The 288,358-nt window shown below is 45.1% G+C and overlaps 3 protein-coding genes, 2 long non-coding RNA genes and 1 pseudogene across 19 annotated transcripts; 2 read left to right on the top strand and 4 right to left on the bottom strand.

The window, feature by feature from the left end:
- Positions 1-14,625: 14,625 nt before the first annotated feature.
- Positions 14,626-18,931, bottom strand: LOC117082532. Its single transcript, XR_004436650.1, has 2 exons — positions 18,820-18,931; positions 14,626-15,001 (listed from the first exon to the last, which is right to left on the bottom strand). It is a non-coding gene; the product is annotated as an uncharacterized LOC117082532 (long non-coding RNA).
- Positions 18,932-57,064: 38,133 nt separating this feature from the next.
- LOC117082701 lies at positions 57,065-58,203 on the bottom strand. The gene is made up of 2 exons (XR_004436738.1): positions 58,097-58,203; positions 57,065-57,664 (listed from the first exon to the last, which is right to left on the bottom strand). It is a non-coding gene; the product is annotated as an uncharacterized LOC117082701 (long non-coding RNA).
- A 44,409-nt stretch (positions 58,204-102,612) lies between these two features.
- On the bottom strand, positions 102,613-129,712 carry ASB13 (ankyrin repeat and SOCS box containing 13). The gene is made up of 6 exons (XM_033208869.1): positions 129,560-129,712; positions 115,602-115,789; positions 114,027-114,177; positions 111,804-111,938; positions 105,495-105,686; positions 102,613-104,578 (listed from the first exon to the last, which is right to left on the bottom strand). The coding sequence occupies exons 1-6, from the start codon at positions 129,600-129,602 to the stop codon at positions 104,451-104,453; spliced, it is 837 nt and encodes a 278-aa protein (XP_033064760.1). The 5' UTR covers positions 129,603-129,712; the 3' UTR covers positions 102,613-104,450.
- Positions 129,713-149,327: 19,615 nt separating this feature from the next.
- Positions 149,328-232,164, top strand: TASOR2 (transcription activation suppressor family member 2). Of its 15 annotated transcripts, none has more exons than XM_033208713.1 (25): positions 149,506-149,758; positions 173,611-173,744; positions 177,539-177,684; positions 177,962-178,057; positions 180,454-180,526; positions 184,245-184,336; positions 187,247-187,384; positions 187,556-187,680; positions 187,768-187,787; positions 187,886-187,985; positions 189,824-189,924; positions 190,560-190,663; positions 193,243-193,315; positions 193,419-193,487; positions 197,161-197,877; positions 201,728-201,970; positions 206,336-207,215; positions 208,824-209,253; positions 213,404-217,252; positions 225,085-225,210; positions 226,017-226,170; positions 227,378-227,483; positions 229,730-229,911; positions 230,992-231,106; positions 231,445-232,164. In XM_033208713.1, exons 8-25 carry the CDS (start codon positions 187,655-187,657, stop codon positions 231,446-231,448), a joined length of 7,299 nt encoding a protein of 2,432 aa, XP_033064604.1. In that variant the 5' UTR covers positions 149,506-149,758; positions 173,611-173,744; positions 177,539-177,684; positions 177,962-178,057; positions 180,454-180,526; positions 184,245-184,336; positions 187,247-187,384; positions 187,556-187,654; the 3' UTR covers positions 231,449-232,164. The 15 variants fall into 15 exon arrangements, with proteins under 15 accessions (XP_033064598.1, XP_033064602.1, XP_033064597.1 ...); XM_033208709.1 differs by lacking the exons at positions 149,506-149,758; positions 173,611-173,744 and adding exons at positions 156,658-157,402; positions 177,791-177,824; XM_033208706.1 differs by lacking the exon at positions 173,611-173,744 and having other exon boundaries at positions 149,329-149,758.
- Positions 232,165-233,966: 1,802 nt separating this feature from the next.
- Positions 233,967-285,651, bottom strand: GDI2 (GDP dissociation inhibitor 2). The gene is made up of 11 exons (XM_033208722.1): positions 284,714-285,651; positions 269,579-269,686; positions 265,202-265,301; positions 263,330-263,464; positions 254,042-254,240; positions 253,338-253,469; positions 241,707-241,806; positions 236,931-237,102; positions 235,250-235,394; positions 234,995-235,049; positions 233,967-234,906 (listed from the first exon to the last, which is right to left on the bottom strand). Exons 1-11 carry the CDS (start codon positions 284,756-284,758, stop codon positions 234,760-234,762), a joined length of 1,338 nt encoding a protein of 445 aa, XP_033064613.1. The 5' UTR covers positions 284,759-285,651; the 3' UTR covers positions 233,967-234,759.
- Positions 243,985-245,259, top strand: LOC117082488 (annotated as a pseudogene).
- Positions 285,652-288,358: the final 2,707 nt, after the last annotated feature.

Raw genomic sequence — 288,358 nt, 5'->3', positions numbered from 1 at the left:
CCTCCAGAGGAACGTTTCAGGTACATTCTGTATCTCAGACATAATGCAGAAGCCAAGGAGACAGGCACGAGTCAGTTATTTGGGGATCCCTCTAACTGTGTTTAAATTCCATCTGTTTTTGTCTGACTTTCTACAGAAACCTATGCCCTGTATGCTTTATCACTCAGGGAATAAGTTCTGCTGGAAGGTCCTCGATGAGCTATGCAGAGCAAAGTTAAGTCTTGATCCTCAAATAGCTCATTCTCCAGGGTCTGCAGACACAAAACAATCACTGTAAACAAGCAGGGGCGTGTAAGCAACCAGAAGCACAATGCTGACCACAGAGGTGCCTGGTCTGAGAAGGGAGAGCCCAGGGCAAGCCCAGGAATCGCAGAGGAATCGCAGACTCCTTGCAGGAGAGGAGGACTGGACTGCGCCTGAAGGGAGGAGGGCGCCGTTCACTTCATATCCACAGACCTTCTCTCTTGGCCTAAAACAGGGATGATGTATTTCATATGGAGGAGTTCTGTGTCTCCCCATTGCTCTAGCAAAACTGACTTTTTCTAACCTGCCCTTGAGAGGATTCAAGTAGCAAAAGTTTCTATGGTCTTATCACCACCATTAAAGTCATGATTTCAAAGACAAGAGCTGCATAGATGCATGGAAGGAAATTCCTACTGCCCGACCGTAGGGTACGGACACCCCAAGGGGAAGGCCCTGTTGCTTTAGCTGCTGGTTCAGTCACGTAGCACAGCCCACTGTCTCATTAGGCACCCTGAAAATATTAGATAAATGAAATCAATTTGAACAGAATTAATACCACAGGTGGCAGAATTTGGAAGGCCATGAAAGAGAGACCTTCTCCCCAGGTTGAAAGTCAAGGTCTTTCTTGAAGATAGTTTACCCCAAGAGCCAAGGATTTAAAAGTATGCCCATAATATCCTGCTTTCCAGTTGGTTCAATTTTAAGAACGTTTAAGTTCCTGCCATGTGTTAAGAAGTGGGATGGGAGCTTGACTACTGCCTTGCACAACTCAAGGGCACCTTCACAATATGTCCCATGTCTGTGGACAATATGTCACAATATGTCTGCCTGCATGTGTGCTAGGCAAAGATCCTCACATAGAAGACAGAAGATGCAAAAATAAATGGGTTTGTTGGGGTATTTTGTTTTGTTTTGTGTTTTTCGGAAAGTATCTCACTCTGTCACCCAGGCTGGAGTGCAGTGGTGCAATCTCGGCTCACTGTAGACTCCGCCTCCCCAGACTCAAGCGATTCTCCTACCTCAGCTCCCAGGCCTCCCCCGTCACCAGTAGCTAGGACTACAGATGTGTAGCACCACTCCTGGCTAATGTTTGTATTTTTTGTAGAGCCAGGGTTTCGCCATGTTGCTCAGGCTGGTCTGGAGCTCCTGGACTCAAGTGATCTGCCCACCTCAGCCTCCTGAAATGCTAGGACCTCAGGCGTGAGCCACTGTGCCCAGCTGCAGTTGTTGTCTGATAGGTGGAGAGTTACTCCTTGGGATGATGAAATTCTGGAAATGGATGATGGTGACAGTTCTAGTTTGATTCCATGTGACTTAGTATTGAGACTAAGGCATTGAGACTATGGTACACTTAATGCCACCAAATTGTATACCTAAAATGGTAAATTTTATGCTATATATTTACCATGATCAAAATAAACAAAAACAAATGAGAAAAGTCCTTGAACCCAAAAAACTCACAGACCCAGGTGGTAAAGGGTGTAAAATAAAATAAGTGCAATGTATAAATAGGCATCTGCCACCCTAAGATCGCAGAGTGGGGCATGACTGGTTGGCACAGGATGCTGAAGTATCAGTAGATACTACACATTGGATGAACAGGGAGCTTTGAGAGGGATGGTAGTACACTGAGTCTGGGAGCAGGGCTAAGAGTTCATTGGCTGAATAGACCCTAGTATCCTCTGGATTACCCTTAGAGGAGCTTGGATCCTGTCTCTCTTGGTCAAGAAGCCTCCATCCACATGGAGAGGGTGGATTTGGAAGGGAATACCAAACAAGTAGGAAGAAAGGGCATTTCTAAAACCAGAAGACTGTCTGCTGGCCAAAGAAGGGTAGAAGAGCCAGAAAGGAGACCGGAGGTGACCCTGGCAGGGTGAGAGGTCCTACAGCGGTTCTTCTGGAGGCCAGTCCAGCAGTGGGTTGGGAGTCATGCATGGGCAGGGAAAAGGACTTTAAAATTAAGTAATATCAAGGAAACCCTGTCCCTCCCTGACTCATCTTACAGGCCCCACTCTTTTCCTGCCATTGAGAAATAAGGGCTGTAAAACTTAGTGATAACCTGGTTCTTGGGAGTTTGATTACAATCACCTGCTTTGGAGAACAATCATAGGCCTGAGGGGAAAGGTTTCTAGTAAAGTGTATGGCAGATAACCAAGAATTTTTCTTCCCCTTTCAGGTGAATATTTTAACCCAATATCCACATTTTTCTAACCAGAAATGAAATTGCATGGTGCAAAAATTACTCTTATATTAGGGGAGCAAGAGGACAGAAGATTTGAAATTGGAACATTGCTAAAAAGTCCAAATTTGTTACATCCCAGTTATACTCCCAGGCTTCCAGAAATATCTGGAGAACAGCAATTTATGGAGAGTTCTGTCCACAGACGCAGTATGTTTCAGACTTCTGTCTGCTCCTCAGTGAAAGAATCACAGAGGCTTAAAAGCAAATAGTCGCAAGGGACCCAAGAGTTAAAAGAGTCTAGCTTCCTCATTATAATAGAAACACCACCATACCATGTGCACACTGCTTGGGCATTTAATAAATGTTGGCTTTGGATTGTTTAATACAATAACTCTATAAAGTGGGCATTTTATTATTTCCATTTTGTAGATTTTAGAAATGAGGCTCAATGAGATAAAATGAGATGCAGTGCCTGGGTCACATTGTCAGAAAATGGGAGCCCAGTTTTTAAACCCATATCTTATAACACACTACCCATTGCTCTTTTTATTTAAAAAAAAAAAAAAACTTTCTGCTCATAAAAGGTAGAATTCTTAACTTTAGATAATTCAGAAGAGGATAAGGAGGAAAATAAAGGGCATTTAACATAAAATTGGAATCACACTATATACATACATTTTATAATTTATATTTTTATATAATATATCATGAACATTTTCCCATGCTTCAAGATATATACACTAAGATAGACTATATTCAGGGCCACAAAACAAACCTCAACATATTCCAAAGAATTGACATCTTATAGAGTGTGTTCTCCAATCACATGGAATCAAACTAGAAATCAATAACAGAAAGGTGATAGGAAAATCTCATAACACTGGAAAACTAAATAGCACATTTCTAAATAACCAAGAGGTCAAAGAGGAAGTCTCCAGATAATTTTTTAATACATTGAACTGAATGAAAATGAAAAATCAACATATCAAAATTTGTGGCACTCAGCTAAAGCAGTGCTGAGGGGCAAATTCATAGCACTAAATGAATATATTAGAAAAAGGAAAAATTCAAATCAAGCTTCCACCTCAAGAACCTAAAAAAATAGTAAATCCAAAGAAAGCAGAAATAAGAAAATAAAAACCAAACTCAATGAAATTGAAAACAGAAAAACAATAGAGAATATCAATCAAGAACTAGTTTTTTGATAAGATCAACAAAATTGGTAAACTTCTAGCAAGACTGACAAAGGAAAAAAGAGGAAATTACAAATATCAGAAATAAAACAAGGATATTACCATACACCCTACAGACATCAAAAGGATATTCATGGAATGCCACAAAAAACTCTATCCACATAAATTTTGACAACTTAGATGAAACAGACCAATTCCTTGAAAAACATAAACTATAACAACTCACCAAATATAAAGTAGATAATTTGAATAGCCCTTTAACTATTAAAGAAATTTAATTTGTAATTTTTAACCTCCGAAAAAAGGAAATCTCCAGGCCCAGATGGTTTCCCTGGAGAATTCTGGATTGCTTCCAGGTTTGGGCTATTGCAAATAAAGCTACTACACATGTTGTGTACAAGTTTTTAAACAAATACAAACTAAGGATAAGTGCAACAACCTGGATGGGTCTTAGTGAATTATGTACAGTGAAAAAAGCCAGTCCCAGGAGGTTTCACACATATTATTCCATTTATAACAATCTACAACAATCTTGAAATAACAAAATCATAGAGGTGGAGAACAGATTAGTTGTTTCCTGGGGTTAAGGTGAGAATGGCACAGGAAGAAAGTGGGCATGGCTACAAAAGGGCAACACAAGTGATCCTTGCAGTGGTGAAAATGTTCCGTTGCTTGACCATATTAAGGTCAATGTCCTGGTTGCTATCTTGTACTGAAGTTTTGCAAACTGCTCCCCTCTGGGGAAATTGGTGAAACATACACAGGATCTCTGCATTCTTTCTTAAAATTCTTTCTTAAAAGATAAAATATTTAATTTTAAAAAATTAAAATAAAATGGGACTCACACTAAACATACATTTGTATTTTATAATTTTTAATATGAGCATTTTCTCATTGTGTAAAATATTTTTATGTATTATATTTTTTGACATCTTTATACATTACTGTGGGTGTACTATAATTATTTGATTATTTCTTTTCCTTATGGGTTTGGATTGTTTCCAATTTTTTTATTATTATGAAAACTGATGAGAAGAACATCCTGGAGCCCTTTTCTTTTAGAAATAAAAAATTGTTGAGATATAAATCACATACCATATAATTCACGCATTTAAAGTATACAGTTCAACATTTTAAAAATAATTCAGTGTTGTACAACCCTCACCACAATCTAATTTTAGAATATTTTTGTTCTGCTAAAATAAACATCATACCCATTAGCAGTGAATCTGCATCTTCCCAACTTTCCTACTCCAAACCTAAGCAACCCTACTCTATTTTTAGCTCCATAAATATGCCTATTCTTGATTTATATAAACAAAGTCATAGGATGTGGTCATTTGTGCCTGGCTTCTTTCACTTAGCATAGTACTTTTAAGGATCATCCATGTTGCAGCAAATATCACTACTGCATACCTTTTTACAGCAGAATAATATTCTACTGTATGGATAGATCGCATTTTATTGATTTTTTCAATAGTTGGTGAATATTTGACTCTTTTCACTTTTCAGTTAGTGTAAATAGTACTGCTATAAACACATACAATTTTTCTGTGTTGTCACATGTTTTCATTTTCTTGGGCATACACTAAGAGCGGAATTGCTGGGTCATACAGTGACCCTATGTGTAACTTTTTAACCTGGTGCCCATTTCTAATTATTTCTTGAAGACACTCTCCTAGAAATGAAAATAATTGGTCAAAGCACATAGTCACCTTTATGGTTTCTGATTCATATTGCCAAATTACACATCTAAAAATTGTGCCAACTTCTGCTCTCACTGTCATGCAGGACGATGCTTTCATGGTACAATTATGAACTCCAGAAGGTCTCTGTGATCTGATCCTCAGTCATCTGGTCTCAGTTTAGGCCCATGGGACTCACGAGGCAGACCCCTCCTTTTCTAGATCAGGTTTTGTGAAGGAGCCAGAAGACCTGGTTCTCACAAGCCTGCTGCTTGCTGGCCATGTAACCTTGAGCAAATTGTTTCCTCCTCTGCAAAAGGAAGGCAATACCCTCCTGCCTACTTCACTCAGACGTTCTAAGGATCGATGTAGCAATGTAGTGTAGACATGCTTTTGTAAAGTGGACACACCCAGACAGGAATAAGTCTTGTCCAGGGAATATTTTTTGACAAACACTGCTTAACTGGTTTGTCTTCTGAGTGTCACAACTTTTGACAGAACTTGGTAGTTGGAGGTCAGTGGTTGGTTGGTTCAGGTATATCTACTTTCACAGAACTTGAGAACAAATATTTCTTTTTGTCATATGAATTTGATTGCACTGCATGATTTTGATGTGCTATTTATTAAGCTGAACAAGACACACACACACACACACACACACACTACCACCACAGTGGCCAAGTCAAGGAGGGACAAAGAAGGTGAAGGTGCCCTTGAATCTATTCTTCAATAGTGAACTTTTTGTTATTACTGATAAAAGTTCTTCCTTCCATTGAAATGAAACGTGCCCCCCACAGAAATTCTCATCGGTAGTCTTTGCTTGACCTTCAGTCCTGTGGCCATGCCCCATTGCAAAGTTTTTCTCTAAGACTGTTCCCACAAGCCCAGTGCCTTCCTCTGCAACCAGGAGGACAGTGAGGTCCCCCTGGCCAGCTGATGGCCCCCACACCGAGCCCAAGGCCACCTATGCCTGCTCCCTGGTCAGCATGCTGGCATCTGGACCACTGGACATTTTTCCGTTGCTTCATGGGAGGTCCTGGCTAACTTTGGAATGAGAAGACAGAAGAGGCCACTATGACCAGAAATGAGCCAGTGACCTGGAATCAGGGGTTGTGGCCTCACTGGGTGCTGATGAGCATCTGGCCTAGGGCCTGGGGATGAAATGCCACCAGGTGCTCCCCAAGAAGCTGTGTGTGTTCAATGGAGAAGGTCTGAATCTTACTCAACTTTCTTTACTAGACCCAGAGGTTTATTTGAGAGGAGAAGAGATTTAATTAAGTAAGATTAGCTGCTAGGTAGTAAGTGCCTCCTGTGTTTCAGCACTGTACGTAGGTCATCTTTAATCCTCACAGCAATCTCCCAGGTAGGCATCACCATCCATTTTGCAGATAAAGAAACTGAGACTCTGCAAGTTTAAGTCACTTGCCTGAACCCATAAAGCTGGGGGCAGCAAAGCAGCCTTCGCAGTCAGATCTCACAGACTCCAAAGCCCACACTTTCCTCATTTCATGATCACGTTGTCTGTGGGCTGGAGCCCCACATCCAAGCGCTGCCCGAGCCCGCTGTGCAAAGGGTCAGCCCAGCATGAACGGAGGTTCCTGGAGCCAGCAAGGACCCTGCCCAGGGCTGGGTTCAAAGCACCAGCTTTAACAGCTGTAGGAGGGAAAGCAGTGAGTAAATGTGCTCAGAGTCTCAGTCCCAAAAAGGTGGACATGGCCCCACCCATCTGAGCCGGAGTCCGCCTCCCAGTCCCTGGGTGGCTTGGGTCTTCTTGTGTTTATTCTGGCTTCTCGCCTTCTCCCCTCTTCCCCTGCAAAGCCCTTTGTGTAATGGGTTTTTCCTTCCAACTCAATCTCAAGGATTGTTTAGCCAAGGACGACCCTTGAGCCTCTCTGGGGGTGTTTGTTTTTGTTGAGAGGAAGCGCTAGTTATGAGTCACTCCACCAACAGCGTATCCGAGAGCAGGCCCAATGCGGTAGGGCCCGTGCTCTGCTGATTCGCAGCCGTCCGGGGTCAGCCCAGCCTGACCAGCAGCTGTGGGTCACCAGCCAGAGTCGTCACGGGGCGGGTTGTTAGGAGCAGTGTGTGGCAGGCATGACCCTCCTGGTGGGGGACAGAGGGGACCGTCCCCAGGGAAGGGAGCCACAAGGCAGACCACGAGCTGGACAGAAGTCGGGAACACAGGCTGAGGAAAACCATTGCAGTTCTGTTCTGGGAGCCCAGCATGCCAGAGCCAAGGACCCTCTCCTGAAAGACAGTGCAGCCAACAGAGGCATGGCCCCACCCGGGCAGGAGGGCACTGGCTGGCTGAAGGTACTGGTGGGCTGATCTACCCGAGGGACTTGGCAAGGCTAGAGGAGTCGAGGCCAACCTGCAGCTCTGGGCGTCCTGGACCACATGCCAAAGCCTGTCCAACCATTAGGAAAACTAAGCATCACAGCGTTGTCACCATACCGAAGTCACAGAAGCCTCCCTCTCCAGGTGTGTGATGACCATGAGGACTGGCCCTGGTTCTTCCTGCAGGCCTCACCTGTATAAAGAATGTCTGTCTTCTATCTACCACCCTCCCAAGGATGGGGTCGAAGGCAGAAAGAAGCATAAGATGGATTTTCTGCCCTCTAGAGATGTGGACTGAAAATGGGAATGAAAACATGGATACACAAAACAGACAACAAGGCAACGCTTTCCATTGTTAACGGTGTGAGTGACAGAGCAGCAGTGTGGGTCAGTGCCTGGTCAGCCACAGCTGAGTCTTCTCCTGCACTTCAGCACCAGCCCTGCCCACACCAAGTCCTGAGCATCACACTGCACCAGGAGTTCTGACATGAACAATGCCCAGTAATATTTCACAATCACCCCACCCTTTTATGTTCTATCTGTCCTTCTCGGCAGGTATGGGCCGGGCACTGCCCTGCCTGCTTTTAACAGATAAAGAGATGAGCCCAGAGGAAGAAAAGCCCATAAATGTTCACAACGTCACTTGCTGAGTCAAAGCACAAACATCTGACATTCTCCCCTCTCTGGCTGCCAAAGGAGAGAACTGGGCCTGACTGGTTAGTTCCACCCCATGAGAGCTCCCAGAAATGCCCTCCTAAGGACTGGTTCCCCTGCCCATGAGCCTGCAGGCACCTAGCCCAGCCACCTAAGAACACACAGGCCTCCTCCAGCAGCCAGTGTGTCTGGGAGGAGGTGACCCTTTCTTTGTGGCCCACGTGCTGGTTTCTCGCAGCACAGCTGGGCTCAGTTACACTGGATTATGGGCATTACAAGCACCAGCCTTAGAAGCAAAGGCACAATTGCCCCCCACCCCCGCCCCACAGGCATTGTTCCATCTGCTGGAAGAATGAATCAATAACACTGTACTAATCCCAGAAGCAGGGCTGCCATGTTCAGTCTGACAGGTTGCACACTGCACAACTGCAGGGGGCACCAGCCACATGGTGACCTGCCTGGAAGAATTTATAATTTAACGAGGACAAACAAATCTTAGCATAGATCTCTCTGTACTAGGGACAAAAGGGTTAGAATCAAGCAGACTTGTCAGGGATGACAGTAAATGACAACAGTCTGGGTACAAGGGGCTTGGTCCCAAGCCCAGCTCAGAGAGCAGCTAACTGACCTTTGGCAAGAGCCTCAGTCACATCACTCCCAACAAGAAAAAGCACAGGAAAGCCCTGCGGGAGCATCTAACTGAAGTACTACGTAGCATCATTTTAAAAGTGAAATTCTGGCTGGACTAAAAGCCCTTAGCAGTTCCTTCTGGCTGGGCCGTTGTGCGATTTTTTGATATAAAAGGTGGGATCACCAGGGGCAGAGGAATCAGAGATGGGGGAGAGCAGGAAGAGTGCGCTGGGTGAGCCCTGCCCAAACACTCCAAGAACACGGAAGCAAACACACGCCCTTTGACCACTTCTGTTATTTTTTTCACCCCCTCTCAGGCCGGAACAAAGAGGCTTTTTGTGAGTTTGATGGTGTCTGACTTACTCAGCAAACTTTTCTGTCTCCTTTGCTATGAGGGAAAAAACAAAGCTCTCTGTCCGGTTTGTTAGGTTCTTTTGAAGGGCTTGCTGCTTGGGTTTAGGCAAACAGGAACCCAACTGGCACCGCCCTGGCCAGGGCACTTTCTGGGAGACTTTCCCCAGGCCTCGTCTGGACCCAGGCTGAAGAGGGGGCGGAGAGAGGGGGACACAGAGCAAAGGGAGAGGGCACCCAGCACCTTCCAGGACAGGTGTTATGGCTGATGCTCCTGAGGGAGCTCTACTTAAAGGACCTCACTGAATCTTCACCACCCCTCCGAGGGAAAGGACCGTGCCCTCACTGCCTGGATCAGGAAATGCAGACTGACTGAGATCAAGGACTTTGCCAGCAGTTACACAAACAGGGAGTCCATGCCCAACGCCTTTACTCTTTCCAACCACTAAGCCCACTGCCCCAGAGAGCCCCCACCCTTTGCTCATCCCTTCCTCATCCTCCCAGAACCTGGGATCCGCAGAGCAGGAAGTTCAATAACCAGGCCTGATGTTGTGAGTCAGTCCTGGGGACAGGCATCCTTTCCCCAGCATGGAGGAAAAGGAGTGAGTTCAAATTCCAACTCAAGCAACATAAAAACGCCAAACTCAGCTCACACCTCTGGCTCTGAGCTGCAGGATCCACTTGTGGGGAAGGGGAGACAGCCCAGCTCCCCTCCCTCTCCCTTATCCACACACATACACACACTTACACACACACGAAGACACACACGCACATGCATGCACATACATATGCACATGCACACACACACTCGTGCACACACATGCCTCCTGGCATGCCACAGGGAGATAACACACACAGCCACCTCCCAGTGATCACGGAGCTCTATCTCAGGGTGACGTCACCTCATACACAACTCCCAGTTCACTCTTTAAGTGGCTCATCAAGGGCGTAAACTCTGAGGGTGATGGGGGCATCAGGGTATAGGGATGAAGTCAGTTTAGTGCCATTTCCTATCCGTGCTTCCCCAGAAATAAGAGAGAAAGGAAGGAAGGCCTTTTAAAAGTCCACATTGGAGCCAGTGACTTGTGGCTTTCCCTTGCAGAAAAGCAGCTTTGGCAGCAGGGACCCTCTCCTGGGCCCAGCAATCTCACAGCCCCCTCTGTACACATACACACACACACACACACACACACACACACACAGCTGCAGCTGCAGCACCGCCTAGCTGGCCCCTAAACACTGTAGTGCTGAAGAGACCAAAGATGGAGACACAAACTGTGACCATCATAACCAGTGTGCACTGAATACTCAGCACGTGCCAGGCGACGCGAGGCCCTTTCCACATGAAAAAGAAATTTCCACTTCATTCCCACGACAACTCAACAAGGTAGGAACTGTTAAAAGAAAACTTTAGATGAGTTAAGTTTAAATTAATTGAGCAATCAATTGAGTTTCATTTGAAATGACTTGAGTTTAATTAAGCAAAGGATTCATGAAGTGGGCAGCCCTCAGACCAGAGGAGGTTCCAAGGGCCAAGCTCTGCTCCACAGTGTGGGCAGGGAGTATTTATAGGCAGAAAATGGAAGTGAGCTGCAGAGACAGCTTGTTGGTCACAGCTTGGTTTGCCTCGTTTGAACATGGACTGATCAGCAGCCGCCTGCGATGTATGGAGGCTCAGCTGCTGTGATTGGCTAAGACTCAGCTGTTTCTTACAAAAGTACACTCCTGAGCCAGGCCTGCAGTTCATTTGCTACTAAGGTTACAGTTGGACTCAAAGTGCGGAGGCATCCTCAGACCAAATTTAGTTTAATTTAACCCTACCATTATTCCCATTTTTCAGATGAGGAAAGTAAGGCTCAGAGCTTGGGTAACGCCTCCAAGCTCCCACAGCTAGCAAGTGGCAGAAGAGCCACGGCAAAAATCTGTGCTTTCTGGCCCGAAAGCCCAAGCTCTTCCCCGCTCCGGTGTGGAGCTTCTCTGCCATTTGAACCACCTGTGCTCAGGTGACTCTCGGCCCTATCCTGCTTGACCAGGCCCAGAGCCCACCCCATTCCATCTCCTCCATCCCCGCTTCCTTCCACGCTGTCCCCTGCAGCTTCTTGTTTGTACCACACTGTGGAGTCCAGCCAGGTGATTCACGGAGGGGACAGGAGATGCAGGTACCTCCTGGCTCCTGGATGCTACTGACATTCCAGGGGGCCCCTGAAGATCTGCAGAATAGGGTGGGTATGGGACCCCAGGTGGAGAGAGGGTGTGGGCAACTGCATGATATCACCCCCAAAGATGTCCTCCTCCTGATCCCTGGAGCCTGGGAACACGTGACCTCCCTTTGTGGGGGTGATTGGGTTATGAACCTGGATTTGGAGAGATGACCCTGGGTTATTGGGTGAACCTGGAGTCATCCCAGAAGCGCCTTCTAAGAGGCAGGCAGGACTCAGCGCTGATGGTAGGAGTCGGTGGAGAAAGAAGCAATGCCAGGAGGGGCCTCAAGAGGCCAAAGAGGCAGAAAGATTCTCCCCTGAAGGGTCCGGAAGGAACCAGCCCTACTGGCACCTTGGTTTGGACTTCCAACCTGCAGGCTGTGGGAGCGACATTTATGTGGTTTAAACCACTGTGTTTGTGGCGATTTGTTGCAGCCATCCCAGGTAACTAGTCCACAGAGCACACCAGAACCTTGGGACATATTGGCGATTGTACTAGGTGGCTGGGGCGGCCTTAGCAAAATGCCCCAGGCTGCCGGCTTGACCAACAGAGATGGATGCACTCACAGTTACCAGGGCAGGCAGGGCTGCTTCCTCCAAGGCCTCTGCCCTCAGCTTGCAGAGGGCCGCCCTCCTGCTGCCTCCTTGCACGGCCAGTCCTCCAAGCCACCTGCCCCTGGAGTCACTCTCTGGGAATCCTAATGTCTTCCTGTAAGGACACCCATCAGACTGGCTCAGGGCCCACTCACATGACCTCATTTTAACTTAATTACCTCGGCAAAGACCCACTCTCCAAATACAGTCACATTCTGAGATCCTGGGGGTCAGGGCTTCAACACAGGCATTAGGGAGACACACGGGGAGCCCATCACAGGGAGCCTCCACACTTGGCTTGTTCTCCAGAGGCCCTTGCTTTTCTGGAAGCTTCTAGATATCCCGAGGGGCCCACCTGAGCCCACGCAGTTGCAGCCAGGTGGAACTGGTTGGGGCTTGCCTGGAGAACCGGTTGGGGCAGGCCAGGTGAGAGTTTACCTGCAGGAGGGCAGGAGGGTCCTTGAGAGAGGGCTCAGCCTAGGGGCAGAAGGACCAGGGCTGAGTGAATCTGTCATGCCTGGGGTGACTCACCACACTTCTCTTCCAGGCCAGATCCCCGCCCCCCGGCCTCATCTCTTAGGCCTAGTGGGGCCCCCAGAAGACAGGGGCTGACAGGTGGTCCTGCCTCACGGCAGAAGGGACCGGAAGGCCGCTGTGCAAGGCGCTCAGTGATTTAGACCTGAACCCCTGTGCGTCATTGCTGGGAATCTGTAAATGCCCGCCAGGTGGGTCTGTGCAGGGACATTACCAACAGAGACAGGGGCCAAGGAGATGTGGGTACATGCACCTGTCAGGGTTACCCAGGACTCCAGAGCCTGAAGGTCCCCAGCACCACCCAGGCTGTCTAAGGTACACCTGGCCCAGCTCACATTCCTAAGCCAGCCAAGTGACCCAGAACGCCACCCCCCACCACAGCCTCTTCTCGTTGACCACAGTCTCCTGTCTCCACATGACATCGAAACTATCTCTTCTCTCCTGGACAGGAGAGGAGGAATCTGCACCGGCAAGGGCCAGGGTTCAGACAGAAGACAACGCCCACACCCGCCACTTAGATCCAGAAGATTCCTGTACACACTTGTATGGGTGTAAAATTACTAACTTGGTGGCTAAAGAGGTAAACAAGAGCTCTGAGGGTGTCACCCCTGAGGCTGAGGAAGCAAAGGGAAGAGGTTGGGATTCTTCAAACGTGGAGACTTGGAGGCAGGGGCTGTGGGCCTGGGCCCCTAACCTTGAAGGAAGGGGTGCCAGCTGTGAAGTGTCTGAAGTGGGTGCAAAGAATTTGCATTTGCAGGCACTGGAGAAGCTCAAAAAGAGTCAGCCTCTGCCACTGAAAGGAGCCGCTGCTGCGGGGCGGGGGTGCCCACAGGGAAGGCACAAACGCCAGGCTATGGGTTTCTGCTCAGGATGGGCAAGTATTTTCATGAAAGGCACCTGCATAAAGCATCCGTAAAAGCTGCCCCTTTGCATACTCTAAGCCAGCGGGTTCTCCATGCCTCACCCCTCTTTCCTGAACTCCTCTGTACCCCAATCCACATTCCTAGGACCCCCTAAGGACAGGCTTTGCCCTGGCAACGGTCCTTCTCTACCCAGCTGGCACCTGTGTCCAGGACAGTGGTTGCAGGACCGTGCAGATACAGAAGTTTGCTGAGATCCCACTCCAACCGCCTGCTCTCAGATTCTGAGTATTTCTCTAGTCCCCTCATAAAAACACAACTCACTTTCACACTGAAAGAAAAAGATTGCTTCCTAAGTCCTTCATCCTGCATCTCCACCACCCACCAGGCCCTGCCCAGGCAAAAAGTCTCAGAGCCTTTTAAGATGACCTGAGGACCCCCAACTCTGTCTGTCTCTCTCTCTCTCTCTCTCTCTCTCTTTCCTTCAGCGTGTTTCCTGGCCACCAGCAAGGTCCCTCTTTGGTCTGGGTCGTGGGTGTCTGTAGGACACCGGGAGGATTTAAATGTAATGACCAGCCTGGGGCCCCTGAGAGGGCCTGAGACAGGATTTCCACTGATTGCCAACATGCAATAGGGAACCTAGGAGACAAGCAGGAACTCCTATTCTGTTCTTTTTTTTTTTTTTTTGAGACAGTCTCACTCTGTCGCCTGGGCTGGAGTGCAGTGGCCGGATCTCAGCTCACTGCAAGCTCCACCTCCTGGGTTCACGCCATTCTCCTGCCTCAGCCTCCCGAGTAGCTGGGATTACAGGCGCCCGCCACCAAGCCCGGCTAGTTTTTTGTATTTTTTTAGTAGAGACGGGGTTTCACTGTGTTAGCCAGGATGGTCTCGATCTCCTGACCTCGTGATCCGCCCGTCTCGGCCTCCCAAAGTGCTGGGATTACAGGCTTGAGCCACCGCGCCCGGCCTGGAACTCCTGTTCTTACCCACGCCTCTGCAGAATGGCAGAAACCAGTCAGCCATGAGAGTGGCCTCTGCCATTTCAGAGAGCGGCCGAGGAGTGAGCCAGCCTCAGCCACTGCTATGTGGTGGGTGGCCCTCATCTCCACACGTCGCAGAGCCTGCTAAGCATGGGCCTCAATGGCACAGGCCCAGGAAGCGTTGAGTCCCAGGATTTATTTTTTGTTTTCTGGGACTTTTAAAAGAAAACATTGTCATCAATGACTGCTCTCTAGCGCGTCTCTGAAGAGCGGTCGCCGAAAGGAGCCACTGCCGCAGGGGCGTCCACGGGCCAGGGAAGGAACGAGCTCCGGGGGCTGAGTTTGCTCTCGGAGAATGAGGTTGTCAAAACCTCACTTCACGGGGAAGTCTGGAAAAGACAGTTTCCTGCTTTGTCAATCGTGGGCAGCAGGAAACGGTGCAGCCCCTAGTGAGGATGATTCCAGGAGGGTGTAACGGGGCGACGTATGAAGGGGTAGGCAGTGCGGTGAACCACCCACCTGAGCCATGTAGCTGGCACAGTGGTAATTTCAGAGACCTGGAGAGACAGGGGAGGGATGGTCAGGGGACTTGGAAAAGGAGGAAGGATGTGGGGAGGAGCCCAGTGGGAAGGAGACGCCTCATCACACCCTCCTCCCTCCCAGCCCCACAGGCTCCCGCTGGCTGAGTCAGCCAGAGCCAGACAGCACGAGGTCCCCCATGATGGCTCCCGCTGGTCAGTGTCCTGGTGGGGGGGGTGCACCTGGAGGGGCAATTGGGAAGGCACCCAGGACCCCCCAAAAACCCCTGGGCAGCCCCAGCTTGCACTGCAGGGAATCTGCCGTTCAAGATGGCTGTTAGAAAATGGAGATTCTACCTCCCAGGTGACCCCAAGGGCTCTTACCCAGAGTCCTGAATAGACACAGCCCAGCCTAGGAGTCCTAAAAGGAATTCTAGAGAGACCGGGATGGTTGTAAGGGCCTGGGAATGATCTGTGCCATTCGGTGGAGACCCAAGTGCCCTCAGAGTGACCCAAACCTCAAGGCTGAGAACAGCTCGAGGTTCGCCTGGACTTATCCCTGCTCCCCCACAGATCCTCGGTGCACCCTGGGATTTCCAGAGCCACGTGGATTTTAAGCCCCATCCAGGGTGATCCTGTGACACACAGGGCTCAGCTTCCCATGGGTCATTTCCCTCCAAGACCACCTTCCTCCCCAGCTCACGGTCCACATCCACAGAGCCACACACCTCCATGGCAGAGCTGAGAGCACGTGGCACAGAGTCAGGGCTGACATTGACCAGGGCACCCTTGGTCTCCCCCAAGACCCATCATATTGTTCCTGGTACTGCCTTTCAATAAAAAGCCCAGGGTCTGAGCAGGGTGGGGCATCTCCCCTCCCGGTCAGGATGAAGGTCAGAGCTGAATTTGCTCAGTTCAAAACCAAAAACAGCCCTGAAGGAAAATGTGTTGAGCTTGGCTGTAAGCCAGGTCGTTAAACATGGATTCTGATCACAGATCGTTTCTATTAATTAAACAAATATTTTTCCAGAGCTGTCTCGGTTTCCGCTGTTGCCCTTGGCCTGAGTTGCTGGCGCACCATGCCCCGAAAGTCAGCTCAGATCAGAGGAGAACACACAGAACTTTTGAAGGAACAGCTAAGACAGGTCTTCAAAGCAGAGCAGCTCTGTTCAGAGAGAAGGAACAGGCAAGAAAACACCGGCACCTCCAGCCCTTACAGTCACCAAGCTGTACTTTCAGATTCCTGCTGACACAATCTCTCTCTCTCTCTCTCTCTCTCTCTCTCTCTCTCAATCTCTCCCTCTCGGAATGCATAGTCCTTCTCCCTGCATCCATCTCTAAATCCACACCTGCACACACAAATAAGCACTCTGGCAGTGCAGTTACTATTCCAAGTTTGGAGACTCACGTGTGTGTGTGTGTGTTTCCTGCTGAAGTAGAGAGAAAAGGGCCAGGCAGAATGGGCCCTAGGTCCCCACGTGACATACCCCAGCAGGAGTCCTTTGCTCCTTCGAAAATGCAATTACCACAAACTTCCCTCACCCTGGACCCCGGTTCCAAAGAAACGCCCATGCACACGTTTTGCTACAAGTTCAGGATGTTCGTGAACTTTCTGAAGCCCGCCAAGAGCGCACTGCAAGTTCCAAGTTTAGAAGTCCTGGGGAGTCAGGAAGAGTTTGAAGCCTCTAAACTATCAGCAGAACTGTCAAGCGCCCAAGGCTTATCCTCTCTCAGCAGCCCCGAAGCCCGCTCAACTGCAAGCACTCAGCATCTAGAACTCCCGTCATGCCCCAGTCCCGAGGTGTCCTTTTACACTCCAGACCCCCTGGCCTTTCTCAGAAAATGCTCTGCGCTGCCCTGTCCTCATTTGTTGCACAAGAGTAGAAGCCACAGCGATGCTAACCAGGCCTGCTGCACACAGCCCCCTGCTCCAGGTCCAGGTCTGCACCAACATCCTATGCCCGTGCACACATCTGCAATCTTGAACCCCAGATACCTTGTCTATGACCTGAGACAAGGGAATTGCATCAGCAGCTTCACACTCTTTTCTTTACGTTTTTAGATTTGGAGTCTCTGTCACAGGCACAGGCTGTGGTGAGCCACAATTGTGCCATTGCACGCTGCACAGGCTGGAGTGCAGTGGCACAACCACAGCTCACCACAGCCTCGAACTCCCGAGCTTAAGTCATGCTCCTGCCTCTCAGCCTCCTGAGTAGCTGGGACTACAGGCCTGCATCACCACGCCAGGCTAATTTTTAGATTTTTTTTGTAGCAACAGGGTCTCACTATGATGCCTATGCTGGTCTCAAACTCCTGGGCTCAAGCAATCCTCCCACCTTGGCCTCCCGAAGTGCTGGGATTACAGGTGTGAGTCATTGCACCTGGCAACACTTTTTTTTTTTAGCCAAGAGCCCTTCTGATGGAATTTCATGAGTTAGGCCAGTCTATAAAGCACAGCCAAGCAGCCAAGCAGCAGTTGAAGAGGGGATGGGAGAAGACCCCGCACTAGCCCCCAGGTCTCTGAGAAGCACAACTGGAAGACTCTAGCCCTCAGCCTCCTAAATGCCCTGAGGCTGAGTCATGTTGTGACACTGGGATTTCTCAGGGACCCTAGACCTAAACATCTCCCTCCCAGCCAACCCACAAACCCTGTGCCATGCACAAAACCAACACTCTCCAATCCTTCTTTCCAGATCATTCTGTGGTATGTAATCTAACAAACTAGCCATGCTTAAGGGTTCAGAAGGAGTGACTGGGTTAATGAGCTGGTCCAACCCCTCCAGGAGGATTTTGCATTTGTAATGGAGATCACCTTACTCCAAGGGAGAACTGTTCAAATATATTTTTTGCGTGTTTTTAAATTTCAAAAGTAAGGTATGATTTTGATAAGCCATGACTGTACTATAGAAAGATCTTGTTTAGGAGATGAAAGTGGCCCCTGCCTCCCCCTCCAAATCCAAGCCTTTGAGGTAAAGCAATATTTGAATGACAGGCACGGTGGCATTTGTGTGCAAGGAGAAGACTGGGTACCACCAAGTCCTGGGAGTAGATGCTGCCTCCTCCCGTGGCTCTGCCTGCGCAGATGCCACCAGGAACCCTCCCCAGGGGCACAGGAGTGAAGCTACGTGGACTCTATGCCCGGCTCCCTGAGCAGGTACAATTCCGAGCACCTCAGGCTGCTCCTCTCTGGCTCCTGCCACCTTCCTGAGATAAAGGGTCAACCCTCAGCTGACCTCACAAGGGTGGGAGCAAAACCATAAAAGGATAAGACATCTCCGGATTAGAAAGTGATGACTGGGCTGGTGAATGCCAGACCATCTGGGGCTGGATGATAAGCAAGGTCCTTATCACCAGGGGTCAGGGGTCTCTTGGCCGTGGGCGGCAGATACTCATTCCTTCAACACTGTTCTAGGGGAGAAGAAAACAAAAACCAATGCTCCAAGGAGCTTTTGACTTATTAATAGTCGGGCTGGCAAGATAAGGACTTAGAGGTTCAAAACTCCAATGGCTTCAAGTCCAGGCCACGCGGCTGAGTGGTCTCTGCTGGAACATCCTTGGTGGTGGGAAGCTCTGCGCCTGGTGCTGGAGGAGGCCTGAGGGTCAGCAGATCTTCCTCCAGGGAGCCACTCCTCCTCCCCTGCAGCATGCAGCACTCACCCCGCAGGCTTCTGCCTGGCTGCCCCCATACGGGATCTTCCAGAGCAAACCCAGGGGTTCCCTGCTCCCAGCCCTCGGTCCTGCCACTGCACCCAATAAAACATCCCCGTCTCACATGAAAACAGCCCTCTGAGGAACCCAGTGTCTTTCCGGTGGGAGGTTCCTCTCTAACACCAGGACTTCCCTTGGGGTCTGCTCACCCAGGCTTCTGTCTCCTCGGCATGTCCTGTTTTCTGAGCCCAGGGAATCTGGGGGCACGTCAGATCTCAGTGTTGGGGAGCTGCCGCCAAACAATGCAGCAAAGCCGGTTTCTTTTCAAAGTAGAGGCTGTCTCGTTATAATTTAGGGATGAATTCTAACTAAGGTTCCAGAAGGAGGCCCCAGTGTGGAGGGGCCTGTCTCTCCCTGAGCACCTGTGTCTCCTGGCTCCACCAGGCCCCTCACCAAATGGTGTTTTGCATCCTCTTTTCCCTTGGGAGGGTCTGGGAGTGGACAGGGCATGCCTTCCCCTTTCCCCAAAGGAAGGGTAGGAAAGGAGTTCTCTTTGCCCCTGTATTCCAACCACAAGCCAAGGGAGGGCGTCCCGAGACCCCCCGCACTGGGCTGCCTGGATGGGGATGACTGTCCCTGAGGCTGTCAGGAGGCTGTGCGACACATGGCTGGCAAGCTCAGTGTTCCAGGGAAGAGGGCTGAGAGTAGCATTCCTGGGGGTCTCTGGGCAGAACCAGGAGAACCGGCCAGCGCCACTCAACAGCGTGCCATGTGGCATGTCAGGGGGAGTTCAAGGGTCCCCGGAGCTGAGTGGGTGCTGTAGAGGAGCTGGGCTCATCGGGAAGGAGGTGGCCGGGGTGACCACAGCGGGGAGATGCAGGAGGCACAGACAGGCCGGAGGGGCCATCTGCCAATCAGGGAATGCTATAGTGCTGAGGATCCCATATGCCGCTGGGGGTGTTCCTTCAGAGAACTCACCAATGTGCAAATGCAGCCCCCCACCCAAGAAAGCTGGCGCCAGCTTCCCGGGGTGAAGGCGGCACCCAGAACCAGCAGCACCATGTCCCCTCACCATGTCCTCTTTGTCCTGACCCCCAGAGGAGCCTGGGGGGAGGCAGCAGGGGTTAGCCCAGAAGCTAGGAGGGCAGCCGGTAGGGGCAAGGGTGCTGTACAGGGCTGGATGCCACCCCACGCTGCCTCCTTAACCATTTGCCCCCAATGCCTGACTGGGGCCCCAATCCTCCTCCACTGGGGAAGGAGTCAGTGCCCTCAGCCACCTTCCTGGAGGCAAGCTGCTGCCCAGAAGGGAAAGGTGAAGCCACTGTCCCCAGGAAGGAGACTCGGCTGCCTTCATACCCTCAGGCCGTGCCAGGGCACAGGAAGAGTGCCCACCTATCTGGCAGAGGCACCTCTAAGGCTGCCTTCCTCTGGAGAGCCCCTGACATCCCCTCAGAGGAAACATGTTCTCTGGAACCCGTGCAGCACTGGGCCGTTCCTGAGCAACTGAGCAGGCTCAGGCGCCGCGGTTCCCGCCCTCCATTCAGCTCCCAGTTGCCCTGGACAAAGAGCGAGCGTATCTGACACATCAAAAATCCTCCAAAATATTTACTGAATTGGATTTAAAACAAGGAGGGCACTGCCTGAGGATAGCTCTGGTGTTCTCAGCATCACAGAATCGACTAGCTCTCTGTCTATTTTGCAATTTATACATGATAAGGCATCCTGTCTGAAATCCCTGTCTTGGAAGTGGGAGGGACCTCGGAGGCTGTGGCTGTTGTCACGATTATTACTTGTTTCTGAGTGTTTGGGCCCAGATAAATCACAGATGATTAAATCTACAATTCTCTCCCAAGTCTTCCTTAGAGGGGAGATGTGTCCTTGCAAACACAACTCAGCTTTATGAAAGTATGTGGTTTTTTGTTTGTTTGTTTGTTTGTTTTTGAGGCAGAGTGTCTCGATCTGTCGCCCTGGCTGGAGTGCAATGGTGCAGTCTCAGCTCACTGCAGCCTTGACGCCCCCAACTCAAGTGATCCTCCTGCCTCAGCTTCCTGAGTAGCTGGGAACACAGGCATGCACCACCACACCTATCGAATTTGTGTGTTTTTTGTAGAGATGGGGTTTCACCACGTTGCCCAGGCTGGCCTCGAACTTCTGGGTTCAAGAGATCCTCCTGCCTCGGCCTCCCAAAGTGCTAGGATTACAGGTGTGAGCCACCGGCCGGTACACATTTTATTAAGTGCACAAGCTTTTTGATGGGTCTCCCCCTCAACGGAGAATGTCTTGGTGTATTGCTTCATAAATTGAGAATAATATGCTAGCAAATATTTTAGCGTGTAGACCCTCCACGCAGATATGCACCAATCATTGCCATCTCTGAATGTTTTATCTCTGATTAAGTGGCGTGGGTTTTTTTTACTATTCCCCAAAATACACCCTGCCTCGGGGAGCACTCACTATTAGGGTAGCTGAGGGTAACCTGGATCATACAAATATTTAATCAAACTGCAGCTTCTGGGAATTCCAAGTGTGGGTGACGCAACCTCCCTCATAATGAAAATCTATTACCCCGATCCTGTGCCTCCTCCCGCAGACCTCCACGTGCAGGCTTTTTCCTTACCACACACATGCTGTCTGGAGAGGAAGCCAAGAGCCCTCCCAGAGGGGAGACTGTGAAGGAACCGAATGTCTAAATAAAGTCAAATCTTCTCTGTGCACCTTGTAATCATCATTCAAAGAACATTGCACACATACCCTCCTGCTCTATATTAAGTACACCTTCCCTGCTGGCTCAAAACAACCTCGAGGCTTGGGGGGAGGCACGGCCATAAATAACGCGTGCTTTAAGCCGGCTCTAATTTAACTGCAGTCTTTGGCGAGGGGAAATGCAAAGAATATTTAAACAATGACACACAACCAAAACTAACAGGCAGGGCTCAAAGGAGTTCGTCATTTTTTTTTCCATCTAAAATTAAATTTCATGGATTTTTTTTTTTTTTGGCAGAACTTTGATTCAATTGCTTCAGGTTCTTGTCTGAAACAGATTTGAGTCCCTCTCTCGTCTCTCTCTCTCTCTCTCTCTGACGCTCTGATCTCTCAGAATCTCTGTCTCTGATCTCGCTAACTCTGTCTCTGTCTCTCTGTCTCTCTGATCTCTCTTTCTGACTCTCTCTGTGTGTGTGTATGTGTCTCTCTCTCCCTCCCCGCACCTCCGGCTCCCCCAGCTTTATCTCCAGTGTGTGTGAGACAGGAAAGGGTCAGCGTGGGGGTGAGGGGATGGGGAGTAACTGCAAGATGGAGGAGTGATGGGTTGACATTGTTCAGAGATTAGAGATTAGAGATCATTGGAAACAATTTGGAAATGCTCTTCTGAGGGCTTTGGACTCCTTGAAAGAAATATATTCTATTTTGTTTAAAACAGCCTTGCGATCAAGCAATCAAACCACAGCTGCTTGTTGAGAATAGCGGGAAAAAGGAAACATGATATTGACGCTCAGAGAGCTTGGCTGGAGCTCCAGAGACCAGGGAAAATCTTCAGTGGCCAAGAGCATGATACCTTACGGTGAGGCACAGACCGGACCAGACCACATCCATCTTCCTTTCCTCAAAGCTGAGACAGTCCCAGAAGGGTGGGACCCAGAGAGGGGCAGATACAGGCCACATTCTACATCCGGAAGTTGACACACCCATCCCCGTAGAGGACTATCCTGGGTCCAGACCTGGCAGAGAATGCAGGGAGACCCTCTGGGAGGGGCTTGCCCAGGGCGGTGGACTCCGTCGTGTGGAGGGGGTCAGATGAAGCCTGCACGGGGTCACCTCTCTCTGTCATTCAGCTGTGCGTCTGGGGGCACCTGCTGGTATATGCAGGGTGCGCCATGGAGGGTGTGAAAATGAACTCGAGAGTTTGAGCCTCAGGTTCCCAGAGGACTTCGCTCATGTCCCGTACAGTCGCTCACCCTGCAACCTATGTGTTTACAGAATTCTCCAATCTGACGTTCAGATCTGACTATATCTCCTGAGCCCCCAGCCCAGGCCCTGACCCGTGCCCGGCATGCAGGGGCTGGATGAATAAGACAGAGTCCAAGCCTACAGGACTAACGACCCTGCCTGGGGGTAACACGGGCCCTCAAAGCCTTGATGTCCAGCGATAGGACGGTGTCATCCACTAATTGGGGAGCCACAGGCCCTCCGGAGGGGTGAGGGTGTCCGGAGGGTGCATGAGATGCTTCGGAGGGAAAGTGACTTCCCAGGAAACCCTTGGAGAAGGCTGGGAGCCTCCACCACAGAGAGGGGAGGAAGAGGGTCCCAGGTGAGGAGAAAGGAATGTGGGGTGCAGGAGCAATGGGGACAGGCGGCCACATAGTGCTGGAGCAGGACGTTCGCGAAGAAGCCAGGAGGTGACGAGAAGGGCCCTGGAGCAGGTGCTGAGGAGGCTGGACCCCCCGTGGGCTGTGTCCCTCCTGCCTGTGCTGTGGTCATCACACTGCCAGTGACTGCAGCAGGAGTAACGACGCCCGGCTTCATTGTGGGCCCAGCACCAGACAGGCATTGCTTTAAACCGTTTTCTGGAATTAATCATTTAATCCTCACAAACACTCTGTGGGGAGATCCCTCTATTTTACAGATGAGGAAACCAAGTCTCAGAAATGCTGAGCTGGTGTCCCAAAGTTGAGGAGCCCAAGATGGCAGAATGACTCCAAGCCCCACCCCTCTCCTGGCGTCCCCCCATCCCCGTCCTCCTCTCCTGGTGTTACCCACCAGGTCCTCTTCACCTGGCGTTCCCGCCCCAGGTCTCTACCTCCTGGTGTCCCACCCAGGCGCACTCTCCTGGTATCCCCCCCAGGTACCCCTCTCCTGGTATCCCCCCAGGTCCCCCTCTTCTGATGTCCCCCCAGGTCCCCCTCTGCTGGTATCCCCCCCAGATCCCCCTCTCCTGATGTCCCCCCAGGTCCCCCTCTCCTGGTGTCCCCCCAGGTCCCCCTCTCCTGGTGTCCCCCCAGGTCCCCCTCTGCTGGTATCCCCCCAGGTCCCCGTCTCCTGGTGTCCCCCCAGGTCTCCCTCTGCTGGTATCCCCCCAGGTCCCCCATTCCTGGTATCCCCCCAGGTCCCCCTCTCCTGGTGTCCCCCCCATGTCCCCCTCTGCTGGTGTCCCTTCTAGGTCCTCCTCTCCTGTGTCCCCCCAGGTCCCCCTCTGCTGGTATCCCCCCAGGTCCCCCTCTCCTGGTGTCCCCCCCAGGATCCCTCTGCTGGTATCCCCCCAGGTCTCCCTCTCCTGGTGTCCCCCCCAGGATCCCTCTGCTGGTGTCCCCCCCAGTCCCCCTCTGCTGGTATCCCCCCAGGTCCCCCATTCCTGGTATCCCCCCAGGTCCCCCTCTCCTGGTGTCCCCCCAGGTCCCCCTCTGCTGGTGTCCCCCCCATGTCCCCCTCTGCTGGTGTCCCCCCCAGGATCCCTCTGCTGGTGTCCCCCCAGGTCCCCCTCTCCTGATGTCCCCCCCAGATCCCCCTCTCCTGATGTCCCCCCAGGTCCCCCTCTCCTGGTGTCCCCTCTAGGTCCTCCTCTCCTGGTGTCCCCCCAGGTCCCCCTCTCCTGGTGTCCCCCCAGGTCCCCCTCTCCTGGTATCCCCCCAGGTCCCCCTCTCCTGGTGTCCCCTCTAGGTCCCCCTCTCCTTGTGTCCCCCCAGGTCCCCCTCTCCTGATATCCCCCCAGGTCCCCCTCTCCTGGTGTCCCCCCAGGTCTCCCTCTCCTGGTGCCCCTCCCCCAAGGTCCACAGGCACTGCAGGCAACCCCTCCACTCCCGACCATGGCCCCAGCCCTCCCCTTGACTGTGCCTCCACACTGAGTCCATTTCCCAGCTAGCTCCCGGGTTGGACAGACACCTGAGGGCCACATCGCTGTGGAGAGAAGTGTCTCTAAAGGACACACGGTACCTGAGGGATGTCTTGTAGTGTTCTGTCATCAGACTGCCAGCTACCCCCAGCAGTCACGGCTGCATCTCTTTGTCCTCAGGATCCTGACCACTTTTGTTGTCGTCTGACCATGGCCGCTGCTCCTGGAGCTCCCGTGAGGGGAACCAGAGACCATGGCCGCTGTCTCCCAGGGTTCCCCAAACCCAAACTCTGGGGGCCACCTTGTTGTGCATGAGGCCTCCCTCCTCCTCCCTCAGAGTCTCACAAATCCCCTACAAAACAGCTGCTGCCGCCTCACAAAACCATTTATGGGGCCAGTTAGTGGACTGCTACCTATTACCTTCTATCTCCACCCCAGGAACCGAAGCACAAAACTCCCACCTCATTGCTCCCCGACCCAGACGACAGTTCCTCCCTCTCAGCCAGAGAGGAGTGAGTGAGGGTATCTGAGGTTCTGTCTCAGTTTAGCCTCAAATAAAGGAACTGTCTCTGTGCAATTATTCCATACGAATTGTCAATGTCTATTTCCTCCGTCGTTTTGCTTTCAAACTTTACTAGGCATAGTCATAGAAACTGAAATTTCCTCCATACCTAGCAATTCTAATAAAAAGCGTTGGTCAGTTATATACTGACATTTTTAAGGCTGGAATAAAGGGTCATCTAGATTTGCCAAGAAACAGCATGGGGGAATATGGGGAATATTGATAAAATAAGGTTAATTATGAACTGAAAACTGTTGATAATGGTGTGTATAGAAGTTTATTGCCATATTCTGTTTGCTATTATGAATGTGCAAAATTTTCCAACAAAATGTGGACGAGAAATAAAAAAAAAAATAAAGTAAGACTGCTGCTGGGGCAAGAGGCCCCCGTGCATGTTCACACCGCTGTTTGGGGTTTCTCTCTTTATTTCATTTCTCTGCTTGATCTCCGGCACCCTCTAGTAACCAAGATTTGGCTGGTTGTGTGTTTCTAGTCCAACAAAACCAGACAGAGTTGGAATTGAAGTCTTCGAAGTTGAGCGAATTCCAGTAAGCCAGCCAGGGCCCCTCACAGACCCGGCTTCTGCCCCCCATCAGGGCCCCTCACAGACCCGGCTTCTGCAGCCCCCCTGTCCAAGTCGCTGCCCCAGGTCTGGACACAGGCTGGAGGGTCATTGTGGCAGTTGCCTCTGAGTCAGCAAAACGCTGCTGTCACCCGCGAGGTCTGCAGTGCATCTCAGAGGAGTGAGGTCCTGGAGGGGTCCTGCCAAGCCAAGGTGCCGGAAATGGGGAGGTGAGATGGGAGGTGGGAAAACGGTGTCATGGGAGTTCTCTCTTGGGCCTTTAAAGTGCCGGTCTTCAGACAGAGAGGTCCAGAGGGACGTTGGGAAGCTTAGTTTTGAAGGAATTCCAGACTCCCCTGGGCAGCCAAGGCATTCTCTAGCTTCCTGTGATCCTGGTTCGGGCCCTGGCTCATAAATCTGGCAGGAAGGGCTCTCAGGAAGGACCCTACTGGCCTGGGGCAGCCTCGGAGTTGAATGAAGATGGTTTGACTCTGAGAATGGCTGGCCCCAGCCAGGTTCCCCGTGGGGCAGCCCCTCTGTTTGGAAGTCTCCTTCCCCACCGGGCCTGCACATCCACCCCTCCAGCCACATCAGCCCCAATATCTCTGTATTGAGCCCGGGGGCACCTTTCCTTTGGTTGCTCAGAGAGCTTCAGAGACAGGCTCTCACTACTGAATCGGTGTCCATCCAAGGAGCAGGGCGCAGGCTGTCCCTTCCAGCTCACAAAACAGATGCAGAGCCAGGCACATCAGCCCAAGTGCGACTCACACCCCGCCAGGCCCCGTGGGCACTTTCTCAGCAGGGGTGTGGGGGCAGCAACTCCCTCCACCTTCCCCTGTCCCCTCACCCACCCACCACCGCCCACGGCCAGGGTCACTGGAGCAGCCTCCATTCCGTCCCTGCACGGCAGCCACCGTGATCTCTCCAAACCACAAGTCAGGGTGTCACCTCTGCTTACAAGCTTTTGGTGACTGCATGCTGTCTCAGACATGCTCAGCAGCGGACACACTCACCGCCCCGTCATGCCTGTCTCTCGCTGTCCTCCTGGCTCGCTCTCCTCTCACCAGGCTTAACGGCTGCACTTCCTGCGGCACTTCTGTGACCCCAGGGCCCGACTGGTGCCCTTCCGTGGTGGTGCTTCACCACCTTGCCATGGCTGGTTTACGTCCCTGATCACCCAGACTAAACGTGAAGGGCCAGGACTGTGCTGAGAGTCCTGAAACCCAGAGACTAGAGCTCAGCTCAGACTGCGAATGATGCCTCGTTGTGGACACGTGCCCGGCTGAACATGCCAGTCCCTAAAGGCTGCTCGACAATGCTTGTGTTTTCTCCCTGGAAACTCTGGAGCAACTGCAGCCAAGCATCCTCTGCTCACTCTGTTTGTACCTCTGTCCTCTAAATCAGCCCTCCAACTTCCTCCCCACCTGCAATGAGACTGTGAAGGAATAAGGATGTCCGGAGGAGACTGTGCCCCAACTTGGCTGTCGAACGGGCCTCGTCAGCCACCTTCACATCGCAGAGGGTCAAAGGCTGACCCGACAGAGTAAGGCTGACCCTAGGAAGAGAGTAGGTGCTGGGCAATGTCCACCGTGTGCCAGAAGATCCCCCATTTAATGCAAACAACATCTCAATGAAAGGTAACGTCGAAGATGGCAGTCTGAAGCATGGGAAGGGCATGGACTTTGAAGCTGGGCAGGTTTGAGTTTCAGTGTTGCTTTGCCACTTCTTCTTTCTGTACCATCTTGGCAATCTGTAAAATGCATATAACACCTCGTGTGTTAGGGTGGCTCCTCGCTGCAATAACAGACGACCCCAGATCTCAGTAACCCCGTGCAATGAAACACCTGCTTCTTCACACAAAGCTGAATGTGATGGTTTCTAGTTATATGGTTCTCTTGGGTGGGCTTCTCCCAAGCCGCAGCTCCACTGAGCTCCGTAGTCCCCCTCTGGATCTCCTGCCCTAAAGTGGTCAACAGGTGAAGAGAGAGAGTGAGAGTATTGGGCAGGAGGTTTTTGGGACAGCCTGGAGGTGGTGTCCTCCAGCATCACTCCCAGGGTCCCCGGCTGGAAACCAGGGGAGGCGAGGCAGGACATGCCGAAGCTGCAGTGTTCTGGAAAATGCATAGCCCTGCTTCTGCCACACCTGCCTGGCAGAACTGCCGTGTTTTAGGGGACGGCCCATAAAATGGCTTAATGGGGTCTTGGCCCAGGGGCTGCTAGAACAGTGAGTTTCCTTCTTCTCTTTGCCTTTGGTGATGTTGGGGCTGGCAAGTTTCTAGAATGAGCTGTGTCTGTAAAGGAGCCTCAAGTCTTTTTTTTTAAAGCGCCCATGGATGAGGCTTTTTGAGGCACTAGCCAGGCATCAGAGGCCCAGGGAAGTTCAAGAGTTCACCCTGATTGGCCTGAACATCTGGGAAGTTCTGGGCGGAGCACGATGACAAATATGCCTTCCACTCCCACCATCCACACTCATCTACCCACACACACGGGTTCTGTCTTGCCCTGGAAGAAGACGGTTTCAGGATGACAGGATTTCTGAATTTCCTCCATGCAGATTAAAGAGGCTTAAGGAGCCTGTCTGCTGGGGTGAAGCCTCGGACCAGAGCTGCTCTGACTGGGCAGGGGTGGCTCAGGGTGGGGCCTGCTCTTCAGCCAGGCTCCCCGAGGCGGGTGGGATGAGACACCTGGGTGGGGCGGGCAGAAGCTCAGAGTCTGATGATGATGAGGACGAGGACGGAGGAGCCCACAGGGATGTATACTCCACCTCCCGAAAACACAAGGAACTCAGAGGCTGCACACACAGGCAGCACAGAAAGGAACAGTGGGGCAACTCGAGGGGGTTCTGAGGGTACCTCTTGCCTATATTGCCTGGTTTTAGTCATCTCCCGGATGCTTGCCTTCAGGCTGATGGACTTCTGTGAGATCCCTTGGTTGCTGGCTTTGAAAGCCACTGGGTACCGACCACCCTCATCTTGGCAGGGGAGCTCCCATTGCTAACGTTGCTTCTTTTTTTTTTTTTTTTTTTTTTTTTTTGAGACGGAGTCTTGCTCTGCTGCCCAGGCTGGAGTGCAGTGGCCGGCTCTCAGCTCACTGCAAGCTCCGCCTCCCGGGTTCACGCCATTCTCCTGTCTCAGCCTCCCGAGTAGCTGGGACTACAGGCGCCCGCCTCGTCGCCGGCTAGTTTTTCGTATTTTTTAGTAGAGACGGGGTTTCACCGTATTAGCCAGGATGGTCTCGATCTCCTGACCTCGTGATCCGCCCGTCTCGGCCTCCCAAAGTGCTGGGATTACAGGCTTGAGCCACCGCGCCCGGCCTAACGTTGCTTCTTAAGGTGCCACTGGAGAACAGCTATTGAAGGTGACCAGCCCCCAAGGAGTCAGCCGCCTTCCCCACCCCCAACTCACCAGAGTCCCATGAGGACACCCCACCCTCAAACGCAATCTGGACAGAACTGTCAAGGACCCTAAACCAGGCACGCCCACCTTCTCATCCAGCTCCCTTTCACTCACTTGGGTGGTTGCAGCCACCAGCTCTGGTTTCTGGCCCATACCTAGTTATTTTAAAGGCCAAATTTTCACAGTTATGCAACAGGCCCTCATCTCCAGGCCTTCAGATGCTCCCACATGGCTTGATTCTCCTTCTCCATATCAGCCCTCTCTCAAGACTCAAATTTCATTTCAAACCAAATTTGTCTTTTCTCCATTCTGTTGACTGGGCATCACCACAGCAACCCCCACCCCCACTGCAAACCTCCTCTGAGGAACGGGCCCACAGGTGGGGCCTTGGACCTGTCATCGCTGTGAGTCAAGATGAGATGAGCTCACTTCCCTTGATCGGCGATGAGTACTGAGTGCAGCTTCAATCTGTGTCTTTGTCACTAGGACAACTCTGTGACTAGTGAGCTTTGGGTAAGGCAAAAAGTCCTTCCCCAGGAGAAAGAAGTAAGTGACCTGCCTTTACAGACAGTTGGTCCAACAGATAAAACAGGGGCTGCCCAAGATCCCTACAGAACAAAACACCTATCATGTAAGATCATTACATATCTATCTTTTTTTCTAAAAAAAAAAAAAAAAAAAAAGGCCAGGTGCAGTGGCTCACACCCATAATCCCAGCACTTTGAGAGGCTGAGATGGGCAGATCACCTGAGGTCAGGAGTTCGAGAGCAGCCTGGCCAACATGGTGACACCCTGTCTCTACTAAAAATACAAAAATTAGCTGGGCGTGGTGGTGGGTGCCTGTAATCCCAGCTACTCAGGAGGCTGAGGCAGGAGAATTGCTTGAACCTGGGAGGCAGAGGGTGCAGTGAGCCTAGAATACACCACTGTACTGCAGCCTGGGTGACACAGCCAGACCCATCTCAAACAAACAAGCAAACAAATACCTACTAAATACCACCTATAACAAAAATGACTTTGAAGATTTCTCACAAACGCATGATCACAAGCTTCTTTAGTAGTTGATTTTGTTGAAACAAAAGCTGGCCATAAATCCACAGAAGACAATTACGAATGAAAGCCACCCCACAAGCTTTGCTACATCCAGTGAGAAACACGTGCTGCACACATGAGTCTCCAGGATATGAACAAAATGTTTACGAGCCAAAAAGTATGACGAAGGTATTGATTTCAATACATTTTATTAGCATTCAAATAGCCACCCATAAATATTTGCCCAGTGATGAGGAATGCTACCTTGTTCAACATCTGTATTCTTGAAGTTAATCGTTTTCAAAGTATCAGCTCATTAACTAGTAAATAACAGTGTTGTCTTTCACCTCAGTTTAAGGGAATATCTCTTCTTTTCCTATCCATCTGCATGGTTTGTTTTGTTTTACGATGTGAATGTTTTCACATATATTTTATCAATATATGGACTTGTTAATGAGCCTGAAGAGAAAAACCACATCCCTGCTGTGGATATAGGAGGTGATATCTCTCCTAAGTCCAGGTGAGATCATTTCTGATGAATACACCAGGTATAAGGAGGTGTGTCTCTCAGACCTACAACCATCTAAGGAGGGGTGTTCTAAACCTTGGTTCAAGGGATGCTTTCATGGTTGTATACATGCACAAAAGTCCATCAAACTGTATGTATTTGTGCACTTTATTATGTCTTGGCCTTATTTTTAAACACAGAATAAAATTATCAGTGAATCTCAGAGCGAGTCTCAGTTTCTCTTGCTTTTGACCACAAAAGTGTCAAATTCTTCCCAAATTGTGGAGAAAGGCTAGAAGGGAGAATAACTAGGGGCTCAAGCAACACGGCTGTGAACTGTAGTTAACGTTTAAGGGCCAGGAGATCTGTATCTAGGCAAATCATCAATAAATGTCTGCTTATCTCAAACTTCGTAAACTAATTTGTTTTATGCTTCCTGAATTCTCATTTATTCTCCTTCGTTCTCAGTATTAGACAAAGTACAGTCAATGCTTGTCATTCTCAGTACTTCTGTTCTCTAAAGTCACCAAGAACAGTGAATTAGCAAATACAGTCAATCACCAAATCCATGGATTCCAAAACCTCAGATTCAACCAAACCTGGACTGATAATGTAGTTAGGCCTACGATGGTTACATGTGTACTAAACATGTCTATTTTATTTCTTATCATTATTCCCTAAACAGTACAGTATAACAACTATTTACATGGCATTTACATTGATTTAGGTGTTGTAAGTAATCTGGAAATGATTTAAAGTATACAGGAGGGTGTGCATAGATTATATGCAAACGCTATGCCATTTTATATCAGGGCCTTGCATATCTTTGGATTCTCGTATCCGCAGAAGGTCCTGGAACAAATCCCCCAAAGATACCAAGAGATAACTATGCTGAACCATTACTCCCAGGAGAAATATGAGGTATGTTCCTACCAGCCTTGATCATAGTATTTTTGTCAACCAATCCATATATAACTTTGTTTTATGTGTGTTTCTGTTTAAAGGCATCTTATTTAATATAAAGTGTTGATTCGTTGGTGGGTAAGTGGTTGATTGGTTAGCGGGTGGTGTGTTGGCTGGTTAGTGGGTGAGTGGTTTTTGGTTGGTTGGTTGGTGGGTGGTTGGTGCTTGATTGGTTGGTCGGTGATTGGCTAATTGGTGGGTTGGTGGTTGATTAGTTGGTTGGATGGTAGGTGGGTGAGTGGTTGGTTGGTTTGTTGGTAGGTGGGTGAGTGGTTGGTTGGTTTGTTGGTAGGTGGGTGAGTGGTTGGTTGGTTTGTTGGTAGGTGGGTGAGTGGTTGGTTGGTTTGTTGGTAGGTGGGTGAGTGGTTGGTTGGTTTGTTGGTAGGTAAGTGAGTGGTTGGTTGGCTGGTTGGTGGTTGATTGCTTGGATGGTTAGTGGTTTATAGACAGTTGGTAATTGGTTGGTTGGCTGGTGGGTGGGTGAGTGAATGAGTGGGTGGTTGGTTGATTGGTTGTTGGCTGGTTGAATGAATTAATAAATTTTGCTCTCAAAAGCTCACAGTCCCCCCAGATCCCTTCTCCATCTGTCATAAGGTCTAATATTTCTAATGTTAAGATCCTTGATTAAAAAGCATAATGGAAATGTAAATATTTAAACTGGATCACAGAACTATTTTTCCTGGGAGGTGAAAACTCACTAATGAGTTAATTAATGGAACAGGATTCATTTCTCCAGTCATTTTTCTCTTATGATTCCATGACACTTGTGGAAAGAATGGGCACAAGGTAGGTATGTGTCTATGGAAAAGAGGGAATAAGTAAGAAAACATCTGGAGTAAGACTTTCCTCTCTAGTCCTAGACAAAAACGTTGTGATGCTAGGGAAAAAAAACTATCTTCTCTCAAAAGAGCATTTTTACCTTTAGACAACAGTAACCTATTGCAAAGGTTCATCAGTTCCTCGCTGTGTCCCTGTGATCACAAATCTCCAGAAAAGGAGGATTTTGCCGGTAAAGTTTCTGGGAAACATTCACAAGAGAATGGCAGCCCAGCAAAATGTGTATTTGGGGAGTCTGGCTTGGGACATGCATCTTACAGCCTGTTTTGTTGCCAGGATCCTCCAGGACACTCTCAAAAAAACAGATCTCTAGGCTCCCCCAAAAGCTTTGGAAACATTCTTGAGGGACCAAACAAGAAGCAGATGCTTCTGAGAAGCCCACCAGGTGAATCTGACAATGAGCCCAGGTGTGGAATCTCAGGCACGGGCCTGGTGGAAAAGCCGTGGTCTGCAGGGAGAGCTGCCTGGGAACCCGGCACGAGGGGGAGACACTTGAAGGAAGGGCACGCACGCCAGAGGTGAAGCTTTGCTCTCTCCAGCACAGAGTGGACCGTGTGCTCTCCATCACAAAGGCGGGAAGAGGAAGGCCGCATTGTTTTGATGTCCAGGCACAGACTTGGCATCCACCAGCCCAGGCAGCGCCACAGCCAGGCTGACCTGGAGGAAAGGGTGGGCCATGGCTTTGAAGCCAGGCAGGCACACTTCCTCCAGAGCCCGGGTCTGCATGCAGGGGCACGAGACTCAGAGGCCAGCTCGCCCATCTGTTTCCGTTACATGCAGATGGGGCAGAGGGTGGAGGGCGCAGGGCTGGATGGGGACCAGACTGTGAAGCCTTCGGGGCCTGCGTCCAACTGCATCACGGGTCTCATCTGGCCCAAGGAGGCCGGTGGGGTGGTGTCAGGGAAGCCCCTTGTCCAGGGCTTTGAGTGCTAATTCTTCTTCCTGGACTTCGGTCCCCTCCTCACTAGCTGCAGGCAGGGTCTCTGCCTTGCTTTTGCAGGCACCCAGTGCCTGGTGTCAAGCCTGGCCTACAATAAGTATGTGGTAAACATTCATTAAATTGAACTTAATGCTCCTTTCAATGAGAAGATGAGCTCTTCCATCTCTCTCATTAGACAGAGGTCCCCATCAAGGGGTTCACATCAACCGGCTGTTCACAAAAAGAGGGACCCTGGCCCAGCCGGCACCTGCACACAGGAAGCATTCAGTGATGGTGGCTTTGATGATTTGCAATGAGCATCTGCAAAACTCTCTTCCCTTTATCCGGGTGTGGGTTTGGTTCCTGCGTGTCCAGATGAACATAATTGCCATCATTGATACCAGATACCCACCCATGACCCCTTCTCTTCCCCTTTTTTCAGCTTCTACTCTAAGTGTAAATAAGTTAAATGATTTGGGGTTGTTTTGCCCCCATCTGATTCAAAAAGAGGTGATGAGGCATCTCGGTTCTACCAGCTGTGTGATCATGGAGAAATTGCTCAACCTCTCTGAGTGCCAGTTTTCTCACCTGCTAAACGGACTTACAAAACCCACCTTGCAGAGTAATTAGAAGGATTCATGTACCTAACGCACTGGAACAGAGGCGGTGGTTGATATCTAGAAGCTAGTATTATAATATTCTCCATCCTGGGACAGTCTAGCCTTAGGGACTGGATCCCAAGATCATGGTGCCCCAGAGAACTTTGACCTTCACAGCTGTGGACAGAGCAGGGTCTGTTCATGGAACCCATTGCTTTGTAAACAAGTCCTATTGATTCATAGTGACAGAGTTTGAACCTCCTTGCGTTTTTGTTCATGCATTTACACAAATGTCTGTTTTATGCCTTGTTTACAAGTGTGAGTGGTGTGTTTACTGGATGGAGATCCGCACACTCTGGGCTTGGACACTCAAACGAAGAGCTTCCCAGGCCCAGTGCCAGGCCCCTACAGAAGCCCAAGTCCTTGTCCTTGGGAACCTGCGTTCCTGATCACAGCCTTTGTTCTCTGGACCTGAGAACAAAGGTCCAGAGGAGGTAGTTTGCTGGCAGCCAAACTCGTTGGATGGTGGAGCCAGACGGAAGGGTTCTTGGATCTGAAAAGTGGTTTCATTGATGAGTTTTATTCCCTCTGTAGGCTGTAGGTTTGGTCCGGGCTGGCCAGGAACAGAGCCGTTTAGTAAACACCACATTTTATGCACCATGAGGGTCTGGATATGTTTGCTCCTGATCCAGGTCAGAGATGCCTAACTGCCTCCTCTAAGGAGCTGCTCTTATCTATCCTGAAATTTGGTCTTAGCCATGGAAGAGGCTCCTCAGAGCACAACCAGTAGGCTCCGTGTCAGCTTCTTCCCCCAAGAATATCTGTCAGCAGTCAGGAGGAAGGCATGACAGCCGGACCTTCTTAGAGGGCAACAGCCAAGTGTCGCAGCGGCCAGCACCACTCAGAACAGCTGGCGCCCCTGTCCTTCAGGAGCTGGAGCTGTTGCAGAGCTATCTGGGTCACTCCTGCCCCTCCAGGAGGCAGAGCCCCAAGAGTCCATCCCTAGGCTTGGAGGAGCCGTATCAGCCGCCTGACCTCTCTCTTCTTGTCATTGCCACATCTCACATACAAGAACGAACATGTCTGCAGCCTCTGAGCACACGGCCATCAACTGTAGGGCCTGCCCACTTCTCAAACCCATTCGGATTGCAAAGCCCCAAGCCCTACCCACCCAGCACTAGAAAGAATGGCTCTTTGCTTCTTCACTGGGATGGGCTCCCACAGATTCGAAAACTTTCTCCCCAATTCCATCCAGCCTTCTCCAGACAAGCACCAAAATGCTTCCTTCTGCCACTCCTTGGCACGTGCTTGTGATGCACTTGCTCACACAGCTTTTTATGGCTACAAAGTCTGGAGCTGATCCGTCGGGCTGTGCAGGCCTGCATGACAGCATAAAGAACTTAAAGTTGGCTGGGCGTAGTGGCTCATGCCTATAGTCCCAGCACTTTGGCAGGCCAAGGTGGGAGGATCACTTGAGCCCAAGAATTCAAGACCAGCCTGGCCAACATAGTGAGACCCTATCTCTACAACAAATACAAAAATTAGCCAGGCATGGTGGTGTGCACATGTGGTCCCAGCTACTCCGGAGGCTGAGGTGGGAGGATCACTTGAGCCCAGGAGGTCAAGGCTGTAGTGAGCTGAGATCATGCCACTGCACTCCAGCCTGGGTGACAGAATGAGACCCTGTCAAGGAAAGAAGGAAGGATGGAAGGTAGGAAGGAAGGTAGGAAGGGAGGGAGGGGAGGGAGGGGAGGGGAGGGGAGGGGAGGGAAGGGGAGGGAGGGGAGGAAGAGAGGGAAACCTAAAATTCAGAGGATTAAGTACACTGCTGAGGACAAAGACAATGACTTTCCCCAGTGATCCTTCAGTCTCCCTCACCAGAGTTATTTCACCCAGCTGAGAGCCAGGCCCCTGAGAGAAATTAGGCATTAAGCAAAGAGAAATCATGCTGCGGGCAAGTGATGGGAGCAGCCAGAGAATAAACTCCCAACTCCCACGCAGTCCACTTCTAGCAGGAATATCCACTTCCCTGGAGACGTTTCCACTGTGTGACTGATATTTTCTAGGGCAGATGTGACAACAGCAAGCAGAGTCGGAAGGACTCGCAGGCTGGCGGGATATGTAGAAATGTAAGTCAGCAGCATCAAGTGTGCCAGGTTGGAAACATGGGCAAATCAAGGAGTGTTCCATATTCATTCCATAAACGAAGTTGGTGCATAGTCTCACAACTTCCTGAGAACTCGCCATGAGTCAAGGTCTCTGCTAAGAGTTTTTGATGCATTATCTCATACAGTTTTCATGATGGCCCCAGGAGGTGGTTATTGTTATTTGAGGACCCAGAAACCTCTAGCAGCAAAGCTGGTTCCTAGGTCAGGGTCCATTAAGTTGCAAATCTGGCCTTCATCACACCTCAGCGGCTCCATCACTGGCGTGAGATGCTGGCTCTGTGTGTGTGACATCTGAGAACAGCATGCATGCACCTCCAGGCACACAGCAACTTCCTACAGTGCCTGGGCCTGCTAGGAGGTCATCTTGCAGGAGGCTCAGGACAACATGCTTCACCAGAGTGAGTGGTACAGGGTGTTCTCGGCCTGATAAATATATGAGGAATTTAATTATCTGATGGGCAGAAGCTCCCGGGCTGCCCGCGCCTGCTGCACAGCCAGCCGAGGAGGAAGCAGCAGCTCATGAGACTTCAGGAGGTCAGCAGGTGGGGCGGCGGGGTTGCCCCGACACGGGAGCCCCCTCAAAGGGCCAGTACACGCAGATTTCTCTGGACCAGTAAAGTCTGAGTGAAAGGCACCAAGAAGGGGAAGAGTGAGGTGCAGAGAGGCTGCGGGGTGAGAGGAGCTGAATAAGAGGAGCAAGGCTGGAACCCAGGGGTCCCGACCCTTATCTCAGCAACTCAATGACACCATCTCCCAGCTCTTACAGAGAACGCCCACAGGACAAATGCTGCTCGTCTGTTAACCCATTCTATCCTCTCAGCCACGCCTGAGGCCCCGGTGTCATGGATGAGGAAACCGAGGCACACAGAAATGGACCCGCCTGGGGTCCCGCCGCAAGGGAGACCTCCTCCGCATCACATGCCGCGCTGTTTTCTACTGCAGGGCTGCACCCTCCCCTGCACCTGGTTAATGATCCAGCACATTCTTCAGGATCCAAAGGCCACAGGGCAGGGTCCCAGCTGCACTCACAGGCACCTGCTGCTTTCTGGCAGTCATCATAAACGCGCCGTGACCTTAAATAATACAGGCTACGGGACACTCAAAGGCATGTCCACAGATGCACAGCCAGCCGGTGCGGATGCTCGGACGCGGCCTGCCCAGGTCCAAGCTGCTCTCCCACACACCTGCAGGGCACAGCCTCCCGCCCCACCGGCACTGCAGGGACCAGGTCCCTCTTCTCCATGCCTTCCTTCTCTGGAAAGGCTCCAGCTTGGGCCCGCACATGGAGGTCACTTGCTCGTGACTTGCCCTTTCTGATCCCTCACTCCCACGAGGCCATCCTGGCAGGGGTAGGAGCATGGTTTTGTCCTCATCTCGTTTACTAGCCATGGCATTTTCGTTCTCTGTGCCTCCGGTTCCCCATTTATAAAGTCCCATGGCCCTGGGATTGGAGGAGTGTGTGTGAGGCAGGCGGCAGCCCCGTGCAGGTGGGACTCTCGCTGCTCCTGGGCTGGATGGCACCTGGTCTCACCCAGCACAGCAGCGGTCTCTGTTCTACTACGTGGCCCCGGGAGGCGGGCACCCAGCACAGACTGGGTGGTCTGTAGGTGAAGGAGAAAGATCGTTCTTTTTTTTTTTTTTTTTTTTTTTTTTTTTGAGACGGAGTCTCGCTCTGTCGCCCAGGCTGGAGTGCAGTGGCCGGATCTCAGCTCACTGCAAGCTCCGCCTCCCGGGTTCACGCCATTCTCCTGCCTCAGCCTCCCGAGCAGCTGGGACTACAGGCGCCCACCACCACGCCCGGCTAGTTTTTTTTTGTATTTTTTAGTAGAGACGGGGTTTCACTGTGTTAGCCAGGGTGGTCTTGAATATGTGTGCCGAGTGAGAAGGGAAAGCATCAATAACCCCAAGAGAAAAGGTTCCTTCCTAATTACAGGCCCTCGAAAGGTGGCGGCGCTCAGAAAGCAGGAACGGCCGCGACACATTCCCGAGTTAAAGGAAAGATGTTTCCATTTTCTCCTGGCACAGCTCTATCCCTGTGAAGTTGCTTTTACTCAACTCCTTTGTAAACTTGTGGGGGCCGATGAGTCCCATGCTGATTTTGTGCCTAATTCCTTAAAGGGGGAACTACTTTATTTCTGTCGTTAATCTAATGGCTTCATGGATGTCACAGAAACCAGCCCTCCACAAGGCGAGGGCTTTTGGTGACCCCGAAGCAGGATCTGGTGGAGAGAAGCTGTGGCTCTGAGGGAGGCTCTTGACAGGCACTGACGGGCTCACGGGAGCCACACAGAACGCGAGCGGTAAGAGGCGTGACTGGAGAGGGCCTGGCTGTGCCGAGGTCTCACCTGCACCTGCTCGGACCAGGTGGCTGAGCGTGGGCCTCAGGAAGGGACAAGGGACCTTCCCGGCCAGCTGTGTGGGGGCTGGGTGAGGGGGCAGCTTTCCCCTCTGCCACCTGCCCCAGACCGAGGCCTGCTTCGCCCAGTGTGTCCTCAGCCCGGCCACTCAGAAATAAGCTCAGGGGTGGAACCAGCACCCGCAGTGGGGGCCAGGAGGTCCCTCCCTCAGCAGGGGCACAGGAACAACACAGGCCAAGGCCAGGCCCACCATTTCCTGGGCTCTCCTGCCTGCTGCGCCACCCTCCCCCAAACCCAGCCTCAGACCCGTGGTGCCCACTCCCTCCCTCCCTCTCTACCTGTCTCTCCCTCTGTCTCTGTCTCTATCTCTGTGTCTCACTCTCCCTGTCTCTGTCTCCCTCTCTGTCTCTGTGTCTCCCTCTCTGTGTCTCTCTCTGTCATTCTCACTCTTGCTATCTCTCTGTCTCTGTCTCTCTCAGTCTATGTCTCCATCTTTCTGTCTCTGTGTGTGTCTCTTTCTGTGTCTCTCTGTCACTCTCTGTTTCTGTCTCCATCTTTCTGTCTCCGTCTCTGTGTCTCTTTCTGTGACTGTCTGTCGCTCTCTCTGTCTCTGTGTCTCTCCCTGTCTCTCTCTCTGCCTTTCTCTTTGTCCCTCTCTGTCTCTCTGTGCCTGTTTCTCTCTCTGTCTCTGTCTCTCCCTCTCACTCCTAAGAGGAGGCCACAGCTCCCACTCCCTGCACACACACAGCTTCTCTGTCCTTGGTCCCCCCAGAACTGTGCTGCCACTCCCTCTCAGTGGGGACAAAGAGGGGTGCTCAGGGGCTAAAGAGAGGGAAAGAAACGGACGCCAGACACTGAAGAAAAACCTCCAGTTTTTCCTTGAAACGCACATGTTTCTAGCAGGGATTCCTGGGACTTTCCAAGACCTGGGCTCCTGTTTCCTCGGGGCCTAGTCCCTGAGCTCAGCACCTTGTACTCAGGGAAACAGAAAGCAGCCCTGGGCCCTGGAGCTCCCTTGCAAGTGTGTGCACATGCTCAGTTGCTGACACCCGAGTGTGCACACACTTGCACATGTACACGCTCACAGGCACATGCTGACACACGCAGACACACGCATGTACACGCACACGCACACCCCCCGCACACCCCCCGTGCACACACCTCGCACACGCCTTGTTCCTCAGCACATCATCCCCACGGAGGTAAATGGTGTGTATATGAACCAAGCAAGCAACCTAAATGAATGCAAAACATGTACAATGAAATACACAGCATGATCTCCACGAAGGAGATCGTGGAGATCTCCTAAAAATGATGCATGCCTAAACCTCCACGGCCCAGGTGTTAGGGTTAGGAGGCCTGGGTTACCCTTTGTCCCTCCTCTGGCACCTCCGTCCCCTACTTACAGCTCAGCGTGCTCCCAATATTAAAGATGCTGAAGTTCTTTCTTTTTTTTTTTTTTTGATATGGAGTCTTACTCTGTCGCCCAGGCTGGAGTGCAATGGCATGATCTCCACTCACTGCAACCTCCGCCTCCCGGGTTCGAGCACCTCTCCTGCCTCAGCCTCCTGAGTAGCTGGTATTACAGGCACGCACCACCATACCCAGGTAATTTTTGTAATTTTTACTAGAGATGGGGTTTCACCATGTTTTTCAAACTGGTCTTTTTTTTCGTTTTTTGAGACAGAGTGTTGCTCTGTCGCCCAGGCTGGAGTGCAGTGGCGCAATCTTGGCTCACTGCAAGCTCCACCTCCCGGGTTCACACCATTCTCCTGCTTCAGCCTCCCGAGTAGCTGGGACTACAGGTGCCCGCCACCACGCCCGGCTAATTTTTTTTGTATTTTTAGTAGAAACGGGGTTTCACGTGTTAGCCAGGATGGTCTCGATCTCCTGACCTCGTGATCCACCCACCTTGGCCTCCCAAAGTGCTGGGATTACAGGTGTGAGACACCACGCCAGCCCAAGGTGCTGAAGTTCTGGGCAGACTTCACGAACACACATGAGAACTGTCCCCACCACCGCCCCACCACTGGGGAGGGCTGAGGGGCAGCCCCAGCAGAGGTGCTTGGAAGGCAGACCCCAAGGCCATGATCGGGAACCAGGGGAAGGTCACAGATGCACTGCCCCTTCCCAGCCAGAAGCCTGACTCCCGTTTTATTACGTTTTCTCACTTGCTTAAACCTCTGGTAAACAGAAAATTGTTTCAGAATTGTTAACCCCTACCACTGAGAAAAGCAAACCTACTCACCAGGGTCAATACCTGTTCATAGTGTTTCAGAAGTAAAAGTTACATACAATGAAACCTGAAATGTACAGTCCAGTGCATTTTAATGTAAATCCATGCATGTGACTCACATCCCTACCAAGGCATATGGCCAGTGTTTATCACACTAGAAAGCTCCGTTTGGCCCCCTCCTGACCAAGTTCTTACCCAGCGGCAGCCACAAATCTGATTCCTCTCAATACAGACTGGGTTTGCTGAGCTGGGGCTTCATCTAAACGGAAGCAAGGCCGGGCACAGTGACTCACGCCTGTAATCCCAGGAATTTGGGAGTCTGAGGCGGGCAGATCACTTGAGGTCAGGAGTTCAAGACCAGCCTGGTCAATATGGCTAAACCCTGTCTCTACTAAAAATACAAAAATTAGCCAGGTGTGGTGGTGGACACCTGTACTCCCAGCTACTTGGGAAGCTGAGGAGCAAAAATCACTTGAACTTGGGAGGCAGTGAATCAAGATCACACTACTGCACTCCAGCCTAGGTGACAGAGCAAGACTCCGTCTCAAAAAAAAAAAAAAAAAAGAGTCAGGCCTGTCGCTCACGCCTGTAATCCCAGCACTTGGGAGGCCAAGGCAGGCAGATTGCCTGAGGTCGGGAGTTCAAGACCAGCCTGGCCAACATGGTGAAACCCCACCTCTAGTAAAAATACAAAAATTAGCCAGGTGTAGTGGCACACACCTGTAACCCCAGCTACTCAGGAGGCTGAGGCAGCAGAATTGCTTGAATCAGGGAGGCAGAGGCTGCAGTGAGCCAAGGTCATGCCACTGCACTCCAGCCTGGGAGACAAAGTGAGACTCCATCTCAAAAAAAAAAAAAAAAGCATCCACACATTCGTGCACTCTTCTGTATCCGGCTTCTTTAGCTTGGTGTGACATCTGCAGGATTCATCCATGTCTTTTTCGTTCTTTTCATTGTGGTGCAGGAGTCCATTATGTGAATATAACAAAATGTGTTCATTCATTCTCTTTCTGATGGACGTTGCTTCCCAGTTTTTGCTATCATAAATAAAGCTGCTATGAACATTCTTGTACAGGTTTTTTGTAGACATATGCTTTCATTTCCTTTTGATAGATATCTAGCAGTGAGATGTCTGGGTCATAGGGTAGGTATCTGTTTGATTTTATAAGTACCAAACCCTTTTCCAAGGTGGTTATACCATCCTGTACTCCCACCAGCCACCTATGAGAGAGTTCAGGTTGCCCCCTGTGCTTGTCAGCACTTGACATCGTAGAGTTTCTTAAGTTTAGCCACTCTAGTGGGGGACATAGTCTTGCATTATGGTTTTCATTTCATTGCTCTAAGAAATAATACTGTTGAGCATCTTTTCATTTATTTATTGACCAGTGGAATATATTTCTTTTTTTTTGTTTTTTTTTTAAATGGAGTCTCACTCTGTGCCCACGCTGCAGTACAGTGCCTTGGCTCACTGCAACCTCTGCCTCCTGAGTTCAAGTGATCCTTCCGCCTCAGCCTGCCAAGTAGCTGGGATTACAAGCATGTGCCACCACGTCCGACTCATTTTTGTATTTTTAGTAGAGACAGGATTTCACTATGTTGGACAAGCTGGTCTTGAACTCCTGACCTCAAGTGATCCGCCCACCACAGTCTTCCAAAGTGCTGAGATTACATGTGTGAGCCACTGCCTCTGACTCTCAATACATTTCTATAAAGAAATAAGGAGGTGCCATCAAGTCTTTTGCCCATTTTTTAATTGGGCTGTTTGTCTTTTTATTATTAGGTTGTAGGAGTTCTTTATAAATTCTCATAAATCCTTTGTCAGACAAAAGTTTTGCAAATATTTTTCCGAGTCTGTGGCTTGTCCAGAATGAAGCTTGCTTTGATGAGCAGAGGTTTTTAATTTTCTAACATCTAATTCATTAACTGTTTATTTCATGGTTATCGTTTTCTGTATTCTAACAAAGAAATCTTTGTCTGTTCCTTGACCACAAAGATATTATCCTTCATTTCCCATTTTCTTCAAAAAACTTTTATGGGTTTTGCTTTCATATTTGAGTTTATGACCAATCTTGACTTAATTTTGTGTATGGCGAGGGAATAATCAAAATTAATGTTTTTCCCATGGATATTCAGTTGTTCCAGCACTATTTTTTTCTGGTGGGGGGGGGATTGTTTGTTTGTTTGTTGTTTTTTGAGACGGAGTTTCTCCCTCGTCCCCCAGGCTGGAGTGCAATGACGCGGTCTCAGCTCACTGCAACCTCTGCCTCCCGGGTTCAAGTGATTCTACTGCCTCAGCCTCCCAAGTAGCTGGGATTGTAGGCACCCCCACTCCCCGGCCTGGCTAATTTTTGTATTTTTAATAAGGACGGGGTTTTACCATATTGGCTAGGCTGGTCTCAAACTCTTGACTTCAGGTGATCCGCCCTCCTTGGCCTCCCAAAGTGCTGGGATTACAGGCATGAGCCACCACGACGGACCGCCACCACCATTTGTTGAAAAGGCTATCCTTTCCCTTTTGAGTTGCTTTGATAACTTTGTCAGTAATCAATTGTTCATGTCAGTGTGGGTCTACTTCTGAACTCCACTGATCTATTTGTCTATTCTTAGGTCAATACCACACTATTTAAATAACTAGCTTTACAGTAAAACGAGGTCAGGTAGTGTAAGCTCTCTGACTTTTTCTTCTTCTCTTAAATTGTTTTGGCTATTCTAAGTCTCTAAATTTCCAGAGTTTAAAATTCATTTGTCAATTTATATTTTTTTAAATGAAAGCCTATTGGGATTGTGTTGAAGCCATACCTCAGCTTAGGGGGGGAACTGACATATTAATACTGAGTTGTCAAATCCATAAACATAGTATATCTTTCCATGTATTTACATCTTCTTTAATTTCTCTCAGCATCATCTTGTGTTTTCAGTATTGAATATTTCCCATCTTTTATTAATCTGTTGCTAATTATCTTATGTTTTTTGACACTATTGTAAATGGAATTGGTTTTTTAAATATCAGTTCCCAAATGTTTGGCGCTACTATACAGAAATACAATTAATTTTTGTATCTTGACCTTTCTTCAGAAGTGTTTTAATGGGATCTGAAAAGAAGAAGTGAGAGAGGTTTAATGAATCAGCCTGTACCTGAACAGGAAGAGAGAAAATGAACAGAAAGGGAACCAACATACATCGAGTTCTCTATCTGCAAAGCACTCTGCTAGAAATTTTTCATACTTAATTTTCACAGCAACCCTGTGAAGTTGGTTGTTATCCATGTTTCACAGATAAAGAAATGAAGTGCTCCAGGGCCCCACAGGTAGCAAGTGGCAGCCAGGATTCAAGCAGAGCTTCTGAGCCCCAAACCCTGCATTCCTCTCGGTATACGGCGCTGCCACAATGCCCCAGAGCAATGACATGTCAAGTACTCGCAGGATGGATGCATGAAGAGGTGGCAGCTTATGTCAAAGCCAGGTGACCTCCCGTTCAGCTGCTGCAGCCAGGAGGTGTGAGATCCTTGGTGGGCACACAGAGCTAAAGTTCTCCCACCTGTTCCTTCCAGGGCTTAAGCTGCCATGAGCCAATAGGCATGGATGGATGCAATATCCACAGCATGGTGAGCCACGGGCGACAGGGGCATGACCCAGTCCTGACCACACTGGGTCAGCACCAGGCCGGCCATGCCTCCCTAGAGCCTCCCTGGCCTGGGAAGTTTGTGGGCAGGATAACAGAGCTGTGAGGATCAGTTCCACCTTGCAGATGAAGGAGTACCCTGAGGCCCAGACAGAACCCCAGTGCTGAGCCCGAGAAGTGAAAGCAGCAGTTGGCGTTGGTTCCCCAAACCTCCCCTAACATGAGCATCAGCAGGGGCAATTTTTCTAAAGCAGATTCCCAGACAACCTCCCCAGAGTTTCTGATTCAGTCGGTCTGAGATGGGGCTCAGGAATCTGTGCTCTAAGCTGCCGAGTGATTCTTCCAATCAGGATATTTGGAGAAACATAAAGTTACTGCATCCTTAAGGCATTAGGGCAAACCCTGCAGATTGGGTGGGAATGACACAGACCTCCTACCAGAAGTGACGTAGGGTCGAAGCCGGTGCTCAGGCAAGTGAGCTGCGTGAGTACCTAAAATATGTAGGTGATTCCCTCTTCGATAAGTAAAACGGCCAGAGCTCGGCTCTATATGAAGGTTGACTCCTGAGATGTTGGGTGGGGTCAGGGAGGGACGCCATGGAAGAAAGGGCTTGGCCGTGACGCTCAAAGCCTTCAAAGGAAAACGCCCCCCTCTGGCTCCCCAGGGTATGGCAGCACAGGATGTCCAGTGGGTAACTGGAAGGAAACCGTCATAGGGCTCATGACAAATCACTGCCCAATCAATGCATCACGTTATCCAGACAGGCTGGATTCACCACCTTTGCCCATTGGCCACTTAGGTGCTGAGGCCACCGGATGTGCCAGCGCGGCACCATCAGTTCCCTCCCGTGCCTTATTTACATTTCATTTTATTTTTTCAATCTTTTTTTAAATTTTATTTTAGAGATATGGGGACTTGTGTCGCGCAGGCTAGAGTGCGGTAGCGCAATTACAGCTCACTGCAGCCTCCACCTCCTGGGCTCAAGAGATCTTCCGACCTCAGCCTCCTGAGTAGCTAGGTTACAGGCACGTGTCACCACCCCTGGCTAATTTTCTTTTAATCTTTTGAGGCTGATGTTCTTGTACATGGGAAAGGAGAGGGAAAGCAGCTCCAGACGAGAATGAGAGAAAAGGAGGAAGGAATTGAAGACATTCAAGTGTGAGTGGAGAAATGCACAAAAAAGAGAAAGCTAGGCAGGGCCAAAACACAGACACACAGCAGGCACATGCTGGTGGTGCATGGCAGGGCGCTGTACTGGGGGCTGTCCCGGCCTGGAGAGGGACGGAGGGATTGCAGCTGACATTCCAACAATCGCTCCTGAATGGCAAGCCCTAGCCGTTCCCTCCACTCCTTCACTCCTGAAGTCCAGTCAAGAGGCTCCAGGCTCTTTTTTGTTACCTTTTTCTGCACCACTGGTTGCCCTAGCAACAGCTGCAGCTGGCCGGTCTCCCAAATCACAAGCTGTCATGAGAATCTCAGGCAGGTTTGTTCTGCTCTGCCGGCCTGCAGACAATAGGTGGAATGCTGGCCCACCGCTCTGGTTTCAGAACCTGTTCCCAAGATTGCCCCACAAGTAAGGGGAGGGAACAGGGTCTGGGAGGAAAGGTGAGGAAGGGCTCAGCTAAGATAGAAGGCAGGGGAGGAACCAGGAATGTCCTGGAACTTCCCTACCACCTCCTCTGGGCAAAACCGGCTGGATGGGAATGCACAGTGGATGGATCTGTAGCTGAAGAGACAGCAGCACCTAAAGGAAGTGTCTGCCCAGCCTGCTCCTGCTCCTCCACTGTCCTTACCCAGTGGCTTCAGTGAAAACACGCTGTCCAGATTCACAAATGACCCAAAGCTTCCAGGTGGAGCAAATGTGCTGCAGGCGACAGAGCTGGTATTCACAAAAGAGACCATATTCGATTGGAACAGTGGGCGGAAACCATTAATTTTAAGAAAGATATGGGAAAAGTTGGCTGAACAGAAATCGTCCCAAGAGTCTGGGCGTGGTGGCTCCCGCCTGTAATCCCAGCACTTTGGGAGGCTGAGGCAGGCGGATCACCTGAGGTTAGGAGCTTGAAACCAGCCTGACCAACATGGTGAAACCCCGTCTGTACTAAAATACAAAAAAAAAAAAAAAAAAAAGCCCAGCGTGGTGGCGGACACCTATAATCCCAGCTACTCGGGAGGCTGAGGCAAGAGAATTGCTTGAACCCAGGAGGTGGAGGTTGCAGTGAGCCGAAATCATGCCACTTCACTCCAGCCAGAGTGAGACTCCATCTCAAAAAAAAAAAAAAGAAAAAAGAAATTGTCTCGAGAGTTCAAACCACTCGCAAGCTCAGTGCACATCAACAGGGATGCAGCAGCTTAGAACGCAGATGCAAGCGGGAGGCACGTGTGCCAGTGTGTCACTGCAGCCATTCTTTGCCTCGTGGCTAAGCACCCCTCAGGTAAAGTGTATGGGGTCTTAGAAGTCAAGCTGGCAGGTGCAGTTTGAATTCAGCTTCCAGTACAGTATTTAAAATGTTTGTAATTGTATAAATCAGAGGCTGTGTAATGTTGGGGTCAAGAGCAAGAATTCTGGAGCCAAACAAACTGGGTGTGAATCCCGGTGTTTATAAGCTGTGTATCCTTGAGGAAGTTACTTCGCCTGTCTGAGTGTCAGTTGCCTCATCTATACAATGGAGGCAATAGCACTGCCTCGCTCGTAGGGTTTCAGTGAGAACTGAGTCAGTGACTCTAGGTAAAACACCCAGAAGAATGCCGGCACAATTCTACAAATTGTGGTTGCTACTGGTGTTAGCGACTCAGCTGTTGCTTTCAAAAGCTTGATGAGTTGTTTTTGCCTGGAGGGCCCTAGACTAGGGTTGCCTGGCCGCCCTCAACACACTCAACCTAAACTCCTAGTCACCCTTGTATGGTCAGGCTGTGACTGGCCACTCCCAACAGGAGGTGAGTGAGACGGACCGGTGACCCTCTCCCCAGACCAGCCTGAGGCCACATGCACCAGCCCATGGTGCTTCTATGGCCCTTGGAGAGCCCCACTAAGGAAGGGCTGTCCCTCTGCTGGCTGGTCCATGGGGACCCAGTGTTCTGAGGACTCACAGCTGCTGAGGAAACATACTTCCATCACCAGCTTCACACCCAGCACGTGCGGGAGCTGTGGAAAGCCATCACCCTTGTCTCCCTTCCTTCGCTGGTCACCCTCTCTTCTTCACGGGGTCTGGGGAAGACTGGAGAGGGCACTACCCCCTGAGAATGGAACACTGTATAATCATCTACCTGTTCAGAGGAGAGAAATCCTACTCCAGTTCAATCTCTGGAAGAGATTTTTGTAGGCAGCCCAGCATTTCAGCTCAGACGCCATCGCCCCCTGGGACCTCAGCCAAATCCTCTTGTTCTTCATTTCTCCCCATCAACATGACAGTGTTGATTTCAGGAGAGCCTGGAAACTTCTCCATCCACCCAGACTTGGAGAGGCGACTTGCACAGTGCTTTGCAGAAACACAGGTCTCTGTTTTCAGGAGTTGCTCTCGGGAAGGAGAAGCTGTGGTCTTTGAAAGCTTTGTGAAGTTCCCTGCATTTCAGAATCACATTCTTTCCCATGTGTCTTTCTCACAAACCCAAACCAGATTAGGAGCAATCGAAACCATGCTTAGAAAAAAAAAAAACAAACCTCATGTTGGAAAACTGCCAAACCTCATCTTAAAAACTAAATGTGGTCTCATCCCAGTTGTCATGGCCCACATTTTTTATTTTACTCATGTGTTATTTATTTTGCAAACACTGTAGGTGTGTGATGCCAGACGCTGTTCTAAGGGCTTTGCAAACAGTGACTCATTTCATCCTTATAACAACTCCGTAAGGAGACACCGTTGTTATCTTCATCCTCATTTTTTGGAGGGGGAAACCGAGGCATAGTACATGACCCGTAAGTAACTAGGTCAGAATTCAGACCAGGAAGCAAACTCCAGAGTCCATGGTCTTAACCCACAGTTCTGCCTTTCATTCTGCCATGCTTGCTTGCATTTTCCATGTAGGCTAGAATCTTCTAGAAGGTAGAGATGATGTCTTCATAAAACATCTGTGAAAGGAAAATACATTTTAGGACCCTAAAATCACTAATCCAAAGGGAAAATTCAAGCTGGGAACTGCATCGGGCAAACCTGCCTCCTATTTTATTCCTAAATAAGATCACTACACAGACAAAAATTTACACACCTTGCTCACAATTTACCCACAAGGAACTCAAAGTCATCCCTCTGTTTATATGAGACCAATGTATATGTGGCGGCTTCGTCTGCCCTGTTGTTTATATAAAAACACAGATTCACTGAGCCAGACTGAGGCATCAGTGATTGTTCCTCCACCACTCTCTCACATGTACATTGTGTATTCAGTGAAAGGCTAATCAGAAACTCAAAACAATGCAACTGTTCGTCTCTTATCTACCTGTGACCTGGGAGCCCCCACTTTGAGTTGCCCCACCTTTCTGGACCAAACCAATGTACATCTCACACATACTGATTGACGTCTCATGTCTCCCTAAAATGTACAAAACCAAGCTGAGTCCCACACACTTCGGGCACCTGTCGTCAGGACCTCCCGAGGCTGTGTCACGGGCATGTCCTTAACCTTGGCAAAATGAACTTTCTAAATGGATTGAGACCTGTCTCGGATACTTTTGGGTTCACACATCTTACAGCGAGTCCTGCAGGCTCCTGACAATTGCTTTGTAATGACGTGGGCAGCTGTTCGCAGCAGCAGCAATGAGCGAGAGGTGTCCTTCACCTCCATCTCACTAATCAGACACCACAGTTCTGGGAAGCAGGAGGAACCATCTCTGCTGGGGCAGCCATTTCCTACAACCCGCCCAAGTGCCCTGCGAATGAGGATGATGGCGGCTCCTGCCCTGAGCGGGGTCTGGGCACAGGAGGGGAACAGTCTCAGGATGCCTGTTCTACTGGGGGAGGGGGTGCAGCTTCCCCGAGGCTCATGGCCTGACCTCTGACCTTCCTGAAACCTGCACCACCGTCCCCTTCCAGCTTCCCTGACTGCAAAACAGCGTCTTCTCTTGCATTGTTCTTTGAGGACATTTGGCAGCAGGCACGGAAACTGTTTCTTCCAGGCCCCCAGCTCAGCACATGAAAGGCAGGCTGCGGTCTGCAGGGCCCCCAGACGCCGCTGGATTCCCGGCCAGAACTTGCAGCTCAGGGAGTGGCCCTGTCTCTTTTGTTATGACCGTCCTCGAGATGCCAAGCTGGCGGGGGAACAACGGCTGGCACTGGCCGGGCTGGTTCTAAGTTCCCCTCTCACAGCTCACTGGCCTGAGCCCCTGGGACCAGGTGGGGCTGCTCCAGGACCAGGAGCACCTCCGGGGGCTGCAGCCATGTCCTCGGGAATGTCAGAGGGCTGATGTTGGCAGGGGCTTCACTCACACGCCACGCATGGCAGGAGGGGCGAGCGCTCCCCAGGCCTGGCTGTCATTTATTCCCCTCTTTGCCCTGTTCGGGGATGGACTTTGGGCACTGACATCACAGTTTTGTTTCAAGAGGGCCTCAGTGTTCACTAGAGCAAGGTCTGCTCTGCAAAATATGACAGCCAGGCGCCCCTCCTACCGTAGGCTTGGGGTTCTCACCCGGGGGCCCTCAGAGAGCAGCGGGTGAAGACTGACATGTGACTCTGCTGGAGAAATGATGAGGTGACAGGCACCACCCTGATGGCTTTGCACTCAGCTAGTGGGTGGCTTCTCTCCAGTGCTGGACGGTTCCTGCATCCCCGTCCAGAAACCAGAGGGCATTTTGAAGGTGACGCAAACACACCATGCCCCACTGGCATTGCTCCCTCAGGTACGAGGTCGTGTTTTCCCAGCAACCCCGCACAGTAGATGGGGTTGGAATTTCATTATGCCCATTGGACAGATGTGAAAACTGAGACCCAGAGAAGTGATCCATCCAAGGGCAGCCACTCTGCCACTCATTCCAAGGGCTTTTCCCTTTCACGCCCTGCCACCGAGTAAGGCCATCCATGCACCAGTGAGGGAAGCAAGGAGGAGAGTCGTGAGGAATTCGACACAACTGCACAGCCCTGAGGGAAAGAACCTCTTTGAATTTGGGTCCCCCCTTCCCAGCCTTCTGGGACCCCCTGTAGTCAGAATAAAGGCAGGTGTCACCAGCCTCAGTTGTCCCCCAACTCCACTCCAAATAGAACCCACCCAAAACTTAGCAAGTACTTCCTCTCTGTCCAGAAGACCCTTCTCCTGTTACTCCCTGTCTGTTTCCTCTGCTAGGCACGGGACGCTCCTAGTCAAGGCCGCCCCTCCTAAAGGAGACCCAGGGACATGCAGCCACTGTCAGCCCAGGAGGGTGGACCTGAGGGCTCTTGGGGAGGTGGCTGGGGAGGACCAGGGGCTGCCTAATAATAGGCTTGTGCCCCAGGCTGTTGAGTGACAACGTCTCCCAGGGCACAGCTGGGACTGTGTGACGGAGAAATGGGGGAGCAGGAGCCAGGGAGACTGAGTGTCCCCGTGGGGCTTAAGCAAAGCTATTTTGAAGCCCATTTATTGGGTGGCCAGGATGGGTACCACATGCTTTCCTGGTGCCCCTTGGAGGCACTTGGGAATGGGGAAATGATGGAGATGACAGCTCGGGACAAAGCTGGGTTAGCCAGAAGTAGGAACAAAAGCAACAGCAGAGAAAGTGGGGCCGGGAAGGGGGTTGCAATACTGAGAAGCAGGAGGCAGAGCAAGTGGATTTCACAGGCAGAGCAGGTAGATTTCACGGGAGGCCCTCAGCCCACCTGCAGGGTCTCTGGCTGGCTCTGCGGAACCACAAGACACCTCCTGCCACTCAAAGGTTTGTCTGGGAGGAGGTGGGTGGGAAGTGACTTGCTGGTGGCAGGTGAGCCTGGTCTCCAGAAGGGCAGGTTCTGCCCGGGCAGAGATGCACCCGGGTGAGGCACAGGCAGCCCAGGCACCAGTGGTCCTGGAGGCACCGTCACTCACATCTGCAGCACTGGTGGGCGGGTCCCCTCCCATTGCCCAATTCCCAGCCCTGCTTCTGGTTTCCAAAGGTTCCTTGACATAGTATTCCATGGAAAACAACCAAGGTGAAAGGTTGTGTCTGCTGCAACCTAACACCTGTAGCACTTCCGGATGGCCCAGGCCCAGCCTGGGGCTCTGATCTGCGGCAGCTGAGGGGTCAGTGCTTTGGGACTCCTGTCGGCCGCCGCTTCACTGGGCATCGTCCCAGCGCCTGAGAGTGAGGCCACCTCCTCTGAGCCCTCTCAGCCCAGGTTCCTAGTGGCCATGCTGTCCCTAAGCCCCACTTAGAGTTGCGAAACTGTTAAGTGCATGCACCAGAGCCTCCTATGTGTGAGATACGGTCTTTAACCAAAACAGAATTCTTATCTAGTTGGAGAGAATATGTGAATCAAAAAAAAACTATGGCTTTCCAGAGCAACAAATGGTAAGAAGCAAACAAGTATTGCTGCAGTAACAGCAGGGATGGAAGTTCCGGGAAGGGTTATCACAGCCGAGGTTGTTCGGGGCAGGCTTCGTTGAAGATTTGGGACATGAATGGAACCTGAGCTTCCCTTCAGCATGGAGAAAGCGTGGAAGCAGAGGTCTGAGGGTGGAAGCAAGCAGGGCTGGTGGGGACCTGATGAAGACGTCTCCCTGGCTGGGTGAACTGTAAGGGCACTGGAGGGATCACAAGGTGGGAGAGGAATTGGGGAGAGCCTTGAAGCCCAGGGGAAGAGCTTAGTCTCAATCCTATGGGTAGTGGGCTGCCGTCAGATAGGTTTTAAAGAGAGGAGGCTGGCAGTAGGAACAGTGGTAGGGGTTTTCCAAAGATTAATCTGGATGTACGGCAGGGTGGACCACAGCTGGAAAGAATAAAGACAGGAAGTCATCTCCAGAGCCCTGATGTGGCCACAAAACTGGGCCTCACCCCACAGTCTCCAGACTAGAGAATCTGATCAAGCAAACCCGGGAAGGCCCCTTGCGGCTGACTTAAGCAGTCTCATGAAATGGTGTCTTTGCAAAACGTTCAGTGAGCCATCGGCTGACACCAGGAATTCCAAATGCTGGGGAAACAGAAGTCTGGGGGTAAATTGTCGCATCTCACCACTCACTTCCCGAATCTGCTCCAAAGAGACCCAGCATGAAGGGAAAAGCGCCTCGGGGCAGGGAAAAAGAAAATCTCCACCCCGGCAGTAGGCAGGCCCCAGCCCCCACCGTGCCCCACCTCCTTGGAACCCTCCCATTCCTGCCGGTGGGGCTCTCTGGCTGGTTTCAGGGGGCCCCCCACACATGGGAGGGGGCTGCTCTCCCTTAATTGCAACCAACTCCAGGCCTTTTTGATAGGACTCATTAATTTTACCTACAGTGTAATTGGATGCCATGCTGGATTAGACGGTTCCTGGCTTTCTATACTATCCTATTCTCCTTCTCCTGATCTGGGGGCTCCAGGATCTCCCTAACTGCCTCCCTTCTCCAAAATGCACCCCTAGTCTCAGACCTCACTGTACTGTTCATCTAATATCTTATGACTCTGTCCTTATACTCACCCCAAAAAGTAAGGCAATGACAAGGAGACGGAGTGGAGGGCACTCGAGCAGAGGAAGCACAGCCAGAAGCCCTCCCGCCCCAGAGGCCGGGAAGAGACCGGGGTCAGGAGGATGAGAAAGCCCAGGAACCCTTCAGACTGGCGGGGTGAGCGCAACCCCAGGATCCAGACTCAACTCCTCACCCAGGGCCTCCAGGCTGCCCCCACTTTAACACCTGCTCCTCACTTCTCCCACATATGTATCCGTTCCTGGGGGCTACGCCCTGGTGTTCACGTCTTTCTCTTTCCCTGTCCTATCTGTCAAGCTTTGCCCAGGATGCTTGGAAGTCTTCATCTTATTATTCCCAGGATCCAGGGAAGAATAAGATCCTTATTCCCAGGATCCAGGCATGATACTATGTGTGCAGTTCAAACATAGCTGCACTTTGCATTTATTGGTTGAGGCTTCATATACATGAAGCACTACACTAGGCCATTAGCGCTAACTTAAAGGGAAGAGATAATGTGATTGCCAGTCTCACATGGCGCGCTGGAAGTTCAGGGAGGTGCAGCTGACAAACCGACCTGAGACACTAACTGCTCCAGGCTGCCCTGCTGGGTGACAGGGCGGCCTGTGGAGGTGGCATGCGCCCTCTGACCCCACAGCTGGCAGGCCCCCGGCTGAGCTCCCAGAGGGCGGCCCGCATGTGTCCCTGTATCTCACGGAGCCCCTCAGGAAGCCCAAGGCGACATCCCTGGCATAGATGTGGGGAGCCCTCAAGGGTGGGTGGGGAACCTCCGCCTTCCAACCCCAGGTGCCCCAAGGGCTGGCCTCCTGCAGGGACCATGCTGAGCTGGAGGTCTGCACGGCAGGCAAGGGGTGGCTGGTGTAGCTAAGCCTTCCTAGGAACAAGGAGCCAGGCTTGCTTTCACCTGCCACTCTCTTTCCTGACAGCTGTGGGAGACGAGTGAACCCGAGCAGGGCTAGCAGCTAAGGGGAGGCTACGTCAGCCCCCAGCCCAGCCTCTGTGTGGACTTTGAAGGTGCGTGCATACACACACACACACACACACACACACACACACACAGACACACACCTTGGCAGACGTATCCCTAGAATGTGACAGAGACTCAGGCTGGGGCCACTTGGTGCAGAGACTCACAGTCTCCAAACTCCAGATGCCACCACTGCTAGGAGCTTATGTCGACTGAGCTTGAACCAGTGCTGGTCACAGGATCTTGGACCACGTTCTTGCCTGTTGTACCTCAGAGATCCTTCCCGTTCCCTTTCTTCTGTACCCAAGGAAAACCCTAGCCTGCACTTCCCGTCGGGGTTCATGCTGGGAGCCCCTCCAGCCCCCATTACCCAGCAACAACTCATCCACAACCACGCAGGGACACGTGCGAACAGGTGACGGAGGCCAGCATGGATTCCCACCCAGCCCCCACGCACGCCTACTCCTAGGGGTTAGACCCCTGCTTTCCAGAAACTTTCTCTTCCTCTGATATTTGGCAAACTTTGCCGCCCGTGCTTTGAAGTCCTCATCTTATAGATTGTCGGAATGCAGGCGTGATGCTATCTGTGCAGTTCAAATACAGCTGCATTTTGCCTTTATTTCTCAGCGCTTAATATACACAAAGCACCAAGCGAGGCCATTAGTACTAGCTTTACCATTAATGGAAGACACAGCATGAGTCCCACTCTCTCTCAGGTGGTGTACGGGAAGGTTCAGGGAAGCGTGGCTGACAAATGGACCTGAAATATTAAGAGGACAGCACGAGAAAGAGTATGGCCTGGTGTCCACCATGCTCTTTGGAAGCTCAGTGCCATGGAAGGAGGGGAGGGCCCTTCAGGGCCACAGTGCAAGGAAGTCTGAAAGATTTGAAGGAGGGAGCAACATGATCCTGTCAGGAGCTGGTAGTAATGCCAGAAATCAAGAGTGTTCTTGATTTAGGAATAGGAGTACATGGAATTGCCCGGATCACAGCGGAGAGGGAGAAGGGAGCTGGCTGTGTCCCCGTCATCACCAGCCATCATTGGAGGGCAGCTTCTGAGCCCCACTGGTGTCTCAGCTGGGGATGGCAGAAAGCCCCTGCAAGAACGTGCCAAGCTCTGTCGTTCCTTATGTACCAATTAAACGTGATTAATATTGTGTTCTCATTACCTAAATAATTCATTAACGTTTTCGGTAGGAAATTTAGAAAATAACAAGTGAGTAAGAAGAAAACAGAAATCACATGTTTTCTCACCCATGGAGATACTGCATCCTTCCAGTCTTTTTTCTATGCATAAACATATTTTTGTTAAATTGTAATTTGTCAAATGAAGGTATTGATTCAGGGAAAGTTAATATTAGATAGTGCTGTTGCTGTCCATGTTGCCTAGTGACAATGATGACTCTTTGGGCTGAAAAGAGTCACCGGGCGTGATGGCTCATGCCTGTAGTCCCAGCACTTTGGGAGGCTGAGGCAAGTGGATCACAAGGTCAGGAGTTTGAGACCAGCCTGGCCAACATGGTGAAACCCCATCTCTACTAAAAAAAACACAAAAATTATCTGGGTGTGGTGGTGGGCACCTGTAATCCCAGCTACTCAGGAGGCTGAGGAAGGAGAATCCTTTGAACCAAGGAGGCGGAGGTCACAGTGAGCCAAGATCGCGCCATTGTACTCCAGCCTGGGTGACAGAGTGAGACTCTGCCAAAAAAAGAAAGAAAAGAAAGAAAAGAAAGGAAAGAAAGGGAAGAAAGAAAAAGAAAGAAAGAAAGAAAGAAAGAGTCACCCTGTGGGAACAATAGCCATTGTCTGTCACATGGCTTTTGGACTTACCATTTGCCTGGATGTCTTTGTGTGAAGAAAGCCAAGTCCCCTACCCACCATCTTCTCATCCCCCACACAATCATCTCCGTGCAGTTTCACCCTTGTCTGTGATACTGCACATCTGTGACACGATGCAAACAGAGCTGCACAGGAGCATATTTTAAAAGCTTCCTATAACCTCCCTGCCTCTTGTTTAACTTCTTTGGTTCAGGAACAGTTGACCCATGGGGCAGGAGAGTATATAAAAATATCCCTATGTGCTGGGTGTGGTGGCTCACGCCTATAATCCCAGCATTTTGGGAGGCCAAGGTAGGCGGATCACCTGAGGTCAGGAGTTCAAGACCAGCTTGGCCAACATGGTGAATCCCCATCGCTCCTAAAATTACAAAAATTAACCGAGTGTGGTGGTGCATGCCTGTAATCTCAAGTACTTGGGAGGCTGAGGCAGGAGAATCACTGGAACCCGGGAGGCAGAGGTTGCAGTGAGCCGAGATCATGCCATTGCACTCCAGCCTGGGTGAAAAGAGCAAAACTCCGACTCAAAAAACAAAAATATCCCTGTGCACCCAGACGGGGCCCCTGATCTCAGGGAAAGATTGATCTTGGGAGAGGCAGGGCATAGATTAAAAACAATTGTCTAATGCACGATTAAATACATTCATGAGCTTGCACAGTGTAAGAGCTCAAGAGGGACTTAGAAATAATCGAGTCCCTCCCTCCCTCTGCCTTGCAGGCGAGGAAAGTGGTTCCAGAAACAGGCTTATCGAAGCCCCAACAAGTTTGTTTCTGAGCCCTCACATGGCTTCTTAGCTGTCTTTGTCCTTTCTAGCTCAGGTGCATACGCATCACATGCATTTTCAGTGAGCTCATGGGAAATCACTGCGGCTCACGTAGCTTCCTCGAACAGGCAAAAATCACTGGGAGAAAGTCACAAGGTTTAAGAACTTGCTCAGCCCCAAAGGGTTAACGGAGGCTGGCAATGCAGCACGATCCCACCCGGGCTTGCACAGGAAAAGAACTCAAGAGCTGTTTTTCTTCTCCGAACGCCAATCCCAGTGGAGGCGCTGGGGTTTTTAAAACCAAATGTCTCTACAGCTTGAAATGAATGACTGCGTGACCTCAGCCGTCACACACATGCGGCCCCTGCTGTTAAACCCTGAGCAGGACTGGGCTCAGGGTATCCCGTAAATACTTGACGTCTGTGAGGCACATGTGGGAGGAAGAGCTGTCATCAGAAGTGGTTTCAGCTGGAAGGCCAGAGTCTCTCTCTCTCTCTCTCTCTCTCTCTCTCTCTCTCTCTCTCCTCTCTCTCTCTCTCTCTCTCTCTCTCTCTCTCTCTTCTCTCTCTCTCTCTCTCTCCCTCTCTCTCTCTCCCTCTCTCCCTCTCTCCCTCTCTCCCTCTCTCCCTCTCTCTCTCTCTCTCTGTCGCTCTCTCTCTCTCTCTCTCTCTCTCTCTGTCGCTGAAAGTTACCATCATCTGTTAGCAATTTCCCCGCTCCTATTAAAGCCAGACACTAGATTCATTTGCGTTGCTGCAGACCACCATAAGGGATTCCTTTTTATTGCTTGGATGTGAGTCTCTGAACCACATCAATTACAGCCCTTTGTGTTACCAACGGGGTAGTGTGAATGAGACGATGACAATCTTACTGCAGAATGGTTCACAGATTGTACCGAGATGGAATTCTGCATTCATTGAGAGCAGAGGAGGGAAAAAAAATCTAGATTCTAGGCAAAGAGAGAATTCAAGTCCCACAGAATGTGAGTGCCTTATCAGTCTCAGCAAAAACTCACTCCTGCAGGTGTGGGCCATTGGGACCTGAAACTCAGCTGGAAGGAGTGATTTCCAAAGCTACAGAAACAAACACAACATGATTGTTATTACTAGTAATCACGCATGAAAAATTGAGTCATTAACCCTGTGGAAACATTTCGAAAACACACATTGGACCTAGACTGGAGAAATGAGTTTCCTCCTGCTTCTTCCATGAATTTGTGCCGTGACCCTGGGAACATCATGCAGATTGAGCCTCAGTTTCCTCTTCTGTTTGATGAAGGGCTGAAGGGTTTAGATAGATGATCTGAATTTCCCTCCATCTCTAGTTCTCTAGGACTCTAGACACCTTTATAAAGCAGGGAAATAGAATCATCAGGATAGAAATTCTCGCAGAAATCATCATACTGGGGCAGTGAGGGAGGTGTACCATGCTGAGCACTGCACGAAACATTTCAGACAGGAAGTCCTGAGCCTCCCCCAGCTTTCCTCCTAAGATAAGCATGCATGCAGTAGCAAGAATCCCTGGGCACAGGACTGAACCAGGACTCCAGGCCACAAAGGCTACCATGGGAAGCTGTAGCTTCTCTAGCTCCTCAGTGGCACTGTTCAGCCCTCAAGGCAGACTCTCACCAGGAGAAGAGCCAGGGTGGCCACGCTGTGGGAGCAGGGGTCCCTGAAAGTGCATGGAGAGCAGCCTGCACCCCTGCAGGGAATGCCTGAGCCTCCCAGATGGGCCTGACCTGGCCTGAAGATACCACCCCTCTGAGAAGGGCCTCACTGGCTGACAGATCCATCAAATCCTGGCAGAAAGGGGGGTCTGGAACCAAGACTTCACCCACTGTCTTCTCTCTTGCTCTCTTTTGTTTTCTGCAAGTGATGGATGGATGTACTTTGAAGGAAGTTCAGCCTAAGTCATTTCCTCCCCCAAAGGCATCTGACTCACCTCTAATTCACCTCCCATGAGGCTGCTCAGGACAGACCATTGGATTTCTTCCTGAGTTGTAATATACTGGGGCTTCTTCACTCAAGCCCCCACAAGTAGCTTTGCCTGTGCAGGAGACCCAGGCTGGGGCCCTCAAGGCTTGCCCTCATCCTGCTTTTCTGCAACAAATCCACCCATCTCCCTTTTCCACTCCAGGAGAACAGAAGGGTGACACCGCCCCAACTCACAAGAGCTCAGGGTCCAGCTGTGGGGTGCAGCCAGGACCCATTGCCACGTCTGATCCCCACACAGGAGACCACCAGCCTGGTTCACAAAGGAGTCCAAAGGCAGCACCAGCCAGGCAAGACGCTCATCCAGCTGTGAGCATCATGGCCTAAAGGCAACATGCAAGGGCTGTTTCCCATTTCTAACAGAATCTTAACTGTCCACCAACCACGGCTTCTAAATTTACCCACAAGGCTTGACAGCGTCAGAGGAAAGAGAAGAGATGCTCCCATCCCGGGCTCTTCTTTCTCTCTGCTGGGCGGCGGTGTGTACAGAAAGCAAGACACCACACAGACACACACACTTGCATACATGCACATACATGCGCATACACACATGCACACACGCACGCGCACACATACACGCGCACACACATACACACGCACATACACACACCTTGCACACACGCACATGCACACACATAAATGCACACATACACACACGCACATACACACATACATACACACATACACACACATGCACATACACACACACATACACACATGCAGAGTGCAGTTCGCAGTGGCCATGCATGAGCAGACCCATCCGGGTGGGCAAAGGGAGCGATGACGAGCAGCCTGGGCCCAAGCTGTTGTCAAGACAGCCCTGCTCCATCGGTTCCAGCCACCCGGAGTGGCCGCCTGACCCACCTCCTGCAAAGAGGTGAGCTGCCCCTGCCCACTGCTGCTCTAGCTCACGCCCATCACCTGTGAGCCATTACTGACTACCTACAGGGTGCGCCTGCCACAGTCTGCGTGTCCCACAGAAATTACCCAGGGCTGGCCCAGCAGCTCCCAGCAGACAGCCAGGCACGTGCTCCCAGGGGCACTGGTCCTAGACAGATGAGGACACGTAGAGACTGAAACCCCTGAAAATGCCTGGGGCAGCAGGCGAGTCACCAAGAGGAGGACTCAGGAGCTGGAAAGGAAGGAGATGGAAAGGAAGGGCCCATCCCTGGAGGCTTCTGAGCAGAGGCTGGGCAGCCCCAGCAGGGCAGTGTCAGAGGGGACTGGAGGCTCCAAAGCTCTGCTGATGCTGAGACCCCATGAGGCTGCGTCCCACCAAATGAGCCTGCTGAGCTCACAGGCCTGCATCCCACCAAGCGGGAGTGCTTCGTTCCACCAACAGGGCCTGCTGAGACCCCACGAGGCTGTGTCCCACCAACAGGGCCTGCTGACGAGTGAGCTAGAAGTGGATTTCCTGGAAATGAAATCCTTGCCATGACCTGAGAAAGGAAAGTGGCTAAGGAGGAGAGGGTAGCAGGGGACGCCCCCCTGGTGGGGGATGCTCCCCACCCCTCTCTTTAGCACTGAGGGACCCAAGCAGCTGCAGGAGACCAGGGACCAGGGGCCGCTGTCATGGCCCGTGTTGAAATGTGAGTGCCGCAGGGTTTCCTTTCCCTGAATTTTCCCCCTTCCTCTTCCCTTTGAGAGAGCAAATGTCTCTCTCAATATCTCTGAATACAAATTGCAAGGACACCAACAGCAGCTTCAGTGGGTCCTTGTGTGTGCCAGACACATGTATTATTATCTCATTTAATCCTGAGGGAAGCATGAGGCAGGCTGGGGCAGAAACAGCCTGCACATTTTTCTAGCTTTTGGTTCTAAAACCCTGAGTCCCTGGGAGAAGGTGGAAGGTGGAGTGGGCAGAGAGGGCTTGAAGAAGCTTGGGGGGAGAAGGATCTCCCCAACAAGAGATTCATCTGGTCTGATAGGAAACAGCCAAGGGAGAGGTAGAAAGAACAACAGAGGGAAAGAGATAATGAGAGAGAGAGGAGAATGAGAGAGAGAAAGAAAATGAGAGAGAGAGCAAGAGAGAGAGGATGAGAGAGAAGAACAGGAGGGAGGAGAGAGAGAGAAGAACGAGAGAGAGATGAACGAGGGAGACAGAACGAGGGAGAGAATGAGAGAGAAAGAACAACAGAGAGAACAAGAGAGAGGAGAGAGAATAAGAGTGAGATGAGAGAGCAAGAACACAAGAGAGAATGAGAGAGAGAAGAACAAGAGAGAAAGAGAACAAGAGAATGAGAGAGACAGAACAAGAGAGACAACGAGAGAGAAGAGAGAATGAGGGAGAGAGAGAACAAGAGAGAGGAGAGAGAGAACAAGAGAGAGGAGAGAATGAGAGTGAGATGAGAGAGTGAGAATGCAAGAGAGAGCAGAGAGAGAAGAACGAGCGAGAGAGAGAACAAAAGAGAGAAGGAGAACAAGAGAGAGAGAAAGAACAAGACAGAATGAGGGGAAAGAGAATGAGAAAGAACAAGACAGAATGAGGGGAAAGAGAATGAAAGAGAATGAGTGGGGAGAGAGAGAGAGAACATGCATCCTGGGGAACTGTGCCCATGTTCTCAGCTCCTCTGAGGGACACAGCTGAACTCTGAAGGGGGCAGATGGACCCCCACCTCCCTCACCTCCTGCCCGGGAAGCTAGAGTGCCGTGAGACCAGGCCTCAGAGTCTCAGTCGCCCCCATGCACATGGAACATAAAGGCCCCACAAGGCAATGAGGGCCCCGAGACCCCAAGGTTACTCCACAGTCTTCGGGTGGAGAACACCAGGGAAGGACTGGCTGGAATTTCCCAGCACCCTGCCACCCAGACCTGCAATCAGATGTCAACTTACTACAGGAAAACAAGGAGTGCTCTACTTCTTTTGCAACTGAGTTTTTGGACCAGCATTTACATATGCGACATTTGTTTTTACATTCCCAGCTTAACACCTGGTAGTTCTTCAATGCATGTTTGCTGAACGACTGTGTGGGCCAGAGTCAAAAAGAGTGCTGCCAGAGAGGCAACAGAAACATAGATTGGCCAGTGGTTCTCAACGTGTCACAGAGGAACACCTGAAGGGTTCCAGATCCTTTCATAATAATTATAAGAAACTAATTGCCTTCTTCATTCTCATTCTCTCACAGTGAAGCTTCCAGAAGCTACATGGCATGCAGTTCAATTCTGATTGAATAAGGAAGGAGACAGGGCAACTTTAACATCCTCTATTAAGCCATACATTAAAAAGACTTGCAAGATGTAAAATGACGCCCTTCTTTTCACTGAATTCTTTTGTTTTGAAAAAAATCATCATTTTCTATAAGAATATTTTATGTTGGTGTGCAATGGGTTTATTAATAGACTGATAGAGGAATAAATGCATATTTTTTAAGTTTCTCAGCCGTAATTGTTAATGCAGCATACATTGATAGATGTGGCCATATAAACAAGAGCTCTTCGGGAGCCTCAGTGGTTTTTCAGAGTCCAAAGCGAGTCCTGAGACCACCTTGTTTGAGGATCACTGTAATAAACAAAGAGCAGTGCAGGGGCGAGCTGAAGGGGACAGTGGCTTTGTCGCTGACTATTTGACCTTGAGCAGGCTGTTTGACCTCTGGCTTCATCTACCAATGGAAGATGCTGAGCAGATGGGTCCCAAGTCCCCTCCACTTTTAACCACGTCTACCTCTTGGTTCTTTCACAGCAGAGGCAGAGACTGGGAGCTCAAAAGGCCGGAGGAGCCCTCCCTGAAAGCCTGGCTCCCTGGAGCACACCGTGAGAATGCCACGGCATGGGTCTGCTGGCGAAAAATAACTGTCCTGAGACCTGGGCTCAGAGCGCTTCTCCCAGGGCCCAGAGGACAGGGGTGATGTCAGCGCCCTGGAGCCGGCTGCATTCCTGGGTGCGCAGGTCTGTGGGTGACTGCTCAGGAATCTGCCATCCTTTCATGCCTCCAGAAACGTCACCTCTAATCCATGCCTGAGCACAGAGTGTTTGCCTGTCTATCTGCGTGTGTGTGTGTGTGGTGTGTGTGTGTGTGTGTGTGTGTAGCACACTCCATCAAATGCAAGAAGTAATCCAATTTAGGCTCTTACGTCCTTTCAGGGAAGACTCGCAGAGAAACAAAGCTCTGAGCCCTGTGTTTTGGGAAGTCACCCCCGTGTTGTGGCCTCAGCAAGCAGAAATTTGAAGGAGCAGGTGGGGGTGTGAGACCCAGCAGTGAAGGTGCCCTTCTTGCCTCCTGCCCGCCCCTCCCGGAGCCCACACTCTCCTCTGTAGGGCTATTGGAAACCTACTCTGAAACTGTTATAAATATTCAATAATAAGCAAACATGAGTTATTTCTGAAATGTTCCCAGGAATAGCCAACTGCCCAAATAGCCAAGGTCGTTCTTCAAGTCCTGGGAAAAACAGAAATGTGGGTATCATTTATTTTTCCTTTGCCCAAAGCAGAATCCTTGGTCATACACATCTAATTTTAGTTTTCTGTTTCTATTTTGTATGTTATCATTGTGTAGCCTAGGGAAAGAGAGAAGAGAGGGGTGGGAGAGAGACTGGGGAAGAATGAGGGGGAGAGAGAGAGAGAATGAGCATGAAGGGAAGACGGGAGGAAGGTTCTATTCTTCAACTCCTGTGATAACATTTGGAAAAACAACTGTCTAGTCTTCCATATTTCCTTGGCCCTGCTAGAAGTGAATTTTAAAGACCCAAGATGGTGGGTGAGTCATAGAGAAATGTTATAAACTTCCAAGTCCCCTCAAAATCAGATAATAAGTGAAAATGTAGGCAGCTGGTAAAAAAAAAAAAAAAAAAAGGGAGGCCACGATGAAGACCACAGTTCACCCAAGGCATCAGAAAAGGAGTTTCCAGTGAGCAAGGAGGGTCTGGAATTAACACGCTTTGGGGCCAGGCATGGTGACTCATGCATTTAATCCCAGAGCTTTGGGAGGCCAAGGCAGGAAGGTCACTTGAGGCCAGGATTTCAAGACTAGCCTGGGCACCATAGTGAGGCTGCATCCCTACAAAAACTACAAAACTTAGCCAGGCATGGTGGTGTGAGCCTGCAGTCCCAGCTACTCTGGAGGCTGAGGTGGGAGGATCACTGGAGCCCAGAAATTGGAGGCTGCAGTGAGCTATGATCACAACACTGCACTCCAGCCTGAGTGGACCCTATCTCTTAAAAAATACAAAAAAGACCCTTTCACAAGATCACCTGGACACCGGAAATGCCTCTGTTTCCCACATGCTGCTCTGGAGGAGAATAAGCAATAGACACCCCGGATAAATCCCTACCAGTGAGCTGCACTCAGGGCCAGCCCACTCTGACCGCTTCCTCCCTTGGCTATTAGGACTCAACCAATTCGGCATGCTCAGCAAGTAGTTGCTGAGATGCCAGACAGCGCTTAGTGCTGGGTGCATGCCCTGAGGCTGGCAAAGCCATCCTCCCACTTGGGAAAGACTAGCGAAGCAGAGTTCTGCTCTGGGACTCTGGAGGGGAGCCCCTCGCAGCTGGCATTACCCTGACCAGGCCCTCACTTGCCAGAAAGGGACCACGCCCTCACTTGCCAGGACCTTGTGTCCTAACACAACGAAGGCCTTGCACCCCCTGCCCATGACACTGGTCTGGAATCCTCAAAGCAGCCACAGAAGCTCCTGAGCCCCATTCATTTGTTCCTAATCTGCCCTCTCCAGACCCCATCTTTACCCAATTTGGAGCATGTGGCTCTCCCTGACTGCGGTCGGCAGCTGGCACTGTGTGGATTTGATGTGGGCTTCTGGCCTACCTGGTGTCAGCTTTTCCCAGAAGATCGCACTGGGCTTGAGTTCCATTTCTCAATGCATTCCGCTAATTCAACCCTGGCCAAATGAGCTCTCAACACCACGCCCGCCCTGGAAGAATGCAGTGCACACATCAGCACTCTGCTTTAAGCTCCAATGTGCTATTCCTGCTGCAGCCTCCACACAGACACGGAGCGGGCAAGTAGCCCACCTGATGAGGGGACCACAGGAAGTCCATCACCCTCCCAGGTGCTCTTAGCCTGTCGGTGTAGTCTTGATGCCTTACCCAAGGCCTTTCTCCAGAGCTGCTCTCATGAACAACACAACCCTAATTGCAGCTAACATGAAAGGCTAAGTCACCAAGGCTATGTGGCTGCTGTACACTCACGCCGACAGTGTGACAAGATTCATCTCACGCCTGTAATCACAGCACTTTGGGAGGCCGAGGCAGGAGGATTGCTTGAGGCCAGGAGTTCGTGACCAGCCTAGGCAACTTAATGAGTCCTCATCTCTATTTTAAAATAAATAATGGCTGGGCGCGGTGGCTCAAGCCTGTAATCCCAGCACTTTGGGAGGCCAAGACGGGCGGATCACGAGGTCAGGAGATCGAGACCATCCTGGCTAACACGGTGAAACCCCGTCTCTACTAAAAAATACAAAAAACTAGCCGGACGAGGTGGCGGGCGCCTGCAGTCCCAGCTACTCGGGAGGTTGAGGCAGGAGAATGGCGGAACCTGGGAGGCGGAGCTTGCAGTGAGCTGAGATCCGGCCACTGCACTCCAGCCTGGGTGACAGAGCGAGACTCCGTCTCAATAAATAAATAAATAAATAATTGGTTTTAAAAAGCTCCATCTTATCTATTGGTGTGGCCAGCCCTTACACTCCTAAAAGGACTCCGAGGTCCCTGCCTGACTTGACTTCAATTCCTAATTTTTTCCTGGTGCACAAAATCAGATGAAAGGTAAAGATCTCCCTCCTGAATTAATGGTGTGAGAAACAATTTAAAAACAATGATTTCATGGCTTTCATGATCTATAAGTTGCCTTAGAAGTGTTTTAAGAAGCACAAGAGCTTTCCCCAACGTAGCAAACAGCAGACTCTGAGACCACTGGAGGCCTTCCCTGTTGAAGACTGGCGCCTCAGAAGACATGGCTTCTCTTTTCTAGATAACTGGGTCAAGAATTTGGTTAGGTTAAAACAAAACAAGAACCAAAACCAAAACAGAACAAACCTTCCCAAGTATCTTAGTCAGTTCAGGCTGCTATAAAAAGAACCGCTGACTGGGTGATCTATAAAAAACAGACATATCTCTCCTCTGAGTTCTGCAGGCTGGCAGTTCTGAGATCCAGGTGCCCGCACCATCAGGTTCTGCTGCAAGCTGGCTTCCTGGTTGCAGATGGGCAGGCTTCCCGCTGTGTTCTCGGGTGGAGGAGAGAGATCATCTCTCCCATGTCTCTTTCATGAGGGCACTAATCCCATTCGTTGGGGCTCCACTCTCATGACCTCATCACCTTCCAAAGGTCCCACCTCCTAACACCATCTTCACGTGGGTGAGGATTTCAACACAGGAATCTGGGGGAGACATCAACACTGAGTTCCTAGCACCAGGAAAGTGTGCACAAATGTGACAGAGTGCTGGGGGCCCTCAGAAGTCACGCCTCTTCCATTGGCTTCTGGGGCCACCAGGACAGGAGGACTTCCCCCCAGCTTTGCGCAGCCTGCATGCTGGGGACAAGTGGTCAGAGCTCTGCACCACATTGTGGGGACCAGCTCTGGAGACAACATTGGTCTCTCTGGTGGAAGTTGTCTCTGAGTTCATCCCCTTTCTTTTCCTGACATCCTACTAGGAAGTTGCCTGTGGGACCCACACACTGGTAACACTGCTTGGGTTTTAGATCCCTCCAAAGAGTTAGAACAAACACCACTGAGCAAAAGAGCCGGACGCAAAAGGGCACACACTGTCCACAGCCAGTGTATGAAGTCCAAGGACAGGCAGAGCCAGCCTTGCTGCTGGGAGCCACACAGCCGCCACCCGGGGTAGGGGCAGGGAGAGGGTCTGGGGTGCCACCAGGACACGGCTTCACAGTAGGCTCCACTTATAAAACTTCAACTGGCTGAACACTCACAGTGTGCGCACTTTTCTGTAAGCGTAGTCGAGGAAAAATTAGAGAGAGGGGAGACACCAGCGTAGCCAACCACTCTCCAGATGCCGACCTTCCTGGAGACGCCAAGGCTGGTTTGTCTTCTGCGGGGGATGGTTCCCTTCCCATCCTCTCATAAGCAATAGTGATGTTTCCGTTCTCCAGTCAGAAGGAGCTTGTCCTTGGACTTCACAAAGAGGAAGGAGTCCTCCCTTCTCGCTCCTCCGACTTCAGTCCCAGAAGGAGGCTGTGCAGCACAGTCCTCAGACCCCGGGAGGCGGTGCAGATGCATGATGCAGGTTCAATGTCATTAGCCAGGGCAGGATCCCGGGCAGGCATCCTTGGTGATGCGTGGAAAACAGCAAGAGCAGCCTGCACGCACTCCCTGCCCGGCCTCACCACCCGTCCTGGGGTTAGACCAGGCTCCACTGGTCTCATCTTCAAGGATCTCCACAAGCTTCATTGCAGGACTTTTTTCTAGAAAGGCCTGAAAGGTGAGGTGGAAACTGAGGCACAAGGGATCAGCCAGGTGTGGTGGTGCAGACCTGTAGTCCCAGTTACTTGGGAGGCTGAGGTGGGAGGATCGCTGCCTGGAAGGTCAAGGCTACAGAGAGCTGAGCTGGCAGCACTGCACTCCAGCTTGGGCAACAGAGGTGGAGGGCAGTGGTGTGATCATGGCTCCCTACATTGACTCCAAAATAAATAAATAAATAAATAAATAAATAAAGCTCTGGCCCAGCAAAAGGAGTAGGTTTGAGAAATAGTTGGGGTGGGGAAGGGACTCTCCCGAAAAGAGTCACCTTTTTTCGGAAGAGGAGAAACAGTAGCTCTGGAAGGACCTCCTCTGCAGTCAGACTTGGGTTCAAACGCACTCTTGAGTACACAGCGAGTGCAGGAAAATGAAGGAGGGGGTGCAGGCTCGGGGCCAGCTCTGCACAGTGTCCGGGGTGGGTGGCACCCCACCACTGTGGGATCCAAGACATACTCCTGCAGCAGTTGATTTCCAGAACTCGGATGAAAACACCAGGTTAATTCCCAGAGCAAGCACCAGCCAAACTGAGTTTCACTCCTCATGAGGCCTAGTAAGTCTAAATATGTATAACTTCACCTAAAATTAAATCCAGCTTCAAAACAAGCCCACGCAGTTACATAAGGCAGACCTAGCAGTGGAATGGGAAGACCGGGTTCCTGCTTTCAAAACAAAACCAAAATCATGATCAAGGAGCGAGCATGGACCTCGGGGGGCTGACGCTCGAAAGACCCTCTTTGTTCTCTTAATGTCCGTTCTCTGCACTGTAATTTCCCCAGTGTAAGCCCTGAAGACCAAAACACCTCTGAAAGACGTCGCCGGCATGTTGACATCTTCATGTGGCTCCTTCTTCTTTCTCACATGTGGTCACATTTTCTTGCTTTTTCTGTTTGGTTGGTGTGTGTGTGTGTGTGTGTGTGTGCTTGTTTTGACAGGGTCTCGCTCTGTTGCCCAGGCTGCAGTGCAGTGGTGCTATCATAGCTCACCACAGCCTCAACCTCCCGGATTCAAGCTATCCTCCCACCTCAACCTTGAGTGTAGCTGGGACCACAGGTATACCCCACCATGCCCCACTAATTTTTTTCACATTTTGTGAAAGCATTAAGTGACTTGAAGGAGACCCCCATCCATACGAATGCACTCCAAACCAGAGACCTGTGAGTTAGGCCTCAGAATCCTAAAATCTGGGGAGACCCTGGGGCCTTTCTGACTCCAGACCACCCCGACTGGTAAGAACCCTGTTGAGATGTGAAAACCAAGAACCAAGAAGTGACTAGGTTGCCTGACCTGTTTTTCTTTTGTTTTTTAGGCCTTAAAATAGTTAACAGTGTATGTTATTTGAGCCATAAATTCTTGAAAACATTAAGTTTCTCCATTTACGTGATGTATGTGCAATCACAAGCCCAGGACTGGAGATGAGAAGATAATAGGTTCGAGAGTTCAAATCAAATTCCAACCCTTTCTAGTGCTTTGTTTTGTGGGTAAATCCTGTCCCCTCCCTGGGCCTCCCTGTCTCTCTCTCTATAAACTCAGAGGCGTCACTAAGGTCCTACTGGTTCTGCGAGAGTCTCATTTATTCTTCCTGGGTTGGTCCAATTCCAGCTTCAGGTGACCCTCAGCAACGTGTCTTCTTGCATTGAAAAGCCAGGCTCCTGAAACCTCACTACCACCACTGACTCAGTGGGTCTCACTGCTGTGAACTTGGGGTCCACCAAACTACATGCCCCCGAGGGGCCACTGTGTGCCCCACCCCATGGTCACACAACGTGCATGGGAGCCTCCCAAAATACAGCCACCCCCGCCGTCCACCCCAGCAGCTTACCCAGTGCCACAGGGCCCGGGTAGCAGTGGACAGAGGATGTCGTTGTAATTGGAACCACAGCACCTTTTCTTCCCCGGATTGATTCTACAAGTTTTCCAACATAGGAAGGGGTATTTCCAACATAGGCTGGACATGGAATAAAGCGAGGTGCCGCCTGCCATTTCCTGCCCCGAGGAAGCAGAGAAGGAGAGGCCACGTGTCCTCACCACTGGGCAGGAAGGGTCTTTCCTGACTCCCAGCCATAAAGAAACCAAAATCCCCAGGACTTTTCGGTCCTGAGGAAAGTCAATTTTGTCCTCAAGGGTGAGGCTTGTATCTAGAAGCTTCTTAACGTGGTTTCCTGTGAACGCATCACTGCTTCTTCCTCAGTGAGGAAACTGAGGCACGCAGGTGTCCATGTACTCTCTGGCCACATCAATCCGGGGCTGACGCATACACAAAAGAGGACTTTCAGAAAGGCAGCAGGCACCCAGGGAGACAGAGCTGTGCGCCAGAAGGAAACCCACTCCATCCTGAAGGGCAGGGACAAGATGCCATCGACCGGGGGACCCCAGGACGTGGTGGGGGCCCCACACCAGCACCCCTTCCTTTGTTTTGCCTACACTTGATGTGTCCTCGAAAGCATGTTTGGACTCAAGTCTGACTCCAGAGGGGGTCCTTCCAGAGCCACTGTTTCTCCTTTTTCAAAGAAAAGGTGTCTCTTTCAGGAAAGCTCCTTCCCGCCCCCCCCCCCCAACTATTTCTCAAACCCACTCCTTTTTCTGGGCCAGAACTTTATTTTTTTATTATTTTATTTTATTTTGGTGACAGAGTCAATGCAGAGAGCCATGATGGCATAAATTGAGAGCTCTGTTGCCCAAGCTGGAGTGCAGTGGTGTGATCCCAGTTCTCTGCAGCCTCGACCTCCTTGACTCAAGCAATCCCGCCACCTCAGCCTCCCAAGTAGCTGGGACTATAAGCACACACTATCACACCTAGCTAATTTTTTATTTTTTGTAGAATCATGGTCTCACTGTGTTGCTCAGGCTGGTCTCGAACTCCTAGGCTCAAGCAATCCATCCACCTTGGCCCCCCAAAGTGCTAGAATTACAGACATGAGCCTGCGCTCAGCCCTGGGCCAGTACTTTCATGCCTGGCTAAGCCTGTGGGGCTGGGCAGGAGCTAGGGTGTGTGCACCCAACGCGTACAAAGTCTCCACCTACCCCTCCGTCTGGCCATCCCTTAATGCTGCTCCTTGTGATGTGGTTTCTCCATCTTACGTTGTGATGATGCGGGCCCCCCCACCCCCCGCCGACCCACAGTCACTCAGCAATGGCCTGTGGGGTAGGTGCTGACACCCCTGAGGCTCCAGGAGGGCACCCCGGGACCTGCAATGACTTCTGTTATTGTAGATGTGGTTTCAAGAATGGACAGAAAACCTAAATGAATCCTTTCAGAGGGAACTTGGGGCTTTGTTCTATGTTTAGGGGAAGGTTCACTCTCAAATCCCGGCCGGCTGTAAGGGCAGATGTCTCCCTCCTTTTGCCTGTGAACAAGGACGCACGTGGTCCAGGAAGTGCTAGCAGCTACTTTATCACCATGAGGGAAGCAGGCTGAGAAGTAACCTGACCCGCAGAGAGCATCACAGATAACTCGACCTGCAGCCTCATAGAATCGAGAGCTTTGGAGAAAATCAACCCGGATGCCTGCCCCTCCTTGGTATGTTTTAGCTGTGGGAGCTGACGAAGCCCCTGTTGACAGTAGTTGGATGTGGATGTTCTGTAGCTGGACTGTGAAGCACTCTAATAAAATCACCTTTGGAAACTTTTACTCTTTTCGTGGCTTTATGATGATGCAGGAAGTAAAGATGGGGTGCTTTCTATAAAAGTAACCCCTCCCTTCCAACCAGATTGCCACACTAAGTCCTCCCACACAGACATTCCAGGGCCACTGGACAGGAGCCCCTCAAAGGCCCATCAGAACAACCCAGCGTGTCCCAACATCCTGAGACCTTCCGTGCTCGTTATAGATTCTCAGGCAGAAGGAGAAATGTGGTGAAGGAGATATTCCAGGAAGATTGCCTGGCAGCACTCACTACGCAGAAGCCATTGAGAATCAGAGCCATCGGCCGGGAGGCAGGAACAGTGAGTGATCGGCTGAGGAAGGCCCCACGGAGGCCAAGGAAGGGGAAGGCATCCCAGAGACACTTCAAGGAGGAAGGGCTGGCAGCATTAGGACAAAGGAGACACGTCAGTCATGGGGACAGAAGAGGGTGAAACTGAAAGGCCAGGCATGCTGGGAAGATGAAGCTGGGTTCAATGAACCACCATGCCCACAAGGTCAAAATTCAGAAAGGTCTATTTTGGTCTTAGATCATTTGCAGTTTTGTTAGGTTTGTTTTGCTTGATAGGGTGGGCAGGGAGGGGGAGGTTGCATTCAAGTCGTAAGTGGGAAGATTTATGGGAACGAGAGCCTGAGAAATTCCTTATCTGCTCAAGGCAGCAGGGGGAGAGGAGACAGAATTCCCATGCTTCACTCTCAAACCCCGGCCAGCTGTGAGGACAGATGTCACCAGTGCCTGCTGCTGGCAATACCACTTGGCTCCTTAAATGGTAAATTCTGCTAAGAAGGTCCCCCTTTTCCAGGAGATATTTTAAAATAAATGCAGTGGACATTTCCCCTCAAAATGAGATGCATTCTGTCAAGCAGCTGACATTTATTAGAGACAAAAAGTATCACAATCAAATGACACCATTTGACAGAGGAGGAAACTGAGCCCCAGAAAGTTCAGTGGCAGAGCTGGACCTTGACTCGGCTCTCCCGGGTCCCCCACAAGGGCCAAGGTGACCAGCTGCCCCTGCCATCCCAGTGCCATTCTCACGTACACCACCCATCCCATCACTCTGGAAAAGGCCTGATCTGGACAGCGAATTACTTGTCTATTCTGACTTTAACCCTCTACCTCCAGGACTTAAGAAACCAGGAAAGCAAAGAATGGAAAACCATCAAGTCCTCTCCTTTTGGGGCTTTGTTCTATGTCTGGGTGATGTGGAGCCATCTCCCTCCTAGATATGAACGAGGATGCATGTGGCCTGGAAGGTGCTGACAGTCACTTTATCACCATGAGGGAAGCAGTTTGAGGACTCACCTGACCCACAGGGAGAATCATAGATAACTCCACCTGCATTCTCCTAAGAGTGAGAACTTTGGAGGCAGTCAGTTTAAACACTTGCCTTCCCTCAGGAGTCAGTTCTGAGAGCTGCCAAGGAGAGGGCAGGATCAGGGTGAAAAATGACTCTGGTGTCAAACCCAGAACGTTCCACTGGCTGCCTCCAGGGCTCAGTGGGGGGCTAGGAAGGCTTCCCCATCTTCCAAGGGTGTGGAGTGTGCTGTGGGTCACTCAGAACCTCCCTCTCCTCTTCTGTGGTCAGCGGATCTCGTCCAGCGCCTCTCCACTGGTGGCTCACTCAGCACCCTCCCCCACCCAGAAACTGCTGGGCTCACCTACTGAGCTATGTGATCCCTAAGGAGCTGTCAGGGCTGTGCAAGTCTCATAATTCCTTACTCATGAAGCACTGGCAAGTGCAAGCTCCAGGGCGTGGCTGTCAGCACTCTGCACCATCCTGGAGCTATCGGGGAAGCACGAGGTCCTCGGCCAGGAGCTCCACGCACAGCATTATTTTACAGCTCAGGAATCCAAAGCCAAGAAGAAGACAGTGAAGACAGCCCAAGAAGGCTTTTCAGTGCAGTTAATATCCAACATTTACAAGGCACTCACTCACCGGGGACACTGAGTCACATCTGAGCCTCATGTTTTCTTCTGGGAAGACATGCACACTGCCCGACTCTTATCATTCACCTTTGGACAGGCAGAGGAGGGAAGGCGGCAAGGCAGGTGCTTCTTTCTAAAAAAAAAAAAAAAAGAAGAAGAAGAAGAAGAAAGAAAAAGAAAGAAGAGAGAGAAAGAAAGAAAGAGAGAGAAAGAAGAAGGGAAGGAAGGGAAGAGAAGAAAGGAGAAGAAGGAAAGAAGGAAGGAAGGAAGGAAGAAAAGGAGGGAGGGAGGAAGGAAGGAAGGAAAAGAAAGAAGGAAAGAGAAAGAAAGAAAGACAGAAAGAGAGAGAGAGAAAGAAAGAAAGAAAGAAAAAGAAAGAAAGAGAGAGAAAGAAAGAAAGAGAGAGAAAGAAAGAAAGGCAGGCCCAGGAAGAGAAAACCAATGAGTCCTCTCTAAATGATGAATCAGAATCAGTGGCATAGCCAGGGACAAAGTCCAACTTGCCTCTGCCCGGATCTCCATCATCTGCTGCCATCTCCGGAGGCCACACGACCTGGCCTTCCCCTGCCCACTCCTCCTTCTCTGATGACAGGCGGTTAGAATGGCTACTCACCACTCTGATAGCCTCTCGGCAGCAGACCGTACCCTGGGTTTGCAGGTAGAGCCTGTGTTACGCCTCTTGAATTCGTACACATTGCGGCACTGTCACCACACTCTCTTTTGACCTAAAGAAACCCTGCACTGGATAACCTCCAAGAAGCAATCTGCCTCTGATGCTTCTAGGTTAGGCAGCAGGGCTGGGAGAACGGTAATAGAAACCCCTTCTCTCTACTGGGGACTTCTGCTTTCAGTCCTTGGAAACATTATTTGTAAAAGAACTCAAAATGCACTCGCTTTGGGGAAATGCTCAGGTTCAGGAGACCCCCCCAAAGGGGCATGGAGAGAAGCCGAGGTCCTGGGGCGGGCACCACCTGCCTTTCTTCTTTCTGCACCCCAGCACCCAGCCCAGGCCTGGCGCACAGCAGGGAGGGCCGGCTGGATGCTTCCTAAGTGAGTGGTTATTCTGTAAATGGATACAAGCAATGTGCTGGCCAAATAGATTCGCTGGGGCCTCTCGGTGCTTAGGCTTGGTTCATGGTCTCGAAGGCATCCATTGACTGTAATATTTGTAGACTTACTTTTTTTCTTTTCTTTTCTTTTCTTTTTTTTTTTTTTGAGAAGGAGCTTCTCTCTGTCACCAGGCTGGAGTGCAGTGGCACGATCTTGGCTAACTGTAACCTCTGCCTCCCAGGTTCAAGCAATTCTCCTGCCTCAGCCTCCCAAGTAGCTGGGATTACAGGTGTGCACCAACACGTCCAGCTAATTTTTGAACTTTTAGTAGAGACGGGGTTTCACCATGTTGACTAGGCTGGTCTCGATCTCTTAACCTCATGATCTGCCCACCTCAGCCTCCCAAAGTACTGGGATTACAGGGGTGAGCCACCACACTCGGCCTACATATTCTTTATATCTGATCTCCAGTGCAGGGGCTGCCAGGTGACCAGAGTTTTTTTTTTTTTTTTTTGAGATGGAGTCTCGCTGTGTCGCCCAGGCTGGAGTGCAGTGGCGCGATCTCGGCTCACTGCAAGCTCCGCCTCCCGGGTTCCCGCCATTCTCCCGCCTCAGCCTCCAAATAGCTGGGACTACAGGCGCCCGCCACCGCGCCCGGCTAGTTTTTTGTATTTTTAGTAGAGACGGGGTTTCACCGTGTTAGCCAGGAGGGTCTCAATCTCCTGACCTCGTGATCCACCCGCCTCGGCCTCCCAAAGTGCTGGGATTACAGGCTTGAGCCACTGCGCCCGGCCAGTGACCAGAGTTTTTACTCTTGGTCACTTCAGCACAAAAATAGAGAAAAGTGGCCTCAGTGAACCTTATCTGTACCTCATTTCACCCTTGCAGACGTCCCCGGGCTCTGCAGGACCAGTGAGCGCGAGGAACTATGCACATACGTGGCAACAGCAGTCTGGGGTTGGTGTGCCCGTCTGTAATGGCTGCACGTGGTACATGTGATTCTATGAGTGCGTGTCTAATGCGAGTTTCAGGAAGGCGACAGCTGTGCCATGAAGAATGGATGACTCACCTCTCCGCGCCAGTCTCGCCAGCATGCAGGCCTGTGTGATGCTGTCCAGAGCCCAGGGCTCAGCATGAATGAGGAATGCACGTACCTGAAGGTGGCTCCCCATGCCAGCCCTTCCCCACCCCAGCCTCTACTGACTTCCAACCACTGAGAAAAGAAACATGTTGTCTCTGGCTAATTCCCTCTCCCCTCTCTCCTGACCTTCTTAAGCAAACCTTCAGGAAAGACTGTGGAAGGGGACCTGTGAGGTTTGCAGATGGCATCGGAAGGCTGAGAGACAAGTGTCCTCCAACCTCACCAGCCGGATAACCTGTGCCCTTCCCATCTCCGCTTCCCCCCTACTCCGCAGGCTCCCTGCAGGCAACCTCTCTGTCTCCCTCCCTCATCCCGCACTGTGATTTCCTGCCCCTTATTCATCATTCACTGGACATTTTGAGCACCCATCTTGCCTAGATTTTAAGGCACTGAGGATGCAAAAGGAGAGTCAGGCATTGTCCCTGCCCTCGAGGTGAAAGCTGGGGCTCAGCTGGGAGAAAAGAACCTGCCTTCAAGTGACATCAAAAGTTGCAGGGGTGGCCGGGCATAGCGGTTCACACCTGTAAGTCCCAGCACCTTGGGAGGCCAAGGTGGGAGGATTGCTTGAGCCCAAGAATTCCAGCCTGGACAACATAGCAAAACCTTGTCTTTATAAAAAATACAAAACAAAAACAAGAAGCCAGGCATGGTGGCACACACCTGTAGTCTCAGCTACTTGGGAGGCTCAGGTGGGAGGATCACCTGAGCCCAGGAGATCAAGGCTGCAGTGAGCCGAGATCACACCATTGCACTCCAGCCTAGGCTACAGAGTGAGACTCTATCTCAAGAAAAAAAAAGAAGAAGAAAGAAAGCTGCAGGGGAGGGGACGGGGACACTGTGTAAAAGCTGAGTCCCTGTCTACTTCTTTTGCCCGTGAGGAGTCTGAAGAGTTGGCCGATTGAAGGAAATCTTTACTGCTTTGGGTCTTACTTGGAAACCCAAAGGCTTAACTGGGTATGAGGCTGCAGCAGTCCCGGTTCTGCTATCTTAAAAGTATATCTGTGGGGCAGGCATGGTGGCTCACACCTGTAATCCTCACACTTTGAGAGGCCGACATGGGTGGATCACCTGAGGTCAGAAGCTCGAGACCAGCCTGGACAACATGGTGAAACCCCGTCTCTACTAAAAACACAAAAGTTAGCCTGGCAGGGTGGTATGTGCCTGTAGTCCCAGCTACTTGGGAGGTTGAGGCAGGAGAATTGCTTGAACCCAGGAGGCAGAGGTTGCAGTGAGCTGATACTGTGCCACTACACTCCAGCCTGGGCGACAGAGCAAGACTCTGTCTCAGGAAAACAACAACAACAACAACAACAACAACAACAAAACGTATGTTTGTGACTCCATTTCATGACCCAGGCCTACCCTACCCTCCACCTGGAAAAGTTCTTCAGCACTAGGCCCTGTGGGAGACAGACTCCGAAGTCCCCTCCAGTTCTCTGCTATACTCACCTTCTCCTCCCTGCAAGCAAACGGAAGAAAAGACGCACGTTCCGGAGGGCGGGGCAGAGGTCTCTAGTCCCCACCGCGACCACAGGGTTTCCTCCTCCGCAGCCCTACTCCAGTGAACCCCAGGCTCTGTGTCGCATCAAAGGCTGGGGGTGACAGAAGGGCTGCCCCTGCCTCCCCAGTCTAAGCACCTGGATGGGGGACCGGGGGCCAGAGGAGGACGCAGGTCCCAGGTCCTGTCTGTGCCAGGGGCACAAGGCACTCCTTCCCCTAGGCAGAAAGCAATTGCTCCCCTAGGCAGCTCTTTCTTCCAGAAGCCTTACTTATCACAGGCAAATTCATCCACCCTGAAGCTGCTCGTCATAGTGGGGGCAGGGAGGAGATTTATATGGCCCTCTAGCTAAAGCTCGGGACCACTCTGTGGAAGGTTTTTCAGGAAATCGAGGACTGCCAGGAACCTGGTTGTGTTTAGCTGTGCACACTGGCCTTGACAGTCATGGAACATTCCAGAAATGCACCGCCCTGATCCACCCTGGGGCCAGTATTTTGGTTAGGTGTGTTTTGCACCATCTCATCAGTAACCCCGTGGTTTCCAAATGCCTCCTCCCTGCCACTGTTCCACTAGGGCCCTTTGCCTGGGGCCAAAACAAACACTGGGAATTGGAACAGAGGAGGACTTTTCCATGGGAGCGGCCACTGCCTCTTTTTCTCCACAAAGCCACCACCTGCATTTTACCCCAGCTGAGCTAAGGGCAACCTCCAGCTCCTGGCTGCTAAGATTCCTCCAGTTTCCTTAGATTGTCAGCCTGGGACATGCCAATGTGTTTCATCTATCTCAAACCACAGAGCACCATAATGAACAGAGGCATGGAGAAGCCGGTGTCTTTCCCCCACCATCCCAAATGTGGGTCTCTCCTCCCACCAGCCTGGAAAACAAGGGAAAATGATTAACAGACACGCTAATTCGGGCGTGGCTGAGCCTACGGGGATCAAGGATGGGCTTTGGTTTCCTTGAGTAAGAACTCCTTGGGTAAGAACGCTGCTTTCACTGTGTCCATGAAGGATAAAGGGCTGGGATCTCACAGATTGCAGATTTCATAACCAAAGCTGGGGTTCATTCCATGCTTTCCTGTAGTAACCAAACTCAAGCTATAGAATCTGAACTACGTTAACACATACATTCATCCCATCTTTACCAAGATGGGGAAGGGATCCAAATTAGCAATCCATTGCCATTCTTCTTGGTCGTGGTGTTTTAGCTTGCTTGCTTGCTTGTTTTTTCTTTTTCTTTCTTTCGTTCGTTCGTTCGCTCGTTCCATTTTGGTTTTTTGTTTGTTTTTTTGACGGAGTCTTGCTCTGTCGCCCAGGCTGGAGTGCAGTGGTGCAATCTTGACTCACTGCAACGTCTGCCTCCCACTTCAAGCAATTCTCCTGCCTCAGTCTCCCGAGTAGCTGGGATTACAGGTGCCTGCCACCAAGCCCTGCTAATTTTTGTATTTTTAGTAGAGACGGGGTTTCATCATGTTGGTCAGGCTGGTCTCGAACTCCTGACCTCAGGCAATCCATCCGCCTTGGCCTCCCAAAGTGCTGGGATTACAGGCATGAGCCACCGTGCCTGGCCCGCTCGCCCTCCCTCCCTCCCTCCCTTCCTCTTTCTCTCTCTCTGTTTCTTTCTTTGTTAGCCCAAATGTCTATTTTGTTTTCCAAAGTGTTCAGATGGAGTAAGTTACTAAACCATTTGGTCACTTTTCCTGGTGTCATTCAATGACCACAGTGAGCAGGTTAAAGCGAGGCTCTAACTGAAATACAGAGGCCACTTCAATAGGCCTGTTTTCCTCAGAAACATGAGCGTCTTCACTAAAACGCCGTAGTTAGGTTCCTGTACATGTCGCGTTGTATTGAGGACATCTAAGCCTAGCTCCAAACTTTAGGAAGAGGCAGCTCCCAGGGAGGGTGCTGCAAAGCATCCAGGGAAAGCACAGCATGAGCGCAGCAGGCACCCACAGACCCAGCATCGGCGCGCAGCTCAGTGAATGGCAATTTATTCCACAGTCACTGCAGGCCAGTCCCGTGCTGAGCAAGTTTATATTTTATCTCCTTATCCCAACAGCCTCTGACATGTTTTTATCTCCATATCCAAACCCATGCATTCAGAGGCTGTGACTTTTACAAGGGCCACACTGAGAGGCCCAGCCCCGTCCAGCCTGGCCTCTGTGGTGCCCAGGCTTGGACTCTTAACAACTGGGGTGCTGGGTTTGGCATCTGACTCCTGGGCTCAGAGACTGGCGATAAGCTTCTTTTCTTCCAGGGCTTCAGCCTCCTTGTTCTGCAGTGGGTATCATTGTCAGCCATTTACCCAGGGAATGCCCATGGCCCGTGCCTGGCACCGCACTTGGGTAGCCAATGGGCCATGCTATGAGCAGACTTCGGGTTGTTACGGAGATTAAGTGAGCTGGCATCTAGGGGTCACTCAGCACAGTGCCTGCCCATAGCTGGTACCCTGGATGGGAGCTAGCACGGCAGCTCCACAAAGCCTTCCAGGACCCGTAGACTCTCTTCTTCTGCACCAACTCCAGGACCTCATTTAGCCCCTATGATAAGCATAACTCTGTCCCCTGCTCGCTAAGGTCCAGCTCTGATGCACCTTGTATCAATGGTCAGCGTCTGGCAAAGGATTTGTGGCATAGAAGAGGCTCCAACACTTGGGTGCTTAGCTCCCTGAGTGCCATCCCCACTGAGTGCCGCCCACTGCCCCCCCGTGCCGTCCACCCCCGCCCCGGGTGCCATCCACCCACTTAATGGTGCCCCCCATCTTCCAAGGCGAATTGAGACACTCCTTGGTACAGAATGAAACCATTCTCTTCCAAGAACTGCGTGTTTCCCCCAGTCATTTTTGTCCTGGCGAGTCAAGTGTTTTTATGAACCCCTGAAGCTTAAGGATACTCTGGCATCACCCATTGTTGGGGGGATTTTCTGGTGATTATCAGTGAGCAAACTTGAGGGCCAGCCCCGATTCAGAAAATCAGCCTTGGAGCTAGGACTGGGCAGAGAGACCCCTGGCCCTTGGTCCCTAGGGAAGCCAGGGGATTGGGGGGTGGTGAGTGATGAGATCATGTCTGCAGAGGCCCCCAGCCTCTTGGAAGAAGATTCCGCTGTAATTTCTTGGAAAAAGCCAACTCCTTCCAGCACTTTCTGCTCACACCATCTCAGTTTTCCTGTCTGGCTGCAGCCACCAACAGCAGCCGCAGGCGCTCGCCAAATTTCCATTGACTTGCTCTCTGGTCTCCTCATGCTGGCGTAGTCCTCCCCTCCCAACCATGAGAGCCAAGGGCAAATTGTGTGGCCCCACCGATCACTCAGTCCTGCAGATAGCTGTGTTAAGGGTGTCTGGGGACCTGGGGAAGGAGTGTGTTTTGTGTTTTGTTTTTATGCATTTCCTTACTCTGGATATGGGGATCTGGGGAGGGAGAGAGAAGGTAGGCTTTCTTCGCAGGGGATGTTTACCTACTGGGGAGCACAGCGATTTGCGCTTTGGGGGCCTCCATCGGCCCTCAGTGATGTATGGTTTCCCTCATTGGCCTTCACTGGGGTTCCCCTCAGTGCACTAAGGTGGACATGGGTGAAAAAGACCTGTGGCCCCCTAAACAAATCGACCCCGGATGCCATGGGACAGGGTTCCAATCCTGTCTCTTGTGTTGATTTTTTTGGTGATGGATGACAAATCCCTTTTCATCACTAGTTCTGATCCCCTCATCTTGGAGGTGCTCCTCCCTGTCTGGCATCCCACAATTTTCTATGGGAATGCGAAGATGCTTCAGTAGGACCACTGCCCTAAGGTGGACCAGGGTGAATGCATCAGTCGTGAGGACAGTGAAGGGCCATGGATGCAGCAGTGGAGAGGAGGGCTGGCTGGAGAAGATGGGAGAGCGGCAGTTCCCATGCAGAACAGCAGCAGGAGGGCCGGGGAAGATGAGCTGGACAGGTAAGTATGGCAGGCAAGTGGGTAAGCAGGTGAGCAAGTAAGCAGGTGGGCAGGTGGGCAGGTGAGCAGGAATACAGGTGGGCAGGTGGGCAGGGATGAAAGTGGGCAGGTGGGCAGGTGGGCATGTGGGAAGGTAGTTAGGTGGACAGGTGGGCAGGTAGACAGGTGGACAGGTGGGCAGTTAGGCAGGTGGGCAGGTGAGCAGGGATACAGATGGGCAGGTGTGCAGTTGGGCAGGGATGAAAGTGGGCAGGTGGGCAGGGATACAGGTGGGTAGGTGGACAGGTGGGCATGTGGGCAGGTAGGCAGGTAGACAGGTGGACAGGGATACAGGTGGGCAGGTGAGCAGGGATGCAGGTGGGCAGGTGGGCAGGGATGCAGGTGGGCAGGTGAGCAGGGATGCAGGTGGGCAGGTGGGCAGGGATGCAGGTGGGCAGGTGGGCAGGGAAGCAGGCCCTTGAACACTGTGCTAAGGAGTTTGGGTTTTACCTTGAGGACGAAGAGTTCTTAGCAGCTTGTTGGTGGAGCCTGGCAAAACCAGAGGCACAGAGATGCTGCCAACTCATCTTGCAGAGAGCACCTCAGAGATTCCTAGCAAAGAGAAGGCCCCGGGAAACCCAATGACTCTGAAACCTTCATGCAGGGATGTGCCTGGAGACCTCTAGAAAGGGCTGGAGCCAGAGGGATAATTTCTGAAAGTTTCACAAATGCTGTGCTTCTGAGCTAAGTCCACACCCTGCATCTGGGCAGCGCACACGCAACCACGCACCAACCATACCATTCTGTGCAAGGACCTCAGCTCCTCGCCCAAATGTCGCAGGGTGAGGCCAGGCAGGGCTCAGCATTCCACTCTGAAGGTGAAGCCAATGTGCTTTAAAAGAAGGCAGAGGCTCCCTGTGGCTGTTTCTGTTTCCCTCGCTGGGAGGTGGGACAGGATAGTGGTTAAGCGTGGGTTCTGTCGTCGAACATCTAGGTGGCAATCCCAGCTCTACCGTTTAACAGTGTGTGCCCTTATGTGCATTTCTTAATTTCTCCTGGCCTCTGTTTCCTCATTATCAAACTTAGGATTGAGCGGATTTCTCTACTCTCTGCACCTGGAGAGAGAGTAGTGGGGGTACCTCACTACATGGCTCGTTAGAAGACTACAATAAAATGTGTTGTTATGATGATCTGTTTCTCCAGCACTTTTCTTTTAAACTGTCTGGAAAATTGAATAATAACAACAGGCCTGTTAAGAATTTTGGAGGTAGGAACTACAATGATCCCCAAGCTCCTGATGAGGAACTGAGCCTCAGAGGGTTCATAACATGCCAGGATCTCATGTCCCCAAAAAGGGCAAGGCTCGGGAGGTGGAAAGAATTCTCATTACCAAGTACCACAGGGAGAAGGTCAGCTCTGGACTGAGCCTCAAAAACGTGTCTTGTTCAGGAAAGAGGTTGAGAAAGTGGGTGGCCACGCGCCTGGGGCCCTGGAAGGCTCCCTGGACCCGGGCCTCATGGACAGACTGAGAAAGCCACTCCTGGCTGGGGTCATGCCCGCAGGGCCCTTGCTAGCCTATGAAACCCCACGGGCCTGTATGTTTCCTCCACAAGCTGTGAGACGCATCAGTATGTCCTGTTCGGAGTGACGAATGACACTCGACCCCAAGGCCCACGCAGGCTCAGTAATCAGTGACAGCTGCAGCAGCTGTTCTGCTGGCCAGGGGTCAAGGTCCCAGGCAGCTTCTCCTTATGGGGTATAACCTGATTGCACTGCAGCTCTGAGCTGCCCCAGGAGCCCCGTGCACAGAGCCTGAGACTACATCGAGCCCATCTGTCAATCTGGAGCAGCCCACCTCTCAGTCTACAGAAAGAGACCGGAACAGTGCAGGTGCCCACTCAGTGCTGAAATGATCAATAAGTAAGTGAATGAGTGAGTGAAGGAATGCATGAATCCTTCCACCTCTTCCCTTGTAAGAGACATTCTCTGAGCAGCAATTGCCCCAGCCTCATGGGTTTTTCCAGAACTGTGTGAGAAGAAAGGAGCTGCTCAGTGTCAGGGACACCCCTCCAAGTCCCACAGATCACAACAGCAGGCATCTGACCCATGCCAGACCTGTCCCCCTGCAGGGAGCACACACACCCACCTGCCCCCTGTGTGGTCGGCAGCCATGCCCCTGAGCCCTAGACGCAACAGGGAGCAAGATCTCCAGGCTCCAGCTCCACGCTGATGGCTGCTCCTGGACAAGGATGCAGGGACCTGGAAAGAAAGGATAATCCCCCACCGAAGGAAGCGGAGGGGCCGGGATTTGAGGTCACAGCATAGAAGGAAAGAGCTGAGCTTCAAAGGCCGCAGAAGAAGAACAGGCAGAGTTAACAGGAAAAACCAGTCAGGCCCTCTGGGAGAGGCTGGGGTTGCCTGCAGGGCTGAGGAGGGGGAAGAGGGGCCAGGACTGGCAAAGGCTGCCTGACAGTCTGCCCCCCAGACAGCCACTTCCTCCCCTGTGCCTGCTCCATCTGGGAAGCCCTATGGGGGCTCAACTTTCAGCCGTGCTTCAGAGTGGGGGGACTGTCCCCTCCCTCGTCGCTCCCCATTCTCACATCCCACCCCCCAATAGAGACCCCTTTCTGTAAGGCCAGGAGTACGCACACCACATCAGACCCTTGCATCACAGCCCTGGCACGTCCTTGTTTTCAGTGGTTTGGAAGTGAATCGTCTCTGGGTTTGTGTTGAGGCCAAGATACATGTTTTTCCTTTTCTCCGCTTTCCTTTCTGGTGCCTTGTTATGACTGGCTTTGGAGCCTGGCTTCGGGGTGGTAGGGAGAGATGGAGAATGGGCAGGCTGTGGGGGAGATGGCTGGGGTGCCAGGGAGGGAGGGCTCGGGACACCTGCCCTGCCAAACTCAAGGCTATTGGGCAGGTCACCTTGGCCACCAGGTCAGGGAAGCTGGCGGTTATCTCACAGGCCACAAAGTCCCAGGATCCAGAGAGGAAGGAGGAGGGAGCCACTGGGAAAGTGGTTTAGGTTTAGGTGGTTAATGAGTGCGTGGGACAGGGGGAGGAGGAAGAAATGGGGAGGTTGCCAGATGGCGGAGGAGGAACCCACACTCAGGAGAAACTCGCTTTGTGTTCCAGCCTCCACTGGGAGCCGAGTGTCATCCCGTCCACCCCAGGCTGGCTGTTTCTCCTTCGCTTAAGAAAACCAAAAGGCAGAATTGAGGTACCGGCCTTCAGAGCCCATCAGGACAAAAGACATGCCCTGAGCACCCTGCACCAGCCCTGAGCTGAGTGGTGGCCCCACCAGCTGGCCCTTAGGGCCGAAAGCAAGAGCAGGCAGGTGGGAGCTACCGAGGGTCTCGGGGTGTTGTGGAACGTGCACCCCCACCAGCCTTCCACAGCCACCACATCCCAGGAGAGGCCAGGACATCACCCCAGACCAAACAGAAGACGGGAAAATGCTGGTTCTGAAAAATGTTCACATTCGCCTTCCCAGAACCCAAGATACTAAGATGTTGTAAAACAAAAAGAAATGAAAAGATAAGAGGGAAAACACCCATTGATGAAAATGATTCATTCCCTCAATACATTTCCACTAAACCAACCCGGAGCAGGACCCAGAACTCTGCGTTCTCCGTCAGCGCCCAGCTAACTCCTCCGCACCCCTGTTCAGGGCCAGGTGGCAAGACATCAAGATGGTTAAATTGAAGAGAAGTCACAGGGTAGTGGAAACATTTTAAATAACAAGCACCTGGTGAAGCAGTTCATTGCTGGGTCTGGATGAAGCCACGTGGGAGCCAGGGTTGCAGAGCTATGGTTGTTAGGCAACTGGGTGGACTTGCTACTTCAGGCTCAGTTCTCCTGTTTTTTCTACCCAGACTCAGCTGTCCCTCTAGGCCTCAGCAGCAGGACAGTGGAAGGTTCTAGTCTCCAGGTGCTGGAATTACCTGGCCCCCTGTATTCAGCTCCCTTCCTCTGAGACAGCCCCCAGCCAGACCTTCCTCAGCCAGTGTGTGGGATGGAGGTAGAAAGCAAGGTTTACATAGACTCCCCTCTCACCCCACAAAGAATGCTCCCACACAGGCTGGGGCCCATAGAAAGGACAGGGCTGGCTGGGCGCAGCAGCTCGCGCCTGTAACCCCAGCACTTTGGGAGGCTGAAGCAGGAGGATTACTTGAGCTCAGGAGTTCAAGACCAGCCTGGACAACATAGCGAAACCCTGCCTCTCCAAAGTATACAAAAATTAGCCAGATATGGTGGTGTGTTCCTGTAGTGCCAGCTACTCGGGAGGCTGAGGCATGAGAATTACTTGAACCCAAGAGGCGAAGGTTGCAGTGAGCTGAGATCATGCCACTGCACTCCAGCCTAGGTGACAAAATGAGACTGTCTCAAAAACAAAAATAAAAAACGAAACAACAGGGCCAACAACACACAATGAAAGAGCGAATCCGAGAGGAAAGGTGACTTGCTTCAGGTCATCCAACCAACGTAATGGCCAAGCAGGTATCAGAAACTGGCCGTGCTGTGAAACACGAGCTTCTGCTGCCCTAAAAATACCAGGGTTCATTCCCCTGTCAAGCAACAATGACTCTCCGTGAGAATGCAAGTTTTGATCAGTAAGAGTTTATTACTTGGCTCCAACAAGGAGGGCACTGGGCATATTCCCAAAGCAGCGTCTCTCCAAGGGAAAGTGACAGGAGGATATCATGGGGCAATGGAGAGGGCAGAGGGCACATCGTCGCACGTAGAGCAGGGGTCTCTGTGGCACAGGCACCGTGTCGTCATGCCAGCACATGGGTTGCACGTTATGGACCTGAAGCTGCAGCTTTTCCAGGGTAGAGACTTTAAAGTTCATTGGGATTCATGTCTAAGTTGCCGGGGTCTTTCAGGAGCTGGTTCTGACCAACAGGGTGGCCTGATTCCACCCAGGGTTTAGGGAAGAGTAGGCTGCAGAACAGGAGGCTGTAACCCAGGCTGGTGGCTCAAGTGGATTAAATTCCTACAGTCCCTGGATGTGGCAGCATATACCTGTGGTCCCAGCTGTACTCGGGGAGGCTGAGATGGGAGGATCACTTGAACCCAGTGGGTCCGGAATTGGTGGGTTTTTGGTCTCACTGACTTCAAAAATGAAACAGCTAACCCTCGCGCTGTTACAGTTCTTAAAGATGATGTGTCTGGAGTTTGTTCCTTCAGACATTCACATATGTCTGGAGCTTCCTCCTTCTGGTGGGTTCGTGGTCTCACTGTCAGGAGTGAAGCTGCAAACCTTTGTGGAGAGTGTTACAGCTCTTAAAGGCAGCGCGACTGGAGTTGTTCGTTCTTCCCGGTGGGTTCGTGGTCCCGCTGGCTTCAAGAGTGAAGCTGCAGACCTTCATTGTGTTACAGCTCATAAAGCAAGTGTGGACCCAAACAGCTAAAGAGTAAAAATTCCAGCGGGTGGAAATACACCGGACTCAGTTGCCGCTGACTGGCTCAGGCAGCCAGCTTTTATTCCCTTATCTGGCCCCACCCACATCCTGCTATTGGTCTATTTTACAGAGAGCTGATTGGTCCGTTTTGACAGAGTGCTGATTGGTGCCTTTACAATCCTTGAGCTAGACACAGAGTGACAGAGTGCTAGTTAGCTAGATACAGAGTACTAATTGGTGTATTTACAAATCTTGAGCTAGACACAGAGTGCTGATTGGTGTATTTACAAACCCTGCGCTAGACACAGAGTACTGATCAGTGCATTTACAATTCTTGAGCTAGACACGGAGTCACAGAGTGCTAGTCCTCCAAGTCTCCACTAGGGTAGCTAGATCCAGAGTACCAATTGGTGTATTCACAAACCCTGAGCTAGACACAGTGCTGATTGGTTATTTACAAACCCTGAGCTAGACACAGAGTGCTGATTGGTGCACATACAATCCTTCGGCTAGATATAAAAGTTCTCCAAGTCCGCCTAGGGTTCAGGAGCCCAGCTGGCTTCACCCAGTGGATCCTGCATCGGGGCTGTAGGCGGAGCTGCGTGCTGGTCCCGGTCCCAAGCGGGGCCTGCACTCCTCAGCCCCTGGGCTGTTGATGGGAACTGGCGCCAGGGAGCAGGGGGCAGCGCCCAATCCCGGAGGCTCAGGCCGCGCTGGAGCCCACCACAGGGGGAAGAGCTCAGACATGGCGGGCTGCAGGTCCCGAGTCATGCCCCGCCGGGAGACAACTAAGGCCCAGCCAGAATTTGAGTGTGGCGCCGGCAGGCCGGCACTGCTGGGGGACGCGGTGCAACCTCCGCAGCTGCTGGCCCGGGTGCTAAGCCCCTCACTGCCATGGACTGGTGGTGCCGGCCGGCCACTCCGTGTGTGGGGCCCACCGAGCCCGTGCCCACGCCCGTGGGAACTCACACCAGCCCACGAGTGCAGCCCCGGTTCCCGCCCACGCCTCTCCCTCTACACCTCCCCACAAGCAGAGGGAGGCGGCTCCAGCCTCAACCAGCCCAGAGAGGGGCTCCCACAGTGCCGTGGTGGGCTGAAGGACTCCTTAAGCACTGCCAGGGTGGACACTGAGGCCAAGGAGGCGCTGAGAGTGAGGGCTACTAACACACTGTCACCTCTCACCAGGACGTCAAGGCTGCAGTGAGCCGAGATCACACTACTGCACTCCAGCCTGGGCAACAGAGTGAGACTCTGTCTCAAAAAAAAACAAAAAACAAAAAAATTTTATGGTGGTCCCTGCAGACACTCCTTGTCTGCTTACACTTTGGCCCTGGTGCATTTATTGCAGAATTAAGATCTGAATCAGTCAAAGGGTATAACATTTTAGCTATGCAGGATAAGTAAGTTATTTGAGATCTAATGTATGGCATCGTGAGTACAGTTAATAATACTGTATCCTGGCAACTTGCTAAAAGATAAGATCTTCTCACCACACACACAGAAATACTGTCACTATGTGAGCTGATGAGTTTTTTCATTAGCTTGACTGTGAGAATCATTTCGGTCTATACATATATCAAAGCATCACGTACACCTTAAATATATACACTTTTTATTTGTCAATTATACCTCGATAAAGCTAAAAAAGTCTTTTTACATTAATTTTAATTTTAGAAGAATTGAGAGCATAGAGTGACCTTCGAGACCTTTAGCGTGCACCCTGCGTGTTTCAGATAAAGAAGTCCGAGGCCCAGAGTGTGACACCCCCAGGCTCTGAAAGATCTGTAATCAGGACAACCCAGCTCCACCCAGCCTGTGGCTCCCTGACACTGAGTTGCCTTTAATGTCTCCAGGGCTGGGAGTTACTGATGGTGGCAGGGAGCAGGGGCCTTCTAGACGACGCCCTCCTGGGCCCACGCCACAGCTAGCTTGGGGAGGCCCAAGGCTTCTCTCGCGGCTCCTCCTGCGGCGGCTCCCGCAGCCCAGATGGGACGAAGGCCAGTCTAGACTGTCCCGCTGGTGCCCCCGTGTGGCCAAACGCTAAGCACCAGGCGGGTGCAAATGGACTTGGGCAGCTTTTGAGCCTGCTGCGCGCTTGGACCCGCAGGTCAGGGCCAATGGGGTTCAGGACGTCTGTGCACAGACGACTTGGACCACAAATCTGTGCCTGAGCAGTGGCTGGCAAATATTTAGGGGTGAACCTGCGGCTCATTCATGAAAACTAAGAACATGCAGAGGACCCCGAGCTTCAAGCAGCTTAACAGTGACACTAAAAAGCTCACCTCAGCCTGGGCAACACAGGAAGACCCTGTCTCTGCAAAAAATTAAAAAATCAGCCGTGCATGGTGGTGTGTACCTGTAGTCCCAGCCCAGCTACTTTGGAGACTGAGGCATGAAAACTGTTTGAGCATGAGAGATCAAGGCTGCAGTGAGCCAAGATCATGCCACTGCACTCCAGCCTGGGTGACAGAGTGAGACCCAGTCGCAAAAATGTTAAAAAGCTAACCTCAAGAATCTCCCCTTTTGTTCTGATCTTCAGCAGTTACAGGATCCCAGAAGGATCACTTTCCCAAAGCAGCCCCTTTCGGGGCATCCCAGTGGCTAAATTCCCACTCATTATAAAGGGTAGGATGCTCGGGGTGACTTATCCTCCAGTGTCTGGGGCCCATAATCTTTTAGGGACCCAAGAAAATGTTCTTACTTCCACTTCTATTTATTTATTTATTTAGAGACAGAGTCTCACTCTGTCGCCCAGGCTGGAGTGCAGTAGCGTGATCTCGGCTCACTGCAACCTCTGACTCCTGGGTTCAAGCGATTCTCCTGCCTCAGCCTCCCGAGTAGCAGGGACTACAAGCGCCCACCACCATGCCTGGCTAATTTTTTTGTATTTTTTAGTAGAGACGGGGTTTCACCACGTTAGCCAGGATGGTCTCAATTTCTTGACCTCGTGATCCGCCCACCTCGGCCTCCCAAAGTGCTGGGATTACAGGCATGAGCCACCACACCCAGCCCTCACTTCTTTTAAAATCAAATTTTAATATAATAATAATATACAGCTATGAATCCAGCCTAGATCACATTCATCTTTGTACCAACAATCATAAAATTGCATTTTTGTTTTTTTATAGAGAAGAAGGCCCCTGAAAGGAAAAGAGCCCCGACCAGGCCCCCTGTTCCTACACAGCCCCAGGACTGTGCCTCTGAAAGCTCTCACAAAGGTAAAAATCCATTTCCAAAGAGGAGGAGCACCGTGGGCCCATTCTCGTTTGCTTTCTCTGAGACAGCACAGATCTGAGGGGGTGTCCAGGACAGTGAAGCCATCAGAGAGCATGTGACAGGAAGGGGGATGCCTGACCTGGAGTGGGCAGAGGAGGACAACAGGGCCACGCGGGCGTCTCCACCTCTGCAGAAGCAGTAAGAAGAAAGGAGAGGTCGGGCACAGCTGGGTTCCTCTTCGATGTGGTCTGGAGGAAATAGTTTAATCTCCCAGACCACTCCACATCTGTAAAACAGGCAAGACACCAGCATTTCCCCCGGGCTGCCATCTCGAAGATCTGCCACCCGTGGGAGGTACCGGAAACGGAGCTGCCAGGACCTTTTTCTCAAGATGGCGCCCAAGGTAATGAAGGAGGCTCCTGCCTCTCCCAAAGCCCAAGCCGAAGTAGGGGCTTTGAGGGCCAAGGAGGCAGTGCTGAAAGATGTCCACAGCCACAAAAAGTAGATCCGCCGTCAGTCACCCTCCTGCGGCCCAAGACGCTGCAGCTCCGGAGACAGCCCAGATATCCTTGGAAGAGCACCCCAAGGAGTGTCCCCAACCCGAGTCAGCCATAAATAAGTTATTAGGTTGGTGCAAAAGTAATCACGGTTTTTGCCATTACTTTGGATGGCAAAAACTGCAAGTACTTTTGCACCAACCTAACAGAGGACAACCACACACTTGTGCTTCTTATGGATGTCAAAGCTGACAGGTGCTGGTCAAACAGGCTGGAAAGAAGCCCTCCGACATCGGTGTGCCAAAGGCCCATACCCTGCTCAGGCCCGATGTTCAACTGGCACCTGAGATGGTTTGGATGTTGCCCAAAAACTGGGTCATCTAAACTGTGTCCAGAGCTGGGCATGGTGGCTCACACCTGTAATCCCAGCACTTTGGGAGACCAAGGTGGGAGGGTCACTTGGGCCCAGGAGTTCAAGACCAGCCTGGGCAACATAGTGAGACCCGATTTCTACAAAATTTTTAAAAATTAGCTCAGCATGGTAGCTCACGCCTGTGGTCTCAGCTACTCTGGAGGCTGAGGCAGGAGAATCACTTGAGCCCGGGAGGTTGAGGCTACAGTGAGCCATGATCATACCACTGCACTCCAGCCTGGGTGACAGCATGAGACCCTGTCTCAAAAATTAAAAGCAATTAATTAAAAAATAAAATAAACTGCATCCATATAAATATAAACTATAAAAAGTATAAATATAAAATATAAATATATATACATATAAATATAAAAAGTATATATAATTCTAAATATATACTTTTTCCCATGAAAAGAGTGGAGCCATCATCATAATGTGTTTTGGCTCTCATTTCCCAGGTGGACCCTGAGCCAGGCCACATCCAGAGGGGACCCCTGCATGGGCAGCAGGTGAAACCCCGTGGAGATGCCCAGGGATCCAAAGGCGACGTCACTGATGGCAAGGCTGCCCCTCTTGGTCTCTGGGTTTGCCAGTGCTCAGGCTTGGAGACAGGTGCTGCAGCCTTTCCAATGCTGGGCTCATTCTTGACTCGTCATGAAGTGCTTTCTGCCAGGGCACCCTGGTTGGAAGTTTAGGAGTCCTAAAGGACAGCTACAGTTGTGGCAGCTGTGAGAGAGCAGCTGTTGTTGATCCACACGTGGGCCAGAAGGTTTATTCCGAGAGGTTCTGGAAATCTGCTGGGAGGGATGACTCCTTTGTGTGGGGAACACGCTCAGGTAGTTCCACATTCACTCATCTCTACACCACACCATGAATAAAACTTAGATTCCAGATTTTAAACACTGCCAAAGGGCAACTTCCTTCCTTTACCCACTGACCCCACAACTGCCCTCGGCACACAGTCATCCCGGACTTGCTCCCACAACAGGGCTCCCTTCAGTGCTGCGGCCTGGCTCAGGGTCGCCCTGGGAAGTGATGGTTAAAAAATCAAAATGGCCGAGGTGCCCAGTTCAGCCCTCTGTGCCGAACGAGCACAGCAGCCAGGTGCAACCGGAATGACCGATAAGGACGTCCCTCCCACATGGCACCAGCAGCCAGGGCCCCTGAAGGTCACTGTTCACCTTGGCCCTCATCCTGCAAACACATTTGGAGCTCATTCTCTGAGCCTGGCTGTGTGCTGGGCATGGAGCTCCTGGGGTGAGGGCAGACAGGACTTGGCCTCTAGCCTCAATGTCCTTACAGTCTGGGAAACTTTACAAGCACATGAATAAAGTATTCGAATCAAGAAAGAGAAGAACTATTATAGAATTAAAAGCAAAGTGCTTTGGGTAGAGTTATAAGCAAGGTACCTGGAAACCCAGAGAGAGAAGGATTTTTCAGCCTGGGAGGAAATTCAGGAGCATTTGCAGGGGTCAGAAATGAGCTGAGCCCTAAAAGATGGAAAGGAATTTCCTGCTTAACTAGAAAGCTTTCTCCACAATCTGAAATATGTTTCACAGTGAGAAGGAGGATAGGCAGGGAGCACGCTGGCATTGTGGTGTTGTGTTGTTACTGTTACTGTTGTTTAAGCCAGCAGTACACCTCACCACATTAGTGTGGATGTCTGGAGAAAGTGTTGAGACTACATTGGCATCTAAAAATTCCAGTTGTGCTGAATGTAGCGGCTCACGCCTATAATCGCGGCAATCTTGGGAGGCCAAGGTGAAAGGACTTATTGAGCCCAGGAGATCAAGACCAGCCTGGGAACCATGGCGAGACCCTATCTCTACAAAACATTTTTAAAAATAGCCAGGCATGGTGGTGCACACCTGTGGTCCCAGCTATTCATGAGGCTGAGGCAGGAGGATCACTTGGACTCAGGAGTTGAAGGCTGCTATGAACTGTGATTGCACCACTCAACTCCAGCTTGGGTGACAGAGTCAGACCCTATTTCAAATAAATAAATAAATAAAAATTCCAGCTGCTAAAGCCACAAATATCCAGAACCCACACACTGACCTGTGCCTTCCAGGACTGCAGGGGGAATGGGTACTGTCTTACTGGCTGCCACAACGGAGCCCCACAGTCTGGGCAGCTTAAACAGCAGACATTTATTTTCTCAAGGTCCTGGAGGCTGTAAGTCCAAGGTCAAAGTGCTGGTGTGATTGGGTTCTGGTGAGGGCTGTTGTCCTGGCGTGCAGACAGCCACCTTCTCACTGTGTCCTCCCGTAGCTTTTTCTGTCTGAGACAGAGAGAGATCTCTGGTGCCTTTTTCCTTTTTATATAAGATCACCAGGTTTTTTTAAAAGAACGGTCCCACCTTTATGATTTCCTTTAACTGTATTCACCCCCTTAAAGGCCCTCCCTCCAAATATAATCACATTGGAAGTTAGGGCTGCAAAATATTAATTTGGAGGAGGCATAATTAAGTCTGTAGCAGGCATTCCCAGCAATGCATCCAAAAAAAAAAAAGACACGGAAGGTTGGAAAGAGAATGCAGAGAGGAAAGGGTTGGAAAGGGAGGGGCTGTGGCCAGGACGGGTGTCAGAACTGCTGAAGAGATTTGAAAACCAGGGACCCAGGCCATCCTCCGGGCCACTCCCAAATCAAGGTAAGAGCCTGGACGGGTCCAGGGTCGTCTCCTTCTTTTCTGTGTCAGATCTCCTTGATTCTATGGTAACTCCAGGCATCTCTCTTCCTGTCCTATCCAGTCCTCACCGTAGACTCATTCTGGAAAGCAGGGAGGGATGGCAGGGGAGGGAGCAAAAAGAGAAACTATTACACTGTAGGTCCCGGAGAACACGGCTCTCCCTGGGTCTGGGAGCTTAGGGACTTTCTGCCGCACCCCACGCCTCACAAGATTGAAAGAGTTTCATCAGGATCTGAGCTCTGGGATTTGGAAAGACTCATGGAAAACAGAGCAGAGCCTGAGCTTTGCAGAGAATCCCTGCCTTCTCATAAAATACTCCTGGAGGAGGCAGCATCAGAATGGATACTTGAGACACACCACAGAATCTGCTTCCCCAAATCCTCCAACACACAGGACAGATGCCTCCTGGTTCTCATCATACCCCATCAATCATGCCCCAAAGCTGCCTGAGCCCTCACCTCCCGGACTCTCTGAAAGCTGCCAGTGATTACTGCTGAGCCAGCAATGCATAATAGTCTCCTTCCTGCCTTCCTGTCTCTTTCTGTCTTTTGTTCCCTGCCTGGAAATCTATACAGCATGAAGGGAGCTATTGAGGTGTGTGTGGTGTTTTTTTAGACAAGAATCGGAAAATTTGAGTCATCTTTTTACAAAGTTAGACTGTAAAGGTTGTAGTCCCCTCTAAGGATTTAATAATGAAGTGAAGAGACCAGAGGTGACCGGAAACAAGTATGAGAGGAAACGAGAAGCTGTTATTCATGGTTGGCAAACTATGGCCCATGAGTCAAATTTGGCCCACTACTTGTTTTTGTAAATAAATTTTTATTGGAACACAGTCATGCTCATTTATTTGTCTGAAGCTAATTTTGCCCTGTCCATGACAAAGGGGAGTGGTTGTAACTGAGACTACTTGGCCCACAATGCTAAAAATATTGGCTATCAGAAAAAAAATTATAAACCTCTGCTCTAAACCACAGGCAGCAATTGCCTATCTCCAGACTTACTATGTAAAAAAAAAAAAATCCTCTTGTATTTGACATGAGGTTTCTTGTATTTAACATGAGGTTTCTGTTACAGACTAATTGATATAACACTATTTACACTTGAGGCACTCAGAGTTTACACAGCCGTGGAAGCAGAAGATGGCAACTTTTAGAAAATTAAAAAGACACATCCCAAATTTCCTCCACCGGAGTAAGAATCATGGCCACCCAGCGGGACATAGCCCTACATAACCCCAAGCAGCAATATTCACGGCGTCCTCTAGGTGGAGCTCTGCAGTGCAAAGCCTGGGCAGCTGGAGGCAGCAGCCCTGTAACTCTGGCTTCATTCTGCAGCCCATTAATTCAACCAGTATATGGGGATTGTCTCTGTGTCACACACTGTGGAAGGTGAATAAAACATGGTCCCTGGTCTTTAGACGCTTATATAAAAGAAATATACCAAGTAGCCATATGGTATGGACTAAATTGTGTCCCTCACCCAAATTCATATGTTGAAGCCCTACCCCTCGAAGTGACTGTATTTGGAGATGGGGCCTTTGAGGGTATAATTAAGGTCACATGAGGTCATAAGAGTGAGGCCCTAAACCAAATAGGTCTGGTTCCTTATAAGAAGAGGAAGAGACACCAAGGATGCGTACACACGGAGGAGAGACCACGTGAAGACACCATGCGAAGGAAGGTGGTTTGCACATTGAGGAGAGAGGCCTCAGGGGAATCCAAACTGCTGACAGTTTGATCTTGGATTTCCAGCCTCTAGAACTTGGGGACAATTTATTTCTATTATTTAAGGCCCCCAATCTGTGATCTTTTGTTATGGCAGCCATAGCCAAGTAACACACAATTTAAATAGACCACATGGTGGCTCGAAGTCAGTGCTCCAGAGATGCAAATGTCACATAGTGAATAGCATCATTCCAAGTCCTGGAGGATAAAGACGTGACAGCCCCTGTGTCCGCTGAGACAACCAACTATTGCTGCTCCACACGCCTTCAGCAAGCACTGCTCAGGCTGGGCCATCTGATGCTGAGATCTCCCTTGATAGGTGTTCTGTTTGAAGAGCAAACATTGTGTCCCAGCAATTGAATGCCCAGCCAGGCTTCATCCACCTGGGCACCCAGTCCAGCCCTGGCAGGCATGGCCTGGCCTTCACATTCCTCTCTCACTGTCTCTCCCAACTCCAGATCTGGCCTCCAGCTCTGCCAGCTGCCTGTCTACACCACACACCACAACCTGACCAATTTTCCAGAACATGCATGTTTCAGTTCATGTCATTCCTTGACTGGAGATGCAGAGTTCAAATTCCCTTTCTCCATGATGCATTTTTTTAAAAACAACGTATTCTCAAGCACTGTTTTCCTCTTGTGTGGCATTCACTCCGTTCTGGCTTCTGTTGAGACGATGTTAATAAAGCTGATGCATCTTTTATCCTCTTTTAAATGGGAGGGTCTTAAAGGGAAGCCAAGATCTTTGCACTTCCCTTCCCGAGACTCAGTTCAGAGCCATGTATTAGACATTAAGTGCATGCCCATTAAATAATAGATCAATGATAGATTAATAGATGAATGATAGTTCAAGAGACAGATATACTGATTGATTGATGATAGATATACAGATGATTGATGATAGATCAATAGATAGGTAATAAACTGATAAATATATGATTGACAGACAGATAGATAGCCAGTGGCACACACCTGTAACACCAGCTACTCAGGAGGCTGAGGCAAGAGGATCGCTTGAGTCCAGAAGTTCTAGGCTGTGGTACACCATGCAGATTAGGGTTCCACACTAAGTTCGACATCCATATGGTGACCTCGCGGGATCAAGGGACTGCCAGGTTGCCTAGGGAGGGGTAAACCAGCCCATATTGGAAATGGAGCAAGTGTAAACACCCATGATAATCCGTAGTGGGATCACTCCTGCAAATAGCCACTGCACTCCAGCCTGAGCAAGATAGTGAGGCCTTGTCTCTAAAGAAAAATCGACAGATGATAGATAATAGATAATCAATGGATGGATAGATAAATGAATAGATAGATGACTGATGGATGGGTAGGAAGATAGAGGGATGATAGATAATAGAAGGAATAGATGATGATAGATGAGAGAGAAAGAGAGAGAGGTAATATTAAAGCCATCATCTCTGGCCTTGCAGGGAACACTCTCATAGCTGTGTTTCCTGACTGCACTGGGCAGGATTTGGGTCCAAGCTCCTCCTGTAACTTCCTGAGGTCCTGTGAAGTGATCCTGTCCCAAGCAGCTGCCCTCCCAGAGGAGTGTCCACTTGGGAGCATGCCACAAGCCCAGGGGAACATTCTGATTTCCTAAGGGAATCAGATGTCCCAGTTTGGGTAAAAGGGCCTCCCGGGAAAACAGAGTACTGCCAAGGACTCAGTCTGGCATGTCCACAGAGGGAGAGAAACTGTCCCCACCCTCCACTTACTTGGATGGAATTGCTCCCCAGCATGAAGAGGTATCACTGTGTGAAGTCGGCGATGATGCATGGAGGCTTGTCTCAAGGTGACCTTCTGGTGGGGAGGACATTCTCTCTGGTTGTGTTTTCATTCCACTCTCAGTGTTTCCGTGCAGAGTGGAGTGAGCACCCATCCCTGACCTCATGAAGCTGCTCAAGGGCAAAACTCTACCCGGACCTCGATTTGCTTAGAAACAAAATATGCAAAGGAAACACCAGTTCAAGGTCGCTTGTTATTCATGGCTAAGAGAGAGACTTCTCTGACACTTTGGATCTCTCCCTCCATCAATCATTTACTTCAGTGCTTGGAACGTCAGGAGGAAAATAATGAGTCACACCTGGTCTGAGGCAACCAGGTCACCTGTCAGCACAGAGTGCCTGCAATCATAGCACTTGGTGACCAAGGTCCTGACACTCGGCTGCAGCTGGAGGCATAACAAGAGGTGCCAGAGAGAAAGACCAATGAGATACTTTACAGCCATGGTCTGCAAAGCACACACCCAGGGACTCCAGCTTAGGAAGCCTGGCGGTGAATGTTTGTTGAATGCAAAGGAACACATTGTCGCAGGCTGGCCTGGGAGCCCAACACAAAATAAGAACCAGCGCCCAACCAGGCTCTCAGTTTACTTGTTACTAGAAATATTATTGGGCTTTATCAAGTCTTGGCAATTCTGTTGCCCTGTTTGAAAGAGACACAGAATTAATCCATGGGCTGTCAGATCATCTGAGGAAAGGCATTATAGACCAGGCCAGTTTTAGATTCAGCCTGCTGGATGTGGGAGCTGGTTGGTGGGGCAAGCACAGGTTGGGGGCTGGATGTGGGAACTCAGTAGCACCCGGCCTCTTGAGTAATACTGCTCTCATCAATGCCGTATTTAACCAAAACTGCACCTAAATCGTATCTTATCTGTATTTCTTGAATACAAGTTTATACTCCATGACATTTTAGAAGCAGCAAGGGACCCCTCTGACAACAAAGAAGCAGGAAAAACCTGACAATTGGACTCTTTGAAGTTAGCTTGTGGTGGATTTCTTTTCCTATGGCTCAGTTAAATTTAAGTTCTATAAATGACCTATTTCTGTTCCGCTGCCCACAGATTCCCAGAGGCTCGTAGGCAAAATCCTATACTCTCTAGATTGTCAAATCTTGCCTTTTATGATCAAAGTCTCTCCCAGGTCTTTGAAAATTATAAGCATAAGAAGGATTACAGTAAGCCCTGTTATACATGTAAAATTCCAAGGAATTAAGTCTCACTCTCGTTTTCATGCCTGCTAGAAAAAGTATGAAAGGGAAAAAAAGCCACACCAACGAATCTTCTGTTTCTTCATCCTCACCCCAGAAGAGTAAGGATGCCATTAATCGAAGTCATTATAAAGCTTTGTAAACCGCAGAGCACCATGGGAATCAAAATGAAGTTGTTCTTTATGCTACGTGATTGACTATTGATCCAAGACTTTAGAAGGTCAGCAGTTATCCCTCTTCCGTCTTCTCCAGTGTCCTTGGCGGAGTTAAGAGTCAGTTGTTCCTTTCTTGTTTGCTCATGCCTTGTCCTAGTCTGCTGGGGTTGCTAAAACAAATTCTATATGGCTGGGCACAGTGGCTCATGCCTGTAATCTCAACACTTCGGGAGGCTGAGGAGGGAGGAACCCTTGAGCCTAAGACCAGCCTGGGCAACATAATGAAATCTGGTCTCTACAAAATTAAAAAATTAGACAGATGTGGTGGCACACGTCTGTAGTCCCAGCTACTCAGGAGGCTGACGTGGGAGGATCGCCTCAGCCTAGGAGATTGAGATCACGCCACTGCACTCCAGCCTGCGCAACAGAGCAAGACCCTGGCTCAAATAAAAGAAAACAAAACCTAAAACTGGTGGTTTTCAAACAAACAGAAATCTACTAGAGGCTGGGAAGCCCAGGATCAGTGCCTGGTGACAGCTGCTCTCTTCTTCATAGACAGCACCTTCTTTCTGTGTCCTCATCTGCCTGAAGGGGCAAGCCAGCTCTCTGGCACCCTTTTTTTTTTGTTTGAGATGGAGTTTCACTCTTGTTGTGCAGGCTGGAGTGCAGTGGCACGATATCAGCTTACTGCAACCTCTGCCTCCCAGCTTCAAGCGATTCTCCTGCCTCAGTCTCCCAAGTAGCTGGGATTACAGGTGCCCGCCACCATGCTTGGCTAATTTAGTATTTTTAGTAGAGATGGGGTTTCACCATGTTGGTCAGACTAGTCTCGAACTCCTGACATCAAGTGATCTACCCACCTTGGCCTCCCAAAGTGCTGGGATTACAGGTGTGAGCCAGCGCACCAGGCCTGGCACCTCTTTAAGGGCACTGGTCCCTTTCAAGAGAGCTCTGTCCTCATAAGCTAATCAGCACCCAGAGGCTCCACATCCTAATACCATCACTGTGGGGGTGGGGATTTGAACACAGGAATCTGGGGAGACACAGACAGTCAGACCACAGCATCCTCCAGCTCACCACATGACAAAGTGCAGCATCTGTTCCTGTACCTGCTCCCTGAGAAACAGACTCAGATTCTCGGGGCCAAGATTTGCTTTTATGTGTTTTCATATCCTTAGTGCCCAGCAGAGAACTTAAAATAGAACAACCGGTAAAAAAAAAAAAAAAAGGAAAGAAGAAGATGGGTGGGCTTGGATGGATGGGGAAGAGGACCAAGGAACAAGAGGACATCCCTGCTTCTCCTCTGGTCGCAGCCCTCTGTCCCCAGCACAGCGGAATGAGCTTCAGGATTTGGATTCACACCAAGAACAGAGGGACTTTTCTTTGTTGATCACTCGGTGTGCAGATGGTGAAGCTAAGTGCCCGTCCTAGCTCAGCATTCAGTGGCAGATTCTCCCCAGCCAAGGAGTCCCTGTGCACAAGAACCGCACACCTGGAGGCCAGATGCTAGAGTGAAATTGTATTTGAACAAATAAATGTGTACACACGTGCGTGAGAGAGAGAGAGACAGAGACAGGCAGACAGGCCTATCATTCATCTTGTCTGTCTTTATTTGTGGTTTGGAGAAAAAGGAGGCACTCTTTAGATTGGACCAATTTAAGACATCTTTTCATTCAACTTGTCAGAGATCACAAGACCTTCACGCCAAAATCACTAAGGCCTCACTGTCAATACCATGTGGTGCCAATGTGGAGAAAAGAGAAAAGGCAAAGACTCCAGGGTCTGGAAATATTTTCTTAGCCACTACAGGGGGCACAGCCTCTGCCAGGGCCCTGTGTGCCCCACCTTCATCTCTCCATAGCACAGCTGCTCGAAAGAGGAGCAAGCTGCCCAGCTTTGCTCTTAGAACCAGTCTTAGGCTTGTTTTTCTGAATAAAGGAACTCAACTGCCTAGAAGAAACAGGTGTTGCCTGCCAGAAAGAAAGCACGAGCAGTTTAACAAAGTGGCCCAGGGGATGAAATGGACAGGCAAAGGCATTCTTTTCATCCCAAATGACTTCAGAACTCTCTGCAGAGTCACCTGGTAGCACAGATGGGATACCATGGGGAGCACTGCTGTGGTCCAGGAGTGGACGAGATTCGACTCCCTCCCTGGAAGACCATGGGGAGCCCAGAGCTGAGCAAGAGATCCCACTGGGGGTCCCGCTGGGGCCTCTTGCTGTCTCCCTCACTTCCCGATGCCTCACACCTGCAGAAGGTGGGCAGCACCCCTGCTCCAAGGGCTGAGGACAGAGGGTGCAGCTGCATTTTCTTACTGTGAAATGGTCCCTCAATTATGATCTCTCCAAAGGGGAGGGTTTGATGCCAGAGACTTTGTCCAGAGCCAGACCTAGAAGACCCACCATCGTCTAGGGAGCGAGCCATGCCAGCGCAGGCAAGGCTAATCAGTGAAACGCGTTTTATCCAGCACTTTCCTGCAGAGGAGATGAGGGTCGGCTCTGTGAGACAAATATCAGGACCCAGGGCTTTGCATATCTAGTTTATCTGACAGTGTCGTTCCAAAAAAGGTGTCAACACCCACTGTGGAATACAAGCTCCTATAACCACAACCATGCCCTTGTGGCCAACGGGAAACTGAAAGGTGTTTTTAAGCAGAACCCAGTTTATAATGGTTACACATTTTTGCCCTTTGTTGCTCCTCTATACATTCACTTTTTATTAAGAAAAAATTAAACATCAAAACACATGGAGAGTAACACCCATATTTCTATTTGCCCCACGCCCCCCAACATGAGCAAATAATAGTATTCTATCATGTGCTTCATATCATTTCCTTTTTTATTTGTTTTAGAGAGATGGGGGTCTCACTTTGTTGCTGAGGCTGGTCTCGAACTTCTGAGCTCAAGTAATCCTCCCACCTTAGCCTCCCAAAGTGCCAGGATTGCAGGCGTGAGCCACCCTGCCTGGCCAATATCATTTTTTAAGAAATGGAATACAACAGAGCTGAAGTTCACTGTGTTCCTATCCCCAAGCCACAGGTATCCCCATGACACCAGTGTGTGGTTTCCACGATTTTATGTATTTACTGCATACATATGAATTCTTAGATGAGCTTTTTTAAAAAATCATACAAATTGATTCATACCATACACAGAAAAGGTTTGGCAATTATTTGATCGACCATCATATTTTTTAGATCTATTTGTGTTAAAACATGTAATTCTAATCCATCTTAACGTTTATCGAGTGTAGGTATGATAACTAAGATGTATATGATATTCTACATCTTATACCTTACTGGTGGGGTCTTTCACTATTACAGGTATTGCTGCAGTAAACAACCTCATATATGTCTCCTTGTGATATTGCATGAGAGTTTTTTGTTTGTTTTGTTTTGTTTTGTTTTTGAGATGGAGTCTCGCTCTGTTGCCCAGGCTGGAGTGCAGTGGCCGGATCTCAGCTCACTGCAAGCTCCGCCTCCCAGGTTTATGCCATTCTCCTGCCTCAGCCTCCCGAGTAGCTGGGACTACAGGTGCCCGCCTCGTCGCCCGGCTAGTTTTTTGTATTTTTTAGTAGAGATGGGGTTTCACTGTGTTAGCCAGGATGGTCTTGATCTCCTAACCTCGTGATCTGCCCGTCTCGGCCTCCCAAAGTGCTGGGATTACAGGCTTGAGCCACCGCGCCTGGCCCCGAGAGTTTCTTTAGGGTGTATTTATATAAAGTAGAATTACTGGGGACAAGGGGTACGCATGTTTTTAATTGCATTAGTATCAGCCAATAGCTCTCTAAATCAGACCCATCATCAGCGTAGTCCCCACTGGCAGCCTGTACGTTTCCATTTGCCCATATGGCCCACCCATCAACACTGTGAAACTCAGACCTTTCAATGACTGTCTCCATGGCGGCATTCAATGCTAATCACTTGGTTAAATTAAACATTAATTTGAATTTCCCTGATCACTTCTGAGCATCCTTTCCTGTGAGTGGACATTTCAAGATCCCTCTTTTATAAAGCCCTGTTCTTATTCTTTGCCCAGTTTTCTTCTATTAGGTTATCTTTGTGTGTGTGTGTAGAAATGGGGTCTCACTCGGGTTTTTTTCTATTAGGTTATCTTTTTCTTTTTTTGTAGAAATGGGGTCTCATTAGGCTGCCCAAGCTTGTCTCAAACTCCTAAGCTCAATCCTCCTGCCTTAGCCTCCCAAAGTGCTAGGATGACAGGCACAAGCCACAGCACCTGGCCCATTTTCTTAATAATCTATAATAAGATCTTTATATATTTTGCTTGCCAATTACTTGTTATATATGTTGCAAATGTCTGCTCCAAATCTGTCCACTGCACACGCATTTCAAAATGTAAACTGAGAAGTCTTATGACTGCCTGACTCCTGAAATAGATGGTACGGTCTTAAAGTGGGAATAGTTCACACAGCTGCAAGACCTACAGATATCAACAAAACCACACAACAGTCGATGTCACTTTCATATTTAGGGACCACTTTATGTTTTTCAAGGCATCTTTTTTTTTCTTCTTCGTGGGGACAGAGTCCTCACTCTGTCTCCCAGGCTGGAGTGCAGTGGTGCGATCTCGGTTCACTGCAACCTCCATCTCCGAGTTCAAGTGATTCTCCTGCCTCGGCCTGCTGAGTAGCTGGGATTACAAGCATGCACCCCCAGCCTGGCTTATTTTTGTATTTTTAGTAGAGACAGGGTTTCACCATCTTGGCCAGGCTGGTCTCAAACTCCTGGCCTCAAGTGATCCACCTACCTTGGCTCCCCAAAATGCTGAGATAATAGATGTTAAGCCACCCCACCCAGCCAAGGCATCTTTCAATCATTTAATTTCAGACTTATAAAAACCTGAGGCGGCTGGACGTGGTGACTCACACCTGTAATCCCAGTACTTTAGGAAGCCAAGATGGGTGGATCACGAGGTCAGGAGATTGAGACCATCCTGGCTAACACAGTGAAACCCCGTCTCTACTAAAAATACAGAATAAATAAATAAATTAGCCAGGCGTGGTGGCGGGCACCTGTAGTCCCAGCTACTCAGGAGGCTGAGGCAGGAGAATAGTGTGAACCCGGGAGATGGAGCTTGCAGTGAGCTGAGATTGCGCCACTGCACTCCAGCCTGGGCGACAGAGCCAGACTCCATCTCAAAAAAAAAACAAAAAAAAACCTGAGGCTAATGGGGACCCATCTCATCCCCCTGAGGTGAGGGGTTTGGCTCAGTGGTTGGTCATCAAGACCCCTTCAGTGCTCCAAGTCTGACCCGAGATCCCGGTTTTGCAGCTTTCCAGAACAACGCAGACTAGAGAAGCAGACAAACCTGTCTACAGTCACAGTCCTGTGTAAGGGCGGAGGAGGATCCAAAATCCCAGTCACCTGGTCCCGTGAGCAGTGTCTGTCTCCCCCAAGAAAAGTCCACATAGGGGGGGTGCTGAAGTCGGCCCCAGGAGACCTGGGGAAGAGATGGCAAGGTGTGGCTCCCTGGCAAGCACAGCGCTGCCAACCGACCCGCGACATGGCAAGACAAGAGCCACCCCTCTCCATCCACACGGGATGTGCCCATCTTGGTGTTTTTGCCCCATCAGAAAAGGGCCATGTGAACACAGGGATGCACTTTATTCCACCACTTTTATTAAACAACAGCCATGGGGACCTGATTCTGCGCTAAGTGCTCTACTGTGAGACATCACCCGGTGTCATTGCTAGAGGCAAGAATCGCTTACAAAGATGAAAGGGCAGAACCCAATACTTTTTTTTTAATGGTTGTTATTCCATGCAGAAACACTGACTGATCCAGAACTGGTATCTAAGGCGGTGATCAAACAGGAATGCTCTTCTTCTCAGTTTAAGACGAAGACCCGCCATGACAACGGCTGGAACGCTGGAGAAGAGAAACCCCACGGCGGCCAGTATGAAGCTTTTCGCCAGATTTGTGGCCCCACCCCCAAGTACCCACGCGGAGAGGCCTCCAGTCATACAGCACAAAGGGCATTGCCTTGGGCAGCTCAGGCTCACTCTGTCCCGCACTGTCCATGGCGGGAGGTTCGGGCCGGCCTGGGTGCATCCAGTGAGTACCACGTTCCCTTTTCTGGGCACACTGTCTCCAGGACAGGCCCGACCCATCCTCCATTGCCCCAGAAACCACACATCCCTGAACTAATCATGCAAAGGTCCTCCCAGTTTAACTCCCTGTTGTGGGCGGGGTTCTTAAAATGTATGAAGACAAAGACTCCTAGGCCGGCCCATGCAGTCTGAATAGGCTACTGAATGCTCCACCAATGGCTTATAATGCAGACCGACCCGTTTCTATCAGTGCAGGACGGGATTGCGAGATTTTCTTATCCCGCCTTGGCTGCAGAGTCCCATTCCCATCCAACTCAAAGCACTGGGACAATGCTGGATGTGACAGATGTTCCAGGAGTATCCGCAGAACCAAATAATAAGTGGGTGATGGTGCCTCCTGGGTGTGGGCAGCCTCTCTTACTAATTTGATAGCTTCAAGGAGTTCACAAACTGCAGGGTGGGTGAAGAATTCATTTGACAACCATAGAAACAGATGAAAAGCAATTCCCACAGAGTCTCCAAACAGCCCTTTGCACTGAGAATGCGGAGCCACGAGAATATACACCTTGACACACCTTCACACTGCTGTGGGTCTGAATGGCTCATTAGCAAAACCTTAGTGGTACCGCCTACGTGTCCTCTAAAAGGTTTTTATCCTACACATAAACTTTTTATAAGAGTTCAAGACCTAATACTGAAGACGAATTTCCTAAGAAACTCAGTGCTACTTGTGGGGTATACAAAGCCAGGGCCTTCCCCTAGAAACACCCGTAGAAAGCCCCTGAGCGATGGATGCGCCCAGGCTTGGGGCTGGGGGATGCTTTGGAAAGTGCTCCAGGAAGAGCATCCACACAGCAGCCGGCAGAGCAGCGGTCCCAGGCCACATCCCAGGCCGACCTTCTGTGGGCCCAGCCGTTCCCTGTGAGCACCGAGGGCAGTCCTGGTGCCGACCCGGAGGTGGTGGCCTGCACCGGGGACCTGTGCATCTATGGCCGGCTGCCCAGGCGAGTGGGAATTAGCAACAATGCCCCGAGTCCCCAGCTCTGCCAGCCTCCTCTGTGCTCCCCTCGCCATCTGTCCTGAGAGTGCCTTTGAGGACGGTCCGTAAAAGAGGAAAACTGGCCCACGCCCAGTGAGGAGGTAGGTTCCGTAGAACAGTGCAGGGTCACACCCACAACTGTGACCTGAGACGCAGGCCTTCCCAACACCTTGGAAACATTATCCAGGATCCAGAAGAGAAGCCTACACAGCATCACAGGAAGGGACTCGAAGGAGCGTTGCTCTATCTACAGCAATCACGCTGCTTCAGAGGAACAGGCAGAGCCCTCACCCAGGCAATGCTGGGCACAACGGGAGCAGTCACGGCCTGGACCCCGCGTGCAGCTCAGTTGTAGGAGAGGTAATCGATGAGCCGGGGTGGGATGTTTAACTTGGCGATCTTCTCCAGCCCTCGGACACCAGTGGCCTTCCTCAAGCTCACCCTGCAGAGTTGTGACAAAGTCAGAGGTGTCTCTGAAAAAGGGAGCAAGGAAGGATATGAGGTTAATTTCAGGAAGGAGCACAACACCTGCAACCGAATACAAACTCAGACAGAATCAAAAACGCCTCCGTTTCCCCTGGAACCGGGATGTGTCCTGCAGGCCTTCTCTGGAAGGACAGCCAGGAACCTGAGGAAGGGAGCCCAGGAAATGAAATTCGGGGCGTGATGTCCACTGGGATTGACTTTTGTGGGATGTGGGGGTTTTTTTGGTTTTAAGGTTTTTTCGTTTTTTGTTTTGAGACAGAGTCTCGCTCTGTCGCCCAGGCTGGAGTGCAGTGGCGCAATCTCGGCTCACTGCAACCTCCACCTCCTGCATTCAAGCAATTCACCTGCCTCAACCTCCCAAGTAGCTGGGATTACAGGCACCCACCACCATGCCCGCCTAATTTTTATATTTTTAGTAGAGACAGGGTTTCACCAAGTTGGCCAGGCTGGTCTGAAACTGCTGAACTCAGGTGATCTGCCCGCCTCAGCCTCCCAAAGTGCTGGGATTACAGGTGTGAGCCACCGCACCTTTTCAAAACCATGGTTTTGGTTTTTTGAGCCACGGCATTATATTTCAGCACCCAAATTTGTCATCAAACAACTATATCTGCAGCTAGGAGGCTCATCTGTCAAATGTCCAGCACAGGAGGCACAGGTCTGGTGCCTGAGCAGGTGTCAGCCACAGCTTCTGCTGCTCCAGGCCACGGGCCACAGGGAACCCAGGGAGAGCTGGGGCAGCAGCACAAACAGCCCCCGCAAAGTGCCTAAGGGTCTGTCCTAGTGCAGAGGACAGGAGCCAGGACTAACAGCCTAGCTCTCAATGGAAGCCCGCAGGGAGCCGGCATATCAGGGGTCCAGGCTGAAGGCTGGAGGGGATAGGGCGGGCTCGGTGGGGCGCCTCACTTTCATAGTACTCGAGGCACTTGGCGGGAGCGCTGCTGCTCCATGTGTAGTCAGACGGCTTCTTCCCACGGTTGTCCCGGGCGTAGATGTTGCCACCAAACTCGATAAGCATCTCGATGAGGTCAACATTCTTGACCTTGGCCGCGTGGTGAAGGGCCGTCTCATGAAGCTTTGCCGCATTCACGTTGGCCCCTGGAGGTCAAGAGTGCAGAAGAGATTTCACCAAGAAGAGAAGTTGAAGTCAGGGGGACAATCACATCCGTTTCTTCACACAGCACGGTGGCAGAAGCAATCCCCACCCAGAAGACAAAATCAGGACAGACTCTACCGTAGCTTTCAAAACTGTTTTTCACATCCAAAAGCAGGAATTACTCATTGTCCCCCCTCATGAAAAGAGAGATAAAGGTAGGCAGCAATAATAAAGAAATAACTGGAAATAGAACCGAAAAGAAGAAAAACAAAACGAAAAACGTCCTGAGTTAAACAACCGTTCTAATGCCCTATCAATCTGCCTTCAGAGGTCCTGAGATTTCTGGAAGCTCAAACCAGAGCTATTCAAGCACTCCCACCTGGCCTCGAGCACAGACACACACTACTTCTTCCTCTTGTGGGCGCAGGAGGGAGGCTCCAGAAATACTGGTTGAATGAAAGAGTGAATGTTCCTTAACAATGCATAGTCTTTTACAAAAGGAAAACAGATAATGTACCCAGAACAGTAGGCAATTCAGAGAAGAGATTTAGCTCTGCACTCCTCAACTTTCTCATGATAACAGCAGACATTCATCAAGCTGATCAAAAGTGAAAAAAAAAATTTTTTTTTAAAGAGTAGACATTCAGAAAGATGCAAAGAATTAGTAGCTAAATATGGCTGGTTTTGTTTTTTTGAGACAGAGTCTCACTCTGTCGCCCAGGCTGGAGTGCAGTGGCACAATCTCGCCTCACTGCAACCTCCAGGGTTCAAGCGATTCTCCTGCCTCAACCTCCCAAGTTGCTGGGATTACAGGTACACCACCATGCCCAGCTAATTTTTCTATTTTTTGTAGAGACGGGGTTTCGCCCTGTTGGCCAGGTTGGTCTGGAACTCCTGGCTACAGGCATGAGCCACCACCACCTGGTCTAATATGGCATTTTCCAATGCATTAAAACAAGATTTTGATAAAAATCTGATTTTTGTAACACATCATTCTTAGGGCACAGCCATCACTAATCCGATACAATGGAATCCCCCAGGGTTTCAGAATTCTTTTGAAAGAAAATGCCATTTTCTTCGAAGTCTGTTCCTCAAGTAAAAAAGGAGGTTATAAGAGAAAACGAATGAAAGAGAAGTATTTTAAAGAAGTCAAGCAAATCGCACAGCATCAGTCAAATAATCCGCCAAATGATAGATTCAAACCACAACTGTAAAATATTATCAAAAGTGGGATTTTAAAGCAATCAGACCACTAGCTCGCCATCACTTACCAACAATTTCAGAGGGTCAAAAGAGGAGTTGAGAGGTGGAATGCTATTCCATTTTCTAGTTCCTCTGCTCAAAAACTATCTGAAAAATCCTGCTTTCTGCTTTAAAATATTTGAATCCCCTAAAAGCACATAAGAACCATGCTCATAACAGCATTTATGGAGTGATCCAGCCCTCCAAAGTGATGACATAAGTAAAGAAAGTTCTTTCCGCTTCCCGCAGCCAAAACTCAGAAGTTAGGACAGGAAAAGGATCTCTCAACCAGGAAAAATGCTAAATTACCTAGGTCCTGAATTTGGCAGAAATGTACTGCAAAAAAAGTTAATAATAATATTGCAAAGCAATAGATTAAAGAAATATTTTCCCCACAATTCAAGCTCTCTTTCACACAAGGGGTTTTCCTCCAGTATAATGTTGCAATCATAATATAAAGTACATTTTAACACTAAACGTACACTTGTAATGAAAAACAAATTGTACCATCCACAGAATCTACAGTTCCAGTAGCTTTCTCTCATGTCATTAATTCTGGCAATATTCTTGCCAATTGAGAGAGAAAGAGATGGTCTCTATTTTAACAAAAGAAAAAAAAAAAACAGAGAAAGAGGCCCAAGGGAGGCACAGCTACTCTCTCACGATCAGGGAGAAGACCATGGCTGGAAAGAGCTCTAAAAATCATGCTCCCTGCTGTGCTCCACACACGAGGCCTTGGCCAGGGGCTCTTGCAGAGAGGCGGCCTTCCCAATGTACACCTTTTCAAAATGCGTGTTTGGCATCATTTGATTGGGTGGAAGGGAAGGAAGGTGAATAAGAAAGGAAATGAAATCGTGAATAAGGGATTGAAAGGAAACACCAGGCCAGGAAGGCAGGCGGCAACTTGGATGGATCCTGAAAGGATAGCACTGAGTGAGCAAAAAGAGAGAGACAGATGAAACCCGAACAACTATGTCCATTAAAAATATGTGCCTCGGCCAGGCGCAGGGCTCACGCCTGTAATCTTAGCACTTTGGGAAGCTGAGGCAGGCAGATCTCTTGGGCCCAGGAAATTGAGACCAGCCTGGGCAACCTAGTGAGACCCTAGTTCTACAAAAAACTTAAAGAATTATCCAGGCGTGATGGCACACACCTGTAGTCCCACCTACTCTGGAGGCTGAGGTAGGAGGATCACTGGAGCCCAGGAGGTTGAGGCTGCAGCAAGCCGTGATTGTACCATTGCACTCCAGCCTGGATGACAGAGTGAGGCCCATAGTGAGAGAGAGAACACATACAGGTACTCGTTAGAAAGAGGAAAACAGGACCAGGCACGGTGGCTCACGCCTGTAATCCCCACACTTTGGGAGCCTGAGGCGGGCAGATCACCTGAAGTCAGGAGTTCAAGACCAGCCCAGCCAATATGGTGAAACCTCGTCTCTACTAAAAATCCAAAAATTAGCTGGGCGTGATGGTGCACATCTATAATCCCAGCTACTCAGGAGACTGAGGCATGAGAATCGCTTGAACCTGGCAGTCGGAGGCTGCAGTGAGTAGAGACCATACCACTGCACTCCGGCCTGGGTGACAGAACGAGACTCCGTCTCAAAAAAAAAAAAAGAAAGAAGGGAACAGATACAGAGGAAAGAAGGAAGAGAGAGGGTGGGAAAGGGAAAGAAAGTAACTGTGTGAAGCAAGGATGGTAACATTCCTTAAACTGGGAGACATGAGAAAGACTGAGACAGAGGCAGAGACAGAGACAGAGGCAGAGACAGAGACAGAGGCAGAGACAGAGAGAGACAAAGACAAAAACAGGGAGCCAGGAAACAACTAGGGAACTAAAAGCTCTGAACTTCATGCTTCAGAGAAAAGGGGTCAACACAGGCTCGTTACCAAAATCCTGCTTTCAATGCCAAATAGGATTAAAGTGGATTCAGAGAACCCATGGCCAGCGATGTGAAGGGACCTTCTAAGACCTTAGCACACTAGGACTGGCACAATCCTGGAACATAAACACAAATAGCTCAATAGGTGCTTGCTGCAACAAGAGAAATAAAAAGAAATAATAATGGCAATTAAATTTTAAAAATTTATAATTGAAAATTTTAAAAAAAATTAAAGAACAATTAAAAAAATTTTTTTTAATTGTGCCAGGACCAGTGCCAAGAACAAAGGTGTAGGCAGGACCGTCCTCAGGGAGCGGCTTCTGAACACTCCTGGCAGAGTTCAATATTCACTGTCAGCCATTAGATTAAAAATTACTTCACCATCATAACTGGACTTTCACCCTCCCCAGCCCTCCTCCTTTGCAAATACAGTCTGGTTCCTGGACTCGCCTCACCGCCTACAAAGAACAAGAACAATGGTCTCTATGTCCCCCTTGAGGTGCAACGTGGCTGCCTCACAGTTCAGCTCTCAAACGGCACACGAAAGCACCTGCAATCATGTGGGCCCCGACTGGTTCCATCCCTCTCCCCTCTCCACAGTAACTGGTTCAAATGACCCAGGTTTGAGCCAATCAGAATTGGGCAAAGTTTGGGCAAAGGGACTGGGGAGGGGTGCGGGAAAAGGGACTTTCCACTCTTCTGTTTTTCTAGAGACACAGTCCCTGGCTTTCCTTTGGTTTCCCGAAGGATCTGTGACCCGACCCCAAAAGTTCAGAATCATTACTTTAAAAAAATCTGTTTGCGAGGACGTAGGGGGTGCTGTTGTTTCTCTCTTTTCTGTATGTTTGAAAATTTCCACAATGACAAAATGGTTTCTAAGAAGATGATGATCCATCTGCTCTCACAAGGGGTGCTAGAGGAGACCGCCAGAGAGTGGGATGTGAATCAGGAATCCCACATGAGCTGATGGCTGGACACCACCCACAGCATCGAGCCAACACCGACAGTCACAGTGGGAAGGCTTCCCCGCTCCCCGGGGGGCATGCAAACTCCGGGGAGAGCTGTGGGAACCCCGCTTTAGGGCGACAGTGGGCATCACAGCTGCCCCTTCCTTTCCAGCTCCCACCCCCGACTGTGCTGCCACCCGGTAATGTGGGGGAGGTGGGAGCAGACCTGACTTCAGCTCCAGTGTGGGCCCCGCCTGGTCCAAGCCCTCTCCCCTGACCACAGTAATTGGTTCTAATGACCCAGGCTTCAGCCCATCAGAATTTGGCAAAGTTTGGGCAAAGGGGCTGGGGAGGGGTGTGTGAAAAGGGATTTTCCACTCCTCTGAAAGAGTCTCCAGAAGGCTTAAAATGGGAAACATCTGGCGTGTAGGCCTGAAGCCACTGCAGCCCCATGATCTTGCTCATGGAAGCCGGAGGCTTAGGATAAAGCCAACACTGAGGAAAGCAGAATCGCAACATTCAAAGAAACTGGGTGACACCATGGAACCTCCAGTCCAGCCGTCCCTAAACCTGCTCTGCGTCTCAGCCCTGAAGTCACCTGAACTAGAAATGCCCGCCATTGTTTACCAGGTAGAAGTGGCTTCCTGTTACTCGCAAAGGCATCCAAGTGACATGAAGTCCTAACTGATACAGAAAGGATGTTTGCTTTAAACACTAAGTTGATCCCTCTCCCTACAACCACACCAAATGGAACTAAAGTAAAAAATGGAACTCATGTGTACTGAGCTCATGAAGGCTTGATACGAATACACTGCCCTGTGTTCATAGAAACCGATCCAGCTGCCAGAGGACAGCTCGGCTGGAAACACTTAACGCCTGCTTCCAATGGAGATACTTTTAAGACAGTGTATAAAAAATTAAAAGTACCCCAACAACCGTTCCTATACAAAATGAATCTTTTCCACTAAGAAGACTTAAAAGTGGCACATGAAAGTGAATAAGATTCTCCAACAGAAAACTACATATAACTAAGCTCAAATGGCTGTCATCGGGGGGAATTCATGATCTTCCTGTTCCTGAACAGGTTTGTTCTTGTTGTTAAAAGATGGGGTCTTGCTATGTCTCCCAGGCTGGCTCAAACTCCTGGGCTCAAGCAATCCTCCCGCCTCAGCCTCCCAAAGTGCTGAGACTACAGCTGTGAGCCACAGTGCCCAGCCATCCTGAATAGTTTTGTTTTTATCCTACACCACACCCAGAATTTGGATGAGATGATGAAACTAAAATTTTCCCTCAACAACATTAAGTTGGGTTAATGATAAAAACCCTGTGCCAAGTCACTTTGGCTAAAACTTTTGGTATAAACAGGTCCTGAGCCTAATCCTCAATTGGTTGGGTCTTTTTGGTTTTGATTTTTTTCCCTCCTTGGGAATCTCGATTCTGAGTCTTTTCGAACACCTGACAACAGGCTGGATTCCAAATGCTCCATATTCTCCTAAACATTGCTGACTCCACTTCCCATTACATCCCCTTCTCTCTTGGATTCAGGCATTAACCTCACCAGGCAGCTGTGGAGACAGTGGCCTGTGATCTCTAGAAATAATCATTGGCATTTGTTGAGTACCTACTAGGACATACCAGGCACCGGGGAAATATCCCCAGTTCTCCCAGCAACCTGCAGCATAGATTCTTCCAGTGTTACAGATACATAAACTGAGGCCCGAGGTCTCAGCTGGCAAGCAGGAGAGCCAGCCTCCAACCCTGGTCCCTCTGACTCCTCTACCCAGCTCTCTGCTAGGCACAGTAAATATCTGTTCAGGTAAATACCCTTGCAAGTAAACACCTGCTTAGGTGAACAGCCTTGCAAGTATATACCCATTCAGGCAAGCTTCTCATGTAAATCCGTAAATACCCACTCTGCAGGTAACACCCATACAGGTAAACACCCACTCAGATAAACACCCACGCAGGTAAACACCCACTCAGGTAAACACTCGCGCGGGTAAACACCCACTCAGATAAATACCCACGCAGGTAAACACCCACTCACCTGCATTGAGCAGCACTTTGACACAGTCCAGATGCTCCCGGGCACAGGCAACGTGCAGAGGGGTCCCAAAATGGCAATCGTGCGCTTCCAGATTGGCCCCGACATCAATAAGCAGCCTCACACATTCGGAACTCCCTTAAGAGAAATGGAAAAGGGGGGACGATGTCCTTGAATACGGACACTGGAGACAACAAGCACGCAGACGCGGCAGCTGCAGCAGCCTCCATCCCTGGTGCAGGGCAGGGAAGCCAGGCAGGCCTGCATCCCAACCTAGGGAGGAGTTCATGCCCCGCATGGCCCTCCGGAAGCCAGGACAGGGCTCTGCGCCCCGCTGAGGAGGGGAGGGCTCACAGCAGTGGGAGAAACGGGCCTGGCGGGCCTATTGCTGTGAGAACAGGAGACGTGGGGCACCACCTAGAATGGGCCAGGGAAAACTCCCGCTGCCCTCCTGTCCCGTGTCTACCTGCAGCTGTCAGCACTGAGCCCAGTCTCCCAGGAAACCCCCCAGACTTTCTTAGGCAGGTCATCCTCCTGTGCCCCACGGCAGCCACCTCTCCTGCCTCTTTTTTTTTTTTTTTTTTTAGACAGTCTCATTCTGTTGCCCAGGATGGAATGCGCTGGTGCAATCTCAGCTCACTACAACCTCCACCTCCCGGATTCAAGCAATTCTCCCACCTCAGCCTCCCAGATAGCTGGAATTACAGGCGTGCACCACCACGCCTGGCTAATTTTTTTGTATTTTTAGTAGAGATGGGGTTTCACCATGTTGGTCAGGCTGATCTCAAACTCCTGACCTCAGGTGATCCACCCACCTCAGGCTCCCAAAGTGCTAGGATTACCAAGGGCATGAGCCACAGCACCTGGCCTCTCCTGCCTCTTAAGCAGCCCCTCTTCCTGGGTCTGTAATGTGGATTTGGAGCGCAGTTCCAGGCCCCCCACCGTCCCGCCCCTGCACATTCCGTCTAGGCTCCATCCTTTCCTGTCACTCAATTACCTCTTCACTGTTGGCAGCTCCCTGATTTTCCCCACCAGCCTCACACCCAGCCCCAGAGCCGTGTGCTGGCCACTAGCTAGTGTCTCCCACTCCAGAGCCCTCTCCCTTTCCTGGGGTCCCTGCTGCTGACTCAAACCTGACCCATTTCTGACTTCTTGAGCCTCCCCTTCATACCAAATCCTACGGATTCCTCCCCAAACCTTCTAAATGAACCCATCCCACTCTGAGCCTACTCTGAGCACTGGCCACCTTGATCCCAGCGATGGTCCCTAACTCATTCCTCTGCTTCTAGGAGACCCCGACCACCACTGCCACCTCCATCTGTCTGCACATAGAGGGCCACTAAATGAACCTTCCCCAACTTCTGTTTTCCTGGCCCTCAACATCTGCTCAGAAACCTTCAAGAGCTCCATGGAGCTGTCCCCATGGCCTGTAGACATGGAAAGACCTGAGAGCAGGAATCAGGGGTGAGCCACAGGCAGCCGTGGCTCTGCAGGCACCGTGGAAGGGCACATACCCCATACCCTGCACCCCAGACGTGCATCCAAAGAGAAAGGCCATGCTGGCCGGTCAAGATATAAGCCACGGTTTGCAGCCTCTGCTCAAAAGAGTAGAATCCAAACTCCTTTGTCATTTAAACATCTTCCCACCAGCTGGTCTCACCCTAAATTCCAGTCCTCTCTGCTCTACTGGGAGCTTCTAATGCAGCAAGACAGGACAAGGAATGTCCCCCAGGCTCGGGGTGCCCTTTTATCTTCCCAGCATCTGCAATGCACCTGTTCTCGGAGGGCAGCTGAAGTCCCACCTGCTCACTGAGCCTGCAGGACCAGCACTCTGTTTTGAGAGCACCGCACGCAGCCTCCTGGCCCAGGCTGTTGGGACACGTTTCTCTGTCCTCTCCCATCTCAATCAGGGACCTGCAGAGCACACTATAGCAAAGCCCAGGTGAGGCCCTGGTGCTAATGTGGAGGGGCCCGAGGAGCCCTGGCTTGGACACAGAATCCTACCGTAGAGTCACCCGCCCCAGCCCCGGAGGAAGACCTCAAGGAGGGAAAGCTTAGAATCTCTGCAGCTGAGCCACCAAGAGCCAGAAACAGACTCAGAACTCTCCTTCACCCGCCAAGGGCTCCCAATTCGTCTGCTCTCCTTCCTTCCCAAAGTCCTTTCATCCCAGAAAGGAGGAAACTTCCAGGGCCCAACTGGGCCAGCCCAGTCATCTGCCAACTCACCGCTCATGCAGGCCTCGTGCAGGGGGGATGCTGTGTACAAAGGAGGGTTGACCTTGGCCCCGTAGGACAGCAAGAGCTTCACACACTCGATGCTGCCCGAGGCGCAGGCGTCGCAGAGCGGGGTGCTGCCGTCGATGTTGCGAGCATCCACCTCATGGAAGGAAGAAACAAGTGTCAAAGGGCAGAGAAACCCACGCAACCCGCTTTCCCACCCTGCTGCAGGTTCATCTTTGCTAAGATGCTTCTTAGAAGCACCAGTTTGCTTTGCTATTATGTGCTAGGCGAGAACACCAAAAGAGACAGCATGTAGCTGGGGAGCACCCATAGCCTCCTGAGTACAAAGGTCATCTCGTTCAGGATTCTTTTCTCTTGGGGCAGGATAAGCTCAGCCGCCCCCTCACCACCCCTACCCCAAACACCTACTAAGCACGGAGCAGGACAGGGGAACCCTAGGCTGCAAGCTGGGAGAGGTAGGCTTTAAACATGAGTTTTAAAAACTCTAACTTCAGCTGGGCACAGTGGCTCACACCTGTAACCCCGGCACTTTGGAAGGCGAGGAGGGTCACTTCAGCTCAGGAGTTCGAGACCAGCCTGGGCAACATGGCAAAACCCTGTCTCTACAAAAAATACAAAAATTAGCTGGGTGTGGTGGCGTGCACCTATAGTCCCAGCTACCCGGGAGGCTGAGGTGGAAGGATCACTTGAGTCAAGGAGGACGAGGCTGCAGTGAGTTTTGATCACGTCACCATTCCAGCACGTCACTGCATTCCAGCTTAGGCGACAGAGTAAGACCTTGTCTCAAAAAACAACAAAAACCTCTAACCTCAATGGAAGGAATCCCTGAGACAGCTTACCATGCCTCCCCTAGTGAGAAAGTCAGAGGCCAGGAAAAAGGCAACTCCCCAAATTGGCAAATTTTATTTAGCATTTGTCCAAATTCAAATTCTGTTTGGGTACACACTGACACGGGTTCCATTCCAAGCTTTTGGGAAGAATAAACAGTACACCGTCTTCCCTTTTTCCCCACCCCTTGAACTCTGAGACCAGTTCCTTGTGTCCCTAGTACATTGGCCAGGGGTGTGCCGGGCCACTGTTTGCCAGCTCAGGAGAGCTGGCTGCCAATGTGCCAGGAATTCTGCTGATCAGAAACCCCCGGTGGCTTAACACTAGCCAGGGTGGGAACATTTACACCAGGGAAAGCAGCAATACAGAGCTTTGTTTTTGTTCCTTTTTTTGGAGAGCTGGCAGGCCAGCATCCCACTGAGTCATCCTAAAGCCTGAACCCTGCTCTTTGGGCCCAAGCAGCAGCTCTGCGCACAGGCCTGGCCACCCCTGAGAGAGCCTGTATCTAGACTGTGGCCAGCCTGCTGGCTCCTGCCCACCACAGGGCTGGCACTCCCACCATCAATTTGCTCAGGTCCACAAGCACTTCTCAGCCATAGGCTTCCTGGTACCTGTGTGCAGTGGACACAGTGCAGCCCCCACCCTCCCCTCTTTCCCAAGTTCTCCTGAGTCAACCTTCTCCATTCTGGCAACTGCAGCCAGTCTGGGGGTCTGCCCTGATGGGCCACTCACCTGGGCCCCAGCTGCCAGGAGCAGCTGCACGCACCGCGCCTGGCCCTGCAGACTGGCCGCATGCAGGGGCGTGATGGAGTCCACAGTGACCTGGTTCACACAGGCGCCACTCTCGATCAGCTGTTGCAGCTGCAGGCTCTCACCCCGCTGGGCTGCCTCATGCACAGGGGTCCGTTCCACCCAGAAACCTGGAAAGGAAGGGGACCTCATGCTAAGACCCTGCCACTTCCATCCAGAACAAATGAGCACACGTTAAGACTCCAGGGCCCCTGATGCCACCAAGGCACCATCCGTGATCATCCAATTGTCCCAGCACTTCTATAAAGATCCCTGAGGCACCCTCCCTCCCCCGCCTGAAGGCTGGAGTCCAACCTCCTGGGCAAGGCCTACAAGGGGCTCCATCCTGTGGACGCCGCTCACCTCCATGGTCCACCTCCCACCACTGCCCCAGCATAAACCCACTCTGCAGGCACAGGTGCTCACCACTCCCCTGCAGTTCCACATCCTTCTCTGCTAACACGCCCACCTTTGCCCTCTGCCAACTGTCCACTCGGCAATTTCCTAGTGAAACGTTTACATCCTCCAGGTGGGCCCAGGTAAAACAACTTCCCTGGGAAACACTTCCCACAAAGCTCACACACACACGCTCAGACCACTGCATTTACAGTGTCTCCTGCACTCGACTGCCTTCAGAATCCATGCTTTAATCACTCCACTTTAGTGGCGTCCTCAGGCTTGTCTATATACAAGGTCATGTCATCTGCAAACAAAGATTGTTTAACTTCTTCCTTTCTAATGCGGATGCCATTTATTTATTTATTTATTTATGAGATGGAGTCTCACTGCGTCACCCAGGCTGGAGTGCAATGGTGTGATCTCGGCTCACTGAAACCTCCGCCTCCCGGGTTCAAGCAATTCTCCTGCCTCAGTCTCCCAAGTAGCTGGGATTACAGGCACACACCATCACACCCAGCTAATTTCTGTATTTTTAGTAGAGATGGGGCTTCCCCATGTTGGCCAGGCTGGTCTCAAACTCCTGACCTCAGGTGATCTACCCGCCTCAGCCTCCCGAAGTGCTGGGATTACAGGCGTGAGCCACTGCGCCCACCCCTTTTATTTCTTTTTCTTGTTGAATTGCTCTGGCTAGGACTTGCAGTGCAATGTGGAACAGAAGGGGTGAGAGCCAACATCCGTGTCTTGTTTCTAGTCTCAGGGGAGAGCATTTAGTCATTCACCTTTAAGGATGATGTTAACTGGGTTTTTCTTTCTTTCTTTCTTTTTTTCAGTCTCAATCAATCATAGTGATCCTATTTCCCATACAGCGTCCAACCCAACTCTAGCTAAGGAGAGGTGAGGGAGAGTCTGTGAAGAGGCCTCCAAGCTTCCATATTCTGTTCACTCCCAGGAAAGAGCTCGAGGAGAAGACTGTCTCCCTTCCTTCTCTGGATACTGCCTGGATGTGAACTTGAATCTGCTAAGCCATCTGGCTACCTGCCTGAAGACAGGACCTACAGGAATGGCAAAGCCGGGAAAGGACTGGAACCTGGAGGACAAGTCAAGGACCATCAAGTGCCTGGAGCCAAGCCAATGGGTGGGCTTTGTCACATTTCTTTATTATCTAAAGCAAGTGCAGACAAAAGCTCGCTAACTAGTACAGACCGTAAACTCCCCAGATGCAGAAACCACACACGCCTATGTTTTCTCAGCACCCATCTCAGACACAGAGAAGTCTTCTATATACTTTAAAATGTCATAAATGACAACAGCGCTGGATAAAAGCTGACATATCCTTACCATCAACTCCCTAGCTTCGAGCAGACAAGATCACATCACACACCTCTTCTCAATCAACAGTTTCCTCTTACTATTCTGACATGTCCCTGGAAAACCTTCCTATCACCTGGATCTTCCCCAGATCTTACTTTTACAAAGTAAAAAAGTGTATCTGGGCCAGGTGCTGTGGCTCACGCTTGTCATCTCACCACTTTGGGAGGCTAAGGCGGGCGGATCACTTGAGGTCAGGAGTTCGAAACCTGCCTGGCCAACACGGTGAAATCCCATCTCTACTAAAAATATTTTTAAAAATTAGCCGGGCATAGTGTTGCATGCCTGTAATCCCAGCTACTTGGGAGGCTGAGGCAGGAGATTCGCTTGAACCCAGGAGGTGGAGGTTACAGTGAGCCCAGATCACGCCACTGCACTATAGCCTGGGCAACAAGAGCAAAATTCTGTCTAAAAAAAAAAAAAAAAAGAAGGTATCTGCATCGAATTTCCTCTGCAGGTGGGCAGCCTCATCAGTTAGTGCTGATGACTCTGTCTGCTCTTAGAGATTCCCACATTGCCACCCTCCCCCACCTCTGCCTTTGGCACTGAGACCAGGGTTAAGAGTTCCCTGGAGCCACAACTGCACAGAACTGCTTGGTGGAAACTCAGCTCAGCCTTTTATCAGCTTACCCAAAACACAACTTCCCCGAATGTCAGTTGCTTTACCTGTAAGTTGCGATAACAATTATTTTTTCTTCATAGGTGGTCTATGAACATGGTCTATGAACATTCAATGAATTGAAATAGGTAGATGTACTTAAAGGGTGGGGCCTGGCACCGAATCAGTGCTCAATAAACGTTGTCTGTTTGTAGTATTTTTGTGTGGTTTCTTTTGTTTTTTTTTTTTGAGACGGAGTCTCGCACTGTCACCCGGGCTAGAGTGCAGTGGTGCAATCTCAGCTCACTGTAACCTCTGCCTCCCGGGTTCAAGCGATTCTCCTGCCTCAGCCTACCGAGTAGCTGAGATTACAGGCACGTGCCCCCATGCCCAGGTAATTTTTTGTATTTTTAGTAGAGACGAGGTTTCACCATGTTGGCCAGGCTGGTCTCGAACTCCTGACTTCATGATTCACCCACCTTGGCCTCCCAAAGTGCTGAGATTACAGGTGTGAGCCACCGCGCCCAGCTGTTTATAGTATTTTCGCCTCCAATTGTACCTATCTGTCTTGTCCACAGCCAAAGAGCCTGGGTGACCCTATGTCAGTGGACGTGGGGACTAGGGAGAACTGAACCACAAAGGAAGATTCAATCCCCACAAAATGTAAAAGTCAAGCTTCCATTTGACTAACCGTCTCCCGGTGGCCCTCGGCCCCACCAGTTGTAATGAACAGTAACCCACTGACCTCCTGGGGTTAGTGAGAAGTGGTTTAGTGTCACTTTAAAATCAATCAGCAGGGAGCAAAATCCCAAGGGTAGAAAGAGAGGTGGCCACTTGAAAAAGAAGAGGAAGGCAGGGTGAGGCCTAGGTCTTGCAGCAAAAAAGGAAAATGCATCTCAGGAGGCCACCTGAGCAGGGAAGGCACGTTCCCGACGTGCCTCCATTCACAAGATGTCCAGGTGGATTTAGCGTCTTCCTCTGCCACACACAAAGATGACTAAGATGCAGCAACAGACAGCTCACAGGCAGGGACCAGGGAACACATGTGCAGATAATTCACAGCATGACAACTGCGATCATGTCTGGTGACGGATCAGAAGCAAGAGCCCCAGTGCCCAGGGATGGCCAGGGAAGGTCACAGAGGCCGCAGAGCTGCAACCAGGTCTATCTTGGGCACCACTTATTCACCTTTGTACCCTAGAACCTGGCACTGTCCACGAAGATGCTGGTATCCACGTGGTTGCTCAGTGGGTGAGTGGATGAGTAAATGAATGAAAGGAGTTACTAAAACCAATTATAAAGTCTGGCCGGGCAAGATGGTTCACCCCTGTAATCCCAGCACTTTGGGAGGCCGAGGTGGGTGGATCACGAGGTCAGGAGTTCAAGACCAGCCTGGCCAACATGGTGAAACCCCGTCTCTACTAAAAATACAAAAAATTAGCCGGGTGTGGTGGCACGCACCTGTAATCCCAACTACTCGGGAGGCTGAGGCAGCAGAATTGCTTGAACCCAGGAGGTGGAGGTTGCAGTGAGCCGAGATCACGCCATTGCACTCCAGCCTGGATGACAGAGCAAGACTCTGTCTCGAGAAAAAAAAAAAAAAAAAGTCCATAGTAGCAAAACAGCAAAAGAACTAACATTTTTGTTTAAGGGGCCTTTATCCATTCTTACACAGAGGCTAGGATAATTTTAGAGCATTGAGATAATATGCAAAAAGGGCAATTGTGTAGTTTTGAAATTAACTCTGGGATTAAAAGGAAAGCATGTAAACAACTAGCTATGTTTTGTTAAAGATTTATAGGAACCCTGTGATGTGATCAAGGACAAAGACATTCCCAACCTCGGACCCTCGCTGGTGCCCAGATGTCAGCGGTCCTCAGTTACCTCTTCATTCCAACAGCCTCCTCTTCCCACTGCTCTCAACATAATTAAGAACCCGATACCTGTACTGACTTAGATGGCACTTTACACACTTGTCTACCATCTTCCTGGTTTGCAGGCTCTCTAAATAAACCTGCCACCAACTCTTGTCTCTCGTGTTTGGCTTCTGAACAGTAAGCAGCCAAATCTGGGTTCAGTTACAACTAGACATAAAATTTTTAAAAGAAAATCTAATTTTATTTCTCTGTATCACTAATCTATAAAGGAAATGCAACTTATTTCTAGTGAATTACATCAGCTGCTATGGTCTTACCAGCAGCAATTAAGAGCAAAAATTAGCAGCAGACATGATAAGAAAAAAAGAAAAAAGAAACTTCTGTGCATCTAAGGGCACAATCAGAGTGAAATGGCAACCCACAGAATGGGAGAAAATATTTGCAAGCCATATACCTGATGAGGGGTTAGTCCAGGATATATAAAGAATTCCTGCAACTCAAAAAAAAAAAAAAACCACAAATAACCAGGTTTAAAAATAGGCAAACAAGTTGAACAGACATTTCTCTAAAAAGAATACACATGGCCATGAACATAAAAAAAGGTATTCAACATCACTAATCACTAAAGCAATGCAAATCAAAACCACAATGAGATACTACCTCACACCTGTTAGGATTATCAAAAAAAACCTAATACGTGTTGGCGAGAATGTGGAGAAAGTGGTGGCCTTATGCACTGATGATGGGAATGTAAAACGGTCCAGCCACTGTGGAAGACTATATGGCAGTTCCTAAAAAATGAAACATAGGATATCACATGATCCAGCAACTCCACTGCTGGGCATACCTCCAGAAGAATTGAAAGCAGGGTCTTGAAGAGAGATTCATTTGTACACCCACAATCATAGCAGCATTATTGTCAACAATCCAAGTGTCCGGTGGACTATTATTCAGTGTTGGGAACGAAGGAAATCCTGTCCCATGCTACAACATGGATGAACCTTAAGGACATTATCCTGAGTCAAACCAGCCATTTCTAGGCCAGGCACGGTGGCTCACGCCTGTAATCCCAGCACTTTGGGAGGCTGAGGTGGGCAGATTACTTGAGGTTAGGAGTTCAATACCAGCACAGCCAACATGGTGAAACCCCATCTCTCCTAAGAATACAAAAATTAGCCAGGCGTCGTGGCTGTAATCCATGGTGTGTCAGTAGTCCCAGCTACTCAGAGGCTGAGGCACGAGAATCGCTTGAACCCAGAAGACAGGAGGTTGCAGTGAGCTAAGATCGCGCCACTGCACTCTGGCCTGGGTAACAGAGTGAGACTGTCTCAAAAATAAATAAATAAATAAATAAATAAATACGCCATTTCTGGCCAGGTGCAGTGGCTCGCATCTGTAATCCCAGCACTTTGGGAGGCCGAGGTGGGCAATATGGTGAAACCCCACCTCTAAGAAAATTACAAAAATTAGCTGGGCATGGTGGCCCACGCCTACAATCCCAGCTACTCGGGAGGCTGAGGCAGGAGAATCACTTGAACCAGGGAGGTGGAGGTTGCAGTGAGCTGAAATCATGACATTGCACTATGGCCTGGGTGATTCTGTCTCAAAAAAAAAAAAAAAAAAGCCAAATAATCCATTTCTGAAAAGTCAAATACTGCATGATTCCACTTATGTGAGGTCCCTTGAGTAGTCAAGTTCATGGAGATGGAGAATAGAAAGGTAGTTGCCAGGGGCTGGTGGGAGGGGAAACGGGGAGTCAGTATTTCATGGGGACAGAATTTCAGTTTTACAGGATGAAAAAGTTCTAGAGATCTGTTTCACAAAAATGTAAATGCACTTAGCCCTACTGAAATGGACACTTGAAAATGGCTAAGGTGGTAACTTCTGTGTTACGTACTCTTTATTACAATTAAAAATAGAAAAAAAATTTTTTTAAAGTAATCAGAAGCTGGAGGACCTAGAGCATGGGGGGACTGTCACTCGGAGGCTGTCCTCACAGGAGATTTACAGTGGGGAAGGGAGGGATAGAAGGCCAGAGGACAGCAGGTGCCTGGGCTGCACCTCGTCACCTTTCCTGACACCCCCAAACCACCGATGGCCCTTCCAGGGGGCGAAGAGACCCACACTCTGCCTAAAGGTCAGCCCCCAGCACCCACCACCACAGAGCAATGACTCAGCCCTGCAATGGCGGGGCGAACGTCCCAGGTGAAAAGAATCAGGAAGGACAGCTTGTGGTCACAGACCTTAAATGGATGAGGAGTGAGCCCAGGAAATGCTGTCTGTTAGTGAACGGACTGGCCAGGCTGGACTGCAGGCTGCTTCCAGCCCCTGTGCCAGGCTCCCTGTGGTGGCAAAATGCCCCCCTCCCCAATCCCTGCACCCTATCCCTTGGCAGAGCACCGCCTTGGAAACCTGAGACTCCATGCTGTGCTGGTAAGTTCCCTCCGGACTCACGTTCTGCCCCTAAACCCCACCCACTACTGCCACGTAGTAGGTCTCCTTCCGTTGCCCCTCCCTGATGCAGATGAATGACACACCAGTCTGACAGGGCCTGTTCACAAGGGTAGAATCTAAGCAAGGTATAAGGCCCACACCATGCAGTCACAGGCCTTGTCCCCAGGCTCCCTGCCACGCACACAGCCGTGTCCAGTGACATCAAACTCTACTGACTCAACAGTATCCAGTGGCTGCAAGCCCCATGCTTTGTGTATGCTGTTCCTTCCCCTGCCTGGAAAGCCCTTCTCAGCCCCATTCCCCGCCTTGCTTCCGGCTGAAATTCCTCGACTGAGGGAGCCCCTGCTCCTTAGGAAGCCTCCCGAGCATGCAGCCCACCCACCCATGCCATCTCCACACTATCGCCGCACCACCAGCTGACCAGCATTCTTCCTTCCCTGGGCTTTCCCTAAGGTCATCCCCCATCACTTTGGGGATAGTACCACAGCTAGCCAGTCTCCCCGCCCTGGCTGCATGTGCAGATATCTGAATGAATAAGCACTCCCCAGACATCTTCCCCTGCCAGATTGAACTCGGACCCCTGCCGCTGGGTTCTGTCCCCTGCTCCACTTTCCAGCCTCGGACAGTGGCCTGAGACCTAATAAGATGCTCCTACACTCTGGCCAGGCGGGGGCTCATGCATCCATTAAATGAAGAACTTGTGTTATAACAAGAGCCAAGGCTGCAGCCCTGGTGACTCGTGATCCAGTCCTGATGGCTGGATTCTACCCACCTCCTCCTCTGCTTCAGGTCAGGGTCACAGTGATACATACATGAGCCCTCCTGTTTACTTGCCACTTGCAGGCCTGAGCTCATGAATAGCCAGGCAAAAGCCTTTGCCCTGAAAACTAGAATTTCACAGATGTCATCTATGTATCCACTGCAGACTACAGCAGACATCACCTTGAGAAGGAATGACACATGCTTCAGAACATTCTCTCCACTTTTCCACCCACGATACGAACTTACTGACTAGGCCAGTGTGCCAGGTGTGGACCTTTCTGGACCGCAGCTCCTCCTCCCCTCTCTTGCCCCTTTGCTGGGGCCCTGACACCCTCCCATCTGAGGCTGCGCCCTGCCCCAGGACTCATCTGTCCTTTGAGATTAGGAAGCCCTGGCTGAACAGGCCAAGTGGCTCAGGGTCAGCCTACCCTCAGGGAGCGGACTCTACAGGGGCAAGCTGCAGGAACCGCCCCGCTCGTGAGTTCAAAGCCCGTCTCACAGCTTACCCTCTCCAAGCCTCAGCCTCCTCTCTCCTCAAATGGGTGCTGTGAAGACTGAAGGAAACTGTGCCTGGCCACCTGTAAAGGCTCTGAGTAACAGGCACTGTAATGGCTCTGGGATCACTGCTGTCATTATTACCCTACCAGTCCTGTGGGGAGGGCAGGTGCGGGTTCTTCCATCTCATCTTTGTTCCATAGCAAGCCCCCACCACCTTGCATTCCAGCTCCAGTAACTCGATCCTTACCTAAGTCGGGTGACTGAGTCTCTGCCCAGTTTTTCTGCTCAGTTCCTGGGCCCTCTGACACCAGAGCCCCTCCATCCTTCCCTGCCTTGTAAGCCACCCAGTAGTGTCCCGGGCCATCTCGCCACCGCTGGTTGCTGCACAGCCAGGTTCTGCTGGCCGGAGACCACCAGCAGCTTGAAACCAGCCGGGGTGTGAGCATTTAGACCAGGGAAAGCAGCAAAGCAGACTTTTATTTTTGTTTCTTTTTCTTTATTTTTTTCCCCCAGGCAGCTGGTTTGTCAGTATCCCCCTCAGTCACCCCAGAGCCAGAGCCCTGCTCGTTGGGCCCAAGTGGCAGCTCTGTGCCCAGGCCCAGCCACTCCCTAGAGAGCCTGTGTCTAGGAGGTGGCTGGCCTGCTGGCCCCTGCACACTGCAGAGCTGGGCACCTCCAGAGCCCATCCTCCACACTGCCCTGCCTGCACCCACACTGGCGGGCCTCACTTGACCCTCGCAGGGACGGCAACTTTATAAATGCAACAGAGCCACTTGCCCCCCAACCCCGCCCCGCCGAGCCTGGGGCCTCTCCAGGGTCAGGGCCCACTCCAACAAAGAGTCTCAAATGCCACCAGGGACACCTTCCAGACAAAGGTGATCCCGTAGCATGCTGGCTTTGAATCCAGGTCAAATACCCAAGATGCACTTTTTTTCCTATTTTGTTTTCTTCTTATTATTTATTTAATTTATTTATTTTTGACACAGGGTCTCACTCTGTCACCCAGGCTGAAGTGCAGTGGTATGATCAGGGCTCACTGCAGCCTCAACCTGGGTTCAAGCGATCCTCCCACCTCAACCTCCCAAGTATCTGGGACTACAGGCCCATGCACCACCATCACACTGGATAATTTTTGCATTTTTTGTAGAGACAGGGTTTCACCATGTTGCCCAGGCTGGTCTCAAACTCCTGGGTTCAAGTGATCCTCCCGCCTCGGCCTCCCTAAGTGCTGAGATTACAGGCATGAGCCCCACGCCCAGCCCACAGTGTACGCTTAAATGTTGCTGGAGCCAGAAATTTTGTTCAGAGTAAATCACCAAGGGGAGTCTGGGGTCCTGGCTGCAGAAATGTCATTTCTGCATCAAAAAAAACCCTGCAGGCTCTGGAAGAAGCCCTCCCTGCAAAACTCCAGTAAGGATCCTTGAGATGGTGAGGGCGGGCCCTCCACCCTGACCCACCCATAAAGCCATGCGGGATGGGTGAGCACACACTTGGGGAAGCCACCTGGAAGAAGCATGGCAGGCACCGGAAGCCCCCAGGGAGGGTTTTCTGATGCTGCTCTCAAAGGCTCATCCTCAGCTCTCAGGGAAAAGACAAGAGTCCTGAGTGACATAGCCCCCCAACATCCCAGAAAGCTAAGGACTCATGAACACTTGCTGGCCATTAGAACTGAAAAGGCCTTAGAAATGCTGGACCACGGGCCGGGTGCAGTGGCTCACACCTGTAATCCCAGCACTTTGGGAGGCCGAGGCAGGCGGATCACCTGAGGTCAGGAGTTTGAGATCAGCCTGGCTAACGTGGTGAAACCTCATCTCTACCAAAATAGAAAAATTAGCTAGGTGTGGTGGCACATGCCTGTAATCCCAGTAATAATCCCAGCTACTCAGGAGGCTGAGACAGGAGAATCGCTTGAACCGGGAAGTGGAGACTGCAGTGAGCCAAGATCGTGCCACTGCACTCCAGCCTGGGGGACAGAGTGAGACTCTGTTGGAGAGGAGAGGAGAGGAGAGGGGAGGGGAGGGGAGGGGAGGGGAGGGGAGGGGAGGGGAGGGGAGGGGAGAGATGAGATCCTGGAGGATCAACACTCCCAGAAAAAGCCAAATGTAGCATCCATTCATCTCTGCCTGCTGTCCAAACCACACAGAAGCGATAGTAAGGGAATAAAAGTGGGGGCTAAATGCACAAAGACAAAGAGACCACAGAGGAAAAGAGAAATGAAGGATCTCATGGTAACAACTAAAGACAGTGTACGTGACAACCCCGGCACAAAGAGGGTGCCTAACACATGGCACTTATCACTATCACCAAATTTTAATAGTGCAGCCCAAATTTCAGTTTTAGTGCCCCTGAAATCCAAAGGAAAAAAATACTGATCTTTATTTTTCTATGTAGCAACTCCCACTTACAAGTCTGGGCTCAGTGTTTTGTTGCTAAGGTGATCTTTTTCCACCATGTCTTTTTAAATGTTTTCATTATGAATCCCTAAAATATAATTTGTCGGTAAACTTGAGATCAAACAGCAGACTGATTTCAAGATGTGTTCAATGAAGCAAAAATGCCAGTATTTGCCTTCTTAAAGGGACAAAATGGTCAAAACTCAGTAGGAGTGGAGAAAAGAAAGGGAAAGAATAAATGAAAGCAGAAGAATAGGAGAAAAGAGGTGAAAATAGGTGGGCTAAGAAGTAAAGGAACGAGAGAAAGGACCAAAGGTGTCAGGAGAGCTTGGTGAATAACAGGCATTTCCTTCCACCGCATGGCGCTAAAACCACGCTGGATTCGCTGCATTATCCTTCAATGTCTCCTCCCCTGACTTCTTCATCACTCATCCAATTATCTGCTACCCCGACTCCTCCCTTGCCCCTGGTCCACCCCAAAAGGCTACGGCCCAGGGAGCATGGGGAGGGTCCCCCAATGCCAATCCCACCCTCAAGGCACCATGGGAGTTCAGGCCCTAACTCAGGACCCCTGAGCTCTGATCCCGCATCTTCCCCGTCTCAGTTAAGGGACCCGGGAAACGCTTTTCATCCTAAATCACCTAAGCCTCGGTTTCCTCAGGATAGCAGGTAATGTCTCCCAGGACTGCCATGTCGAGAAGGACGATAGAGGTACTGTTTTGCCCATAAACATGCTTCCTAAGCCTTTGTTACTTGCTATTATTTCCTCTGATACTTTCGTTGGCCCTAAATAGGCTTTTCTGGTGTGTCAACAAGCCCTCTTTGAATTCTTGTTTTAGGATAAAATAGACTCCCACTCCAAGTAACTCTCTACCCTTTAGAAATGCCCTGGACTGCTACCCTAGTGGATTCTCCCTCTCCCTGTCCTGACACTGAAATCAAGAACGATAGAGCTGTGTTTCTCATTAAACACGGAGGATCTTCTCTGTCCCTCCGCAAAGATCTCACTCGACTGAGAGTACCTCGGTGGGAGGCATAAATCCATATAAGCAAGTAGAAAACAAACAGGCTGCGGAGTGATTTCCAGACCATCGGGGGAGGTGGAGAGCAGGCTGGGGCAGTGGCTAACCAAGATAGAGACGGCGGGCTTGGCACCCGGGGTGGGGACCAGCGAAGGGCAGGGAATCTGAACTACCCCTGGGAGGGCACTGAACGCAAAGGGATGCGCAAATCCCCATAAACAACAGGAAGACACCCCGTGCCCCACCCCCACCCCGGTTTTCCAGAGCAGCAGCAGACAGAGTTGGAAGACCCAAGGCTGCAGGGGACACACGTCTCCAAACACTGAACCAGGAGACAGAGAACACAGGACCCGTCGCTTATCTGAGGGGCCTAAGAAGACTGTCTGGGGATACATTAGGGATTATGCGCAAAGAACACCAAACCCACAGGTAAACAAAAACAACAGCCGCCATGTCCAAGAAAAGCAAGACATTACACTAGGAGAGAAACATAGTCCCCACATAGCAAGCGGCTCAGCTGCAATATTCACATAGTCACAATAATGTCAACACTGAAATCTGATTTAAACAAAAACAATTCTACTGGAGGACCCTGGGGGGAACATACAGGGCAGTGGGGGAGCAGCCAGTAGGTTAGAGGTTCATCTTCCACAGAGGGACGTCCATAGGGAATGCAGAATTTATTTATTTATTTATTTATTTATTTATTTAATTTTAAGACGGAGTCTCACTCTGTCGCCCAGGCTGGAGTGCAATGGCGTGATCTTGGCTCACTACAACCTCTGCCTCCCAGGTTCAAGTGATTCTCCTGCCTCAGCCTCCCAAGTAGCTGAGATTACAGGCGCCCGCCACTATGCTTGGCTAATTTTTGTATTTTTATTTATTTATTTTGAGACAGAGTTTCACTCTTGTCCCCCAGGCTGGAGTGCAATGGCTCGATCCTGGCTCACTGCAACCTCTGCCTCCCAGGTTCGAGTGATTCTCCAGCCTCAGTCTCTGGAATAGCTAGAACCACATGCGCCCGCCATCATGCTCGGCTAATTTTTGTATTTTTAGTAGAGACGGGGTTTCGCCATGTTGGCCAGGCTGATCTCGAACTCCTGACCTCAAGTGATCCACCTGCCTCAGCCTCCCTAAATGCTGGGATTACAGGCATGAGAGACTGGGCAACAGCCAAAAGCCTAAATGTTTTGGTTGGGGTACACCACACATCCAGAATTTGAGGTCAGAATGTTAAAATTGACTAACGCTCCTACGGTTCGCCTCTAGTGCTGCTGGAATGGCAGTACTGTTTTGAATCCAACACATTTAGCTTATTCATTACATTGGGAATAAAAAACATCGGCAGAACTTATTTGGGGAGAAATATATTAAATAAAAAATGACAATGTCAAAAATACCAGTGAACCTCAAAAGTTTCGGATTCATTAGTTTAAAATGTGCCTTTCTTCTACAGATGCATTCCTTAACAAACGATGCAGAAGACATGCCCAGAAGTGATGTCCTGAACAGAAATATTAAAATATGTGTTTAAATAAGCTTCCGTCGTTAGCTATTCACTGCTTACTCAATTAAGCTATGCTTACTCAATTAAGCTAATCAAATGCAGATCACAGTGTCAGGGTCAAAGTCTTGTGTTTGCCTGGACTGGAATGCCAAATAAAAACAGATGCTTATTAGGTACCTTTGATCATGTCAAAGCTGGTTATTTTGCAAAGTCATTAAAATATCTTTGCCTTGCTAAGACGGCAACTTCCTCTTCAGCTAAATTTACCCTTAAGACTTTTCCCTCTTACGTGCACTACTGTTTTTACCAGGATGAATATACCTTAGATTTTTTTCTCTTTTTAGGCTTTCATAGTGCTTCCGTCGTTCATTTCAGTGACCATATTATTGCTTCATAGGCAGCAAAAAAATATGCTTCCCCAAAGAGTGTCCTTCCCTCAAATCCATTTCATTCTTGGGCTGCTCGGATGGTAAAGAAGGCTGCGTGCAGAACCGGGATCGCACTTTTCAGAGTGTGCTGCGGTGCCCCAAGGCCACCTTCACTGGAGCGGACTCGGGGTCACGCGGACGCCTCTGCAGGATGCTCGGACACTGCCCCACGGCCTCACCCGCGCCAGTGGAGGGTGTTCAGCTCTCACCGGCTGCCCCGAGAGGGAGCACCGTGGGCATTTCCCAGGCTCTCCCCCGCCACTGGGCAACGGTTCCGCACGCGCCCCGCACCTTCCCCAGGACGCGCGGCGCTCGGTGGGTTTGCGGTTGCGAAACCCCACACCTGGCGAGCCCCACGGACTGCAGCCCTGCAGTGCGCTGGCCTGGGACAAGGCACCAGACATGAGAGCCCGTCTGGGATGCGCGGCACCACTGCGACCCTGCTCTCACCGCAGCCCACCCAGCCAAACGCCCCCGCCCACGGAGCCAGCTTGGGGCGCGCCACCACCTCCCCGGCGCAGGCCATCCGATACGCAGCCAGCCCCAGGAGCCGGCGCGGCGGCCTCGCCCTGCCTTCTGCGGCGCCCGCACGTACCAACGTCGCCCAGGAAGCAGCCGTCCGCCGCCCGGGGATCCATGCGGCTCACCCGCGGCCGCGCGGCGACTCTGGGCGCCGGGACCTGGGCCAGGCTGCGCGGGGCCGCTGGGCGGGGCCAGTCTGCGCTGGGACGCGCGTCGGCGACCGAGCCGGGAGTTGTAGTTCCCGCCGCCTTGGCGTGGTTCCCGGAGGCGCGGTCCCAGCGTCCCGACTCCGCTGTCGCTGCCACCAGGCTTCGCCCGTCGCGCCGAGGAATGTGCGTGCTTGCATCTGCAAACCGTGCGTCCCGTGCAAAGAATGCGTCCAGTGCAAAACGTGTCCTGTACACTTGTCCTGTGCAAACGTGTGTGTCCATGTGCAAAACATGCATCCTGTGCATATGCCCTGTGCAAAATATGCGTCCGTGTGTAAACATGTATCCATTGCAAGCATGCGTCCCTGTGTCCCTGTGCAAACCACGGATATGTGTTTCCATGTGCAAAACATGTGTCCTGTACAAAACATGCATCCTGTGCGTGTGTCCTGTGCAAGCGTGTCCTGTGCAAGCGTGTGCAAAACATGTGTCCATGTGTAAACATGTATGTATTGCAAATTGCAAACGTGTCCTGTGCAAGCATGTGTCTATGTGTCCACGTGCAAAGCATGCGTCTAGCTTCCAGAGTTCACTTGCATTGTACTGATGCTGATGGTGCTCCGGAGTACTCGAGTTCCCCCATGCTTTAACTTTCAAGAACCGCTTCCCACCAGAGCCGGTGTTCATAATCACTGTTTCTTTGATCTTTCAAGATAATAATTTCAAATCGTTCAAGTCAATTTTTTAATGCCTTTTCTTTACGGGTGGTTTTTAATCCAGTGTTCCCTTAAGCCGCTTAGCAAATGGAAGCTGGGGTACAACCTAGCAGAAATGAAAAACCTGTTTTCTGTTTCCTGAATAATACCCAGTCAACAATTGAGTAAGGGATTTTTATTTTACTTATTTTGGCAAAGCGGCTTCCCAAGTTTAGAAGATTTAACCTTGTCAAAGTTCACTGTAGCCCTGCCAGGAGATTCCTCACTCACCTGACCTGTACTGAACCTCCTTGCAAAAGTTAGTTTGGGCTCAAAAGTAAAAATATCAGGAATCATCCAGTCTGGAAATAGGTGAGGACTGGCAGAGAGTGGTCAGTTTGATCTCTCCCTCTACAAAGCTTCTCCGATGACCCAGGTCTCCATCTTCAGTCCAGACTGAAAGCACTATACCTAGGGGACATTGAACCACAGCTTTTGGAAAGCAGAGTCCCTGGAAATGTGGAACCCCAGGCCTCGGAATGGAATTTCAAGCCGTGAGCACTGGGCATTTAGAGCCTTCTTGCCACTTTCTAGCAAAATCAGTCTCCCGCATTTTTCTTGCGGGTTTTCTGCACTTTTTACTAAATGTAATAGATTTTTGCATCATTATATTTACCACGGATGTTATGTTTTCCCTGTGGCGATGTCGTGGTTTGTATGACTGCATTTTCTCCAATATTTCTTCCTGGACAAAGTGTCATCTAAATTTGCGTATGATCATGTAGAACATATACATACATATATATATATTCATATGTGTATGTGTGTTATCCAAGTGTTGGCTGAACATATTAATAAGCAATTATTTGCTTATCATTTGTTTTTCCTCCATTCTGTTGCTTGATCAAAATATTAAAAGATTTCGTTACAGAAAAAGCTTTTCAAAGTTTACATATATATTCAGAAATACATTCCCTGAAAGTATTTCCTTTTTCTTCAACATTTAGAATGTATTTCCCCAGCAAGAGCCAGAAAATATATATTATTCTGTTCTGTTCTGTTGTTGTTGTTAAGTCTTTGAGTCCCATCTGGAATACACTGCAATGTATAGAATGAAAATATAGGAGCTCGATTCATTCTTTTCTAAACTGAAATAGAGTTTTTCCAAAAACATTCATTAAATAGTAATCCACTTATCTATTTTTGCATTAATCTCTTTTTATTGCATGTTGTTTCCAATTATCTTTTGAATCTATTGTAAGAACCTCTGTGATATTGATAAAGTTTCCATTCATTTAGCAAATATTTGCTGATTACCTACCCTGAGGTTGGTGATTTTTAAACTAACTACCACTTGTGGTTTTTTGTTGTTGTTGTTGTTTTGAGACAGAGTCTCACTCTGTCGCCGAGGCTGGAGTGCAGTGGCACTGTGTTGGCTCCCTGCAACCTCCGTCTCCTGGGTTCAAGCAATTCTCCTGCCTCAGCCTCCCGAGTAGCTGGGATTACAGGCGCCCACCACCACACCCAGCTGGTTTTTAAAATATTTTTAGTAAAGACGGGGTTTCACCGTGTTGGAAGCAAGTGTCATTTTATAAGATCATAATTTTTTTATTAGCATTTTAAAATCTGATAAGACCGCTATTTGGAAAGTGGTGTAGTTAGGGACTCCCCACACATCATTAAATGAGATGTGTTAACCCCTGTTTTTTCTAATAAAGATAGTCTTCATACCACATTTTTAGAGTCTCCTTCTCTTTTGCCTCCAAAACAAATAACTTCTTTTGCCTCCAAAACAAATTAACTTGGGTGAGGACTAAATTTGTAGGAAATCCAATTCTATTTGCTTGGATAAGCCATTTTTCCTAAACTTACTAACTCGATAAATCAAGGTTTTGTTAAACGTGTATGTTTCTGGGTTTCTCCTGGAGATTCTGGGCTCCAGGGAGAGACGTGGGAGGCAGTACTGTGATTTTTTTTATACTCATTGCTGCAAGTTTGGCAATCACTGGTATACCCCATCCTCCAAAGGCTGTGAGGAAGCATTTCATTTACAATTTATATTGACTGATTCTTTTCCTAAATATAAGAGTATTGAAAAATATATAGTCCTTCAAGTTTTGGTTCCTCTCTCCAATCTTCCTGCCATTGTTAACTTTTCAGAGTCCTTAGGAAGTTGCTGGGTACAGTGGCACACACCTGTAATCCCAGCTACTTGTGAAGATCGCTTAAACCCAGGAGTTTGAGACCAGCCTGGACAACAAAGTGAGACCCTATCTCTAAAAAAAAGTTTTTTTTAAAAGCACTTAGGAAGTTGCTTTTGGTAGCTTGTCTGGTTTTTATTTGTAGCAGTGGCGGACACAGACTGTAATGGGCTGACACCATCTTGGCTGGCACAAGAAATCCTGATCTGATTGGATTTAAGGAAAATAAAGTCATCAGTTTAGGGTTTTCTCCAGCTCAAAGACCAGGCCAGGGCCCAGAAATCTTATATGGCCACCCTACAAGAAACCCTTATCTCTCATAGCCACACAGCCAAGGTTTCTGAAAGCTAAACTCAAAGTATAAGCTTGCAGGTGACTGAAACCATGCAAATTATATTCTCAGCCCCCCAGAGTCTCTCATGGTAAAGGTAGGGAACTAATTAGAAAGGAGTGGGATGCGGAAAAATGGAATGGGAGCAAATGGGCAGATTTCCATGAAGCTGAAGACCTTAAACCCCTGAATTCTGCTGAGGCTTCTGTGGCCAGTAGAAGGAATCCACCTGTGCTTACTCAGAGGGTTAATCTTGCCAGATGAATCTACAATGGCCTTACCAGTGGAAGCTGATTTGCAAAGAGCTGTGGATCCTCCTCAGGATCTACCCCCCACCTCACCTGTCACTGTTTCTAGACCTATAACCCGGACTCGACCTGCCTGGCCCTGAAGGTAAGGTTCAGAGGGGTTTGAGGCCTAATAAGGCACAACGCACACCACAAAAGTTGCAAGATTTTTGCCAACTGACATTGGCAGAAATCTGTAGCACTTATATAGCAATGGATCAAAGGGATACTGGATCAGAGTGGAAGGAAAATAATGTTGGATCAGGCCAGAATTTTTAATCAGGTTTACTACATCGCAATTCTAAAGTCAATTTGCTTGTTCAAATGGCTAGGCATGGTTCTACGGGTGAAATGCCAGAACTTTCTCGGTACTCTTTGGAAAAATGTCTCCTAGAGTAGGAGTATGAATGCTAGAGTAGATTTTTCATGTAAAACCTGTCCACCCATTGCCTAACTCTGGCTCTCAGAATCTGAAGAAAACCCCTTCACAAGACTGTGAGAAGTCCATTTGTCAGGACGGTGTGGGGGCAGGGGCAATGGCTTCTTAATCTTTGAGGAGTCTAGGCTGGTAATGATGGTGGGAGGGATGCTGTCATTAAGCTTTACTCCCTGAATTCACTGGGAATGATAGAATCTGATGACTGAGTGGTGGCACTTAATTGCCAAAGCCAATGTGGGACCAGCTGCCATCATGGGCAGCAGAACTGGCACAGTCATCAAGATGGTCTGTCCTCAGAGATCTTGGGCATTGATTAGTCGATGACAGCATCCCTACAGCTGAAACACATGGCAGCCTACTGAAACCTTACTTGATTTTTACAAGCAGAAAAGCTCTAGGTCTGGTGAAGAGCAGTACAGAAAAAATCATTGTAATAGGGAGTTTCAGGCCTCCCAACCAATTCCCAGAGTGGAGCCAGTTCACAGACCCAGAGCTCCTTGAATGAAAGGAGAACCAGGGGCATCTGAACTCTGAGCCACAGAGTTTGTACTGTAACTCGTCCTCCTAACCTTCCCAAAGAATCTCATGGATATTTACTAGGTTGTATATTGACTATGAACTGAAGAAAGGGAAATAGCAAGACTATTCAGCAATTGCTGATCAATGGCTCTGAACTGACACTAATTCCTGGAGAGCTAAAATACCACTATGTCTATCAGACAGAATAGGAGTTGATAGAAAAAATGATCAGTCGAATTTGGGTGTAGGTTCATCTCAGATAAGCCCAGTGGGTTCTAGAATCCCGTAGTTATTTCTTCAGTTACAGAATGCATCATTTGAATGTATATACTAGAAACTGGCAGAGTCTTTACCTGGATTCTCTGAGCCAAGTAGAAGGCACTGAAACTGCCTCTATCTACCAAAATAGGAAAAAGCCATTTTACATTGCTGGAGGAATTGCAGAGTTTAGTGCTACCATCAAGAACATGAACCACCGTGCCTGTAATCCCAGCACTTTGGGAGGCTGAGGCAGATGGATCACGAAGTCAAGAGATCAAGACCATCCTGGCCAACATGCTAAAACCCTGTCTCTACCAAAACTATAAAAATTATCTTGGCATGGTGCCACAAGCCTGTAGTCCCAAGCTACTTGGGAGGCTGAGGCAGGACAATCGCTTGAATCCAGGAGGTGGAGGTTGCAGTGAGCCGAGATCATGCCACTGCACTCCAGCCTGGCGACAGAACGAGACTCCGTCTCAAAAAAAACAAAAAAACGAAAAAAAAAAAACCCATGAAAGATGCAGGATGGTGATTCCCCCTGCTCCCACCCGCCCCATTTCCATTCAAATTACATAATTTTGCCTGTGCAGAAGACAGATGGTTTCTGGGAGAATGACAGTGGATTATTATAAACTTCATCAGAGGTGAAGCTGCTGTTTCAGAAATGGTTTCATTGCTGGTGTGCAGTTATTGGTCTGATGAATGCTTTCTCTGGCTACATGGTTACACGTGGTTAGTGAAGACCATGAGGAACAGTTTGTTTCCAGCTGGCTGGGGCAGCAATTCACCGTCACTATCTCACCTCGGAACTTTATCAACCTTCCGATTTTATGTCATAATCTGATCTGCAGGAATCTTGGCCTCCTCTCCATTCACCAGACTATCATTCCCATCAAGTGTTTTGATGATACCAAGCCCATTGGATCTGATGAGCAGGAATTAGTGTCTGCTGTCAGCATTTCAGTAAGACGCATGCATGCCAGAGGGTGGGACAGAAATTCAAATTTCTAGTGATCTGGGGAATGTCAAGATACTCCTCCCAAAGTAAAGGGAAGGGGCTGCATCTGACCCCTCCAGCCACTAAGAAAGAAACACAGCACCAAACAGGCTTCCTTGGATTTTCAAGGCAACATATACCTCATTTCAAACATTTTTTTCTTTTCTAATATAAGCAGCCATTGGCTGTCACTGGCTCCCTATTTTCAGCTTCTCAAAGTCTTAGGTGTGTGTGTGGCTCCATGGTGAAGAACACCAGCTTTCCTGCTAGTTAGTCATGCCAATGAGGTTGGACACTGATAAAATGGACAAAGGCATAAATTTCCTTCTAATCACTGCTTTAGCTGCATCCCACAAGTTCAATGTTATGATTTCATTTTCTTGTGGTACAAAACATTTTCTAACATTTCTTATGATCTCTTCTTGGATCTGTGGCTTATTTAGACATGTGTGGTCCCATTTCCAAATATTTGGAAATTTCCCAGATATCCTCTTGTCATTGAGTTCTAATTTAATACAGAATCTGTACCTAATATACTCTATAATATTTCAATCCTTTTAAATTTATTAAGATTTGTATTATAGTGCAGCATATGGTCTATCTTACTGAATGTTCCCTATATGCATTAGTAGAACATATATTTGGCAGTGAGGTGAACTGTCTATAAATTTTAGTTAGGTCAAATTGTTTGACCACATTACTCAAGTCTTCTCTACCCTTCTGATTTTCTATATTCTTCTATCATTTCCTGAGAGACTGAGGCCAGTTTCCAACTGTGAATCTGAATTTGTGTTTTTCTTTTTTAGTTCTGTCACATTTTTCCTTATGTTTATTGAAGCTTTTTTACTAAATTCATACACTATTAATACTGTATCTTCTTGATAAATTGACCCTTTGATCATTACTAAATGTCCCTCTTTATCTCTGGTAATATTTTTTGCCATGAAGTCTACATTGTCTGATGTAAATATGGCCACTTCAGCTTTCTTACAATTAGTGTTTGCATATATGGATTTTTTCATTCTTTTGCTTCCAACATATGTTTTTTATATTTACAGCACATCCCTTCTATCTCACCTGTACTTGGAATCTGACAGTCTCCACCATTTTTTTTTTTTCCCCCACAGAAGGGATCTCCCTATGTTGCCCAGACTGGAGTTTAGTGGCTATTCATAGGCACTATTCTCCTGCACTACAGCCTTGAACTCCTGGGCTCAAGCAATCCTGCTGTATTAGGTCTGTTCTCTCACTGCTATAAAGAAATACCTGAGACCTGGCCGGGCGCGGTGGCTCTCGCCTGTAATCCCAACACTTTGGGAGGCCGAGGCCGGCGGATCACGAGGTCAGATAATCGAGACCATCCTGGCTAACACGGTGAAACCCCGTCTCCACTAAAAATACAAAAAAAATTATCCGGGCGTGGTGGCAGATACCTGTAGTCCCAGTTTCTTGGGAGGCTGAGGCAGGAGAAGGGCGTGAACCCGGGAGGCGGAGCTTGCAGTGAGCCGAGATTGCGCCACTGCACTCCAGCCTGGGTGACAGAGCGAGACTCCGTCTCAAAAGAAAAAAAAAGAAAAAAGAAATACCTGAGACTGGATAATGTATACAGAAAAGAGGTTTAATTGGCTCACAGTTCTGCAGGCTGTACAGGAATCATGGGTGGAGGCCTTAGGAAACTTATGGCAGAAAGTAAAGCGGAAGCAGGAGGAAGAGAAAGAAGGGGGAGGTGCTACACACTTTTAAACAATCAGATCTCGTGAGAACTCACTATCACGAGAACAGCAAGAGGGAAATCTGCCCCCATGATCCAATCACCTCCTACCAGGCCCCTCCTCCTCCAGCATTGGGGATTACAATTCGACATGAAATTTGGGTGGGGAAACAAATCCAAACCATATTATCTCCTGTCTCAGCTTCCTGAGTAACTGAGACTATAGGCACGCACCACTGTGCCCAACTTGTGATGTATTTTTTAAAGAAATTCTAGATTTTGCTGATTGCATCCTTGTGGTGTCATGTAACGCGTTCTTTGTTCACCGTATTTTCTGTACACTGGAAGGTCAATCTATAGTCTAGATGCTTAATTAGATCCAGGTTTTTTGGTAAGAATACTTCATAGATCGTAAACTTCCTATTGCATTAAATCTGGAAGCCTATGATGTCTGGCTTTCCTTCTTTTTGTGATAATAAATTTGATGAGCTGGTCTAGGGATGATCAAACTGATCCATTAAAATAACACTTTTTTAACTTTTTTAACACCTCTCAGGCCATGTGCTAAGAAATTATGGTATATACATGATCACATTTGATCCTCTTATTAACCCTATGAGGTAGGTCCTGTTACTATCTCCATTTTGCAGATAACAATACTTAAGCACAGAGAGGCTAAATTACCTGCCCAAGAGCACCCAACCAGTGAGTTGCAGAATTGGAATTGGAACCCAAGTGATCTGGCTACAGAGCTTTTTATGTTTACTGAGCCATACATAATACATGATCCATGTGTATGACTGAGCTTCAATAAAATCTCATAAAAACTCGGGAGGCTGAGGCAGGAGAATGGGCATGAACCCAGGAGGCGGAGCTTGCAGTGAGCTGAGATGGCACCACTGCACTCCAGCCTGGGCGACAGAGCAAGGCTCTGTCTCAAAAAAAAAAAAAAGAAAAAAGAAATACCTGAGACTGGATAATGTATACAGAAAAGAGGTTTAATTGGCTCACAGTTCTGCAGGCTGTACAGGAATCATGGGTGGAGGCCTTAGGAAACTTATGGCAGAAAGTAAAGCGGAAGCAGGAGGAAGAGAAAGAAGGGGGAGGTGCTACACACTTTTAAACAATCAGATCTCGTGAGAACTCACTATCACGAGAACAGCAAGAGGGAAATCTGCCCCCATGATCCAATCACCTCCTACCAGGCCCCTCCTCCTCCAGCATTGGGGATTACAATTCGACATGAAATTTGGGTGGGGAAACAAATCCAAACCATATTATCTCCTGTCTCAGCTTCCTGAGTAACTGAGACTATAGGCACGCACCACTGTGCCCAACTTGTGATGTATTTTTTAAAGAAATTCTAGATTTTGCTGATTGCATCCTTGTGGTGTCATGTAACGCGTTCTTTGTTCACCGTATTTTCTGTACACTGGAAGGTCAATCTATAGTCTAGATGCTTAATTAGATCCAGGTTTTTTGGTAAGAATACTTCATAGATCGTAAACTTCCTATTGCATTAAATCTGGAAGCCTATGATGTCTGGCTTTCCTTCTTTTTGTGATAATAAATTTGATGAGCTGGTCTAGGGATGATCAAACTGATCCATTAAAATAACACTTTTTTAACTTTTTTAACACCTCTCAGGCCATGTGCTAAGAAATTATGGTATATACATGATCACATTTGATCCTCTTATTAACCTATGAGGTAGGTCCTGTTACTATCTCCATTTTGCAGATAACAATACTTAAGCACAGAGAGGCTAATTACCTGCCCAAGAGCACCCAACCAGTGAGTTGCAGAATTGGAATTGGAACCCAAGTGATCTGGCTACAGAGCTTTTTATGTTTACTGAGCCATACATAATACATGATCCATGTGTATGACTGAGCTTCAATAAAATCTCATAAAAACTCGGGAGGCTGAGGCAGGAGAATGGGCATGAACCCAGGAGGCGGAGCTTGCAGTGAGCTGAGATGGCACCACTGCACTCCAGCCTGGGCGACAGAGCAAGGCTCTGTCTCAAAAAAAAAAAAGAAAGAAAGAAAGAAAAAACAAAACAAAACAAAACAGAAACCTCATAAAAACAGGCAGCAAGCCAGATTTGACCTAGGGGCATAGTGTGACAACCCCTGCTTTATGGCATCAATACCACTTTTTATACATTCCATCAATGTTTTCAGTTCATCCTTAGCTCTTAAAAGTTTTGCTCTTTCCTGTAATATTATAGCATATGACTTTTTTAGGTTTTATTTTAAATTGACACAATAATTATCTATATTTATGGGGTATGGTATGATTGTTTGATACATGCATACAATGCGTAATAAACAAATTAGGGTAATTAACATATTTCTCACCTCAAACATTTATCATATCTTTTATTTATTTATTTATTTTTGACCAGGCTGGAGTGCAGTGGCACAATCTCGGCTCAGTGTAACCTCTGCCTCCCAGATTCAAGTGATTCTCCTGCCACAGTCTCCTGAGTAGTTAGCACTACAGGTGCACACCACCACGCCCAGCTAATTTTTGTATTTTTAGTAGAGACAGGGTTTCACCATGTTGGCCAGGATGGTCTTGATCTCCTAACCTCATGGTCCACCTGCCTCGGCCTCCCGAAGTGCTGGGATTACAGGCATGAGCCACCGCACCCGGCCTGTTTTGTTTTGTTTTTTGAGACAAGGTCTTGCTCTGTCACCCAGGCTGGAGTACAGTGATGCGATCTTGGCTCACTGCAACCTCCGCCTCACCGGCTTAAGAGATCCTCCCATGCCCAATCAATCCTCCCACTTCAGCCTCCTGAGTAGCTGGGACTACAGGCAAGCACCATCATGCCAGGTTAATTTTTGTATTCTTTGTAGAGATGGGGTTTCACCATGTCACCCAGGCAGGTCTCAAACTCCTGGACTCAAGCAATTCACCTGCCTTGTCCTGTCACAGTGCTGGGATTACAGGCATCAGCCTGGCCTTAGCTTTGTTCTTTTTGATCAAGATTGTATTGGCTATTTGTGAACTTTTGTGGTTCCATATAAATTTTAGCGTTTTTAATTCCATTTCTATAAAGAATGTCATCAGTATTTTGGCGCAGATTGCATTGAATCCATAGATCCCTTTGGGTAAGCATGTGCCTTTTAGCTGGAATTTCTTCCTTTGTTTTCTTTTAAATATAAAGATTAGTTTCAGTACTCTTATATTAGTCTGATAGTGTTAGAGTAATTAATGTTGAAAATTAAATAGTATCTATCATCTAATTTTAACTACGACAGAGGTAACTGAGACACCAATAAGAAAAACCAGTTCCTGGGCCACCACCACCCTTACCTAGTTAAAAAGAACTTCAAGGCCAGGCGCAGTGACTAACACCTGTAATCCCAGCACTTTGGGAGGCCGAGATGGGCAAATCACTTAAGGTCAGGAGTTGAAGACCAGCCAGGCCAACATAGTGAAACCCTGTCTCTACTAAAAATACAAAAATTATCCAGGCGTGATTACGGGTACCTGTAGTCCCAGCTACTTGGGAGGCTAAGGCAGGAGAATTGCTTGAACCTGGGAGGCAGAGGTTGCAGTGAGCCAAGATCATGCCACTGCACTCCAGCCCGGGCAATGGAGTGAGACTGTCTCAAAAAGAGAAAAAAGAAGGAAGGAAGGAAGGAAGGAAGGAAGGAAGGAAGGAAGGAAGGAAAGAAAGAAGGAAGGAAGAAAGAAAGAAAGAAAGAAACTTCAGGTGTGGGGCCCAGCATTTGCATTTTTAGTAAGATTACAAGAGTGCTGTTATGTTTTCTGGGAAGCAGACAATGAAATAAGCAAGGGTTAGGAGTGCTCCCCAAAGGCTTATTGGGCAGTGTGTCAGTTTCGGTACACCAAGAAGCAGACACCAAGATGGGCTAGATGTGCAATAGATTTATTAGGGAAAATTCCATGAAGAATAAACGGGGAGGTGCAGGGGTATTGTGGGAGAACCCACAGATGGAGATAAAGGCCTGGTTTCTGTGAAGGAAGAGCAATAAGGAAGGTCTGGATATAAGGAGTCTCAGATCACAGCTCAGGTCTGAACGTAGCTTTGCCAGGCTGATGGAGAGTGCCTGAGCAAAGATTGCCCATTGGAGGGTTCAGGCAGGCTTGGACCAGCACTCGTATCCCCGCCGTGCTCAGCCACTGTCTGGGAACATCCTGGAGGAAGCGTGAGACGCATGGTGGCTCCAGTGGGGTGGAAGTTGGAATCTGTGAGTCAGCTTTGCTCCCAGAGCAGCTTCTCTTTAGAAAGATCACTTCCACCACTACCACAGTCTGCCTTCTTCCACCAGATAAATCTATTTCTCCGTACTTATTTAAGAGAGCAGTTTCTCTATGATTCCCAAGAGCCTCTCAATGGGGAACTTAGACAAAGAAGGTCAGTGGTACAAATAGGATCTGTTTCTGCAGTTAGTCTCAGGGCTTCAATGGGCATTCATCCTCTTCTTCCTCCACCATATTTAAAATTTTCCTATCCCTCTCAGCTACCACCTCAATAAGTCTTTCTTTGTGGCTCACCTTGTAACATGACTTAAACCTTGGCACTTGAGGGGCTTGAACTCATAATAATAATACATTTCTGAGGCTGGAATTGCTGTCTGTGTCCATCAACAGTTACAATGGGACAAGGGAGTACCAAGGGGCCCCCGAGTGGACCCCTGGATTGTACAAGTGTTCCTTCCCATGTGCAAAGACAGCTCTACCTCCTCCTGCCCATCGGCAGCAATCACTACTGTCAAGAAAGTCACAGCTCTTCGTGCCTGCTGCTGTCTGGACGCAGGAGTCTAAGTGCCCCCGCAGCAGCTTTAGCTTGGGATTTAAAGGGCATGTACTGAGTCTCCTGAGAAGGGGACATCTTTTAGGGTTGTTTATTTAATTTTTTTCTTTTTTTTTTTCTGGCACATGTGAGACACCTTTTTTGGAGACAGACCAGGATCTCCACCCTGGCAGAACCTGGAGTTTGGGAATGGATGTCTCCCCGTGGAAGTGACAGGAATTGGGGTTACTTCTGCTCCATCTCCACCTCCAGCTTCCCTCTTCTCCTTCCTGGCCTTCTCCTAGTTGCAGATATTTTGTAGAACCCTCACTAGCCACCTATTTATTTTGGAATACTATGTCCTATCTCCACTCTGTAAGGGCCAGGCCTCATGGGCTGCCTCTCCATCTTTGCCAGTCATTAGAGTAATTATGACCTCCAGCTTCTATCAGACCTCACCTGCCTCTATTACCTTAGATCCTGCCTGCCCCTGGAGACCACCCGCCTCTAGTACCTCAGCTCTGTGACCACCTCTCATATTGTGAGCTCACACCTGCATAGTCGTCACTTCTCCTGGGTTAACTCTGGTGAAATTGTCACCATTCAGGCCACCACTTGGCACCAAGGTCTGTCCTGTACCTCACATTCCTCTTAGAATGAGCCTCTTTTTGCCATCAGGACCATGAGTGACCCAATTCCAAAACGCCAGCTGGCCTTCTCTTTTCTTGGACCACTCTTAGTATTTACTTGTATCAGTCCCTGGTCTCTGAAAAGCAGACATACAAGCGATTTATTGGGGGAAATGAATGTAAAGAATAAACCAGGAAGGAGCAAGAGTAGGCGGGGAGAGTCTTAGATTGTGGTGCAGGCCCAACACTTGTGCATGGAAAAAGGGAGGAAGAATTGGGTAGGGGGAGTCTCAGACCACCGTGGAGCTCTAGAAAAGTCTCAGCTGGGAGATGTGCACCTCAGAATGAAGGTTCTCCACGAAAGAGGCCCTGCTTTGGGCAGGAACGGCCCAAACTCATCCTCCACCACACTCAGGCCCTGGCTGAGAACAGCCTGAGGGCAGCAGATTTCAACCCACACTTCTCTCCACTTCCATAGCACTTATTTTTTGGAAAAATTTCTAAATACGACACTTTGTTTATATTTTTCTTATGGAATTTTTTGGAGGAAGTCCTGCCGTATTGCTAAGTTTTATAAATTGGGCAATGGGATACTCTTAAAACAGAGACATTCGTGGTTTCCTACTTATTATTACAGATGATTTAACCCCTTTTACTCTTACCGCACTTTTATACACACACATTTTCTCTCCCTCATACTCCTAATATAACGTGTGTGTGTGTATGTGTGTGTGTGTGTGCTGGAGAACTTGGGGTTATATTTTTGATAGATACAGAGATTAAAAATGATGCAGTTGCTATTTTCAAGAAAAACAAAATTTGTACAAACGTTTTTTATGGCTTAGCTGTAAACACACACAAAAAATGATGACATGACTATATAGAAAGCATGGAAGAAAGCAAATGAATACTTGCAGGATGTTGCCTGAAATAGTCTAGTCCTCATTAGCCATTTTAGGAAGATTTTATCCAAAACTGAGAAGTCAGCTCGAGACAGTAGCTCATGCCTGTAATCCCAGCACTTTGGGAGGCTGAGGCAGGAGGATTGCTTGAGCCCAGTAGCTCGAGACCAGCTTGGGCAACATAGTGAGACCCCCATCTCTATTTAATATAGTAATAAGAAGAATGAAATTAAGAAGTCAAGAGTGGCAGGAAAAAATAAGTGAGTAAATAGCAGAAGAAACAGCTAAAAGAATTGGAAGTGCTTGTCTCTAAGGAGGAATTAGGAAGAGGACAAGACAGAGGATAGCTCCATATCGTTTTGTGTCAAGCAGTCTTGTCATTCTCTTGAACTTTTATTTCCATGTGTTAGTTATTAAAATTGTATAAAGTAGAGAATAAGAGTAGGATTGTGAGGAATTGGAGTTTTCCCCTCCAACCTTCTCATTCTGCAGATATGGAAAGCCCAGAGGGAGAGAGTCTGTGTATTCAGCACATGGATTTCCATTCTCTGAGTCACACTAAGTGATGGGAATACAGTCATGGACAATGGTTACTTTGAAATCCCTTCTGTTAGATCTGACATCTGGTCACTCTTCTGGGCAGTTTCTGCTGCTTGTTTTTTGCTCATTGTATGGGTTATACTTTCCCATTTTTTTGCATGCCTCATAATTCTTGATTGGCAACTAGAGTTTAGATAGTAAATGGACTCAACTCTGTGTAATATTTCCCCACACACATAGTGTCAAGCTTCTGATCTTGCTTCTTACGATGACACAACTTTAAATATGCCCACCATCACTCTGGTATGACAATGGCATTGGTAGAACTCTCTTTTTCTGAAATAAATATTAGGTCTTTATAGGTCTATATCTACTAAAGAAATAACATGCTGCACTTAAAAACCTTGCTATAAAAAATACAGGCCCTGATTGTTTCACTGATTAATTCTACTAAACATTGATGAAAGAAATACTGCCAATTTAAATCAAAGTATTTCAAAAATTAAGAGAGGAAAGAAAACTTCCCAACTCATTGGATGAGGCCAGAGTTACCTTCATACCCAAACTGAAGACCTCACAATAAAACAAAAACATAGACCAATATCTCTTATGAATACAAATGCCAGAATCCTTAACAAAATATCAGCAATTCATATCCAGTAATATATGAAAAGGATAATGAGTCCAGAATAAACTGGGTTTATCTCAGGAATTCACTGTTGATTTAACATTTGAAAAATCAGTTGATGTAATTTACCATATTAATAGATCAAAAAAGAAAAACTATATAATCATCTCAATAGATGCAGAAAAGCATTTGACCAAATTCAACATCCATTTATGAGAAAAACTTTCAAAAAGTAGGAACAGAAGGGAAATTCATAAATCTAAAAAAGGGGACAAAACACCAAAGCTAACATTATGCTTAATGGTTACAAACTAAATGGTTTTGCACTAAGATGAGAGACAAGACAAGGATTTTTTTTTAAGTCAAGGATATTTTATCTCACTCCTTATATTGAACATTACATTAATGGTCTTAAACAATGCAATAAGGAGGAAAGAAATACACACTGGAAACAATGAAGTAAAACTATTTTTATGTGCAGAGAGATAGCTACTGGATATAATAAGTGATTTTAACAAGCTACAAGATACAAAGTTAAGATGGAAATATCAATTTTATTTCTATATACTAGCAACAAATTATTGCAAAAATTTTAAATACTAGTAAGAATAACATCAAAAACAAAGAGATAAATATGACAAAATATGTGCAAGAGCTGTACACTGAAAACTATAAATATTGCTGAAGGAAGTCTTTAAAGACCTGAATAAGTAGAATTTGACAATTAATAAGATGTTAATTCTCCCCCAGATCAATATGTACATTCAACACAATCTCAACCAAAACCCCAACAGGTTGTTTTTGTGGTAGAAAATAAGCTGGTTCTAAAATGTATACAGAAATTTAAAAGACTTAGAATAGACGGGCCGGGTGCAGTGGCTCATGCCTGTAATCCCAGCATTTTGGGAGGCCGAGGTGGGTGGATCACCTGAGGTCAGGAGTTTGAGACCAGCCTGGCCAAAATGGTGAAACCCCATCTCTACAAAAAATATAAAAAATTAGCCAGGCGTGGTGGTGGCAGGTGCCTGTAATCCCAGTTACTAGGGAGGCTGAGGCAGGAGAATTGTTTGAACAGGGGGCTGGGGGTTGGGGGGGCGGAGGTTGTAGTGAGCCAAGCTTGCACCACTGAACTCTAGGCTGGGCAACAAGAGTGACATTCCATCTCAAAAAAAAAAAAAAAAGACTTAGAATAGCCAAAACATACTTGAAAAAGAAAAACATTGGATACTATGCAAACTCAAACAATGACACACCCTTCAGAGTGGCTACAATTCAAAAGTGTTGGCAAGGATGTAGACAAACTAGAATTATCTTTGTGGAACTGTATAACTTAGTAAAACCAGCTTGCGAAAAGTTTGAAATTATCTGCTAAAGTTGAACATATGCCCTTGTTATTGCCACCATAATGCCCTATAATAAATCACCCCAAAGTCGGTTAGCTTATGATAACAGCATTAACTCTCAGACTCCTTGATCTTCAGGATGTCTAAGGCTCTGCTAATCCAAAGTGTGTTGGATTGTGGGTTGGTGTCACATCTATTCCACATAGGTTTGTTCTGGAGACTCAGGCTGAGGAGACAACAGCTACCTGAGATATTTTCTCCCCATATGAATCACCTGAGCACAAGAGCCAACTCAAATGGCATGAGTACACTTAAGAATCCTGCTGCATCATGTCTGCTAATATTCTATCAGCCAAAAGACCTCACTTAGACCAAGCCCAACATCAATGAAGTAGAGAAGTAAACTTGGCCAACTGTGGGGAATAAGGGCATAAATATTTGCAGAAACAAAAATCCAAATTATCATGTCTAGCATTCCGAAATCCCAATCCTAGGTTTTCATCCAACAAAAATGTGTGCCCATGTACACCAAGAGATATAAATGAGAATGATCACAAAAGTATTATTTATAATAGCCAAGAACTGGACACAGTCCAAATGCCCATCAATAATACAATGGGTAAAGCAAATGTGTTACACTCACGCCTACATATACAGCAATGAAAACAAAAGAACAAGTACACCCAAAAACATAGTGAGTCTCAGAAGCAGGCACAAAATTATTCACTTTATATACAGTTCAAACCACAAGCAAGCTAAATGATAAAGTTTCAGGGTGCCTATTTAGTTGGCAAAGTTAGTTTTAAAAGCAAAGAAGAGATTACCATGGAAGTCAGAATAGTGCTTAGGCTAGGGAAGAGGGGTGGGGTATTGGCAATGTTCTATTTCTTGATGGGGGTGTTGGTTTCATGAATATTTGCCTTGTAATAAATCGTGGAGTTGTACATTCTGGTTTTGTACACTATTAAAATAGTTATATTTCACTCCCTACTTCCACAGTCAGCCTTCTTCTGTTCTTAAATAGGTTTGATTTCACTTTTCAAGTCCTTTGCACTTGCTTTTCCTTCTGCCTGGAAAGCTCTTCCTCCATGTATTCCAGGCTTTGGTTCTATTAGTTTTGATCTTTAGGATTTGACCTCAAATGTGCCCATTTCAGTAAGATCTTGTAGTTCCACTGCTTCCATCCTTGGCCTCCAGCCCCCAGTCCCATGACTAGCATTTCCAGTGAGTTTTCACGGCATGTACTGTTATCTGAAATTCTATTTTGTTGTGGTGGTTATTTACCTGTGTTTGTCACTCACCTCTGGAATAAATTCCATTATGGGCAGGGTCCTTATCTAGCTTGCTCATGATTGTGAAACCAGTGTCTATTACAGCACCTGGTTATGGTAAATAGTAAACACAATGACTGAATCTCTTGGTATTACCAGAGCAGTGCTTGACTCATGATACATGTTCATTAGCACTTAATCTCTCTCATTGGTACAGTCATATGTCACTTAATGTTTCAGTTAACAACAGACCATATATCCAACAGTTATCTTATATGATTATAATAGAGCTGAAAAGTTCTATTGCCTAGTGATGTTGTAGCCATCTTATTTTCATACAACAACACATTACTCATGTGTTTGTGGTGATGCTGGTGTAAATGAATCTGCTGCACTGCCAGTCACATAAAAGTACAGCACACATGGCCAGGCGCAGTGGCTCACACTATAATCCCAGCACTTTGGGAGGTCAAGGTGGGCAGATCACCTGAGGTCAGGAGTTAAGACCAGCCTAGTCAACATGTCAAAACCTTGTCTCTACTAAAAATACAAAAATTAGCTGGGTGTGGTGGTGGGTGCCTATAATCCCAGCTACTTGGGAGGCTGAAGCAGGAAAATCGCTTGAACCTGGGAGGTGGAGGTTGCAGTGAACTGAGATCATGCCACCGAACTCCAGCCTGGGTGACAGAGTGAGACTGAGTCTCCAAAAAAAAAAAAAGTATAGCATACACAATTATGTACAGTGCATAATACTTGATCATGATCACAGACTATGTTACTGGCTTATTTATTTACTATACTTTTATCGTTTAGAATGTACTATTTAAAAAAAAAAGTTAATTGTAAAAAAACCTCAGGCAGGTTCTTCAAGAAGTATCCAGAAGAAGGCATTGTTATCATAAAAGATGACAGTTCCATGCATGTAGTTGCCCTTGAAGACCCTCCAATGGGACAAAATGAAGGTGAAGACAATGATATCCATGATCCAGATGCTGTGTAGGCCTAGGCTAATGTGTGTTTGTGTCTTAGTTTTTAACAAAAAAGTTTAAAAAGTAAACTAAAAATTAAAAAAATAGAAAAAAAAACTTACAGATTAAGGATATAAAGAAAATATTTGTGTGCAGCTGTACAATGTGTTTAAGCTAAGTCTTATTACAAAAGAGTCTTAAAAAGTTTTTTAAAAGTTTTAAAAAGTTAAAAAGTTACAGTAAGCTAAAGTTAATTATGAAAAAAATTTTAAAGGCAAATTCAGTGTAGCTTAGGTATACAGAGTTTATGAAGTCTACAAGAGTCTACAATAATGTCCCAGACCTTTACATTCTCATTGTTCACTCACAGACTCACCCAGAGCAACTCCCAGTACTGCAAGCTCCATTTGTGAGAATGCCTTACACAGGTGTACCATTACCTTTTATACTGTATTTCTATTGCACCTTTTCTATGTCTAGATATGCTTATACAAATACTTACCATTGTGTTATAATTTCTACAGTATTCAGTACAATAACATATAGCATGGGTTTGTAGCCAGGAGTAATGAGTTATGGCTTATAGTGTAAGTATGTAGTAGGTTATGCTTCTAGGTTTCTATGATGTTCACTCAAGGACCAAACTGCCTAATGAGGCATCTCTCTCATAAGGTGCCCTACAGTTAAGCGACGTCTGCATGACTATTTATCATGGGCAAGGATAAACCTGAATTTATTGATGGTCACTTTATTTATGGTTACTGTAGCTCTCTGTGCAAGTGTTATAAATTTCTAGAGGTGCTTTCCTAGGGGTAACAGCTACGCCCGCTATATGGATTAAAACAAGGGCAAGATTTCGGAAATGTCGCATTTGGGCCAGACAAATCAACTGTTCTTGCAGCAGCAGCAGCAGCAGCAGAGGGAAGCAGCAGACAAGGGCGAAGGCGCCCGAAGGCGACCACGTGGACCACTGCCACAGCTGGCTAGGTCAGCCCAGAGGTCTTCTCCCGCCTCTTCCCAAGGACATCTTCCGCATCCGGTTAGGGGTCGCCATCGCGAGACGCCACGCGTGCGCAGGGCTCGGCCGCCCAATCAGGAGCGAGCTGTGGCCTTACGCCTGCGCAGAGGGGAGACGCGAGCGCCGCGTGGACGCTGACCTCGGTCTGCGCCTGCGCCTTGGTTTCTTCCAGGCGATTGGTTCCCATCTCTGAGGGGGACGCCTCACTTCAGTTTTCACTTTCTTTTTTTGCCCCCTCTGCCCTTTTCTTTTCCTTTGGCCGCGAGGTTTTACTTCCGGTGGCTAGCGCCGGTCAGCGAAAAAGTCGACATGTTCTCCCAGGCTGCCTGGCGTCCCAGGGTTGCCTCTCGCCTGAGACCCTGACGGGAGACAGAGCGCAGACAGGCGTGGCGTCCCTGTCAGCGCCCGCGGCGAGAACCCCGGGGCCGGGGCGGACGGCGTGCCCCTGAGAGGGCTCCCTGCGGGAGCGCGGAGCCGGCGACTGGTGCTTCCCACGTGCGCAGGTGTCGCGAGGGCCGGGGAGGACGCAGAGCACGGCCGGGAGAAGCATGGGAAGGAGGCCGAGCCGGGATCTCAGGTCCTCGGGGGCGGCGACCAAGCCAAGCACGGGTAAGTCCCTCCCCGGCCTGGGCGCCTGGGAACCCTGCGAGGAGGACGGCGGTCTCCGAGGCTGAGCGCTCGGGTAGCTGCCGGGGCTTGGCTGCGAGGGTCGGCGCGTTCTCATCTTTTGCGGCGCTCCAGGTGAGGGGGTGGGAGGGGTCGGCGCCTTCTAGATGACCCGACCTTCTGTCCTGCGCTACAACTTGTGGCCGCGCTCGGTGTCGGCGGCAGAGAGATCGTAACCGTGTCGTCTTGCCCTTTTTTGAAGCGTTTCCTTTGCGTCGCCTGTCAGGGGACAGTTTCGTCCTCAGGGATGTGATGATAAGTTCTTGGCTGAAGTTTCCGTCTTCGGGTTTGTACCGGCTGGGAAATCATTTCTTGCGGGTTGTGTGTGAAGCCTGCTGCTACTCCAGACTTCATGGCAATGCGCCACTTTTTCTTTATAGGGTAAAACTGGTCTCTCCGCAGGGAGGGTCGTTTTAGCAGCAAACCCAAGCCGTGCATGAGCGTTGGGATAACTTGATCCGAGCAACCCAAAAGTTAGTCTGAAGGCGGCGCCAAGCAGCGTTTCGTGGGAGAACTGGGTTGATGACTCTGAAATTTTGAGGAAGATTACTCTGGGAATTTTCAAGTTTCTCTTAATCGCTTACTCTTCCTTATTCTCCCTGTAGGGTAAAATTAGAATAGTAAAGTGTATGAACGTGTATCCAAAACTTAAATATGTGGCCTACAAGTGTATGATATTATTGGAATAGCTTCCGCCATCCGAGAGTCTACAGTGTTCCCTGAATAAAACTAGAGGTGAGCCTGGCGGTAATCCTGCCTAGGAGATTTATAACAAAGCAGTGTCCCCTAACGGTGCAAGAATACCCTTGTGTTGAAAAACTGCATTATAGGAATGGCTGGCTGTATGCCGTATGTCCAGTACTGTACATCAATAAATAACTAAGCCAGGCCAGAAAAAGGGTGACAGAAGGTCCACAATTACTTTAAGGAAGACAAAGACGGTATATGCGAAATTTTGTGTATACAGAACATTTGCCCAAATGTAACTAATTTTCTTTAAAGGGAGATTATAAGCATCGTCTGTGGTCCAAACATGGTAGTTAAAATCGGTGAAGTGCCTAAGAACTTGACTGAGACATGGTGTTTGTTAAATACAATATAATATCTATTTAGTAAAAATAGATCGAGATGGCATGTATTTATCAAGTGAATCTTCTTCTGTTGGTAGACATCCAAGTTATTTTCAAGATATCCCTATAACTGACAATACTGCAGTGATTATCTCTTGCCATTATAGACAGTGCTTCAGGTGGTCATGATAGTATTTCTGTAGAATTGATTCTTTATGCGAGTGCTGGGTAATAATGTTGCTAAATTGCCCTGAAATGATTGTACCTTTTTATGTTCACTCGCTCAAAAGATGTGTTTTTATTCCATGCTAGCCAGCACTGGCTGATAATGGTATTTTTAAAATATCTTAGCCACCTAGTAATTGAAAGTAGCATTCTGTTTAAATTTTTATCTTCCTTGGCGAATACAAAAGTTAAGTCTTTTTAGCCAGGTCATATCATTTCCTGATGTTTTTATTGGGTCTGAGCTCTGTTTTCTTTCGCCCATGTAACTGTTGCCATAGAATTTAATTATCAAAATTTTATAATATATTTTGGTACTTTCTTTTGAAAAAGAGCTTTGGGGTTTTTTTTGGTTTTTGTGTTTTTTTTGCATTTTTTTTCTTCCAGAAGAAATTAGAACTATCTTTTTAAGTCCTATAGAAAATCTTGGAATATTGTTTGTGATGGTGTTGAATTTATAATTTGAAGGGACATTCATTTGAGTTTTTCCTTCTAGGAGAATATATACATCTCCCTTTTTCTTCTTTAAAAATTTTTATTGTGAAATATGCCGTTAATATGTACTGACAAAGTGTATCTGTAATAAATATGCTTTTTTGTCAGTACATGTTAATGGCATCTTTCATAACAAAAATTAATAAAAGCTTAATTTAAAAGCTTTAGAAACTTTAATTAGTTTAGAAACCTTTTGTGTGTTTCTACCCCAGGAGGAATGCGTTCCCTGCCCCCATTACAATGGCCATTATTAATTTTGTGTTAATTATTCCTTTGCCTTTTTAAACAGTTTTATCACCTATATAAGTATCCTTAACTATCATTGTTTACTCTTACCTGTTTTTGAACTTTAGTTGAATAAAGTCATATTCTGTATTCTATGGGTTACTTTGGTTAAGCATTGTGTTTCTGAGATGCACTCATGTTAAAGCACGTGCCTATAGTTTAGCAATTTAGAAACTTTGTTCCCAGGACCCCTTTACACTTTTAAGAACCATTGAGGGGGCCAGGCACGGTGGCTCCTGCCTGTAATCCCAGCACTTTGGGAGGCCAAGGCAGGCGGATCACTTGAGGTCAGGAGTTAGAGACCAGCCAGGCCAACATGGTGAAACACCATCTCTACTAAAAATACAAAAATTAGCTGGACGTGGTGGTGGCAGGTGCCAGTAGTCCCAGCTACTCGGGAGGCTGAGACAAGAAAATCACTTGAACCTGGGAGACAGGTTGCAGTGAGCCAAGGCCGTGCCACTCTACTGCTTGACAGAGTGAGACTCCATCTCAGAAAACCACTGAAGATCCCAAAGATCTTTTGTTTATTGGATTATATCAATTGATAATTACCATATTAGGTATTAAAACTGATCAACTTGGAATGTATGTTTATTTATTGATACCTTTAAATATAATAACCCGTTACATCTTAACATTTTATCCTTCCAAAATTAATGATAAGAATGGGATTTTTGTACATTTTTGCAAATATGCTGAATGTTGCCTTTAATGACTAGAGTCTCATCTGCGTTTGTATTCATTGTGTTGCCATGTATTATTTTAGTTGAAGTACATGAAGAAAATCCAGCCTCATTCAGCTGAGTAGTTAGAAAAGAGACAAATATTTTAATCTTTTCAGATGATTATGTTCTTCTTTGATACTTATCAAAACCTAACAGTTTTGTGTTTTTGTTTCTGTTTTGTTTTTTAGGACAGTGTCTTGCTCTATTGCCCAGGGTAGAGTGCAGTGATGTGATTGTAGCTCACTACAGCCTCCAATTCCTGGGCTCAGACAATCCTGCCTCAGCCTCCTGAGTAATAGGACTACAGGCACACACTACCAGGCCCAGCTAATTTTTAATTTTTTTTTTTTGTAGAGACGGAGTCTTGCTATGTTGCCCGAGCTAGTCTCGAACTGCTGGCCTCTAGCAGTCCTGCCTCAGCCTCCCAAAGCACTGGGACTATAACATCCAGCCCCTAACAATTTGTTAAACGTTAGCTGCAGTGTAGAATTGGAAATCATATGAATGAACTTCTCATGCTCTAACATTAAAATCCAGTGGCCTGCCTTGCACTTTCAAGGGCTCTTTTACCTGCACCTGGGTCATTTGGAAAATATTGGTTCACTGAATTATGCAGCTCTTTCACATGATGACACATTTCATTATATAATTTCAGCAAATTGGTTGAGTGTGTGGGCTCATGCCTGTGATCCTAGCACTTTGGGAAGTTGAGCTGGGAGGACTGCTTGAGCCAGGTTTGAGACCAGCCTGGGCAACATGATGGGACCCCATCTTTACAAAAAAAACAAAAAAAATTAGCTGAGCGTGGTAGCACACACCCGTAGTCCCAGCTACTTGGGAGGCTGAGGTGGGAGGATTGCTTGAGCCCAGGAGGTTGATATTGCAGTGAGCCATGATCATGCCACTGCACTCCATCCTGGGTGACAGAGCAAGACCCTGTCTCCTTTAAAAAGTACAACCTTTGGAATGGCTTTTATTGAAGATCTATTGATGATGAATACTCAGTTTTTGTTCACCTGAAAATGTCTTTATTTTGCAGCCATTCTTGAACGATGTTTTTGCTGAATACAAAAGTTGGCAATTGTTTTCTTTCAGCATGATGAAGCTGTTATTCTTCTGTCTTCTGGCTTTCGTTATTGCTATTGAAAAGTCACCTATCTTATCAATTAATTTTGTTCTGACTGCCTTGGGGGTTCTTTTGTTGTTTGTTTTGGTCTTTAGCTTTTTGCTGTTTTGCTGTTAACATGTATGCCTGGCCCATGTCTGTAATCCCAGAACTTTGGGAGGCCGAGGCAGGCGGATCACGAGGTCAAGAGTTCGAGACCAGCCTGGCCAATGTGGTGAAACTCTGTCTCTACTAAAAATACAAAAATTATCTGGGCATGGGGGTGCGTGCCTGTAGTCCTAGCTACTCGGGAGACTGAGGCAGAAGAATTGCTTGAACCGGGAAGGCAGAGGTTGCAGTGAGCAGAGATCACACCACTGCACTCCAGCCTGGGCGACAGAGCAAGACCCCATCTCAAAAAAAAAAATGTATATATCTTGCTTGAGATTGTCTTCTTAAATCTGTAAATTGGAGGTGTTTTTAAATGTGTTTATTCATAATTTATTAAATGTGAATTTCCATCTATGTTTTATTTATCTTGATGTATAAATACTTTTTTTATTATCTACATAGTAAGTATTCTCTTCTGGTCTTTTACTCTTCTTTCACTTTGTTTCCCACAGCTTCCCCAACAGACATATGTTGCCAAACTTGTGGATTTTTGATAATTTTTGATAATTGTGGATATTTGATAAGTACAAGTAAAACAGTGAATCTCTGGAGCTGGTCTTTTGGAAGAGTGGTTAGAGTTTTTGACTACTCTTTTCATTTTCTTCATCATTACTGGTTTATTTAAATGTTTCTTCCATTTAGACCAATGTTGGTAAATTATATTTTTGTAGTTTTCGGATTTATTGATATAAATTATACTTGGTTATTCATAATTTTAGAAATATCCTACTTGTATTTGTGGTTATATCATCTTTGTTTTCAATATTTAATTTTTTCCTTTTTTCTTGTTTATATTTGCTAAAAGATTACCTATTATTACTCTTCAGATAGCTTTTGCTTTTATTGATTGACTTAGTTGGCTTTTTTAATTTGCTTTTTAAAATTACTGTTATTATCATAAGAAATGTATCTGGAGTGTACTGTTTTCTCCTAGTAAGATTTTAATTACATTTAATTGGAGAACTAAATCCCTTGCTAATATTTTGTATAAAGATTCACTACCCTCCTTGGCATGGTGAAAGAGACCCTGGTTAGAACCTTTCATGTACACCTGCTCCCTCATTAGGAGAAACAATATTCAAGACCCCAATGCCTGAGATTTGTCCAGTTGAGGCACCTACTTCACCCTTGTGCATATCCCCTATTTATCGGTGCCCAGGACATTTTGCGTGGGCTACATGTAGAGGTGGTGGCTATACATAATTATTTTTGTTCTGGCATTAATCAGATGTCACTTTCTCTTTTGTCATATTTAATAATCAAGAGTACCCAAAAGTGGGTCTTGAAATATAATTGTTTTTGGGAGAAATTTATTCTCAGGATTTTCTTGTAAGAGGGACAAAACTACTTAGCAGTATGTGTCATTACAATAAGTATATTAATGAATATGATGCAACCATTTTATACAGGTGAAAGACGGTTTAATGCTAAAGCACAAACTCATAAACCCAGTTCATGAGGAGCCAGAACAATGGTCATTACTGTATATGGATGTCTTAAAAAGTCACCATATAAGCTTTGAAATAATTCTAATGAAAATTATATGATCTTGAGGTTGGGTGCGGTGGCTCACGCCTGTAATCCCAGCACTTTGGGAGGCTGAGGTGGGTGGATCACGAGGTCAGGAGATCGAGACCATCCTGGCCAATATGGTGAAACCCCGTCACTACTGAAATACAAAAAATTAGCCTGGCATGGTGGTACACGCCTGTAGTCCCAGCTTCTCGGGAGGCTGAGGCAAGGGAATTGCTTGAACCTGGGAGGCAGAGATTGCAGTGAGCTGAGGTCGCGCCACTGCACTATAGCCTGACGACAGAGTGAGACTCCGTCTCGAAAAAAAAAGTTATATGATCTTGAATATAGAAAGTATGGTCTCTAAAGAATTTGTTGTTGTTTTTACATAATGTAGCAGGAAAAAAAATTTTGGTGTTTATAAGCATCAGCCTGATTACCAAAAATACTTTTTATGGTAAAGTAAACTGGATTTTGAGAATGTTAAAACAATCTTAAAAATTAAATATCAAATCAAAAAATAAGTCACAGCTAAACAAAAAAGTCATAGTACATAGGCGTAATACCCTTTACTCATGGGGTGTAATCCCAATAAAAAGTTTTAAAAAAAGGTAATTTCTCTTCTACTGGATATACTAAATACCTTAGTGAATTTTGTATTTTGAATAGCTGTTAATCTACGTAATTCTTTATGAATTTAACTTGCTTTATAAGTTCAAATTATCCTATCTACTACATAACACACTAATGGTAATGATTAATAAGATCTACTAATTAGACTTTCTTCTGGGAAATGCATGTGGGTATTAGGTTGCTTAGTTAAAACATAATGAGTAAAGACGTCCTTGGGTTGGGCCAAATACTTCATCTTCCCCCTGCACCTCCATTTGATTTAATTTTTGGTGAATTTTGTTTGGACTGCATGGCTTATTGGGAAAGGACCTCATCCCTGCCCCAGGCATTGGTCTCAGCTTTCCTGAAGATATGTTAAGTATTAAAAAGCCATATGGGACGCAGAGGCGGGCAGATCAGTTGAGGTCAGGAGTTTGAGACCAGCCAAGTTAACATGGTGAAATGCCTTCTCTACTAAAAATACAAAAATTAGCTAGGCGTGGTGGCCCATGCCTGTAATCCCAGCTCCTCAGGAGGCTGAAGCAGGGGAATCGCTTGAACCCAGGAGGCAGAGATTGCAGTGAGCCAAGATTCTGCCACTGCACTCTGTCTCAAAAAAAAAAAAAAAAAGCCATATTCAGTATGACTTTTAATTTTGTTACATGTATAAATACATTTTTTTTTTATTATCTGCATAGTAAATTTAAAAAGCTGCATCAAACTGTAGCCGGTGAGGCTGCATAAATGACGGTGGGACGAAGAGTTATAATAACTTGAGATCACTGTAGTGAAAAGAACATGGATTTTAGATTAGACCTGAGATTGATAGATATCCTTACTGGGGGCTTGCGGGCAGGACACTTAAGGGAATTGGAGCTTGGAGTGAGTTTTGTAAAATAACACTAAGATCATCCTCCTAGTGGGGTTACTGTGTGACGTCCAAGAACTCAGGGGCAGTTGGCTTGCTGTCCTGTGCTCCCTTCTGACGACTGAGCCCGCCCAGGTCTGCGGGGTCCCCGGATCCTGCGGGTTTTGTAGGGTTCCCTGGTGTGTGGAGTTCCCACCCCCTACAAGCTCTGTTGGGTCTACAGAGTGTGCGGGGATCTCCCAGCCCTGTTGGCTGTGCGGGCTCAGCGGGGTTTGCAGGGATCCCCTCGTTCTGTGGGGTCCGTGGGCGCCGAGTCAGGGCCATGACCCTGGGCTCCGCTCGCGGAGCTGGCGTCACCCTTGTTGACTTTCAAAAGGCGCTGCGGGCCCCGTGCCCTACACGCTCTGCACGACCTGCGCCGAGTTCCCCGCCCTGGCGCACTGGCCTTGGCTGGCGGGAGGGGGCCGGAGGGGCTGCCGGCAGAGCAGAGACACAGCCCCCTCCGCCATACACCATGAGGTGAGTCGGGGAGGGGCCCAGGTCTCCCCCATGCTGTTGTGGGAAGCTCTGACCCCCGCTCTGCTTGGGGCGGGCTCACCTACGGAAGTGGCTCTTACTGCAGCACTGTGTGTGAAGGAGACCCGAGAAAAGGGGCAGATTCTGTCTAGGAGCGGTTTACCTTCTGGTGAGGGTGTGGGGAGAGAAGCTTTGGCAGGGTCAGTGAGGCCCCGCAGCAGAGCCCAGGTGATGAAAGACACTTTTGTATGGTACCCGAAGGCTTGCTTCACTCCTGATTGTGAGTAGGTTGTGTGTGGTAGTAGTGGAGCCCTTGCAGAACCACCAGAGAGATGGTGCTAGTTTGTGTGTGTGCCTGTGTAAACCTTACTAAGATCGTCTTTTGAAATGTAGAAGAGGGATTGCACATGGACTTTGCACTTCAAGTATTTGCAGGTTATTACCTTAGTTTTTACTCCCTTTGTGCGTTATCTTGATTTAATCTTGTACGTGGCCAAAACGTTTTTTAATGAATGTTGAAGTTTCTGTGAAATCGTACATTTCTCAAATTGTATTTTTTGGGTTTTAATAGGGTCACTTTGTTTTCTGGGTCTCTGTTTTGACTTACGGGAAATGCTATTGGTTTTCCCTACATTTTCTTTATTAAAAAAAAACAAAACAAAACTGTAACTTCAGGAGTTGAAGGCCAACCTGGACAACCTCATTTCTGGGGGGAAAAACCCCCACAAAACCACAGCTGTAACTGGCTGCTACTTAGGACTATAAGAGATCTTTTTTCCAAAGTAGAAATAGCTTTATTTCACCTAGATTATGTTTATTTAAAATTTCAGATAATATATAAAGCTGTAAAAAGTAAAGCAAAAACTACCTGTACTTGTCCCACCCAAAGATAACTTCATAGAATGTTTGATTATCTACTGTGGTGCTAGGAGCTCTGTTGGGCACTGGGGACTTTGGTGAACAAGACAATGCCTGCCTCTATAAACCTTACATTCTGGTGGGTAAAATAGACCTCTCCCAACACTCCAAAAAGTAAATTTATTCCATGTTCTAATGCTTTAAAGAAAACACCTACTTTCAGTGGGGTGATCAGAGGTTTATCTGAGTGGATGACTTAAATAGATGTCACTAAGGAAGAGAAGGAGCTTAACCATGGGAGGAATGGGGAGGAAAAAAAAGAAATCTGATCAGAAATAACAGCATGCAAAAGGCCTTAAAAGAGGAAAAAGCTGTAAAAAGAAAGATCCATGTAGCTGGCACTCAGCAGTCAGGGGAAAGTAGAGCAAGATGAGGTGTGGGAAATTGGCAGGGACCAAATTTTACTTGTCCATGGCCAGGAGGGTGTGTTTTGTGTTCTGAGGGCAGTGAGAGGGTACTGAGGGGCTTTAATTAGAAATAAAATGATCTGGAAAACTAATTGATTAATTTGTTAAGTAAAATTTATTGAAACCCTACTGTATAACAGGCACTGTTCTGAGCACTGGCAGTACAGCATTGAAAAGGACAAGGCCCCTGTATTCATGAAACTTATCTAGTGGTTGGAGGACAATCAGATAAACAAGAAAAAATACCAGATATTGATAAGTGTGCAGAAGATGACCATTGTTTAAATTGTGGTTTATATTCTTTAAGACATGGTATATTACACATATATTTCTTTTGGAACTTGCTTTTCTTTCTTCTGAATAATTTATGGTAGGACATTTTTCACTGTTACTAGTTTCCTTTGGGGGCATCTTAATTTGTTTTTGGATTAAGTAGGGTAAAAAATAACATGTATAAATGAAGAAATACTGTGCAGCAACAAAAATTTGCATGTTAGAAGGCATCTGGTGAACGTTATATAGTAACTTCCTTTTGACAGTCTGACATGTGGCTCTCCTACCCCATCCCAAACCCGAGCTGCCCCTTTGTGGTTTTTTACTTTGACCTATTAGTATGGTTAAATTTGTGGATTTACTATTTATTGAACCATTTTGCATCTTAGAATGAGCCCTAATTGATCTGTTATTATTTTAATGTCCTGATGGATTTACTTTGCCAATGCATATATTTAGAATTTTTATGTCAATATTCATAAGGGATTGGTCTGTAGTTGTTTTTCAGAGTGTTTTGTCTAGTTTTGATATTCGCATCTGCTTGCTTTGTAAAAATAATTGAGAAGTTTTATTTCTTTTTCTGAGTTTTGGAACAGATTAAATTGCTAAGTATTATTTATTCTTCAGTTACCAAATTCATATTTACTAAACACTATGTGCTAGGAATTGGACTGGATGCTGAGTAATCAGTAGTAAACAAAACAGATAATGGTTCCTGCCATGATATTGCTTGGCTTATGAAGGAAAATGACTTTAATGAAGAAACTACACATATGTAATTATAAATCATGCGAGAAAAGGACAGGATGCTTTGAGAGAATATCGCTGAAGATCTTTAGATTGTGCTTTTTATGCATTTGAGTAAATGACTATTGAGTACATACATATACACTAACAGCTAATTATTAATATGTATTGATTTGGTATGTAATTAGGGCTATGGTGGGTACATTAGTAAAATGAGGTCTTCATAATTACACAAATTAAAATATAAAATAATGGCAATAGTAGCTACCATTGTAGGAGGTAGCTGCATCATTTTTTAATTGTAGAAATTAAGACAGGTTAAGTAGACACTTTTAGTCTAACATGTTCAATTGTATACACTCTTTGGGAGTCTCTGTAGGATTATAGTAAAAGAATAAGGCTATAAATCACAAAGATCAAGAGGAGGTGAGAGTAAGATACAGCTGAAATCAATATTTGGGAAGCTAGAAAGGAGATGGGCAAGTAATAAATGATTTCATGAATTAGAGAATGCTGAAAGCTGAAGAGAGGTAAGCCAACAAGGGGCAAGCAGATTCTTTCCACAGAATCTGGAAAAGTTTTAGGAATTGGGGGTATCAAGTACAGTATTTCTGAAGTCAAGAATTACAGGACGGGGTGGGAATACAAGGGTTGGTTGATGGTCCTTATCATTTTGACACCTTGAAACCCCGTCTCCACTCCCATACACCCAGACAACTACTCTCTCCTCTACCTTGACAGAAGACTGAAAGTTTATGCCCAGGAGACATTAACTAGGAGGCTCCAGATGGCTGAGGTGGGGGTGAAGCACCTAAATTAAAATGAGGATTGAGTGAAAGTCAGGTCAACATGCTGAACCTAGAGCAGTTGTCTTTTTTTGATTGGCTTCCAAACTGTCAGGCTTACGTGCCCCTCAACAACACATTAACGGATTCTTAGCTGGGGAAACTTACCAGCCCATGGCAAAGTATTGAACAGATAAGAACTACGGGTATTCACCTCATTGAACAGTTGGATCCATCAGATCACCCTAAGAGTAGAGCTGCTGGTCAGGAAGCATTGTTCATGTACCACAGCTTCTATTTGGCTTTTATTGTATTTTTTGAGACAGGGCCTCACTCTGTCACCCAGATTGAAGTGCAGTAGCGCCATCATAACTCACTACAGCCTGGAACTCCTGGGCTCAAGCCATCCTCCCACCTCAGCCTCGTGTGTAGCCGAGACTACAGGCATATGCCACCGCGTCTAGCTAATATTTTTATTTTTTGTAGAGATGGGGTCTCACTATGTTGCCAGGCTGGTCTTGACTCCTGAGCATAAGTGATCCTCCCACCTTGGCCTCCCAAAGTACTAGGATTACAGGCGTGAGCCACTGGTGCCTGGCCCTAGTCAGCTTTTAAATGCCTCACATTTGAGCATAAATGTACAGCCAAGGGTCGCCTGCCATGGGATGAAAGTCTCTAATGAAAAAGAGACCAAGTAGGAAATAAAAGGAGCTGAGTATAAATAGATTTACTTAAGGGAACAGAAGAAACTTCAACAAATAAAACTAGTATCTTTAAAGAGAAGATATTCCATCTGTGAAAGATGAAAAAGGTTCTGTTTTGAAAAGAGAAATTATTTTAAAAATTGCTGTGACAGAATAAATTTTTTAAAAATTTAATACAAGGTTTAGATAATAAAGCTGAAGAATTCTCCCCCAAAAACCAGAAGAGCAACAAGAATTAGAAAGTAAGAGTGAAATGATAAGAAAACGAGAGGACTAGCCAAGGAGGTTCTTCATCTAATACAGTGGAAGGAAACTATCTATGTCCCAGAACTGAAGGAGATGAGTTTCTAGGTTGAAAGGGCCTATTAAGTGCCCTGATCAGTAAAACAGAAACAAACAAAAAATAGAACAAAACCTCATTGTACCAAATATGTAGTTCCAAAAGGAACAAGACCAGATTCATTCTTAATCTTCCTACTTCTGAAAAGAAGAATGGGGGCAGAGAACGAGGGGCTAGCTCTCAAACTGCATTTTAACAAATTCAGGGAGAAAGGAAACCTTCTTAACTTCAAGTTGTATGCAAGTGCTGTTAGGAACCCCCAGTGGGAAGTTCCAGCAGTTCTGTGATGAAGATAAAGTCGCGCAGAGAAAGCATATTTCAGGTGTCTCCAGCAACTTCTCATATCCAGAATCAGCCCTATCCAAAGAGAGAAGTCTTATATACCTGACTAAGACTGAGGAGCCATATGATATCCATCAAGGACGGAGAAAGTAGAACGAGAAAGTGCCTGGGTGGGGCATGGGGGAGGCAGAGATCTTAGTGCTAATAAAATACTCCTAGAAATGAGTGCATAACCTTGGAAATCTAGGGTTGTGTCTCTAAGAGGCAAGCAGAGCTGGCAGTAAAGGCCCTCCTGAACCAGATTACATTTGGAGATTAGACAAGGAACAAGAACAAGGCACTATATTATAAAACAGCAATCCTCTGATTTAGGAACAGAGGGAACCCTAAAGAAACATGACAACTGCCATCCCCTCCCCACACCCTGAATCCGCTGATAACAGTCTAGGATAATTCATCTCATTCAGACATGTATAACAAAAATAGTATGTACAACATCCATACAATGACTGGTAGATTGTATTTTTTATATTTTGTGTTAGTTTTTTGTTCTTCTATATGATTTTTATTATTGAAGATATAATTCACATGCCATAAAATTCACCATTTAAAAGTGTACAGTTCACTGGTTTTTCATTTATTCCCAAGTTGTGCAACCATCACCACTATCAATTGCATTGACCCTAGTGCTTTACTTTCCCTTATATTCACGCCATGACCCTATGCAGTTCCTTCCATTAAAGTGACAGAGATATTTCCCTACTCCTTGACTTTGTGTTTGGCTATGTGACTTGCTAAGGTAAAAGTGACCCCATGTCAGTTTCAAGCCTAAGCCTTAAGAGGCCTTGGGTATTTTTATTTGTTCTCTTTCTATCTGTGCCATTTCCATGAGAAAAACATGTCTCTGCTAGCTCATTGGTAGAGGGAAGATGAGAGATAGGAGACTGACGGTCACCCCAGCTGAGTTAAGCTGAATTTAGTGAACACTGTAGAGATGTGAGTGATAAAAAAATGATTGTGGTTGTAAGCCACTGAACTTTAGGATGGTCTGTTAATGAACAATAGTTAACTGAACAGTTATATGATTAAAAATTTAAAAAGAGAAAGAAAAACCACAATTTTCTACAGATGGTGTTTTTCAAAACAATATTGCCAGAAAATAAATCACAAGTGGTCAAGCTACTGCCTGTGGTCTTGCCTGTTTTTGTAAATAAAGTTGTACAGGGACATGGTCATTCCCATTTATGCATTTTCTATGGCTGTTTTTATGCTCTACTGGTAGAGATGAGTAGTTGTGACAGAGACCGTGTGGTTCATAATCCTAAAATATTTATTTTCTGACCCTTTATGAAAAAGTTTGCTGACCTTTTGAAATATATGGAAAATGTGACCTAAGGTTTTAATACAAATTTTAAAATACATTTATATATCATATCATACCCATTAAGATAGCTATAATCAAAAAGATAATAAGTGTTGACAATGCTGTGAAAAAATTGGAACCTTCTGTATACTGCTGGTGGGAATATAAAATGGTGCAGCCACTTTGAAATCAGCCTGGCAGTTTCTCAGATGAGCAGACACAGATTTACTGGAAGAGCAAGCAGTTCTACTCTAAGGTATATACCTAAGAGAAATGAAAATATGTTCACATAAAAACTTATACATGAATGCTCATAGCAGCAGCATTCATAATAGCCAAAATGTAGAAACAACCCAAATGTCCATCCGTTGATGGATAAACAAAATGTAGTATACCCACAAAGTGGATATTATTTGGCATAAAAAGGTATGAAATATTGATATATGCTGTAACATGGATGAACCTCAAAAACAGGCTAAGTGAAAGAAGACAATCATGAAGGACCACATACTGTATGACTCTGTTTATAAGAAATGATCTGGAATAGGCAGATCTGTAGAGACAGGAAATTATGTTTGCCTAGGCCTAGGAACCAGTGAGGGTGAGGAGGATAGCTAAGGAGTAGAAGGCTTCTTTGGAGAACATACTCTAAAATTGATTGTGGTGAAGGTTGCACAATTCTGTGGATATACTAAAAGCAATTGAATTGTACACTTTATGTGGGTGAATTTTATGCTATATGAATTATATCTCAATGTTGTATTAGAAAATAAAATTAATGAAGCATAGAAGTTATGGAGAAATACTGGAAAGCAGAAAATACAAGAACTCAAGGAAGAGACAGCCAGACAACAGTAGGATGTGAAACGGGAACCAGCAGAAAAAAATAGAGAAAAATGATCAAGCCACTTCAGAAGTACACAAGGTAGACTAGACACCATGGCAAAGATAGTAAAAGTAGAAATGAAATTTTATGGTAAGTATATTTTACCACAATTTTGATAATGCAAAGAAACAAAACAAAAGATAGACATGAGAAAAGTGAGTAAAATAGGTACACATTTATTTTTATTGATGCGTAGTAGATGTACATAGTTTTAGGATACATGTGATAATACATTCATATAATTTGTAAAGATCAAGTCAGTATAGTTGGGATATCTGTCACCTTAAATATTTCTCTCTTCTTTGTGCTAGAACCACTCAAATTCTTCCCTTCTAGTCATTTTGAAATATATAATAGATTGTAAACTGTAGTGAACCTACTGATCAACACTACGTCTTTTATCAAACCATATGTTTATATACATTAATCAACTTCTCTTTATTCCTTCCTTCCTCCTACCCTTTCCAGCCTCTGATAACCACCAAATCTACTCTCTATTTTCATAAAATCGACTTTTTTAGCTTCCACACATGAGTGAGAGTATCTGATATTTGTCTTTGTGTGCTTGGCTTATTTCACTTAACATAATGATCAGTGTTGCTGAAAATGGCAGGATTTTATTCTTTTTTATGGCTGAATAATACTGCATTGTGTATACTACATTTTCTTTATTAATCTATTGATGGACACTGACGTTGATTTTATATTTTGGCTGTTGTGAATAGTGCTGCAATAAATATGGGAGTGCAGATGTCTTTTTGATGTGTTGATTTTCTTTCTTTTGGATATATACCCAGTAGTGTAATTGCTGGATCATATGATAGTTCTGTTTTTATTTTTTTGAGAAAGCTCTATACTGTTTTCCATAGTGGCTGTACTAACTTACATTTCTACCGGCAGTGTGTAAGGGTTCCCCCTTCTCCATATCTTTGCCAGCATTCATTATTGCTTGTCCTTTTAATAAAAGTCATTTTAACTGGGGCGAGATGATGTCTCATAGTTTTGATTTGCATTTCTCTGATAGTTCCTGATGTTGAGGATTTTTTCATACACCTCTTGGCCACTTTTATGTCTTCTTTTGAAAAATGCTTATTCAGGTCTTTTGCCTGTTTTTTAATTGGGTTATTTGTGGGGTGTGTGTGTGTTTCCTTGCTTCCTTGCTGTTGAGTTATTTGAGCTCTTTATATATTCTGGTTGTTAATCTTTTGGCGGGTGAGTAGTTTGCAAATATTTTCTCCCATTCTGTGGGTTGTCTCTTTACTTCATTGTTTCCTTTGCTGTGCAGAAGCTTTTTTTTAGCTTGAGGGTAATCCCATTTGTCTATTTTTGCTTTGGTTGCCTGTGCTTTTGAGGCCTTAAACAAAAACTTTGCCCAGACCAGTGTCCTGGAGCGTTTTCGCAGTGTTTTCTTCCAGTAGTTTCATAGTTTTGGGTCGTAGATGCTTAGATATAGGTCTTTAATCCATTTTGAATTTTGTGTATGGTAAGATTGTTTCATTCTTCTGCATATAGTTATCCAGTTTTCCCACCACCGTTTATCAAAGAGACTGTCCTTTTCCCATTATATGTTTTAGTTCCTTTGTCGACAATGAGTTGACTCTACATGGATTTACACCTGGGTTCCCTGTTCTGTTCCACTGGTCTATGTTTCTGTTTTTATGCCAGTGCTGTAGCTTTGTAGTAAATTTTGAAGTCAGGCAGTGTGATGCCTCCAACTTTGTTGTTTTTTCACAGTATTGGTTTGGCTGTTCGGGATGTTTTGTGGTTCCATATAAATTTTAGGATTTGTTTTCTATTTCTGTGCAGAATGTCACTGGAATTTTGATAGGGATTCATTGCATTGAATCTGTAAATTGGCTTTGGATAGTATTCAACAATGTGAGTTCTAGTCCGTGAGCATAAAGTATCTTTCTGTTTTTTAATGTCCACTTCAATTTCTTTCACCATTGTTTTATAGTTTTTCTTGTATAGATCTTTCACCTCTTTGGCTAAATTGATTCCTAGGTATGTTATATTCTTTGTAGCTATTGTAAATGGGATTGCTTTCTTGATTTCTTTTTCAGATTGTTTGCTGTTGGTGTATATCAACGCTACTGATTTTTGTATGTTGATTTTGTATCCTGCAACTTTACTAAATTTGTTTATCAGTTCTAACAATTTTTTTTGGTGGAGTCCAGGTTTTTCTAAGTATAAGATCATGTTATCTGTGAACAGGCTCATTTGACCTCTTTTCTGATTTGGATGCCCTCTGTTTCCTTCTCTTGTCTAATTTCTCTGCCCAGTACTTCAGTACTGTATTGAATAAAAGTGGTGAAAGTAGGCATCCTTGTCTTGTTCCATAGCTTAGAGGAAGGGCTTTCAGTTGTTCCTTGTTCAGGATGATGTTTGCTATTGGTTTGTCATACATGGCCTTTATTACTTTGAGATATGTTCCTTCCATATGCACTTTGATGAGAGCTTTTTTTTTTTTTTTTTTTCTGAGACGGAGTCTCGCTCTGTCGCCCAGGCTGGAGTGCAGTGGCCGGATCTCAGCTCACTGCAAGCTCTGCCTCCCGGGTTCCCGCCATTCTCCTGCCTCAGCCTCCTGAGTAGCTGGGACTACAGGCACCCACCACCTCGCCCGGCTAGTTTTTTGTAATTTTTTTTTAGTAGAGACGGGGTTTCACCGTGTTAGCCAGGATGGTCTCGATCTCCTGACCTCGTGATCCACCCGTCTCGGCCTCCCAGAGTGCTTTTTTTTTTTTAGTCATAAACTGATGTTGAATTTTATTAAATGCGTTTTCAGCATCTGTTGAAGTAATCATATAGTTTTTGTTCTTAGTTCTGTTAATATATCACATTTATTGATTTGCACATGTTGGACCATCCTTGCATCCCTGGAATGAATCCCACTTGATCATGGCAAATATCTTTTTACTGTGTTTTTAAATTTGATTTACTAGTATATTGAGAATTTTTGCATCTATGTTTATCAATGATATTGGCCTGTAGTTTTCTCTTTTCATTGTCTCCTCTGGTTTTAGTATCAGTAATGTTGACCTTGTAGAATTAGTTTGGAAATATTCCCTCCTCTTCAATGTTTTGAAAAGTTTGAATAGAAATTTATATTAGTTCCTCTTTAAATGTTTGGTAGAATCCAGCAGTGAAGCTATAAGGTCTTGGGCTTTTCTTTAATGGGAGAGTTTTTATTATAGCTTTGATCTCATTACTGAAATGGTATTTTTTTTTTTTTTTTTTTTTGGTAAGTAAGGATAGATAAGACAGCCAAAAGAGATCCAGAACGAGCAAAACTGGAGCCCCCAAAAAGAAAACCAATTCCGTAGAATACATATCTTAAAGTATAATTCAAGATGTTTCTTTTTCCTTAAAGAAAAGACTTAAATCTATTGAAAAGACACACATACTCCGGGGAAAACTGCCCCAACATTGAGACAGATTCTGGTAAAAAATTTGAACTGGCAAAAGATCATATAATGAAAATCAGGTTGGTGCAGAATAACAGAAACATTCAGTACCAGAAAATAGTAGAAGAACTTCATGTCAGCTACTCAAAGAACATGTGAGCCAAATATTTTTTTGTCCTGCCAAGGTGTCTTTTGGGTATAAAGACTACATACTGGCTGGTAGTTTTAAACATTCAGAGTTTTACGTCTTTTTATATGAGCCTTTCTTGAGAAAACAACTAGAAGACAGATACCAGCTAATCAGTAAATGAACAAGGAAACTTCAGCAAATGAATGAACTGCTAAATTCTCAATAATTAACTAGAAGATAATATTAGGGATCATTGTCTTCCTGATTTTAAAGGGAATACTTCAATGTCTCACCATTATGTATGTAGGCTGCTTTCTAGATACCTGCTTATCAGGTAATCTGTTTACTATGAATTATCTTTTTAATCACGAGTGGCTGTTGAATTTTATATCTAGTAAGGCATAGGTTTTTCTTTAATCTCTCAGTAGGATTAATTTTATGAATAAATTGTCTAATGTTACACCTTCCTTCCTTGAATTCCTGGCATAAGCTTTACCTCAATCACGTTGTTTTATATTTTATATGTATTGCTAGTTTAGGTTTTTCAGATTTTTATTTAAGATTTTTTTTGCATGTATTGTCATTGGTGATCTTACCTTAAAATTTTCTTTTGTAGTTGTTCCTTTCTGGGTTTTCATTCAGGGTTGTGCTAGACTTATAATTTGAGAAAGTTTTCATTCTTGGCCAGGCGCAGTGGCTCACGCCTGTAATCCCAGCACTTTGGGAGGCCTAGGTGGGTGGATCCACCTGAGGTCAGGAGTTTGAGACCACCCTGACCAAGATGGTGAAACCCCATCTCTACTAAAAATACAAAAATTAGCTGGGCCTGGTGGTGGGCACCTGTAATCCCATCCCATCCCATTTACTCGGAGGCTGAGGCAGAAGAATCACTTGAACCTGGGAGGCGAAAGTTTCGGTGAGCCAAGATTGCACCACTGCATTCCAGCCTGGGCGACAGAGTGAGACTCCATCTCAAAAAAAAAAAAGAGAAAATTTTCATTCTTGTGAATAATGTTTATGTGGGAAAACTTCTGGGCTTGAAACTTACATACCTATAACAATTAACTCTACCACTTATTTCGTAGCATCTGATCTTCTCTTTTTATTTCCCCCCCTTATTTGCTTTGGGTTTACTGTGTTCCATTTTCTGAGTTCTAGAATTGACTCCAGCTTGTTGATTTTAAAAATGTTTTTCTTCTGTAATGTATACATTTGAAACGAACAGTTTTCTTGTAGATATTTTAGATAATATCTTAAGCTTAGATCATGTTACTCTTTAACTTATGAACCATTTGTGTGTAGGATTTTTAAAATTTAAATTTCCAAATGTGGGGCTTTTGAGATTAACTTTTTATGGTTACATTGTCATTTTACTTGATTTTGGTCAGAGATCAGTTGTTTTTTAGTACTCCGGGAATTTCCTTTATGGCCAAATTCATAACCGTTAGGTTTTGTTTTGGGACTTTCAGCTCAACTTTATTGAGGTCTAATTTTCATACAATAAAATGAACACAATTTAAGTATATAGTTCAGTGAATTTGGGTAAATGTATGTACCATGTGATGACTACACCAATAAAAATATAGTGTGTGTCCATCACCCCAGAAAGTTCCCTTTTGCTTACCCCACTTGCAGTCAATTTTCCTATTCCTGCCCCCTGCTGTAGGCAACTAATGAAACGCTTTTTATCACTATAGATTAATTTTGCTGCTTCTTGAACTGTATATGTATAGAATTCTACAATATGTACCCTTTTGTGTCTGATGACTTTTGCCCAGTTTAATGTTTTGAGATACATGCATCAGTTTTACTGTTTTTATTGCTGATTATTATTATGTGTGAATACACGTTTGTTTATCCATTCACCTACTTATGAATATTGGAGTTGTTTCCAGTTTTAAGCTACTGTGAAAAAGCTGCTCTGAACATTCATGTGCAAGTGTTTTTGTGGATATGTTTTATTCTTTTGGGTAAATATCTAGGAATAGAATTGTTGGGTCATATGGTAAGTGTATGTTGATAAGAAACATTATTTTTTCAATTGGCTATATAATTTTTCAGTTGGCTTTATATTTCTACTAGGAGTGTTCCAGCGGCTCCTAATCTTTGCCAATGCTTGGTATTTTCAGTCTTTTTAGCAATTCTGCTGGAGCAGTAGTATTTAATTGTGGTTTTAATTAGCACTTCCCTGATAACTAATAATATTGACCCATTTCCCATGTTTCCTTTTATTATATGCTTTCTTTTGTGAAATGTGTCTATGAGTTTTTTTATATATTCTAGGTACAGGTGCTTTGTAAATAATTCCCATTTCTTAATAATGATACCTTGGAAGATCAGATGGTTTTAATTTTTAGGAAGTCTGATGTATACATTTTTCTAGGTCACTAATTTTGTACCCTATGAAAACTTTATGTACCCCATAGTCAAGAAAATGTTTCCCTATGATTTTTTAAATTTTATAGTTTTAGCCAAATAGTTATAGTTTTCATGTTTAGGTCTGTGATTCATTTTGAGTTAAATTTTATGGTTTAAGGTAGAGGTTTGAGGTTCATGTTTTTCCCCCCATTTTAGTTGTTCCGTAGCAGCATTTATTGTAAAGATATTCTTTCTTGATGGAATTATACTGGTAATATTAAATATCTGTTATCTGGACTCTCTTCTGTCCCATTGCTCTATATGCATTTTCTTTATATCAGTACCACCTTGTCTTGACTACTTTAGCTTTGTAGTAATTCTTAAAATCAAGTAGTGAGTCCTTCAACTTTGTTCTTCTTTTTCAAACTTGTTTTGGCTTATGTCTTTCTTATATACATTTTAGAATCAGATCATCAGTTTCTGCAGACTGAGATTGTGTTGAATCTGTAGATCAATTTTGTATCTTAACATCCCCCAGCAAAGTTAGAAAGCCAGGCAGTAATATCAGAGGGCCCAAGCCCAGATTGAAGCTGGAAGGCACAGTGCTCCAGAAAGGATCCTTCCAAAAAAAAAGAAAAGAAACTGCTCAAAATGAACAAAATCTTTGATCTATCTTTATCCAGAGGATATTGTTAGTTCTCTAGAATTTCAAGCTGAAATAATGATTGGTAACTGAAATTTAAGCAGAGGCTATTTTAAATTCAGAAAAGCAAAACATGGTGTAAGAAAGGAACTTGACTACACAGTATGGCTCAGCGATGATTAATACATACAGTTAAGTAGTGAAACCTAGGCCTAGCACGGTGGCTCATGCCTGTAATTCCAGCACTTTGGGAGGCCGAGGTATGCAGATCACTTGAGGCCAGGAGTTCAAGACCAACCTGGCCAACCTGGTGCAACCCTATCTCTACTAAAAATACAAAAATTAGCCAGGCGTGGTGCTGGGCACTTGTAGTCCCAGCTATGCGGGAGGCCAAGGCAAGAGAGTTGCTTGAACCCAGGGGGTGGAGGTTGCAGTGAACCAGAATTGAGCCACTTACACCCCAGCCTGGACCACAGAGCAAGACTCCATCTCAAAAAAAAAAAAAAAAAAAGGTAAGCACCCAATGAATGTTAGCCATTGTTACCATTAATAACAATAGCTTCCTTGCTAACACTTACTAGGATAACGTCTTTATCTATGGCAACAAAGAAAAAAGTAGTTTGCTAAGTTATCTGATGCCAGTGCACCATGCCTCATGCACAGCAAGCCTTCAATAAAGCTCCTTGTAGAGTCACAACTGAAAGGAGCTTTAGAAAGGCAATTATAACTAAAGGAGGCCTTAGAGAGTATAAATTTAACAAAATCCATCAGTTAGTGTGTCTTCAGCTTCCAATAAAAGTTTAAACAATAAGGAACATTTGTTATTTCATGTATAAAGCCCAAAGATAAGGCAGCCCCCAGGTTAGTTTATTTCATCAGTTCAAGGATCTGGTTTCTTTCTGTTCTGTTCCATTCTATGTTGGCCGATCAATCCCATCTTGGTTCCAAGGAGATCCAGGCAACACGTCTTCAGACAAGATCTTAGGCTAGGAGATGGAGTCCTTTTCTAAGAAAGGTTTCCCAGAACTCTCTCTGTAGACTTCTATTTATATCTCACTGGCCAGAACTGAGTCACATGTTTATTCCTAAAACAAACACTATTCAAAGGGAGTGGAATTACCATAATGATCATAGAGTAATTAAGATTTTCATTCTCTTTCTCTCTCTCTTTCTTTCTCTCTCTCTCTCTCTCCACACACACACACACTCCCTCACTCATTTTCACACACACACACACACACACACACACACGCACACACCCCCAAACTTCTTCTGAACCATGGTACCTGATACCTGAACAAAATTGTGGTTTTGTGGAAGGGAAGTAAAAGGGACATGATTGTAGGGAAGTCAGTCCACTATATCTTCAAGCACTGTCTCAAAACACGTTAGTGGTAGAACCTGCACCAGAATCCTGGTCTCCTAGTTCCTAATTTTCCCCTACATAAACAACCTCCTTCATGAAATTTTATCAACAAAGCTACTTTTCCTAAAAAGTCTTGAATGTATCCACACAATTCTACCTCCAGTTCTTTTTGGGGGAAAAATGTGCTGTAAAACTATACATGCTATTTTTGTGAAGCATGTTAAAATCCTTATTCCACAGACTCATGATAAAAACTGAAAACTTGACCACCTATTTAATCTTTTTCTTTGTTCTTATTCTTCTCCCCCTTCTTCCCTTAGTCAGTCATATTAAACTATTTGCAGTTCCTTTAATGTATCATGTTTATACATCTGTTCATTTGCTCATACTATTTCTACTATTTAGAAAATGTCGACTATTTCCTTTTTTGGCTTCCTCATTTGAATATCTTCTCAAATTTCAAGTATCTATACCTTCATGAAATCTTTCTTGACATAGCTCCGTCTCCATAAAATTGGTTATATCAGTGTACATCCACTATATCATGTTTTAGATACTCCTACACATTTATAATTTCTTTGCAGATTTTTCTTCCTTGTCTAGTCTGAGCTTGCTCTGTTTTTCTTTCTTTCTCTCTCTCTCTCTCTCTCTCCCTTCTCTCTCTCTCTTCCTTCTCTCTCTCTCCCCCCTTTCTCTCTCTCTCTCTCCCCTTTCTCTTTCTCTCTCTTCCTTCCGCCCTCCCTTCCTTTCCTTCCTTTCTTTCCTTTCCTCCCATTCCTCTCTTTTCTCTCTTTCTGACATGGTCTGGCTCTGTCACCCAGGCTGGAGTGCAGGGGTGCAGTCTCAGCTCACTGTAACCTCTTCCCCCCAGACACAAGCCGTTGTCCCACCTCAGCCTCCCAAGTAGCTGAGACTACAGGTACACTCCACCATGCCTAGCTAATTTTTGTATTTTTTTATAGAGGTGGGGTCTCACTTTGTTGCCCTGGCTGGTCTCAAGCTCCTGAGCTCAATCTGCCTGCCTTGGCTTTCCAGCATGCTGGAATTACAGGCATGAGCCACTGCGCCCAGCCTCATCTGAACTCTTTTAATATAGGGCCTGTTTCTCTGTAATAGAGACTGTTTGTCATTTGTCTTGATAAATCCAAGGTATAGCATGGTATTGGATGCATAATAGTCACCACTAATAGTTTTGTTTAATGAATATATATACTACTAATCTGGGGGAGGAGAGAGGTTTTTGTAAATTGTGTTCTGCTTGATTTTGTTATTTTCAACTAATGGAATAAAGATATGGTTCTGTGATCTATTCATTTTGAAAGTTTTTTTTTCAGTAAGGCAAAAGTGATTAAGCATAATGTATTTCTGTGTATAAAATTTTATTTAGAAGTTAAAGACTTTTGGAGGAAAAACATTTCAAATTGTGTGTTATTGCTTATAGAACAAATTTAGTCCTTAGCTGAGAATACTTGTCAAAGGAGGTAAATAAATATTACATAATTATTCCTAACGCAGATTAGATACTCGGTGAACATTTGTTTCTATAGTAAATATGCTATAAATAGAGTTATTCACTTTATTATTTTTTTTCCTTCTTCATTTTAGCATTTATGACATTAACAGAGAACAGGACTGTGTCAAGAATTCTGAGGGTATACTTGGTGAAAATGAATTCAGACCACCCTCCCAGCTACATTCTCTCTTAGAGGAGATCGAGACAGGGTCCCTATCAGAAAAGAGTGGGTATTAAACTAAGTGCTATAAGTCATAAATTATGAATCCAGAATAGAATGATTACAATGTTCTTAGTTTTAATTTAGATCATGTAAAACAAAGACTTTAAAAAATTATGATTTCCAGTACCTGTATTTTTTAAAAAATCATTAGTCCAAAAGTAATAGGTGATTAACTTTTCAAATTGTAACATAAAACATGTATGTTCCTCTATTTGTATCTTTTAAATGGTTGCATTTTTATTTGGTTTTTGAATTGAAGTATTTTAAATGGTAGAAGTAATACATGCAAGAAAAACCCATATGTATAAGTTTAAAAAATGTAGGTTCCCCTTGTATCCACTTTCCCATTTCAACAGCCATTGGTTTAGCCATTATTAACAGTTTGGCTTCCCACCTTTCTTGGTCTTTTTCTGTATACTTTCAAACAAATTATTTATATATTTTTCAACCAAGTGGCATCATATAATGTGGCATATAATAGATATCTTTATATGCCAGTATGTACAGATTTACCTTGTTTTTATTTAATAGTTGCAAGTTGTTCCCTGTTGATGGCAATTAAGGTTATTGCCAGTATTTTCACTGTTAAAGATACTGATACACATGGAACACCTTTGTATGTGTGTGTGGTGTGTGTGTGTGTTTTAGTATTTTCAGGAATAGATTCCTAGAAATGAAATGGTTAATGAGTATGTGTATTTAAGGTTTTATTTAGGTCCTACCAAATTGTGCTCTAAGAAGTTACATTTATCTAAACCCAGATATCCTTTAATATCTTCAAAGTAGAGGTAATACATTTTAGGATTAAATAACAGTTTCTTCAGCAACTATCAAATGGTTTACTTCGACTAAATGAAGGATATAGGCATCTTTAGCATTAATGAAGGGTTGCAACCCTTCTATAGGAAGATGTAGTCAGGAAAGTCATGGGGAGATGTACAAGAACTAGTTGTTTTAGAATTTCTGTGACACCTAAGATGTTGACATTAGTTTATTTCATCATCTACTGTCAGACCAGATGTTTCTAGAATGGAAGACCGTTATCTGTGATATGGCATCAGAAGTTGGTTTATAATTTTTTCATCTCTATTAGGAGTTAAAAAGAGAGACAAGTGTCTAACACCAGTCTCACTCAGTATCTCTAAGGGATTTTGAGAAGGGGAAGAGGTTATTGCAGTTACTTTGACTAGAATCCAACCTATATCAAGCTTGACTTAACATTTAAGACTAAACTCACAAATGGAGGAATATGCCAAAAGCCAGGTACTATAGGAAAACTCAATTTTCAGAGCTATTGTGATTGAACTTAACCTTTCTTACATGCTCTTTATTCGTCACTTAAGCCCTAAGGGATATACTTAATACTTTATAAGCAACCACTTTTCAGGTTACCTTCTTAGATTTTTAGGTTTCTTTGTGGTATAGCCCCCTCTTCATTTTAAAAGTCTATAGTCTTGAATGTTTAAATAAAGCTTGAGCATTACTCAGCAAAAACAAGACCATTCGTTCATAAAGTGTTTGTATTGTTTAGTGCACTAATTGGACTCTCAAATGAAAGTGTATTTTGTAGAGAAGGGAGAGCATCAAATTTCTAGATGAAATTTTCATCTATTTTCTCATTTACTGAGCAGGAAACTTGTGCTTTCTTGAGAGTGTAATTGATGTCTTTATGAACCCATGAAAGATTTAAGATTAGCTACGATTTTCCAACAACTTTGCTTTTAACATTTTAGGTATGTTAAAAGTATAACCATAAAATCACTGCTTTTATGCATATACTGCTATTTGGGGAATACTGGCCTAAAGTGGAAGCAGTTTGAACCATAAATAAATAGTTCTGGAAATAAAAATATATAAGCAAAAAATAATTTGGTACTTGTTCCTCCTCCTTCGTTTTAAATCATTGACTTTATTTGTAGCTTTATGGGGAACAGTATTCCCCACACTGGTGTTAATGAAGTGTTCTGTGAGCATGTATCTGGGAAACCCTATATTAGTGTTTTTAATTGCACCATCTTTCCAGTTTTCAGTTCGTTATTGTGCGTTATGATGCTCAAAAATGAGGATGTATATAACTTAAATCTGTGCCTAACCTATTAATGACTTACAGAATTTAGAGAAGTTGATAATCATAGTCTTCATTTCCAGAGTTACTTTTTAAAACATTTCTTTCAGTGTAAACGATATGTTTCTCAAATATTAGATCTTGGTCTATAGATAATTTTGAAAATTTCTTGCTTTTCTATAAACATCAAATATAAAGTTTCCAAAATTATTGTTTCTAAAGAATTCTTGATTTGTGTTTAGGCTAACAGTACAGATTATTTGTAAAATGAATTTGAAAATGCTCAGGCTTGCCAGTTTGCTTTCAGTAATGTAGCTAATAAAGCTTCAATTTTAATTATTGTAACTGATGTTTTGCTATTTGCATCTATTCAGAATGTCCTTATTTTTTACAGCACTGGTATATTGAAGGAGAAAGTGAAACTGAGCAAAAGTAAAAGTAAACTTACAATGAATATATAAATCATGTATATCAACTTCAGAATATTCATAAACATTTCATTCTTTTCTATTTACAGTCTTTCATTTTGATACTTGGAAGTTTATTAAAATATTTTAAAATATCTTGATAATTAAAGTATTAGGACAGGTTAGTCCAAATTTAGCTTACTAAAATGTCTGCTTTCATTTCTGAGATAGTCTAGTTTTTGTATATCGGTTACTTATAAGTTAATTTTGATTGAGATTCTTTTTTCTCTTTACTTTTTGAACTTTAATACATTTGGGAGTTTTGGTAAAAGTAGGAAGCCATATTACTGTACTTCATAACATTTATACTATATGACCAGTACTTCCAGTGCTATATAAATCATTCTCTTCTCCTTATTATTTGTAAATACTGGGTTTGTAAAACCCCCCAACCTTAATAAAGAGAATAGAAAGAATACAAATAGGAGAATGAACAGTTAAAATGGTTAGATGCGACAGTGTTCTTAGGTCATTAGGCCCAGTTCTTGCTAAAGTAGAGACTTGTAAAATCAAAAGGCACAAAGAGTCAGTCAACATAATTACTGCATCCAGTCGGTAATTCTCAATAAGAAAACACACCTCTCCTGGGAAGGGCGTATCACAGTCTCTCAGCACTATCTCACATGGGTGTGGTTTGAAAAAAGCACCTTCAAGAAATTGTAAATGCAGCTCTGTTGTATAAAATGAAAGTGATTTTATAATATAACTCACAGGATGTAAAACTCAATAGACTCTTCTTGGCTGGTAAGGAAATCCCAGAGATACAGTGATTTCTATTGTGTTTGGTGACTGGGCAATAATAGGTCCCTTAAAAGGAACCCAGCTGACTTAGGGATTTAATGAAAATATGTAAAGGGTAAGTTTATCAAGCGTGGCGTATATATTTAAAAAAAAAAAAAGAAGAAGAAGATAGAAACAGAGGATAAAAAAAACTAAAGAATGAGAAATTGCTCTAAAAGTCTAAGCAGTTCCTGACTACCACTTTGACACTACAGTTGTATCCGCTTTTGACCAACTGCAGTTACAGTGCACAGCTTTCAATCGAAAGACATACAGGGTCTGGCAGGGCATATTTTAGCTCCTGGATTAAAAGTAATTCAGCCTCAGTTGTAATTTATTTAGGTTATTTTGCTAAGACAGTACAAATATTTCTTAGTTATATAGGAAAGGAATAGATGATGTTTTGAGTGATATTCAGTGTGTCCCACTTAACCCCATCCTTTAGTATCTGAAATAGCTGCGTTGTTTTTGTTTGTGTTTTACAGTTTTTGAGACAGTGTCCTTGAGTTCAGATTCTCTCTTCCAGAGGGCAGTTTCACTCCTCCATACATCTTACTTGGACTCTTCATCTGAGCATGGTTTTCAGTACAGTCAAGTGACTTTGGTGAAAAATGACTTTTTCTTAAATGAGGTGAGGTGCTTGGTACACACTGTGATGGTTTTGTTTTAGTTTTAAAAGAGGTAAACCCATCATTTTTGGTATATAAATCTAACACTTTTTAGCTATCATTTTTCAGACGAAGCAGATCCTTGGAAATAGCCACTTGGAAGGTAATTCTAGGGAATAGAAAAATAATGCATTTATGTTTAGTCTTATAGCAGGAGGAATTTAAATGATGCATTTTAAAAATTAATTTGCAAGACAAAATAGTAAGTTTATAGCATTTGGTTATTCTCTCTTTACACAGTACAAAACTTTTTACGGACAAAAAAAAGCAAGTAACTATACTCAGGAAGAACTTCAAGATACTTACGGGTTTCTTCTGTTTGATACCGAAAAGCAGGTAAGGGAATTAGGTTGTAGAAAATTAATGGCATCATTAGTCTTAAATATTGTGGTACTTCCGTTCTGTAAGAGTTGTAAGATTACCAAATCATCAGTGTTTTTTGTTACTTAGTTTGGTGGCATATAAATGACAGCAGTAAAAGCCAGTCATGAAGGAGATTTGATTTGATTTCTACAACTTTCCATGGTTTCTTTTAAATACATTTAAGAGATTAAACATATTTAAGTTTTATCTTAAATACATTTGTGGCCAGGCGCGGTGGCTCAAGTCTGTAATCCCAGCACTTTGGGAGGCCGAGACGGGCAGATCACAAGGTCAGGAGATCGAGACCATCCTGGCTAACACAGTGAAACCCCGTCTCTACTAAAAAACATACAAAAAATTAGCCGGGCGTGGTGGCAGGCGCCTGTAGTCCCAGCTACTCGGGAGGCTGAGGCAGGAGAATGGCGTAAACCCGGGAGGCGGAGCTTGCAGCGAGCTGGGATCCGATCACTGCACTCCAGCCTGGGCAACAGAGCGAGACTCTGTCTCAAAAAAAAAAAAAAAAAAAAAATTTGTAAGCTTAGGGTGCAATTTGGATTAAAACGGGTTTCTTTAGTGTCAGTAATGTCCTTTGATAGATTGAAGGAATATTTTTCCATTCTGGATCATCGTTTAATAGATACTTTGTTTCTTGTGGATATTTTTCTGGTTTAAATTACATGATTTGGGAGATAAATCATGTAACTTAATAAACTTTGGCATCCTGGTTAACTGAAATTCCTTCATTCAATATTTGAAGACTGGGCCGGGCGCGGTGGCTCAAGCCTGTAATCCCAGCACTTTGGGAGGCCAAGACGGGTGGATCACGAGGTCAGGAGATCGAGACCATCCTGGCTAACACGGTGAAACCCCGTCTCTACTAAAAAACATACAAAAAATTAGCCGGGCGTGGTGGCAGGCGCCTGTAGTCCCAGCTACTCGGGAGGCTGAGGCAGGAGAATGGCGTAAACCCGGGAGGCGGAGCTTGCAGCGAGCTGGGATCCGATCACTGCACTCCAGCCTGGGCAACAGAGCGAGACTCTGTCTCAAAAAAAAAAAAAAAAAAAAAAAAATTTGTAAGCTTAGGGTGCAATTTGGATTAAAACGGGTTTCTTTAGTGTCAGTAATGTCCTTTGATAGATTGAAGGAATATTTTTCCATTCTGGATCATCGTTTAATAGATACTTTGTTTCTTGTGGATATTTTTCTGGTTTAAATTACATGATTTGGGAGATAAATCATGTAACTTAATAAACTTTGGCATCCTGGTTAACTGAAATTCCTTCATTCAATATTTGAAGACTGGGCCGGGCGCGGTGGCTCAAGCCTGTAATCCCAGCACTTTGGGAGGCCAAGACGGGTGGATCACGAGGTCAGGAGATCGAGACCATCCTGGCTAACACGGTGAAACCCCGTCTCTACTAAAAAATACAAAAAACTAGCCGGGCGCCTGTAGTCCCAGCTACTCGGGAGGCTGAGGCAGGAGAATGGTGTGAACCCGGGAGGCGGAGCTTGCAGTGAGCTGAGATCCAGCCACTGCACTCCAGCCTGGGCGACAGAGCAAGACTCCATCTCAAAAAAAAAAAATATTTGAAGACTGAAATCTGTATTGTTGCCTGTACCTAAATTATGGGGGAAGGAAAGGACCGTGTACAGGGTAGGTCTCCAAAGATACGTATGGCTTCCTAGATACATTTTAAATAATACCAGAGATCTAAAATAAGTCAAAGTTAGTGCTTCGATTAGGTTAATGGTCTATAAAGAAGGGGGGCAGATTTGTTTAGCAGATAATTAGCACTAACATATAATAAGGACTATATAGTAATACCAGAAGAGTTTATCCCTTTTTAACTTAATCATCTAAATTCAAATAAGATGCTCTGGGTTCTTACTAAAAATAACATTTGGCAGTAAGACATTTTGAAATTTCATGGTTCTAAAGCTGTAGTTGGAAAATAAGTCTTCTAGTGGACTTACCTGTGACCCTGCTTAATTTGGTTTTGCTGACATTTTTGTTAATTGAAATGGTAAAATTCTGTGAAAATTTTGGGCCGTTAATCAAAATACAGATTGCTTTGAATAAGTTTTCTTTGTGCCCTGAGTACCTACAGTGAACAAACTATTTATTTTAAAGCTTATAGATTAGGCCAGATGCAGTTGTGCCTCATACCTGTAATCCCAGCATTTTGGGAGGCTGAGGTGGGAAGATTGCTTGAGCCCGGGAGTTTGAGATCAGCCTGGGCAACATAGTGAGACCTTGTCTCTATCGTATTATAAAAAAAATAAAACTTAAAAAAAAAAAAAACTTACAGATTATAGCATTATTTCATTGCTGCTTCAAAGACTGAAGCAAAGTAATCTTTTGTTTAAAGGCAAAATTGGTATGTCAGCGTGGACTCCGTGTTGGCAGCAGTGCTGTTACCACTCTGGGTGATCCAGCCAAAGGTAAGCCTGTAAAGCAAAAAGAATCTTAAAAAAAAGTCTTCTTTTACAAGATGAAGTAAGGTTTCATTAGGTTTATAAGATATGTATATTAAAAGCCAGTTTCATTAAATGTCAGCTCATAATGTTTAGATTTCTAAATTTAAACATATGAATGAAATTTGAGTTTAAAACTTTACAGTATTTTTCAATGTCAAGAGATTGGTATTGTCTTGAGAATGTCTTCTAAATTATCACAATGGCAATAAGAATAGACACTAGATAGAACTGACCAAACTTGGCAACCATGGAATGTGAGGGATAAGAGAAGAAATAATCAAATATAAGCTTTTAAACTTATACTGCAATAATTATTAATAGAAAAGAGGTACATAAGAAGAGAAGCAGATTAGTAGAGAAGCTGATGAGTTAAAAAGAAAAATGTTATCTAATTATCAAGAATATGAATTAGCACTAACTTTTTTTAAGATTCAGTTTCTTCATGTGTAAAACAGATTGAACTATAGAGTTGTTGGGAAGATTCAATGAGACTGTAAAGTGTTTAGCCCAGGAGTTTGCACCTAATAAGTTCTCAGTAAGTGGACAGTACTACTTTTATGAGTTGAATTTGAGAAATAGTGAGGTTTTCATAAGTGTTTCTGAAAGATAGCCTGTAGGTCATAAAGGGATCAGAACTAGATTTGGGGCTGGTGTTGTGGGAGTGGAGTGTGAACTGAGGCTAAGACATTGTTAGTGGGATGGCATGGAAAGAAAGATGGCAAAAACAGAACTTTTGGGTCATTAATGGGACCAGCGTGTGGGGAGGTACAGCGAGGATAGAACAAGGAAGTGTCAAGAGCAGTCTGTTGCATGGAGACTTAGGAAATAGAGTTTCACAGATAGCAGAAAGATCTCACGAAGAGGGGTATTTAGCAGTGCCAGGTACTATGTAGAATGTGGAGATCAGAACTGAGAAAGATTATCGTCATGGCTAGATTCCTGCTGACCTTTTAAAAAAAAATGCTTTATTGAAATATAATTTCACAATTATAGAATTCACCCATTGTTTAGTGTAGTCCCATAGTTGGGTAACCATCATAACTGTCAATTTTAGACCATTTTTATCACCCAAAAAAGAAATCCCATGGCCACTAGCGGTGACTCCCTATTCTCTACCGTCCCCGCTCTAGGCAACCACCAGTCTATTTTCTGCCTTTATAGATTTGCCTATTCTGGACATTTCATATAAGTGGAATCATATATACGGTCTTTTTTGAGTAACTTCTTTTAGCATGTTTTTAAGGCATATTGTAGCATGAACCAGTAGTACTTCATTCCTTTTTATGATTGAATATTGCAGTCCTGCAGGACTTAACAATGGGGATACGTTCCAAGAATTGCATTGTTAGGCAGTTTTTTTTTTTTGAGATGGAGTTTCGCTCTGTCGCCAAGCTGGAGTGCAATGGCGCCATCTCAGCTCACTGCAACCTCCACCTCCCTGGTTCAAGTGATTCTCCTGCCTCAGCCTCCTGAGTAGCTGGGATTACAGGCATGCACCACCATGCCCAACTAATTTTTGTATTTTTAGTAGAGATGGGGTTTCACCATGTTGGCCAGGATGGTCTCGATCTCCTGACCTCATGATCTGCCCTCCTTGGCTTCCCAAAGTGCTGGGATTACAGGTGTGAGCTACCACGCCCTGCCGCAATTTTTTACTCATGTGAACATCACAGAGTGTACTTAGAGACACTTAGAGGGTATAGCCTACTACACACCTAGGCTATATGGTATAGCCTATTGCCCCTAGGCTACAAATCTGTACAGCATGTTACTGTACCGAATACTTCAGGCAGTTATAAAATAGTGGTGTGTGTTTGTGTATCAAAACAGAAAAAGTACAGTAAAAATATGGTATTACAAACTTATGGGACCACTGTCCAAACTTTATGCAGTCTGTTGTTGACCAAAATGTTAAATGGTACAATGCTGTATTCTGTTATGTGGCCATACCATATTTTCTTTATGCATTCATCAGTTCATGGACATATGGGTTATTTCTACTTTTGGGCTATTATGAATAATGGTTCTATGAACATGCATGTACAAGTTTTTGGGTGGACATAGTTATATATATATCTTTGATATATAATGAGTGGAACCACTGGGTCATATGATAACTCTATAAAACAAAAAAAAAATAAAGTTTACATTCAACTCATCTTCTGTGGGACATTAAAAGTGATAAATTCATAACCCTAATAACACTGCATACAACGTTTTTTCTTTTTATTTTTTCACCCCACTCTCACTTCATTATGAAAAATTCAAACATAGGCTGGGCGCAGTGGATCACGAGGTCAGGAGATCGAGACCATCCTGGCTAACACGGTGAAACCCCGTCTGTACTAAAAAAAATACATAAAACCTAGCCGGGCATGGTGGCGGCGCCTGTAGTCCCAGCTACTCAGGAGGCCGAGGCAGGAGAATGGCGGGAACCTGGGAGGCGGAGCTTGCAGTGAGCTGAGATCCGGCCACTGCACTCCAGCCTGGGCGACAGAGCGAAACTCTGTCTCAAAAAAAAAGAAAAGAAAAGAAAAGAAAAATTCAAACATAGAAAAAGTAAAGAACATAGTGTAATTAATATACCTATCACCAAAGTTTAGCAAATAATATTATGCATTATTGGCTGAGTGTGGTGGCTCACGCCCGTAATCCTAGCCCTTTTGGAGGCCACGGCAGGTGGATCCCTTGAGGCCAGGAGTTCCAGACCAGCCTGACCAACATGGCTAAACCCCGTCTCTACTAAAAATACAAAAATTAGCCAGGCATGGTGGCGTGCACCTGTAATCCCAGCTACTCAGTTGGCCGAGACTTGAGATTGCTTGAACCTGGGAGGCAGAGGTTGCAGTGAGCCGAGATCACACCACTGCACTCCAGCCAAGGCAATAGAGTAAGACTCTGTCTCTAAATAAAAATGTATATAAATATAAATATATATATAAATATAAATATATATATATACACACACACATATTGCATTATTTGCTTCATTTGTTTAATTTTTTTTCGGAGAATTTGAAAGTAAATTACAAATAACCACTGCAGCTTACATCTCAAAACAAAAAAAAAGACATTTTCCTGCATTCCTACAATCTTATGATTTCATTGCTGATGTTTGAGAGGCTGGCTTCAGTAGAGTGGTGGAAGTAGAAACTGGATTGTTCCTGACAAATACACATTCTTCAAAAACACATGTGCTGGGGTTGATAATAAAATTAACACTACTACTTACATGTGTTTTGTAGTTTTTGGCTTGACTAGAACTGGATAATTTTGTGTGTAATAATACTTTCAATGAATAATAGTTTTTAAAGCTTATTGATCTTTTAAATCTTCATGAGCACCCTGTGGTGTTTGTGTCTGTGACCCAGGCCCACCCTCCCTACCTGAGTGACTTATTCTTACCTGGAACTCAAGCTTCTGACCACAGAATCATCGCTCTTTTCCACCATATCAGTTTTCTCACCTGTTGTCTCTTATGTTTCGAAAGAGGTGCCTCAGTTGAGTAATACCCCTGAAGCCTGTCCTTTCCCCCTCGTTTTTCACTGCTGCTGCCTTGTTGGAATCCTCCTCTCCTGTCTTAACTATCACAGTAGCTTTCTTTGTAATTGGTGTTCTTGCTTCTACTTTCTCCTCTCTGGTGGGCAATCTGCTGCTTAATCTATATTTTATACTTTTACAGGTGTATACATTTCCAAATACTCCGACTATCTTCATCCAAGACCATGGTATCATGGGAAATCTGGTTATGTTGTAATTTTTAATATAATTAAGGTAAAGCCTAAATGTGCTGTTATGTGATTTCCTTGTAAAGTTTAAGGTTATCTACCTTTGATATTCTCTGTAGATCTTAGTTGAACATAGTCCTCACCAAAGTTAGCTATCCAAATTCAGGAAAAGCAAAACTATTTTTCCTTTTCTTTAAAAACAAAACTTTTTAATTCATTTACTAGATTGTAAACTTTTTTTTTTTAACTTCAAAAATAAAGAGTATGCAGGGAAAAATCTTCCTCTCACCTGTCAGAGCTACTTTTTAAACATGAAATAACAGAAAACAAGTAGCTGCTTATAAGATGACGTGATTACACTTATAAAAGATGAGTTTAGAGGCTGGGCGCGGTGGCTCAAGCCTGTAATCCCAGCACTTTGGGAGGCCGAGGCGGGCGGATCACAAGGTCAGGAGATCGAGACCATCCTGGCTAACACAGTGAAACCCCGTCTCTACTAAAAAAAAGTACAAAAAACGAGCCGGGCGAGGTGGCGGGCGCCTGTAGTCCCAGCTACTCGGGAGGCTGAGGCACGAGAATGGCGTGAACCCGGGAGGCGGAGCTTGCAGTGAGCTGAGATCTGGCCACTGCACTCCAGCTTGGGCGACAGAGCGAGACTCCGTCTCAAAAAAATAAAAAAATAAAAAAAAAAAAGATGAGTTTAGAAAACAACATTCATTGTCTAATTTAAATGGTCAATAGATTATTTTCTTTTTCCGTAAGACATCCAGCTTCACAGCTTCATGTGCCACCTAGAATTGATGATGCCACAAATCCTTGAATGTCCTAAATGGTACTGTTTAAGTGAATCATGCAATTTGGAATTTTCACCCAAACAGAAGGGAAACTGATTTTAGATGTGATTGGGCTTCTTGAGGACATTTCTGTGGTCTTGTTAAATTGTTTTTGTTTTAGCTTTCTTACTATCTTAAATTCTTTGGTTATCAGCCTAGCACTAACTGACCTTTAATTTAAAAAAAAAAAAAAAAAGCATGTGAACTCTTAGTATTGTGAAGTTCTCAAAAAAGTGGAGGGAGAGGCTGGGCTCTGTGGCTCACGCCTATAATCCCAGCACTTTGGGAGGCCGAGGCAGATGAGGTCAGGAGTTTGAGACCAGCCTGGCCAACATGGCGAAACCCTGTCTCCACTGAAAGTGTAAAAAAATTAGCCTGACATGGTGGCGGGTGCCTGTAATCCCAGCTACTTGGGAGGCTGAGGCAGGAGAATGACTTGAACCTGGAAGGTGGAGATTGCAGTGAGCCAAGATCACGCCACTGCACTTCAGCCTGGATAACAACAAAAAAAAACTCCATCTCCAAAAAAAAAAAAAAAAAAAAAAAGATTGGGGAGTAACATTGCTTTCAGGTACAATCAGTAGTTTTCCTCCCTTAATGTTTCTTCTCTTGCTCTGTGATGAGTGCTGCAGAAAGTATGCCTACTAATGTGGATAATGAGCATTTCATTTTTTACTTAGATTATGCCTAAGCCTTGGTTTCTTGCCACTGGCTGGAGATTGCTGTTTTTGCCTCTGTGCTCCCATCTTCATTTTATTTCACAAAATCGAGCCACACAGAACCATAAAATGTTTGATGAGGAGATGGTAGGGGTGGTTGGTTACTGATAAGTACTATTTATATTTTTTGGCTTAGTGGTGGTTTGGCCTTCGGTGGGTCTGTAAATGAAGAGGCAGGACATAACAACAAAACATCTTCTTTTTTAAAAAGTAATTATATTCTTATAAAACTTAAAATTGCCTATAGTCCCATATCCCATTTTGATATATTTGTTGGGGTATATATTGTGTATTTTTATTTTTTCCTATATATTGAGTTATTAACCCATGAAAAGAGTTTGTATATATCTATATGCTATTCTTTTTTAACTTAATAACATCTTGTGAACATTTTCTTAAGCTGTTTGGAATGATACATGTCATTGTATCATTCCAAACAGCTTTTAAAGTCATTGCATATGTTAAACTTGGCTTAATTGCTTTTTTTTTTTTTTTGAGGCAGAATCTTTCTCTGTTGCCAGGCCAGAGTGTAGTGACACAATCTCACCTCACTACAACCTCCACCTCCCGGGTTCAAGCAATTCTCCTACCTCAGCCTCCCAAGTGGCTGGGACTACAGGCGTGCGCCACCACGCCCAGCTAATTTTTTCGTATTTTTAGTAGAGACAGGGTCTCACCATGTTGGCCAGGATAGTCTTGATCTCTTGACCTCATGATCTGCCCACCTCTGCCTCCCAAAACGCTGGGATTACAGGTGTGAGCCACTGTGCCCAGCTGCTTGCTTTTTTCTTCTTTTTGTTTTTTGTTTTTGTTTTGAGAGACACGTAACCCTTGATGGAGAGAAATCCGTAATGGAAAATACTGCTGACCGTTTAGTGACCAGGACCAGCTGGCTGCTAAGAACTTTGCTACATATTTGCTTCTTGTTAACTTGCTGGGCCCTGGCATAATAGAAGTATCTCAGTTTATAATTTACAACTGATCATAGTTCAGATTGGAAATTCATCTTTTGAAATTTTAGATTTTGTCCTCTTTACAGTCACCAAAGAGCCATTCAATGACCATAACATAAAAGATGGTGGGGTGTAGTTTTTCTTTTAAGGAAATGGCTCTCTTAAATTTAGGGTGATTCATATATTTCTTTGATACTGTGATAAAAACTGTGGATATTTGTCTCAGACGCCCAAATGTCCAAGATTTTTAAATACATTTTTAAGGGTTCATGGATAATTATAACTATTTTTGGCCTTAAGATAATTGTTTTTCTAAGAAGTATAGTTCTTAATACAGTTACTGTTAGGGGACACATATCTGCATCCTTGTTAGACTACTACTAAATGAATCCTAGAGTAAAGGTTATTGCTATTTGAAGGCATCTGATTAGTTTTAATATTTTCATTCTAGGGAAAAGTCAAGTCTGTGTCTGAGAATTATACAACTAACTATACTAAGCCATCTTCTGGCTATGATTGCCACGTGTCTGAAAATACTAACAAGGTTTCTAACAAGACGAGTCATTTTCGTGCCTTTGAACTGAGTCAGGTATAGTCACCTGTGAATGAATAACACCCAAGATATATTTGGGTGTTATCTGGGTGTAATTTTTGAGTCTAATGTGTTAAATTTCAGGGCTGGGTGGGGTTGAGAAAAACTTGGTACATATGCAATTCCATGGTGCTACTACCCTGATAATACTTATTTTTCTTCTTGCAGTATTACTTTTACGAACTTTCAGGCAACACTGTTATTGAGCGACCCAGACAGATCTGTCCTTATGTAATTGTAGCTTTTCAATACAGGGAACCTAAAACTATGGCACCACCAGCTCATAAAAGCATGTAAGTAATTATATGCATGCTTTGTTTTACTGAATTTGTTTCTTTTACTCTTGTAAAAATGTTCTTTTTTTTTTTTTTTTCTGCTAGACTTGAACACAGCGAAAATGGTAAGAAATAATTCATTGATTCTTTTAGGTTTTTGTTTTTCTTGAGTAAATGTTTCATCATAAATAATCGGTTTCTTTCTTACCTTCATTTCTTGAAGTTCTCATGTCTCCGTGGAAAGGGAAATTAATTGTTCAAGACCGTATGCTATGTGATATAACTCTTTGGTCCACTTATGGTGCAATGATTCCAACACAGCTGTAAGTATTAAATGTTATGTCCTTTACTAATGCTTATATTACAAGTTTTGGGGTTTTCCCCCCATTCATTTCAAGGGTGGCATTGGTGTAAAATACAGCAACTGTTATTGATTTTAGATGAGGGTACATTTGGGTAAATGTATGGCACACAGGGTATGACACAGGAAACCTAAATTCTAATTTATTAATGGGAAAATGACCTCTTGGGATAAATTAAACTATTTGATACTAGAAATTTGACCTTCCCCAAGAAATAAATCCGATTTGCCTGATAGCAAATATAGCAGATTATAGCCACTTAATATTATTTTTATTAACATTTTGCAGTATCTGAGTTTCAAATTTTAACATGATTCTCTTAGAAAAGTATTAGAGTAGCTGTTACATATATTTACGTTAAAAGCAATTATCATGATTAATATTTTCTTCTGGGGAACTGTGAAGAACATCTTAGGAAATCTTTGTTCAGCCTGTTCTTAGTTTGTACCCCAAACCATTAAGAAATAGTCATAGTTTAATTGAAATACAAGGTGAAAACTGATGTGTTGTATAGGATTCATTTTTTTTTCCTATCGGCCTTTTTTAAGAAGAGGTAGGAGTATAATAACCCACAACATAAAAATTATGTGAATAAGCAAATAGGAGAGGAGGGGAAGTTCTTTCTCATTATAGAGTGCAACTAATAAATGTGGAAAGATTGATAAATTAGAAAATCAGCATTTGACAGCACCGTTAATAATCAACCAGTGTATGCTAAAAACAATTGTAAGTTTAATAATATTTGCATATCTTACAACGTTTCCCCACTATTTGCTTGTTAATCACAAAGGAAAAAAAATGCAGACCTACCAGTGGAGTAAACTGCCAGATACCATCTTAACTAAGTGGTTAAGTTAATGATAGACCTATGCTGATTAAGGAGCATTCTGCAAAATCGTCTGTATTTTTCAAAATATCCGAGTCATTGAAGTAAAGAAAGACTGAAAAACTGTTCCAGATTAAAGGACACTAAAGAGACATGATTACTGAATGCATTATGGTATCTTGGATTGGAAATTGTTTTCTTTTTCTGTGAAGGAACTTAGTGAAACAGTTGGCAGCATCTGAATAAGATGTAGGTTAAGTCATAGTATCGTATCATTGTGAATGTGTTGATTTTGCTTGTTGCTTTGAGGTTGTATAAGAAAATTTCCTAGGGTCCAGGCACAGTGGCTCACACCTGTAGTCCCAGCACTTTGGGAGGCCGAGGTGAGCGGATTGCCTGAGGTCAGGAGTTGGAGACGAGCCTGGCCAATGTGGTGAAATGCCGTCTCTACTAAAAATACAAAACTTAGCTGGGCATGGTGCCACATGCTTGTTATCCCAGCTACTTCGGAGGCTGAGGCAGGGTAATTACTTGAACCTGGGAGTCAGAGGTTGCAGTGAGCCGAGATCACACCACTGCACTCCAGCCTGGGTGACAGAGCCAGACTCCATCTCACACACACAAAAAAAGGAAAAAGTAGTCAGGAAATAACTCTTAAATAGCATGATTTTTTTTAAATTCCTTATTCCTGTATACATAATTTTTTTTGACACATCTAGATATTTTGTCTGTACCGAAAATACATGTATTTAGAAAATGTGAACATATTTGCAAACCATGGTTTATGGGTCATGTATTTGAAAATCTGTCCTACTTAGTTAAAAATACACATATTGTTTAACCTGGAGCTTATCAATTTAAGGTCTTTTTTGTGGTTTTTTTTTTTTTTACATTTATATTAGAAAACTAAAGCTTGTGAAAATTTAGATCCACTATTTATTATTCTGGTTGATATTGTTGTGTTATTTTTTAGACCACAAGAACTAGATTTTAAATATGTAATGAAAGTGTCTTCCTTGAAAAAAAGACTACCAGAGGCTGCCTTTAGAAAACAGAATTACTTGGAGCGGAAAGGTCTGTTGAAATGTAATAACACGCTGCTTGTCCTGAGCTTTGTTCTGGTTATTTTCTGCTCTATTCCAAACATTCAAACATGCACACTTCTATTTCATCATAAGTGACTCTTAAAAAGAGTCTTTTGTGAGAAAGTTGTAGAGTTACTATTTTCTTCAGTTCCTTGGAAGCCAACTAGAAACTGCAAGGTAGTTTTACCTAGATGACAAAGACTAGCTTTAATCTAGAAATACTGATGCAATTAAGCAAACAGATATTAAAAGCATTTGGAAACTTGTAACTATTCCTCTCAAGGAGGATAGAGTTTTTGTTGGTTTTATTTATAGACGTACTTTTAAACTCAAAGAAAAACCGTGAGAAGGGAGTTTCTTGGTCATTTAGGTTAATTCATGGAGCACTGATGTTTATTCATGTAGTATGTATTTGTATTTGTCTTGTTAATCTAAGAGCATTGTTTTAAAGTAACTGTTTTCATGAGGTTTTATGAAGGAGTTTTATAACCAAGAACATTAAATGATAAAGGTTTTTGAGTAGTATTTCTATTCTTTCATTTTTGCAACATATAAAATGAACAAATTGACTATAAGTACATAATAGCATATTAAAAATAAATGTTTTTCTGGTTTTCTCTACAGTCTGTTTTCAAGATTTGTCCTTCAATTTGTATGAGGTAGAACTGTCAAACAGACAAGGGGAAAATATAGATAAATTAACAGAATATATTAAAAACAAGCAATTGGTAAGAATCACTAATTTAAAATATTATGTTTTTCTTAAATATATGTATGTATTAGTTGTGTCTAGATGGAATCATTTTAATTTGCTGTAAGGAGTTTCATGTTTAATATGTATTTATATATTATTGATGTAATACAGTGTCTGTGGGATTTATGTTCCAAGACCCCCAGTGGATGCCCAAAATTGTGAATAGTACTGAACCTATGTATACTGTGTTTTTTTCTATACATACATACTTATGCTAAAGTTTAATTTATAAATTAGGCACAGTAAGAGATGAACAACAATAATAAAACGGAATAGTTACAACTATATACTGTAAGAAAAGTTATATGAGTATGGACTGTCCATCTCAAAATATTTTATTTATTATACTGTACTTGAGTACTACTTGTGATGAGTGAGGTAGGTGGTGCAGGCATTATGAAGTACTACTATTGGCCTACTGGGTGGGTAGCATCTACAGCATGGATACACTGGACAAAGGGATGATTCACGGCCGGGCGTGGGGCTCACGCCTGTAATCCCAGCAGGCGTGCTTTGGGAGACCGAGGTGTGGGCAGATCACGAGGTCAGGAGATCAAGACCATCCTGGCTAACATGGTGAAATCCTGTCTCTACTAAAAAATACAAAAAAATTAGCTGGGCGTGGTGGCAGGCACCTGTAGTCCCAGCTACTCAGGAGGCTGAGGCAGGAGAATGGCATGAACCTGGGAGGCAGAGCTTGCAGTGAGCCTAGATTGCACCACTGCACTCCAGCCTGGGTGACAGAGCAAGACTCCGTCTCAAAAAAAAAAAAAAAAAGGATGATTCACATACTGGGTAGGAGGGGCAAGAAGCAAGGATACAAAATAGTTCCTAAAGTCTAGCATGGCAGATCACATGTATCCCATTACTTTGATAGACCAAGGTGGGAGGATCACTTGAGGCAAGGAGTTTGAGACCAGCCTGGGCAACATAGCAAGACCTTATCTCTACCAAAATAAAAAAATTTTAATTTTTTTTTTTTTTAACTAGCCAGGCATAACCGCCTGCACCTGTAGTCCTGGCTACTCTGAAAGCTGAGGTGGGAGGATAACTTGAGCCCAGGAGTTCAAGGATGCAGTGAGCTGTTGCTGTGCCACTGCACTGCAAGCTGGGTAACAGAGTGATACCCTGTCTTTCAAAGAAATAGGCTCTTAAATCATAGCTCCCGTAAGTCAAGGAGCTTAGACTATAGAGGAGACAAGTATGTAAATCATCATATGCCATACAACACAGAGACTCTCACAGAATCTTTTTGAAAACTCAAAGTAGTGATTCTTTTTGTGAGTGAGATATTATTGTCATAACTGTATTGTAGTGTAATCATTAGAAAAGTCTGATTTTGTATATTCATTGTGATTAAATAATGATTTATATTTGTAGCCTTGTCACCTCTGTTTTGAAATAAAATGTTTTATTCTGTAAAATGGTATATTTTGTTTAGGTGGTTTTTTTTTTTTTTTTTTTTTTTTTTTTTTTGAGACGGAGTCTCGCTCTGTCGCCTGGGCTGGAGTACAGTGGCCGGATCTCAGCTCACTGCAGGCTCTGCCTCTCGGGTTCACGCCATTCTCCTGCCTCAGCCTCCCGAGTAGCTGGGACTACAGGCGCCCGCCACCTCGCCTGGCTAGTTTTTTGTATTTTTAGTAGAGACGAGGTTTCACTGTGTTAGCCAGGATGGTCTCGATCTCCTGACCTCGTGATCCGCCCGTCTCGGCCTCCCAAAGTGCTGGGATTACAGGCTTGAGCCACCGCGCCCAGCCGTAGGTGGTTTAACTGAAAAATTATTGTACAGATATTGGATTTTATCTTTTATGTGTATATAGATTTTTGAAGTGGTAAGCAGTAGAAAAGAAAAGCTATTAAATTCATGATTTAGAACAACAGCTTTTAGACAACAACTGCTGCCTGGGGACAAAACTGCCCCAGTTACTGAAAGCATTAAAATTTCAAGACTTTTTTCTTGAGCTCAAGAGTCCACTGAAGACTCTGATAGAGGGAAACAAAAGAGAGGAAGAACTTATTTTCATCTGTATTTCTTGTTGCCCTGGAACTTGATTATTTTCTATTATTTTCCATTTCTTAAGATGCTATAGAAAGAAGTCTTTTATTGGATGGTATCTTGCAGTCTTTTTAGTTTCAGGGTTTTGGGATAATTTTCATGTAAATATGAGCTTAAGATGCTTCTTACAGGTTTGATTCATCTTGAGTTTATACTGGCTACATGGTAACATATTGGCTGTTTAAGCAGTGGTATGAAATGTCAGCTGTCTCAGTGAAAAAGTAAGGCTTTTCTGATTGATCTGCCATGTTCTTGAGCACTGTTCTAAAACTAACCCTTCATGTTCTGGTTATTTTATATAGCCCCAACAGGGCCAAGATTATTTCAGCTAAGGAATTTGAAGTTTCTGATACTGGGGACAGAATTACCCTGACTCCCATAACATGTGCAGAATTTTTTCTTTTCTTGAGGTCAATATTCACTAATGAGTATGGGTAGAGGGAGAAGAGAGGGATTGCAGAATATTCCTTCAGTTGAATTTTTCGTTTATATTTAAGGCAATCATCAAATGCTTAGAAGATCGAGGGTTTTTCATTTTATTTACATCATCAGCCTTACTATCAGAACCAGGTATGGACAACTGTTTTGGGAAAAAATATTTTTCATTATGTTTACTTTTGCTTTATAAGATCAACAACCTAACTTTTCTTTTTCTGATTCTCATTCTGCATAGATTTTAAAAATGGAGGCAAGCAGATGGGTCTGCATGGGTTACATTTATTTCATTCACCTCTGTCAACAGGTAAGGATACAGTGGTTTCCAGCTCACTCTGTCTGTTGGATATATTTAGTCCTCATCTGACTTGACCTCTTAGCAGCACGTGACACTGTTAACTGTTTTTTCCTCTTAAATCTCTCTCTTCCCTTAACATCACTAGTTCGCCCTTCTTGACCTCCCTTGTAGGTTTATGCTTCCCTCTTAGCCTCAGTCCCATATCTCCACTTGTCTACTGACGTTGCCACTGAGATATCTCAAAGGTGCCTTAAATTCAACATGTCTAAAACTGAATTCATTTGTTGTTGAATTTTGCCATCGTCTCTCCAGTAAATATGTCTCAGGCTCGGGGTCTTCATAGGTGCTATTCTCCTTATCTGTACCTTATCTATTAGTCTTTTTCATATCAAGCCCATACATTCTTATGGTGATGTTGATCCACCCAGAGGACCAAATCTTGGTTCTTGGGGGCAAAAAAATACTACTCATACGGTGCATAAACAGATATGCAGTGTATATGTGGTATTAAAATTTTGGAAGTCAATTTGGGAGAAAAATGGGTCTAAAAGGGCTGGGGAGGAGGATGACTAAAAAGATTGAGAACACTTTGGGAGGCCGAGGCGGGCGGATCACGAGGTCAGGAGATCAAGACCATCCTGGCTAACATGGTGAAACCCCGTCTCTACTAAAAAATACAAAAAACTAGCCGGGTGAGGTGGCGGGCGCCTGTAGTCCCAGCTACTCGGGAGGCTGAGGCAGGAGAATGGCGTAAACCCGGGAGGCGGAGCTTGCAGTGAGCTGAGATCCGGCCACTGCACTCCAGCCTGGGCCACAGAGCGAGACTCCGTCTCAAAAAAAAAAAAAAAAAAAGATTGAGAAACACTAATCTAGTTTATTCTTCCTCCTATCTGTCAAGCTCGGCTTCACTATCAGTTTCTTCGTTCCCATCACGACTGTTTGTTCAACTTAGACCCCATGCTTATTTATCATCCATATAGTTTAAATATTTATTTGTATAATTATTTAATGCCTGGCCTTCTTGTATTCTGCTGTATCCCTAGAATGTAGCAATGCCAGGCACCTATAAAACAGTAAATATTTGTTAAACAAATAAATAAATGAGAGTTGCCCAGTCACGGCAGCTCACACTTATAATCCCAGCACTCTGGGAGGCCGAGGCAGGTGGATTTCTTGAGCTCAGGAGTTCTGAGACCAGCCCAGGCAACATGGCTGTGAAACATGTTTCTGTGAAAAATTAGCCAGGCGTGGTGGCTTGCACTTGTGGTCCCATCTACTTAGGAGGCTCAGGTGGGAGGATCGCTTGAGCCTGGGACGCGGAGATTGCAGTGAGCCAAGATAGTACCGTTGCCCTCCAGCCTGGGCAACAGAGTGAGACCCTTTCTCAAAAAAAAAAAAAAAAAAACTCACTTTGTTTTATAATTACGATGTGTGTGTTTAAACATAAAATTCTATATAGTATTTATAAAGCTATAACCAATATAAAAATGTTTTTAAAGTTTTTTTTTTTAATTCAATTACTGGCTAGGTGTGGTGGCTCATGCCTGTAATCCCAGCACTTTGGAAGGCTGAGTGGGTGGATCACAAGGTCAGGAGATCAAGACCATCCTGGCCAACATGGTGAAAGTCTGTCTCTAGTAAAATACAAAAAATTAGCTGGTCTTGGTGGTGCGTGCCTGTAGTTCCAGCTACTCAGGAGGCTGAGGCAGGGGAATCACTTGAACCCGGGAGGCAGAGATTGCAATGAGCCGAGATTGTGCGCCCCTGCACTCCAGCCTGGCGACAGAGTGAGACTCTGTCTCAAAAAAATTAAAAATAATAATAATAATAATACAACTAGTTACTTAAAGCAGAAAGCTGTGCTTTCCTAGGCATCACTTCATTGCAACAAGCAAAGCATTACCCATGATAATAACGGAATTGGCAGTGGCTGTTTGTATTTTTCAAGCATTTATCATGTCAGGTTTTGTGGTGGAAGTAGTAGATTTAGCAATCCATAAAGTAAGTACTCTTATAACAATTTCAAAGATGAAGAAACTCAGAGTTGAATTTGTTCATGGTCTAACAGCTAACTCCAGATCTGGCTCCTTAAGATTTCTAATTTCATTTTTTTTTTTTAGTTGTAAACTATAAAGTTTCAGATATTTCATTAAAAGATTTTAACAAAGCGAAAGATTAAAATTCTCACATAAATATGGTATGAACTTGCTAAGTGTTTGCCTATATTTGTATCAGGTGAAGAAGAAAAAGAGTGGCCCAGCATAGTGGCTCACGCCTGTAATCCCAGCACTTTGGGAGGCCAAGGCAGGTGGATCACTTGAGGCCATGAGTTGGAGACCAGCCTGGCCAACATGGTGAAACCCCATCTCTACTAAAAATACGAAAATTAGCTGGGTGTGGTGGCACATGTGTATAATTCCAGCTGCTCAAGAGACTAAGACACAGAATTGCTTGAACCCGGGAGGCAGAGGTTGCAGGGAGCTGAGATCACACCACTGCACTCAAGCCTGGGTGACAGAAGAAGACTCTGACTCAAAAAAAAAAAAAAAAAAAAACAAATAACAAAAAGACCAGAGTAATAACTTTAAAACAATTTAATTTATAAAAACTTTGGGCCCGGAGTGGTGGAGGCCTGTATTCCCAACACTCCAGGAGGCTGAGGCAGGCAGATCTCTTGAGCCCACTCATTCAAGACCAGCCTGAGCAACACGACAAATCCCATGTCTACAAAAAATACAAAAATTTTTATTTTGATACCTGGCCACATTTTCCTTTTTACTGTTATTTGTCCTTCATTTCCTTTTTCTAGTAACTGCTGTAGTGCTAATGTGTTTAACTAGAACTAACTTTGTGTTTCATTCTGAAGTTACTTTTCTTTAAAAAGAATGGTAAAATTTTTATTTTCACTTACTAGGCCCTGAAGGCCATTGTTTTTTATGGCTTTATATTACTGACAACTCTGAAATTTTCTAAGATTTTATTACCCAGTTCATAGGGACCAGACCTTTTCTCTTTTTTTCCCCTTTTACTGTTTCCTTTATTCATTTGCAAAAAAAGAAAAAATTAGCACTTCAGTCAAAGCATGGGCCAAGGAGAGGAGATGAAACATAGACCAGTCAGTTTTAGAAGTTTTTATTTCATTTGATAGAAAAGGCGATAAAATTAGCAGTCATCATTCCAGTGAGATTTTGGCATTTTTTAGGGCTTCTTTTTTCAGTTCAGTTGATTTGTACTAACTCATGAAAAGAATTTGAAGTGAGTTCAATAAGGTAGAGCTACAGTAAGATAAATTTTAAAACAAAATAAGAAAAAGTACAAAAGCAAATCTGCCAGCTCTAAAGTCCAGTGGTACTGCTATGATGGACCATTGAGTTCATGAGCTCCTTGTTAGATGGAGCTGGAGGCAGGGTTTAGTTTACTTGTTCTAACCTAGTGATTGCATGTCAGATGATACTTTTTCAGTTCAGTGTGCGCATGTGTGTGTGTATAATTTCAAATATACGGAGATATATTTGTTAAATGTACCTGTAAGTCTTCTGTTAATTGCCATTTAGGTTGTCATTTGAAAGACTGTAACATGTTTAACCATCACATAATTTTGAAATCTAAAGCATTTTTTTCCAGAATGTTTTGTTTTTAAAAAATAAACTTCAGATGTTTAATACATGTATATATATTTTAGGGGTAAAAGATTTGAAAATTGAAGATGACATCTCAATGAAGCTGATACCTATTTTGCCTGCCCTTAATTGTGCCCTGCTAGAAACAAAGAAATCACTTCCTGAAGAAAGAATCCATCCAAACACATTAGTAAAGCATTTCCAAGAACTGTACAAGACGGACAGAAGCCCTTCATTGACTGTTGCTCCTCAGGATAGAATGAAAGACCCTACATTCTTGGGGAAACTGCCCAGTGGTTTTGACTTGATTCCTCCAGCTGAAAAGTGCCCTTCAAAGTCTTTAACTCAGTTGAACTCTTATTTTTCAGACCCCAGTGCTTACATTTTGGAAGTGTCTACTGCCTTGGACTTGTTAGCAGAGCATCCTCAGTCTCCTTGTGTTTCAGACGGAATTTGTGATGCTGGATTTTCTTTAGTTATGACTCCAGATCCTGAATTTCTTGGCTCAGAGGCAGAAGTAAGAAAAGAAACTGAAACAAAAAAGGATTCTGAAGAAATGTTGAAAGCAAAGAAGAGAGTTGTGGTTCCGTTGAGTCCAGCGTCAAATCTGAGAGTGCAGCCTAAGAGGAAGGCCAGCATGCCACATGTGGTGCAGAGTAAAAAGGTGAACTTGTGCCACCCCGTTCCCAAAAGAACTGCTCCCAGAGCAGACAACAGTTCGAACTCTCCAACAACTCTTAAGTTAGTTAAAGGGCAGTTTCCTCAGAAAAGAAAAAGAGGTAAGCACGATTTATGTGGGTTATTATAATAATAGTTGTGGCCAGGCGTGGTGGCTCATGCCTGTAATCCCAGCACTTTGGGAAGCCCAGCACTTTGGTCTCAAACTCCTAAGGTCAGGAGTTTGATACCAGCCTGATCAACACGGTGAAACCCTGTCTCTACTAGAAATACAGAATTAACTGGGCGTGGTGGTGCGTGCCTGAAATCCCAGCTACTCAGAAGGCTGAGGCACAAGAATCACTTGAACCCAAGAGACAGAGGTTGCAGTGAGCCGAGATCATGCCATTGCACTCCAGCCTGGGTGACAAGAGCAAATCTCCATCTCAATAATGATAATAATTGTTATATTCGATCCCTCTTGCTGTCTTGGTCCCTGTGGACTGCAGCTTTGCAGCATCAGTTAGAATTGCCATCATTTCTCTTCAGGCAATTGTGTGCCTCCTAATGCCTGACAAGCACTGATTGAGATAGCAACTGAAAACCAAGAAATAGGAAAGACCAAGATACCTCAAAAGCCTACCCACCACCAACATGTTATGTTCCACCTTGTAAAACCACTCACACGTGTATGTTCCATCCTAAGAAAGACGACCATCTAGTTTCTGTGCCATCCTCTTCACAAATGGAGGTAGAAGAGGTTCTTCTAAAATCAAGCACATCAGTACCAGCAAATGGTGATAGCTGACAGCCTCAACACCTATAAAGAGGAGGGAAATGCCTGGGACCTCCAAAAGTAAAGTAGTCTGGGGCAGAGTTTCTAATTCTTTATGTGTATCACAGGTTTTTACGTGAGCACCTGGATTCTTCATGTGGTTTTGATGCTCCCTGAAAATTGAGTGAGAATTGGAGTCTTGAGCCACTTAGTGTATTGGCAAATGTATTTCAGTGAACATAGCACAGCAAACCATATGACTTTGCCCTAGAGTCGTCTCAAATTATATTTTACTGTTATTTCTATAAAAGAGTAGGGAAGTATATGGGTGACCCCTTTGGAGAAGAAGGCAGCACAGTATGGCTGAGGGGCCACTCAGTTGTGCCTGTGTCATCTCTGACTGTTCTCATGGCGTGTTGTCAGAGCTGAGCAGCTGTGACAGAAACCACATGACCTTCAAAGCTGAAAGTATGGACTCTCTGGCCCCTTACAGAAAATGTTTGCCAAACCAATCTGTAATATTTTGAATTTGAAAATGTTGGTGCCTAAAGAAGAAACATCTAGGATATGGTAATCCCAGGATTCTAAATAATTCAGAGTTTACCCTATGGAGTTTTTTTTGTTTGGAGTTTTCTATCTTTGTTTAGAAACAGGTTTTCTCTGTCAGCCAGGCTGGAGTTGAGTGACATGATCATAGCTCACTGCAGTCTCGAACTCCTGGGCTCAAGTGATCTTCCTGCCTCAGCCTCTGGAGTAGTTGGGACTACAGGGGCGCCCCACTAAGTTTTTAAATTTTTTTGTAGAGATGGGGTCTTACTATGTTTCCCAGGCTAGTCTTTGAACTACTGGCCTCAAGAGATACTCCTGCCTTAGCCCCCCAAAATGTTGGGATTACAGTCGTGAGCCACTGCACCCAGCCTTGGTTTTATCCTGTGGCTTCACAAATAGTGGTTTCTTGCTTATTGTGGCTTGAGGAATGGGGTGGAGATGTGTGTATTTAGGAGGGTAAGTGGAAAGTATGGTAGTATAAAGCAGTGCACCAGACAGACTGTACAACTCTGTAAAATAGATTCCAGGCCAACCATACTGCTCTGCATGAACCAATTTAAGGTATTGAATCAATTGTCTATAACTCAACATAAATTGTCACTGTTTCTCAAATGTTTTTAATTATATCCACTGTAAGAAATACGTTTGATATTATATTCCAGTACCTACAAATTCATACATGACTGGAACAAAAATTCCAAAAAAAAATTCTGTGTAATACAGTCTGATACCTTCTGTTCTGTTTCATTTAAGAGTTCTGGGCTGGGTGCGGTGGCTCGTGCCTATAATCGTAACACTTTGGGAGGCTGAGGCGGGCGGATCACTTGAGGCCAGGAGTTCAAGACCAGCCTGGTCAACATGGTGAAACCCCGTCTCTACTAAAAACACAAAAAATAGCCAGGTATGGGGGCGCTGGCCTGTAATCCCAGCTACTTGGGAGACTGAGACACGATAATCTCTTGAACCTGGGAGGCAGAGGTTGCAGTGAACTGTATTGCACTCCAGCCTGGGTGACAGAGCAAGACTCCATCTCAAAAAAACAAAAAGAAAGAAAGAATGAATGAATTCCAGTTGTGACACATTGAATTTATTTTATAACCCCACCAGTGGATTAATTGCATTCAGTTTGAGAAGCATGGTACTGAGTGTTCCATGTGAACAGAATAATCCCTGCAGGATCACTTTGTTTCATTTTTCTTTTCTTTTTCTCCCAAGACCTGGGTGTTCTTGGGAATATCTCCCCTTTCTGTTTGTCCAAATATTAGAAAGTTTCCCCCTGGGTCTTGGTTGTCTAACCTTTTTCTTTTTAATTTAGTCTTAACTGTTTTCCTGATTTATTTTTATTTTACTTTTCCCTATGCTGAAGATTTTAGGAAATGTAATTAGAGTGTAATAAGAAGTCTTACTCTTAAAAAAATATGCTGCTTTAGTACTTACTAATATAATAATTTGGTAGGGAGGAAAATAATCAGACTTGAAATGTACAGCATTAAGATATTCTGAAAACATCTTTAAAACTATTCCTTTCCCTAACCTCCAAAAGAATGAAATGAAATGGGTCTCCTTTTTTCTGCTACATTTCACTAAGACTCATCACAGTTTCTTAAACTGTTTAATATGATCTTTAGTGTCCTTAGTGAGAAGTAGTGTTTTCTGTATAATGTAATTTAAAAATATTTGCCAACATTTATATGTGTGATTATTTCATATGATATCTTTGAGGCTAAATTTTAACTCTTAAAAGATTGAAATACTTTCTGTTGTGCATTATAAGCAGGTGTTTAGTATTTCCTTTTTCTTTCCGTCCACCTCCACCTTTAGCTATTTTTATACCATGTGAGAAGCAAAGCAGAGCACTTCTAAGAGACATAATTGTGTAAGATAGTAGATTTGTTAGAAATAAAACCAGGTGCAAACTTTCCTCAGTCTTCCCATCTTTTAAAAGATTATTTTTCAGATGGTATTAAAATTTAGATGTTTATAAGTAGTAATGTAAAATATATAATATGGCTCTCCAAATATATAATATTGCTCTATTGCTCTCTATACAGCTCTTCTCTGCAGTGTGGTTATAGTTTTAACCACATCACCTTATGGGAGCTGTGCTGCTTTTTGTTTAAACGTCAATATCTATATCCTGGGGTGGTGATCTAGCATATTCAGTCTGACCTGTCACATTAGGAAAGGTTATGAAGATTTTTTTTTTTTTCTTTTGAGACAGGGTCTCACTCTTGCCCAGCCTGGAGCAGGTTGATCTCCTACTCCTTAGCTCAAGCAGTCCTCTCGTCATGGCCCCCCAACATACTGGGCTTACAAGTGTGAGCCACCGCTCCTAGCCCAAAGTTTTTTTGTGTGTTTTTTTTCTTTTTTTTTTTCAGTTGTTACAAAGTTATTACTCTGATCTTTTTCTTCTTCATCTGATAGGGATATAGGCAGACACTTAGCAAGTTCATATTATATTTATGTGAGAATGTTTAACTTTTGCTTTGTTAAAATCTTTTAATTAAATACCTGAAACTTCATAGTTTATTCCCCATTACTAAAGTTACTGCCCTCAAAATAAAAATAAAACAGAACAATAAATGGAAAAGCTATGCTAAGTATCTGGGCCCCTACCCCTTAAAAAAATGATGTCTTTTCTACATAAGGTGCGGAAGTGCTGACTGCACAGTTTGTACAGAAAACCAAATTGGATAGGAAAAACCAAGAAGCTCCTATTTCTAAAGATGTTCCAGTGCCAACAAATGCTAAAAGGGCAAGGAAACAAGAGAAATCTCCAGTCAAAACTGTTCCAAGGGCTAAGCCACCTGTGAAGAAATCTCTACAAAAACAGAGAGTAAATATAGTAAAAGGCAATGAGAACCCCAGAATCAGAAAGCAGCTACAACCTGGTAAGAAATACTCTTCGTATAAATTTAAACACCCCAATACAGATCTAACAGAGAGTGCAATATATGGAAATAGTGTAAGAGCAGTTGAAATGTCCCTATAATATTTTCTGTGTTTTTCAGTTCAGACATGAAAAAAAATAAGTAAACTGGTTTCCTAATGTAAATAAATTAGGAAGGTACAAAGGCTCAAACCTTCAAAAACATAGAATCTACTTTTTACTTGCAAAAAAGCCTGAACACAAATTGTCTGCAAGCATTAAAGCATCAATGGCCTTATTTATAACTAAATGCAGAAGTAGTAGTATCTGGCATTATTTTTCTGGACCATTATAATTATAAGAAGTTATAATTACCAAGAAAAGTATAAGTTTATCTGAAGAGATTATAAACAGACTGTCCAGAACTGTCAGTAATGCAGAATCCTTTATTTGGTTTTATTTATTTAGAGACAGGGTCACACTTTATAATCACTGCAACCTTGACCTCTTGGGCTCAAGGGATCCTCCCACCTCAGGCCCCTCAAATAGCTGGGCCTACAAGCACGTACCACCATGCTCAGCTAATTTTTTTGTATTTTTTTATAGAGACCAAGTTTCAGCCGGGTGCGGTGGCTCACGCCTGTAATCCCAGCACTTTGGGAGGCCAAGGTGGGTGGATAGGAGTTCCAGACCAGCCTGACCAACATGGAGAAACCCTATTTCTATTAAAAATACAAAATTAGCCGGGCGTATTGGCACATACCTGTAATCGCAGCTACTCGGGAGGCTGAGGCAGGAGAATCGCTTGAACCTGGGAGGCGGAGGTTGTGGTTAACTGAGATTGCGCCACTGCACTCCAGCCTGGGCAACAGAGGAGCAAGACTCTGTCTCAAAAAAAAAAAAAAAAGGGGCCGGGCGCGGTGGCTCAAGCCTGTAATCCCAGCACTTTGGGAGGCCGAGACGGGCGGATCACGAGGTCAGGAGATCGAGACCATCCTGGTCTACACGGTGAAACCCCGTCTCTACTAAAAAATACAAAAAACTAGCCGGGCGAGGTGGTGGCGCCTGTAGTCCCAGCTACTCGGGAGGCTGAGGCAGGAGAATGGCGGGAACCCGGGAGGCGGAGCTTGCAGTGAGCCGAGATCATGCCACTGCACTCCAGCCTGGGCTACAGAGTGAGACGCCGTCTCAAGAAAAAAAAAAAAAAAAAAGAGAGACATGTGGTTGCGCCATGTTGCCTAGGCTGGTCTTGAACTCCTGAGCTCAAGTGATCTGCCTGCCTCGGCCTCCGAAAGTGTTAGGATTACAGGCATGAGCTACCATGCCCGGCTGAGAATCCTGTATTTGGTTTTAAAAGGCATTAATTTTAAAAGTAGTTTTACTGATTTAACTTTGCTTAAGTGAAGAATCAAGTTTAGTCGCATGAACTGCTCTAGTTTTGTATTTTCAACCTCTAGACATAACCTCTGTACTAGAAAGTTTTATTGTCACCTTAGTGAGACACATACCAGCTTTCCTCCCGGATCTACTTTCCTTAATTTTTCTTCCCTTTGGTATTGATTCTTTTGTGGTGTGCATGTTATTTTTTTGTTTTGTTTAACAAAGAGACTTCATTCCCTCATATCTTTCTATGAGTTTTCTGTCTGGTTTTCCTGATTCTACTTTCTCCCTCATCTATAACTAGATTTTAGTATCTCACAGAGAGTGAGAAATCAGAGAAAGAAAGTAGATTGTTGGTTTTTTTTTTTTCTTTTTTGAGATGGAATCTTGCTCTGTCGCCAGCCTGGAGCGCAGTGGCACAATCTCTGCTCACTGCAACCTCTGTCCCCTGGGTTCAAGCAGTTCTCCTGCCTGAGCCTCCCTAGTAGCTGGGACTACGGGTGCATGCCACCACACCCGGCTAATTTTTGTATTTTTAGTAGAGATGGGGTTTCATCATTTTAGCCAGGATAGTCTCAACCTCTTGACCTCATGATCTGCCTGCCTCGGCCTCCCAAAGTGCTGGGATTACAGGTGTGAGCCACTGCGTCCAGCCAGGCTTGTTTTGTTTGTTTGTTTGTTTGTTTTTTTAACTTAAGCATACCCTGAGATTCTGTAAGTTTTTTCAGATTGTTTTGTGACTGAAAATTTTTTTAGAAGCTCATCATGTCATTCAAAAACCCATATGCTGCAATTTTGGCTTCCATACCAAATTTGAGCTCTCCTGTTTGTCTCTCTTGGGAGTTTATGGTGTGGCTGCACCCCACCTCTCTGTGTTGCGCCCCTGCTGTTGCCACCATGCTCCTTCCCCTGTGGGCCATCTGTGCCTCCCCCACGCATCCTTTGCCCGTCAGGGGCTCGCAGCTAGAATTTATCCCCACAGGGAGGCATTTTCTCATGTTCTGACTCTCACTCATCTCTCATTTCTTTGGGATATTTGAGAACATTATATAATTTAATTCATACTGTTTTCAGATCATTTGACGTGTCTTGGTCCAGTCTTTTCAATTTGTAAACATTATGAGAATAGATAACATCTTGTGTTCCTAGCAGTGTCATTTGGATTCATTGTACTGAATTGGCTTCAGATGCTTGTTGACAAATTGATTAATGGGAGGAGGTATGTAATTGCATACTGGCGGAAAAGTGAGCCCAGAACATTTAAAGTTTTCAAAATGTGTGTTCAAATACAGGCTGATTTGTATTGCAAATGTCTCTATGTATTATGCAGCCACATTCCAAGTTAACATTTTTAAATGACTACATTTAAATCTCTTAATTTTTTTCTTAAGCACCTATGTTAATCATTTTACTTCCTATACTTGGAATATCAAAGTTTAAGAAGGTAGATGAACCATAGCCACATTGACCTCAGTTTGAAAATTACTGATTTAAATTAGAATCAAATGATAATTTTGAAGTCAAACAGTCCTTTTATTAATGAAACTTGATTTTCTGTCCTTTTTATTCACTAAACTTTTTTTTAGTGTAGTTCCTTTGGCATTGTCTTATGTATGTCTTAAATAGAAATTATTGGTGGTGTATTTTTTTATTGAGAACCTGTAACACGTCAATAATTGGGTGATTTATGTGAGACTGTAATATATTTATTAAACTACCATTTTTCTTTATTTTAATACAGTATTTTTTATATTAGGCCTTACTGATAAGTAGTGTTTTGTGTAAGGGATAAGTAGATGGAGGCCGTAATAACAAAGATAGAATGAAATTAGCATCAGATCACAAAATTAATTTTATTTCCAGTATACCTTTGGGGCTAACAAGACAATTATCTGCTTTGGGTCCTTTTCATCCACCTGTCCCCTTTGGGTTTGCTGTTTTAAATAAAAACTGGGCAGTGGTTGATTAGCTTAACCCTTTCCCCATGCCCTTCTCTTTCTAATTGGTGACATCATAGGCTGGAGCTTTCTTCTCTTTAAATGTGTTACTCATTGGTCTTGGCTGGCAGGTTGTTAATTCATTTTGGGCCTGCTACTATGATAAAGAGGAACACAGTTGGCTTTTCTGTTCATCTATCTACCTACAGCAGAGAATCTTTGCCTAGTAGAGTTGTGAAGTTTATCCTTATAATAACAGCATTTAGGAAGGAATAATTAACATATTGAAAATACCTAGGGAAACCACTAGCAAATGTAAATATTCTGATTAAGGGCATTTGGATAGATTTGATTATCTATAAAAGAACATTGTCAGTAGATTTGCTCTTTCTTGGATAATGTAAAAGGGCAATGTTTTTGGTAATGAAAGTAAAAGTTTAAAAGGTAATGGAATTAATTGATGATTCTGAATACTCTTATGACTTTCCTAATTTTTTATTTCTATCACATCATGTAATTAAAGATCAATATAGTTAAAATCATTTGAACTTAGATAGTTTCTCTAATAAATCACTTGTTCAGGGAAATGATTCCTGAGAAAGTGCGTTAGCAAACTCTAATACACACTTGAAACTTCTACATTCCTGTCCTTATTAGATTGTAAGCTCCCCAAGGGCAAGACTCTCATCTTTTTTTTGTTTTTTTTTTCTGTTTGTACATTTTCTGAGCTGAGCTGTATGTCTTGTGTGTAGATCACTTCATATGTTTTTGAAAGGTAATTTCTTTCTAAATTAATGTACACATTCCTTAAGACTTGTCCCTCTGGTTTAACACATTATAATCTGAGGGTTGAAAGAGACCTTAATCTAATAGAAAATTTTAATATGCTATATATTACAAGTTTTATCTGAGGGTTGGAAGAGACCTTAATCTAATAGAAAATTTTAATATGCAATATATGTAACATAAGTTTTTCTCAAACATGTTGAGTTAACCATCATAGTAATATGGCAGAGAATTAATTCTATAACAAGCAAACATCTCTCTTTTTTTTTTCTTTTATACTGAAGTCAGAGGAGAAACCGCTTCAAAGCTTCAATCAGAAATTTCAAGAGATGGTCAAGAAGATGGGATTAGCATAAATAGCGTTCAACCAGAAAATACCACAGTGGCTCACAATGATCTTCCTGAAAACTCCATTGTCAACTATGACTCCCAGGCCCTGAATATGTTAGCCGATCTAGCATTAAGTTCTGCTACTTCTTCCACACCGGTATCTGAGCCTAGAAATCTTCACTGTTCCTCTGAATTGCCACAAAATGATGTTTTGCTCTCTAAAGAAAATTCTTTACAAGGTACATCTGACCATGAATATCACAGAGGAGTTAAAAGTCAAAAAGGTGAATTACTCCCTAACCCATCTTCTGATAGGAAGAGTAATTCTGAGTCAGACTTAATTGTTAGCCAAGATGAAGAAAGCTTGGTTCCTTGTAGTCAGGCCCCTGCTAAAGCCCAGTCAGCACTTACTGAGGAAATGCTGGAATCTTCAGATGCAAGTCAAAGCTCTTCTGTTTCTGTGGAACATTCTTATGCCCTGCTCCTTAGAGAACATTCAAAGAAAAATCTACAGGAGAGAGAGATACCAAGCCCTGTGTTTCCCAAGAATGGGACAAAAAGCCCTGAAGCAGTAACCCCAGTGGGGAAAGTCATGCCATTTCGGCATCAGCCCGGTCTTTTGCTTCAGCAAAAGCCTCCTGACGAGCCCGTGGTGAAGCCCAAGGATCGACCAGCGTCTTCCCGTGTGAAAAAATCTTCTTGCTCTCGTGTAGTGTTTAGCTGTGATGACTCCGTTAAGATCACTTTCAAATGTGAAACAGAATATGCATTCAGCTTAGATAGCAAATATACCAACAACCCACTGGAGAAAACTGTAGTAAGAGCATTACATGGGTGAGTATGAATGAAACTTGGTGAAAACGGATGAAATTTTTCTGTTGAGATGAATGTAGTGAGATGGGGAAACTTGTGCCAAACTCTGGAGAAGGAGAAAGAAGTGTGTGTAAAACCAGAAATTTGATAATAACATCAAGCAAACATGTTTCCTGGCAATAAAGAGTACCAGGCTGGTTTTCCCCTTGTACTCATGTGGAGAACTTTTTAAAGATAATTTTAGCCTAATGAATAGCTTTCCAATTTGCAATGCTCCTTCGTAAGCCCTTGTGGCTTTTGAATTTCAATTTTTAGATGAGATCTTAATGTAAAATAGTGTGAGATTTAGAAATAATGCTTTACAGACTGAATTCCAGAAGAAACATTTTAAAAATCACTTGTAGCTTGGTAAATTGGTCAGATTGATAGGAGTAAGCAGTTTCACTTAAGATTGTTCTATAGATCTCCCTTAAGGAGGAATCAAGGCAATAGTAACAGAGTGGTGACGAACACTGTCTTTGGAGTATAGACTAACCTAGGTTTGAAGCCGGGTTCTTTCCCTTTCTTACCTCCTGTGATCCTGGGCAAGTGTCTTGCTTCTGGACAGTGCTTCTTAATTGCGTGTGCTGCTCATCTAGAGATTTCACTGAACTGCAGATTCTGATGCATTCTCCTCGGGGAGAGACCTGGCATTCTGCATTTCTAAAGATTTTCAGGTGATACCAATGGTGGATGACAGTCTGTCGCCAACACTCAACTATGTAGCTGTATCCTGAGGTTACATATATTGGGATTTTTGCACAGTGACTGGCCAGTAGTAATAATAAATGGTAACCATTACTGTTAGCAAGAAGCACTCGTTAGCTACATGAAATGACATTCAGCTCCCTATTAATGAACTATTTCACATCTGACTATATGGACTCTACAGCTGTCAGGCTTTCTTCCGTCCACATGTTCATATATACTCATAAAGGTCATTTCCTAGAACTTCCTGTTTAGCTGTTGCCCAACTCTGCAGCCCCCCTAACTTATCGTACTCCGGCCATCTGCCATCCTTTTGCCTGCCAGAGGGCCAGAAATGTTTTCTGTCTGCCTTTACAGTTTCAGGATATTTTTCAGAACTATAATCTGAAAATAGTATAGTTCTGTTGAATTGTCCAGAGAGATATTTTATCTTCAGACTTTCTCAACTATTAGAAGAGAGACACAAAAATGGAAAATAAATGAATCAGCCAGACTTAGCAAAAGCATGACAATGAGGATTTGGGTATTGGTGAAACCATTTCTCCAATAAGTATTTTGTGTCCAGAGTGAATTTGTATGACGTAAAAGACACGTGCTACCCATGTTCAGATCATGGTTCTGCCATACAGGTTTTGTGATTTGAAGGAAGGCAGTTACATGTTCTGATTCTCAGTTCCCGTCTCTGTAAAATGAGTGGGTTAGATTGATAATTATTTGTTAAGTCAGCTACATATTTACTCATTCATGTTTCATATCTGTAACAAATTTTTAAAATAAAAACAAAAACTAAGGTTAATGTTGGAGGCACTTGCTTATGATAAGGTAATCAACTAAAATAACCATTTTCAATGATTTTCATGTGTTCTTTCTGTAAACTCTTAGGCCCTGGAATACTGATTTGCCTGATAATGTGGAAGAAGTGAAGCTTTTACTTCATATGTGGGTAGCTCTGTTTTACAGCAATCAGAACAAAGTCATACGATCTTCCCGAAAGGTTGTAGAACACAGCAACCCAGCAAAATATGTGTCTATAAATAGCACGTTAGAATCTTGTGAGCTCAGTGAAATTGAGGAGTCCCTTGGTTTGGAAAGATGTTCTGCAGACCCTCTCTTGGAGACTAACGAAATTTCCAGGGCTCATGCTGCTGAAGTGTCCTTCCGTGATGCTAACTGCTTGCTTCCTTTCATTAAAACACCACTTACCCAAGGCTTGGAACTCTGTGTACACAATGAACAGAAAAAAACTTTTGCAAGAAAGTGTCATCCAGACACCCTAGAAAACCAGGATTTCGTCTGTTCTTATAATAATGAGGTACGTTAAGCTGAATACTGTTAAATGTTGGCATTATTTTTGAAGAAAAAAACGTTTATATGTAAAATCACATTCAAAACAAGGCATTTTTAAATTTTAGGACAGTGAATTCTCAAGGTATGTAAAGAACTATTACACCAAAAACTTAGTTTTCATGAAGTGTCATCGAATTGTCTGCAGGTAGAGCTTACCTGCCATCCTGATTGAAAAAAAACAGAGTAAAAAAGTGTCATAGGGTCCACATGACCTGGGAGCCCACCATAATTTGAGGCAAATTGCTTATTTGCTTAATTTTTAAAAGAGGTGACTAATGCCTGTCATGTCTTATGTAGGATATTGTTTAAGGATCAAATATAGCAATAATAAATGTTAGACATACTTCGATAAACCTTAAAGTAAACTAAAATTATTTGTATTAAAATTATGTTTGAAGACAGATGCTGGAATAGTAAAATGCCAGACCTGTGAGAGAAGACCCGTTGCAAATAACTATTTGTAAATATGAAAAATGTACTTCGTTTTGTTCATTGTCCTCAGCTGACATTCAACCAGGCCACATAATCCAGATTTTACCTGGAGCAAATCTCAAAGTTGTTAACAAAATTCTAAGCAAATGAGTTGATAAAAGTACCTACCTTTTAAAGCTTTCAGCCCAAATTTATTCTAGAATAATATTGCTTGGGTTTGGGCAGCATCTGTGATTCCTGTCTTAACAAAGAGTAGACAGTGTTCCTATACCCGGGGTCACTGGGGACTTGGAGGTCCTTGGGTGAGCCTCACAGAACTGGTGAATATCTTCAAGTCATTGTCATCATCATGAGAATTAAAGATTTCTGAGTCACTGTGTGCCAGATAGTGAGTGTTCTAAGCCCTTCACTCACATGAACTCAGTTCATTCTCAGATAAGTTAAAGACTATTAATCTCCCCATTACACAGATGACAAAACTAAAGCACAGAGAAGTAAAGAAATTGCCTAAGGTCACATAGAAAATTATCAAGCCGGGATTCCAGTCTAGAAAACCTAAACATTGACTATGTATGTGCCTTTTTTTTTTCTAAAGATGGGGTTCAGCAGTTCCATCCTGTTCTCAAAGAATTACATAAAATCCAGTTAAGAATCACCACCTTAGAGTAAGAAAATACAGTTTAATCAGGGAGGTTTAGATTAAAACATATATACATGCTAGTTTCTTATAAAATACCATTTGTTGTGGTAATATGTAATTAACTATCATCAGTACTAATTTTAGCAATGACTTTGGCAAGCCTCACTGTTCAAATCAGTGATTCCTAACCATCTCCTTAGTATGTACTTACATAGGTTTTGGTTTTTTGTCATCTTGTTGAATGCTGTGCCTGTACTTGAAAGGCACACATGTACGCTATCACACTCCCTCCACCAGTTGGCACACTGGAATGTGAAGGGGATTCTGGCATGATAGCCACTAGAAACCAAGAGCATGTTGCTGCTAGTCATGTGTTTAGTTGGGCACTCTTTCTGAATTATCAGACTTTATTTTAGAAGCATTACACTTTACCTGTAGTAAAAATATATTGAAATATAAATATATCAAGATTGTCACGATTTGCATTTCACTAAGAGTACAGACATGGTGAGATTTAGGACTGAGGCTAAACGTTACCAGCCACACGATTGGGAGGGCCGTTATAAAAGTTCTCAGAAGTACACTGACTGTCGAGACTTTTCTAATACTTTGTTCTCTTAAAACTCTGGTGTCTCAGCCCCATGCTGCTGACTCTGACTCTTTTTTTGTTTTGTTTTGGGAAGAAGTCTTGACTCGTCCCCCAGGCACTATCTCAGCTCACTGCAACCTCTGCCTCCTGGGTTCAGCTGATTCTCCTGCCTCAGCCTCCCAAGTACCTGGGATTTCAGGCGCCTGCCACCACACCTGGCTAATTTTTGTATTTTTAGTAGAGACGGGGGTTCACCATGTTGGCCAGGCTGGTCTCGAACTCCTGACCTCAGGTGATGTGCCCACCTCGGCCTCCCAAAGTGCTGAGATTACACAACTGAGATTTTGTTTTGTTTTGAGACAGTGTCTCTGTCGCCCAGGCTGGAATGCAGTGGTGTGATCTTGGCTCACTGCAGCCTCTGCCTTCCCGGCTCATGTGATTCTCCTGCCTCAGCCTCCCAAGTAGCTGGGACTACAGGTGTGCACCACCGCGCCCGGCTAATTTTTGTATTTTTAGTAGAGACGGGGTTTCCCCATGTTGTCCAGGCCGGTCTGGAACTCCTGACCTCAGGCAATCCACCTGCCTCGGCCTCCCAAAGTGGTGGGATTATAGGCATGAGCCACTGCCCCAGCCAGAAATTGTTTTTTTGTTTGTTTTGTTTTATTTTGTTTTGTTTGAGACAGAATCTCATGAGCCACTGCCCCGGCCAGAAATGGGTTTGTTTGGTTTGTTTTTTTTTGAGACTGCAGCCTCTGCCTCCTGGGTTCAAGTGACTCTCTGCCTCAGCCTCCCAAGTAGCTGGAATTATAGGCGCATGCCACCACACCTGGGTAATTTTTATTTTTATTTTTATTTTTATTTTTTTTATTTTTATTTTTTTTTGAGACGGAGTCTCGCTCTGCCGCCCAGGCTGGAGTGCAGTGGCCGGATCTCAGCTCACTGCAAGCTCCGCCTCCCGGGTTCACGCCATTCTCCTGCCTCAGCCTCCCACGTAGCTGGGACTACAGGCGCCCGCCACATCGCCCAGCTAGTTTTTTTTTTTTTTTTTGTATTTTTAGTAGAGACGGGGTTTCACCGTGTTAGCCAGGATGGTCTCGATCTCCTGACCTCGTGATCCGCCCGTCTCGGCCTCCCAGAGTGCTGGGATTACAGGCTTGAGCCACCGCGCCCGGCCAATTTTTATATTTTTAATAGAGACTAGGCTTCACCATGTTGGCCAGGCTGGTCTTGAACTTCTGGCCTAACGTGATCCGCCCGCCAGAGCCTGCCAAAGTTCTGAGATTACAGGCGTGAGAGGCCACGCCCTACCTAAGACAAATGTTTTTAACGAGATTTTGAACACAGTTCCTGATTTCCAACATCTATGCTTCAAGACATGGCAGGCAGTTTGTAAGCATGGTGTTTCTAGCATTGCAGAGGTATGATCAGTTGTATTCATCAGTTCATTTTATCGTATGCTGGACAAGACCATGCTTGAGCTTTAAATAAAAAACACCAACCTGTTTATGAGGTTATCAGAACTGTCCTGAGATGATAGCTCTGCTAATGTTTAACCTAAATCCTGCTTGCTACTGTTTAAATCAGTTCCTTTTAGTTCGGTTTATGAATGCAAACCACATTGATAAGTTTTCAATTGCCCTGTACAATAGGAGGTATTAAGATGAGAAAGAATCTCCAGTTTTATTCAAAAAAAGATAGTTAAGGGATGAGGGGCCTTTATTTACTAGAATCAATGTATTCTGAGTACAGGGGATAGTAATTAATTTACTCTGTTGCCTCATGGGAGAGTTTCAGATGATGGTGTACTTATGGTCTAATTGAAAACGGATGTTAAAAATGTTATTCTTTGCTTTTTAAAAATTGTCTTTTAGGCTGGGCTTTTTAGCTACTTTTCCCAGCTACTCGGGAGGCTGAGGCAGAGAGTCACTTGAACCCGGGAGGCAGAGGTTGCAGTGAGCCGAGATCACTCCACTGTACTCCAGCCTGGATGATAAAGCAAGACCCTGTCTTAAAAAAAATAAAAATTAAAAAAATCGAATTTATTAAAAACAAAATTGAATGCTTTTTCTCTAGTGCTACACTTCTGGATTAAGCGGTGCTAAGTAGCAAACAGGCTGCATTTAAAGTCTTAAATTGTCAGTAGTCTAGTTATTTTTCTTCCAAAAAGCTAATTTAAAAAGAGGAAAAAAAGCTTCAAAGTTCAGAAAGTTTTGGAGTTCTCCTCTGTGTATGATTTTAAAGAAAACAAATCCCATTGAGGGTATTTTAAGCCTGTCTTTAAAAGAGGGATTTGCTTGATTTGTACCCTGTGATATTTTCAGCTAGAAAATTCAAAAGAACATTCACAAACTAAAATTAATTTCTATCTTTTCTGTTCTTCACATGTACATATAATTGTATAAGAAACATTTTATGTGACTGATTTTTTTTTTTTTTTTACTTTGGCCATTTCAGGTAATTGGGGAAGAAGCTAAACAAGAATCATTAGATAAACTGGAGACTTCTAATCTTGTGCTTTCTGGTATTGGAAGTACACGAACTAATGGACCCTCTGTTCCTAATGAAGAAGAAACTGTTCAGCCACTGGATAGCACAAGAGTGGCTTCTTACAGTGGCACAGTTACTCAGACCACATTCACCAGGACTTATGATGGGACTGGTAGTCAGCCAGTAATATGTCAGAGCTCTGTGTGTAGCACCCTTGAAAACAAAGTGGATGTTCCTGATGCAGCAATGCAGACAAAAACAGGTACTTTACAGGACCTTATCCAACATGGCAGCCCCATAAACAATGAATGTCACCCTTCCTTGGAAAGAAAGGATGATAATATGGAGTGTGCAGTGATTAATCCAGAACCAGTTACTCTCATCTTTGAAAAAAATGCACATATACCATTACAGACAGAAGGTGTAAATACAGCTGATGAACCTACAACCTTTAATAAGGAGTTGATTAAGCAAGTATCACCTGCTGCAAGCTTTAGACATCCTGTATCCACCTCGGAAAAGGCACAAACACAAGGCCTGAGGGACATTCCCTCTCTAGTAGTTGCAGGACAGAAGGGCTCTAAGTACCTTTGTGCCTCCTCAGTAGGTAGAGAGACACTTGATGAAGAAGTGTGTTCATTACAGAAAGAGATGCCTCTTCCAGTCTCATTACCGTCTGATAAAGCAATGGTAATGGAGGCATTATCATTAGTTAAAAGTTCTAGTTATCTATTACCGAGTGAAGAAGTGAGGTGCACTCAGAATTTCCTTTCACAGACTCAGAGTCTCCTCAGCCTGTCTTCAGAAGGGCGTGTAGAACCGACACAGGTTGAAGTGGACTCATCATCAGCCTCTACCGCCTTGGGAAAGCAGTGTTCGCTTAACTGCATTTCATCAGGATGCCACACATCAGGTGACTCTTTAGAACGGAGGAAGAATAACAAGAATGGTCCAAACACTGAAAATATGAATTTTGAAGAGTTTGATTCCGTATTTATCAAACAAAGAAGGCTGTCTGTGAGTAGAGAGGTCAGCCTAGAGTTATCAGAGGAAGATTCTAACATTGAGTTAGCTCTAACAATATCACCACCTACAAGTCCCAGAGAAGAAATGCCAGCTGGTGAAATAGAACAATTTGAAGAGGCCCCATTTTCAAATTTAGAACTTCAGGATGTAGCTGAGGAAATAGGTGAACCAGAAGAGGTGGCTCTCACAGAAAGCAGAGAAGTGAATTCTGCTGACAGTTTGTCAGTATATCCCACAGTGTCAGAAGAACCAGTAGAAAATAAGGAGAGAAAGGGGGATAATTTACAACCAGTTACTGTAATACTTTCTAAAGAAAATTGCACCCTTGAGATTGCAGAGGAAATTAATGTGACCTCCGATTTTCCCTTTGATTCTGTAATTGAGGAAGTATCACCAGCTTCTAGTCCTGAGCCTCCAGCACCAGTTAAAGAGACACGACCATATCAGGCTGTGACTCCATGCATTTTAAACCTTCATGGTACACAGTGTGAGAAGAGCAACCGAATCTCCCAGCGGGTGTCAGAAGACTTAGGCATAACAGAAAAAGAAAAATCTTTTGTTGGTCCTGCCCATCCCGTGGGGCAAGATAACTTTACCCAGGTACAACAAATGCAGGTCTCTGCTGAAATGCCTCTAATATTAACTGATCATCCAGGAAGAACAGGTAGACCAACCTTTCCTGGTAAAGTAACTGAGGAAATGGTCTCAAGTGAGCATGATGAGGGTTTATCTTTCTCAGGAAAGGTGCAGTGCTATGGTAGGGAGTTAAACCAGCCTGCCTCAGCTGCCGAATACACAGGTGACTTCAGTCCTTCTCCTGAAAAACTGGTAAAATCAGGAAATCCATTGCAGCCAATTAGAGTAGAAAACAGAAATTTGGACTTAAAACATCTTGTCTTGGAGTCCAGTGAACCTCCATTTAGTCCTAGAAATGTTACTGAAAATATGTCTTTGTCTGACACATTGGTTTCCACAGCTGCGCCAAGTGGTGTCGTAAAACAGCAGACTAGCCCTAAAAGCAGTCAGAACAATCTCTTTACCAGTGACTTGAAAACAGATGAAGGCATTTATCTGCAGGTGAAGTCTTTGACAACTGCCTCAGTTGATGGAGCTTATTCTACACAGGGATGCTTGTGCTCAGTGGTCCCCACACTTTGTTCTTCCTCAGACAGTGCTACATTAACCCATTATGTAAGACCAATAAATGCAGAGCCAGCATTTCAAGCACAGGAAATACCAGCGGTCAGAATGGCCAGTTTGCTTAAGAAGGATGAAACTGAAGCTGAGTTACATAAAGAAATCACAGGTCTAGGCACTGCTGGCCCTCAGGCCAACACCAAATCTTCTCTAAAAGGCAAACGCAAAGCCATCCACACGCTGCAAGATGTGTCAACATGTGAAACAGAGGAGCTGTTGAATGTTGGAGTTTCCTCCCTTTGTGCTAGTCCCTACCAAAATACAGCAGACACCAGGGAAAATCTCAGTAAAGAGCCTTTGACCTCCTTTGTTTCAGAATCCTTTGATACTTCTGTTTGTGGAATATCCACAGAGCACATAGAAATTGAGAACAATGGGGAGGGCCTCAGGGCTCAGGCTGGTTCTGAAACCCTAGGCAGAGACGCAGAGGTCAGTGGGAATTCCGACATGCACTATGAACTGCTTTCTGGAGATTCTGATCTAGACCTGATTGGTGATTGTAGAAATCCCAAATGCGATTTGGAGGATTCTTGTACTTTAAGAGGTAGTTACACCAGGAAAAAAGATGTTCTCACAGATGGCTGTGAGTCATCATTGAACTTCCACAACCACCACCAAGGGGACTGGGGCTGCTCTAGCCAGGTTCCAGGCATGGAGACCAGCCTCCCTCCTGGGCACTGGACCACTAGGGTAAAGAAAGAAGAGAAGTGTGTGCCACCTTACGTCCAAATCCGAGATCTCCACGGGATCCTCAGGACTTACGCCAACTTCTCTGTAACAAAAGAGCTCAGAGACACCATGAGAACTTCACACAGCCTGAGGAGGCACCCGAGTTTCACTGCAAACTGTGACCTGCCCAGCTCCTGGCCAAGCACTTGGCAGGTGGCAGACGACCTCACCCAGAACACTTTGGACCTGGAGTATCTGCGTTTTGCACATAAGCTAAAACAGACCATAAAGAATTGGGATTCTCAGCATTCTGCCTCCTCCGCCAATGTCTTCCCAAAGGAGTTACCGACCCAGATCTCCATTGGTGCTTTCCCTTTGACAAAAATATCTGAGGCTCCAATTCTGCATCCTGCACCTAGGAGCAGAAGCCCCCTTCTGGTAACAGTTGTGGAGTCAGATCCCAGACCACAGGGGCAGCCCAGGAGAGGCTACACAGCCGGCAATCTGGACAACTCTTCCTCTTGGAGAGAGAGATACAGTCATAATAGAGATCTTACAAATCCTCAAAGAAATCAGACTGTTTCATTCCACCTTAACAAACTGAAATACAACAGTACTTTGAAGGAATCTCGGAATGATATTTCACTTATTCTCAGTGAGTATGCCGAATTCAACAAGGTAATGAAGAATAGCAACCAAGTCGTTTTCCAAGACAAAGAGCTAAATGATGCTTCTGGAGAAGCCACTGCTCAAGTGATGTATCTGCCTTTCCCAGGACGGTCAATCTCCTTTGAAGACATAATCATAGACTTGTGCGCCAATTTGCACATCAAACTAAGAAGTGTTGTGAAAGAGGCTTGTAAAAGTACCTTCCTGTTCTACCTTGTCGAAACAGAAGACAAATCATTCTTTGTAAGAACAAAGGTAAAGTGCCAGTCATGTCTTACATACTATTTTAATTGCTAATTTTAGTTTTAGAAATAATAAATTTAGCGTATTAACCATCAAAAAGAAATGATGGTATGACATAGGATTTAAATTTCATAGCTTAGTCTTTATCTGCATACTAAATGTTTTCCTGCAGGATCTGCCATTTGTACTATATTTGAAAATTAGTATTATGTTCCAGAATTAGGGCAGTGACTAATTTTTTTTCACAAAAAGTTACCAGTGTACACATGCCCGTACTTCAAATGTAAATACAAACACATTCCAATGTTAAAATACAGATTTTTTGAAAAGTATTATTACCTGTGTTCCTCCATTAGTGTAGATTGTCAAGTAGGACCTCTTCTGGTTTTGGATGTATTTTTCTTTTAATTTGAATGTTAGGATAACTGATGTTACGGTGAGTACATGGAGTAATATAGTCCTTAAATTTAAGTAATGGAACCATGGTGAAATTCTGGCATGGGCGGAGCCAGAACCTGTCTTGATTCACCATTAACTTCATTGTTTTAGCCTTCCAGAATTTATTTATCTTCTATTTTGGTTATAGACAGCATTTTAAAAAATTTATTGTTTCTAATTTCAAATTTACATAAAGGTTGCAGAAATAGTACCCTTTACCCAGATACCGCAATGTTAACATTTCTGAACCATTTGCAAATGTGTTGCAGACACAGTGTCCCATTACCTCTTGATACTTAAATGTATATTACCTGAGTTCAAGGATATTCATCTTTTTAACCACCGAACAACCCTGTACATCAGGATGTTAATATAATATTAATGTGACCATCTCCACCAACCTCATCTAGGTCCAGGATCATAGGTGTCTAGAATTGTCATGTCTTCAGTCTGCAAGAGTTCCTCTATTATTCCTTATCTTTTATGACCTTAACAGTTTTGAAGATCGTAGGCCAGTTGTTTGGTAGAATTTCCTTCCATTTGTGTTCATATGTTGTTTCTCCATGACTTAGGCATTTTAGGTGAGAATACTCAGATATCATGTGCTGCTCTTCTCAGTGCATTAATTGTATCAGGAGGCACCAATTGATTGATCCCCTTACTGGTATATTAACCTTTTCACTTGGTTAAGATGATTTCTACCAGGTTTCTCCAATGTAAAGTTATGTTGAACTTAGTAATAAGTTGGAAGATACTTGAGAGTGTATAAAATCCTATTCCTTATCAGACTTTTTTATCCACTAGATTTAACATCAACTGGTGATTCTTATCTGAATCAGTTATTACTATGATGATTGCCAAATAGTGATACTGAAATTCCATCAGATTCCTTCTGCATTTCTTAGTTGGCATTCTGCTGTAGAATAGAGCTTTCCCTTATTTTCCATTTATCTATTCATTTGCTTATCTGTATCACTGTGGACCATGGCACATTTTGTTTTACTTAAAGGGTTATCATCTGTTTCTTCATTATTTTAATACTTAGATTGTCCCAGACCCAGCCAGTGGGAGTCCCTTTAAGTTGGCTTCTGTGTCCTTTTGACAATTTGCCATAATTCTTTGGGCACTTCTTTACTTTGGGGTGTAACATAATGTTCCAGGCTTATCTTGTATTTTCCTTGCCCTTACTTTGAAGTCAAGCATTTCTCCAAGGAGCTGTATGACTCTTTAGTGAAGAGTGGCATTTAGAATCACCATCTAGGAGGTACTGGGTGAATGAACTCAGTGCCACTTGGTGTCTTTGCTTCTAGGTCCTCTCAGCACATAAAGCCAATAAATATACATATGTACATACATATATGTATATCTCTATGTATAAAAAGCAAAAACAGAGGAGTTCACACTCATCCCCAATTCTAGTCCAGTGCTGCCAGGTTTGTGCTAGCCTTCTCCGTGTGTGGAGCTCCCTTCTCTGAGGTTGACTGTTCATCCTCAGTGTTTTGACTTATTATCCCTCCCAAGTCCCCCTCCCCGATCCTCCTCCCAACCCCAGGTATAATGAGACCCATCACTGAGGCACTAACCCTGACCTCCCCAAACTCCCTGACCTGAGGGGCCAGCTGCCCTCCCCCACCTTTGCAGTAGAAAGCTCCATTCAGATGCCAGCAGTCCTGCTTAGTATCTACCCCAGAGCCCCAGCGTGTCCAGGTGGGGCGGGGGGGATGTTGCTTTTTTGGCATGATTCTTACAGTCTAATGGGACAGGAAAACACTGATTAAGAGAGTCACACAAATAAATGTAAAGTGAAAGTGATGGTAAATGTGACGCAGGTGCCACGAGGACGCATTGAGGGTGGTTGGCCTGGCCGGGGAGGTCTTTCCTCAGGAAGTGCTGCAGCACAAGAAGCAGAGCATAAGGGGTCTGCAGGCCGTGTGCAGAGCTGGACATGCCGCATGTCGGTTCCACATGCCCGCCAGGCCTGTCATAGACTTCACTCACCTCACTTCTGCTGACTTCCTGTGCTAATTCCCGATTGCCACATGGCGAGTCCATGGGCGCTGGATTACTGAGTAACGAGTTACTTAGTAATGAGGGACATGTGTCCCTCATTGTCACAGTGTCCCCTGAGTGCACGGTCACAAGACCACTTCTGATCTGGAGTACAGAGGCCACTGCGGAAACCACAGAGCTGCATAAAGATTTCTTGGTCTGCCCAGCTTTTCTCATATGGAGGTGTGTAGCTGGCAAACACACCACAGGGAGCAGCCTCCTGGTGCTGGAGGGCTCATCAGAGCGAATCAGCCATGTCAGCCAGAGGCTCGGGCTGGGCTGTGGGAGAGAACAGCCTCACGCCTCCTGTGGCAGTGCAGGGCCTTGAGTCACACTGAGCCATTTAGACTTCATCCTGAGGTCGCTAGGAGCCACTGGAAAGGTTCTTTTTTCTTTTTTTTTTGAGACGGAGTCTCACTCTGTCGCCCAGGCTGGAGTGCTGTGGCCGGATCTCAGCTCACTGCAAGCTCCGCCTCCCGGGTTCACGCCATTCTCCTGCCTCAGCCTCCCGGGTAGCTGGGACTACAGACGCCGCCACCTCGCCCGGCTAGTTTTTTGTAGTTTTTAGTAGAGACGGGGTTTCACCGTGTTAGCCAGGATGGTCTCGATCTCCTGACCTCGTGATCCGCCCGTCTCGGCCTCCCAAAGTGCTGGGATTACAGGCTTGAGCCACCGCACCCGGCCGGAAAGGTTCTTTTGTGTTTTTTTCCCCCTAACCACTAGACTACCAGAGATAAAGTTTTCTAAAAAATCTTTTTAAAGGTTTTTTTTTTCAAGTGAAGCAGGCGGAGTAGGGATTTTTAAAAATCTTTAAAAACTGGTTGTGATTCGTTGTAAAAGATCTTTTAAACAAGTAGCATCATATTTGCATTTTAGAGCGATATCTTAGCAGATGGAGAACAGATTGGAAAAATGATAGTCACTGCCTTAACGTGAAACTCCATTGTTGCTAGAGTCAGCAACACTTCTTCTGCAAGATGGCTGGTATTTTGAGTCAACTAAATATTACTGTAAATGGTTTTTTCAAATGTGTGGAATATGCTCTTTAACCTAATTGTATTTTTCCCTGGCCGAGGATCCTTTTGTTTGCCAAGGTTTTTTTGTTTTGTTTTTTGTTTTATTTTGAGACGGAGTCTTGCTCTGTCACCCAGGCTGGAGTGCAGTGGCACGATCTCAGCACACTGCAAGCTCCACCTCCCACATTCACACCATTCTTCTGCCTCAGCCTCCTGAGTAGCTGGGACTACAGGCGCCCGCCACCATGCCCAGCTAATTTTGTGTATTTCTTAGTAGAGACGGGGTTTCACCGTGGTCTCGATCTCCTGACCTCGTGATCTGCCTACCTCGGCCTCCCAGAGTGCTGGGATTACAGGCATGAGCCACCAAGCCCGGCCTGTTTGCCAGGGTTCTTGATGAATGGTTGCCCGATTTGGTTTTATATTCCCTCTATTGTCTTTGCTCCAAGTTCCTTGCCATTTCGGTAAGTAGCACTGTAGTTGAAAAGATACTGAATGATCTTCACGCTCTTCAGTCTTTCTGTAGGCCCTCAGCCTCCAAAAGCAATCTGGAAATCAGTTTAGTTTTTTTCTTTTACCTTGAATTAAGGTTAATTTTATTTGATTAATTAAACATCCTATACCCTGACATGAGCTAGAGTGACTCTAGAATCAACCAAGTTAGCATCATGGTCACGTACATGTTTTGGCACAGTGAGCAAAATACTTGGTTTCTTTTAGCTTCCACCTTCCCAAAAAGCAACAGAGGGTGCAGTGACTCATGCCTGTAATCCCAGCACTTTGGAAAGCTGAGGCAGGTGGATCACCTAAGGTCAGGAGTTGGAGACCAGACTGGCCAACATAGTGAAACCTTGTCTCTACTAAAAATACAAAAATTAGCCGGGTGTGGTGGTGCGTGCTTGTGGTACTCAGGAGGCTAAGGCAGGAGAATCACTTGAACCCAGGATGTAGAGGTTGTAGTAAGCCACTGTGCTCCAGCCTGCCCTACAGAGCGAGACTCCACAACAGAGCAGTAATCTTAGTTCTCACTTCCTTTCCAGATGAAGTGATACAATTTTCATGAAGAAGAGAGTATAGCAATGCTAAAGTTTTATTCATAGCAGGAGTTTTTTGTTTGTTTGTTTTTTGTTTTATTTTGAGACGGAGTCTTGCTCTGTCACCCAGGCTGGAGTGCAGTGGCACGATCTCAGCACACTGCAAGCTCCACCTCCCACATTCACACCATTCTTCTGCCTCAGCCTCCTGAGTAGCTGGGACTACAGGCGCCCGCCACCATGCCCAGCTAATTTTGTGTATTTCTTAGTAGAGACGGGGTTTCACCGTGGTCTCGATCTCCTGACCTCGTGATCTGCCTACCTCGGCCTCCCAGAGTGCTGGGATTACAGGCATGAGCCACCAAGCCCGGCCTGTTTGCCAGGGTTCTTGATGAATGGTTGCCCGATTTGGTTTTATATTCCCTCTATTGTCTTTGCTCCAAGTTCCTTGCCATTTCGGTAAGTAGCACTGTAGTTGAAAAGATACTGAATGATCTTCACGCTCTTCAGTCTTTCTGTAGGCCCTCAGCCTCCAAAAGCAATCTGGAAATCAGTTTAGTTTTTTTCTTTTACCTTGAATTAAGGTTAATTTTATTTGATTAATTAAACATCCTATACCCTGACATGAGCTAGAGTGACTCTAGAATCAACCAAGTTAGCATCATGGTCACGTACATGTTTTGGCACAGTGAGCAAAATACTTGGTTTCTTTTAGCTTCCACCTTCCCAAAAAGCAACAGAGGGTGCAGTGACTCATGCCTGTAATCCCAGCACTTTGGAAAGCTGAGGCAGGTGGATCACCTAAGGTCAGGAGTTGGAGACCAGACTGGCCAACATAGTGAAACCTTGTCTCTACTAAAAATACAAAAATTAGCGGGTGTGGTGGTGCGTGCTTGTGGTACTCAGGAGGCTAAGGCAGGAGAATCACTTGAACCCAGGATGTAGAGGTTGTAGTAAGCCACTGTGCTCCAGCCTGCCCTACAGAGCGAGACTCCACAACAGAGCAGTAATCTTAGTTCTCACTTCCTTTCCAGATGAAGTGATACAATTTTCATGAAGAAGAGAGTATAGCAATGCTAAAGTTTTATTCATAGCAGGAGTTTTTTGTTTGTTTGTTTTTGAGACGAAGTTTTGCTCTTATTGACCAGGCTGGAGTACAGTGGCGTGATCTCGGCTCACTGCAGCCTCTGCCTTCTGGTTTCAAGTGATTCTCCTGCCTCAGCCTCCCGAATAGCTGGGATTACAGGCGTATGCCACCACGCCCGGCTAATTTTTGTATTTTTAGTAGAGACGGGGTTTCACCATGTTGGCCAGGCTGGTCTCAAACTTCATAGCAGGAGTACTTCTAGATTCATAATATTTTATCACGTGGTATCACTGTTTACAACAGAAAATAACAAATGTGCAAAGGTAAAACTACTTGTCAACTGAGAAAGTGGACACATTCCAAAATAAACTTGAGAGTGATGTACTATAAAGAGCAAAATGTTATTTTATATGTAAATTTTTTAATTTAATAGAGGTGGAGTGTCACTATTATGTTGCCCAGGCTGGTCTTGAACTCCTGGCCTTAAGCAGTCCTCCCACCTTGGCATCCCAAAGTGCAGGGATTGCAGGCATGAGCCACCATGCCTGGCCCAAAATGTTTTTAAAAGCTCAGAAACGTATCTTGGATAATCCTTTTGTCCTGGAGAATCTTGAAGCATTAATTAGTAATGGGATGTTAGGCCCACTAGGGCATGTCTGAAAGACCCTTCCTTACTGTTGAAATCTGAGGGTGTGACAGAATAACTCAGACCACCACAGGTTTTGGTGAAAATGTATTCATTCACATAATTTGTTAGTCAAATTAATGAAAACTAGAGATTTATGCTTAGATATTTCAGTAACCTCTTCGTTAAATCTCATAATTTTTTTGAAAATCATACCATATATTTTGAATGAATTGAAATAGTCAAAATTTGAGTTGTTTAAAGATCCAAGGGAGCCACGCAGTGGCTCACACCTGTAATCCCAGCACTTTGGGAGGCCAAGGCAGGCAGATCGCTTGAAGTCAGGAGTTTGAGACCAGCCTGGCCAACATGGTGAAACCCCTTCTCTACTAAAAATGACAAAAATAAGCCAGGCGTGGTGGTGGGCACCTGTAATCCCAGCTACTTCGGAGGCTTAGGGAGGTGAATCACTTGAACCCAGGAGGCGGAGGTTGCAGTGAGCCGAGATCTCACCACTGCACTCCAGCCTGGGTGACAGAGTGAGACAATATCTAAAAAAAAAAAAAAAAAAGATCCAAGGGAAACAGATCACAGTAACACTTCACTTTTATGAAGGAAATAAGTGATGGTCAGACAGTCTTCTAGGAATAACAGAAACCCAGAATCCTTCAGCCAGGTAGTCGATGTCAAGGCCAGGTGCAGCGGTTCATGTCTGGAATCCTAGCACTTTGGGAGACTGAGGTAAGAGGACTGCTTGAGGCCAGCTTTGGGCAACACTGCTTGAGGCCAGCCTGAGCAACACAGACCTCCATTTCTAGCAAAAAAGAAAACAAAAGGCCAGGCCCAGTGGTGTGCACCTGTAGCCCTAGCTACCGGGGAGGCTGAGGTAGGTGGATTGCTTGAGCCCAGGAGGTCAAAGCTACAATAAGCTGTTTGTTTCACTTTACTGCAGCCTGGGTGACAGAGTGAGACCATGTCTCAAAAAGGAGAAAAAAAAGTCAAAGGGAGGGTAGGGTTACAGAATTTACTCAATTACACAAACTTACCCTCCCAGCCAGGATTATTAGGGAGCCATTCTGTGTGTTCATTGAACTGGACTTGCACTGCAGTGGCACCGTACAATCGCATGCTGTTTAAACTGCATCACCTATCTTATACTAAGACGTAGATCCAAGGGACTGCTGACTCCAAAATCAGTCCCCATTAATGGTGAAGAAATACATGGGTATTATGGGTATTGTTTTTTAAACTCTAGAAATGCTTGAACTAGAGGTAGCATTTTTAAAGTATATATCTGGTATTCTCAAGGTAGCTGATACCTTGAAGATTAAACTCATTTATGTAGATTATTCTGATGTTCTAAAATAAAATCAGCCTTTGATACTTTACCTTTGAAATCAACTTCTAAATCCAGTTGTTAACAAAACCTGAGTCATTTATTTTATATATATAAAAGGTGCTTATTTAGTAATAAGACAAATGTCATTTCTGGTTGCCTTGTTAGGCTATAATGCTTTTCATTATTTTAATAAGCGATACAGGTAGTTCTGTGGAAGTGTCCTTTTTTTAGTAATGACTATTTGTAAATCTTTCAGAACCTTCTGAGGAAAGGAGGCCATATGGAAATTGAACCTCAGCTCTTCTGTCAAGCTTTCCACAGAGAGGATGATACACTAATCATCATCATCAGAAATGAAGATATATCATCACATTTGCATCAGGTAGGTACCTGTAAGAAAGAAATACCTTTCTTACAAAGGAATGTATTTCAGGCACGTAAGTTGTTCTGTAATGATCAGACTCATCACTCTCTTTTTTTGTGTAGAAGAGAAGCTAACAGACATGTTGGGCCTTTAAGTGGGAAGATAGTGTATTACAGAATACTGCAGTATTACCAAGTTATTTGTAGGGCAGATAGTTAAAAAAAACAAAAAACATATTAACTAAGGGAGACTTAGGTAAGAGATTGCTAAATTTTTTCATCCAAAATATAAATCTGCATCACTTGATGTCTAACAATAAGAAATCTTGCCTTAAAAGACCTTTTGAAAATTTTCTGAACCATTATATTTACCAGCTAGTTGAATCAAAGTCATTGCTTGTCTCAGGAAGACCCAACTGTGGACAAAGGCTGGGTGCATCAACCTGCCGTTGTCAGCAGGCAGCCATCAGTGCTGGCACTGAGGGGAGCTGGCGACGAAGGAGGTGAAGTGAGGTGACCTGACTGGTTCCTTTTCAGTGCCCACAACCTCAGATGTGCTCTCTTCCCTCATGATGTATTATTTCCAACTTTTGGTAGTTTGAGACTTTTTTTTAATGAACGAATTTTGATGAGTTTGCAGCCCTGGGTGGTGATGAGCTCAGTTAATATGCCTCATGCAGGGCAGAATGACCAGTTGGTAATCCAGGTTAAAATATTTTCAGCTGCTCCTGAACCTTGACTCTCTTGGATAAAAAAGCAAGGGAGTGTCTAAGAAAATATGCCCAGTGAGCCTCTCTTCACGGGGGCCCTTTTCGTGTCATGCAGATTCCTTCTTTGCTGAAGCTGAAGCATTTCCCCAGTGTCATCTTTGCTGGAGTAGACAGCCCTGGAGATGTTCTGGATCACACCTACCAAGAACTGTTTCGTGCGGGAGGCTTTGTAATAACAGATGACAAGATATTAGAAGCCGTAACATTAGGTTGGTCTTTATTTTCTTTTCCTGTTTCTTTGAAGTCAGATCAGCTTCTCACCCAGTGACCTAAATACTGTTTCATCCAAAACAAATGATCAATTCTAAAGAATATCAGTTGCCCCCTGCTGAGGGCATAATTTCTGCTGTCTGCTATGCTCTTTTCATACAGTAATTCTCTTAGAGCAATGCTTTTAACCTCTTTTAACTGATTGTTACCACCACACTTGCTCTGAGTTCCCTCCCTCTCAGTAGTGCAGCTAAAATCTGGATTTTATTATACTTAGTCCCTTCACTTGCCAAGTCAGAGCAACTCTATATTAAATTTTTTGCTTAAAATCAACCTTCTCCATTTCTGATGTCATCACTCCTTCCATCTTGATGTCACAAAAATCTAAAAAATGGCTACTAAGTCAGCTTATTTAATCATCTACTTGAAAACTCACTTTACTTCTCTCAGGGCACTTTTATGCTAAAACCTGCCTCGACTCTGATCGCATTGGAAGTGATACCACTTCTAGATCAAAGGCAGCATGTACCTTAACCAGCGTGACTTCTATACAGAAACTGGGATTTTAAATATTTGTAGGCACACGTCTGTAATCCCAACCCTTGGGAGGCCGAGGCAGGAGTATCCCTTGAGCTCAGGAGTTCAAGATCAGTCTGGGCAACACAGTGAGATCCCATCTCTACAAAAATAAAAATACTAGCCAGCTGTGGTGGTATGTGTCTGTAGTCCTAGCTAAGGAGGCGCTAAGGATGGAGGATTACTTGAGCCCAGGAGGTTGAGGCTGTAGTAAGCTGAGATCATGCCACCACACTTCAGCCTGGGTGACAGCTGAAATCCTGTCTCAAAAAAAAAAAAAAAAGATTCTGTATTTAGAAACTTTTGCCTCCCATTTCTCTACTGCAACTGGGCCTCCTGCTTCTCTTCTGTCACATAATTTGTACACAGAACTCTTAGTTGTTGGTGACTACTCCACTGTGTTCGTGTCTACACAGTTACCTCCCACCGTAGTGTGAGCAGGTGGGACCAGGCTGAGGGGCTTGTGAGAGCAGGGTGCTGCCCAGCCACATAAGCGGCAGTGATGGTGTGTACTCAACCATGAGTCTTAGTCTCTTTCGTGTTTTACAAATCACCATCACTGGGCTTGGCATGAGCCAAAAGTACCTTACAGTTGTCATCTTCTCTTGCCGAGTTTATTCTGTTTTGTAGTTCAACTGAAGGAGATTATCAAAATCCTGGAAAAACTAAATGGAAATGGAAAATGGAAGTGGTTGCTTCACTACAGGGAAAATAAAAAGCTGAAAGAAGATGAAAGGTAAGGACTGGCTGTGTGTATGGTTCCTCCTGCCCCACTGGGGAAGGGGAGAAACACCTCATGTCCCATGGGCTCTAGCGCAGTGCTGCAGTGGGCTCTAGCGCAGTGCTGCAGTGGAGTGGCCTTCATCAATAAAGAGCATGAGGGCTGCTGGCTCGGTGTTCCATGAAGGAAGCTAGGTGCTGTGACCGTAGCCAACAGTATGAGGCATGTATTTATCTAGACTAACAGAAGTAAGGGAGTCAAACTTAGCAGTCATGAAATGTCCATATTGTATTTAAGCCCTACTACTACAAACTGTAAAAAATATATGGAACTTGTACCACTGATGCTTTTTTGGATACTTACAAGTTACCACCATTTTAAGGAGAATGGAAAAATTAAGACCATAATCTATCCTTAATTCAATTGTACCCTAAAATAAGAGGCTTATAAATGTACAAACTTTACTAAATCTAAAGCCGTAATTTGTAAAAGAAAAACATATATGTTTGATTCCTTGGCTGAAGAGAGCTGGGGCTGAGAGATTCCTCCACATTCTCACAAGCAGGACCACTTGGAAAAGCAGACCTGACAAGCCCTTGTGAAATGAAGATTGCAGGCACTTTTAGGTGCATCCATTATCTCATTCAGACTTCATCCCAGGAGCTAGATAGCAAATCATTGCTTTCAAAATGCAGAATTGAAGCAGAGTAGATAACACAAATGACCAAGGTCAAACAAATACTAAGTTTTGAAGCTGGGTTTCAATCCCAGAAAGATGAAACGACTGTTAGCTGCATGTGACCTTTAAGGAACAGAATCTCAGAAAGCTTTTCTCTTGGAGTGGAGCTAGCGAAGGAGAGAAGGAGCACAGGTTTCCTTGGCAGGAAAGGAGGGTGCAAAGGCTTCAGGAGGTCAAGGGTATGACCAGTTCACAGTGGACTTCAATAACCAGCACTTTAGGGGAAAAACGTCAAGTTTGGTAAGTAGAGCACATTTAAGGTTCTGACATACCACAGCACACCTATAATAATAAGCATAAATGTATCTAGCACTTCTAGGGCTTTGGGTAGAGAGTCATGTCACTTAACGACGGGGATACAGCCTGAGAAATGTCATTAGATGATTTTGTCTATGTGCAGACATAGAGTGTACCTACACAAACTTACATGGTAGAGCCTACTCCTAGACTGCAAACCTGTACATGTGACTGTACTGAATACTGTAGGCAGATTTAATGCAATGGTGGTATTTGTGTGTCTAAACACAACGGTTCAGTAAATTACAGTGTTATAATTTTATGGGACTACCATTGTATATGTGGTCTGTCATTGACTGAAACATCATTTTGTGGTACATGACCATACTCACTGCTGTTGGCACTGCAGTGTGCTCTTCAAATTATACCACTCTGGCATTATGTAACAGGCATGATGTATTATTGAGAACTCATCAGAAAACTCTTCATATCCTTTGACCTTTTGTGGAATTTACCCAAAATTCTTATTGTAAAATCAACCTCAGTTCCATCTCTAGGAGGAAGATATGCAGACTACAGTTAAATATTTTAAAGTTTATACAAAATATTGCCCACCCAAAACTTACACAATAGAAGCAAGTAAAAAGTTTCTATTCATAGAAAGAAGGATGGCATAAAAGTTGGTGTCATATAACTATGTTCAGTATGGTGTCATAAAACATGTATACAGGAGAAAGTGAAAGGAAATTGGTTCATGATGTTAAGAGTGATTATCACTAGGGTTATGGGAATGGGTGTGATCTGGGTTTTCTCCAACAAGCGTGAGAACGTAAGTGATGAAGACTAGAGAGATGGAGTCAAAAGCAGAGACAGAGATGCTAAAAATTTAAACATACAGAATTAACACATTTAAGCAAGAAACCAAGAAAATTCTGGCTGCTACCTAATTTTAATGAAGTTGGTGATTATCTGCCCGCAAGGTATGAGAAGCATAGATGTGCATTGCTCTACAAATATACAGTGCAATAAGGCCCACTCGAAATTCATGAAAGGCTTGCCAAGCCACATGGCTTGGTCATAGAATGAGGCCTATGTTTAAAATCCACATTTACAAAAGGAGTAGGTACAGTTGTGTGTTTTGAGGCAACCAAAGTGTATCATGAAAAAGAACATCAAGAAGAAAGACAGAGGATCTCATAAGTTTGAATGGTTAAACTGAAGGCAAGGAAAAGTCCTAAGAATAAAACTGAAAATGAACATTTTAATATGCCTATGTATCTTTCAGAGTGGATTCAACTGCACATAAAAAGAACATGATGTTGAAGTCATTTCAGAGTGCAAATATCATTGAATTGCTTCATTATCACCAGTGTGACTCTGGATCATCAACGAAAGCAGAAATTTTGAAATGTTTGCTAAACCTGCAAATTCAGCATATTGAAGCCAGGTTTGCTGTCTTCCTAACAGGTAATTCATAGGCCCATTTTACTCAGTTAATGCCAAAATTGGTCAGCTCTAGGAATGTCCAAGTTGAGCCATTTAGATACCTGACCATTTAGATACCTGACGAATAGTATCAGGTATTTAAATGGCTTGGCATCCCGTGGATACCAGAATCACCCAAATCTGCTGATGCTGAAGCCCTTATATAAAATGTAGTATTTACAGGTGACTACACAATCCTCCTATATATGTAAATCAGCTCTAGATTACTTACAATACTCAATACAGTGTAAATAGTTATACCTATATTTTTTAAATACCAGGGCTGGGCGCAGTGGCTCACACCTGTAATCCCAGCACTTTGGGAGGCAGGTGGATCACTTGAGGTCAGGAGTAAGAGACCAGCCTAGCCAACATGGTGAAACCCCATCTCTACTAAATACAAAAATTAGCCGGGTGTGGTGGTTCATGCCAGTAGTCCCAGGTGCTTGGGAGGCTGAGGCAGGAGAACGGCTTGACCCCACAGGCGGAGGTTGCTTTTAAAACATTTGTGGGGCAGCCAGGCACAATGGCTCACACCTGTAATGCCAACACTTTGGGAGGCTGAGGCAGGTGGATCACTGAGCCCAGGAAGTTGAGGCCAGCTTGTGCAACTTAGCGAGACCTCATCTCTACAAAAATTGGGAGGTGTGGTGATGTGTGCCTATAGCCCCAGCTACTCAGGGGGTTAAGGCAGAAGGATTGCTCGAGCCTGGGAGGTCAAGGCTACAGTGAGCCGTCATCACCACTGCACTCTAGCCTGGGTGGCAGAACAACACCCTATCTAAAAAAAAAAAAAAAAGTGTACGAAAAATTTACATAAAGAACCATAGTTACCATTTTTCAGAGATTTTCTTCAGTGTTTTCCCCACCACCCCGATGGAGGCATCTGTTCTTCCCAAAGCTTCAAATCTTTTCTTAGCTTGGAACCCAACACCTTTTCTCCCCCTATCCCGCCACACGAGGAAGTGCCACAGATTTTTTTAAATAAAAAATCCAGATCCTGCTATGTAAAAGTACCTTAATTAACCGAAAGTTTTGTGTTTTGTTTTGTTGTTTTTACAGACAAGCCTACTATCCCCAGAGAAGTCTTTGAAAATAGTGGAATCCTTGTTACAGATGTAAATAACTTTATAGAAAACATAGAAAAAGTAGCAGCTCCATTTAGGAGTAGCTATTGGTAAGAACACTTTTTAATGTAACTTTCCCATGTGAGTTGGAGCTGTTGATGGCAAATATTGACATTTGTGTCTAAGGGAAACTTGTTTACATTAGGGGTGGAATTGCTATTTGGCATAAATAGGAATTCCTGAATTATCACTAAATGAAGAAACCATCTACTAAAATTACCCATTTTATCTGATGTGCATTTTCACTTGCTGTTAACTTGGATTGCCAGTATGGAACATAATGTAACCTTAGAGTGCATAGGAGTTTTCCCCATTAGAGCATCTCACTTTTGAAATATACTTGTTCATATTATTTTAAGAAGTTCTTATCAATTTTGTGTTTCTTCAGGTGACTCAACTACAGCCTGCCTGGATATGGATGATGCCAATAAAAAATTAGTATTTTCCCTTTGGAAAACTTGTGAATACACATGTGAACAGTCTTATATTTGGAAAATCAATGTTCTACAACCTGGAAAGTTTTCATTTTTTGTATTTTGCTGAAATATGTCACAGTGGCATTGTAGTTGTCTGTTGTCTTTGGGTTGCAGTGCTAGATACTGTTTTAAATTATTTCCATTTTAAACAAGATGCCTTCTAAGCTATTAAGCTTAATATTAAAAATAAGAATTTTGCAACATGTTTACTTAGTTGGAGCAAAAATAAGTCTATTTTAACAAATAGCTTTGTTTTTGCATGCTAATGTCAGAAAGGCCTATGATGCACATTGTGCTCTGTTTTAAAGGTTTTACCATCCTTGTAAAAACTATAATCTTAAATGGTTTTATTTGCTGTTATACAAACAACACTACATAAACTTAAACATTTTTTCCTAAATGGTACAAATTTATAAACTATCATTTTTCACTTACGGTATGTGTAAATACTACACTACAAGAATCAGCTTTCTGAGAAAGAAATAATCATTTATTTATGATATTGAAAATTTCTACAGTAAAAACTCAAAACCACACAAAAAACATTTGTAAGATACATGGTATCTATTTGGAGCAAAGGCTTTTTTGTAACTAATTTGTTTCATTTTTTAAATAAAGAGAACTAAAAATCATCTCTTTCTGCAATGATTTTTATAGCAGAAATGGACTCATCTGGAGTGTTCTAGCAATTTTTAGGTCACTTAGCAGAACAGTAAGCTTCCACAGGAAACCTACACTTCTGTCCTCTGGGCCTGGCCTGTTCTGTTTCTGGGTTCTTTCCCTCCCCAAGTCAAGTACACTGAGTAACAGGTTAAAGAATGGCAGTTTCACCTGGCCTTTACAGGGAAGCTTCTTTCAGAAGTCATTAAGTCGGTTTTTATTATTCCTAAACAAAAGAGCTTTATTTTCTGAGTAGGTTTTAGAGTTTTAATTGTTGACAGTTTTTCAGTTACTAATAGAACCCCTATCATTTCATTTCATTTTTCCAAGGACAGGAATCTATTAAGGGAACCATTCAGTACAGTGAATTACTTCCAAATTACTAAGGAAAAGGAAAGTGAGCAGTTATAAGCTGCCAAACACCTATCTATCTATCTATCTGCCTGAAATATGCATCTTTCAGGTTGGACCTAGTAACACTCACCTCCCCTTGCTAAAAAGCTTTCCAACACCCACAAGGCCATCTTTCTCAGTTTCCACGCTACCTTTTCTGCAACTCTACTAATACCCAAACCATATCGTGTTCGCCAAACTGAGTTATCCCAGTAACTACTATTATCATCTTTGTCTCCACTGGCCTGGCACACAAGGTATTCAGTAAATACGCTGAATGAAGAATATGAAGATGTGTTTTTTCCTTTTCACTTATTACTAACCCAGCTTGGGCCTTTGCCTGCATGGGAAGAGAAAAAGGCTTGCTGGAACTAGATAATTTTATGATACATGTAAAGCAGTGGTTTTCAACAACATCTGGAGACATTTTCGGTTGTCATTCCAGGATGGTGCTATTGGCATCTAGTGTGTGGAGGCCAGGGATGCTGCTACCATCAATTCTACAATGCAAAGTCAGGCCCCGTCAACAGAGAATGATCCAGCCCAAAACATCAGCTGTGGGAAGTCGAGAAACTCTATTATTTTGGCAATCTGAACAACCATCTAAATCACCACCCTTTAACACATCATCTACCTTAGTCTGTCTCCTTCATACTCTGAAGAGTCAGTCTTTATCTGTGGTAAACAACAGCATCTGCAGTGAGGCTCATCACTGCCAGGGGAAAAGGCCTTATATGTAAACATTTCAATTACACAAAAACTATTAGAGCACCTATTCTACCTGACAATTCACTTATTACTCCCTTACCATTGCTGCTATAAGCAAAATCATTCAACACTATTTTTTCTGCACAAAGATTATCAGTCTAGTAATAGTGCTGAGTCAAGAATAAAATGAGGCCGGGCGCGGTGGCTCAAGCCTGTAATCCCAGCACTTTGGGAGGCCGAGACGGGCGGATCACGAGGTCAGGAGATCGAGACCATCCTGGCTAACACGGTGAAACCCTGTCTACTTAAAAATACAAAAAACTAGCCAGGCGACGAGGCGGGCGCCTGTAGTCCCAGCTACTCGGGAGGCTGAGGCAGGAGAATGGCGTAAAAAAACCGGGAGGCGGAGCTTGCAGTGAGCTGAGATCCGGCCACAGCACTCCAGCCTGGGTGGCAGAGCGAGACTCCGTCTCAAAAAAAAAAAAAAAAGAATAAAATGAGGTGTACTCACAGAGAAGCCAGATGACAGGACCTGCCGTGATCTATCCAGATCAGAAGACACCCATGCTTTCCACTGCTGAGCACCTTCTGACTGGCAATGACTCCAGTGCTACTAAAGGAAGCACAGCAGCTGTGACCCTTGCAATCAGGACACACAGACCAACACCGGGCAGTAGTTTCCACAATTGGGCTTTATTTTGCAGTACAGAAATCATTTGGAGCCATTTTGAGACAGAAGTAGAGGCTCTGTCAAGTCAATACTGCATTGCAGCTTGGTCCACTGAAGAAGCCAGGCCTGAGATAGAAAAGATGCTCTACACTTTACCCGCTTTATGTTTGCTTCCTCTCCCCTTTTTCCTCATCAACTTTATTAGGTTAGAACACCACATACAGGCTTTCTCCAAATGACTCCCTATGTCTGGAGTTTGGTTAGAATTTTATGCCCACATAAACCAAACTTGTGGCTATGCTATTTGGGCCCTGCCATAACATTTGACACAATACAAAACATAAAGTCATAGGGAAAACTTCTGGATGCCGTCCCAAACCGTGGATTACTCAATTTAGAATCTCCTGAACCTCAAGAGGACAGACGGCACATGACCTGTATGGATCCAGCTCGAGGAGCAGAAGCACACAGCTACACTGATTAAAAGATACAAATGCTGTCTCCAGTTTTCTGTATTGGTGTCCCAAGGTTTGTTTGCAACTGATCCTTCACTAGGGAAAAAAAAAAAAGCCAGTTTGGTTAAATTGAACAGAATGTAACTGCCAATTCTGAATAGCCACTCCATGAAAACAAGTTAATACATAATATTAGAAATATGAAGGGGAGTATTTACTGGCACACAGCGCTCTTCACTCTCCATTTTGATTACAAAAGCAGGCCTTACAATATTGACTTCCTATCATATGCATTATTTGCCACATTTTAAATGTGCCCTAATTAATAACATGGACTGCTGTTAGTCTTCGCCATAGATGTCATTTTTCTTGCGCTTCATTTCCTCAAAGTCAAACTCTGATCCTGTCATCCTCTTGTAGATGTTTTTAATGTCATCACACGTTGTCTCAAAATGAGTGGTGGCATCGTATGTGCGGGAAATAAAGATCTGAAAACAAAAATTACAAAGACTTCAGACTATGGAGGGATGTCTTCCAGTGAAACCTGCCCATATCCTTTTACACCTCCATACTCACCTGGCTTTCCATTCCCAAGTCTTTCGGTACCAGGAGGTCACTGATGCTAACAAATCTGGAGAGAGAGAATTCCGTCAGGTGAGCTGGTCCCACACCTGACCACAGCTCTGCCTGAGATCAACTGAGAGGTACAGATGACTCCCACAGAGCAGCCAGCGGCTACCTGCCCTGCCCTCACATTCGTCCCACCATGGTGGAGCCACAATCAAAAGGCCTCAGTTTGCATCTCGGCAGATATAAAAAAACACAACTCACTTCTGTTCAATTGGTTCCAAGAGCTCCAAAGCTGGTCTGATTTCCTTCTCGGGCTCCTTGGTTTCCACGGTTGTACTAACTATGGCAATGTACTTCCCTTGTGCTGCTACATTGTGCGCAAAGGAGATCATGCAGACATAGATATCTAGAAACAAATAATAACAGCTCACTGCCTCAAGTGTGTCCATGTCATGAGGTGTAAGTTAAATTACTCTCAACAGGCAAGATCTTCTACACTTCAGTGCTAAACTGTGACAGAGCTGGATGTAAAGTACACAAATATTTGACAATAAGAATTTCTTTTAACCTACTAGAGGATAAGAATTTAAGTGGTAGCAAACTGCTGAATTTTGGAAGGAGATCTCTTAACAGCTCTGTCATACCTAACTTAAAAAGCTACCAAACCATATTAACTGTTCTAGGAGATTCTTCCATTCTGGACCTTGCATTTGGAAAGGTTCTGAATGGCTAAGAAAGGATGTACTTAGTACTGATGTCCTCATTTACTTATTAAAGTAATGTAAAATTGCAGGATCCACATAAACCACTCTGAGTTGGCATAACTTGATAGAATTCTCTAGATTAGACTTGGTCTGTATACCACTCATCCAATTAATTGTGTAATTTCCAGAATAGAAAAGCATTTGGATAGGAGAGCATTTAAAGGCCATATATATATATATATAATATATATATATATATATACATGGGACCTCCTTTATTCTTTCTATACTTGCAAGGACCCAGGACTGGCTTGGGAACCTTCCGGAAGATTTAAGTCCAGTCCCTTTGTTCTACAGATCATCTTTTGATGTGTTTAAACAGTCTGGCTCTGTCACCCAGGCTGGAGGCAGGGATGCAATTACAGCTTACAATAACCTCAAACTCCTGAGCTCAAGTGATCCTCTCCCACTGCACTCTCCCACGTAGCTAGGACTACAGGTGTGTGCACCATGCACACCTAGCTTTTTCTTTTTTTTTTTTTGTAGAGACGAGATCTCACTATGTTACCCAGGCTGGTCTTGAACCCCTGGCCTCAAGCAAGCCTTCTGCCTTGGCCTCCCATGATTTCATTTCTTATATGGGGGGAAAAAATCCTAATACAGATAGCTCTTACCTGTCCCATAAAGCCTGATTACCCTTTTTAAGCTGCATTTTACATAAAAGATTTGGGGCTTCTAGTTGAAAATGGGAACATCAAAGGGTTACAAACAACTGGCTAAGACACATAAATTAGGACTTGCAATTTTAGAGCCATGTCCTGATCACAGAAATGAAAGGTAGACACTGCTAGAATCAAATGTAAGTACTAAGATTACAAATAAGGACACAGAAGCAGCTATATCATTAGCTCAAGAATATACTCGGGTCAGTTAACTATTAAGCATAAACCTCCACAAGCACCTACTATTATAGCTGGGAGACCCAGGGTTCACCAAGCCCAGTCTGTTCATTCTACAGATGATGGACACAAGTCCAAGGCTGGCTCCGAGTCAAACCTGTCCACATCAGCACAATGCTGCCGGACCAGGAGGAGGTACAATGACGACATTTTTTTCCCCATATGTAAACCAACGTCTGTTCACTAATACAGCATACAAAATTAGGAATCTAGGATACAACACAAAGCAAAGTATATCTTACAAAATTCTACCAACATCTGCTGGTCTTCAAACCTCACCTGACTTTCGATTGACTTGGTTCTGTGGAATAATGATCTGGCAGGAGTTGGCATCATTGGTGTTCTTGATGGGGTGGCTGAGGATGCAAATAACTCTGATCACCTGGCCCACTTTTTCTACCCGATCTTTTACATAGCTGGGGTCACAGATGAGCTGCTTACAACGAGCAATCTATAATAAAGCATTTAAGAAGACACTGAAGCTGACAAAAGATATATGAAAACACATCCCATGTTCATAGTGTGGAAGACTTAGTATTGTTGAGATATCAAACACCATCCTAAAGTTCATATTGGTTCCCAAGGGATTGAATTCTGGAACAACCAAAACAATCTTAAAAGAAGAACAGCAAAGCTGGAGGACTCACTCACTAAAAAGCTACAGTGACCAATTCAGTGTGGTACTGGCATAGTGACAAACGTATGGACCAATGAAACAGAAAAGACAGCCAGAAATAAACCCTCGCATCCACAGTACAGTGATTTCTGACAAAGTTGCAAAGACCATTCAATGAGGGAAAAGCAGTCATTTCAACAAACCGTCCTGGGAAAACTATCCACATGCAAAAGAATGAAGTTGGACCCTACCTGACACCACAAAAACTAACTCAAAATGGAATAAAGACCTAAATGTAGTATCTAAAACTATAAAACTCTTAGAAGAAAACAGTGGAAAAGCTTCATGACATTGGAGTTGGCAGTAATTCCTTAGATCTAAAACCAAAGACATAGGCAACAAAAAGACTTCATGAAAATAGGATTTCATGAAAATTTTAAAAATCTTGTGCATAGCCAGGCATGGTGGCATGTGCCTGTAAGCCCAGCTACTTGGGAGGCTGACAGGAGAATTGCTTGAGCCCAAGACTTTGAGTCCAGCTTGGGCAACACAGAGCAAGACACTGTCTCTTTTAAAAAAACAACAAAAAAATTTTTTGCATCAGAAGACACTAATCAAGAGTTTAGGCAACTCACAGAATGTGAGAAAATATCTGCAAATTATATAGCTCATAAGGGATTAATATCCACAATATATCAAGAACTCCTAAAAACAACAACAACAAACCCTGATCCAAAAATGATCAAAGGGCTGGGCGCAGTGGCTCACACCTGTAATCCCAGCACTTTGGGAGGCCAAGATGGGCAGATCACCCGAGGTCAGGAGTTGGAAACCAGCCTGACCAACATGGAGAAACCCTGTCTCTACTAAAAATACAAAACTAGCTGGGCATGGTAGCACATGCCTGTAATCCCAGCTACTCAGGAGGCTGAGGCAGGAGAATCGCTTGAATCTGGGAGATGAAGGTTGTGGTAAGCCAAGATCACGCCATTGCACTCCAACCTGGGCAATGAGCAAAACTCCTCTCAAAAGACAAAAAATAAAATAAAATAAAAATCGAAGGACTTGAATAACATTTTTCCAAAGAAGATATATAGGTGGCCAACAAGCACATGCAAAGATGTTCAACATCACTAATCATAATTTCAGTGAGATACTACCTCACAACCATTAAGACTGCTACTGTCAAAACAGAAAATAAGCATCAAGGATATGGAGAAACTGGAACTTCTTGTGCACTACTGATGGGAATGTAAAATGGTCCAGCCACTATGAAAAATGGTATGGCAGTTTCTCAAACATTAAAAACAGAATTACCATAAATGATCCAGCAATTCCACTTCTGGGTACACACCCAAAAGAACTAAATGCATGGTCTTAATGAGATATTTGTACATCCATTTTCATAGTAGCATTATTCACAGTAACTAAAACATGGAAGCAATCCAGGTATCCATCAAAGGATGAATGGATAAGCAAACTATGGTCTATCCATACATTGGAATACTATTCAGTCTTAAAAAGGAAATTGTGACACATGCTACAACACAGATGAACCATGGAGACATCATGCTAAGTGAAATAAGTCACAAAAAGACAAATACTATATTATTCCATTTATATAAAATATAGTAGTTAAAATCATAGAGAAAGAAAGTAGAATGGTGCTTGCCAGTGGCTAAAAGCAGGGAATGAGGTTTAGAAGAGGAAAAGTGAGGGCGGGCATACTGGCTCACACCTATAAAATCTCAGCACTTTGGGAGGCCAAGGTGGGTGGATCATCTGAGGTTAGGACCAGCCTGGCCAACATAGGGAAACCCCCGTCTCCACTAAAAATACAAAAACTAGCCAGGCGTGGTGGTGTGCATCTGTAATCCCAGCTACTTGGGAGCTGAGGCAGGAGAATTCGCTTGAATACGGGAGGCAGAGATTGCAGTGAGCCAAGATCATGCCACTGCACTCCAGCTTGGGTGACAGAGTGAGACTCCATCTCAAAAAAAAAAAAAAAGGAGGAAGTGTTATGGAGATGAATGGTGGTTGTACAACGAAGTGAATACATTTAATACCACTGAACTGTACACTTAACAACGGTTAAGATGGTAAATTCTGGCCAGGCGCAGTGGCTGACACATGTAATCCCAACATTTTGGGAGGCTGAGGCAGGTGGATCACCTGAGGTCAGGAGTTCGAGACCAGCCCGGCCAACATAGTAAAACCCCGTCTCTACCAAAAATACAAAAATTAGCTAGGCATGGTGGCGGGCGCTGTAATCCCAGCTACTCAGGAGGCTGAAGCAGGAGAATCGCTTGAACCCAGGAGGCGAAAGTTGCAGTGAGCCAAGATCGTGCCACTGCACTCCAGCCTGGGCAACTAAGTGAGAAGAAAAAATAAAAAATATGGCTCAAGCCTGTAATCCCAGCACTTTGGGAGGCCGAGACGGGCGGATCATGAGGTCAGGAGATCGAGACCATCCTGGCTAACACGGTGAAACCCCGTCTCTACTAAAAATACAAAAACTAGCCGGGCGAGGTGGCGGGCGCCTGTAGTCCCAGCTACTCGGGAGGCTGAGGCAGGAGAATGGCGTAAACCCGGGAGGCGGAGCTTGCAGTGAGCTGAGATCCGGCCACTGCACTCCAGCCTGGGCGACAGAGCGAGACTCCGCCTCAAAAAAAAAAAAAAAAAAAAAAAAAAAAAAAAAAACACCATTTATCTCTATCTCTTAAACAACTATTATGATGAAAAGTAGAAGCAGTGTTACTGTCCCTGATGAAGATCTTCCGGTGGAACATGATGTGGAGATGGAAGATAACGATACTGATGATCCCAACCCCACAAAGGTGGCTGGGTGAAGTTTGTTGGACCCAGGTGGTAAACAGTGCTATTTGCACTGATATGCCTGAGAATTAAGTTAGCATTAACAAAACCTAGTAATGAACATGTCAAACAAAATATGACTTCTTTTGTGCTTTGTAACTTCATTTAAAGTAGATAAGCCAATCACACTACGGCAGAGTCAAGATGAAACGGGGTTATAAAGAAGTTGCCTAAAATATATGTTCAAAAGACCCAATTAAGTAACAGTTTAGAAGGCCAGGCACAGTGGCTCATGCCTGTAATCCCAACACTTTGGGAGGCTGAGGCGGGTGGATCCCTTGAGGCCAGGAGTTCAAGACCAGCCTAGCCAAAATGGTGAAACCCCTTCTCTACTAAAAAATACAAAATTAACTACGTGTGGTAGCATGCACCTGTAATTCCCACTACTCAGGAGGCTGAGGTAGGAGAATCACTTGAACATGGGAGGTGGAGGTTAAAGTGAGCTGAGATCACGCTACTATACTCCAGCCTGAGCGGCAGAGCAAAACAATCTGATGTCTCAAATAAATAATTAAATAACATTTTAGTAGATAAAACATACAAACCTAACATCACCCAGCATGGGAATTTACATCCTCAGGTGTATCACGACTGAGGGCTGTGGGTGCGGAACACCTTGATTCCAATTCTACCTCAGCCATTCATTGAACTGTGTGCCCTTGTAGATGTTTCTTAATTTAAGCCTCCAGGTACCTGCCTCTTAGGATTCTTGTAAGGAATAAATGAGGTTGAAAATGTGCTTCACAAATTATCATCAGGCTTTTTTTGCCGTGAGTCAGTCCTGTATTTTCTCTCCCTTACTCATTGTCCCCTTACACTAGCTACCAAACTCTGATCTCAAACTTTCATTTCCAGTGAGACCTAAACAATTGAAAATGCCCCCACCTCACCACCCAGGAGGCTTCTACATTCCCACACAGCTTAATATTAAAAAGATAAAGCTTAGATTTTTAGAATTCCAGTGAGACAGTAAAACAGTGCACTTTGAAATGCGTCCTCTACTGCAAGAACTGTTGCAGATATTAACAGTGTCAAATGGCAGAAGAATTAATTCATATGGTGATAAAGGGAAACAGGTCTTTTTTTCCTTGTAATTTTTTTTCAGTGACATCCACGTCACCTAAGAGGTTTCAAGAAAATGCAGAGCCTTCTCAGACCTACTGATTAGAATATGCAATAGAACCAGATTAATGACACTTTTTATCTAATTCAAATTTGAGAAACACTGCTCAAAACCCCACCCATGTAGGTGGCCAGCAAGTATAGTTCAATTTAAATGAAAATTTGGGAGACAGGCACAACCCAAACTCTACAGATACAGAATACTTAACTATTTAGAGCTTCCCCATAATGCATATTTTAATATTAAAATAACAATTGACAACAAAAAAAGATGTGTTTTTTAAAACAAAGCACAGCAACTGTAATTAGTCCTTAGTCACGATAAATACTAACTTCCCATACAGAAATGATATGCATCAGTGTCCACACCAAAATAAATATTTACAATACACAATTTTCTTCACAAGAACACAGTATTTTTTTCCATTTTAAAAGCTACTTACTTCTCCTTCAGATTTTACACCAATTACTTTTCCATTCTGCACAATGATTTCTTCAATGGGTTTATTCAGCATATAGGTACCTCCATAAATAGCACTTAGCCTGGAAAATTTTTAAAATTCCAATTAATATATAATTGTTTCAACTCCTAAAGTCCCCTTCCTTAGATCTTAATGAGTTATAGGTAATACACATTTGTTCAATTTCCTTCTAGAAAGATGTCAGCTTTAAAGTGATTAAAGCACGAAAACAGTCAAAAACACAAACTGATCATCACAGTTGTAAATACCAAGTCAAAAACAATCACTAACCAGGCACTTGTCTTTCAAGCTGCCCACTTGGCCCTCCTCCAACTGCACTTTCTTTCCTTCCTTTCATTCCTGCTCTAAAGCTCCTTAATAAACGTTCACTCCTGCTCTAAAACTTGCTTCAGTCTCTCCTTCTGCCTTATGCCCTTAGGCCCTTATGCCCCTTCCTTCTGAGGAGAAAGAACTGAGGTCGCTGCAGACCCGTACGGATTCATCTCAGCGCGATCACAGATTTTGGTGCCTGTGACTCGGATACCTTCCACCAGCAACACACTTTGGTGCTGTGTGACTCAGACACACTCCCAAGTAGTAAGAGACCTCTACACTTCATCTTCTTTGGCTGGAGGCGTTCAACCCCCATACACAGTTTTCTTCTCCCCTTTCCACACTCCTGCTTGCTAACCAACCACCAGAACAGTTCCTCTCGGCTGCAGCAGCTCTGCTTCCACAGCTTATCCCTCAGCTCACCCTGACGGATGGCTCTTCCGGGTGGGAAGGACCTTGGGGTTCACACTGAGTAGACCTGTGACACTAATGGCCCTCCTGGACAGGAGGCTCGCGAGAGTGGTGAGGCTAAAGCCTAAAGCCATGCAATGTCTGGGTTTTACTCTGCTTCTTCAACTAAAATTGGCTCTTTCCCAAAAACCCACAGTCTAATTCTCCTGTTTTTCCTTGTGTGTGTGTGTTCTAAAATGGCCTTGTGCAGTTGTGGGACTATCCACGTGAGAGGCAAATCTGCCATTTCTCTGGATTCACGTCCAGGGGAAGGGCAAGGGCAAGGGCAAGACAATGGCTGGCCAGTAATAGCTATATTCGTCTAATCCTCCGGCATATAAATAAAACTATGGACTCCAAACACTATCAGAAGGAACTGGAGGCGGTGGTTCACACCTAATGCCACCACTTTGGGAGGACGAGGTCAGCAGATGGCTTGAGCGCAGGAGTTTTGAGACCAGCCTGGGCAACATGATGAAACCCTGTTTCTACAAAAAATACAAAATTTAACCAGGCACGGTGGCACTCATCTGCAGTCCCAGCTACCTGGAATGCTGAAGTGGCAGTATCACTTGAGCCTGAGAGGTGGAGGCTGCAGTAAGCTGTGATCACACCACTGCACTCTAGCCCGGGTGACAAAGCAAAATGCTGTCTCAAAAAAAGATAGTCATGGGGGGGGGGGGGGGCAGCACTGGAGAATGACTTAAAGCAGCAAAAACTGGAGACTGAAGAGACTCTTGAAAGGAACCAACTGGGTGAGATCTTTATGTGGTTTATATGGTTCTCCCCTCAGGCAGCAACTTCCCTAGTCATTGCAACATGGCACAGCTAGAACAGAAGCACAGCGCCTGCAGTCTTATTGATTTGAGATGTGACAGAATTTGGGGTGGCCAAAGGAGATGAAAATTGTGGGGAAAAATTTCACAACAGAGGGAGCCTCAAAAGAAGGAGCCAACAAATCTATGATAAAATCTCTTCAAACCCTTAACTACCTCCAGAAGTGCTCATACAGGAGGGAGAAGCCAAGGAGTCCACCAGAGAGAAACAGCTGAAAGGCTCAGAGGTTAGGAGAGATTACAGAGGATGGGCAGAAGAAAAAATGTGTTTGAAGTTTGAAGTTTAAAATTGCCATGTTCAAAGGAGCTTGCTTACTCCAGAGGAGTAACGTTTAAGAATCAGCAAAAGGCCACTTGCGCGTGTGATGTCGTGGCGCCGTGCGTGGCAGCGGCAGCAGCAGCAGCGCAGATGGCAGTGCTGGAGCAGTGCTGGAGGAGGGAGTGGCGAGGCTGTTGCTCCCTCTGCGCCCACTGTTGGCTCTTGGGGTGCAGATAGGGGCTGCAGTCTCTGCGGCTGCCTCTCGCTTCCCTGTAGTCCCCTCCATGTTCCCCTGCGCCACCGCTCCCCTTCTTAAGGCTGCCGCTTACGCCGGGGTCTATGGAAATAATGGATCCCTCAAACTGGCTCATCAACAGAGCAGATGAGCAGACCATTTATTAGCAACTACAAAGAAGCTATTTCATTTCTTGTCACAAAAAGGCTACGGCATATCCTTCGGAAGCCTTGTGAAGCTGACAGTCTGAGCAGGCTCTTCTTTGGCTGGAATTGCAAAGGGATAGCAAACAGCGCCTCCTCATTCAAGAGAGGTGGAAAAGGGCCCAGCGTAAAGAAAGGTTGAAAGCCCAGGCCCGGCGCGGTGGCTCACGCCTGTAATCCCAGCACTTTGGGAGGCCGAGGCAGGCGGATCACAAGGTCAGGAGATCGAGACCATCCTGGCTAACACGGTGAAACCCCATCTCTACTAAAAAATACAAAAAACTAGCCGGGCGAGGTGGCGGGCGCCTGTAGTCCCAGCTACTCGGGAGGCTGAGGCAGGAGAATGGCGTGAACCCGGGAGGCGGATCTTGCAGTGAGCGGAGATCGCGCCACTGCACTCCATCCTGGGCGACAGAGCGAGACTCCGTCTCAAAAAATAAAAAATTTAAAAAAAAGAAAGCCCAGCAGAACACAGGATGTAGCTAGCCATCTCACAAACCCTCTGCTGAGGATGCAGAGGGCCAGAGCCCCCTTTCTCAGAAGTACAGCCCTTTCTCAGAGAAACGCCTGCCTGAGATTCAAGGGATCTTTGACAGGGATCCAGATACGCTACTACTTTTACTTCAGCAAAAGAGTGAGCCAGCAGAGCCATGTATTGAAAGCAAAGGCCCAAAGGATAAAACAATATAGAGAAGCAGATTTGAAGAGGCATGTAGAATTCCTTGTGGCTGAGAATGAAAGATTAAGGAAAGAAAATAAACAACTAAAGGCTGAAAAGGCCAGACTTCTAAAAGGTCCAATAGAAAAGGAGCTGGATGTAGATGCCGATTTTGTAGAAAAGTCAGTTATGGAGCTTGCGCCACATTCAGAAACTGCTACAGCCTCTTCATTCTGACAGAAGTTTGCAGCAAATACCAGGAAAGCCAAGGACATTCCAATCCCTAATCTTCCTCCCTTGGATTTTCCATCTCCAAAACTTCCCCTTATGGACCTCTCTGAGGATATTCTGAAAGGATTTATGAATAATTAAAATGTAAGGCCATAAAAGAGGAGAGAAGAGGAAATAATGTGATAACAGTTAATCCAGCAAAAAAAAAAAAATTAAAAGGGAAAACCACACAGAAGGGTAATCCCGGAAATGCTTCATCTGGCAGACTGTGGAAGAAGAGGCACTGCCAGAACTTGGCAAACAGTCACTGTGAAATGTGTCACATATCTGATTCACCGACTCGAGCTAATGATTCCGACTTGGTAGACACTAAATTCATGGAGATTCAGTTTCTCCAGATACAAACCAAATAGCTACACAGAATAATTTTTTCAAGCAACAATTACTTTCCTTGCCTTCAGGGTTAAAATGCATGAAAGTTGTGGCAGGCACGGTGGTTCATCATGCCTGCAATCCCAGCACTTTGAAAGGCCGAGGCAGGTGGATCACCTGAGGTCAGGAGTTCAAGACCAGTGTGGCCAACATGGTGAAACCCTGTCTCTACAACAAAATACAAAAATCAGCCGGGCATGATGGCAGCTGCCTATAATCCCAGCTACTTGGAAGGCTGAAGTGAGAGAATCGCTTGAACCCAGGAGGAGGAAGTTGCAGTGAGCCAAGATCATGCCATTGCACTCCAGCCTGGGTGACAGAACGAGACTCCATCTCAAAACAATCACTTCGCAAAAGAAGACATTTATGCAGCCAACAAACATACGAAAAAAAGTTCATCATCACTGGTCATTAGAGAAATACAAATCAAACCCACAAAACCATGAGAAACCGTCTCACGCCAGTTGGAATGGAATGGCAATCGTTAAAAAGTCAGGAAATAGCAGGTGCTGGAGAGGATGTGGAGAAAGAGGAACACTTATACACTGTTGGTGGGAGTGTAAATTAGTTCAACCACTGTGGAAGACAGTGTGGCGATTCCTCAAGGATCTAGAACCAGAAATACCATTTGACCCAGCAATCTCATTACTGTGTATATACCCAAAGGATTATAAATCATTCTACTACAAAGGCACATGCACACGTATGTTTATTGAAGCACTGTTCACAATAGCAAAGACTTGGAACCAACCCAAACGCCCATCAATGATAGACTGGATAAAGAAAATGTTACACATATACACCATAGAATACTATGCAGCCATAAAAAAGGATGAGTTCATGTCCACTGCAGGGACATGGATGAAGCTGGAAATCATCATTCTCAGTTAATTAACACAGGAGTAGAAAACCAAACACCACATGTTCTCATTTATAAGTGGGAGTTGAACAATGAGAACACATGGACATAGGGAGGGGGACATCACACACCAGGGCCTGTCAGGGGATGGGGGATAGGGAGGGACAGCATTAGGAGAAGTACCTAATGTAGATGATGAGTTGATGAGCACAACAAACCACCATGGCACACGTATACCATGTAACAAACCTGCACATTCTGCACAGAAGAAGTATAATTTAAAAAAGTATAAAAGTATGTTATGTATAATTACCCTATAATGCCATAAATGATCATGCAAAACCTAAATAATATGGTGGCCCGAAGGGCTGCCTTGTAATTGAAACATGCTTTCTTTCATACATTGACTGTATGCATTTTGTTAATGTGCATTTTAAGTTGTGTAAGAGACACACCTTTCTAGATGAAACTGTATGTGTGTGCTACACTTTGCACTACTCTTAATGATAACCTCAAAACTATCAGGCGAAATTTCCATTTTATGAAGAAAGGAACCAAATTATTAGTTATGCTTTTTTAAACAAATTATCAGTTTACTTAATTAATAAGGGTGCATTTTAAGTTCTAACTTTATTGTATAATGTATCATTTAAAAATACCAAGGAGGAAATATCGTTTGCTTTTAATGATGCATGAGTAGAAGTAATGCTAGTTGGCAGTATCTGATTGTAAGAAATCAATAAAGTAATTGTGTTTAAAAAAAAATCAGCAAACAACAAAAGGAAAAACTAAAAAAGACCCACTTTAACAAGGTGTAAAATCCAGTCTCCACCAATGCAAGATGAACAGTCAATAATTCAACTGCCTACTCAAACCAAAACCAACTTTTCAGAGAAGAATCCAGCATCTCAACAAACTATTGATTCATGTGTCCAGTGTACAATCCAAAATTACTAGACATGGGAAGAAATAGAAAACTGTGATCCAAAGAAAACAAAGACAAATAATAGAAACAGATGCCCAATGTTAAAATATGCAGGAGTTTAAAAACAGCTATTATAAATATGTTCAAGGATATTATTATGTGTTCAAGAATATGTTCAAGAACAAACATCCTTGTTCAAAGATACATATTCAAGGATAAATATGTTATAAATGTACTCAAAAGAGTCGAGTAAATAGAGAATATCACAAAAATGAAAACTATAGGCCGAGCACAGTGATTCATGCCTGTAATACCAGCACTTTGGGAGGCTGAAGCAGGCGGATCACAAGGTCAGGAGATGAGACCATCCTGGCCAACATGGAGAAACCCCATCTCTACTAAAAATATAAAAATTAGCCGGGAGTGGTGGCGCATGCCTGTAATCCTAGCTACTCGGGAGGCTGAGGCAGGAGAATCACTTGAGCCTGGGAGGTGGAGGTTGCAGTGAGCCGAGATCACGCCACTGCACTTTAGCCTGGGCGACTCCGTCTCGAAAAAAAAATAAAATAAGAAAAAAGAAAATTATACAAAATGGAAACTCTAGATCTAGACAGTACAAAAAAATTAAAAATCACTGAATGAGATTAACAGCCTATTGAAAACAGCAGAAAAGGTCAGTGAACTTGAAGCCACATGAAGAAGCATTCTCCAATATGAAGCACAGAAAAGGGAAAAAAAAAAGTTTGATACTTTTTCTTTTTGTAAGAGACAGGGTCCTGCTCTGTCACACAGACTAAAATGCAGTCATAAGATCACGGCTCACTGCAGCCTCAACCTCCCAGGCTCAAGGGATCCTCCCACCTCGGCCTCCCAAATAGCTGGGACTACAGGTATGCATCACCACACCCAGCTAATTTTTTGTGTTTTTCTGGAGACAGGGTTTTGCCAAGTTGCCCAGGCTGGTCTCAAACCCTGGGCTTCAAGCGATCCACCTGCTTCACCCTCCCAAAGTGCTGGAATTACAGGCATGAGCCACCATGCTCACTTAAGCCCAGAAGTTCGACACCAGCCTGGGCAACATGGTGAGACTCCATCTCTACAAAAATACAAAAGTTAGCCAGGTGTGGTGGTGCATGCCTGTAGTCCCTGCTACTCAAGAGGCTGAGATGGGAGGAACCCTTTAGCCCAGGAGGCAGAGGTTGCAATGACCCAAGATCATGCCACTGCACTCCAGCCTGGGTGACAGGGTGAGACCATGTCTCAAAGAAAAAAAAAAAAAGACCAAACTATAAATATAAGGAACTTAATGTGACAAAACCATCTACCAAAAAAAAAAAAAAAAAACTATAGAAAACATATTTAATAGTAAAACATTTACTAGATTCCCCATAAGACTGGGAACAAAACAAGGAGGTCCATTCTCATCACTGCAACGTTATCAGGAAGTCCTAACAAGTGCAATAAAGGTAAGTGGGGGAAAAAAACACATAAAAGTGGTAAGAGAAGAATTCCTTTATTCACAGACGACATGACCGTGTAGAAGGAAGATTCTAAGAAATATATAAAACTAGAAAAACTGGTAAGTGAACTAGTAAAACTTAAGTATAAGATCATAGCATACAACGTCAACATACAAATATTTCTGTATACTAGCAGCCAACAATTTCAACACAAAAGTAAGACAATTTCATTTAACAGCAGCATCAATACAAAGAGACTTGAACAAAAATGTGATAGATCTCTACAATGAAGATGAGAAGATCTCTACAATGCTGAGAAGAAAACCTACATACGTGGAGAACAATCATATTTATGGACAGGCAGACTCAGCATCATTAAGATGATCATTTTCTCCAAACTGATCTACAGATTTAACTCAATACCAAAATCTCAGCAAGCATTCGGTTTCCTAGAAGTTGACAACCTGATTTTAAAAACGTATATGGAAATGCAAAGGACCTAGAACAGTCAAAACAAATTCTGAAGAAAAAGTTGGAGAAAGTGTATCACCTACTTCAAGACTTAATATAAAACTATAATTATCCAGACAGTGTAGTACTGGCATAGGAAATACAAATCACTGAAATAAAACTGAGTCCCAAAACAAACTCATACATAGCCAACTGATCTCCCACAAAGGCACCAAGACCACCTAGAAAAGGAAGTCTTTCCAACAAATGCAGCTGAAACAACTAAATATTAGTATATAAAAAAAAGAATAAACTTCAAGTGAACCTCAAGTTTTACCTCATCCCACACACCAACAATGTTTCAAGATGAATCAGATATAAATGCACAGGTAAAATTATACAACTTCTTAAAAAAAAAAAAAGACAACAGGAGAGTATTTCTGTGCCCTTGGGGGCAAGTAAAAGACTTCTAAAATAGGACTCAAAAGGCTATAAACATTAAAAAACATTTTTTTTTTTTTTAAATATACTGGACTTCATCAAAATGCAACACTTCTAGGCCAGGCGCTGTGGCTCACACCTGTAATCCCAGCACTTTGGGAAGCCAAGGCAGGTGGATCACTTGAGGTCAGGAGTTAAGAGACCAGCCTGGTCAATATGGCAAAACCCCGTCTGTACTCAAAATACAAAAGTTAGCCAGGCATGGTGGCGCATGCATGTAGTCCCAGCTACTCAGGAGGCTGAGACATGAGAATTGGTTGAACCTGGGAGGCAGAGGTTGCAGTGAGCCAAGATCGTACCAATGCACTCTAGACTGGGTGACAGAGCAAGCCTCTGTCTCAAAAAAACAGTTAACACTTATGCTTATCAAAAGACCAGCCATAAACTGGGATAAAATATTCTTAATACATATATGACAAAAGACTTGCCACCAGAATACACCAAGATCTCCTACAAGTCAAAAATAGACAATCCAATCTTTAGAAATGTGCAAAAGACTTGAATAATCACAGCACAAAATTATACAAATGGTCAATAAGCTTATGAAAAGGTGAGCAACATGAGTCAAGAAATGCAAATTAAAACCATAATGAGATAGCATTTCACACCCACTTGGGCAATTAAAATTAAAAAGACAATACTAAATGTTGACAAGGATGTGGAGCAACTAGAACTCACACACTGCTGAGTGTATACACAACAACACAACCACTCCAGAACACTGTTTTACAGTTTCTTATGAAGTCAGACTTCTATCTGCCGCATGAGTCAGCAATTTCACTCCCGGTATTTACCCAAAAGAAATGAAAACCTATATCCCCACAGAAAGACTTTTACATGAAAATTTCACAATGCCTTCATTCATAATAGCCAAAAACTGAAAATGAACTAGATGTCCACCAAAAGCAGAATTATATGTTCATATAATTTATATAATGGAATTCTACTCAACAATTTAAAAAAAAAGAATTGGCCAGGCACAATGGCTCACACCTGTAATCCCAGCACATTGGAAGGCCAAGTCGGGTGGATCACCTGAGGTCAGGAGTTCAAGACCTGACCAACATGGTGAAACCCCATTACTACTAAATACAAAAAATTAGCCAGGTGTGGTGGCGCATGCCTGTAATCCCAGCTCCTTGGGAGGCTGAGGCAGGAGAATCACTTGAACCCAGGGGGTGGAGGTTGCAGTGAGCTGAGATTGCACCACTGCACTCCAGCCTGGGCAACAAGAGCAAAACTCCATCTCAAAAAAAAGAGAATTATTGGCACATGCACCAATATGGATGAATCTCAAAAATATGAAAAAGACACAAATGGGAACATAGTGTATTATTCCTTTCGCCTGAACTTTGAAAACAAGCAAAAGTAATCTAGAGTGACAGAAATCACAGCTGTAGTTGCTGGGGGTGGGGAGCAGTATTCATTATGAGGTGACACAGGGGAACTGTATGGGGTGAGGAAAACGTTCCATACCTTCACTCAGGTTTTAGTTAAACCCAGGACAGCGATAGGTCTATACATTTATCAAACTGATTTTTTTTAAATATATCTATATTTATAAAATAAAAAATACAAGAATAGCTACTCCTGCTCGCTTCTGGTGTCCATTTACATGAAATATATTTTTCCACCCCTTTACCTTAAGTTTATGAGTCCATGTGTGTCTGGTGAATCTCCTGAAGACAGCAGATACTTGGTTGGTGAGTTCTTAATCCATTCTGCTATTCTGTATCTTTAAAGCGGAGCATGTAGGCCATTTATCTTCAACATTAGTATTGGGATCTGAGGTACTACTCTATTCATCGTGCTATCTGTTTGCCTGAACACCTTGTTGTTGTTTTTTTCTTCACTGTTATTGTTTTATAGGTCCTATGTGATTTACGCTTTAAGCAGATTCAATTTTGGTATTCTGATAATTTATTTCAAGATTGGGGCTGGCTCAAGCTGTAATCCCAGCACTTTGGGAGGCCGAGACGGGCGGATCACAAGTCGGGAGATCGAGACATCCTGGCTAACACGGTGAAACCCCGTCTCTACTAAAAAATACAAAAAAAAAACTAGCCGGGCGAGGTGGTGGGCGCCTGTAGTCCCAGCTACTCGGGAGGCTGAGGCAGGAGAATGGCAGGAACCCGGGAGGCGGAGCTTGTAGTGAGCTGAGATCCGGCCACTGCACTCCAGCCTGGGCGACAGAGTGAGACTCCGTCTCAAAAAAAAAAAAAAAAAAAAAAAGATTTGGAGCTCCTCTTAGCAGTTCTTGTAGTGCTGGCTTGGTAGTGGCGAATTCTCTCAGCACTTGTTTGTGTGAACAAGACTACTTCCCTTCATTCATGAAGCTTTGTTTCACTGGATACAAAATTCTTGGCTGATAACCGTTTTAAGGAGGCTAAAGATAGGACCCCAATCCCTTCTAGCTTTTAGAGTTTCTGCTGAGAAATCTGTTAATCTGATAGGTTTTCCTTTATAGGTGACCTGAGGCTTTTGCCTCACAGCTCTGAAGATTCTTTCCTTCATCTTGACTTTAGATAACCTGATGACTTGTGTGCCTAGGCGATGATCTTTTTGCGATGAATTTCCCAGGTGTTCTTTAAGCTTCTTGTATTTGGATGTCTAGATCTCTAGCAAGGCCGGGGATGTTTTCAATTATTCCTTCAAATTTGTTTTCCAAACTTTTAGATTCCTCTTCTTCCTTGGGAACACCGATTATTCTTAGGCTTGGTCGTTAACAAATTTATTGGAGGCTGTGTTCTTTTTTTTTTTTTTTTTTTGTCTTTGTCAGATTGGGCTAATTCAAAAGTCTTGCCTTTGAACTCGGAAATTCTTTCTTCTACTTATTCAATTCTATTGCTGAAACTTTCCATTGCATTTTGCATTTCTCTAAATGTGTCCTTGATTGTCAGAAGTTGTGATTATTTATTTATGCTATTTCACTGGAAATTTTTCCATTCATATCCTGTACCATTTTTTTTTTTTTGCTAAGTTGAACTTCACCTTCCTTTGGTGCCTCCTTGATTGGCTTAATAATGACCCTGTGAATTCTTTTTCTGGCAATTCAGAGATTTTTGTCTTGGTTTAGATCCGTTGCTGGTGAGCTAGTTGACCTTTTCAGGGTGTCAAAGAACCCTGTTTTGTCATATAACCCCAGTTGTTCTTCCAGTTCCTTCTCATTTGGGTAAACTATGTCTGAGGGAAGATCTGGAACTCAAGGGCTGCTGTTCAGATTCTTTTGTCCCCCAGGGGTGCTCCCTTGATGTGGTGCTCTCCCCTTTCCCTTAGGGATGGGGTTTCCTGAGAGCCAAACTGCAGTGATTGTTATTTCTCTTCTGGATCTAGCCACCCAGTGGAGATACCAGGCTCCAAGCTGGTACTGGGGAATGTCTGCAAAGAGTCCTGTTATATGATCTGTCTCCAGGTCTCTCAGCCATGGATACCAGCACTTACTCCAGTAGAGGTAGCAGGAGTGTGAAGTAGATTCTGTGAAGGTCCTTGGTTGTATTTTTGTTAAGTGCGCTGGTTTTGTGTTGGCTGGCCTCCAGCCAGGAACTGGCGCTTACAAGAGCACATCAGCTACAGTTGTATAAAACTGGATTTTTTTTTTTTAACTGAAGATCCGTGCATATCATTATATGTTAATTTTATTTCAATAAAAACAAAAAGCATCGTATTACTCATAGACTGATCTCATCTCATTATTTAAACTATATCTCATATACACATTATGTTGAAGATGAGGTTTTGGATCAGTGAGGTTTTAGCTAATAGGTTAAACATAGGCTCTTACCTTGCAAATCCTTGGGGCAGTTCTCCAAGGCCATAGAGTGGATAAAGGTATGGGCTTTTGCCATATCTTGCCAAAGACTCACTGTAAAGTTTAATTCTATTAATGGTTTCATAACATGGTTGATCTAAGTAGCTGGAGAAAAGGAAATGAGTATTAGGAAAGGGCTTTAGTTTTCATTCATGATGTTCAATTTATAATTTTTTTTGAAGAGATTTCAATCCACTATCTTCATTTTGTTTTTTCTTTTTTGAAACAGGGTCTCACTCTGTCACCCAGACTGGAGTGCAGTGGTGCGATCTCGGCTCACCACAACTTCCACCTCCCAGGCTCAAGTGATTCTTCTGCCTCAGCCTCCCAAGTAGCTGGAATTATAGATGCGCACCACTACCGCCCAGCTAATTTTTGTATTTTTATTAGAGAGGGGGTTTCATCATGTTGGCCAGGCTGGTCTTGAACTCCTGACCTCAAATGACCCACCCAACTTGGCCTCCTAAAGTGCTGGGATGACAGGCGTGAGCCACCACGCCCGTCTTCTGCCTTTATGTTTCACTTAAGAGGTCCCAACAACTAATTCCAACTAGAATCTCTGCTTTCATAGTGTAATGTGGCTAAGTATTTGTTTTGTTAGAATTTCCACTTGGAAGAATTGGGAAATTTAGTGAGAATTTCAAGAAAAATACAAATCTAAAACCCAAAATACTTACTCATCAGTTCTATAAAGTGCAAGAGCATGACCAGTAAAATCTATAACATCTTGACCCAAATCAAATTTCTTATACACCTCTCGCATTGTGGTCTTCTTAGGATCAATGCCTTCAAAAGTTCTTGGATCTTTTTCATCGAAGTTGGCAACATACACTAGGAATTTCCTGAAGCGACGTTTTTCAAACAGTCCCATGAGGCCTAAATAAGAAAGTATTTTTCACAAAGCACACTCACAGTCAGACACTGAGAAGAAAGTATGAGAGCAAAGTTTAAACATGCCATGTTATCAACTGCAGATGCAGGATTTTTTTTTGGACAGAGTCTTGCTCTGTCACCTAGGATAGAGTGCAATGGCGCGATCTCAGCTCACTGCAACCTCTGCCTCACGGGTTCAAGCGATTCTTCTGTCTCAGCCTCCCAAGTAGCTGGGATTATACGCGACCACCATTATGCCCAGCTAATTCTTGTACTTTTAGTAGAGACAAGGTTTACACCATGTTGAGCTGGTCTCAAACTCCTGACCTCAGGTGATCCGCTCACCACAGCCTCCCAAAGTGCTGGGATTACAGGCATGAGCCTCCACCCCTGACCAAATGCAGGATGCAATTTAGGATATGGGAGTTTACACAGCATGGCTTCCAGTTTCACAACACTTTAAGATAAACTGACTCGATTATAACAGGTCACTTATAAAGTCTTCAATTTTACTATACAAGTAATTAAAACCAGAACCTAAGTGAATGAAAAATGTCAAATTTGTTTCTTACTAGGTACAAGTAAATGTGACTCTGAACAAGTATCCATGAAGCCAGCCATCTGAAGAGTCTTCCTTTGACAACTGTGATCTACACTCAGGCAATTGCCTAAATTCTGAATGCTCTTCCTTTTCTGCCTCTGTATGCTAAGATACAACTGGGCATTTAATGATAACAGTTTAAGACACCAAGAACAAATTGACCTCAGTAAAATGTGCATGATGCTGCTGCTGCTGCTGCTAGTCACTTACTTTACTGAAGTCCTACCTAAGCAACCAATTCACTGCATTTTACACTAAAAAACAGAAGAAGGAGCTACAAATTACCACTTTATAAATCCACAGCTTTTACTACTAGGCTGTATTTAAACTAATCATAGATGATAGACAAATAGCCAATAAAAAAGAAAATTTTCTGGTTTTATCTCCCTTCTCCCCCCTTTCCTAAACTGTATAGCTATTTTTAAAATACAACTACAGTTTTAAAAACAAATTCTCAAATGTTTCTGTTGACAGCTTAATGTTTTGATAGATTTAATATTACAGTCAAGATCATTTTCCACCCAACAAAACTGAAAATTAAAACCATGAGGCTGGTCGGGTCGTGGTGGCTCATGCCTATAATCCCAACACTTTGGGAGGCTGAGGCGGGTGGATCACTTGAGGTCAGGAGTTCAAGACCAGCCTGACCAACATGGTGAAACCCCATCTCTACTAAAAATACAAAATTAGCTGGGTGTGGTGGAGCATGCCTGTAATCCCAACTACTTGGAAGGCTGGAGCAGGAGAATCACTTTAACCCAAGAGTCAGAGATTGCACTGAGCCGAGATTGCACCATTGCACTCCAGCCTGGGCAACAAAAGCGAGACTCCATCTCAAAAAAAAAAAAAAGAAAAAAAGAAAAAGAAACATGAGGCTATTAATGACAACTGACTACATTTAATTTTTTTTTAATTAAGATTTACAACTCAGCCTTTTAAATGGACGGAATGTACACATAGTAAAGGCGTAAGGCTGAATAGAAATGTCCTATTGCCACATTAGCACCATACTTCAGACACAAGCGTAGCTGTCAGAGCTGGGTGTAAGACAGGCAAAAGGAAACATGAATCACTATTTCAATGCAATTAAAACTTAGGTATCACATTCCGGTCGGCACAGCCTGTCAGAACCTAAAGCTATTACTAACAGTTATTTTGCAGTATCTCCCAACCTTCGTTTATTTAATAGAAACTTGAGTTGCTGTTACCAACTTCTGTTTTAATCAAAATCAAAATCTATCATGTTCCCTTCTCTTTCCTCTCCTTTATTTTCCTCCATTACCTGATCCTTACCCAGAGAGGGATGGAAATCAGTGCCACTCCTGTTTTACACAGCACAGTAGAGACGTCCTGGCTGTTTTTCCATCCCTTAATTCCATGTTGCTATGCATGGTGCCAAATAGTGGTCTCAGTGACTAGCTGTTATGGCACCAGAACCAGATATAATTGTATTACAAACACTCCAGACACCCAGTGCTCATTGTGAAAAACTCCTAACTGAAAAAGTTCAAATCAATGTGTTTCCTACCGTGTTTAATTTTTTTTCCATAGAAACAAGGTCTCATCACGTTGCCCAGGCTCCTAAAGTGTTGGAACCACAGGTGTGAGCCACTGCACCTAGTCCTACTGTGTAATTTCTTACAACTACTATTTATCTATGCTGATGCCTTCCCAGATCACCTTATTTAAAGCATCCTTCTCACACTCCCTCCTTCCTCTTTACCCACAGCAATGTATCACTATCGGATATGCCTTTCTGTATTTACAGTTGTTCCTTGAATAACACGTCTGAACTGCCACTTTATATGTAGATCAGAGGTGTCCAACTTTTTGGTTTCCCTGGGCCACAATGGGAGAAAAAAATTGCCCTGGGCCACGCAAAAAAATACACTAACACTAACGATAGCTGATGAGCTTAAAAAAAAAAATTGTGAAAAAAAATCTCATAATGTTTTAAGAAACTTAACAAATTTCTGCTGGGCTGCATTCAAAGCTACCCTGGGCCACATACTGGACAAGCTTGATGTAGATTTTTTTCTTGTCAATAAATGTACTGATTTTTTTTTTTTTTTAGACAGAGTCTCTATCACCTAGGCTGGAGTGTGCAGTGACGCGATTTCAGTTCACTGCAACCTCTGCCTCCCAGGTTCAAGCAATACTCCCACATAAGTGTCCCAAGTAGCTAGGATTACAGGCATGCACCACCAGACCTGGCTAATTTTTTTTGTATTTTTAGTAGACATGGAGTTTTACCATGTTGGACAGGCTGGTCTCAAACTCCCGAACTCAAGTGATCCGCCTGCCTCAGCCTCCCAAAGTACTAGGATTACAGGCATGAGCCACTGTGCCCAGTCAAGTTTGTTTTTTAAGTTCTATATTTTATTTTACTTGATTTTTTTTTTCCTTTTTGAGATGAGATCTCTGTCACCCAGACTAGAGTGCAGTGGTGCAACCACGGCTCACTGCAGCCACCAACTTCCTGGGCTCAAGCAATCCTCCTGCATCAGCCCCTTGAGTAGCAGGGACTACAGGCTATTCAGCTAATTTTTCTTCTATTTCCTATAGATACAGGGGTCTTACTAGGTTGCCCAGGGTGGTCTCAAACTCCCGGGCTCAAGTGATCCACCCACCTCAACCTCCCAAAGTGCTAGGATTACAGGCATGAGCCACAGTACCCGGCCAAATGATTTTTTTTTTTTTTGAAGAGATAGGGTCTTGCTATATTTGTATATATCGCCCAGGCTAGAGGTGTAGTGACTATTCACAGGTGTGATCATAGCACACTATAGCCTCAAACGCCTGGGTTCAAGCAATCCTCCTGCCTTAGACTACCAAGTGGCTAGGATTACAGGTGTGCAGCAACAAGTCCGGCAGATCTGTGACAATTTGAAAAAACTTGCAGATGAACTGCATAGCCTAGAAATACCAAAAAAATAGAAATACTAAAAAAAATTAGAAAAAAGTAAAGTATGTCATGAATGCATAAAATATATGTAGATATTATTTACTATCATAAATATACACAATTCTATTTCAAAGTTAAAATTTAATCACAAAACTTATGCACACAAACACAGACCAAACATGATGCCACTGTAAACAAAGAAAGATGTAGTATTAAGTCTTAACTGCATAAGATTAACTGCAGTACACACTGTACTACTGTAATAATTTTGTAGCCACCTCTTGTCGCTAATGTGGTGAGCTCAAGTGTTTGAGTCTCTTAAAACTATGTGACAATAATCATCTCTGCATGAACAGTTCACCTCTCCAGTAAACTGTCACAGTAAAAAGTGATCTGTCCTTGTTCTCCCATATTTTTCATCGTGTTTAGTGCAACACCATAAACACTGAGTAAAATGTAGGACCCACAGGGAGTGCCACTGATGCTGAAGTGCTCCCAAGAAGCAAAGTCACGACATTACAAGAAAAAGTTGAATCCCTTGAAACATACCAACTGACTTCAGGTCTGCAGCTGCAGTTGCCCGCCATTTCAGACAGACAATTCATCTCATACACACACACACTAAACTTTTGGTATCAATAAATCCAGTATGGTACTGTAAATGTATTTTCTCTTCCTTATCATTTTCTTAGGGGCACTGTCTTTTTCTATAGCTTACTTGATTGAAAGAACACATTATATAATACATTATCACAAGGCCAGGTGTGGTGGTTCACACCTGTAATCCCAGCACTTCGGGAGGCTGAGGCATGTGGATCACCTGAGATCAGAAGTTCAAGACCAGCCTGACCAACATGGTAAAACCCATCTCTATTAAAAATACAAAAAATTAGCCGGGTGTAGTGGTGCATGCCTGTAATCCCAGACACTTGGGGAGGCTGAGGCAGGAGAATCTCTTGAACGCGGGAGTTGGAAGTTGCAATGAGCCAAGATTCCGCCATTGCACTCCAGCCTGGGCAACATGAGCAAAGCTCAGTCTCAAAAAAAAAAAAAAAGAAAAAAGAAAAATCACATATAAAATAAATGTTAATCAACTATTTGGCTATTTATGTTATCCGTATGGCCTCCATTCAATAACAGACTATTTATTAGTAGTTTCGGAAGTGTCAAAAGTCTTGAAGTTTTAATCTCTGAAAGTGATCTAAGAGGGTTGAAACTAACTTCTTCCAAACTCTTGTTAATGTTGGTGTTTTGACCTCCTCCCATGAATCATAAATGTTCTTGGCTGGGTGCAGTGGCTCACGCCTGTAGTGCTAAAACTTTGGGACTCTGAGGAGAGATGACTGCTTGAGCCCAGGAATTCAAGACCCCTAGGCAATATAGCAAGATCCTGTTTATACAAAAAATAAATTATACCACTATAGGCATGAATGGTGGCATACGCCTATTTTGGGAGGCTGAAGAGAGATAACTGCTTGAGTCCAGGAGTTCGAGACCAACCTGGAGAACGTAGCAAGACCTCACTTCTACGAAAAATTTTTAAAATTGCACCATTAGAGGCATGTGTATGCCTATAGTCCCAGCTACTCAGGAGGCTAAGGCAGGATGATCGCTTGACCCCAGGAGGTCAAGGCTACGTTGAGCTATGACCGTGCCACTGCACTCCAGCCACAGCAACAGCATGAGACCCTGTTTCAAAAAAATAAATACATAACAAATGTTCTGGGGCTGGGCACAGTGGGTCACACCTGTAACTCCAGCACTTTAGGAGGCCAAGGTGGGCAGATCACTTGAGGCTAGGAGTTTAAGACCAGCCTGGCCAACATGGCAAAACCCCATCTCTACTAAAACATAGCAAAAATTATGGCCAGGCACAGTGGCTCACGCCTGTAATCCCAAGTCTTTGGGAGGCCAAGATGGGCGGATCACCTGAGGTTGGGAGTTTGAGACCAGCCTGACCAACAGGGAGAAACCCCGTCTCCACTAAAAATACAAAATTAGCTGGGCATGGTGGCGCATGCCTGTAATCCCAGCTACTCGGGAGGCTGAGACAGGAGAATTGCTTGAACCCGGGAGGCGGAAGTTGCCGCGAGCACACCATTGTACTCCAGCCTCGGCAAGAAGAGCAAAATTCTGTCTCAAAAAAAAAAAAAATTAGCCGGGTGTTAGTGGCATGCGCCTGTAATCCCAGCTTCTAATCCCAGCTACTCAGGAGGTTGAGGCAGGAGAATTGCTTGAACCCAGGAGGCAGAGGTTGCAGTGAGCCAAAATTGTGTCACTGCGCTCTAGCCTGGGTGACAAAGAAAAAAAAGTAACTGTCCTGTTTATACTGAATGAGCAGAAAACATTTGGGATACTGTCTCTGGTCTGGCTGCCATATTATATATAGGATCTTGACTAATTAGAGAATTTCCAAAAAGTGGCCAAGAGATCTAGATAGCATATTATATGAGAAAAAACAAGTATTTAGTATGGAAAAAAAAAGAATTAGAAGGTATGTAATGACTGTTAAAATATCTAAAAAGCAATATATTAATAGCTTTATATACTGTAAGAATATACTATTTCTTGTGGTTAAGAGTGTGGGATTCTAAAGTCAGACAGACCTGGCTCCACACCAGATACTAGCTATACTACTTTGTGCTTTCCTTTTATACGTCAGCTTTCCCATCTGTAAAATAAAATATAATAATTATACTGCATCTCACAGGGTTGCAGTGAAGAACTATATAAAGTCACATAATACACATAAAGTCCTTAATACATATATGCCTAGCACATAAGTGCTCAAAAACCTAAGTTCTTGTTAAAATTATAAAACAACTTGTTCTTATCCACCCATCTCTTGAACTTTGCCACCTTTCCACCTTTCCTTAACCCATTCCTTCATTCTGCCTAGAATTTTCTTGCCTGCAACTCAAGATTTCAAAATCCTTTCCATCAATATAAAGAGATGCTGATAAGGTGTAGTGATGTGGTCAAAATGCATAAAAGTGTTTACTAAAACAAGTGAATTCTACTGTACATAAATTATACCTCAAATAACCTAACCTTAAAAATATATACATAAGCATAAGCACTTATTAAAAAAAAAAAAAAAAAAAGAAGAAGGATAAACCAGAAAATGATTACCTAACAGGTCAGAAAGAATGGAAGTAGAAAAGTAAGAATGCAACCAAGACTCTAATATACCTTTGAACTTTCAAGCTGTGTGTTTTATATATCTGAAAAAATTGGAGAAAACTGCCAAAAGATAATTTCTATTAGATGAAGGAGGTAACTGAAGCTTTAATATAAATAAGAGCTCCAAGAGAGAAAATGTAAAAGAAAGAACCTACGACCTTTGTCCCAAAAAAAAAAAAATTCTATTTTTTATTTTTATCTAAAAAAAATTTTGAGACAGGGCCTCCCTGTCACCAGGTTGGAGCGCAGTGACGCGATCACAGCTCACTGCTGCTTTGATTTCCTGGACTCAAGCGACCCTCCTGCCTCAGCCTCCACAATACCTGGGACTACAGGCACGTATCACCACATCTGGCTAATTTTCTTATTTTTTGAAGAAACAGGGTCTTGCTACGTTGCCCGGACTGGTCTTCAACTCCCGGCCTAAATCAAACCTCCTACCATGGCCTCCCAAAGCAATGGGATTACAACCGTGAGCCACCACACCATGCCACTGTTAAAAAGGATTGGATTCTATTCAAACTCAAACTTCTACTTCTATGTGGATACTTTATTTGGATTAAACTTTCATAGTCATTTAAAAGATTTAAAATAATTTTCAACCCATGATTACACTACTAACTACCCCCAACTGAATGAGAAATTGTTCCTTCCCTTCCCCAACTGTCAATCCTAACCTAGCCCTGATTTTTGCAGTATTTTTTACTTTCTGGCTATGTCTTTTTTATACCGAATATTTTCTCCCCTAATCAGAAGTAAACAGAGATAGAGGAAACTGCCATAATCATTCAAATTAGGTTTACAGATGAGAAAACTTTTCAGCACTGATGCCAAAATAATTATGACAGAACTTATGAGCACTTTTCCTATTCTCCCAGTCTATATCTTTCCCTCTTCTAAGTTCCCTGGAGCCCTCACCTACCCTTAGTTATACAAATTTATCCTTCCCCAAACTGCTCCATACGAGAACTAAAACGTCTTGAAGAACAAAAGGTATTTTCTAGAGTGTTTGCTATTTAAAAGAGACACTGAAATAGGAAATGTTAACCAGAACTCTTTGGTGAGGCAATAGAGGAAATAATGTTGGGCAGAGAATAAATATCACTCCAAGACTGGGTGCAGTGGCTCGTGCCTGTAATCCCAGCACTTTGAGAGGCCAAAGCAGACAAAACACCTAAGGTCAGGAGTTCAAGACCAGCCTGGCCAACATGGTGAAAGCCCGTCTCTACTAAAAACACAAAAATTAGCTGGGTATGCTGGTACATGCCTATAGTCCCGGCTACTCAGGAGGCTGAGGCAGAAGAATCGCTTGAACCTGGGAGGTAAAGGTTGCAGTGAGCTGAGCTCACGCCATTGCACTCCAGCCTGGGTGACAGAGTGAGATTCCATCTTAAAAAAAAAAAAAGAAATATATATATATATGTCATTCCAAACTCACTAGGAGTTCCTAAAATCAAAGCTATTGGGGATTAGTAACAAGACCAACTAGAAGATGAGCATCATCAGAATGAGTACTTCTCCTGTTGGCACACTGGGTAATATAGTGTAGGGTAAGCTTAGTAACATGATTAAGCACTGGGGCTCTGGAACCACACTACCAGCATTTCAATTCCAACTCAGCTACTTATCCAGCTACTTACTACCTATGCAATTTTAGGCCTGAGTTTCATCACCTATAAAATGGAGACCCTATGTCATAGTGACGTTTCAGAAGTCAAATAAGAAAATGATACTGAGTGTTCAATACAAAGCCTTTAAACACAGGAAATGGCCGGGCGCGGTGGCTCAAGCCTGTAATCCCAGCACTTTGGGAGGCCGAGACGGGCGGATCACGAGGTCAGGAGATCGAGACCATCCTGGCTAACACGGTGAAACCCCGTCTCTACTAGAAAATACAAAAAACTAGCCGGGCGAGGTGGCGGGCGCCTGTAGTCCCAGCTACTCGGGAGGCTGAGGCAGGAGACTGGCGTAAACCCGGGAGGCGGAGCTTGCAGTGAGCAGAGATCCGGCCACTGCACTCCAGTCTGGGCGACAGAGCGAAACTCCGTCTCAAAAAAATAAATAAATAAATAAATAAACAAACACAGGAAATACTCAACAGAAAGCATAGCCATTATGAATTACTGCGAAAAGAACACTATTAACCCTAGATAAGCTCAGATCCGCCAGCCACAAGGTACATAGTCTACAGATGATCATTTAAACTCTAAGCTTCAAATGGGTAGGAATTTGTGAACATTTTGTTCACTGATGGGTTCCCAACTGCCTAGAACAGTGTCTGGCACATGATAGACATTCAATAAATATTTGTTGACTGGGTCCTCTCTAAGACTCTTTTCCAGTATAAAATCTCATTATTCTGAGAAAATAGAACTAATTACTAGAGAAAATAAAACTACTTACTAGACGCCAGGGCTTCTGCTTCAGTGGAAGGAACCTTGTAGATTTTTCCACCCTTATAGACGAAGCTTCCTTCAGTCACTTTAAAATCCAGATAGCGAGTTACCTCTGTATAAAGCAGCATCTTAACCAGCTGACCTAGAAAAGTCACATAATTCAAAGTATAACTTAAGACTATAAATTATAAAGAACATTTACTAATACTAACAGCTTCTCAAATTTTTCCTAACAGTGTTCAATAACTCCAACAAAATAATTTTTTTTTGAGACACAGTTTCCCTGTTGCCCAGGCTACAGTGCAATGGCACGATCACGAGCTCACTGCAACCTCACCTCAGCTCCTGGGCTCATGCAAGCTTCCAGCCTGACACTCGCGAGCACCTCGCACCACCATGCCTGGCTAATTTTTTTTTTGTATTGTTTTGTAGACATGGGGTTTTGTCATGTTGCCCAGGCTGGTCTCAAACTCCTAAGTTCAAACAATCCACCCACCATGGCCTCCCAAAGTGCTGGGATTACAGGCACGAGCCACCGCGCCTGGCCCAAAATAATCTCCAAAGTCATATTTTAAATAGGACAACCAGAATGCATACTTATTGCACTGCGTATTACAAAGTTTTGTTATTTTTTATTTTTTTCCCTACTCAAGGTTGAATACATAGGTTTTTTTAATATTACAACTTAAAGGTTATCAACTTGCTTTAGCAAAAGCAATGAAAAATTTATTAGAGATATGAGGTGTGAAATTATAGCATTATTGGCCAGGCACAGGTGGCTCACACCTGTAATCCCAGCACTTTGGGAGGCCAAGGAGGAACTATTTGAGCCCAAGTGTCCAAGACCAACCCACACAACACAATGAGACCTCACCTCTACCATAACACACAAAAATTAGCCCAGTGTGGTGCGACACCCAGCAAATCAGGACATTGAAGTGAGAAGATCACTTGAGCCTAGGAAGTCAAGGCTGCAGTAAGCTATGATTGCATCATGACACTCCAGCCTGGGTGACAGAGTCCCTGTCTCCAAAACAAATTAATAAAAACAAACAATAGAATATAAACTCAAATAAGGAAAAAGGATAGCAGATGCTTTACTTCATGTGCACAAACAGACCTATAACCAAAAATTTAGTTCTTCAATGTCATCTCAGAAAACAGTACTAATATTACAGCAATCTAAAAAAATACTTAGCCTGTAATCACAGCACTTGGGAGGCTGAGGCAGGCAGATCACTTGATGTCAGTGACCAGCCTGGCCCACATGGTAAAACCCCGTCTCTACTAAAACTACAAAAATTAGCTGGGCGTGGTGGCACACACCTGTAATCCCAGCTACTCGGGAGGCTGAGGCAGGAGAATCGCTTGAACCAGAAGGCGCAGGTTGTAGTGAGCCAAGATCATGCCACTGCACTCCAGACCGGGAGACAGAGCGAGACTCCGTCTCAAAAAAAAAAAAAAAAAAAGAAAAGGAAAAAGAAACTTAGATCCTCTAAAATAAAAAAAAAATGAAAAGATAATTTAAAAACCCTACAAACTAGAAAAACATTAAAATAATGCTGTTTCAAAAGGCCCAGTTATATAAAACTGTCATAACCATCAACAGGTAAGTCTGTGCCAAAGGCTTACAATCTTGGTTTGTATTATGCCACAGCATCATGTTTCTACAGAACCAGTTACTAATAAGTCACAACCTCTTCCTTACTTTTCTAACTTATTGACTCCAGACACCTAATGGACCATGTTACTCACCATGCTGTTCCATTCAACAAAATCCAGTTCCTCATACCCAGAATAGTACTCTCTGTCAAAAGTTAGTTTTGATAGTAAAATTGCAATCAAAGTACTGTCATAAATTTAAGTTAGAATTCTTTACCATTAGCCATAAGGAACTTGGGAATCAAGTCAACATTCCAGTCTCTTCCTCTCCCCATTGACTCAGGTGGGGATCCTGGTATTTTAAATCTTTTGTATAACTAAAAGCAAAGGAAAAAATAGCCATAATGTTAACAAAATTTAATTTTTTATTACAATATGTACACATTTTTTATTAAGTGCTTTTAGTAGAACTAAACACCACTACACTAGTAAAGTATAAGGGCATTTCATCTTTTATCAGATACAATTTTTAGCAAGGTCCAATATATATGTAAGTCAATTACTAAACTCATAAATGTTAAAATTAACAAATATGGCAGAAGTAAGGTTTTTCACTAGGAGAAAAGAAAGAATATAAAACAAGGCCAGACGCAGTGGCTCATGCCTGTAATCCCAGCACTTTCTAATCCACGAGGTGGGTGGATCCCTTGAGATCAGGAGTTTGAGACCAGCCTGACCAACATAGTGAAACCCTGTCTCTACTAAAAATACAAAAATTGGCAAAGCGTGGTGGCTCACGCCTGTAATCCCAAGCACTTCGGGAGGCGGAGGCGGGTGGATCAGGAGGTCAGGAGTACAAGACCAGTCAGGCCAAGATGGTGAAACCCCATCTCTACTGAAAATACAAAAATTAGCAGGGTGCAGTGGCAGGCGCCTGTAATCCTGGCTACTCAGGAGGCTGAGGCAGGAGAATCGTTTCAACGCGAGAGGCAGAGGTTGCAGTGAGCCAAGATAGCGCCACCACACTGCAGCCTGGCAACAGAGTGAGACTCCGTCCCAAAAAAAAAAAAAATTAGCTGGGTGTGGTGTGTGCCTGTAATCCCAGCTACTCAGGAGGCCGAGGCAGGAGAATCACATGAACCTGGGAGGTCGATGTTGCAGTGAGCTGGGAAGGCACCACTGTACTCCAGCCTGAGTGACAAAGCGAGATTCCATCTCAATAAATAAATAAAACAAGATTATTTGTCAATGACACTGTATAGTTCTCTATATGGACTGTATATGCAGAACTAGGGTGTCTCTGACAAATAGCAATCATTTAAATTCATTCTCTCCCAAATAAAAAGCTATCAAAGGCTTAATTTTGCTTTCGTATTATGTAAGGAATTCAAAATAAACCTTAGATTCTTCCTAATCAGAAAATACAATTAAAATTAGTTCCAGTTCATTTACAATTTTTGGGCTTTACTTAGGTATAACTGATACATAAATAACTGCCTACTTCCTGCGTACATTTTGGTGAGTCTAGACACAGGGTACACCCGTAACATCACAAGGTACCAATCATATCCATCACCTCCAAAAATGTCCTTTTGTTCTTTTATGATGTGGTAAGAATACTCAATTAATTTATAATTCACATGAAATGAAGAAGCTCAGATTTCAAAAAGCTGTAAAGTTAGAGAACAGTCACTTGAGCTCATGAATCCTACTAAGGTAGAACAGAATAAGCAAAATTAGTAGATATTTATTCAATAAAAATTCTGGCTGGGCGCGGTGGCTCATGCCTGTAATCCCAGCACTGTGGGAGGCCAAGGCAGGCAGATCACCTGAGATCAGGAGTTCGAGACCAGCCTGATCAACATGGTGACACCCCACCTCTACTAAAAATACAAAAAATTAGCTGGACATGATAGTGTACTTCTGTAGTCCCAGCTACTTGGGAGGCTGAGGCACGAGAATCGTTGGAGCCCAGGAGGTGGAGGTTGCAGTGAGCTGAGATAGTGTCACTGCACTGCAGCCTGGGTGACAGAGAAAGACTCCATCTAAAAAATAAAAATAAAAAAATAATGACTCCCTGAATACATCTGGGGAGAAAAAAAGGAAAAGAAATCTTACTCATTGTATTGAAGATCAGCGAAGAAATATACTAGGCCAGGCGCAGAGGCTCACACAATCTCAGCACTTTGGAAGGCCAAGGCAGGCAGATCACTTGAGGAGTTCGAGACCAGCATGGCCAACAAGGAGAAACCCCCATGTCCACTAAAAATACAAAAAATTAGCCAGGCGTGGTTGTCCATGCCTGTAATCCCAGCTACTCAGAAGGCTGAGGCACGAAAATCACTTGAACCCAAGAGATGGAGGTTGCAGTGAGCTGAGACAGCACCACTACACTCCAGCTTGGACAACAGAGCAAGACTCTGTCTCAAAAAAAAAATAAAACAAAATTAAGAAAAGAAAAAATTGTGAGATTTGTAGATTAAGAAAATAAAGAGGTGCCCAGGCATGGTGGCTCTCACCTATAATCCCAACACTTTGGGAAGCCAAGGTGGGAGGATCACTTGAGGCCAGGAGTTTGAGACCAGCCTGGGCAACACTGAGAGACCCTCATCTCTACAAAAAATAAAATAAGCCAGGCAAGTGGTATGCATCTTTAACCCCACTACTTAGGAGGCTGATGCAGGAGGATCGCTTGAGCCCAGGAGTTCAAGGCTATAGCAAGCTACGATACACTGCTGCACTTCAGCCTGGGCAACAGAGCAAGACTCGGTCTCTTAAAAACAAATAACAACAAAGAATAAAGCACTCAGGCTTGGTGGCTCACGCCTGTAATCCCAGCAGTTTGGGAGGCCAAGGCAGACAGATCACACGAGGTCAAGGGTTTGAGACCAGCCTGGCCATGATGGTGGAACCCCGTCTGTACTAAAAATACAAAAATTAGCCAGGCATGGTGGTGCACTCCTGTAATCTCAGCTACTTGGGAGGCTGAGGCAGGAGAATCACCTGAACCCAGACGGTGGAAGCTGTAGGGGGGGTGAGACCATGCCACTGCATTCCAGCCTGGGCGGCAGAGCGAGATTCTATCTCCAAAATAAATAAATAAATAAATAAGAGAATAAAGAGAAAAGTATACCAAATACAAAAGACTAAATACTAAAATACTAAACAGCTACATTAAGAGATTACTGGGATCACCGGGAAATTTAAATGTGGTTCTGGATATGATATAATGGTATTATGCTTATGTAGGAGACTGTTATTCTTAGCAGATGAATGCTGAAATATTTCACTCAAGCCTCATTATGCCTTATTATTTTCAATGGATCAAAATCAGTAAACAAAAAAAGAGACATGAAAAAAATATAGCAAACGTTAACTGCTGAACTCCAATGGAAGTTTTTTTTATACATCATATTATTAAGTGTTTCTGTATTACTGAATACAGAAAAACATCCTTTTTGATAAGTATTGTCTAATAAGTCACTGATTAAAAAAAGTCATTGGGCCAGGCGCGGTGGCTCAAGCCTGTAATCCCAGCACTTTGGGAGGCCGAGACGGGCGGATCACGAGGTCAGGAGATCGAGACCATCCTGGCTAACACAGTGAAACCCTGTCTCTACTAAAAAAATACAAAAAACTAGCCAGACGAGGTGGCGGGCACCTGTAGTCCCAGCTACTCGGGAGGCTGAGGCAGGAGAATGGCGTGAACCCGGGAGGCGGAGTTTGCAGTGAGCTGAGATCCGGCCACTGCACTCCAGCCTGGGTGACAGAGCGAGACTCCGTCTCAAAAAAAAAAAAAAAAAAAGTCATTGATGATAACTATCTCCCATAAAACACAGTACAGGTCATATCCATACATGTAGGTGTTCAACAAACCTCACACAGAAAAACAAATCAATATATCAAAACGCACTGTGGAAATGCTATGTGTCCACATTCAAAAAAAGTAGGAAACAGGGCAGTATAGCAAAAGGAACTAAGTTTTGTAGTCACATAACGGGTTTACAACCCATCTCAGATTTTAACTCCCCAGAGACTATGTTAAATGGAGATTTAAAAAATATCTTTGAGGGACTGAGAGAATAAATAAAACCATGAAGAAAGCACTGGACTTGTGCTGGCACATCAGGTGATCCTCTACCCTCCCTTCCTAGACTGTACTCTATCAATGCTAAGAGATAACTGCTCCACATAGCAACAGAAGTGAAAATGTAAATTTCTATGAGCTTCAAACTAGAAGCTCCTGAAAAACAGTGCTCCAGATATTCTATTTAATAAAACAAAATAAGACCATCTCTAAGGAATAAGGTAGAGATTCACAAGTGAAATACAAAGTGTGAAAGGCATATAAAATTTGACTAACACTTGGCAGGGTGCGGTGGCTCACGCCTGTAATCCCAGCATGTTGGGAGGCCAAGGCAGGCAGATCACGAGGTCAGATCGAGACCATCCTGGCTAACACGGTGAAACCCCGTCTCTACTAAAAATACAAAAAATTAGCCGGGCGAGGTGGCGGGTGCCTGGAGTCCCAGCTACTTGGGAGGCCGAGGCAGGATAATGGCGTGAACCCAGGATGTGGAGCTTGCAGTGAGCTGAGATAGTGCCACTGCACTCCAGCCTGGGCGACACAGCGAGAAATGTGACTAACACTTACATCTTCCAGTGGTGTTATAGATGCACTCTCTCCTCCATAGTAAGGGTTTCGGTCCATATGAAGAACTTTCTTGCCATTCACTGACATTATACCTGACAGGATACATTCCTATAGAAAAAGCACAGTATCTTGAAAAGAAAGTTCTACAGCATGTTTAAAACAGATCTTTTTTTTTTAAGCCCACCATTACACATTCTCTTAGTAATTACACTTATATTCATGCAACATAACATAATTTATGAAGAAAGTCCGTAAGAAACCAGGTGTGGTATGCGGGCCCCTGTGCATCCCAAGATTAAAACTGTTTCATAATAACACTAAGACATTAGTCACCTTTTTTTTTTTATTTTTAGTTTTTGAGACAGAGTTTCACTCTTGTTGCCCAGGCTGGAGTGCAACGGTGCAATCTCAGCTCACTGCAACCTCCCAGGTTCAAGCAGTTCTCCTGCCTCAGCCTCTTGAGTAGGTGGGGTTACAGGTGCCCACCACTCCGGCGAATTTTTTGTTTTTTGTTTTTTGTTTTTTTTTGACACGGGGTCTCGCTCTGTCGCCCAGGCTGGAGTGCAGTGGCCCCATCTTGGCTCACTGCAAGCTCCGCCTCCCGGGTTCACGCCATTCTCCCGCCTCAGCCTCCGAGTAGCTGGGACTATAGGCGCCCGCCACCACGCCCGGCTAGCTTTTTGTATTTTTAGTAGAGACGGGGTTTCACCGTGTTAGCCAGGATGGTCTTGATCTCCTGACCTCGTGATCCACCCGCCTCGGCCTCCCAAAGTGCTGGGATTACAGACTTGAGCCACCGCGCCCGGCCGAATTTTTTGTATTTTTGGCAGAGACAGGGTTTCACCATGTTGGCCAGGCTGGTCTTGAACTCCTGACCTCGGGTGATTCTCCTGCCTCAGCCTCCCAAAGCGCTGGGATTACAGGCGTAAGCCACCGAGCCCGGCCTAGTCACGTTTTTAAACAGTGTTGACATTTCCACTGATGATGTAAAATCAATGGTGGATAAAACTAAGACAGGGCTCTAAACTATACTAGTAGTCATTATATTCTTCATCACCAGGCATTCACTTAAGGATGTCTTTGATAGGGTGGGTGCAGTGGCCCACACCTGTAATCCCAGCACTTTGGGAGGCCAGGGCAGGTGGATCACCTGAGGTCGGGACAGCAAGACCAGCCTGACCAACATGGAGAAATCCCCTCTCTACTAAAAATACAAAATTAGCAGGGCATGGTGGCACATGCCTGTAATCCTAGCTATTCAGGAGGCTGAGGCAGGTTAATCACTTGAAACTGGGAGCAGAGGTTGTAGTGAGCCAAGATCGCACCATTGCACTCCAGCCTGGGCAACAAAAGCTAAAGTCCATCTGAAGAAAAAAAAAAAAAAGTCCTTGATAAAAGCATTAAAAAGTAACTTTATTGGCCAGGCGTGGTGGCTCACACCTGCAATCCCAGCACTTTGGGAGGCCGAGGCGGGTGGATCACTTGAGCCCGGGAGTTTCAGACCAGCCTGAGCAACATGGTGAAACCCTGTCTCTACAAAATACACAAAAATTAGCAGGGCAGGAGGCTGAAGCAGAATTGCGTGAACCCAGGAGGTGGAGGTTGTGAGCTGAGTGGCTGTAAGCTGAGACCACGCCACTGCACTCCAGCCTGGGCGACAGAGCAAGACTGAGTTGCAAAAAAATTAACTTTATTAAACATACACCCTTCAATAGTCATCTTTTAAACACTGTGTGTGACAAAATGGGAAGAATACAGATAGCACTTCGGCTCAGGGAAAACCTTCTATACCACGGATCTGTAAGCTGAACTAGCCACTTTTTTAATGAATAATCATTTTTATTTGAAAGAACTGACCAACAAACTGTGGTTATTCAGATTTAGGTATTTGACATTTTCTCAAAGAAGAACATAAAGGAAAATAACCGACACGTGTTGCCAATAACAAAAAGTCAAATTTTAAATGAAAATTAGAATTATAGAAAACTTGGCCGGGCACGGCTGGTCACGCCTGTAATCCCAGCACTTTGGGAGACCAAGGCGGGTGGATCACAAGGTCAGGAGATTGAGACCATCCTGGCCAACATGGTGAAATCCCATCTCTACTAAAAATACAAAACTTAGCTGGGCGTGGTGGTGCATGTCTGTAATCCCAGCTACTCAGGAGGCTGAGGCAGAAGAATCTCTTGAAGCAGGCAGCTGGAGGCTGCAGTGAGCTGAGATCGCTCCACTGCACTCTAGCCTGGTGACAGAGCAAGACTCCATCTCAAAAAAAAAAAAAAAGAATTATGGAAAGCTTACAGCTACCACCACGGGCACGTCAGGTTCCCCAATACATGAAGAACTTTTCTGACATTATCAGTGACAATACTAACAAACATGATTTTTGATATTGTAAAACGAAATGTGTCAACACTGAGAAGACCCGCTTTACTCAGAGTAAACCTTATTTTCCAAATAACGGATGAATGAAATTACAAAATCACACAGGAGGAAAAAAGAGGAATTTAAAGTGCAAGCTAGATCAATGGGTTTTAATATATCAGAATATAAAACATTCATTAATGTGGCTTCAGATTTCATAATGGAATCAATCTTTTAAAAACTACCACTTGTGCTTTTGTGTAAACCAAAGAATATCTACAAAAACCTGAAAAGCTATTTAATTACTCCTCCCTTTTCCAACTACATGTCTGTGTGAGACCTGTTTTCATATATTTCAGCCGAGACAATACATCACAACAGAACTGAATACAGAAGCATGTATGTGAATTCAGTTTTATTAAGCCAGACATTAAAGGATTTGCATAAAATGTAAAATATTGATAGTCTTCTCACAATTTTTAGAAAATATACTCAGGCAGATGACTTAAGCCCAGGAGTTGGAGACCAGTCTGGACAACAGGGCAAAACCCTATCTCTACAAAAATACAAAAATTAGCTGAGTGTGGTGGTGAGCACCTGTAGTCCCTGCTACTCAGGAGGCTGAGAGGTGGGAGGATTACTTGAACCCCCAAGGGTGAGGGTGCAGTGAGCCGTGATAAGGCTACTGCACTTCAGCCTGGGTGACAAAGTGGGATCCTATCTCAATAACAAAAAAAAAAGTACATATACAGTTAAAATTGTTATACATGTTAACATGTAATTAGTTTATTATTTGTCAGTAAATTATTTATTCCTCCATTTCTAATACGATATCAATAGCTACAACCTTCATAAACAAAAGCTCTTCAAGATCCTTAAATTTTTAGAATGTAAACAGATCCTGAGACTAAAAAGTTTGAATACTAGAGCCCTAAGCAAAGCATATAGGATAACCACCAATAAATTGACAATCAACCAAAAAGTATAAATGACCACTCTCAGGAAAAAGATAAAGCAAGCACGAATACATTAACACAAACCAAATTAAGAAGAGGGAAAAAATACAATTAATAAGAAGAAACACAGGAACGGGGCATATAATCACTCAAAAAGGGTTTTGGTGATCAGTGTTTTATTTCTTAAAGAGACAAAGGAAATTCCATGTATCTTTATAAATCTTTAATATTTCTCAAATTTATCCAAAGGACCCTAGATGTCAAAGAACAATCTTATTCTCTACAAGTCTATTTGACTTTGAAACTCGCATTTTTTTTTTTTTTTTTTTGAGGCGGAGTCTCACTCTGTCGCCCGGACTGGAGTGCAGTGGCCAGATCTCAGCTCACTGCAAGCTCCGCCTCCTGGGTTTCCGCCATTCTCCTGCCTCAGCCTCCCGAGTAGCTGGGACTACAGGCGCCCGCCACCTCGCCCGGCTAGTTTTTGTATTTTTAGTAGAGATGGGGTTTCACCATATTAGCCAGGATGGTCTCGATCTCCTGACCTCGTGATCCGCCCGTCTCGGCCTCCCAAAGTGCTGGGATTACAGGCTTGAGCCACCGCGCCCGGCCGAAACTCGCATTTTTAAAATTCACACAAATTTCAAGTTTTCTTCCATAATGTATCTATTCATTTAGTACTTTTTAAATGTTTTAAATTACTTACCATGAGATTCAAATTTTACTACAGGAGTGTGAATCATTTTTTCTTTTTTTTTTTTTAATTGAGACAGGAGTCTCACCCTGTTGCCCAGACTCGAATGCAGTGGCGCGATCCTGGCTCACTGCAACCTTCACCTCCCAGGTTCAAGCAGTTCTCCTGCCTCAGCCTCCTGAGTAGCTGGGATTATAGACATGCACCATCACGACTGGCTAATTTTTGTATTTTTAATAGAGATGGGGTTTCACCATGTTGGCCAGGTTGGTCTTGAACTCCTGGTCTCAAGTGATCTGCCCACCTTGGCCTCCCAAAGTGCTGGGATTACAGACGTGAGCCATTACGCCCGGCCTGAATCATTCTTTCCTTGGCTCAAGAAACAAAACATTCTGAGCACTCCAGAAGGCCTTCATGCCCTATTCCAACCACCACCATCTTCCAGCACTCTCATAATTTCTAATAGCAAAGATTTGTTCTGCCTGCTTCTGAACTCTGTAAAAATGTAATCATGTGTATTAACTTTCTGCATCTGACATTATGCAACATGTTTCAAGATTCTTTCATGTTTTGTGCATGGTCTATTTATTCTCATTGCTATAGAGCAAAGGTCCCCAGAGATGAGACAAATCCAGCCTGAAGGCTATTTCTGTGAAGTTTTATTGGTAAATACCCATATCTGTTCATGTACATACTGTTTATGGCTGTTTTCCTAGTACCACAGCAGAGTTGGGCAGCTGTGAGAGAGACCAGAAAGTCTACATAACCTAAAATATTTACTATCTGGAGCTTTTTTTTTTTTCTCAAAGACGGAATTTCACTCTTGTCGCCCAGGCTAGAGTGCAATGGCATAATCTCAGCTCACCGCAATCTCCCCCTCCCGGGTTCAAGCGATTCTCCTGCCTCAGCCTCCCAAGTAGCTGGGACTACAGGCATGCACCACCACGCCCAGCTAATTATTGTATTTTTAGTACAGACGAGGTTTCAATATCTTGGCCATGCTGGTCTCGAACTCCTGACCTGATGATCCACCCGCCTCAGCCTCCCAAAGAGCTGGGATTACCGGTGTGAGCCATGGCGCCCGGCTACTATCTGGAGCTTTACAGAGTGTATGGCTAACCCTGCAAGCAGGGCATCTCAGTGTGGTTCCTGACTTGGCATCACCTGCCAACCTGTTAGAAATGTAAATTCTATGCAGATTTCCAAACTTCAGGTTGTATCCACATCACCTGGAAGGCTTGAAGAAACAGACTGCTGGGCCCCATTTCCAGAGCTTCTGAGTTAGTACATCTGAGGCTGGATCTGAGAATTTGCTCTTAAAAAAAAAAAAAAAAAAAGTGGCGGGGGCAGACAGGGTCTCACTTTGTTGCCCAGCCTGGAGTGCAGTGGTGTGATCATGGCTCACTGCAGCTTCAACCTCTAGGCTCAAGAGATCCTCTCACCTCAGCCTCCAGAGTAGCTGAGACTACAGACATGTGCCACCACGCCTAATTTTTTAACATTTTGTAGTGACAGGGATCTCACTATGTTGCCCAGCGTTGGCCTTACAAAGCAAGGTTTGCTGAAGCAATCCTGCGTTGTCCTCCCAAAGTGCTGGGACTACAGGTGTCACCACCACTGATGCTGATGAGGTGATACTGATGATGCTGGTCCAGGACCAATTTCGAGAATGACTAAAGCTGTGTTTGCAAATTTTATTATACATAAGAATAACCTGGAGATCCTGTTAAACTGTAGATTCTGACTCTGTGTAATATCTGGGTTGGGGCCTAAATGTCTGCAGTTCTGGTAAATTCTCAGGTGTTGCAGATGCAGCTGATCTATGCATCACACTTTGGGTAACACAGCTGTAGATGATTCCAATGAATGAATATACCACAATTTACTTCTCCATTCTACTCTTGGTGGATATTTGGATAGTTTAGTTTCCAGTTTTTTACTATTACAAATAATGCTCTATGAACATTCTCACATGTGTCTTTTAAGTGTACATTTCTGTTGTATATCAAGAAGAGTATAAATACATTCAACAGATATTACCAAACAGCTTTCCAAAAGGGTTGTACCAATTTACACTTTTGTCAGCAGTGAAAGTCCCCATTGTTTCAAATCCTTGACCCCTTAAGTAGTTGCCTTTTTAACTGTAGCCATTCTAGTTAAGAAGTGATTTAATTTGCATTTCCTGAAGACAAATAAGGTTGAATACTTTTTAAATAGTTGATTAATTATTAGGGACCAGCGTGGTGGCCCATGCCTATAATCCCAGCACTTTGGGAGACCAAGGTGGGAGAATCGCTCGAGCCCAGAAGTTCAACACCAACCTATGCAACTTAGTGAGACCCCATCTCTACAAAAGAAAATAAAAATTAAAAAAAAAACAAAAACTGTTTACTGATGATCAAGCTAAGTGATAAGGCACTTTTGATAAGTGCCTATTTTTCCCCATTTTTTAAATGGATTGTCTTTTTCTCACTGCTTTATAAAAGTACTTTATATACTATATATAAACCCTTTCTTAGTTACATGTACTGCAATTATCTTCTTCCATTCTGTGGCCTGCCTTTTCACTTTCTTCATCAAGTCTTCATAAAAGGAAATGAAGGTATTTTACAACTACAAAAAACAAGCCTAATACTGACTAAAACAATTTACTTTTTTTTTGGTGGGGGGGAAGAAATCAACCTAAAGCAGCACCAACATACAGTTCTACGTATGAAAATAAAATATTTATTATCTTAAAAATAAGTTATGACACAACAGAGGAAGAACAGTTACATTCCCAGCTGACAAAAGTAGACTGCAGGGTTCAACTTTTGAAAGCAAAATCTCCGCAAGCAAATTAGAGTGTTGCACAGCTTCTATACATAACCTTTCACACTAAGCATGATCCACCAGACTATGGCTGTAAAGCAAGCACTGAGGCCTAAAATAAAGAGCCCAGTAATTTAAAGATGTGCCCCAGTCCAAAGAGCTGACAGCAACTACCTTCAAAGGCACCAGTCGGAGCAAATATGACAAGAGCTAACTAAAGCTAATAAAAAATCTGCAGGCCCAGTGGTTCCTCTATACCCAACTATTATAAAAGACTGCTTCCACACTGCTAAAAGAATATATAGGCCGGGCGCGGTGGCTCAAGCCTGTAATCCCAGCACTTTGGGAGGCCGAGACGGGCGGATCACGAGGTCAGGAGATCGAGACCATCCTGGCTAACACGGTGAAACCCCGTCTCTACTAAAAAATACAAAAACTAGCAGGGCGAGGTGGCGGGCGCCTGTAGTCCCAGCTACTCGGGAGGCTGAGGCAGGAGAATGGCGTAAACCTGGGAGGCGGAGCTTGCAGTGAGCTCCGGCCACTGCACTCCAGTCCCAGCGACAGAGCGAGACTCCGCCTCAAAAAAAAAAAAATATATATATATATATAATAGCACAAACATAATACTTCAAACTTTGGGACATGTTTAAAACTTTAAACATGTTTTAAAACATGGGGTGAAGTCATTAATTCATTGATAAAATTATCAGTCATATCTGGGCACAGCATATATATTAATGATCCTAAAATGTTAGCATTTTCCAAAATTACCAGCTCAAAATTAAATTCTACTACAGCCTATCTGGTGAATACACAATATTCACAAGCAAAGCACATTAAAGCCATAGAAACTAAGCTTCTCTTTTTCACACTAGAAAAGCTGGTCCATCATGTACGTCAAGTATACTGCTAACTTTAACCAGGAAACTTGTATGTGAATGAATATTCACCAACATATGAGTTTTAAATGTAACAGGTAAGAGTACCCACTCTAACTTCAAACTCACCTACAAATGACCTAAGCAGGATAAGAATACATATTCACATCCAAAATCACTAAGACTGTAAAATCATCTTCAGAATCCAAGTTCTATATGACACTAGCATCTGTCACCCACCTGGCACTTGATAGTTCTCCTACATAAAAAGAGGTAATCAGCCAAAATGGTTTTCAATGTTTAATTGCACCAAAGTGCTAGTATGTGTAGATATGTGGATGTGGGGCTGGGGGACAGAACCATCAGCGATACTGCTCTCTTCCTTCAGCACCCTACACATAGCACCAGAGTTGCAATAATCAAAAACAGAATAACTCATTTGGACAACACCCAAACATGTTAGACAAAGCACCTGAAGAGGTCGAATGGAATTTGTATATATGAATTGTTATACCTAAATGGTGTTTCCATGGCCAGTAACACTAAATGGTATGCTGAAAAATTAATGCCCACTCCCCACCCCCAATTACAGAGCAATTTAGACTTGGAAGGGAACAGAGCCAAAATTTATTAGTATTTTGATATACCTTCCTAGTGACAAACTAAACACCTAGTGACACACTAAACTCTATACCCCATCCGGGCAAGGTGGCTCACACCTGAAATCCTAACACCTTGGGAGGACAAGGCAGGAGGACTGCTTGAGCCCAGGAGTTCAAGACCAGCCTGGGTAATATGGCAAAACCCCATTTCCACAAAAAATACCCAAATCACATGCCACCTGTGGTTCCAGCTAACTTGGGAAGCTGAAGCGGCAGGATCGCATCAGCCTGGAAGGTTGAGGCTACAGTAAGCTGTGATCACACAACTGCACTCCAGCCTAGGTGAGAGACTAAGACCCTGTCTCAAAAACAAACAAAAAAATCCTCTACGCCCTATCAAATCCTACTGCATTTTAAAGTTCTGTTATGGGCCGGGTACGGTGGCTCTCGCCTGTAATCCCAGCACTTTGGGAGGCCGAGACGGGCGGATCACGAGGTCAGGAGATCGAGACCATCCTGGCTAACACGGTGAAACCCCGTCTCTACTAAAAAATACAAAAACTAGCAGGGCGAGGTGGCGGGCGCCTGTAGTCCCAGCTACTCGGGAGGCTGAGGCAGGAGAATGGCGTAAACCTGGGAGGCGGAGCTTGCAGTGAGCTCCGGCCACTGCACTCCAGTCCCAGCGACAGAGCGAGACTCCGCCTCAAAAAAAAAAAAATATATATATATATATAATAGCACAAACATAATACTTCAAACTTTGGGACATGTTTAAAACTTTAAACATGTTTTAAAACATGGGGTGAAGTCATTAATTCATTGATAAAATTTATCAGTCATATCTGGGCACAGCATATATATTAATGATCCTAAAATGTTAGCATTTTCCAAAATTACCAGCTCAAAATTAAATTCTACTACAGCCTATCTGGTGAATACACAATATTCACAAGCAAAGCACATTAAAGCCATAGAAACTAAGCTTCTCTTTTTCACACTAGAAAAGCTGGTCCATCATGTACGTCAAGTATACTGCTAACTTTAACCAGGAAACTTGTATGTGAATGAATATTCACCAACATATGAGTTTTAAATGTAACAGGTAAGAGTACCCACTCTAACTTCAAACTCACCTACAAATGACCTAAGCAGGATAAGAATACATATTCACATCCAAAATCACTAAGACTGTAAAATCATCTTCAGAATCCAAGTTCTATATGACACTAGCATCTGTCACCCACCTGGCACTTGATAGTTCTCCTACATAAAAAGAGGTAATCAGCCAAAATGGTTTTCAATGTTTAATTGCACCAAAGTGCTAGTATGTGTAGATATGTGGATGTGGGGCTGGGGGACAGAACCATCAGCGATACTGCTCTCTTCCTTCAGCACCCTACACATAGCACCAGAGTTGCAATAATCAAAAACAGAATAACTCATTTGGACAACACCCAAACATGTTAGACAAAGCACCTGAAGAGGTCGAATGGAATTTGTATATATGAATTGTTATACCTAAATGGTGTTTCCATGGCCAGTAACACTAAATGGTATGCTGAAAAATTAATGCCCACTCCCCACCCCCAATTACAGAGCAATTTAGACTTGGAAGGGAACAGAGCCAAAATTTATTAGTATTTTGATATACCTTCCTAGTGACAAACTAAACACCTAGTGACACACTAAACTCTATACCCCATCCGGGCAAGGTGGCTCACACCTGAAATCCTAACACCTTGGGAGGACAAGGCAGGAGGACTGCTTGAGCCCAGGAGTTCAAGACCAGCTGGGTAATATGGCAAAACCCCATTTCCACAAAAAATACCCAAATCACATGCCACCTGTGGTTCCAGCTAACTTGGGAAGCTGAAGCGGCAGGATCGCATCAGCCTGGAAGGTTGAGGCTACAGTAAGCTGTGATCACACAACTGCACTCCAGCCTAGGTGAGAGACTAAGACCCTGTCTCAAAAACAAACAAAAAAATCCTCTACGCCCTATCAAATCCTACTGCATTTTAAAGTTCTGTTATGGGCCGGGTACGGTGGCTCTCGCCTGTAATCCCAGCACTTTGGGAAGCTGAGGCAGGCAGATCACCTGAGGTCAAGAGTTCGAAACCAGCCTGGCCAACAGGGTAAAACTCCATCTCTACTAAAAATACAAAAAAATTAGCCAGGCATGGTGGTTAGCGCCTGTAATCCCAAACACTTGAGAGGCTGAGGCAGAAGAATTACTTGAACCAGGGAGGCAGAGGTTGCAGTGAGCCAAGATTGAACCACTGCACTCCAGCCTGGGTAACAGAGAGCTCTGTCTAGAAATAAAAAGTACTGTTATGGGGAAAAGAAAAAAAAAAAAAAAAAGCAAAACTACAAATATAAAAACATACACACAAACGCGACCAGGAGTACAAAGTATCTAATAATTAATATTAAGGTGCCTTTTCAAAACTACTTACCTAGAAATATGTGAAAATATATTACCCAGAAAAATTTTAAATCAGTTTATTTCAATGGCATATATCTTACAGCAACAACATAATAAAAATGGCTGTTTGTTTTATGAAGAATGTTTCTTTAAATGACTCTGCCCCTCCAATACATCGCATTAAAAACTGTCAGCCAGGCGTGGCTCATGCCTGTAATCCCAGCAATTTGGGAGGCCTAGGCGAGTGGATCACCTGAGGTCAGGAGTTCGAGACCAGCCTGACCAATATGGTGAAACCCCGTTTCTACTAAAAATACAAATATTAGCGGGGCATGGAGACAGGCACCTGTAATTCCCAGCTACTCAGAAGGCTAAGGCAGGAGAACTGCTTGAACCTGCAAGGCAGACGTTGCAGTGAGCCAAGATCACATCACTGCACTCCAGCCTGGGCAACAGAGCGAGACTCTATCTCAAAAAAAAAAAAAAAGTCAAAAGATACCTTCTCTTGAAATGTGGCTAATTATATTACTCTCCTGCTCAAAGTCCTCTCTCACTGCCTTGAAGATAATTTTCACATTTCTTAGTCTAGAATCTCTCTCCAAACCTGTTTCAAGCAAAATAAACCACTCCCCATTCCCTACATACATCTTTGACTTAACATTGACTTACACAGGTCTCTGCCTAAAAAATCATTCCTCCATTCAAAGCTTGCCAGTATTTTTTAAAGCCAGCTAAATATCTCCTTCTTTATGAAGGTTTCCCTGACTGCCTGTCTGAACTCCTATAAGTGCGCCTCTTAGGGGACTTACTGCTTTCTCATACGAATTCTTATTAGTTACTCCCCAACACGAGGACAAGCTACTTACAGACAGGTTCTGTGTTTATCTTTTTACTGCCCATAACTGATCACAATAGTCACTGGAAGTTTAAATAACTGAAGCTGAAACTATTACTCCAGTAAGAGTCTCCAATCAGGTACCATGGGAAGGAAGACAGAGGTAACTGCTGTGTATCACGCATGTGAACATCTACCAGTGGTCTTTAAAACCCAATGTCACACTACTGTCATCTCTACATGCTAAAATATGTCTAATTTCACTTGTATTTTCTTTTGGCCAGGATGCTTAACGCTGGTTTAAACTGCCTACAACACAGCTCCCAAGTGGAACAGTATTTGCAAATATTGATCCTATGCTCACTACTGTAGTGAATAGAAAGTCCTTTGTCTACAGAACTGTAACACAGCTATAAGCAAGAACTCTCGAGGAGCAAATCTAAGATTAAGCAAATCCAAGAGGCAATCTGAATTATAGTTCATAATTTTAAAATCAAGTATAAAACCTCTTCTCTGAATCTGAAATCACAAAATTTTGATAAAGAGAAATGGGGAAAAGTATCTGGGATGTAAAGCAAGTTTGTAGACATATGATGCTGAGAATCATCTGGCTAAATATCACTAAAGTATATATTTCTATTCATAAATCCTCACTGTGTAGAACAAAAAAAATGGGAAGAAAAAAACCTCTGGGAAGCACAAATAGCTGTGGAACTACTCTTATTTTTTTAATCTACTATGTCTAACAAGACTCGTGAACTTACTTCCAAGTCCATAGTGAACTATGTGCAAAATACGTGGTGAGAGGCTGCCCACACATGCTGAAAGCAGAGAAAAGTAAATGTTGCCAGCCTAACGGTAAAGTAAGATAGAGGGAAAAAATTTGAAGAGTAAACTAGCAGAGCAGCCTGAGAGTAAAGGGGGCAAAAGTTCCTACAAAGCTGGCGGGGTCTTCATGGCTTCACCATGTTACAGCACAATACAATAATTAATCTTCACTACGTGAAATCTTAGTTATCGAGTAAATTATGTGTCTTAGTTTGTTAGAGAAGTTGTGACAGCATTTAGAAAGGCATTATCCAAAAGCTGTGCTCTTTAGAGATAACCCTTAATTCCTTAGAAAATTCAATTGTGTGGAATATTCCTTTTACACACAGAATGAAGATTTTACTCCTTTATGCCAAATCATTTTGTATCTTCTTGATTAAAATGACTATCAATATTTGTGATTATGAGCTTGGACTTAACAACTCATACAAACAAGCACTAAGCAACACAGCAACTCCAGCACTTCCTTACACTTCTTTAAAAGTAACAAGTTCCTAGCACTGAAAGCACTTGCCTTTTTTTAGGTTCTTAAATCTCAGGCACTAAATATAAAGTAAATTTCAAGAAAATTAATTTAACTCCAGACACTCAAAAGTTAATTCTGAGTGCTAACTTTGGTTTTCTCTTCTTCTAATTTTTAGTCATCTAATTCCTGGTAACACTAAAAATAAGGATATAAGATTTCTCATTATCAAAATCATCCTGTCAGCACTACTCCTATCAAGGATGGTAATAATGTGATTCTCCTGAATTAATATAATTATCAAAGAACATCTCAGAAAACTTACGAGGGCTCACAGAGATTAAAGTTATCACAGCTACAAAATGACAGCAGAAATTGGTCTGATTTCTAGTTAAGTATGCATCTACCATTTATCAAAAACTTCACAATCCAAACGAAAATTTAAACGAAGTGCATTATCTTAACTTGTTATATAAAAAGACTGTTTCACCATCTTTGATACAAAGTGATGTGAATGGGGCTTGTGGAAGCCTGCATGATGGTGGATTTGCACTCACTCGTCCATGCTCAACTGACCTCGATTGTAAGCAAATCTGAAAGACCAGCAACAACCATAGAAAAACGGTGGAACCCGCTCTAACAACACGTTGGCAGCAACACTACCCATTCCAACGGGCAAAATCCACCACAAACTACTAAGCGCAGTTTGGAATCCCAATGAGGCACTTAAAAAGCACAAAACCTGCAGTGGGTAGGCCTTATTCATTTAGGCATCCAACAGTCTTCCAGCTTTTCAAAGACATTGACAGGATTATTCCTGAATTTGTCAAACATAACAAAGTATTCTGAATGAATATTCTCTAATAATTGCATATAACTATAAACAGAAAAATGACAGGCCAGAAAAACACCATTCTAAGTCTTAACAAACCTTTCCTAAAAAATTAGCCAAATAAAAGTTCGAAGGTTTTCTCTTGCCTAGAGACATTTAAAAGTGTTATTTTGGGATGTTACCTGTTAAAAAAAAAAAAAATTAGTTTGAACCTGACAGATTATAATAAATTTCAAAAAATTTGAAGGGGAAGTCTACATTAAATGACGCAGGAATTTAAAGTCAGAGTACATAGGATACACAAGATTTACATCAGTATTCATCTTAAATATGACCAAGCAGCCCAAAGTTAGAATTTCAAAGTTCCCAAAAATCGATAGTTAAAATGGTTTTCTCCAAATTCTTTTGCAAGATGAACAGTCTTCATAAAAAACAAAAACAAAAACAAAACAGAAAAAGTACAAACTACAGAACCTGCCTGCATTATCTACAGTTAACCTAAAGTTCCCTAAGCAGACAGATAACCCGGAAAATCAATATACCATGGTATTAGGTACACCTTGCATTCATATATATTACAATGCATTCTTCATGTTGTTATTGATTTATCTTCCAACTCCCTGAAGAAAGCTTCGGAGTACAGAGAACTTGGCCTTTAGCAATCCATCACCAATCCAATTCTTAGGGGAAAAGAGTCCAGAAGAGACAAAGGAGGCAGGGAACCCACCAAACAAAACGAAAAGGCGGCGAAGGTCAGGTGCGAAAGCATTTGATAGACAAGTTTTGAAAAAACTCAATTCCAATTCTGCAGATGCTCGGTAAGTGGGAATGGAGGGTAGCTAAAAAGATTCAATAATACTTCTTATTAGCAGGGGGGAGAAAGGATTAAAAGATTAATTTCTGCCTTTTCTCCAAAAATATAAGTTAATCAAGCCCTAGCAGTTTCGAAGTAGTGATTATCCAAGACTTGTCAGGAAACCCCGTGCTCGGCTTTGGCAGCCAGACTGACCCGGGGAAGTGGCCGAGGCGGAATAGGAAATGCAACTGCGAGGCCTGCACCGTCCCCTCCGCCTCGGGTGCTAGTTTCCAACCGGGAGAGGTCACCGGCCCAAAGCGGGGAGCGGGAGCCTCGGCCCGGGCCGCCTTCTCCCTCCACCCCGCTTCCGCAGGGGGGAAGCGCAGCAGCCGGGCTCTGCCGTTACCCCGCCCGGAGTCTCGCGGCCCGCATCTCCATTTCCCCGCCTGCCCCTCACACTGGGAGTCGCCCGATCGCCCCGGGACGCGGGGCGCCCCCGAACCCGCCCGTGCCCCCAGCCACGACTCCCGTCCCGAAAGCTACGGCTGACGGCAGAACGAGACCCCCGAGAAGCTGCGACCCGCGGGCCGTGCAGGAGCCGGGGATGCGCCCGCCCCGGCTGCTCAACTCCGGCCCCTCAGCCCCGGCGCCCACCGTCAGGCCGGTGCCCAGCACGATCACGTCGTACTCCTCATTCATGGCGGGGCAGGCGCGGACGCAGGACCAGAGAAAGGAAAAGGCGCAGGGGCTCCGTGACCACCCTGCGAGTCTGAGAGGCGCTCTCGGGCGCGAAGGAAACGGGAAGAGAGGAGAGGAAAATGGAGCTGGCGACAAGGCGAGACCTGCCGCCACTTCAGACGGGAAGAGAAGAACCGGGCGGGGAGAAAACGGGAGGAGGCGGGGAGGGGAGGGCGGTGACTGAGCCTCCGCAGCCGGGGCGGGGCCTGCAGGCCCCGGGAGGCCGCCAATCAGGCACTTCCGGCACTCTAATTGGTTACATCCCCGTCACTCGCCCAACTTTTTTTCTTCCCCGCCTCTCGCGAGAGGAAAAGGGCGGGGCGTCGCCATTTTGGCTTCCGGTTCCCCTTGCGGTCTCTGCCACCGGGGTCTGGGAGGCGGCGTGTAGACTGGGGTGGAGGTGCACGGAACGGCGGGAGGGGAGTACTGCCGGCCACCACGTTTCTGAGTCCAGCCGTCGGTGCGGGAGCTCGCTCGGTCCAAGGTCCCAGAGCCGGACCGCCGTCCTTGGACTTTGAGCGGGTGCGTGCGGCGGCCACGTGGGCGAGGAACGCGGGTCGGGCCGCCTCTCGGGGGTGGCGGCCTTGGTTCCTCCCGCGGGGCTGGGCTCGCCGGGGCCCGGAGCCCGCCGGGAAGAGTTCGGAAATCACACGTGTCCTGTTTCCCGCTCTGTTCCTTCCCTGTTTGGTGCGTTGCCGGTGGGCGCTTTAGGAAAGTGGTAGGAGGAAAAGCGGCTTCTTTTGATAAAAGTAACCCTTAACAGAGATGAAAGTGAAGGCCAGGTTTCATTGGGAAGCCGATCCGCACTTACCAGGGGCTGTAACTTAAAGCCGCTGTAAACGTGGTAGCTGATCCTTGGATGCAAAGGTTTAGGCCCTAAGCTTAGAAACTGTTCCTTGCTTGCCTTCTAACCCCCTCCTCTTTTTCTAGAATTCTCTTAGGAATCTCTAACCTCATTGAGGACACGGGTGTAAGCAGAAGCTGTGTTCTCAGCTCCAAGAGGCAAATCCCACGAAAGCCTAGGCAGGTGAATTTCCTAAAGGCGTTGACAGTTGGAAAACCTGTGTTTTCACGTGATAAATTTGCATAGTCAGCAGACAATGAAGATTTGGCATTCAAGAACTACTCAACTACTTATCGATAATAGCTATTATGAGCCTGCCTTGATAGACCGAACTTGCTCATATTTAAATCATCAAGATAGAGGAAAGAATGTAACAACTTTTAAAAATGTTTCTTAACCCGTAAATACTTGGATGAGGTATGTTATATTGGACCATGGACCTTTTTCGTGGGGAGGGGAGAAGAAAGCAAAAGTAAAGTTTAAATTTACATTCAACCTTAATTTGATTGTGTATATTTGTCACCAAATAAATTAGTGTAAAGTTGACCATACAACTGATTATGCAACAGTGAGTGTAACCGACTTTTCTTTTGGCTAAGCTAATGATGACTAAAGAAGGTCCTTCTGTTGCTCTGTCTTCACGTCATCAGGGGGTCATACTACCTATATATTGGACCAATATGAAATACCCTTTTTTTTTTTTTTTTTTTTTTCCCTGAGACGATCTCGCCCTGTCGTCCAGGCTGGAGTGCAGCAGTGCAATCATGCCTCACTGCAGCCTTGATCTCCTGGGCTGAAGCCATCCTCCCACCTCAGTCTCCCGAGTAGCAGGGACAAGAAGTCACCACACCTGACTACTGACCCTTTTTTAAAAAATTAGCAATAACAATAAAGAGCTTTTTTCACAATTGCCATCAGCCTCTGACTGTTGAAGAGCAATTTAAGGATGTCAACTGAATTATGTTAACCATGTTTCAGGTGAAGACTATTTCATCAATACTCAGAGTTCTGAGAAACTTAAAGACACTGAGATAAGGGAAGTGAATTTAAGGCTAATAAGGATCCCTTCCTTGCTTAACACCGAAGTTCATTTTAGTTCGCAGTATAGAACCTATGGCCCAACAGAAGGACAACAACAATCAAACCTGGACTGAGCCTTAACGGACTGAGTGCATCTAAAATGCTGTACTTGGGCCAGGCACAGTGGTTCATACCTGTAATCCCAACACTTCGGGAGGCTGAGATGGGAGGATCACTTGGGGCCAGGAGTTCAAAACCAACCTGTAGTGTACAGCCTAGGTAACAAACTGAGACACCGTCCCTATAAATTAGCTGGAGGTTGGACACGATGGCTCACACCTGTAATCCCAGCACTTTGGGAGGCCGAGGCAGGCGGATCACAAGGTCAGGAGTTTGGAGTTTGAGACCAGCCTGGCCAATATGGTGAAACCCCATCTCTACTGAAAATACAAAAATTAGCCGGGCGTGGGGGCACGTGCCGATAGTCCCAGCTATTCGGGAAGCTGAGGCAGAAGAATCGCTTGAACCGGGGAGACAGAGCCTGCAGTGAGCCAAGATTGCCCCACGCCTCTCCCACCCGGGCGATAGAGTGAGACTCCGTCTCAAAAAAAAAAAAAAGGGCAGTCTGGGCGCGGTGGCTCACGCTTGTAATCCCAGCACTTTGGGAGGCCGAGGCAGGTGAATCACAAGGTCAGGAGTTCAAGACCAACCTGTCGAAGATGATGAAACCCTGTCTCTACTAAAACTACAAAAATTAGTCGGGAGTGGTGTCAGGCGTCTGTAATCCTAGCTATTCGGGAGGCTGAGGCAGAGAATTGCTTGAACCCAGGAGGCAGAGGTTGCAGTGAGCCAAGATCGTGCCACTGCACTCCAACTTTTGCAACAAAGCGAGACTGTCTCAAAAAAAAAAAAAAAAAAAGCTGGGCATGGTGGCACGAGCCTGCAGTCCTAGCTACTCAGGAGGCTGACCTGGGAGGATCCCTTGAGCCCAGGAAGGTCAAGGCTGCAGTCAACCATGATGATGCCACTGCCCTCCAGCCTGGGCAACAGAGCAAAACCCTGTGTCAGAAAAAGAAAATTCTGTGCTTTTTCTTGGATCTTCCACCCAACCCATTCCAGTTGCAAGGGAACTTGTAGACGATAAATATTGCTTAAGGTGAAGAGACTTGAAAGCCACTAATTGGTTCAGTGGATCTCATGCCACAGAGGTAGTTCCTGCTAGAGTGAAACCTTAGGTTTAGGGGAAGTAGGTTGGTTGGTGAAGATGAGTGGAAAATATCAATATTTTTAATTTTAGGCCGGGCGCGGTGGCTCAAGCCTGTAATCCCAGCACTTTGGGAGGCCGAGGTGGGCGGATCACGAGGTCAGGAGATCGAGACCATCCTGGCTAACACTGTGAAACCCCGTCTCTACTAAAAATACAAAAAAAAAAAAAAAAAAAAACTAGCCGGGCGAGGTGGCTGGCGCCTGTAGTCCCAGCTGCTCGGGAGGCTGAGGCAGGAGAATGGCGTAAACCCGGGAGGCGGAGCTTGCAGTGAGCTGAGATCCGGCCACTGCACTCCAGCCTGGGCGACAGAGCGAGACTCCGTCTCAAAAATATATATATATATATATTTTTTTTTTTTAATTTTATTTTTTGGTGCCAAAACCCAAGATCAAACCAGGACACCATCAATCTTTAAAATATTTCACATCTT

The sequence above is a fragment of the Trachypithecus francoisi genome, unplaced genomic scaffold (genome assembly GCF_009764315.1).
Source record: "Trachypithecus francoisi isolate TF-2019V2 unplaced genomic scaffold, Tfra_2.0 Lachesis_group9, whole genome shotgun sequence".
NCBI lineage: Eukaryota > Metazoa > Chordata > Mammalia > Primates > Cercopithecidae > Trachypithecus > Trachypithecus francoisi.
This window is presented reverse-complemented; position numbering and strand designations above follow the sequence as displayed.

What these genes read in the sequence shown, in the direction of transcription:
- ASB13 (XM_033208869.1), bottom strand. Translation starts at nt 129,602, where the DNA reads ATGGATCCCCGGGCGGCGGACGGCTGCTTCCTGGGCGACGTTG. An exon ending in CAAAGTGCTGCTCAATGCAG is followed by an intron (nt 105,687 to 111,803) that starts GTGAGTGGGTGT and finishes CTTGACCTCCAG; the next exon opens with GGGCCAACGTGAATGCGGCA. An exon ending in GTGCCTCGAGTACTATGAAA is followed by an intron (nt 104,579 to 105,494) that starts GTGAGGCGCCCC and finishes TCCCTTTTTCAG; the next exon opens with AGACACCTCTGACTTTGTCA.
- TASOR2 (XM_033208706.1), top strand. Translation starts at nt 149,698, where the DNA reads ATGGGAAGGAGGCCGAGCCGGGATCTCAGGTCCTCGGGGGCGGCGACC. An exon ending in AGCCTTACTATCAGAACCAG is followed by an intron (nt 193,316 to 193,418) that starts GTATGGACAACT and finishes CATTCTGCATAG; the next exon opens with ATTTTAAAAATGGAGGCAAG. An exon ending in TATCATCACATTTGCATCAG is followed by an intron (nt 225,211 to 226,016) that starts GTAGGTACCTGT and finishes CGTGTCATGCAG; the next exon opens with ATTCCTTCTTTGCTGAAGCT.
- GDI2 (XM_033208722.1), bottom strand. Translation starts at nt 284,758, where the DNA reads ATGAATGAGGAGTACGACGTGATCGTGCTGGGCACCGGCCTGACG. An exon ending in CAAGTTCCTTATGGCTAATG is followed by an intron (nt 263,465 to 265,201) that starts GTAAAGAATTCT and finishes TGACTTTTCTAG; the next exon opens with GTCAGCTGGTTAAGATGCTG. An exon ending in ACTTGGGAATGGAAAGCCAG is followed by an intron (nt 234,907 to 234,994) that starts GTGAGTATGGAG and finishes TTTTGTTTTCAG; the next exon opens with ATCTTTATTTCCCGCACATA.